This window comes from Aedes aegypti, chromosome 2 (assembly GCF_002204515.2).
Source record: "Aedes aegypti strain LVP_AGWG chromosome 2, AaegL5.0 Primary Assembly, whole genome shotgun sequence".
NCBI lineage: Eukaryota > Metazoa > Arthropoda > Insecta > Diptera > Culicidae > Aedes > Aedes aegypti.
The window spans coordinates 223913784-224202141 of NC_035108.1; the positions used below are offsets into that span (position 1 = coordinate 223913784).

Below are 288358 nucleotides of genomic sequence, written 5' to 3' on the forward strand. Positions count from 1 at the left end.
CCGCCCTGACTACCTCTACACACTTAAATTTTTTACCGTAATCCGTGAATTTAACCGTAATCTCAACAGCTAAACAGTTCGGTAAAATAAAACACCGTAATTCCATCGAAATTCAACGGATTCCGGTGAAATTTTACCGAAAACTGTAAAAATTTACCGTACTCCGTTGATTTATTTCACCGAACTTTTCAGCTGTTGAGATTACGGTGAAATTCACGGATTGCTGTAAAATAATTTAAGTCTGTATATTTGTATTCTGCACTGTTCATACAATAACAAATGTTTATGGGCCTTGGTTTTGAACAAACTGTTCCTCCCACCATGAATGACCACGTGGTTTCTGAACGGCCGCTAGTTTTCCTGTAAGTGGGCTTTCACGATATTCCGGTTGTTTGTGAAACGTATTTATGCATGAAAATACTTCCTCAGATAAATATTCAGCTGTGAAGACGAATATAGCATGTTCTACTTGTTTGTTGTTCTGTGAATAGCAGTGCGCGGAATTAGGGACTTACAAAAAATGACGTGCCCTAATTCCGCGCAATACTTTTTGGGATAAATCTCAATAATTATGCTAATATTTGATAAGATTTCATAGAAGCATCAAGAAACATATCTGTAGCAAGTAGTTCCATAGAATATTGCATGAAAAATAAAACATTTTTTAGAAAGAAATCACGTTTGTTTGTGTCCTACAGTCTTAGCACGGACGCTAAGGAAATAGAAAAAATGGCCTCTACTTAGACGGGCCTCCACTGATTATTTTTTATGCCGCAAAAAAACTGCTTCATTTGCTTTTATACGTGATTCAAACTTATTCTAAATCAAAGTAGCATCAAATGGCGTATAAAGTTCCTGAAGTATTAATGTGTATTTCCATATATAAATAATTTTGTATGAAAAGCGCGGAATTAGGCAATGCGCTGAATTAGGGCACTTTACGGTAATTTAATTCAAAATTAGGCCGCTAGGTAGCGCTAGTGTACAGATAAAAATTGGCACGTAATTTTGTCACTAGGTGATAGTGAACATGTTGAGAATTTTAAGCCAGTTCCGTATTGTGATCCTAATAAAATAACTAGTTCGAGTCTTCGACAAAGTTGTTCAGACAGCCTAAGAAATCCGGATGTCACTGACGTTACTGAGTTCCGATGTTACCAAGAAACCCAACATATACTCTTCAACACCTTGTCGAGATATGGAACATCAATCTCATGATAGCTTTTGGTATTTGGAAGTGGAAGTGATTAAGATCAGAATCATATCCTATTCAAGTGATTCAGGTCTAATCCACTGCATGTTCAAGTGTTTAGATCTGATGCATCTTTTAAGGATTCGGGTATGTTTTACTTTATGTGCGAGTGATTCATGCCTGACGCACATCATATTCAAATCATTCAAGTCAGCAACTCTTCATATCCAAGTGATTCAGGGTTGATTGTCTTTATATTCAAGCGATTTTCGTTGATTTACTCCATACCCTAGTGACATCAAGATCCTCTTTATATTCATGTGTTTCAGGTTTGATTCACTTCATGATCAAGTAATTCAGGTTCGATTTTCTCCATATTAAACAAATCATGAGTGATACACTTCATATTCAAGTGATTCAGGTTTGGTTCGCTTCATATTCAAATGATTAATTTAAAAGTGATTCAATTCGTTCCGTTTTCAAGTGATTCATACCTTATTCACTTCATCTGATTTTCAAGATTTGGAATTCCAATTTGCTTATTTTCTTGCTCATCCTGATTGCATATTGGAAGTCATTGGATATTCAAGACTCCAATGTTCTAACTTATCTGGATCAGAAGACATAACTCGCTTGAAATCCTTAATTTAGTGCTTACTAGTGGCACCAACCGATAAAATCAGTTGTAATTCCAAGTGAAGCTTAATATGGAATACCTAATTGAAGAACCTGTAGGGATATTTTTTTTTAGAGTGTCACGTCGACAACGAATGTTTGGTGGAATTGCAATTATAAAATTAAAAATTCTTGTGAAAATTACCGAAGCAAATGCAGAATTAGCTGTGGAAATTCCTGAAACAATTCTGTAAGAGTACAGTGCAATGGATTTATTTTTGACTAATTTTACATGAGATAGCAAAGGCGGCATTTTTGCAATCCATAAGGAATGTTAGATAACTTTTTGATGTTGTTTTTTCAATGCTCTAGCGAATTTCTCAAAAAATAACGAAAAGCTGGTCGTATTGTTTTATTATTATTTCTATTTTTCTAATGATTTTCGTTTAAATATATATAATTTATAATGTTTTCTGATTTTCCGTATGCTTGTCCTCATTATATAAGTTTATTCGCTTTGTTTTGTTATCATACCTATTTTGATAGATGTACCGTTTCTTCCTCTACATCCAGTTCATTCTATTACCGATAGCGAATGCAAGTGAACATATCTGTGATTTAATTCTCTAGTTGCCATTGTTTTGAAAGCTGTTTTACTTTCCGCAATCCCTTCAAAACATGTTCATACCAATCGTAATAATTGGGGAAAAGTATATAAAGATGTTACTCTCAATTCGGAGTGTATATGCTGTTGTGTTTGCTTTGTTCATATGTCGACCTTTAAATGATTTTTATTTATTAAGTAGTGCAATGGTACTATGGTTTTTCTTCGAAAAGTGACTATAGAGGCGAAGGTATGATTTTTTTCTTCGAATTCTGAGTTGCTTTTGCTAAGTTCACACAAATAGAAATAAGGTTTGTATGAATGATTCTGACAGCTGATGTCATCATGAACTTCCCTAACCATTAAGATGATAATCAATGTGAGGTTGGCTATGTACAAAATTACATTACACTTGAATAGCTTACCCAGTTGCTACTGCGGATGATATTTTTTTTCTAGTGAAAACTCTTAAACAATTTATGTACAATACTTTTCTGTCCAGTACCAATGGTCTCACTTTTGTGAAATTTATACAAGCCTAAGGATCTGATTTTCAAGATTTGGTATTCCAATTCGTTTATTTGCTTGCTCATACTGATTGCATATTGGAAGTTAATTTTTCAAAGCTGTAGCTGAAGTGCCTTAGAAGAAGTGATTATTGCATTCCTCTCTTTGTTTCCGCTAAACATTCATACATTTATACAAAACATCAACAAAGTTGTACGGAATTGGTTTCAACGGTTTGATTTTACTTGTTTTGATATGAGACAAAATGTAGATGTGACTCTCAAGTGAGCGTACGGGAAAAGAATATTTTGCTGGAGAAGGATCTTTCGCTAAATACAAACTAAAAGAAGTTTTCAAGAGCTTCTTAAGATAAAGTGTTAAATATGTTTAATATTTTTATATACTTTTTCGTTATCACAGATTACAAATGCGTTTCTCAACATTTTGTTTCGATTTTCCTTTAGATGAAATATAATACAAGGCCGAAAATTAAAACGATCAGTTTGCCTACTTTTGCATTACAAAGCTTGCGATAACAGTGCACTGAAAGGACACTGAGTTAATGAAAAGGGTAGGAAGGAAAATTGCACGTAGCGTCGTTGGAGGAAAAATTGATTCGTACTTAAATGTAGATACTTAGCAAATGTTAACCAGGATTAAAACCAATAAAGGAGACTACCAGCAAAATCGATTTTATACATCAATAGGAAACAACTGTATAAATTTCTGATACACACATTCTTTTGTTGCACATAGCCCAGTTCCAGTATGTATAGGGATAGCAAAGTTCACTTCAAGCTGGTTCGAAAATTTGTCGATTATATTGGTTTACAATGTACACACAATTTGCTCTTCAAACTCGTATACAACTGGTTTAGGTTTCCCTTAGCGTTCGGGTCTTGTCTACTAGGTGGTAGTTGTATCAGCCAGCAACATCAGCAGTAAGTAGTAGTATTTACAGTAAAAGGAATAGTTTCGATTCGTACGTAGTTTCATAGGAGTGAATGAAGGTTGCGCTCAGTTTTGCGAGAGTAGCATAACAGCCATCACCAGCAGCTTGATCGGAGAGAAAAAGAGGGTGGCGTGATGAAACAATTGTTGATGGGAAAAGTGTTGCATCCATCCCATTCCATTGCATTTATGTACTTGGGCATGTCACGTTGCATACGTTGTTCTCCGATGTGATGCTTAGGTTGATTTCGCACGTTGCATTTTGGTTTTTGGCTTGATGAAAGTCACATCCATAGTAGGTTGAATTGATTTCCATTAGGCTCTTGCTTTTCAGAGAGATGTTCCATGATTCCGATGATAATCTAAAATATAAAAATACACCATTAAAAATGGTAATGTAATTCGTTAATTGTGAGGATAAGAAAGGATGTTATGTGGGTTAGAATAACGGATCGGGTAACTGATGAAACATTTCTTGAGAGTTTCTTCTTCCGTAACACATGAATTTCATGTTTTATTACTAGTAAGGGAATCTATGTACCCTTGAGGGAAAACGACTCACGGTGCTGTTTTACGTTATTTGCTAAGTAATTGGGGAGACTATTCGTCAGGGGCTGGTAGATTGGATCCTCAAAAAATAATTTTACGAAACAAACTTCAAGAAAAATGTCTCAATTTTTCTAGAATACTTATTAAAACCCCGAAAAGTAGTTTCGCCCCGGTGGTGCATATTACCCCAGATACTCTTACATGATTCGTTTAGCCCAACAAGTTGACAAGGGTAATCATAAGTGTAATGGATTTGTTTTAGTGTTTAAGCGTGAAATTAGAAAAATTTCTATCTAGTCCTTTTGCACACTATTAAATATCGTAGCTGAGAGCAAATACCCCGAATGACATATTCCTACCGTTTGTGCGGTACCACGAACGATTTTCAATCTTGTTCTTTTGAGATTAAACGTTAGATACGATTTTTACCTCCAGCAAAACAACCTAAATAAAAACAATATTCAAATCCTCAACAAAACCTTATGTTTTATGCATAAAATCAATATCCGGTGTAATAAGTTCACTCAATGCTATGGAGCACGTCAATTCGGTAACATGTGCGATGTGTTGCAGGTTACCCCGTTTGACGGTACTTCATTCTGTCCATCAAAGTGGACACAAAGCATTTGCTGGGCAAAATTTTCACGTCGCCAGATCACTGCTGGCGATTGGTTTACAAGTGAATCTAGCCGAATCAATTTGAAAATCTATTGGTACGAGTGCTTTCAGATGCAAAAGCATGACTTTATGCCTAAGGGGTCCTATCCCATAGCCGAATACCGTTAGGTCGAAAGGGTCATTAGATCGAAAACGGTTGAAACAGTCAACTCTCTTACTCGATACTTTGTATCTCGATATCGAGTTAGACAATTATAGTAAATAGTTATTTATGCAACAAGATGCAAAGTGATGATTTTTTCAGCACGAGTCGTACATTTATCCAACGAGGCTTGACGAGTTTGATAAATACCACGAGTGCTGAAAAAAACGGGTTTTGCAACGAGTTGCATACAACATTTTTTGCAATTACGAAAAAAAAAGTGACAGTTGACTATATCCTATAGCATAAATGTACTTCACGAGAACCTATATGGACGGAAATACATGCGCAGTAACAACCAGTGCTGGGAATGGTAATAGTAGAAGGCTTGAATTTCGCGAAAATCACGTGGCTTTCCCAGTACAGTAGTTCAAAAACGTGAATCTTATCAAGTAGCCTATGTTCGGTGCATGAATTTTCTATATCGTTAGTGTCATTCAAGGCTCTAAATGCGGGAAATGTAGCGGGAAATATAACATTTTTCTAGTCATTTTGGGTTGCCCTTAGCAACGGGTTTTTTGCAATTTTCAAGGCTCTTTGCCTGCAGCAGCGGTAAGCGTGAGTTTCACTGGCTTCGCTGACTGCGATTGGCTTTGTTTGGCTACTGTAGAATGAATTTCAGATTTTTTCCCAACCCTGGTAACAACTCATTATATTTCAATCAGGTAGGCTGTGATACAATTGGATAGCTGTCACAAATTTTTACACTTTCAAGGTTTCATAGCTGATTCAGTGTTCGAAAACAGACCAGATAAGACACCGAATACAATTTTCTATCCAAATTATGCAGCCATGCTGCGTATGTTGAACTGCTTAAGTGCTTACACGAACCGCGTGATGTACCCGTCTTTTTGAGGAAAGTAAATAGTGAAACACTGGGTGATATGAATAAAAAACTTTGAACTTTACTACATGTAGCATCTACTCAAAAACAAAATCCATAAAGTTTACTACACTTTAGGTATGAATAAAAAACTTTTCGAACATGTAGTACTTACTACTTTCGAACATGAGCAGTGACTGAAGCTGCACGTTAAGAAATTTCCATTCAGAGTGCAGAGTGATTTTGCACGTAAGGAACAATCTATTCAGAGTGACACTTAAAATTAATACAATCATGCATACGAAGAAAATGCATGGAATCTAATCGATTACGCGATAATTTGCACAAATCATGAAGGTGCTGTTATTTGACAAGATTTGTAGTGTAATTTTGCGATTAGTCTGGTATTCTCTTTATGTCTGTGATTTTATGATGATGGTACATCAAAGAATTTTCTGGGTGGTTTTCGGCCTTTGCCAACGCCAGTGATTGATGATTTTTTTAAATACTAGCTTAACATCTATGAAGAGATCTTGAGATTACAGCTATTAAATTTGAAACCACATATTGCCAATTCGAGTGACAATTAGAAGTTCGGCAATCAAAACTTCGGCGAAGTTCGGCGTCGGCATTCTAATTTAGTGCTTCGCCGACGCATAAGGAATGCCTTTGTCGGCGTAGCACTTCGGTAGAATGCCGACGCCGAACTTCGGTGAACTTTTGTTGGTGATATTTCATTTGTCTTATGAACTTCGGTCTAAAGTTAATCTGAATGCACAATATTTTCTAGCACCAGTACTGAGATTCTGGTGAAATTGCGATAGAATTTTGATGCTCCCCGTGTGTTTTCTTAACAGCATGTTGAATTCCGGAAGTTCTAAGTGTTTCTGTGATATTCTCGTTATTTTGGTGGGATTTCTGATAGTATCCTTGGAATGTCGAGATTTTTATGGAAATTGTAATGATTCCATTGGTAGTCATTAGAATTCAATGAGGATCTCCCCTAAAACACCAGGGTTCCCTTTGAAATTATTAAAATTCTTATCGATTTCACAAAAAATAAAAAAAATTGCATTGAAATACCAACGGAACTGGAGATCAACGGAATCTTAAAGGATTTTTCAATAATTACAAAGATTGATTTTCAGAATTACAAATATTCACACAATAATTCGCAGGAATCCCACCGCAATCTCATATTCTTACAGAAATACCATCTCAAAGATACCCACAGAATTCCAAGAGATTAATATTCCATCCATTTCCATCCCATTCCCACCCCAATTCTAGAGTTTTTACCAGATTCCTAATATTTCCGCAATATTCCTAGAATGGTATTTAAACTTCCAGAATTATCATAAAAAATCCCACATCCCTATCGGAATCTCAAAGTTCCTACAGGAATTCCGGAATTCAAAAGGTCAGAATTTACACGTAAAATTTAGAATTACATTATAAATATCTGAATTCTTACCGACATCCTAAAATTCCTAAAAAATAACATAATTATCGTAATGCCAGAATTCACTCGGATATTACAAATTGCTACTGCCGGTAATCTTACCGGAATCTCAGAATTGGTGGGGCGAATGTTGTCGTAACCTCAGAATTCCTAAGCAAAACTCAAAATACATTCCGAAATATCAAAACTCATACCGTTTTCCTATGATTGTTACTCAAGAGTAAATTATTCCATTCAATTCCGCAATCTCAAAGCATGTGTAGCAACCTCTGAAGCTAACTACCAGTAGCTTTGTAGTAAATGCTACCTTTATTCATAGCAATGCGTTGTTTGTAGTATGTTCGAAAGGTGTAGAAAGGAAAATGACACAAACTTGTTCCACTCGTGTTCCACATATAGCGTTTACTACCGAGAATGTAGTAAACTCAACTTTACTACATTTTATTCATACGGCTCACTGACTCTACTGCCCCCTTTACATTCGCATGACGAGCCTATTCCCATTCAGAATCCTTGAGTTGGATTCGGATCGTCCAACGGATGTATGAATCAGAAGTCATCTAGAAATCCAGAGCAATTCGTTGAATGGCTTATGGAGACACTCAGATATTTTTTTTTCAATTCCCAAAACAGAACTGAAAATTGCTACTTTTCAGCACTGATTGTTTTGTTTGAAAAAGTTTCCCGTTACTTCGTTCATTCTTTCGATAAAAATTAAGCTGATATGCAACGGAATTGCAAAAAGTTGTTTTTCATGGCTACCTTGATGATCCCTTGGATCGCATTTCCGCTGGTTTTGTGGTCTATAACTCGATACCTCCCTAACTCTATGGTTCCTTTAATATCAAGTAACGGAGAGTTGTATTTCTAATGGGTTTTAAAGCCGACTGGATTTGTAGGCCTAATATCCCACAATATCCGCTGTGAAATATAATCAGAAAAAAGCCTTTGTTTTAAAAAGGAATAACACTGATAACTGAAGTCGAGTCTAGTACACGACACTGACGACGCTACAGCTAAGGTCGAAATACGCGTATCTGTCAAAGGATACAAACTCTAGCGGAATTAAATGGTATACATCCGATTCTCGATTCAGTCGGGACGGGGGATCCTTAACGTGCAAAAAAAGTTTTTAGTACAAAATTTCAAAAACCGTGCAAAAAAGTGACAGTATTTCTCGACGTTTCATTCAAAAATAAGGTTTTTGGCGGAACAAATGTGTGGAAACTTTTTTTGCACAGCCGTGTAAAAAAACCGTACAAAAACAGAATCGGGTGTAGTACTGAATTCGGGGTTTCGTTTATTTTTAGGTATTCCACTAAACGACTCGAAGATGTATTATCACTGATGAGTGTGTTAGCCATTTTAAACAGTAGTTTGTTTTTTACACCTTGAATATTGAAATGTTATTTCGGCCTAACGACCCTTTTCGGGCTAACGGTATTCGGTTAGCTACCAGGCATAAAGTATCATCGTACCTGCCGCAGAACCGGACATTTGCCTTTGGAACGGTATTTTTGGATAAAGTTCCGATTTTTTCGCATGGTGTCTACATGCTGCATTTATAAAAATTGATGAATAATATTCGGGTGAATTAAGGCCGGTGTCCGGGATTCGAAGCGTACCACTGTGCATTAAATGGATGGAGATTCGAGACAAAACTAAAAAAAACTGGAAGATCAAGCCATTTCAGCACCTTTCAGCACGTTTAAAAAAGAATTCCGGAAAACGTGAACTGTCAAAAATACACCGTGAACTACCGTCGTGAACGTTCTCGGAACCAGATAACACATTCATGTAAACATGATCTAGTTCACGTTGTATTCTTGTTTGTTCTCGAGTTCATGACAGCTGTTCACGGATGCTAGAACGGATTTTTTTCAGTGTAGGCAAAAGAAAGTACTTGTTAAAAGAGCTTATAGTTTTCATAAATGACATGTGTCATATGCATAATCAAAAAACTGTCTCAAGCGCCAATTTCATTATTTTTCATGAAAATCCTTGCAAGTTATACTTAAATTACTCAATATGATGTAAGAAGTGTTTTGCAAATATGTCACTTATTACTAGTAGCTTTAAAAGTGACTTATACGCCTTCATGCATAAAAATCGCATTTTTGTTTTATTTTTCATTTTTCAATATAAAATTTGAATAAAATATTGGGAGTTACATATTACGTATATTATTTTAAACATAAACTAGTTCTGGTGTAGTGTCTTATTATGTGGAGACCGCATAGCGTTGCAAAATTTTCTGATTGTTTATTACAACAACCCATTTTCAGACTTGTACTGGTTGAAGTGGTGAACTAGATGAAGTGTACCTACAAATAGTCAAAAATCCCGAAAGCTTGCAGGAAGTTGCAGCTGTATCTTTCAGACCTTTCAGAAGACACTAAGCAACAAGTCTGTGCATGATTGAGGGTGGAACTGTTTTTGAATCGATAATCAAATTTGCATGTTAGTATTTCATAGAACCGTTCAATACCAGGACTTTGGGCAACAATTTGTCGTTTCGAATGTGTTGCTCATATATGCCCTCTGTTAGTTTTCAACTTCTATTAATTTCTCTCATCGCTCGCTTGCGATTCTATCCATCATATTCTTTCATTGCTCGCTTCCACATTGAGTAGTATCGTGTTAACCGAAAAAAGCCAATAAAATGCTCATTATGATAAAGTCAAGCGGTGATTAAACTTTGGAACTAACTTCTCAATGTTACTTGAAAAGAATCTAGTTGATAAAATTCAGTAATGTAGCTACTACGACAACTGTCAGTTTTGACGCTAGATGTAAAAGTGTTAATGTTTTGCATAGCTTACCAATACTTGTTTCCATAGCAGAATAACTTGAAATTTGTTTTTTTGTCTATGCAACAACGTACTAGGCAATTTGAATCAACACGGTATCGGCTCCATGACATTACCCCGTACGCCATTACCCCGAACGCCACTACCCCGAATGCCATTACCCCGAATAGTAAGAGAAACAATGTAGTATCTTGTTTTGCGTGCAAAAATGATAACTATACTGTTATAGAGGATTGACCATTCATGTAATCAACGGTGTGTAAAATTCGTCGGTAAAATGTTATCATATATTTTCCCTTCTTTCATATGTCAGCTATTCTTTCTAAGTATCTTGTTGGCAACTATCTTCTTCTTTTTCTTTCTGGGACAGTGCCTGTTTCTCAGTTCAGTGGGCACTTCTACAGTTCAAGGGATCGTTAACAAATTTCATGACGCTAAAAATTGCAATTTTTATTCCTATCCACCCCCTCTAAAAAATTTGTATGAGTTGTAACATTTCGATGACAGCCACCACAACCCCCTTCAGCATTATGATTTTTGTTTTTGAATTGGCTGTCAACAAAACAAGCCTTTCATTGACTGAGGGCTTTCCTTGTCAATTTACCATTTTTGTACATGTGCCTCTAAGCCCAGGGATGTCAAAGAACTTTTCAATGCAACAAGATTGGAGGAATTCGAACAAATACCCGCAATATGGTCTTGCTGAACAGCTGCGTGCTCGCCGGTATTTGGACTTCATGGTGGTGTTAATATTTCAATTTTAATTTTTACAAAGATTTTCAATTCTCATGAATACAGGTTGTGAGATAGCATCACGATGTTACAGTGATTATTCACGTCATAGCTGCAAGCATTTCACCAGATATTTGCCCTTCTTTCTTAAATAGACTGTTCTTCTAAGTTTTCGTTGGATAAGCTAGGCACTAATATATCCATATGGAACAGCTATTTTTGTTTTAAAGCAGGATATCCTCAAGGCATTAATTGAAGATAATCCTGCTAATTATAATCAGAAATTTCCCCTTCTTTAAAACAGTCAGGTATCTTATGGAACTGCTCACTACTTTTCTGCCTTCATCATTTATATTCATTGTATTGTATCAAACACAACTTTTTGTGGTTACCTTATTGAAATTCAGCTGAATGATACCATAAACTTACGAAAGTATTTACTGTAACGGTGATCAGAGGACGCGGGTTTTCTAACAAGTGTAATAGCGTTTTTGCAATTTCTCATCGTAATAGGCTGTTTTTCATCACGCCAATCTGTCATGATATGGCCTACTTTCCTGCACGGAAGTATGCAGTGCGGGAATAATCATTACGCAACTGAAACCAGTGCTGTAATGATTCATTACGCAACGCTTTCTGATTACGCAACTGTTATGAGTTGCGTAATGAATCATAACACAACAATTTTTCAGAAATTGTAAAATAATGGTGAATGCATTCCGATATAATTTCTGATACCCTCAAGTGATCTACGAAATTGCAAAAAATGTTGTACGTAACTCGTTGCAGAACTCGATTTTTACAGCACTCATCGTAATTATCCTACTCGGCAAGCCTCGTAAATTTACGACTCGTGCTATAAAAATCATCATTTTGCAACTTGTTCCGTAAACTACTATTCCAATTTTTCATTAACAGTGAAAAATCTTTTCTGTTTTAATTTAGATTACTTAGAACGAATAAGTAGGGTTTCATTGCTAGTAATGGACCCCTTAGTAGCTGAAATTCATTCTAGACGCTTTACCGCAATGATATCTCAGACGCATATACGTTTTGTGGAGTCTAACAACAAATTCAATGTCTTTACTTCATAGTACGTCTATGAAAAATACAAAATCATTCGATTTTTCCAGCGAAATATGCATTTGAAAAACTGTTGTCCGAATGCCTATTATGGACCCTCCCGGGGTCCATAATAGGATTGTTTACAAATTTGACGTTGCGTATTATGGACCCTCCATTTGATTCCCATGTAATCCGGCTCGCTGCCGACGAGCCTATTATGGACCCACCTGGAAATGCGTATTATGGACCCTCTTGTGTGGTTTCATTTACAAAACTGTTCAAATATCTGTATTTATGCATCTCAAACCAAATATTTTGCCTGAAACTGCTGACTAACAATGTAATCGAAGTTCCCCCGGTGGATTTTCATAGGAATAAAGTCGCTTTGAGTGTTAATTTTATGTTTTTCTGTAGGGGGTCCATAATACGCACAGGGTCCATAACCGGCATCGACTCCCTACGCAAAATCTTCCCTGGCAACGAGTTTTTAGCAGTAACTCGATTCGGCTCATCCGATCCCCAGTGTGAACTCTCTAAACTTGTGTGCATCAGCAGCTGACAAAAAGCATCCATAAATCCTTTCCCCTAGAAGCTTACCCCGTTTGGCATAATTTAGACGTCGGTAGCACTCCTTACATAAATCAACCGCAGCCTAAAGTGCAGATCAGTTTATTACAGAACAACGACCAGTCACCCTCTAGTGTTGGTGTTCAAATAAAATTTGGCACGCGATGCCTTCAACTTCAATGCTCTCGTTTAAAACCATGCTGCAAAGAGGGAGAGTAATCTTCATCCTCGACTTTATTATTTCTAACGATTTGCAACCTCACACGAACATAAACAACCAGCACCATTAGAGAGCATCACACCCCTTTATTGAAAACAAAGCCATTAACTGTAAAATTCGTAGCATTATATATTTTTTTTTATAATTTGGGTTAAATTAAATGTATTTCAATTTCAATCCATCATGCAAATTATGCCAACGTAAAAATGAATATGAAATGTCGCTTAACATTTCGTCCCCGTTAAATCACTTTTTTCTATTTAAGGCAACGGATTAAATTCGGAAATCTTCATAAAACTTGGCCATGATACAAATATCTTCTTCTTTTTCTTTGCATTAACGTCCCCACTGGGACAGTACCGGCTACTCAACGTAGTGTTCTAAGAGCACTTCCACAGTTATTAACTGAGAGCTTTCATTGCCAAAGTTGCCATTTTCGCATTCGTATATCGTGTGGCAGCTACGATGATACTCTATGCCCAAGCAAATCAAGGAAATTTCCATTAAGAAAAAATCCTGGACCGACCGGGAATCGAACCCAGAGACCTTCAGCATGGCTTTGCTTTATTGCCGCGAACTCTAACCACTCGGCTAAGGAAGGCCCCGATGATACAAATATATTCGAATTAATATTCTTACTCAGGGATTGAAAACGGTGAAATTGTAAATATCACTCACTTCTCGCTTACTTCAACAACCATGATCGGAAGGGTTCCCGCTCTAGCTAGTAACAACTTCTCCACTGATATAGATATGATATTAATGTTGCTTACTTTGACCGTGCTTCGCTATCAAATGATACCGAACTCTGCAATACCTGGTCTTGTATTGGCGTTCTGTAAAAATTCGATATAATGACTAGGTGTTAATAGAAACTTATCCTGAGGAGTACTGCTTGTGGCTTTGAATTTTCCATGAATCAACGCTGGATAGCTTAGAACTTAAGGGATAATTATTCTTTGCTGGAACTACACCCAGCCACGCATATTTTCGAGTGACTAACCGGTTTTAGTCATTCATTGAATAATGTGCCGAACTTCAACTTTGATCTTCACTCGCCGTGGTGATATTTTCCCTGATTTATGGATGCCTGGGAAAAAATTTCTCGATCGCGCGCATATTAAATGCCACTCCCAAAAAAAAAAAGCCGCTCAGTCTACGCTGACCGTACTCTCTAAGACAGACCGTCTGGTTCGAATGGTCCGCGTGGGTTTTATTTATTAACTTAAAGAATAAAGTCAAAAAACTGTCCCTAAACCAATGCTCTTTTGTTTCAGCCACAACTTGGGCAACGCAAGGCATTTTCCTCAGCCTCCGCTCGGCACGACAACGTTAAGAATTCTACACTATCGACCAGCCTGCGTGGCATCACCGCCGTTTAATGAGACAGTATCATTGGGGACAGATCACTCCATTCGTGCAATCGTAGAATATTTAAAACTGATCTCTCTTGGCTCAAGCTAGCTAAGTTATACACATGCTCATATCAGTTCATTCATAAACATTCGGCCTTATGATTGTCCAAGGAAGAAAGGCCACTCGGTGAGGAGAGCAGGTCGTCTTCATTCGGGTGTGGTGAACGATCATCGTCTATCTTAATCAGACGCAAGGACGGATGCGAGGATAAAACAACGTAAGAAAGAACAAAAAAAAAGAGTCACATTTATTCCGTGGGCCTTTTGACGGAAACCACCAAAGCCGCCAAGATTAATGCACGGTGATCGAGCAATATCATAAATCTCGGACGGTTTCCGAAGCCTTTTTTCGCTTCTTCACAACTGCGTGTGTTGGGTCTCTGCGTCTTTTATGGTTTCGAAAATGGAAATAGACACTGGGGTATTTCGATCAAAGCGTGGGTCAACAGTGCGCTAATTGGATTCCTAAGGAGAAGCTAATAATGTGTGATCAGATATTCTATCATAGTGTTTCCCAACTGTCGTTTTTCAAAATTCAGGGTTTAGGGAGATCCGGTCTTGAAAGTGAGTCAGATACCACTTGTCCGTAGATTTCATTAGATATAACGTGCTACACCCATGATTCAGATATCAAAAGAAATGAATGATAAATAAAACCTCAAGAACAGCAGGGAACAAGTGTTTGTATGGTGGCACGCTCCAAAAATCAACAAATATAAATTAACATCGAATATGGCATTGACTTTGCAGTCCCCTCGGTACTATGACGACGCGACACGATGCAAATTCAACACCTACTTGGATGGTGAATCCTGAATGCTTGCTAGAGACAAGCTCAGATTCATTTCTGCTGGCTGTGTTGATAGGTAGGACCGTACAAACAACAAGTAACGAAGGTTACATTAAATTCGGATGGCGCACGTGATTCATTGATGTAGGATACGGCGATGACTTTCAAAGACCCGCACGCACAAACACATAGGATGATGCTAATCCCGGGCGAAAAGTTTCAAACATTAATTTTGTCACGTGGATGAGCGATGGCCTTATCTAAACATTTATATAAGGAGAGAACTGAAAGCAGTCTGGGCCATGGGTCGATTCACTCAGGGGGATAAGAGGAATGACTGCGTTCTTGCCTTCAGATACCGGGACGGCTGTAGCATCATTTATCAAATTCGCATCGCGCTACTGTGACTGCGTGGAGGTGACAAGTGCGTAGACTTGCCAGCAATAAATAGTGGGAGGTTGGAAGGAAAAACGAGTGGACGTGGACTGAACTTTGACACATCTAGAGTAGCTAGACCGAAAACCAAAATTACCTTTTAACGCTTTTGCTCTGATCCGAAGTAGCAGAAAATATGTGCCTCCACAGTGAATGTCTGTATGCTTATTCAGAGACTGGAAAACCTAAAAGCTCGTGTTTTGTATGTGGCGAGGAATCATGCGACCGACAAGGATGCCGAACGGTGGTATTCTCGCTAAATCTCATCAGCTCTTCCTCTAATCTTCTGAATGATGCGTACGCTGTTGCCTCTGCTGCTCAAACTGGAGAAACGAAACCGTTGCCAACTTGTGGTGAGCTAAAATGGACGAAAATTGATTGTTCATAAATTATTCATTCCAACGCGCCGCCGTCATAGTCGTCGCCACGATTTTCGGCAAGCGGAATAGGAAACCACTTACTTTTTGTAGAACGGCTTGAAACCATCTTGCTGATGTAGCATTTGCTGGGAATAATCCTGCTGGGATTTTTGCGGTGAATTTGATTGCATGCGATAATAGCTGTTTTGCTGTCCTTGCTGATTGTTAGCTTGTCCCATCGATTCCGGTGACGATGCGTAACCGTTCGATTGATTAAGGTTGTTGTTGTTTGGAGTGAGGTTGTTGTTGTTATTACCAGCACCGTTATTAACCGCAGCATTATAGCAGGTACCTGTCGTAGGGGTTGTTGAGACCGTAAGAAGATTCCCCGCCACGCTGGGTAGTTTCATATTCGGCGGTGTTTGAGGGGGGGTGTCGGTCTGGACCTCTGGAAACCCCATCGACTGGGTATTGTTGCTGTTCATAGGTTGTTGGGGTTGCTGCTGCTGGTGCATCCCTTGCTGTGGGAGCTGTTGTTGCAAAGTGGGAGTTGTAGCATCCGTCACTGGACCCGTACTCGTATTGCTGTTGGTATTGTTGTTGGTGTTGTTGCTGCTGTTGTTGTTGTGGGTAGTATTGTAATGTTGAGCTCCTGTTAGAAACCCCCCATAGCGGGAATAAGGGGTATTCCCGAAATTGTTCATCATACCACTGCCCATAGTCCCCATACCTTGGTTGTGAGGTGTATTTGCCATATTCATACTCATAGGGGAACTTTCGCCGCCCATCATCATCCCACTGCCCGTATGCTGTTGGTGCTGTTGCTGATGCTGCTGTTGGAGGTGCTGTTGCTGCTGCTGCTGCTGCAGATGGTGTTGCTGTTGATGGTGCTGTTGCTGTTGTTGGTGGTGCTGCCCTGGGTGATAGCCGCCGGTCATCCAAGAGCTGTGTAGTGCCTGTGGTGGTGGGGTTTTGCAAGCGGCTGTGTCTGCCAGACTCCAAATTTTCGGCTTTGAGGCTGGAATCGGCACTCCACAGTCGCTGCCCGTTTGGTTTTTTGGATGGTCCATTTCTGATTTGAGCCCTGCATGGTGGTGGTGTCCCCCGAGCATCGAATGGTGGTAGTACGGATGGTGCTGCCCCAGATGTCCCGGATGCCCTAATAAGTTTTCCGGCTTCCGTTCGTCATCGGTGAGATCATCATCGTCGTCATCCTTGTCGTGCTCGGCTTTCACATGGTGATGCATATCTAGAAAGAGAATACTGACATTAATCGTTATGTTGGGTGATAATGCATATCAAAAAACACTACTATTGAGGTTAAAAATTAGGTATCTGCTCACAAAAGTAAATAATGGGGGTCATAACTATCAAGAGAAGAAGTTTTAATTTGACCATCGTGCTTCATCTCTTGGCAGCGTGCTATATCTTAAAATTTCTTAACGGTGATACACAAAGCAGTAGGTTAATGGACTGATAATCTGTCTTCCAATTACGTTCCACATTGATGATGATAGGTTCACAGATATTGTGAGATTTCCTATATCCCGAATTACTACAACTTGGTTATTTATGTTAAGAGTCATACATGCATTACATCGTCCTATAAGAGGGACTAACAAAACACTACGATACCACAAGGGAAGGGTGTGAATCAAATTGATCACAAGTATGCTCGAGTTCAATTATTTGCCCAGACAAAGCCCAACATAATAAAAAAAAAGCAAGTCGAAAACATATCGTATTTTTAGTATTGAGTTTAGATCATAATTTGATATCTCTTTATCATTATTATATTTGACATCATACTTCATTTTCATATTGCTATCATTTTAAATATTTATTAATTTAAAGTTTTATCTGGACATATTTTTTTCTGCGCTACATCTACACTCCCGTGCATAAGTTTGGGTTCACCCCCTAAAAACATGCAAAAGTGTTCTGTCAATATCTCTGTGATTACACGTCCAATTGGAACTCTCTAAGTCGCATTCGAAAGGCAAAGAGTTATTCTTACTTCGTATGTATTTTTCCAAAAACATTTTTTGAACTTTATATACTAAATTTTTACTTAAAGTTGTGACATTTTTCAAAAAACACACTGAAAAAACATATTCAATTTCCTCAGCATTGGGTCGACCAAAATTTTAAATCAAAGTGCCATTAGAATCGTAATCTTATATTCTTTGAAGAGACCCCACGAAATTTTGGCGGAAAAATCTGAAAAGTATTCAAAATCAATTAAATAGTCAGTCAAGTCATCGTGCAAAAGTTTGGGTTCACCCCTCAGTATGGTGTATCGTGCAAAAGTTTGGGTTCACCTGAACTTACTTAAATCTGTGAAATCTCAAACCAATCATGTACGCGCTATTATTTGCGCTCAAAAAAGCTTTAAACTATTAAAATCGGTTGAAAAATGGCAGAGATATTGACAAAAACTGATGTGCGTGCGGCTCAGGTGAACCCAAACTTTTGCACGATTTGCGTCATACTGAGGGGTGAACCCAAACTTTTGCACGATGACTTGACTGACTGTTTCATTGATTTTGAATACTTTCCAGATTTTTCCGCCAAAATTTCGAGGGGTCTCTTCAAAGAATATAAGATTACGATTCTAATGACACTTTGATTTAAAATTTTGGTCGACCCAATGCTGAGGAAATTGAATATGATTTTTCAGTGTGTTTTTTGAAAAATTTCACATCTTTAAGTGAAAATTTAGCATACAAAATTCAAAAAATGGTTTTTGAAAAAATACATACGAAGTAAGAATAACTCTTTGCCTTTCGAATGCGGCTTAAAGAGTTTCAATTGGACGTGTTATCACAGAGATATGGACAGAACACTTTTGTATGTTTTTTAGGGGGTGAACCCAAACTTTTGCACGGGAGTGTATGCAAGCTATGATGTGCATTTACCTTCCAACAGACTCGTTTCGATATCAAACAAAAAAATATGAATATCTCCGAGAGTTCTCGATTTGCTCTCAATGATAACAGTTTTTATTTGCTTTCACTGACAGCAAAAATAGTTTTCAATTTGATTTAATATCTGCTCCCAGTGTTAATATTTTAACCGTTAAAACGACCGAAATAACAAAAAACTGAGATATCAAATTCCGCAACATCACAGCATCAAAATAAGTTTTCAATATGCTCTCAAGCTTTGATCGGGTGTTCGTGAATGTTATTGTCGGATCAGCTGTACTCGCACATACTTCAAGTGTATTTTTTGATAATCTTTATACAGGTCGGACTCGATTATCCGGAGACTCGATTATCCGGGGACTCGATTATCCGAAATTTGTGTTTTGATGTTCTTGTTTTTCGATTTTTATGCATAAATCTGAGATAATTTGGTACCGCCGTGCGGGGTGACATTGGGCCTAGGGGGTGACTTTGACCGCCTCTTTCGATGCATATCATGGCTAGTAGGAACGTCGTAAAACTAATCTTAGACCATCTATTGGCTATTTATAATGTATTCTTGAAGCTTGACACATTGTTTTCATTATTCTGCCATTAGCTTGCTGTAAAAATGTTGGCCCAAAGTTACCCTTATGGCCCAATGTCACCCCGCACGACGGTATTGAAATATACAATATGAGTGGTTTTGTAATTTTGAACGTATTTAAGAAAAGAGGGTTTCTTGTAAAGACCCCTACTGTTCCTAGAAATAATTTCTGGCTACACCACCGCATCATATCATCAATTTTTCCTTAGTGATTCGATTATCCGGAGGATTCGATTATCCGGAGTGAAAAAAAATCGATACTCCGGATAATCGAATTCGTCCTGTACTGTTAGGTAACAATGGAACTTGCCACATCTGCAGTCTGATTACCGAAGAAAAGGAAGATGAATTACATTTTTGCAATTTCTCGTCGTAATAAGCTGTTTTTCATCACGCCAATCTGTCATGAAACGGCCTACATTCCTGCACTGAAGTATGCAGTGCGGGAATAGCCATTACGCAACTGAAAGCAGTGCTGTAATGAATCATTACGCAACGCTTTTTCACTACGCAACTGTTTTGAGTTGCGTAATGAATCATAACACAACGATTTTTTAGAAATTGTGAAATAATGGTGAATGCATTCCGATATAATTTCTGATACCTTCAAGTGGTCTTCTACGAAATTGCAAAAAAATGTTGCACGTAACTTGTTGCAGAACTCGATTTTTACAGCACTCATCGTTATTATCCTACTCGGCAAGCCTCTTAGGATAAATTTACTACTCGTGCTGTAAAATCATCATTCTGCGACTTGTTCCGTAAACTACTATTTTGCCATTTCTCATCGTTTTTCATCATGCCAATCTGTCATGAAACGGCCTACTTTCCTGCACTGAAGTATGTAGATATTTCAATCTTGTCGCTGCCTTGCGACGCCTATCAACCTATTCATTTCATCATTTGCAAAAACATTCTATAGACTTCTATGACCTTACCTATGAGTCGCATGACCGCTATAACCATAACAAATTAATATAAAACATTCACGGTCGATACTTTTTCCTATGCAGAAACATAAATTGACAGCTGATCTTGTCAACGAAACGAACGTCGCGCATAGTATCGATTGTTTACAGTACTGGTTCAAAATCTTTCATTACTTTCTAAGAGTCCAAATGAATAAACTTGGGGTTGGGTGTTATGTTTGATTTATATTATTTTCATATAAAAATGAACCATCTTACTTAAGGGGTTATCCAAAAACCACATGGCCATTTTCTTCGAACCGTAAGATCCTCCTTCTCTTCATAGTATTTTGTCCAAACCAAAATTTTAAAATTTGTAAGGACCGTGGTCTGCCCAGATCGCTCCCCCTACCCAATAAATGACAACTTTTTTTTTTTTTTTTCTTCAACATCTAATCCAATTTCTCTCGCCGTTCCCTTACGGTATCTATCCATCTAGTATTCATTGCTTTCTTCGCCATGCTCCCTCTTACTACTTAAAATTATCACGGTCGATACCTTTGTATGTAAAATAAATGACAACGTGATTTATGGACGGACCCTAACATGTTTGAGTTCCATAACCTTGAAGAATTGTACAATTCAAACATGTTTATGAATTCTAAAAGCATTTCGGAATTTGTGCCAAGCTCAAAAAAGTTTTTAGACTGCAAACAATTTTTGAAGCATTTTCAGTAGAAAAACTTACATTTATCACTTATGTTCATTTTAAAAGCCTATTGCCAAGAGTGCACCACGAAACCCCATTTCGCGAAAAATACAACCATCCGGTCCCATCCCATCATCAGGACTTGGGCTGCAAGCGAAAAACGACGAGAAGATCGATCGATATGGAAAACCGATTTGTCAGTCAGTCCGTGGCGGGTACCGATTGTCAGCTGAATTTAATGGATTCCTTACTTTCCTTCGCCTTTCTCGCGAGCTTGAACCATCCAACCAACCAACCGCCGAATGGCATAAAGAGGGCTCTTCCTACATATACCTTGGGCCAATTCATTCATTCATCCATCCAACCATCCATCCATCCGTCTCCATTAGCGCCACTCTTTGGCACATCAGCCACGTGGTTTGGCCGCACATTAACCCCGTTCCCTTCGATTTCCGTGTTCCCTTCCTTTTCAATTGTCCCGAAAAACGTGGCGGAAATCACGCACGGACGCGGGAAATATTTCAATTCCAAAGTGGCTTTCATCGAGTGCCGAGTTTTTACCGCCCAGGTTGGTTAGGCTGACAGTAGAAGCTGACAGCCTGAGCGAGCAGCAGCAGCAGCAGCAAAAAAAATCCTACGTCGTTCCGTTGTCTCGCATTGATTGACTGAACACTGCATCGCACTGCTGCAAACGATTGCACTTTCGTTTCGTGTGATTCCATTTTCTCAATTGATTTGATGGATTGATTTCTGTCTGGTTTGATTTGCAGCGCTATGCATAGTTTATCAGTTTTTCCCCTGCTCGCGCATTCGTCACCGTCTTTGGAGCTTCAAATGGCACAAGGATCTCTCTCCATGGTCTAGTAGTGGTATGCTTGTGTTCGCAATTGATTCGCGTTCTTTTCGAACAATTGAAGAAGATTGATTTTGAGCCAGGAACATGTGTTTAGCATTGCACAACGAAGGAGGACAATCGCAGTCCAGCAATCAAATTTCGATTCTTTATACACACATACATAGTCAACCCGGTTTTGTTGGTAGTTACGTGGTGTTTCGAGTAACAGGGCCGCCTTTAGCATTCGTTATAAAATATTGAACTCTCATAGGCAACTAGGTATGTAATATATACTAGCTTGCACAACATCTGGAAAGTATTCACATGTCTGCCAGAATTCAAACCCAGATCTTCCAACTAGCTTGACGAATGCATTGATTGAATTCTTTTTAAAGATGCACTACTTGGTAACTACTTAATCGAACCTAGAGCAATAAGTCTTATACCTGACGAGGGCTTTGTTTGACATCAACTCATTCCAGATTCGCCTCTGTCTTCATCTCGTGAATTATGGAGTTGCTATAGCCGGAGGATGAATTTGTAACAGATTCCCCATCTTCTTTTGACATGTATGAACTATGGTTGTCGTAAAGTGTGCCTACCAGGGCTAAGTTATGCTTGTGTTTGGTTAGACAACGTCGGTCTGGAGAAAGGATTAAGTATTATATCCTTTGTAACTGTATTGTATAACATCAAGGGTACTGTTGTTTCCTATTCCCTGGATTGTTCATCTGTGTATGTGATGAGGCTGAGAAACCACAAATCATTACGGGATGGTACGAGCTGTCCTGCTCCTACAAGTCCACAATAGGATGTGACAGTTTTGTTATAAATTCACCTACCCCACAAGACCTTAGATGGTCTGCTAGAAACTTGCATGCATCCATGGATAGCGAGCCTACTTCCTTAGCTTTCAAAAACGGCATCATCTCTCATTCAGTCGACTCACATGTGACAGTCCACCCTCTTCAACATATTGTCGTGAATGGTAGCGAATGTATGTTCGCCCGGAAGAACATGGTTTGGGAGTGTATGCTTGGGTTGTTACAGAGCTTTAGTTTCATCAACCTCTGCCTTTAAACATTACACCCAACATTCCGAACAAAAGTAACAAATTTTTGCGGTGGCTCAGTTTACGTTCCCATGGTCAAATCACGACATCATTGTCTTTGCTCTCCAAATACTCGTGTAATCAAATTTGGACACCCGAGCGAAAATATGCTCTTCCATTAAATCTAATAAAAATCATCGACCCTGAATAAACTTATTTCAACAATTCGATATGGTGAATTAAATCTAATAACAGTAAACACACGCAGCCTCCAGAGCAGATCCTCTACGGTCGTTCGCCATCCGAACTACGGGGGTTGTATGGTTCTGAAACTGAGAACCACCACTTAAACGTCTCACCCTCGGTCGTTTGTGCGGTCCTTTAGATACCACCCTCGCCGACAGGCGATCCAAACAAGCACAACGAACGTGAAACGGCCTCGTTATGCTTCGACGCTGGCCGATGATGACTGTCAGGAGAACGGGAACTCGGAACCGGAGTGGTTTTGGCAACCCCTGCTGATGTCTAGTTTGCGAACGACTGCGTTAGCCTTTTTCCGGCGTGCGGCTTCCCGACCGATGTCGTCGAGGGTGGGCGAGAAAATGAATTGAGTCTTAATAAGTGATATTATGTGATTTTCATTCAATTGAAAACATAGCACTTTCTCCCCTTTGTCGCTTTTTGCGTTCGTTTGCCAAAATTGCTCATTCCGGGTGCATCCGTTTTAGAGAATCCCCTTCGTTGTGGGTTGGCACAATTTAGAGGGTGAACAAAGAGCTGCACTATGAAGTTTATTGCACTGTAAATTTTTAGGTAGACGAATACAGTTTTACGGGTTAGGTTAAATAATTTCCTTGATTGATTTCCACCAATAATCTAGATTCGAGTAGATTGACCACAATGAATGCAACATTTTAAATGGCCAACAAACTAACACGCTATGCCCTTACTTGGTAACGGATCATAACATTGGCTGAACCTACAATCATTTTGTTTGGCACTAAAAAATAATTATGAATTTTATGATAAAGTATAAAAAAATTCTATGTTTCGAAACAATTACAACCTCTATAAAAAAATTTTCATCAACCTTTGTGGCTAATCGATTCGACAAGGTACATTGAACAAAGAACCATCATGAAAATATATTAATTTTGAAACGTGTTGTATGGAAATTATTAAAAAAAAAAAAAATAATTCAAAATTAAACAATTGCAAACAAATCTAGTTTAGTCTACGTTAAGCTTCAAACAAGAGTTTGATGAAAATGTGCCACAAACATTTTAGATAACAGATCAATCGAAACATCAGGAAGCAAGATAGATTTTTTTTCACAAAGTCTTAGATAGAATGTTTACATTTTCACAAAAAGCTGGATAGAACGAGCTCAAAAATTTTAGTACGATTTCATAGAATTCGATCTAAAATTACCACCGAATCCGGGACAAACAGCTTATAAACCCTGGAAAGAAGTTTCACATAATTCTTTGGAGGATTTTTGTGAAATCCTGGATAGAGTTCTCACAGATTTTAGTACAGAATCTGATGAAAATATTTTGTCAACATTCTTAGCACAATTCCCACAGAATCCTAGGCAACATTTTTGCAAAATCTTGTGCAGAATTATCATTTACTAGGTATAAATTCCTTTGCGAATTTTTGATAGAACTCTAAGTATGATCCTTATAAAATCCTGAATATCATTCTCAAGGAGCCCTGGGTTGGATTTTCAAATGGATCCTGCGCTAGAATCTGTAAGAGATGTAAATCGGGGTACAATTTTACAAGACCATTTATAAATCCTGGGAAGAGTTTTCATAGAATCCTGCGCATAATGCTCTGCAGCAATCATCTGTTTTTCAATTTTCTCAGCAAAAACTTTTGTTTCATTTTAGGGGTCGTCCACATACCACGTGGTCATTCATGGGGGAGGAGGAGTCTGGTTAAAGACCACGGTTGATATAAATTTTAAAATTTTTGTATGGACAAATGACCACGATGGGGGAGGGAGATTGTCTGGAATGCTAAACTACTGTCCACGTGGTTAATGGACAGACCCTTACGAAATTGTTGAAATTTCTTGAGAACCTAAAATTATGGCCCGCCGCATAATATTGTTTCTGAAATGTGGCCCGCGCTTCAAAAAGGTTGGGCAGACCTGCATTAGAACGTTGTAACCAGGACTGTGCATTTTCGAAAGAATTTCGTGAAACACAAAGACATGATTGTGTCGTCTCCATGGTGACGAAAAACAGCGTCGCTTCGTTCTTCTTTCCACACTCATTCGTTTCGTTACCCGATTGAAAGCAACGAACAAGAAAAATTAAATGAAAGAATAAGAATTTCGTTTCATTTGATTTCATTGAAATCTATCAAAATGTTTGAAATTGAATTTAACCTATTTTTTGTAATAGTAATGTAACTTGTTAGGTAATAAATTAAGATAAAGAAACTTAGCGGGCCACAGGTTCATTTGAATTAATCAGCTCCTAAAGTTAGAGACTACCGATTGAAAGACCAGCTCGCTGCGGTGAGGCTCTGATTTATGACGCGCGATGCACAAGCAGCACGAAAGAAATGAGAAACTACGCTCGCTGTGATGAAAGGAAAGGTTTCTCGAATTGAAACGAAACAGTTTCAATTGAAAGGCAAGCTTGAGTCAGTCAGTTGGGGACTGAAAATGGTCGTTTGGTTGGAGCTCCGGCTGGTGACTTGGAAGGATGGTGACCAGTGACTGACAAACGCTGGAAAACGTGCCACAGTGAGGTGAATCTGTTAGCACATGCGAACTGAGATTTGGATCGGATCAATCAAGGTTCGGTCATCGTTGGAGCAAAATTGAAGAGAGCCTTAATCCAGGCATCTAAATCAGCAGCCTCTTGAAAAAGTGTGTCGCTGGCATAAAACATACGTTACAACTATCCATAACTCGATATCGAGTTAGGAAGGTGTTGAGTTATAGAACACAAAACCAGTGCAAATTCAATCCAAGGGACCATCGAGGTAGCCTTGAAAACCAAGTTTCACTATGGTTCTCGATACCGCGATACAACATATCGAGTAAGGGAGAGTTGACTGTACTATGTTTTTGCATATTTTTACCAGATCAAAACCCCCGGTGGGAGCTTGGGATTTTTTCCTGTTCCAAGCGACACACATTCATACATTCGTATGAAATACCACCTTTGGCACTTCCTCCGGGAGGTGGCCGAGCTTCTGGTCCATCAGAACAGAAGCTCAAGCAGGGTCTGCCTAGGGTGTGGTGGGGGTTCAACAGTGGGCTCTGTTGAATCTCTACAAAAAACCACATATCTGCAAGTAGTTCTGAACAAGCGACCTGGTACCGCTTTCAAAGTGCCTTAGCCCCCTAAAGTGCCAACCGGCACATCAGGATGGATGCCAGTAAAATCCTGATTATGGTATACTGGTCACGGCGTTCAAATAGGACAAGGCAAGGATTTTGGATTGGACAGCGATATTGGGCTGACAGTCGTGTCATTCTACTCCCCGAGTAAGGAAGGATGACACCAACTTGAAACGGCGAGTAGGCTCATGGCGCGACTGCCTCCGTCCCGTTAAAACCTTGGCAGGCCTCTGGATACGTTCAGAACCCGTCCATCTTAAGTGATGAGTACTAGGCTCGGATGACCATTCCCGACCTACGCCGATCCGGCTCTGAACACGATCCTCATAAGGGATCGTGTCAACCCTAGCATGGCCTCCCTGCTCGCATAGATAACCATGGGATCATGAAAGGCGACTATGTACGGCGGTTGATGATAGCGGTCTGGAGGGGGGACCCTGAAGAATGGAGAATATAAATAACATCGGAGAAGGCGCGGCAAATCCGTTTGCCAGAAGCGGGTTGGTAAGATCACCAACGCTTCAAACACAACAAGCGCATCAGCAGCACGAGTGCGAGCAGGAGCAAATTAACGTGCAGCAACAGCAGCAGTTTAGTATGTGGTCGAAAGTACCAAAACTACCGAAGGTAGTTACAGCGAAGAAATTTGTGGAGGAGCTGCACGAGTATGTCGACAAAAGAAGCAATGTGCACAAAGACATCAAACTGTTGGTGACGAAGATCCAAGGAGCCCTTGGAGCGGCCGTCAAAGAATGGAAAACCCTGGAGGCGAGGGTTTATACAACCGAAAAAGAGCTGGCGGTGACCAAGTCCGCGTTAGAAGCAATGCGAGCCTCTGCATCGCGAGAAGTGGAAACGAGTACTGTAACGGGGGAAGCCCCAGTGACGAACAAAAATGTCAGTAGCGTGCAAACAACACCCTTCTTCACGCCGAAGAGGGCAAGAGCGTCACCAGAAGATGTTAGACCAGGTGGCCCAAAAAAGCACAAGGACACCCCCGGTACTGGGGTATATCCAACAACCGAGGAAGCTACTGAGGAAAACAGCCAAACTCCGTGGCAAGTGGTCGGAAATAAGAAAGAGAAGACGAGTAAAAAGAACCCATCCGAAAATCGTGTGTCCATTAAGGGGCGGAACAAGGGCGAAGCGCTCATTCTTAAAGCAAGTGACGATTCGTACATGGAGGTTTTGCGTGCTATGCGGTCGAATCCAGATCTCAAAGAGCTAGGAGAAGACGTTCAAAAAGTCAGGCGTACCCTGAATGGTGAGATGATCCTCGAGTTAAGAAAGGAGTCAAAGGCAAGCAGCTCCTTCTATAAAGAGCTAGCCGAAAAAGCCATGGGGGATAAGGTGGAAGTAAGAGCTGTGTGTCCGGAAGCGACTCTCGAATGTAAAAATATGGACGAGATTTCAACGGAGGAAGATCTGAGGTTAGCCATGCAGCAGCAGTGCGCATTGGGTAACGTTCCAATGTCAATTCGCATTAGAAAAGGCCCCAGAGGGATGCAAGTAGCCTCGGTCAGGCTGCCTGTTGACGCAGCGAAAAAGGCCCTCAAAACCGGCAAGATCAAAGTCGGCTGGTCGGTTTGTCCGATTAGTGTGTCTGAGCGTTATCAGCTGGTAGCGTGCTTTAAGTGTCTCGGGTTTGGTCATATTGCACGGTTCTGCAATGGGCCAGACAGAAGCAAACTGTGTAGAAGGTGTGGAGAAGAAGGCCATAAGGCGCAAGACTGCCAGAAATCACCGAAATGTCTGATCTGTGCTAACAACGGAGACAACAAACACGTCACAGGAGGCCCAAGATGTCCGGCCTTTAAACAAGCGTCTGCAAACATGTCACAGTGGAGATAGCGCAAATAAACTTGAACCACTGTGAGGTTGCTCAGCATTTGCTGGGGCAGTCCGTAGCGGAAATGAAGTGTGACGTAGCTATCATTTCTGAGCCATATCGAATCCCACCTACAGATGGGAATTGGGTAGCAGATACAAGTAAAACAGCGGCAATTTGGACGGTTGGAAGATACCCCTTTCAGGAAGTGGTGGAATGCGCAGAAGAAGGCTTCGTAATCGCCAAAGTTGATGGTGTGTACATCTGTAGTTGCTACGCACCTCCGCGATGGCCGTTAGAAGAATTCAACCGTATGCTAGACAGATTAACGGAAGAGCTTACCGATCGTAGACCATTCGTCATAGCCGGCGACTTCAATGCTTGGGCGATCGAGTGGGGAAGCCGCCTCACTAACGCAAGAGGATGCAGTCTTTTAGAAGCATTAGCAAAGCTAGATGTTCATCTAGCCAACGAAGGTACCATCAGCACATTTCGTCGGGAGGGCAGAGAGTCCATCATCGATCTCACTTTCTGCAGCCCGGGGCTAGCAAGACACATGAACTGGAGAGTGTGCGAAGAGTATACCGGTAGCGACCATCAGATTATCCGGTACCGCATCGGGGGCAGGTTCCAGCCAGTATATTGCGAAAGTCAGACAGACGTACAAAGGTGGAAAATGGCGGACTTCAAGAAGGACGTGTTCGTCGAAGCGCTTAGACTTGAACACATCACTTTGAACCTCAGTGCAGACGAGTTAACGGCAGCACTAACTCGTGCGTGCGATGTAACCATGCCGAGAGTTGGGAAACCAGCTAACGGTCGCCGTCCAGCCTACTGGTGGAATTCGACCATTGCCGATCTACGTGGGAGCTGCCTACGAGCCAGAAGAAGGATGCAGCGGGCTTGCAACAACGCTGAAAGAGAGGAACGGAGGTTAATCTACAGAGCAGCAAGATCCGCACTTAAAAGCGAAATCAGGCTTAGCAAAAAAGCTTGTCTTCAAGAACTCTGCGACAAAGCAAACGCGAATCCGTGGGGCGACGCGTACAGAGTAGCCATGGCGAGGTTAAAAGGACCAACCATGCCACCGGAAAAGTGCCCGGAGAGAATGAAAGTTATTATTGACGGACTGTTCCCGCAGCACGATGCCACAACCTGGCCGCCCACTCCTTACGGAGTGCAGGATGGAGACTACGAAGAATCTCGAGTAACAAATGAGGAGTTGATCGGTGTGGCGAAAGCATTGGACACAAAGAAGGCCCCAGGACCAGACGGAATCCCAAATCTGGCTCTGAAAACAGCGATCCTCGAGAACCCCGATATGTTCAGGACCACACTACAGAACTGCATTGACGATGGCAGCTTTCCAGACTCCTGGAAGCGACAAAAGTTGGTGTTGCTGCCAAAGCCGGGTAAACCACTTGGCGAATCTTCAGCGTATAGGCCGATATGCTTGCTGGATACGTCCAGCAAACTGCTCGAGAGAATAATCCTGAACAGGCTTACGAAGCATGCGGAGAACGAGAACGGGCTGTCGAATATGCAGTTCGGCTTCCGGAAAGGAAGGTCTACTGTGGACGCCATCCAAACTGTTGTGGAAACGATGGATGCAGCTCAGAAGCAGAAAAGGAGAGGAAACCGTTATTGTGCGGTGATCACACTAGATGTGAAGAACGCTTTCAACTGCGCTAGCTGGAAAGCAATCGCCGATTCGTTGCATAGCATGAGAATACCTGAGTACATATGCCGGATTCTAAAGAGCTATTTTCAGAACCGGTTACTGATATACGAAACAGACCAAGGAGTAAAAAGTATTCAAATTACGGCGGGCGTTCCTCAGGGCTCTATTCTCGGCCCGACTCTGTGGAATATCATGTACGATGGGGTCTTTAAATTGAATCTTCCCAGGGGCGTGAAGATTGTTGGCTTCGCGGACGACGTGGTGCTATTGGTAGTCGGCGAATCAAGAGAGGAGGTGGAGGTACTCGCCACCGAGACGATCGAGACTGTAGAAGATTGGATGCGGGACAAAAAGCTGGCGATAGCTCACCACAAAACTGAAGTGGTTATGATAAGCAATCGTAAGGTTGTGCAGCAGGCAAAAATCACGGTTGGTGATTGCATCATCGACTCGAAGCGAGAAGTTAAGCATCTGGGGGTGATGATTGATGATCGACTTAACTTCAACAAACATATCGACTATGTATGTGAAAAAGCAGCAAAGGCGATAGGGGCGTTATCCCGGATCATGGCAAATGACTCTGCGATTAAAAGCAGCAAGAAGCGGCTGCTAGCGAGCGTCACAACATCGATCATCAGATATGCAGGTCCAGCATGGGTGACTGCACTGAAGACCGAAAGGAATCGATCGCGTCTGAGCAGTACGTATAGGTTGATGGCTATGCGGGTTTCAAGTTCGTACCGCACCATTTCATCGGAGGCAGTCTGTGTGATAGCAGGGATGATACCTATCAGCCTTCTTCTCGAGGAAGATCGCATGTGCTACACGGACCGCCACACAAGAGGAGTCCGAGAAAGAGAACGTGCTGACACCATCAGAAAATGGCAACATCAGTGGGATCAAGCTACGACTGGCAGATGGACACATCGTCTTATCCCAAGTCTGTCGATGTGGATAAGAAGACCATATGGTGAAGTAAATTTTCACCTGACGCAGTTTTTGTCTGGACATGGTTGTTTCAGACAATATCTGCACAGATTCGGTCACACAAGTTCGGCATCCTGTCCCGAATGCAGCAACACGGAGGAAACTGCGGAACATATATTTTTTGCATGCCCGCGGTTCGGCCTGGAACGAGAGGAGATGAAAGCCATTCTTGGTGAAGATGTAAACGTTGACAATGTCATCCAACGGATGTGCAACGACGCGGATAAATGGAATGCGGTGAACAGGATAGTAACGCAGATAATGTCGGCACTACAGCGGAAGTGGAGAGTAGAGCAGCGACATGAAGCGTAAAGATCAGTGCTTGGCTTCGGGTCGTCGGAGCGCCAACGAACCGGAAGCCATTCTCCAACCGGAATCGTCGGACCGACTTCGGCACTTGAATGTCAGCCTGACGAAGAAAGAAGAAGAAGAAGAAGAAATTAGTGCGGTATGGCCTTGGGTCGTCGGGGCGCCGATGAACCGAAAGTTATCCCCCAACCGGAATCGTCGGACCGACCTCGGCACCTGACAAGCCAGCCGACGAAGAATGAAGAAGAGCTTCGGGTATGTAGGGCACCCACAGTGCGGACGTCATCTCCAAACCGGAACTGTCGGACCACCTCTGCAACCCGGAGACGAAGACTGCGCGTGAAATTTCCCCTGCGATATCCGCCGGTAGACGGGGCCCCACAGTGCGGCAGTTTTCCCCCACCGGAACTAGTGGACAACCTCCGTCGCCGGGGGGAGACAGGAGGACCAAAGAGAGCGAGAGGGAGTCAGCCTAAGAAAGCAAGAAACAGAAGCGGAGAGCTTAAAGTATGGCGGCGTTAAAAATTTGAAGCCCCCGTCTCCCGAAGTAATACCATGAGGTAGTTCCGGGGGACACATAGGCTTCTTTCCAAAAGCCGATTATATGTGGTGTGATTGAGTTTTTTCCCCTTTTTTTTTCCTCTTTCACAACAACTCAAGCGAGCCGGAGTAGTTATAGAAGACATACGAATGAGAACCACAGAGCCAAATCCCAATCGGCGCCAAGACAGCCGTGGATGGTGAATGTTTCTAGCTTTTGCTAGAAGTGCGAGAAATCTATAAAAAAAAAAAAAAAAAAAACCAGATCAAAACCACCAAGTGTACAAAATACTTTGTCAGTGTCATTTTTGAACTCCGAGGCCATGCAGTAATGTAGAAGTTTTGTTTGGCAGAAAATGTCTGTGTTATGAAGAATTATGTTCGATTCACACGCTATTTTTGTGCTAGCATGAAGAAATGTCTCAAATTGTAGTGTGCCAATTTTTGAGAAACAACCTTCAAATTTGGTTAACACATAGTTAAATTTGTTAAATCCTTCGAAAAAGGGGTTGTTGGGTTGCTCTCGGAATGTTTTAGGTTCACAAAGGTTCACAAAGGTTCCACCGAGTTCTATATGCTACACAGTTCCTACTCATGACGTAACAATCTGCTATCAAAATTGTCTCAACTGGGGCAGACTGCTGTCTTAGTGCTATTATGAGCATTACCTCAGTTATTAACTGAGTGCTTTCTCTGACGATTGATAAATTTTGCATGTGTCGTATGGCAAATACGAAGATACTCTATGACCTGGGAAGACGAGAAAACCAGAAAAGATCCTCGACCGGTAGGATTGACTCTCTCTACCCTCAGCTTGGTCTTGCTGGATAGCTGCTCTTTTACCGCTACGGCTATCTGGGCTACCTTGTGGTTCCGTTTACCCTGTATCCATGTGCGATACGGCTGGTCAGACTGATGAATTGATAAAATGTTAGCTGGATTGGTGAGAAATAGGATTGGAGTATTCGCGGGTGAGATGGCTGCATAAAATGACCGCGGTTTCAGCATAGAAAACCGAGTACTTGATTGGTAGGCTTTGGTACATATAGTGTTAGTAAGATGTGTCTGTGTTATAGTTGGTGTGTCCTATTGAACGCCTTGGAGTTGTCCAATGATACGTTCTGCTGTACCTTCTCAACGAGAAGAAGGTTTCCAAGGGAGCATGAGCTTGTGCCGAATCCGGGCCTTTGCGCTACTCTTTTAACCGTCAATTAGAGATTCTTTACCATTTTCAACAGACAGCTCGTGAGAGATATTGTAAGGGTCGCTATTTTAAAATTTACCAAGAGACAACGTTATTTTTTAAGAGTAAGAATGACTTGACTTTCTCTACATTTGTCTACTAAAGAGCGCAGGTAATATTGATTAGCTCCAAAAGTTTAACTTTGGCTCCAAGAGAAAGGTTTTTGATGAGTGGATAGTTGATGCCATCAAGACCGGCCGATTAGCCGGAGAAAGACAGGAGCGCAAATCATTCGCAGGGAGATAGAGAAATTTTGGCTAAGTAGCCCGTCATTCGTTTTGGCAGCCGTGCTGACTTTTCAGCTTGCAATTTCAAAGTGATGAAACTCAGTCGTGATAGTTTATATTGGCTTGAAAAAGTATCACTACACGCGCTTACTTGTATGAAGTATGCTGATATTTTTTCAGCAGTGTCAGTGCAATACCAACTGATTTTCTTCAATTTGAAATCGTGAGATGAATTAACAACAATCATCAACGACGCGTACAAATTTCAATGACGGCCTACTTCGCCTTTTAATGATCCTTCGGGACCATTGAATTAGATAAGCGGGTGAGCCTACGATTTTGCAGCGTGTGTTGCTAGCTAAGAGCTACCCTACGTGGTCTTCGGCTAAGTCTAAGGAATGGAGGAGGCTGCTTCCATTTTAAATGATAAGAAGCTGGCGAAGGGATTGTTCCAATATTACTTAAAATTTCCGACAAAGACCACCCGCCCCCTTTTCATGTAACAAATCGTAACAAAAGTTCAACATCTCAAGCAACACATAACACATAGAAAACACAAATGATACAAAAGCTCTTATAGATAAATTCAAACCGTTCCCTAGAAAAATGGTGATCTAAGGTTCGTGTGTTTCCGTTAAATATAATTGAAAATTTTAATTGTTTCGCAATGTGTTTACAGCAGTGTTTGTGCCAATTATATCAGTGGTTTAAGAAAAACCATCAAGCTCCAAAATGATTGATATTTGTGAACTAGTAACTTGAGATAATACAGATCCCTGTTTGGTAATCACAAAATTGCAGTTCTACCAACTGATTTTCTCCAAAAATACCGAAGTTATTTATTAAAATCAATATATTTCCGTAACCATATGAGCATCAATATATCCTATCATTCAATTAACGCCTAGTTTGGCCCTAACAAGCTTGGCCACACCAATATGCATGCGGGAGAGCAGTCTATAGGGATGATTTCCCTTTCTTGTTTGCAATGTCCTTCCCCTGCTGATCCACCGAACAGCACTGCCAGACAGGAGAACTCGAGCCTTGATGACTGTGCGTGATAATATATCCATTATCCGATTAAGTTAAGTGAAAATGCCACTTGTTATTTAGACATTCATAGCCTCGAAGCAGCAGCAGCTTCTTGCCGAGCCGTACGTGAGAGGGGGTTTCACCAAAGCTGTAAACCTGATAAAGAGGCTTTCATAAGCCCGCAGGGAATCTGTGCGCATTTACAGTTTCTCCTCCCTAGAAAACAAAACTGGCCGACGAGCTAAAGAGTCAGTCAAGTTTTTCGACTGCAAAACAGGCCCGCCAGAGTGTTATTTTTCAAATTCCCACCCCTCGACAACTGCCTAGTTTTTGCCAAAGAGAACCGAGGGAAAACCACTTTGGACATCTTTCGCCACCGAAGGGAAGCAATCGTGCAATCGGAATGGAAAAGCGAACAGATGATACAGATATCCTGATTCCCTCCTATATTCAACACCCATGGATCCGTAGCTCTATTATCGCGTTTATATATTTATGCGTTGCCTAATGATTTAATTTCCAGCACTGCCTCAGAATGGTCCATTTTCCGAGCTATTTAAGGCAGCTTCAATGAGTTTTAATTTTGCCCCGTTTTTCCCTCTATCCCTAATCAAGAGGAATGGCAAAGTGTCAGGATGAGTGAAACGTTTTGACACCTCAGGGGAGGTATAGTTTTCGCTTTCAATTTGTTAGATTTTCCATCAACTCTCCGGGACGATCTTAACCGGCAGAGGGATTGACATTTTTGACAGGCAGGTCTCCTTGCTTTGCCATCAACCATCAGGGGATTAGTCTCGCTATTAGCAGCTGTTTCCTTTAAAATTTCCATGCCGAAGGCGCTTGAAAATTCTCCGATATAGAAAGAGGACATCAAACCGCTTCATTTTCTGTCCCCTCAAGTATGGGACATTCATCTCAATTTGAAACTCATCACTAATTAAAATCAGACCGATTTCATCAATTAATTATATATTCCTGCCAGGCGGCCATGGTCCATAGTCCCTTTCCGTGCCATGAAAGCAGAGGCAACCAACCACTGCCGATCAAACATCAGAATCCATGAAGAAATATGTGACGACCGGCGCAAATTGTCCTCTTGGATTTCATAATATTCAAATTGAATTTAAAGCTCACACAATGGATTTGGAATGGTAAAAGAGGATGCTGAACAGGGATGAGGTTTTATTATTATTATTATTCAATTTGTCTCAAAGGAACTCCAAATATTTTACATTTAGCAAGGTAGCATCCAAAGCAAACTCAGAAGCTTATAATGGAAACGGTATATGTTAAGACTGTCGTTCAAAGCCATAACTGCTACATAAGACAAGTCAATGCCAGTGACCCAAGTAACATTTTTAGTTTTACATACTACATAGCTGTTGTTACAACCATATCGTTAAAACTCATTTTAGAACTTATTAGTTTTAACAACCTTAATAAAACTTCGATAAAACTCCGTTAAACCCCAAGAGGCCCACACTACAGGAGGTTGTTAAAACTATACCTTAAAACCGTTTCTAAACTTCTTAGTTTTGTATAGTATGAATACATCTACCCTTGTAGTGTACGTTAAAACATACATAAGAGCTATTTTATAGTCTTGTTGAGCTCAACTAGCGGCATTGAATCTTTTGCGATATCCTTAAACACGGAATAAAACCGATGTTAAGAGCTGACGATCGAACAAACATCGGCCAACAAGTTGTTTATCAATCAAAACTTTTTTTATAATATTGAAACCATCATGATGTCTTCCGACTCATAATAATAAATTAAAATTATCATTTTTGCGTGGCAGTATTTTTTCTTGCAATCGCGTGAAACTCATGCCAAAGATAATTTACTGGTGGAATGACAAAAAAAAAAATTGATTTACGACAACGCGCCATAATTACAACATCATAATTGCCTGTCTAATATTATATTCCATTACATTTTTAGAATGATTTCATGCTCTTCTTAATCTTGAAATGAAATTTCCCACGCATATTGTAATTATGAACCCGAAACGGCGTCAATAAAAATGGATTCCATCCAGTTAAATCTTGCTGGTCTTGTCTAAGATGGTTTAAGATCAATTGGTGATTATTCCGTACAATATAATCATTCATGAGAGGTTTTGATCTTAAGAATCCTTGCACAAAATCCTCCTCTAGCAAATATATTCTTAAATCAGATTATTTTTTCTGCAGTAAGACAAATAGGTTTTTTGGGAGCCTTGGCTTAAACTTAATGCACTCAGGAAAGCTAGTGCTGTCAAAAAGGTAAACAATGCGAAAGATTTGATTTTGTGATGTAGTTTAATTTAGTTACTTCGTTCCGTTGTGCATCTAATTACGTTTTTACTGGCATGATTTGTTATGATAAAGCCCGTGGTTGATCTTTGTTCTGATGCAGACAACGGTAAGTGATAAGTGACTGAAAATGAAAGCATTTTTCGAGTAGCTCAGCTGTTGTGTGCAGCATAAATGTCCCACGAGAGCGGTAAGTTCTGGCAAGCATGAGGAAAATATGCTACACACGGTAGTCAGATAATTCTAGGAACAGAATGTTTGCCGTTTTATTTTCGTGTTTTATGATTCTTTACATTTGTGTTTCATAATTCTTTACATGATTATTATTATCGACATAATGATAATGATAACCACACGCAGACCATAACATGCATCAGACATTTGAGTTTTAAGAAGACTTTAACATGACTTAGTGCAGTCTTAGGAGTTTTATCGATGTCTTCCTAAGACAAACAAGCTGAGGTTTTAAGTACAGGTTTTAATAGACACTATACAGCTCCTTCAACATACAATTTATTATCATCAAATTTAGCTAGCAAAAAAGTTTTAACGGAAGCACTTATAGGTATCTACAAAGCAATTTAAAGTGGTTTTCACTGTAAAGACCGTTTAGCACTTTCACATCCATTATTAAATCTGTTGGGATTTAATGCATCACTAATAAAACCTCAATAAATAACATCTAAGATCAAAGAGCATTGAAATTGTTACTTGGGGATTTATGTAGGTTCTCTGATTGTAAAACCATGTAGAATTGATGTCCCAAGAATCTAATATTTTGGAGGCACTTTGTTCACTCTGTTACAAGCTTTCGATATAAAACCCCCTAAAATTTGTGGAATCAGTTCTTGCATGGAGTGACCACTTTATCTTTTCTAATGAATGATAGCAAATTAGGTATAAATACGTTAGCCATTGAAATATTATAGATCGTTCATTTAATGAAGTGAACACCTTGTACATGATGTATGTTTTAAATTGAATGAAGAAAAGGTAATCGGTTTTCTGAACTTCGTTCTACTAATAGGTTGGTTGGTTTGACTTTATTAACGAGATTTTTAGCCCTGGGCTAGTTCATCTTCCGAAGGAAGTCGTCACTATAACTTTTTACGTCATAAGTGACTATGTCGGGGATGGGATTCGATCCCAGGTCCTCGGCGTGAGGGGCGAGTGTTCTAACCACTACACCAGGTCCGTCCCCAGTTCTACTAATAATGAACGATATTGTTGCTCCAAAAAGCCAACAAAACAATTAAATTAATCAAATTTAAATAATATTAAGAGGGTGTTCGTTGAACCCCGTAAGTTTATTATGTCCCGAATTTATTTACGACTAAAAAGTGAATTGATATAAATATTTATTTTCTTTTTTGTCACCCTATCTTCCAAAAGTGGAAAATATTGAAGGTTAGACTAATATATTTCCATTTACTGCCCATAAAAGCATAACTCGATATGGAAAATAATGCATTGAAAAATCAGCGAGTTTGCCCAGTCAACAAACAAAAAAAATAGAGCTGTTTTATTTGTAAAAAAATGCTGTTTTACATTTTCTTGACTTTTTTTATTATTTAATGTCACTTGGGCCTAATGTATAAATTCTAAACGATTTGCCTCTAAAACAAAGTATGGCAAACTTCCATATTCCTTCGGATTTGGTCCAACAACATTTTTTAGCTTTGTTTTTCGGCAGACGTCTGTTATGGCAATCGTACATGATGGTTATCGACCAGCATGGCAAATATATGTTATGCGCGACATTATGGCGATCTCCGTATTACAAACGTACTGATGCCTATTGCCCCGTCCCCTTTCAATGGATTTTAAATATATCGTCAAATGGAGTAACTTGTATTATTGATCAATAGACGACAGTTCAAAATTTTTGTGTGTAGTCATCATCAATATGGGAGTATATTTTACTGAGGTTTTTTTTTTATCACAAAGGGCATTATGTGTGAGCTAGTGAAGAAGACTTTTTAAAAAGCTTTTGAAGATCAGTTCAAAGTGTTTTCTCGAAAAAAGTTATTGTAGTATTTTTTTTTTTTCTATATAAAAAAAAATCTTAACATAAATTTTTGAACAACTTATTGTTTTACGTAACCTGTTTAAGAAGCAGATACCCACCCATTCTATTGAACATAACAAAAAAATAACTTGATGTTGGACCCCCTTCCCTGAGCACGTTTTGTAATACTTGAAAACCCTCTACGATTTATCTAGTATACTTTCCACCAACGCATAATTGTACTATGTGAATAGGAAACCCGGATAACATGGGACTGACATGTGTTTACGCGTAGTGTATATTTTAAATTTAAATCTCAACCATTTCAATGAAGCAAAAACTCACATAGCGATAGGGGATCAGTACAAATCTTGCCGCCTTTTTTACGCTCTGATTGAATGGATTACGTATGGCGTGACGATCTCAACAGCTTGGGAACCTTCTGCTTCCTAGAATCGGAAAATCGATAGCAAATCAATCTTTCCGTAAACGAGAATAAGATTACATCGGGCCACTTTATCTTCATCAAAATGAAGTTCTTCAAGCACTCGGACACAGCAAAATAAACTCACATGCTATCCGTCCGACCAGCCGGAAGGAAACGTGTGAAGATGCGACCGGCAAGGATGAGTCTCGAAGCGTCGTCGACCCTTTTTTCTCCCCCTGAAGATAGGCAAACGAAAGTAGGGGATTCGTAAAAAAAAGTCGTCGGCTCACATTCACTTGTTCGCACATGGACGAAGCCACAAAATGGGACCGGAAAAGGGCAGAAGCGGTTACCGAGACGACGCGGAAGAATAATGACCCTCTCCCGCGTTCTTTTCCGCACTTGAAAATACAGTGATTCTCGGGGTGTCCTTGTACTGATTCGCACCGAAAGAGAAAGTGATAAAGTCGATATATTAAGTGAGACGTCGGCTGTCTTCATGTCAGATTGTTATTGTTGTTGTCAACTATACTCCTGAATTGTTGCCACGCAGCCTCTCCGGATTGAGTGAAATATTTTCGTTGAAGGAGGAAACTGAATTGCCGGTGAGACGATGAGACGGTAACGTGACAGCTGAAACTTGGAGAAATCCTTGGCATTATGACGTCATTTTCAGAAATTCTGCACTGTGGATTTCAACCAAAAGCACATTACCAGTGCGAACATTTGACTTCGACAATGTTCAAGGGTATTGGGTACGAATCTGAGCCATTTGAATAAAACATTCTATGTAAAGCATGTCTGTATGTGCTTTCCAATACTACTGTTTCACTTCCTAAGGGATTGCTACATTTGACTAAATAATGCAGCTTGGAGCATGTATTTACAATAATGCTGATTCGCTTTGTTTTAAAGTGTTTAGAGAATGGAGAACTCTGTGATATGTACATTCTGATTGTATTTTTCTAATACGGATTGGCATAGTAGGAAAAGTTTGTAATCTATCACAAAATGGAAGATATCCCAATTGTACATACCATGCAATATTTCACGCATAATAGTCGTGAGAAGGCTTTGCACGTATGTATTATTTGATTAATATGTAACATTAACTAGTAAAACATAGGAATTTGATTGCGATTGCGTCGTATTTTTGGCTCAGATTCTCTTCGTCTGTATTCTATTTTTTCAAATGTTAAATAATTCAAGCAGATTGCTTGGTTCAATGACCTGATTTAAACCAATTCTAGGAATAGGAGATGACCCATAGCCAATTTCACCATAAACACTACTAGCTGAATCAATCAGTGACTTTTAGTGGCAAAGACGCTTCGTTACATGCCGATGAAGTACACTGCAATAAATTGTACATATTGGGATTAGAAACGTATGCTTCCAGCAACGGTCGTAAATTATAGCACCACGTCATGCGACGAACCACAGTTAGTAATGGGAAACAGGATCCGTGACTTATGTATAAGTGTGCACTCCTATCCGCAAAGTAAACACTACGGGACGGAACGAATCGGCGGCGTACGGCCAGCAGGGGGTGATTCTGATGTTTGATCTCTCGGTGCAAGGAAAAGTCAGAAGGGATCACCCGACGAGATGATGTTGATGATAAGGATGCTCATGATTATTGCAATCATTTCACGGCTTTGTGCCATTGATACAATTAAGCGGGAAGGAAAAGTGTGCCTCCGACCCAAGGCCACATTGGCAACAGAATGAGATGAATAGATGGAAGGAAGGAAATGTCGTTATAAGAAGAAATGTAAACATAGAAATGCTGAGATGAACTGGCGAGGGCGGATGGAAAGGTTTTCCCGTGAGAAAATAGTAATTTTTGCGATAGATCAAGTGTAGAAGAAAAATTGCTTGGTGGTTTTGCGGCCGTTTTCACGGTTGGATACCTCCACGTCTACAGAGTCACGGGAAAGACTTCTTACCTTTGTGATCACGACTCTTGTCCGGATCCATGTCGTCCTTATCCTTCTCGTCGTCTGACACCATCGCATCATCGTCGTCGTCTGTCTTATTCTTAGGCTCCCACGTCATCTTGTTCTCCTTTTTCAGCCGCCGCCGGGCATTGGCAAACCAGGTGGACACCTGTGTCAGTGTCATCTTGGTAATGATGGCTAGCATAATTTTCTCGCCCTTGGTCGGGTACGGGTTCTTTTTGTGCTCGTTGAGCCACGCCTTTAACGTTGCGGTTGACTCGCGGGTTGCATTCTTTCTGCGGGCCGCTAAATCATAACCAGCGCCATATCTGGACAAGATAAAGTAAAGAAGAGGACACGAGAAGTGTAAATATCATTAAAATGACAAATTGTTGCTGTTCACTAAGAGGTTGCTTTTGTATAGGTAGAAAAGCTCTAAGGTGAAACGCTGAATAAATGCTTTATATTCCTCTCACTGTGCTTTTTTGAATATTCATTGTAATAAATCATAAGAGTAATATGTCTCTTCTCCGCTTGTAGCCCAAAAGGCGAGCCTTTACAGATCGTCCCAACACGGAGCACAACTTTCGGGAGTTGGCGCGACACAGGGAGACCCCATAAATAACAACAACAATAATTATTTATTTGTTTGCTCTCCTCGCGACGGGCACTGTTTTGCCTCTCTAAATATACACGAACGCTTATTTTTCAACCCGGAATGAAATATCACCAGAACTGAGTAATTTATTCTATTTGAAATATTTCTTTTAGGTCAACTCGTGACTAATAAATTCATCATCATTTAACAAATGATTACAATATTTCTCTCTCCTCCATTTCTCTCCATCGGCGCTCGAAACTACTGAGCTGTACGAACGATAATCTTTACTGCTCGAAGGCAACTGGACCTGATACCTCTTCTTTTGCTGGATCGTAGTGACCTATGAAACACGCTTTGCTCTAGTTCGACGAAAAATATGCATAAATCTAGTAGCCACAGAAGATCTTAGAGATTACTCAATCATAATTTGTTTGAGGGGATATGCTTTAATCCTTCTCGCAACGGGTATTGAATGTCCAAAGAATGTGGAAGACAAATGAAGCAATCTTCTTGTCGGTTGGAGCCCGGTAGCTGGATTTGAATCATGTGATTTGAAAGTGAAAATTTGCTCTTTCAATGGCTGACTCGGACCACCATGGGAGATTTTGCCTTTTTTGTGCGCGGTTGGATTTCGTGCTGCGCTTCTCGTTCAAGCGCTGGGCATTATATTTGTATGATTAACCAAATGAGTATCAATTCATGACTAAATACAGATGTTATCTCGATTGTATTCATGAAATCTGGGCAGCTACTGTTGTTGCTGCCTCTGTCCCAGTCGTTGGAGTCTCCGTATTCGTAGGCTTCACGGTAGCTCCAATCAGAGATAAGGACAAACTCTTTAAGAAAGTGCTCGCTCCGGCAGGACTCTTCTTTCACGTCGTTCTGCGCGCACGTTGACGCCACACAGCTCGAAGACAAACGACGGGCACGACAACCGTCAGGTCTACCCACCACGGAGCCATCCAGCTACCGTATCGGATGGCATCGGGTCCGCAATTCGTGTGTCGATTATACACAAAAAGCAGATTAATAACAATAATGAGCCTCAATTAATTAAGCCCTCCGCAATGGAGCTTGCATCGAAACACGGGATAATCCTTGCTGTACGGCCTTGCGAGGAATCAAGATCAGTCGTCAAGACAGATCATGAAAAGTTATTTCACAGGGTGGCCCAAGTTGCTTTCCAGTAATCGATAAAGGTTTTAAAAAAAGATAAACTTATACAACTTCATAAAATGAAGTATTATTACATATAACTTAATCAGACAACTTGTTGCATATTGTTAGAACATTTGAAAAGTTGGACCACGTTCTAAAGAATAGTTTAGCTTTGAAAATGACCAAATATTGATTGTTTGAGTCGAAACACTAATTACGCTGTCTTCTGTCTTCAGTCAAGTGCTTCAGAGACATAACTAGGGACCATGGAAATTCGCGATTTCACGGAAGCCGCGAAATCCGCGAAATTTGGCCTTCACCGCGAAATTTAGGAAATCCCGCAAAATGCAGCGAATTTAGTTAAATTTGAAGAATTCATATGAAAATCATAGTGATTTTCAGTATTTTGCTTATAAAACTGGTTTGGTCATTTATCTTAAAGTCGAAGTTCCATCAAAAATTCGATAACCGTTTAGTATTTACTTGAACGTTCACCTGTTTTGGTACTCTCATTTTAAATTTTACATTACTACTCAAATTTATTATCCAAATTAAAAAAAACTATATATAATTGAATTCCACGAAATTAAGTTGTTTAGCGATGAAAAAGTTGCAGTTTTCCGTAACTTGATCAAAAGAGCATATTTTTCTAAATATAACCCAATTTTATTGCACTTCATTATCTTAATTTTGACATTACAAATAATTAATGGAGATTTCAATATGTAGACTCAATGGCTCGTCCCTTAGTGAAATTTGCCGAGGGGTGATTTAAAAATGATATCCAGCTAACTTCAATCGTCTTTTTAAAATAGAAAAAAATATGAAACTTTGGAATCTGCTTCAATTTTTAACGTAGAATCAGAATATGTAATAAACTTGATACCCCTAAGGAAGGCTATTTTAATTGGATATGTGTATTTTTATGTAAAACATGGCCAAAAATATGGGACCGCGACAAAGCCGCGAAATTTTGAATATATCGCCTTGGTCACACGCGAAATTTCTAGAATTTTGCCGCGAATTTCCATTGTCCCTAGACATAACATTACAAACACTCGACAACGCATACAAGCAACGCCCAGTGAAAAAGTTTTTGTTTGACGAATTTTTTTTTTAAATAAATTAAAAGAAGAAATTTAATAATTCAAAAATCATCATGCCAATATTAAATACACCTAATATATATTCCTTGCTAAACATAATCCAATAATATAATATGATCAACAAAACTCAGTAAACTTATACCACTTACGAGGATGGAAAATCACAGAGTCTTATTCCCAAAATAAAAACTGCTTCCGTGCGGTTAACGGTTGGCGAACATTCGCATTCTGAAATAGCAACACGATGTACTTCCCTGCACCGACAACTTGCATACACCACAATGCTCCACAGCAGCGCTGCCAAAAATGTGATTATCAGCTTTGCTAAACAAGCAACCGCTGACTTTTCGTAGCAGTTCGGTCAGCCACAGGAAAATCCGTTTATAGTTTGTAGCGTGCACGGTATAACAACAGGGGTGAAAAATTTAGCTTGTTTAGATGTAGCCGAACGGATTTGTGACCGTAACAACATTCGTCACCATTCCGCCAATCAGGTCAGACAAATTTTCGCTCAATTGCGTCCTGCCAGTGCATATCAGATCAGATTCTGTTGGCCGTCGTCACTGGCGGAACCGAGTGAGATCCCGAGAGAGAGAGAGAGAGAGAAAAAAAACGATGACATAGTTTTATCTAAAATTAAAACACTGTGCTGAACACTCCTCAGTAGCCATTTTCCTCGATCGCACAGAAATAAAATCAAACTCATCGCAGTACGCTGCGAAATGACGGTTAATCGCGTCACCAAGCACTATGGGACAGAAATCGAGATTTGACGACAAAAGTCCAAAACCTCCCTACAATCAACGCTCCTTAACTAGATATTCCACATCTCGACATCGAGTTAGAGAACCATAGTAACAGTTGGTTTTCATGGCGTTTATTTATACAAATTACATCACACCTGCACTAAACGATAAATGAAATCGTTCGATTTCATTTTCTGAGTTCATGTATACACTTCGTTTCTTCCTGTATAGTAGTACAACGTAAGTCGAATTTTGAGAACTATATAGTCTCCTTCTTCTTCTTGGCATAACGTCCTCACTGGGACAGAGCCTGCTTCTCAACTTAGTGTTCTTTTCAGCACTTCTACAGTTATTGACTGAGAGCTTTTTTGCCCAAGTTACCATTTTAGCATTCGTATATCGTGTGGCAGGTACGATGATACTTTCTATGCCCAGAGAAGTCAAGGAAATTTCCATTACGAAAAGATCCTAGACCGACCGGGAATCGAACCCAGACACCTTCAGCATGGCTTTGCTTTGTAAACGCGGACTCTAACCACTTGGCTAAGGAAGGCCCTTTATAGAGTAACTTTAAAATAAATATAAATGCACAAATGATATGTTTGAAAATTTATGTGTATTTTGTAATATAAAATGATACAATGTCAACTCTCCCTTACTCGATTTCTGTAACTCAATGCTACCCGCAATTCGATGTAATGCGCTGCCCTTTCAACCTGACATACTTCGATCTCTCTGTAAGTCGATACCTATCTAACTAGATACTATCTGTTTCAGTTTCCTATGCAAGTTTACCTCTCTAACTCGACATTTTCATGAATGGTGTCAAATATTCTCCAAATATTAATAAATTTCATAAATTTTATTACTATGGTCTATGATAATGCTGCTAGTAAAACGAAGTTTGACAACCCTTTTCAAGGTGATCAAATTGAAAAGTTTTGAAGACTGGTAAAAAAGTTCGCGTAGGGTAATGTGTTGAAATTTCGCGTTAATCTACTATTTCGAATGTATTTTGTCAAAAAAATAATAAGTACAAAAAATTAAACATATATTTTCCGTAACTCTATACCTCCATAACTCGAAGGTGCTTCAATATTGAATTAGGGAGAGTTAACGGTTTATGCAAATTATAATTAAAATTGCTTTAATCAACATATTTTGCCGAAAATATCATAATCCTTACAAATACCATGAATAAAAAGCATCTTAATAGTTTAAAACACGACTTTTTCAAGTTTTCGTGTATGTTTTTATCACATTTAGGTTGAGTTTTGTTCATTATGAAAGCGCTTGGAATTTTGTCGCGAACTTTTTATTACTGGTCCATAGTGCCACACGGTTTGCTGTGATGGCATGCTGATTTTTTTTTGTCCCCGGTGGAGTTGTTCAACACGAGAACCAATGTGTGATATGAGCCATGTTGGAATTTAAAGTGCGCGCGTGCGAACTCCCGCCACATTAAACGAAGCAGACATAATGGGATGGAACTATTGTGCAGGGATGATACATGTGTAGAGCTTAATTGAAATTTATAGAAAATGTCAAAAGCTCCCTATCGTTCTGCTGGAGTTGCTGCTGTCGACGGCTTCGTAGTCGTATTCGTAGTCTTCGTCATCTTGGTCGACGCCGCGACGAGAACAACGGAGAAAGTTTTTCTTGTAGAAGTAGCTGTAGAATCACTATTAAATCTATTGTTTCACATTCATTTTTACGGCCCGAGAGTATGCTCGCTCTTGTTCGTGCTCCATCGGTTGACGGTTTGGAAGCGAGACGAAGATAGAATTTATTAAGGAAGCTGTTTGTTACTACTGCTGGGAGCACTCTGCGCGGGGACAGGAAGTGACTTTTCCTGTGCGAAAGGAAAACTTTTACTCCTCCGGAAAATGAATTTAGTTCCGTGCTCGCTTCGTTTCTTGTTTTAAAATTCCCCTTGCAGAAGATCGGGACGTCGTCGGCGGGATTTCTCAAGTGGGAGGGGGGTTTGGTGATGTCTGAAACAACCATTGGCGGTCGTTGTTTGGGGAGACACCAGAGCAGCCAAGGAATGGATTTCTGTTCTGTAGGGAAAATTGGTCGAGCAAGAAACTTTTAGATGAAATTCTTGTTGCATGTGCATTTGCCATCTTTGTCTTCCCAATTTCTTGCACCGATTGTTGCCACGATTTTCAACGGAGTTTGAATAATCAATAGCATTAAGGACATGATTCGGTGCAGTGTTTGTATTAAAGACTAACTTAGTAACCTCTTTAACCTCTTGGGAAATAAAAACAAGTTTTGCAGATTTCGGAAAATGAGTAAAAAACGTGAAAGAAAAAAAAACTGAGCTACGACAAAATTTCTCATCGGATTTTGTACTGAACCTTACAAATGTCGGTTAATACTTGTAATGAGGTTTATGTTTTACTAACTTTTACAGTACTGGGGGACGACACCAAAGTTTCGAAATTCTCAAATTTCGCAATTGTTCGATTTTGATTAAATTTTCAGTAAAAATCGAAAACGAGTTATATGTTTGATTCATGCATTAAAATTCAACATTTCGCTGAATAAATGCCAAAGTTTGGTATCCCAACAAAACAATAGCGTTTACATAATGTGAAATATCGGGAAAATGCAAAAAAATCTTATGAAAAACTATTGAAAATCAATGTAACATTGGTTCATTCGACAAAATGTATCACTTATTTGGAGACTATCGAGGTCGTTCCGGGAACAAGGGCATCAGATATGGCGTCCAGTAGGGACCTTAATGGGACATTGTAGAATATCATGTATTATGCCTTCATCATGGGCCAAAATTTCATGAATTTCATGAGTTTTCACACATGAGTGAATAGAAATTGCAATTGTATGCAATAATCTTCACATAGAAACCCGTTGTATATTCCTTCAATTTTACACCGATTTTATAAAGTATTGTTCAGTTGGTTGCAACGCTGATGAGTGGGATTTATAAATGCCTGATCAACTATTCAACTTATATATTTTTATGATGCTATCGTACATCATGTTTGTCACGCTGACGACGCCCTACTTTGCCCTACTTTCTTGAAATTGCCCTACTGCCCTACTTTCTTGAAATCAATTGCAGCTCTTGGTAGTTATAATGATATAACGATTATTTTTAGGATAGGATAGGAGACTTAAACGCTCAGGTTGGCCAGGAGGAGGAGTTCAGACCGACGATTGGAAAGTTCAGCGCCCACCAGCTGACGAACGAGTACGGCCTACGACTGATAGATTTTGCCGCCTCCAAGAACATGGCCATTCGCAGCACCTACTTCCAGCACAGCCTCCCGTATCGATACACCTGGAGATCACCACTGCAGACGGAATCACAAATCGACCACGTTTTGATCGATGGACGGCACTTCTCCGATATTACCGACGTCAGAACCTATCGTGGCGCTAACATTGACTCTGATCACTATCTAGTGATGGTGAAACTGCGCCAAAAACTATCCGTCATTAACAATGTACGGTATCGACGCCCGCTTCGGTATAACCTAGCGCGACTGGTCCAACCGAACATCGCTGCCGCATACGCGCAGCATCTTGAGGTAGCGTTGCCGGAAGAGGGCGAGCTTGACGAAGCTCCTCTTGAGGACTGCTGGGGCAACATAAAAGCAGCCATCAACAACGCAGCCGAGAGCATCGTCGGGTACGTGGAAAAGAGGACATGTAACGATTGGTTCGACGAAGAATGCAGGCAGGTTTTGGAGGAGAAGGATGCAGCACGGGCTGCAATGCTGCAGCAAGGAACGCGACAAAACGTGGAACATAAGCAGCAAACTCGCCTATTCCGGGACAAAAAGCGCCGCCTGGAAAAAGCGGAATGTGAAGAAATGGAACAGCTGCATCGTTCACAAGAAACGCGAAAGTTCTACGAGAAGCTTAACGCATCCCGAAAAGGCTTCGTGCCGCGAGCCGAAATGTGTGGGGATAAGGACGGAAGCATCTTGACGGACGGACGTGAGGTGATTGAAAGGTGGAAGCAGCACTACGATGAACACCTGAATGGCACGGATAACACAGGCGCCGAGGGTCCCGACAGCGGAGGAAGTGTCTACGTCAGCACGGCGGATGAAGGAAAGCAACCAGCCCCCACATTGAGGGAAGTTAAGGATGTCATCAACCAGCTCAAGAATAACAAGGCCGCTGGCAAGGATGGTATTGGAGCTGAACTCATCAAAATGGGCCCGGAGAGGTTGGCCGCCTGTCTGCACCGGCTGATTGTTAGAATCTGGGAAACGGAACAGCTGCCGGAGGAGTGGAAGCAAGGGATCATATGCCCCATCTACAAGAAGGGCGACAAACTGGAATGTGAAAACTATCGTGCGATCACTATCCTGAATGCCGCCTACAAAGTGCTATCCCAGATTATCTTCCGTCGTCTATCACCAAAAACAAATGAGTTTGTGGGAAGTTATCAAGCTGGTTTCATCAACGGCCGCTCGACAACGGACCAAATCTTCACTGTACGGCAAATCCTCCAGAAATGCCGTGAATACCAGGTCCCAACGCATCACCTGTTCATCGATTTCAAAGCGGCTTATGATAGCATCGACCGCGAAGAGCTATGGAAAATCATGGACGAGTACAGCTTTTCCGGGAAGCTCACAAGACTAATAAGAGCAACGATGGACGGTGTGCAGAATAGCGTGAAGATTTCGGGCGAACATTCCAGTTCGTTCGAATCCCGCCGGGGACTTCGACAGGGTGATGGACTTTCGTGCCTGTTGTTCAACATCGCGCTAGAAGGTGTCATGCGGAGAGCCGGGTTCAATAACCGAGGTACGATTTTCACAAAATCCAGCCAATTTGTTTGCTTCGCGGATGATATGGATATTGTCGGCAGAACATTTGGAACGGTGGCAAACCTGTACACCCGCCTGAAACGTGAAGCGACAAAAGTCGGCCTGGTGGTGAATGCGTCAAAAACAAAGTACATGCTGATAGGCGGAACCGAGCGCGACAGAGCCCGCCTGGGAAGCAGTGTTACGATAAACGGGGATACTTTTGAGGTGGTTGATGAGCTCGTCTATCTCGGATCCTTGTTAACGGCTGAAAACAACGTTAGTCGTGAAATACGGAGACGCATCATCAGTGGAAGTCGCGCCTACTATGGGCTCCAGAAGAAGCTGCGGTCGAGAAAGATTCACCCCCGCACCAAATGTACCATGTACAAAACGCTTATAAGACCGGTGGTCCTCTATGGACATGAAGCATGGATCATGCTGGAAGAGGACCTGCAAGCACTTGGAGTGTTCGAACGAAGGGTGCTTAGGACGATCTTTGGTGGAGTGCAGGAGAACGGTGTGTGGCGGCGGAGAATGAACCACGAGCTCGCTAGACTCTACGGCGAACCCAGTATCCAGAAGGTTGCGAAAGCCGGAAGGGTGCGCTGGGCAGGGCATGTTGCAAGACTACCGGACAACAATCCTGCAAAGATGGTGTTCGCGTCAAATCCGGTTGGCACGAGAAGGCGTGGAGCACAGCGAGCGAGGTGGCTTGATCAGGTGCAACAAGATCTGGAGAACGTGGGCCAAAATCGAAGTTGGAGAGACACAGCCATGGACCGAGTAAATTGGCGTAACATCGTTAACGAGGTTTTATCAAATTAATTGATGTAACACCAACTAAATAAATAAATAAATAACGATTATTTTTATTAGGGGGAGATCCCCCAGTGCCGGACAGCACCCAATACCGGACAAAGTCGAAACATTGAGAAATCATGGTCCAATCAAGATGGTGTATTAGTAGAAAAGAAAGCTATTATGTAGACTAATGTTTGCGTAGAATAACACATCCTTGAAATATGCATCCCTTTTTAAAAAAGTAGAAAAGCTTGAAAATCTTTAAAAAATTGACGTATTTTCTTAATGTTGAGCCTATTTAGTAATTATTTTGAATACGAAAAAATATTTTGGATCCCGCAAGCATGATCGAACACAATCCTAATTTGATAGTATGAATGTATTTTGTACCACAATTGAAGTAAATATGGACAAATTATAATTTTGGTTAAGCACCTCCTGTCCCTCAGTTTCGGACAGCTTGATTTGTTATATGATATCTTTGTAATTATTGCATCAGTGTTTCAAAATACTTTCATTTTTCATGGGTTCCGTCGACCATGGTATCAAACATGCAATAAAATTAAGAAGAATGAACATTCATAACAACATCGTAAAATGTGCTATTTTTCATCATATATGAAAGAGGTGTTTGATAGGCATCTTGCAAACTAAGAAAAACTCAAATTATGTTTGTAAATGTTGCAAATGCATTGAATTGAAACTATTTCTATAGTGTAGACATTCAATGATGTTCAAATTTACAGAATTCGAGGCATTTCCAGATCGTGTCCGTTATTGGGTGCCACCTTTCAAGATCGATCAATTTGGTACTAAAATACATCATCAAAACTCAATGTCAAAATTCATATTTATATTTTCAAATTTATTTTTGTACACTATAAAAATGATAACATTTATCATAAATGGGTAACACGAGCCCATCAAATCAATATTTTTCGAATTATGAGTGAATTTAGTGGCTTAAGTGTCCGGTACTGGGGGATCTCCCCCTATACTTACTTACATTTTCATAAGAGATTTGCTCTTCTTTTGATTATATATTGTTCTTTTAGAACTTACTATTTTCATAGTAATTGACATTAAAGCAAATAAAAAAATCATCAAGCGTCTTCTTCAATACATGATAACATTTTAATCCGAGATTTCGTCTTATTTCATTAAGAGGCTATTCCTTCACTACACTTGTTTATATTAAATTTAGGGGAGGGATTATTAGAGTATGTTTAAAACTAAAAATTAAACTTTAACACTTCACTCTTGGCAAAAAAAAATACTAAAATCACTAGTAAGGCGAGCAAATTAGCTTAGCTTAGCTTAGCTTAGACTGACTACACATATCAATGGTTGCTATTCCGTGATTGACCGAAGTCAGTGAAAATGCACAAAGAATCAACTAGAAGTTTGACTGGGATTAACCATAATCTTCTTCAGTGTGCATAATTCAGTGCCTCTATTTATACAGGGTCAATAACGGCGCCGGCCACGTCCTTGCAGTCAGGTGGGATTGAGGGAAGGAATGTTACTGTGTAACCTTTGCTATTTGGAGACCGTGTTTGCCTCTGCATCTCCACAAAGGTTACTGGGAGGGATGTTTGTTAATGGGGAGGATCGTTGGGTCACAGGATTCACTTTGATAAGCGATTAGACCATGATAAATAATTATTTGTGAGATATAAACATGATTATGCCGACACTTGAGGTGACGAACCATTCAAAGTTTGTTGAATAAATACCTAAATGTAACATTCCTAACACTCCTATTCTTATGCCGACACTTACAGTGACGAACCATCCAAAGTTTGTTGAATAAAGTGAACCTTTCGGAAGTCTACACTTGTAGTGTCGAACCATTCAAAGTTTTTTTAATTACAAAAATAAAGGTGAAAAGAAAGGGGTGTTTTGAAAAAGAAAGTTAAACATTAATAATTCATGAATCAGAGATTATGTCGACACTCACAGTGACGAACCATTCAAAGTTTGTTGAAAAATCATATATACATATAAGGACTAATCGAACGCGGCACTTTTTCACTTTACTCGTCCGACGCGCGACATATTTGATCCTGCCCTCATCGCTCGCCCCCGCAGGAGCAAGCGTCAAGGTCGAAAGATCAAAGACTACTCTAAAATCACTAGTAAGGCGAGCAAATACCTTTAAACTCTAATATGTGTTGCTTATCTTGACAGATAAGCCTATTTCGTCTGCGACTTACAGACTTCTTCAGTGTCGAGTGCTCGACTTTGCGTAATAAATTCTTTCAATTGATGCACTTTCAGTACTGATTGTTTTTTAAACTTAAGCTGAAGGATAGTTATTTGTATATCAATGATAAATCAATGATGAATGTCCCTGGATGAATGTAGCTTCGGAACTCATAAGTAACATGGGTACTTTAGTTTATTCTTTTATTATTATTTCGGCCAAACGGCATTCGGCCATATGATCCGGAACTTTGATAATTTCCATTTCAAAATACCCTAGGTACTCCAACCTAGTTGGATCTAAGTCCGTAACTAAGACCCTAATTTTTTGCATGAAACGCCAGACTTAGGGGTGAATACAAACTTTTGCACGATGACTGTTTTTACAATTTCGAATTGTTTTCAGATTTTTCCGCCCAAATTTTGCTAGAGCTCTTCAAATATTATAAGATTATGATTCTAATGTCGCACCGGTTTAAAATTTTGGTAATTTTGAGAAAATTTGCCATGTTACCCAGTGCAATTTTTGAAAAATATCTTGACAAGTAAATATTTAGCACACAAAATTCAAAATATGATCTAGTAAAATGACCTATGAAGTAAGATCATCTCATTGTCTTCCAAGTCATTTAGAGTATCAATTAGACGTGTAATCATAGAGATATCGACAAAACACTTTTGTATGTTTTTAGGGGTTGAAGAGTGTGTAATACATTTTTTATTTTTATGGCTTCAGGAATTTATGGTTACTGAGTTCATGATTTGAAGATTGAGAAATTCTATTAGTTTATAATTATAAAATGGAAGCGCCTCCGTAATGCCTCAAAACCCTTGAGCCTACAAATAAAACATTAAATTATGAAATTATGAGATCAAATAATTCTGTTCAGTCGAAAACCTTATTATTATTATTATTATTTAAATATATTTCTAATCGAGACTGATAACATTTGAGATTTATTATAGATAAATTATAGAAACAACAAAATTAATTATTTTATGTATTCAATACATATCGAGTGAAAGAACTTGAATTTTTCGATTCACACAATGATAATTCATGATAAGCGAATAGATTCCTCTTCTCAATATTGCTCGTTCGAGAAGCTTTCGGTCACATACATCGAGTGTAACTTTATGTTTAATCTTTTAACGGTCACAGTCATCCGTAGTGCGTTTGTGCAATAAATTACCAAACGATCCCAAACAGCCTATGGTCACTATGTCACCCGCTGCTCCTCTCACGCTATAACAGCCCAGTAGGCCGAGTTTTTGGTTTGCATGTGCACTTCATCCACCTGCGTTGCCCATAAAAGCATAATTGTCCCATATGGAAACGGTAGGCATCGATGGCACACATATGTTTAAAATCTTCTAGTACGTTTCTGCATGTCGTATTTTTTAACATGAACAAAATTCACGTTTTTTAATTGAGCTATTTGAGTTAAAAGTTTATATAGATACTGTTATCCTTCATTCTTCAACCAACTTTTTTTTTCCACAACATTTTCAAACAAAGTGCGTTAATTTGTACATACGTAATCATGTATATTTTAAAACATGGATATTGCGATGGAAAAAGATGGTGTTTCGGAAATCCCTATGTGACAGTTATGCTTTTATGTGCAAGGCGGACGACAACCAACGGCTGCCCATAAGCAAGCAAGCCATTTCGCGCACGATCGTCTCTGTGGAAACAAAATGATATTCATTTGTGATTATAATTCTATGAACATGCATGTTAATGGCATGTACGCGCGATATGTGTTTTTATTGAGCTTTTTTGCAATGGTTGCTCGTGTACGACTCGCGCCACTCATATGCATGAACCCGAGCTAATGCGGCCTTGGTGGCAGTCATACGTAAAAAGTGCACTATCTCCTGCTCACAAATTACCGGTCGCCGTCTTTGCCAGCAAGCAGCTCAGTGACAGTCATTATCTAGCAGTGTTATTAAAGTTGTTAATTAGTAATTTCGATAATTATATAATTGTTAGATAACAAACCTTTGAACAACACCAGTACTAGTTTTTTCGCTTGTTCGATCTATGATGATTTCATTCCTTTAAAAAAGATGTTTACAATCCTTTTACTCTTTTACTCAAATTCTGAGCCTTTAATATTTCTATAGGGCGATTAGGGGCATAATGAACATACGGGGAGAAATGGGAACCCCCTCAATATCTGAGAATATACACGATTCACCAAAAGTTCATACACTCCATGAAATGTGTATTGCATTTGAAATGTTTGACGGTATAAAAGTTTATTTTTTGCTTCAACTGTCCTTCAAAATTTGACTTAAAGGTTTTCTCAGTTTGTTGGCATATAATCAAGGCCCTTGGAAGAATCTAATTTTTGAGCAAAGTGAGAAGCAAAGTGAGAGAAAGCCTCTTTACATATCGGAACGATTGACAATCATTAAATATTCTGGAATCACTAAATTTCATGCAAGTATTTTTTTCGCCCCGATACCTTTTTACCAGCCTTGTTTTTGACCCAATTTTCTATCTCGCTTTTCTGACATATGATATGATTTTCATCATCATGAATGAATGTAGCACGTTGTACTAACATCATACTATAAAACTAGCCGAGGTAAATTAAAAACTTTGCTATTTTATGGTCTTAAAACGAAAATTTGCTTAACGTCTCCATTGTGCCCCCAATTCCCCTACATACAATATATGTATGTATAAGGGTGGTAAAAATAACGTTTTTGTTCTTCATCACTCATTTGAATGTAGGTCAAATTCTGAAGTTGCTCTCAACCTTTCAGCTAATTTGAATGAAAACTGTGACTGCACAAGCCGTTCAAAGCTTCTATGGAGATTACATTGGGAAAACCAAATGAATCGTTCTATCGGTTACAGTGTTTACATTGTTTCGAGGTGAAACATCTTGGGTTACAAAGATGGTCGTCACAATGACCGACTTGTGCTTCTACTCACATTTTCAAAGCCACTAAACTGGAGAAATAGTAGGCAAACGTTCCTGATCTTCTTGTTTTAATCTTTCTGTTAGTGCACAAAGTCAAAATGTAAAGTGCACTGTTGTTGGATGTTTCTTTCGCGAGATTAGTGCCTTTGAAGCTTTAGTGCAGTCCTAGAGGTTGGATTCAACACTGTTTCACCTTAAAACCCGATTTCTCTGTATTTTGCTAATGATTTTTATCTGAATTTAAAATCTTTGGCAATAATATTTAAGCTGCTCTGCGGACACTATTAAGTATATGAAGTGAAACATAGTAGCCATGATTTGTGTGTGCTATCTTTTGCGCTACGTGCAACAATGTTGCCGTCATTGATTTCTGAATTTTCAAAAGCAGTTCTTTCGTTCAAAATCAAGAAAATTTACAGGAAAATGTGTTCACTGTATTCTATTCTCCAACCGAAACACAGTGAACACATTTTCATCGAATAATTTTCAGTTTTGAACAGAAAAACTGCTTTTGCAGTTTCGATGATGACGATGATTACGATGACGGAGCGTTGATCGTTAAGAAGATAAATGAGCACTGTTTAAGGCTAAGTAGCCCGTCATTCGTTTTGGCATCAATAATGACTTTTCAGCTTGCATTTCAAAGTAATAAAACTCAGTCTTGATAGTTTATATTGACTTGAAAAAGTATCACTGTACGCGCTAACATGCATAAAGTATGCTGATACTTTTTCAGCTGTGTCAGTGCAAAACCAACTGATTTTCTTTGATCCGACGCGTACAAATTTCAATGACGGCCTCCTTCGCATTAAGATTTCCCAATTGGACTTAAATCAATAACTAATTTTTGAGACGTCCGACTGAAAACGGTCTTTGGCAAAAATGTAGCCGATGAATGTATCAAACAGTATTAGCAAATCCTCAAGGCCACATAGACGAACGCTATAACCGTTTGAACGATTTACATGGTTTACCCATAATAATTCCCATACAAACTCTGAAGGGCTTGCACTGCCTTAGCTCAAATTTTGGAAGAGCACTCTGAATCTGAAGCAGTATCGATTGAGCGCTGTGGAGCAAAAATAATATTTTGAACCACCCTAGAATGTATGCACATAAACCTATAAATTTGGTTAGACGTCGCGTCATCTAAGTGAAGAAACAATTGTAACCCTTGTAACAGCCATCGTGTGAGCTCCGCGCCTCGATACACTGGGGGAAAATATCTCATCGGTTTATCGCTTTCTTTCAATTGTCCCCATGCTACGAGCAACATGTTCAACACAATCGAAACGATTTTCACTTCAGAAAAGGATATATTCTTCTTTTGTCACTTTTCTTCGGTTTCATCTGTCTGTGTAGTCCCTGGTGAACCCCCCAGATTGGAGCAGAGCAATCGATTCCACAATTCGCCTGTGTGAGTATCGCCTCATGGCTTACTATGGGGGGATGCCGTAAGCACTATTTACAGCCGACAAGTGATCACATTAGCACTGCATTTGCACTACGTGACGGACATCGAAAAGCTCTTTTCCATCCTGATTGTTTGTTTTTTTTTTCATACTGAGATTTTTCAGATCCTGAAACATGCAAATTATCATACTTTATTAGCAATTAATTGCGCGCACACACACTGGCGCTTAATTGCAGCACTACAATAAATGATGATAGATTTCCTCCACGATGGTGGGTGGTACAAATACAGGGCTCGAATCTGTATGTTCAATCGCCGACGAGGATTGCTTGCGTGCAGCGGGTTACAACCCTGTTCACAAAAAAATGGAAAGCATGCGACACGTTATTATCACGCGTCTCGTATTTCCTTCTGCCCTCTCTGACTTAGCCAGAAGCTGCATAATGGAAAATCAAGCTCTTCGCTGGAATGCACGGCCGAGTAAAACGGAAATCGTGCAACCTGTTTTCGTGTATTTGATTATATATTATTAGGGACAAATATTTTTCCTCTGTTTATCGTTTCACTTTGCACATATCCTCGATTTATAACGGATGAACATGACAAATCTTATGCATCAACACGAATTAGGAATCCCGGCATATTACAATATATTAGTGATGGGGTGGGGAGGATTCGGAAGACTCAGCCTGTGTTATAAAGATTTTTTCTATTTGGTAGAAATGGTCGGGTTTCACATTTTATAAACCCGACCCGTACCCGAATTATTCTATTTTCTCGAACCCGGGCCCGATTCAAATCAAATAAAAAATCAATGTTCAAACCCAAACTCGAAACCAAAAAAAAAAAACGAATAAAACCCAAGTTATAAAAATAGCAAATCCATCGTTTCTTTTAAAAAAAGAAGCTTTGTTGCTATTATCACAGTGATCATAAAACCCGACTTTTTTCGAGTCGACCCATACCCGGTAGTTTTGTAGCCCGTCGGGTTCGGGTCGGGTTTCGGGTTTGAAAACCCGAGATCCGACCATTTCTACTATTTGGTCAAAATGGGAATTTCTTAAAGCTTGACGTAATCTTGTAATTAGTTTTTGATTTATATCAAATCGGAAAAAGCTTACGAGTAAACACTATGACCAATTGAATGAACTGCTTTCTTTCCCCCTAATAATTCCCAAACAATCTTTGAAGGGCTTGTGCAATCCCAGTTTTCATCCAAATGAGCTCAAATTTTGAGAGGAACTCAGAAATTGATCTGGAACCGAATGAACGATAAGGAGCAAAAACGATAATTTGAACCACCCTAATACGGCTTTGGGACATTTCGTCGAATGACATTTGGTCGAATGACGTTTGGTCGAATGACATTTGGTCGAATTGCTTTGGAACATTTATTTTGGTCGAATAACGTTTAGTTGAACGGAAATTTGGTTGAAAGCTTATTTTCAAATGGCTTGTTGAAAGATCATTTGGTAAAATTGATTATTGTTTTCTAAGTATTGCAAAGTTGGTAATATAACGCATTCTTTTGAATAACCTGAATCATTAACTGTTGTCGAATAAAAATGAGACATTTTATGCAGTCTTATTTTTAAATTTCAAACATTTTTTTATTTGTAATTTGAAGTTATGCCAATCCTAGAGGATTTCGATGATTATTCAAATGAACTTTTTAGAAGAGGTTTTTTTTGTGCATCAACTGACATATTTAGCTCTAGTGAATTTATTATTCTTTGATAATGCTTAACAAGTTATTTTATTACTTAACGATGTGAACATTATTAATTATTCCTATTATTAATTATTCTTTTGTAATGTCATCGTTCTTCGTAATGAACTGCTGTTTTTTATCTGATGGTAGCATTCGGAGAGAGTACTCGGGATCTTTCTTTGAATTCTGGGGCTTGTAGCTTACGGACGGGGGTGAGATTTTTGAATGTGGTAATCAGAATTAAAACGGCAGGAAAAAATTTCTTTAAGGAAATCCTTTATGGCGAATTGAATCCACTATCCTTTCCACGAAATGTCGATTCGACCAAATATCATATGCTTTCTGTTGCAACTAAACCTTTCGACCAAATTTCTATTCGACGAAATGTCCGTTCGACCAAACGTACTTTTGACCAAACGTCATTCAACTAAATGTCATTGGACCAAATATCTTTCGACCAAATGTCATAGATTCCCCTAATACAAATGCAAAATCGGTCCATTGGCGCAGACAGCTCTAAGTTAATGAATGTGGCTGAGTTGAGTAGCAGGCTCTGTTCCAGTGGAGACAAAACGCCAGAAAGAAGAAAATAGACCATCCTTAATGTTTGTGTCGAAAGTTTGTTTGTTGTTTGTAAAAACATCAAATTTGTATAACAAAATTCAAATATTTTCATCGCCAGACCTTATGGAAACTTCCCAGAAAAACAAATCAAAATCATCCTCTTAGTAAGTTAAGTAAGTGAAGTAGATCTTTTTGATTTGCATGATAGTGGAACTTAAGAAAAATATTGTGACGCAAATTTATAATCTAGAAGAGAAATATTCTGATAGTACAGCGAGGCTCAGAACATTGTTAAAAAATAGATACATTTACCTTGGTGCTCTACGGTAGAAAAACCGGTATTCAGACCTGAAAGCTCTACCAGTTCAAAAAAAATTAAACATACATTGACCCATGAGTATGTGTTCTGTCAAGTTTTGAGTTCTACGTTTAATTGATTCTTTTCAAGAACTCCTTTGAATAATTAATCAAGACCTAGTAACCATGGTCAGTTGAATAAAATCAAAATAAATAAATACTTCGGAGGATTATGAAGAAGTTTCATATCCATACAGGCTCATTTACTTATATTTCACCAAGTTTTGAAAACATTGACTGTTTTGAGGTTCTCCAACAACTATCTGAAGTATAGGTATTCAGATGTACAAGAAAAATAGTGATTTCTCTAAATTTTTAGAACAGGATTAACATCCAACAACCGTTTAGGTTTGAGGCTATCCAAGAACTTTTATATGTAGACGAATTTCACGTCAAATCGGTCGGTCGCAGAACTCGACCATCTTCGATTTGCAGTAAATTTTGCACATGTTTTTGGTATGACACAAATTATGTTTTCCATCGAAAAATCAATCATTTTGACTCGAGAATAACTTTTGAAAATGGCCTATAATATTTTACATGTTACTTATTTGAAAAATTCTAACTCCGAAACTGTTGATTTTAGAGAAAAATGTTTTGAGAAGAAGTTGTCGCGAACCGTTTGGACTATAAGAAAAAGATTTACACTGAAAAAATATTTTGTTTGATTTTATAAAAGAATTAAAAAAATAAATTTTAAATTACACATAAACCCCATTTTTTATATATTTTTGTTAATTTTCACCATACAAAGTTTCATGATGAAGATTTTTTTGATAAAAAAGTTTTTCTAACAACAACTTTTGGCCGATTTTCAAAATTTTGATTTTTTGTCAAAATTAATATGTTTCGATGATACAATGAGAATCTTGAAATGATTCTGAACCATAATGATTACATGAATAATTTCTCTAGAAGTAGTAGTTTTCGAATTATATCGAGTTTAATGCAAAAAATATTATTTAAATATTGAAAGTAGCCATTTTTATAAGTTATTCGCGATTTTCCATCAATAATAATACGTTTTCTTTCCACTTACTTATTTTCCTTGATGGAGAATCACGAATAACTAATGAAAATGGCATATTTTAATATTTAAATAATATTTTTTGCATTAAACTCGATATAATTCGAAAATGGCTACTTCTAGATAAATTATCCCAATAATCATTATAGTTCGGAATAATTTCAAGATTCTTATTGTATCATCGAAAAGTATTAAAAATTTGAAAATAGGCCGAAAGTTGTTGTTAGAAAAACTTTTTTATTAAAAATTTCTCCATCATGAAACTTTGTCCCAAACATCTGTTTACTATAAAGATACTATGATGAAAATTAAAAAATATTAAAAATGGGGTTTTTGTGTGATTTAAAATCTAAGTTTTATTTTTGTATTTTTTTATGAAAATAAATAAAATAATTTTTCAGTGTATATTTTTTAGTGTTTTCAGTGTCCAAACGGTTCACAACAACTTCTTCATAGAACATTTTTCTCTAAAATCAACAGTTTCGGAGTTAGAATTTTTTAAATAAGTTGCATGCAAAAATTTATAGGCCATTTTCAAAAGTTATTCTTGAGTCAAAATGATCAATTTTGCTGTGAAAAACACTTATTCTATCATATCAAAAACATGTGCAAAATTTAATCCAAATCGAAAACTATCGAGCACGATTTTTGTTTTTTTCGACTCATTCTTGATGGAGTTCGTTTGTAGGGTTTTACATCTCGTAGTGTAAATAGTGAATTCCAGAATTCTGAAAGATTGTGGATAGGCTTATTTTATTCTACTCCAAAAATGTTTGGTCCAAATACTCATTTAAGTATAGGCCTTCGGATCTGCAAGCTGAGAAGCTAGGGAACAAATTTTGAAATAACTTACGGGAATAGTTTGATTGATTATTAGTTATTTTAATAGTTATATCATAACATCATGACACATACTTTCCTGCGATGACATTCCCTTAAGAGTTGATAAAAGACAGAGTTGGTTTAAGACAGATATAAATCAATGATTATCTTTTAAAACAGTTTCCTTTAAAAATCGTACAGTATGGTGCAGAGCTATTTGGTTCACTTTGGCATGGGGGGGGGGGCAAATTGTTTGAAACTTTGCGATAAGAAGCACTTCAATAAGACGCACAATGTGGCCAAATATGAGCTCAGAAGCATTAAAAAACACTGACTAAGTGAGTCAGAAGTGCAAAAATTAGGATCCGGCTCCCTATTGAAAAAACATGTGATCATTTTGTGTAACATATAAACATAGAATACAACCTTATTCTCGAAGTGAGAGCAAATGATATCGATGTTCTCAGGGCAGTAGAATTTTATCTAACGTCATTTAACATCTGCTTACAATGATGTTTATCTCGTTTACACTCGCTTCAGAACGATCTGATTTTTTTGTTGGTTGTTGTTGTGGAGATAGGTAAAACATTTTCATCTACTTTTTTACACGTATTTACTTCACTCTGGATTACAACCATACCCCCAGAACGACGCGTGCTAAAACCATCTACACAAATATCGGTGGGGCCATCGAAATTGTTGTCATTCGGAAACGGGATGAGGGAGTGAATGAGTGACAAGCCATTCTCATTTCAATTGGCCGCTCGGGAGGCGAAACCAGATGTACAGTAACCGTTGAATGGCAAGTGAGCGAGAACGAGATGGCGATAACGTGGAACTTGTTATGAAATAGTCATGCGCGTTTATGTGCTGAGAATTGGTGGATTGGAAATTGCGAGCAGAGCACCACATACTCCAGGCACCACGAGTCGAGGACCAGACTCACACAGGAGCTATGAGCTTAATGGTCGTCGTTGGTTGCGCTTTTGATCGGTACTAAGTGCTGCTATGGGGGGAAACAGAGGACACAAACCGGGCGTTCATGCTAGTAGAGTGTGTACTACAAATCCGAAAAAGCATATCGTAAGAAGTGGTAGAACACGAAAAATTTAAATTTTCCCTTTTGTGAGTCTGCTCTTTGCTCATTTTGTCGTGGGGAGTTCGATGGTATGACTGGGGATGTAGTTTGGCACCAGATAGGACAGTGATTCTTAGTCTATGGTTTCAGGACTCAATCAGTGTAACTAATGTAAATTCGCATCTTGTTAACAAAACTCTCATCAGCACAATGGTTCTGATTAGATTTGATTGATGGTCAATAAAATTCAACTGAAATTAATCGAATCAAAAATATACTATATATTATTTTGTAAATAAGCTACGATTTTTTTATTCCAATCAACATAATGTCCGAACAGCTTTAAAAAATAATGTAATTTTAGGTATATTTTTATGAAAATATTTGAAGCAACGAATTTTGCTTTAAATCTACACGATCATGTAAGATTCAAATTTAAATTGAATTTTCAATAAAATTTAGACGATCATGTAAAAACACATTAAATTAGTATATTTATACATATTAATGCTTATACGTCATTTGAATTAAAAAACTTTTTCTGTGCATGTTTGTTTTTGATATTTTATGAAAAACAAATATCGCAATTTAATACAATTCAGAATATTAGTGTACATATCTAAAAATATATATCGTTTTCTCTCAAACTGTTGTCAAGAGTCGATTGGGAATCTTATGAAAAGTATTTCAATATTTAGCTAATAATACCAATGAGGAGTGTTTCGTTTAAAAAAAAATGTATTATCAATCGAAATATTAAAGTTCGGGAACCACTGCACCGAGAAGAAATTTCCATCGAGCATGCTATGCCAACTAAAGACCGGGCCCGGGAGTAAGAGTATGTGTTGTTTTTGCACGTCTCCAACGATGTTCTCGGCTTCGAAGAAATGGTATGTTGGTTAGTCCCAACAGCTAGCATAAACACACATATACGAGCAGCCAGTGTTGCACATGGAACATTTTCATCAGCACAATTTTATCTCACGGCCTATGCTGCTGCCTGCCTTTTCCTCTCTTTTCACGTGCATGGCCTGCTGCTTCCATCGTTGTCGTTTCGCCTGGTATCACTTTAAATTTATTCAATTTAAACATGTGAAACAAAATGGCGGCGCCTAATCGATTAAAGTTTATGATAATGCTGAATAACATTATACTTACTTGCGCCGGTTGAGAAGACCGAAATGATAAATGTGTGTGGACATCTCGGAATTTCCCATCAGCACCGAAGCAATAAGGAAGAAGGACTGACCAATCGGGTCAGGTAAGACACTCACTGTTCCTAGTTTTGGTCAGTCAGTGTCGCCATCGATGTCGTTATCGATGTCGCGCCAAACTGGCCATTCTGGCAAATGCGTACGTAGACTCTACTGTGCTGCTGCCCCCTTCGTTACCCTTTACCACATTGCCGGAAGGTTTGAATTTTGCTCATGCATAAATTAGTTCTGCTTCAGACTTCTCGCAAAGAACTGAGACCAGGACCGGACAGGGATGGAATTGTATGCAAGAGCCGAGGATGGTAAATGAAACAAAAACTTATCGAATAATCGTAAATACAAGCGCATGCAATACCACAGTTGATTTTCAAGCACCCCTCGCGAGACCGAGCCAAAGGTAAGAGAAATGATCAAGAAACTTGTTTTCGTGGGGTGGAAAACGTAATCGCGCCAGATTAATCTATGAGTACGAGCCCCTGACTTGACAGAAGTAAAAACGAAAAGTTTTTACATAAATTTGTTTTACCTGGCAAAGTTAAGCACAAATCAAAAATCAATTAATCTTGTTTAAGAGCTGCGTTTTTCGCATCGACGCAACCAACCGCCCGACACAAGAGCGGCAAGCAGGCGAGATGCAGTTGACGAAGAAAAACGAGAATTAAATTGACGATCCGGGTAACGTAATAAATTTTAATGGACGGTGGCGCTAAGCGGTCGTTTGCGGACATTTACGGAAACTTTGTAACATTTTATTTTACGACTGCCTGAGGAGTGCTTGTCGATTGCTTCTTTCACACGAACTGCACCTGTTTTGAGGGAGGAAATTCGATCCATTACACTATTCGACAATACATATGAGCAAAAATCAAATGCTCCCCTGAATATATGCAAAAAAGTGACGCACTTGAGAAACCATTTGCATTGATTGGATATTTTGGGTATCCTCGTTTCTGAAAGTACGATTTTCTCTCGTAGAGAAGCTTTCACCTTCAAGAACGTTTGCAAATATTTCTTTCCTTCGTGTGATTTATTGAATTGTTAGTGCTAATATATTCATATCATGTACCCAACAATAAACCACTGTTTTTCCACCAATAAAACTTTACTGGCTGTATGATTTGTGGTGGTAATTCTAGCCACCGTTCAGCGTCGTCCCGGTGAGGCGATGTGACTGATACGGATGCATCACGAGCGGTTGCATGTCAGATATGAATCCACCCCCTGCCCATTACAGTTCTCCACCAGTTTGATTGGACAGTAAAAAAATATTCTTTGTCACACGACCACGAACCGGCAGGATGTCACACTGCGGCTGAGGCACAACGCCACAAACTCGACAAAACTAGATTCCCCACGTGGAACAAGCCAGCAGAATGCGCGGTAGATTTATGATAGTTTATTTTATGGCTTAACCGTGCCGCGTTTAAACAGGCAAATCAAGCGCATGTTACGAGGCGTTGAAATTTTTACGTCCATGCCACCAACGACGAAGTGATGGATATCGGATTCAGCCAGTGGACTCATTTCGCCGCATTCTTATTGCACGGGTGGTTACTTCAATGATAGTGGATGGATTTTCATAAATTTGATTTGATTAAGTTTGGAGGATGAAGAAATTTGTGTAATTCTCCCTGGTACATCGAAAGGGTGATTGACAACCCACGATGACGATGGTCAGTAGGTCGATGCGAATTGTGGGTTAGCAATTCATTAGTGGGTACAACTCATAACTCATACCATAGCAATTGAGCTGATTGTGCAAATGCGTCCAGTCAGCGTCGGATAATTGGTAGGTACAGGGTTGGACACAGACATGATCTCCCTCTTTTCACCGTATTGTATTCCTCCATGTACATTTCCCTGAGGCGTAATGATAACGATACTTGCATTGTTCAGAGGTGGTTCCAGTGCAGTACTCAATGGATGGTATGACTGTTATTAGCGCTGGTCACAGAAGCTGGTGCAAAACTGAGATGTAGTGTTAGATAGACATCAGACAAGTGGCAGGCAAAAGTATGTGCAAAACAAATGATAGCACTCGGATATGACGTTCCAGGTGTGTAGCCACAGAACGCTTCTTTGAAATTCGATCCAAAAAGACTTATACCCATTGAATGTAACCCTGCGCACTAATTGTTTTGCATGTTAGTCAAATAGAGACCGACTGAAAAGCATCGTGGGGTTCAGGATGAGCGAACAGTGCCGGCAAAGTGCGTTTGGTTGATATACAGAAACTGAAAGAGCAAACTGAGGATCATCACCATATAATTAAACACTAAAAGTGCATACAATTAGCTTCATCGTCACTCTTTTCGATGCTGCAGTCTACCGCCCACCATCATCACAGAAGCATGCATCGGTCGGAAGCAGAATGTGCCGCATATCATACATAATTTCGCTGATTATGCTTGCTCGTCTATACCGCTACCTACGTATCTTCCTGTCTCTTAATTCTCTCGGACTCTATTTGCCAATTTATGAGTATTCATGAGAACGCCAAAGCTCCACCGAACAACGGCGGCGACGACACAAGGCCCCATCAACGAAACGTTTGTATTTATATGCTAATAATCGGAACATGAGATATTCATGTTCACGCAGGCAAATTTATAAATAATGTTTAATTACATGTTGTATTCACTAGATTGGGTTATATAACTTTACTTGAGGATGAATCACCGAGTAGAAATAGAAGATTGTAAATATTAGTGTCTTACTATCTGATGCACTAAAGCAAACTGTTTGGTATAATTATTCTAGTAAAAGATAATGCAAATTGAATTATTTTATTATTGAATGCTTGACAAAATATTAAGAAAAGTTTGCAGAAGCTTTATATTCTACTGATCGTGTTTTGCCTAATAAATCAGTAAAAAACCAAGCTGACTTTATATTGGGCACATTGAGCCGTATCGGTAAACTCACAGCTATTCAGCAAGACCATGCTTGGAACTTGGGCTTGAATCCCACCGGTCAAGGATCTTTTCGGGCTAGCAATTTACGGATTTCCCAGGGCAACATTATTGTAATATGTGCTTTACGTTTGATATTTCTTATTACTTTTCTCCCTCTTCTTCCTTTACCTACCATCCGTATATGGATTAACAATCGCTTACTACACGTCTTCAACTTGTATGCAAGCTCTCTTTCGAAGCAATATAAACAGAGTGACAGACATTACGACAGATCACGGATCTTATGTATAGTATTAATCATTTGTTTTCCGCTCAAAAATGATCAACGATCAATTGATGGAACATACATTTCGTAGTTGCTATTCCGTGATCAATCAGAATAGTGATATTGAACAGAGAACCACTCAGATGGAGCTTGGGTTTTAGCTTTTTACACAACCCTTAATATTTCTAGATTGATAACGACACCCACCACGTCCTTATGTCCATCGAGAAGAGGAAGGAATGTTGATTAGCTAGCTTAGATATACTACTTACGAAACCGGAGAATATCCTGCGTTTCCCACAGCTACATTGGAAGTAGAAGTGTTTTGTTAGAGATGGATGAAATTTTCGATCATATGTATACCCCTGTAGTAAGCGGTTGAGTTGATTTATTAAATTGTAGCGATAGATAGAACTGATGATATTTGATGTCATTATCAAGGATGACGCAGAGAGATAGAGAGAATCTATATTAAGGAGAAAGTTACAAGTATGAGAAAGGGAAGAGTCTGAGATTCAACCCACGACTTCCTGCTTGGGAAGTAGAAGCGATAGTCATTAGACTATCAACCTCGTCTTATCATAAGCGATACCAACTGGGTTATTTATAAACTATTATGTACGTCTTTGAATTCAAAAGTTTGCCAAAGCCAGTATCATTCTAGAAATAATAATAATAAAATCAGTCATGAGCGAAGCACTATGCGACCTACAAGAATGAGTGTCTCTCATATAAAGTAAGCCAAAGACATATGGCTGAGTCGAAAATTGATCATTTTATCCTACTGATATCATAGTACTAAAAAGGTTCAATGTTAACCTGCAAATGAAGTGCATCATTAGATACTTGATAAACCAATAAGTTATCAAAGGGTAGACTCTTCATAAAGCAATTCACATTTGAGTTAAGAATCACAAGTATCTAACTACTAACTGTCATTGAGAAATCACTTTTAACCTACCTGAGTGAAACCCTGGTAGGTCGGAGTAAACTCGTACCTTGAACAATTACGCAAACACCCGCAGGCTATAAACATGTTATTGAAAATTGTACAAACTATTTCACCATTGAATATTTTCACCAGTTTTTCTAATGAAGCATTTGAATTATTAAACCCTACGCACATTTTTCACCGGTCAATCTACGTCAAGTACGTCATCGCCATCCAGTCAGTACCATTATGCTGCTACAACAAAACAATGTATCCATTGGAATTCAGGCACGCACGCATTAACCCATCAACGAGTCATGGCTGACTTGATGTGGCACTAGTAAAATTTTACGCCTGTCTAGACGGTGGTGATAGTTAGCCTTCATAGGCTCTTAGTAGGCTGACGTTGAACCCCGGAGGGGGTCAAGAGGTGGATACGATTTCCAATTCACAGATTACAACATAATAAAGGCGTTACAATCGTTTCAAACATGCAGCTTTAGAGGAAAATGCGATTAAAAAAAATTCTCCAATAACGAACGCATTTGAAACATCTATAGAAATATGAAAACGAAGTTGATATGATGGATCGAAGAAATAAATGAGACTAAAGATGCCGAATTAGTGAAACATTAAAGTAATCATAAGTGTAAATGCGAAATAATTTACATTCATCGCACATTAATTAACCACCTGTACGAAATCAGGCAAAAAGTGCATCCAGTGCTCGTGGATGCAAAAGCATGAAGGAACATTTCAACAGCTAGGGCGAGATAAGAAGCTCACCAGCTTGGCGGATTAATTGGCCGTTGCACTGCTGCTCCGTCGCAAAATTAGGTTCGAAAGTGAAATGCTTTTAGATTAAAAAAAAAACTCCAAGGTGCTTGCTTCTGGTTTAAGCTAGAAGGGGCAGAGGGGTGAAAATTTCGCACCTGCTTACATTTAGCATTAAACGCGAGCGCTTTGTTCGAACGCCATGTATGCTCTTAATACATTTTTCCTGCAATCTAACACGTGAGTTAAGCTAGGATGGTTTAAATAAAGCATGCATAGATGCTGAAGAGCTCTAAGCTAACCTCTAAGCTAGGGTTTTCAAGTATTTGATTTGTGTTTCATAGACTACTTTGATGAGGTATTAGAATTGAAAACGCTAGAGCCAGAAAACCAGTTTTTTTTTTGGACTACCCTATGTCACCGTAGTGAAAAAGCTCTAAATTGGTCACTTCAAAAGATACAAAAAAACTTTTTTTGGAAAAGTTGAAGTTGGAATTGGGAGGACAGCAGCTGCGCAAAGAAATTTTGCGAAAATCCGGATCTGTCTCATCTGTCTTCCGGGGCTCCAGTTTTTCACTGCTAATCAGTCCTTGAGGACGGTAGAAAGCAGAAGATTTCAAAGTTTACCAAAACATATATATGATTTGGCAAGCAATTTGCTCGTGTGGAAAGCAGAGCACCCCATTCGTGACAACTGGAATGGTCTGTCTATGAGAAGGTGTACTTAAAGCAGTGGTTCTTAACCTTTTTGTAACTGCGACACGCTTTAAATTTTTACAATCTTTCCGCGGACCTCTAAAGTTGATGGTCTCTAAACAAAAGTTCATGAATACTTTTCAAAGATTATTCATGAATCAACAGATATTGAAAGACACACCCGATTATTTTCTCTATAATCCACCATAGATAATGGAAGAATTCTTCCAAGATAATTCAGAGTCCACTAAAAATCATGCCAGGAGTCTATCCAACATCTTTCCAAGAATCAAATTAAAAATTGCTGATGAATCTTACAAAAATCCTTCAATAAATCAGTTATTTAAGAAGATTTCAACAAAAACTTCTTCCTGAATTGAATAAAAGACCAGAGCTGCTTAGAATGAAGATTTATCCGAGAAACATCGTTATTTTTTTTACTAGATTTGAAAGATTGCTTTAGTTAAAAAAAAGTTGCAACAGAATCCGCGAAGTACTCATAAATACATTTTTCGAAAATATGTTAGGATTCGACCTCTGCAACCTTTTTTTAATATTCTAAATAACCTTTTTTTATTGAACTTATTTAATACAAATGACTCTTCAAAAATCTCGTTAAGTATCTTTGTGATTTTTACAAGGATCACTTATATGAAAATCTTTAGAAAATCTCATTCAAAATCCTGCTGATGAATTTACGAGAATTTTGCCAACAGCTTGTGTAAAAACAGTGAAAACTTTCAATTTTTTCCAAACCAGTGAATAGTTCGCTAAGGAACTTCCCAGAAACTTTTCGAGGATCTCAGCAAGAAATTGAAGAAATATCCAAGCTCAAAAGAATGCCAGGATTTTTCTTACGTATATCGCTAGAAAACATGTTATTTTTTCTGGTTGGCACTGAAAGTTAGGCTTGTAACATCATATGGACAGAATCACATTGGCTTTATTTTCTTTCAGTAATTGTGCAAATAAAAAAGTCGTTTTTTTAATATTGAAAATAAAACTCCACTAACTATGAAGTTTTGCAAAACAAGCGAGGTAAGAAATTCCTCTAATTCATTTATAAATACAGAAATAACGCTTATTAAAAAACGCCTTCGCGAACCCTTTGAGAAGTCCTCACGGCCCCTTAGAGTTCCGCAGACCACCAGTTGAGAAACCCTGACCTAAAGAAATGCCTCCAAAGGCATCTACTTCGTCTTCTGAGGTACCACGATGGTCCTACGGTTTTATGACTGGATTTGGCCTCGTGCCAATACTCGGAAGAGGTTTTGGAGTGGTACAAGGCTAAGGAGGTCAATTTCATGCCGAAGCATCTCAACGCCCCAAACGCACCGGAACTGTAACTAGGAAGACATAAAGAAAAAATGGACTGCCACGCAAAAAAAAAGTTGGTCCAAGTGTTGTACAGGACCTTATAAGAAGTGTGATATGGCAAAATATTCATAACATGTTTTGTTTTTCTCCCTGAAAGATTGAAGATGCAAACGTGCAAATGTTGCCATATATTTTTTTTTTTCAATTTGATTCCGTACACCCTTTACACAAATGCGAAAATGACAAATTTGGTGAAGAAAGCTCTCATTTATTAACTGAGCACTTCAAGTAGATGTGTTTAGAGCACCACCGACATTATTTTACGAATAAGATGGAAGAAATGAAATTTTTATGGAAACATAGAATTCATTATTTAAGAGCCTATCAAATGCATTGACACATTCGCGGAAGAAGTTTCAAAGCTATGTAAATTTGCTACTGTCTGGATCTGTAAGAGATGCGTAATTAGCATTTCATCCATCAAAATTCTGTAAAAAAATAAAATGTCTAGAACCATGTATGGGGATCCCATTAAGGGTGTAAATGTGAAAAGAGGTGTGAAGAGAAGATTGAGAAACGAAAAAAATAAGGAGAAAATTTTGTAGGATACGTAATTGAAATTAAAAAATGACAATACAGACGAAAAGACTGAGGCAAGATGAATAATCTGAATAATAGTGAGGAATATGACATCATTATACAAACAGTACCTTGAACTTTTAGAAATGTGGAATCTGATCTTATAACTCGCATCAAAATTGTTGCAAAATTCAATATTCAACTTTGAAGACAAATAAATATATAATAAGTAAAAAATCATTAAACGATATATTTTCAGAAAATAATCAATAACCATAGGAACCACGTGAAGAATTGTAGAAGTAGATTGCAATCCTTAGCTGATTTAAGACCAGATCACCAGAATGGTCGAGGGCCATTTAAAAAGTTGGCTCTCAGTATTTGCCTTTTTCTCAAATTTTGGTTATACATTATATATTTGTATATACAAATTGCAGATAATGTTCTGTTAAATTGTCTAAACTCTCAGAATTTTTAAGAAATTCTAAGTTGCGAATATGATTTGAAAAGCTCAAAAATCTTCCCCTGCAAATGGTGGAACGAAAATTTGGGACAGAATTTCCAATCACTACCACTACGTCTCAGTTTAGGATACCAGGCGTTGCAATCGAAATCCCAAAAATTGATTTATCACACGATAAGTCTATTTTTTCTACATCAGTACCCTAAATTCAATTGAGTTAACCAACTACCACTAGATTGACTTACTTCTAGCGAACGTCAAGCCTAAGGATTCCACCCTCAAAGTGAGCAGTAGAATAAACAAGTCCATTTACGAGCATATTTCACGTATTAAATCACGGAACGCTCGAAGGATGAAGTGGGGGAGCATCATCAATTTCGATTCCAATCATCATTCACCGCAGCAGAAGGAAAGTACCGGTGGTGGTGGAAAACGATTCCTCTCGATTTGGCGTCCTCGCTCAACATCCTTACACCACATAATAAATAGATCGTGAGGGGGCGGCCAAGGAGGAAATGCGAAATTTATCAACTTTTATGTATTATGCGTGCCAACAACCGAACGATTCGCATTCATTCATTTTTTCGCAATCACACTCGAGAGAGTGAAAAAATGGCACACAAAAGGAAACGAATCCCCATGCGGCTTCCTTATTCTGCACAGGCTGTTCCAATCATCCATCATTGCGGGCTCTGCCAGATTTTCCCAGCCAGAGCATTGATAATTTGTCAGATTCCTAACATTTTCCAGGTGTTCCGTCGTCGCACACGGGTAAAACGAGAAAATGGAATCATCCCGATCTACAATTCACTGGAGTCCTTCTAGTCAACGAAAGTCTCACCAGTACACAATGGTCAGGTTCAATACAAAGAAGCGGTCAAAATTACCAAAAATATTTTTGCTATTTCTTTAAAGTCTCACCAGTACACAATGGTCAGGTTCAATACAAAGAAGCGGTCAAAATTACCAAAAATATTTTTGCTATTTCTTTAAACATATCTTATTTATTATATTTCAATGATCCTTGGATTGCAATAAAACTAAAAATTCGTTTACCTTTGTTTCTTTTTGTTTTGTTTTGTTAATAAAATAATCCACTTTTCAAACACATTTTGATCAAATACAAACGAAATTTGTGTTTACAATCAAATTCAATTGCATTATTTTTGAAATCATGTACATAAATTTACAATTTAAAAAAGTTACGTAGTATGTGAACAGTCCGTACTGGAACAATAAAAACACCAAATACCATATTAATATTAGATATTTCTTCGATTCAGGCGATAAAACTAGTTTTGGCCATTTTTTTTCGAACATTGTGCAGTAGCCATAGAGACTTTTCTGTTTTGTGAGCCCAAGCGTTTTTTTAAGTTTTTCCTTCGGTGGAATTTCTCACACGTGGCACTTTTTCTCGATGCTCGTTCACATGTACAAACACACACACACACATATTGATGCTCACTGCACGTGGCAGAGCGGAGCAATAATGGCCAAAGGCAGCATAGTAGTGGGCTGGGTACACCGTGTTCGGCAAGGCTATATTGATAGGTTCCATTCCGGTTTTTATTGAATCGGAAGTGATCTCAAGCTGTCGCCTTGCGTTGAGGTTTTATTTCCCGCCGTGGTAAAAAGAGCACTGGTTGCTTCGATTTTGTTTTCGTTTGAAAAAAAGGAAGCACTCAAGAGGTCGACGGTTCGCGATACATCTCGCTGGCGCTGGGGAGGAAGGTAAAAGTTTTTGAATTTTTTATGGGTGCTTAAATCGTTTTTCAATTTTTGTGCCAGTCCTTTCGTTTATTGAATGATATTTTATTATCGCCCGGAGGAAGCGCTTTTAATACACGATGAGATGGAACAACATGGTTGAATGACGTATTGTAAAAGATTCAGAGAATCCACTGGATTTGTATCGATAGAAGACTCTGTTGAAACTATTTTCTTTGTAAAGACATATCACTTTTTATCGAATGTACAAAACGACATTCAAAACAATATCTAGGTTAATAATTTTGTTTTGCTATGTACCTTTTGAATAACTCTAAAAATCATTATAATTCATAAACAACGTGGTCCTAGGAAGTAGCTTACTTTTGAGTTGTGAATTAACTTATTTGCTTTTGGAATACAAATTATTCGCTTATAACAGAAATATCTGAATATCAATCTTTAATGCTTATCATAATAATTGTTCAACGCTTTGTAGAAAGAAAAAAATAAATTCATAGTTGAATGCAAATCATATCATCACATAAATCAATGACATTTTGAATAAATAAGTTGAAGTCATACAGCAGTGCTCAGAGCATTAATAGTAAAAATCGATGTCCATGCACAATGCTCAACTTTGAGATGTTGTTATTTTGTTTCCCAATGTGCAATGTAATAGATATTATATTTAAAAAGAGAACTACCATTATGCTGAATTTGATTTTCTTTATCGAAGCACCTGCTAGAAAGTTATACACCCGGTGAAATTGCTCAAAATAAGAGCAGTTTCAATAAATTTCTGTTGTATTGTATTTTCTTTTCTTGGTAAACGGCTGGGCATCGCGTGTGGTCCTTAGCCTCTTGCCCAGCAACTCCTATCCCTACCTCCACGTGGTACTGGACAGAGTACGAGCAACCAATTTTGGTCGTATGCTGACAGGGAAGGGGAGGGTTTGCTTCTGCAAATCTGGAGCGTCTGTACTCCATGTTAGGAGCGGCTCACAACAGCGTCTGTTCCCTATGTCAGGGATGGCTGATTATCGACCGAGTGCCAGGAAAGGACTCTAAGCTAAACTGCGCACTCCTCTCCGAACATGTGTTGGTGTCAGGCCCTGCAAGCCAACCATAAAAATTCATCAGTACAGGAACGTCAACGAGAGAATATGGACCAGAGCAATCGGCAAAGACCACAGTGACGGAAACGGACTAGCGATTGGAAACTCGGTACGTGGAACTGCAAATCTCTTAACTTCATCGGAAGTACTCGCATACTCTCCGATGTAATAAAGACCAGCGATTTCGGCATCGTAGCGCTACATATGCGAACGTTTAGAGGTCAGGAGGAGGAGTTCAGACCGATGATTGGAAAGTACAGCGCCCACCGGCTGACGAACGAGAACGGCCTACGATTGATAGATTTTGCCGCCACCAAGAATATGGTTATTCAAAGAACCTATTTTCAGAACAGCCTTCCGTATTGGTACAGCTGGAAATCACCCCAGCAGACAGAATTGCAAATCGACCACTTTTCGATCGATGGTCCGCACTTCTCCGACATAAGTGATGTCAGCACCTTCTTCTTCTTGGCATGACCGTCCCCACTGGGATAGAGCCGGCTTCTCAGCTTAGTGTTCTTATGAGCACTTCCACAGTTATTAACTGAGAGCTATTTGCCATTTTCGCATTCGTATATCGTGTGGCAGGTACGATTACACTCTATGCCCAGGGAAGTCAAGGAAATGTCCATTATGAAAAGATCCTGGACCGACCGGGAATCAAACTCAGACACCTTCAGCATGGCTTTGCTCTGTAGCCGCGGACTCTAACCACTCGGCTAAGGAAGGACCGATGTCAGCACCTATCGTGGTGCTGATATTGACTCCGACCACTACCTGGTGATGGTGAAACTGCGCCCAAAACTATCCATCATCAACGATGTCCGGTACCGACGCCCGCCTCGGTACATTCTAGCGCGACTTAAACAACCGGATATCGCCAATGCATACGCGCAGCATCTTGAGCCAGCGTTGCCGGATGAGGGCGAGCTCGATAGGGCCCCTCTTAAGGAATGCTGGAGGACAGTCAAAGCAGCCAATAACGACGCTGCCGAAAGCATTGTTGGATATGTGGAACGATTGGTTCAACGAGGAGTGCCATACTACAATGAACACCTGAATAGCGCAGAGAACACAGTAACAGACGGTCAGGGCAGCGAAGGCGAGAGCTCAAAAACACAAAGGCTGCTGGCAATGATGGTGTCGAAGCCGAACTCATCAAGATGGGCCCAGACAGGTTGGCCGCATGTCTGCATTGGCCGCATCGGCTCATTGTCAGAATCTGTGGAACGGAACAGCTACCAGAGGAGTGGTAGCAAGGCGTTATATACCCTATCTACAAAAAGACAAACTGGAGTGTGAAAATTATCATGCAACTATTCTAAACGCCGCATACAAAGTGCTACCCCAGATTCTATCACCTATAGCGAACGAGTTCGGGCAAAGTTACCATGCCGGTTTCATCGACGGCCGCTTGACAACCGACCAGATCTTTTCCGTGCGGCAAATCCTCCAGAAATGTCGTGAGTACCAGGTCCAATCGCACCATCTGTTCATCGATTTCAAGTCCGCATAGGACAGTATTGGCCGTGTAGAGCTATGGAAGATAGGGGCCTTCCTTAGCCGAGTGGTTAGAGTCCGCGGCTACAAAGCAAAGCCATGCTGAAGGTGTCTGGGTTCGATTCCCGGTCGGTCCAGGATCTTTTCGTAATGGAAATTTCCTTAACTTCCCTGGGCATAGAGTATCATCGTACCCGCCACACGATATACCAATGCGAAAATGGCAACTTTGGCAATGAAAGCTCTCAGTTAATAACTGTGGAAGTGCTCATAAGAACACTAAGCTGAGAAGCCGGCTCTGTCCCAGTGGGGACGTTAATGCCAAGATGAAGAAGCTATGGAAGATCATGGACGAGAACTGCTTTCGCGGAAAGCTCACAAGATTGATTAGAGCAACGATGGACGATGTGCAAAACTGCGTGAAGATCTCGGATGAACTCGTTTCAGTCTGGGTGGGAACTACGACAGAGCAATGGACTTTCGTGCCTGTTGTTCAATATTGCGCTTCAAGGTGTCATGCGGAGAGCCGGACTTCGAGGCACGATTTTCACGAGATCCGGACAATTCGATTGCTTCGCGGACGGCATGGAGAAAATGTCAAAAAATATATGTAAAGTACAAGTTATATCTGACGTTCTGCGAAAATATCATTCAAATCGGTCCATGAATAACGGAGATCTAGCGTAGGTATATATAGCGGAAGTTGATCATTTTGTATAGAAAATCAAAAAAATTGCAAATGTATTGTTCAATTTTATTTTGTTTTATGGCTATAGCGGTCATGCGACTCAAAGCTAAAGGGAGTCTATAGAAGCAAATGGTGGAAACGAATAGGTGCATAGGCGTCGCAAGGGAGCGACAAGATTGATTTTTTTTTTAATTAGGTGGTGAAAATTGAGCAAGGCATTTTAAAGTCAGTAAGCATCGAAGCGTCCTGTATTTTGCCTAGGTTCTCTACTGGAAAAGGGTTGGCTCAAAGCTTTGATCTTTGCTACCAACACAGGCCGAGTCGCATGACCGTTATAGCCATAAAACAAAATAAAATAAAACAATCACGGTCGATACCTTCTCCTATGTATTGTCCAATACTGTAAATTTTTCAACGCCGCCGTTGACTAAATTTGCAAACGGTGTGATGTTGATGTCACCTTTGCCCTCAGAACAAAAATGCCACGAAGTCGCCTCCGATTCAAAATATTTCCACGTTTACTGTCTACAGAGTTCTACTGTACAGCTGTTTCTTTCTCACTAATCTGCAGTGCTTGCAAAGACATCATTTCGTTCTCATGAGACAATGTAACACTTTGTGGTCCTGGTCAAGTTGAACGTCTTTTCCGTCGGCTATATGTCAGTTATTTACTCTTGTGATTATTGGTCACAAAGAGGCGTCAATAGTCAAAAAATTGCCAAAGGTCACGCTGTCGATGCTTGCATATTTGCTCACCGTGAAACATCAGCCTATTTGGTAGGAGCGGCTCGGTCAATTCAAAGGACTTCATACCGAACCATAACCAATCTTTTACTACCAGGGCAGAAGAACATTGCAGCGCAAGAAAACCAACGATAATGGGCACCACCACCCACTACAATAAAAATATACTTTTTTATGAATTATTGTAGACCACAGATTTTCCTCTCTGCCTGCCCAACTGTTCAGTTTATGAGGAAAAAGGCGACAGAGGGATAACTTGTTTGAGCATTCGTAATAAAGTGTGATAAAAATACACAAAAGCGAGAAGAGCTACAATCATAAAAAGGAAGGAAGGAAATAACTACTTCGCAGTGTGTTTTGAGGCCAATTTTCGAGGGCATTATTGTAGAGATGGGAGTGTATTTTGACGTTCTCCTGCACCCCGGAAGCTCTGGAACGGCGTGACTTTTCGCAGTTCCGAGGCACCGTCGTATCCGGATGCGGTTGGTCAAAGCAATAAAAGGGTATTATTCGTCTCGTTTGCAAGGGAAAAAACTCACCCATAGGCCGCTAGCGTAGGATCGTACGGGTAGTATCCGGTCGTGGGCTGCAGGCCGGCGGATGTCCACGCGGTCATATCACTAGTTGGTCCACTTTCTTTTAAAGCATACGGGTTGCTCTGTAAATAAATTGAAAGACAAAAAACGGGTAAGAAAACGGAGTTATTTAATTGAAATTGAAACCGCGAAATGATATATTCCCATCTTGATAGCGCTGGTGAGTGCCATTGTGTTTACGAATTAAGCCAGACAAAACAAAACAATTAACACTTTTATTTTTATTGTTTCCCCTGTGCTAACTACCCTCTAAGATCGGAACGACTCTGTGAAACCTATCCAACCTGAGTGATTTTCTCTGGCAGTGTGCCTGTTCATCGTCTATTGCAACTCAAATGAGGGATAGTAGAGTAAAATGTATTATCTTTCAAAAAATATGAAGACTATGAACTGACTTAGCTTGACGGATCGAATTCATTTGAATTGTATAGCACTAACCCAGATTACTCAAAACAAAATTTTCTAATCGTGTTCCACAGTTATTTGTCACATTTAAAACAAAAACAAATTGCTTAAAAATATGAACATTCTAATTTTTAAATTTAAATACTTCAACATGACAACTCGAAAAAATATTAAAATTTCTCCAGAAAGCCGTGAAGCCACAATAAAAAATATTAAGAGTATTTCATCTACACCACAATTTTTGCGAAAAATTTATCATGTATTGCATTAAAATCATATCCTAAATTAAAAAAAAAAGAAGGAATGGGATGAAATCTCACAATTATATAATTATTATATAAGACAACTAAATCTATATGACATTTTTTTTCGATTAGGCATTCCATGCCGTCGTTCCCTATAAGTGTCGACAGGGTCTTTTTTTTCTCTGGTTCATCCACATTTTCCTTCTCACTGCGCCTCAACAGCCGCAAGTTATTAACTTTTTTATTATTAACAAATACACTTGTGTGTTTGTTTTTCCATTTGACTTCACCTTCTTGTCCCTACTTGTTAGCAGATGCAACTGAGCTGAGACTGGAACTGCGTAAAACTGGTAGTAGTTCATCATCTTATCGCAAAAGCGCCACAGGTATGTTTAATATGTTAGCAGACAGGTCATTGAGACAGAACTTGGTACTTTTCGCACTGCTTCGAGTGATATGCATCTGCAAAGACAATGTCGCCATAGCTGAACAGGTTTGTGTACTGTTTTACTCTGTATTTCTATATATTAGAATTTATCAACATGCTGCTTCATTGAGGATAGAAGACATTGAAATATTAACCCTCTAATACCCAACCCCGCCTTTAGACGGGGTACACTTTGGAATTTTGTGTATTTTTTCGTAGCTCGGAGATCAAAATGATATTATTTTTGACTTGAAGCTTGACTCATAACACGCATATAAAAAAGTTTTTACGACTTTTGAACCTTTTTTGTATTTTTGAAAATTGTTTGAAAAATTTTATTCTTATTAACCTACACATACCTGGGGTTCATTTAACGTGTAATATAAAAAATCGTACCTTTTATATTTTTCTACTATCAACCTATCACAGAAGAAGAGCTTGGTGGTATTAAAACAATTTCAAACCCGTTTTTCCGTTAATTACACGGAAAATAAAAATATTACCAGAAAAATATTAAAAATTTAATATTTTCAAAAGCACCGTAAAAACTTGAATTTTTATTATTGTCAAAAATCAGTAACTAGAAAAGGCTTCAAGAAAAAATGAAAAAGGATAGGGATGCTCGGAAATAAAAATTTTGAAAATCAAAAACCAAAATTCATAGATTTGCAAATAAAAATAAAACATTGTCCAAAACGTGTTTAGAACGATTTTAGATAACGAAAAATAATATTTAGATCGAAAATAAAAATTTTGGTATTAGAGGGTTAACTTACATCAAATACACTTTCACAATTACTCTAATGTGTAGTCCGAAAATTTGTATGTTTTTCACCATAATTTTGACAGTCTGTGGATAGCAGATAGACTACAGAGAAAGTATCAGAGAAGTAATCTCTAATAGCATGACAGAAGACCATCTATTCTGTCAAATTGAAATAGAACCATCGTAAAAAGTCTGTTGATGTCTTTCCAGTTTTGCAATGGTTATTGCATGGTTTAGCTTGTCGAAAGCACTTATCTATGTATTTCAACGACAGTTGGTCGGCGTTAAGTCAGAGTGGACCAAGTGACATTTTTCATATTTTGAGAAAAATGGGGTTAAAGTCTAACGCTCCGTAATTTTTGAACTTTTTTAAATTTCGGTTCAATATTTCTACACATCTTTGTGTTACTTCCAAATAATATAATGTGAAGTGCACTAGTTTACAACATTTCTGAACTTAGTAAGCTGAGCTCCATTTTCAATGTAAAATCGTACGCTGAATCCAAAAAAAATGTCAAAAAAATTCACAGTAGAACCGTTTTTGAGATACGCTCAATATTTGATTTTTTTTGGTTTTTCAAAAAAGTACATTTGCTAAAATTGATGTATCTCCGGATTTAGAGCACCAAATCTAAACTTTTTTTAGCAAAATAAAGCTAATTAAATGTGCTTTCTACCGTCTGAACATCACTTTGTTGTGCAAATTACGGTTTTCTAGATATTTATGGCATAATCAAATTTTTTCGATATTTTTGAGTAAAATTTAACCAAATTTTCAACTTTTAGCTAAGTTTTAAGCACGATGCTGATGTTTTAAATTTCGTTTATCATGTTGAACTCAAGGTATGTAAAAAAACCAAAAGAAAAAAGTACCTAATGACTGAAATCGGTAGAAAATTGAAGATGTTATGGCATTTTTTGTAGAACACTTGAATTTTGAAGTTTTTACGATTTTCAAGCGATCTCAACAACATGAAGAAAATTTAATGCATTTTCATTTAGATTTGCTTAAACTTTCAACAGTTAATAAGTCTTAGTTAAGATTTAATGTTGTGTTATCAATCCATAATTTTAGATCACGACTAATCTGTAAAAAGGCGTGTGTATTAACAGAGCTTCTACTTCACTCAGAACATAAGTTTTATCTCTACTTATTATCTCTACAACAATCAGTTCATTTCATATATTTCAAAGCTTCCTTAAATTAAGCTATAAATTCACATGTAAAAAATATATGTTTAAATATATATGTTAGTCATTTGAATGTAGAAAATTAAATAATTACCTTTCTCCAGACATCCATCTAGCCAAGCATGTTTTGCACGAACTACACACAACGTTTGGAGTCCACGTTTTGTCGAGGTTTTTGGGATCAGTTTTGAAATAAAGCCGATATGCAGTTTGCAATGAACTAGTAAAATTTACTGGTGTCGTAAAAATGTAGTTTCCGCAGACGAAACAAAATTTTTGCGGATCATTTTTGCACTTAAATTCACGCTTTGCCGCACACATTGTTTCACTATGTTCAACAAACAGTACTACCTGTCAACAATGTTTTCCCTGCGACGAAAGTGCTGCCAAAATCATTTTGTCATAACAAAGTTATAACGTTCAAACGCCAAACAGACAAGCAGCATAAACTTATCATTAAACTTGAAACCACATCAAAAATAGTTATAACCACATCAAAACAGTTAAAGGACCAAACATTTCAGGAATCAGTCAGGAATTTATATTTCTTGTATCACATTAATCGCCATGATCATTCAGCCGTTGAGCCAGCAACACTGAAGAAAGCTTGACATCGCAGTAGCCTGAACTTTCGTATGCCATAATTGAACACGGATGGCTTCGGAAATTTTTCTTTTAAGTTGCATACAGTATGTAGCCAAGGCGGATACATCTTTCACGTTCTCAAATGAGCCCATGGCCTTATTGTATACACGTATTCATTGTAGTTTGTTTGCTGGATTTAATATTGAATCATAAAAAGTTCATCATCATCATTATTAGCTTGAAATATATCAAGACTCCATGTTAGTAAAACTGGCCTTTTTTAATATATACGCAAACACATAAATTCTGCTTTTACATACGCCCTTTTCATTAATTAGTCGTGATCAAAAATTAATAATTGATAAAACGGTTAACAAAGCATGGAATCTGTACTAAGAGTCATTCAAAGTGAAAGGATTTAGTGAAATTTATATGGATTTCGTCTTGTTGTTTTAAAAGGTCAAAACTTCAAAATTCAAGTGTTCTACAAAAAATGCCATAACATCTTCAATTTTCAACCGATTTCAGTCATTAGGTACTTTTTTCTTTTGGTTTTTTACATACCTTGAGTTCAACATGATAAACGAATTTTAAAACATCAGCATCGTGCTTAAAACTTAGCTAAAAGTTGAAAATTTGGTTAAATTTTACTCAAAAATATCGAAAAAAATTGATTATGCCATAATATCTAGAAAACCGTAATTTGCACAACAAAGTGATGTTCAGACGGTAGAAAGCACATTTAATTAGCTTTATTTTGCTAAAAAAAGTTTAGATTTGGTGCTCTAAATCCGGAGATACATCAATTTTAGCAAATGTACTTTTTTGATAAACCAAAAAAATCAAATATTGAGCGTATCTCAAAAACGGTTCTACTGTGAATTTTTTTGACATTTTTTTTTTTGGATTCAGCGTACGATTTTACATTGAAAATGAAGCTCAGCTATTAAAGTTCATGACTTTCATTTTTATTTGTAAACTAGTGAATCATGAAAAATCATAATCCAAACCTCTGATAGAACGATTTTTTTTTATGGACTATGTGTAAATACTTGGTCCACTCTGACTGAACTAAAGATCACTATTCAGTGAGTTGGTTCACTCTGACTGAACAATTTCTAGGAAAATAACAATCATTTAATGCTTGCATGGTCAAACTGGGTACATATCTCTAAGATAAAGATCCTTCGACACCAGTAACGTAATTTCTTTAATAATCCATTAGTCAATACCGACATTATTGGCATTACGATAGCTTGAAAATTAAGGATTTGCAGGTTCAGGGCATTGAAGACCAGGAATATTCAAATATGCGTTCAGTCAGAGTGGACCAAGTGAAAATCTTGAGTACCGACCAAAATATACTGTTCCAATGAGCGGGTTCTAGCACATTCCATACATACTACACCATAGAACTACCATAAACTTCTATCGGACTCTGAAATTGACTCATAAAATGCAATAATCAATCAGTTTATTGCTTTTCAACACTTGGTCCGCTCTGTCTGCACAGAAATTGTTGCAATTTATGACCACCCATCGAAATATGGTAAATGGTCGAAAATCAAAATCAAATGCATCGAATTAAGTAATATTTATAAATTTCTATTGATGGATGTGGAATAATCTGACAAATCTCTTGAAATGTTTTTCATTTCCTCGCATTCCTCAGCGCGTTGATCATTTTCGCTATCATGGTAATAAGCACTTGGTCCACTCTGACTGCACACTTTTATCGATTTTTATTGATCATCCAAGCAAATTTGTTACATATCTCTCGCAGTTTACAACATTCATCAAATCTGGTCAAAGTGAAACGGAGGTAAGGTAATTGCGCATCTAATGAGAGAATAATTTAATTTTCCCAAGTTTTGTACTTGGTCCCCTCTGACTTAACGCCGACCAGTTATAGTCATGTCTTTTGAAACCTTTCTTCCAAACATCCACATAATAATTAAATTTGAGATAGCGAACTTAGAAAGCACAGTAAATGTAGTACAGCAATACTACTGGAAAACTGGAAGTAAAGGTCCATGATTGAAAAAAAAACATGGAGGGTGCTTAGCATATGATTATGCAAAGAGAACATATTAACGACAAAATTGACTAGGCAAACGTTTAGTGATTCGGTGGAAAATACTGAAAAATTTGGTACAGAAAAGGTGAAAAAACTCCGGAGTTACTGATCTAGCTGGGTCGATGTATACCATTGATGAGGGCGCTGCTCGGGCATAAAAGTTCAAAACTGATTTCTGATTAGCCTTTAGCATTTGTTGGTTTTCACGTTGATAATACGAGTAGAAGCTTCTTGTTTAAACTGAGAAAATGCCATTAACATTAACGATACGTTATTTTCGAATGTCTAAATATTGCATGTGTTTTCACACTAAATTTTCGTTTTTACATATTCCTGCAAGGGGCCCAGATAGTAGCGGTAAATGCGCAGCTATTCAGCAAGACCAATCTAAGGGTCGTTGATTCGAATCCCACCGGACGAGGATCTTCGTACCGTGCAAATATGGTCAACTAGCAAAGACATAGCTGAGAACGCTAAGCAATGAAGCAGGCTCAGTATCAGTTGGGTCGTAATGCCAGAAAGAAGAAAAAGAAAATATTCCTGCATAAGACGCAGTAGATCCATAAAAACTGTACTGCTACTAAATGGCTAGCTTTTCACATGGCAGACTGTGCTACTCATACGGGTCGGACAATAGAAACTATAAGTTTAAAAGTCCTTGAACCCGTTGGCCATTATTGACGCAACACAATTAATGAACGATAGTGGCGGAATTCAAGTGTCCAACCGCTACCCTGTGCGCCCCCTTTCCGAGCAGCACCGTTTCTCTACGCCTCAGTTCACTTTGTAGCCATTAACACCTGCGCGCTCTCGCGCTCCCATGAGCAAACAAAGTTGGTAAAAATAGTTCAACGCCAAGCTAGTAGCATGCCGTAAATGCACTTTAAATATTTCTCCTTCTGTATGAATTTTTAAGTTTTCTTGTCGTTTTCGTTTCCAGTTCGTATGCTAGAATTAATAACTTAATTTTTATCGATAAAATACCTTCCGAAGTCGCCTCACCATGGCTTACTATTTTGTTTTCTGTTTATTGAATTTCATAAACGATAAATTTATTAATGTGGAAATGCCTTTGCCTGGCGCAATAAACCGGTGCAATTCTTGTTTTGCCATGTAGCTCGTTGCTTTTTTCACTCGACACTCACGCCTATTTGATAAGGCCAGTTGTGCTCACAGTTAGCAACGATAACTACATTGATGGTAAGAAAATTTATTTTTTAACTCTTTTAAGGTTCGTCGCTTGAAGATGCACATTAGTCTCTCGGAAGAAAAAAAAAACTATTTTGACCACCGTTCACATTGCAGATATTCAATGTGTGGACACCACTTTTCCGTATCATGCATACATTAATATACATAGCGTCACATATGGAACTGGGGTACATTCTTATAGATCCTCAGAGTGATGAGAATAAAAACGAGACAATACGTGTTAACATCAAGGCGAAACCAAGCAAAAGCTGCGATGACTTAAGTGACCACGATAGCTTCGGCTTTCCGGTTTTCCAAAGCGGTCACGATGGAAGCGCAGATGTGCGTCGGTTCTCATCGGCTGCTGAAGAATGGTAATTTATATCTCTCACGTTTCGCTACTCTCCAGAGATAAATGGATTGCCTTTTGCTACCGAACGGTCAAACGCGAAGGCGAAGACGCAACAAATGGCATTGCTAATAATCATAATAATGTGTGATAAATAATAAAAAGGAAATAAATAAAAGTTGCGAGTTTTAATATATAAGCCATTTTATGAGACGTTTCGAATCATATGGTTTCCTTTTGTTTACCAGCTTTGAAAGTTTCTGGCGGGCCGATTTATTTACGTTTCTTCTAGCGCTACATTTGGAAGGAGCATATTCATCAATGGCGCTGGTGGCAATGAAACAAAGTTTTTGATTTTCGCATGTAAGATTTAAATCAGTAGGCAGGGAAGATATTTTTCATCTACGTTACCTGTAATTCATGTAAACCTGGTAGAAACATGCGCTGAAAGAGACGGGGACGTCATCGCCAACAAAAATGTGACCAGCGCCATTCACATATCATGCTAGTTTTTTGAACAACAACAATGAGCGGCCCGCCAGAAAACGTCATTCGAACGTCTCGTAAAATGGCTTATTCTCCACCAGCTGCTTTGCTCTCACTTGCTCTGGCTCAGTGGTGCTGAAAGATAACTTTCTTGTTATGGGCAACTGACGAGTTCTGGTCTCTCTGTGACGCCATTCTTTTAAGTGCCCTTTTTTATTACAAATCGGTTTTATAGCCTGTTACAGGATACCTCTATCACCTCGTTACCTGGTGAGCTTTAATTGAAACATAAAAACGCTAACTGAGCCATGACCGACGACGTAAACGCCACCCATTCGCACACAGTAGGACTAATTGAATGCTGATTAGAAATTTGTAAATTGAAATTTTTACACTGCTTCAGCGGCCACAGCAACGTTGTCACAGGGTGTGATATTGAAATTAAAATAACCACTGTGTCACTTTAACATCATTAGCATTGAAATGGCTAATGAGATAAGCGAACCAGCGAACGTTGTCAAGCTACGGATTCCAGGTAGCCGGCTATTTTGTGCGTGCTCCCGAACAATGGTTCCACGTTTCGCTACGACGATTACTCCCGCTTGAGAGCATAGTGATGACTGCTTGAGCTTCACCATTTTCATAGCCTTCCTCTACTATAACTACTACAATCGAGGAACAAAATACTTGGCTACAAGAATGCGCGTGCAACACGCTCAACTGGGGACGCCCGTGTATCTGTATCGAAAAACGATACTGCAAAGAAATTTCCACAAAATTTAAATTTACAAAAAGAACAAGTGTTCTTTTACCCCTTTCACCTGCTGCAACCGGAGGCACCAAAGCGCACCCGACCAACGACTGGCCTTTCTGGTTTTGGGTTGTAATTTTATGCGTGAAGCATATTTTGTTAAAATAAAATGTTATAATTAAGTGTTGTAGTTTTATCTTTATGTGCACATTAAAATATATTTGTAGTTGAGCTTGCGTTCGCTTCTTCTCTAACGGTTGGACTTCTGAGTTATTTCTTCCATCATAATAGTCTGCTCATTCTGATTGTTTTGAGCTTGTGTTGAATTGAGTTTTATAAATTCAGTTTTCATTAATTGATTCATTCGTTTGGCGGTTCCATCGCATAGATGTTGACAGTTAATGCAAATATGGGAACTATATTCTTCATACAGCTAATATAATACTTTTTAATACACATATTTACACAAAGCATTATCTATTATCGGGTTGTTGTTAAAATTTGGGCATGATTAACCAGTGTCGGGAGTGCCATAAATAACAGAAGAAGTATATTTTGTAAGCTTAAAAATATGTGTTTAAAGACGCCAGAAACAAATAGAGACAAAACATTTTCTTGATAAATTGCATGCACCCAAAACAAGATCTGTTGCGAAATCGGTATTTTTTTGCACAGTTAATTAACCAGTCGTCGCGCAGTTTGCCACCGTCAGAACCACCCCGCTGCTGTTGTGAACGATAAGTGAGGTTTTTTCAACATTGTTGTACAAAGTTGTAGGCAATTCCCGCTTAAGGAATCTTGCTGTTATAAGGTTTTGACGTTTTGAAGTTTACATGTACACGACAAAACACATGTGAAATGTAAAAATTGAACGAAGTTTAGACTGCGAAATGATGATCCCATGTACTTTGGGGTAATCGAGTTCAGTTCGCCTTCAAGCGACGGGGTCTCTCAAGGGGCTCCACAGCTTGTAGGTTGAAGCGCCCATCTAACGATAGGGAAGCGTGGGTTCGGTCCCCACCAGAGCACGTGGTTTCTTTTCGCAGTTTCAATTTCAATTTGTACATTTGACACGTGTTTCGTCGTGCACATGTAAACTTCAAAACGTCAAAACCTTATAACAGCGGTATTTTTCTATTTTGTTTGTTAGTCTGGTGACTTTTCTTCGTATATTAAAATGAAAAAAGGCAATTTAGACAGACAATTTACACCGTCCCCAGCCAAAGGATGCACAGATTGAACGATAACTAACTTTAGACAACGAAGAACACGAAACACCCAGTATGGGCAACTGATGAATTTCTCGTTTAACGAAAAGTTTCAACCGACTAGAGTGAGAATGGAACTCTCACTTCGTGGCACAATTTACCTAAACGACTGACGCCGCTAATCGCATGGCCGCGAAACCCACTTTCTGCTCTTGGGATTTTTTTTTATTATGTGTTTAGGTAACATATAAAATTTTATTGTTTTGAACTTAACGCATATATTACAAAAAAAAATCAAAAGGGAGCCGGATCCAATTCTTGGCATTTTTGATTCACTTCGGCAGTGACGTTTTTTAAAAGCTACTGAGCTCATATTTGGCCACAATATGCGTCGTATTGAAGTGCTCCTCTATGCAAAGTTTCATACAATTCTACTGAGAAAAACCCCCCATGCCAAAGTGAATCATGGAAGTGCCTAAGTAGCTCTGCACCCTACTATTTTTCAGAAACAGCTACGTTGACCTTGATTCAAAAGGTAGTTATTTTAGTTATTTTCCGGTCATTTTCAATTTAAAGTAAGGTATGCTGTTCCGCTTAAGAGAAGTAAAAAATTGTGCAGAATAAATGGTCAAGAAATACTCTACAGTGAGCTCCATTTGAAATAACATTTCTGTCCAACTGCGATCGAAGAAAAATGCTTTTCTTGGCCTATGATTAAACCCAACGTTTCAATTCTAACAAAAAAATATGTTTTGTTGATTTTGATTGAAACTTAAAAAAGTAATGTTTCGCATTTTTTTTTCTATCTTTATTAACGATATTTTTAGTCCTGGGCTAGTATATCTTGGAGTCGCAATTTATTGTGGTTTCAACTTATTGTTCAAAAACAATGTTATTAAGTAACAAAACTATTATGAGGTACTCTAATTATTATAAATTACTTTGAGAATCATCTGAGGTACTAATCTACAGATTACCCAGACTACCAGAAGTCACCACATAAACGTTCACGTAATAACCCGTTTATTCATACAAATTACATCAAACCCGCCAAACACGGTTCATGGAATGGTCAGATTGATGAGTTTTCATCGCATAAAACGCTATTTTCTGAGACACTCGTACAAAGTAAGTCGAATCAATCCATGGCTGCTGTGGGTGGGTGTCCTAAAAATGTTACACCTCATACAAAAGTTGTAGAATATTCATACAAAACGCGTTACGATGGGGTGGGTGGGTGTCAAAAATAGTCAAATTTGTGAATGATTGATTCGGTAGAAAATTTATACACTCGCATTGTATGCTATTTTTCATCACATAATATATGCACGTACAGTTGTGTTTTTAATAATAGTAGTGAAAGCCGATTTTCGTACAAAATGCTCAACTTTGGAAGTGAACTATATATACTCAATCTCATTATAATAAAAATTTGAAAATTTTCACTCTGCCGGTTAAAAAGTTAAGCACCAGGTGAAATCGCTCAAAATAAAAGTAATTTTTCTTCTGTTAATTTTTGTTCAGCAACAATTTTGTAAAATATTGGCTTGTTTAGGTAGAAACTGTTGAAACAATGAGTGAAGAAAAATTCAAAAACTCAAAATACAGCAGATGTTTAAATTATTAAAACTAAATTAACTAATTTTTTGAAGTTTGAAATAAAACTTCTAAGATTGCACAAAAGCTTCAAAGTCACTAATCCTCCAGTTTAGTGTCTTTGAAAACGTGAGTAGTGGCACAAATCGATTATTGTGACGATCATCTTTGGATGCTGAGATGTTGAACCCCAAATTTGACCTCCAAAACAAACTAAGGCGTGCTTGAAAAACCGACCAAATATATCGGTAGAACAGTTCCAATTACATATATTGTTTTGCTATTTCTCATCGCAATAGGCTGTTTTTCATCACGCCAATCTGTCATGAGACGGCCTACTTTCCTGCACTGAAGTATGCAGTGCGGGAATAGTCATTACCTAACTGAAACCAGTGCTGTAATGATTCATTACGCAACGCTTTCTCATTACGCAACTGTTTTGAGTTCCGTAATGAATCATAACACAACAATTTCTCAGAAATTGTAAAATAATGGTGAACGCATTCCGATATAATTTCTGCCTCAAGTGGTCTCCTACGAAATTGCAAAAAATGTTGTACGTAACTCGTTGCAGAACTCGATTTTTACAGCACTCGTCGTAAATGTTTGACCACAACTTAATAGGTTAATAGTTTTTTTTTCAGCCTTTTGACAGCTAGCCAGTAACCGTGCTAAACAGACCGGTGCCCATGTGATAATCGTTGAGTCTAATCGGGGGGAAATGTCGAGCGCAATGGTGCTTTGTGGATGTCAGAATTATCACAGAAATCTGAACATTGGCGAAACTATAGTTCACAATTATAATTATAGTTCACAAATAATGTGTATAGTTGAATTTGCTATCGTTAAATGTATATTGTTAGGTAGATTTCGCCATGCAGTCAATTCTCTGTAACTCTATTTTGAAGAGATTATCGAGTAAGGACGATATCGAATCAAACGACACACAGCAAAAAAAAAAGAATATGTACCACGTCGTTTTCGCTGCATATCATTCGCGTCGTGAATATTGTGTGAATTACATTCAAATCATTATAATAATATGTTTGAAATGATGTAAGGCAGGGCTGCCCAACGTACGGCCCGCGGGCCGCATCCGGCCCGCGACCTCATTTTGTGCGGCCCGCGGAGGGTTCGAAGATTCTTCTCATATTTGGCCCGTTGACTATTCTACCAACCTGAATATCAAGACTATTTCATTTTCAGCCAATATTTTAGCTTGGTAATTATTTGATAAGTTTTTTTAATCTTCTTAAATGCTTAATTTTTGTGAATGATTCAAATTTTAAATCTCAAATCCTATGTGTTTCAACAATATTTCTACCATGACTTTCTACGGCATTAAACAAAATGCATGCTGAAAAAATGTATGGACAAAAGGCTATACTTTCATACATAATTTCACTGAATCATAGCCTAATATTCTCACAGAATATTGGAAATAATATTTACCAACACCTGGGCGTTATTCACGCAGAATCCTGGACAGGATTATAAAAATTAAGAAGAATTCTGGGCACGACTTTCACGAATAACAAATGGCCAATTGGATAACAATTGGAAAGATTCTCACTGAATTTTAACCAAGATTTCATAGACTTCAGGTGGAATCTTCAACGAATACATAATTTTCTAAAATCTTGGGTAATACTACAATCTAACGCCATGTTAAACTTGGCAGGACCTTAAGTGAATTTATAATACAGTTTTAAGCAGGTTTCTTCTGAAATACTTTTTAACACTTTCAACGATTTCAAGGCATTCGAAATAATTATTGAGTGAGATTCTAAGGGAATTCTAGACACGGTTTTTGTAAAATTATGGACACTCTGATCAATATTTTCGTAAAAGCTTGAATAGGATTTTAGCACATTTCGGGTCATGCTAATAATACAAAGCTGAATAATCCAAAAATCACAATATCCAGCAGAAAGCTTATTGGCAATTATCTGTTTATTGATTTCTTCAAATGAAGTTTACTTCATTCGCTGTCAGATTTCATGAACTTAATTTATTGACTTTTGTCAGATTTCATGCGAATATTAGTACGTTTAAAAATGTGGCCCGCGACACAAAATTGTTTCTGCGGTTTGGCCCGCAGTTCAAAAAGGTTGGGCAGGCCTGATGTAAGGTGATTTACGTCGTTTCATCTGTTGTATTACAATTATTCTAACGTTACTTTTTTCGTAAACATTTTTTATTTAATAAATCATTCTCTAAAAATTAAAAAAAAAAACTTGATTTCGTTTGCACCACCTCTATAACTAATGATCAAGTAAAGTGTCATATTGTGATGCTATACTATGTGGCCTTAAAACTTAATCCAATCAACAAAATTATACAGATTTGTTCCAGGAAAATTTTCCCTGTTTATCTCTGCGCTCTGCTTTCCTGCAACCTCCAGACTACGAAAAAAAAAACTGCGAATTATGTGGAAAGAACTTTATACATAAATCAGATAATAAAACAAAACTGTATGCCGCTTGGTAAATCCTTTTAATATTACCATTATAATCCTACTCTACATTCATTGAGTTGCATATTTTATGCTGCAGCTCCAAGTGTTGAACGGTTGAGCCGATATTCTCCTCCTCAGCCTTCCACAGCAATCCGCAATCTCTTCCAAACGGATGAACGCAACGGTGGACCAAGGTCTGGCTATGAACGGCAGAGCTAACGCGTGTAAAGTGCTAGAGCAACACCCAACGGAAAAGTGAAAAATAGTGGATTTTATCCGAAGCCTCGAAATGCTCTGAGTGGTTAGGGGAGGGAATGTGAAATTAAAAAGCAATGGCTGGAGAGAATTGCTTTACAAGTAAAAAACACACTGCCAAGTTGAACTTAAGCTTGCCGACCGTTTTGAAATCAGCAGGGAAAAGTGCATAAACTAAATTATTATAACAATAACCGAATTTATGTCGTTATAATGCTAATGTTAAAGCACGCTGTAGAAGAAAATTATATCTGATCGTCTTTCATTCATTTGAGAGTGTTGAAAATAAAACGTGTAAAAATAATGTTAACCCTAGAAATTCAATAGGGTGTGATACCTTCATTTTCTAATTTAAAATTCTATATTCAGGAGCCAAATTTAAAAACTAATCTTCTTCAACTTTAATCATTATTTTACCTCACATAATTACCCTCAAAAAGTGTTGACCGTTGCTGCTACTGTAAAGTTATTTTGTGTCAGAAATAAAGCTGTCCCGTGTTTGGCGACGATGTGCCCCGAGTGCAAAACACCAGTAGCACAAGCAAAAGGTTCATAATGAATACTTTGGGCTAATTAAATTCACCCTTTTTCGCATTTTCTGCGTGGCGCAAATTCCTTTGTACTGCACCTCCACGAAAGCAACGCGCGTAACCAAGCAGGAGCGCACAAATATGCCTACTTCGATGGGGATCGATGCTTAGCCGGTCACATTTGCGACTCGACCGTTAACAGCCGATAGTGCAGAAAGTATTGCAGGTGACTAAGATGATAGCATTTCACATGCTGAGACGTTGAATACAGACGAAATTGGCAGTAGTGAGCATGTAATACGTCTATAAAAAATAATGGAAAAACTTCATTGGTACCGTTTGATAGATAGAGTGTGTTCAACCGCTGACACGATATTTGGTCATACGTTGGCTTTAAACATTTTTTGTAAAAAGAATTCTGATTGTTTTTAACGGCGCAAAGCTCTGCAAATGTATTTTCGAAACTCCTTTACTGCCAGTTTACGTTGGTGCCCTAATGCAGCGTGCGCATACTCACGTCATCGAAACAATTCTGACGTGAATTGAAATTATGTCCATTATGATTCACTCAACAGAGATGTTTTTTTGTTGTTTCCTGAATTGTTTAGCCATCTTTATGGCATCTTAGTTCTTCTTTGTTCAACCATGGAAAAAGTAACAATCAATAAACGGAAACATCGATTTATGTTTAAGTCGAAATCATAAGGACTGTACTCGAAAGGATTGTACTGTTTGGATGTCCCGGAAGAAAAAGGTGGACAAATTTACCAAAAAGTACTAGTTGTGGCAGGCGATCCGTTGGTTGAGCAACTTCAGCAAGCCGTACTTAAAGACAAATATATAAGGAAGAATGCCTCCAGAAGTGAGTATTCCCATCTCTTCGGTCCAACGGAGATGATACTCTGTTTTGACCGAATCTGGCATCGTGCCATTACCCGAAACCGGTGATAGAGTGGTACGGAGCCAACGACGTTGTTATTGTGCCAAATCCGCTAAACTCACCAGAACTTCGCCCAATAGATAGAAAAATTATGGGTGATTGTGAAGGACTTCATGAACGACATAGATTTGAGGAACGAGTGTGTAAAAAAATATATCGAGTACAGGCCTATATTTCGTCAAGAAGATATCCTCGGGTTTTGAAAATCAACACAGTCATATCTTAAAGTTTGATCTTGATATTTATTGTCATTTAATTTTATTGCGCAATTTGCGAAGACGCATCTCCATTCATTGTTTCTGGACAAGTGGCGATGCCTTAAGGAGAAGAACAATTTGCACTAATTGTTGCGATCTAATCTCGGCAGTCCAGTGCCCTCGTTCAGATTTCCGCGTGTCTTCACAACTTATCCCGGCGACACCCGCGCACCTGCTGGCAAAGTCTGCATGAGGGCCCGTCTGATTTGCTGCATGGCTTCAGACTCAACAAACCGCGTTCCAGTGGTCACCCGTGAGGCAATGCAACTTCGAGACAGCCAAGTGAGAAAAATAAGAAGTTAAAAACACATTCTCTTAATTATCCTTGGACCACCAAATCGTGGTGCTCAAGCGGTAAAGAGGGAAAACTTCGAGGATTGCAGATTGAGAAAGGTCGTCTGAGGTTCTTTTTGATTCTTCTCTGTTCGATGTACTGTGGATTGCTCGATTCCCTAAGCAAGTCAACTGCGAAGTGAAAAAATCGAAACAAAATTTATTTGCTGAGAATAAAATTAATTGACAGTTTCATGTTATCTAATTTCGAGTTTACTTGCTGCCCGTGTCCGCAACAGCGACTTAGACCCCAAAGGTATGGGCCTCATTTACATTCAACTGTTTCTTCCTGCAGGCTTTTCTATGCTTCACTCTGCCATTCGCTCTGTGTCATCACCTTTGCCGTGGCTGATTTTGGTCATAACACAAAAGTATTTCCGGATATTTATAGAATCCGAAACAGTTGGAGATACTCCAGACAGTTCGGTCGGACCAGCACCAAAGTGTCGAAACGATCTCTTTGAAGCAATCGTATAACACCGCACGAGACACCCAGACAGGCCAGGCCAGCGATGTGCAAACGGGAAAAGTCAACGGAAAAGAAATCATTAAAGAATTTTATAGAATGTCAACAAAACGAGCAACCAAAAAACTCAAATCCACGGCTGCTATCCAGTTGAGTAAAACATAAAACAACCAACTGTTAAACGGAAGAGAAAGATAATAAAAAGGTGTAATAATGATTTCAAAACTTTAATTTCCAAATTTGAATATGCCACCCACCGTTTTAGAGCTTCTCTTTTCTCTCAGTGTCAACACCTTCTGCAGCCCGTGTGTTTGGGTAAGATTAACCAATTAAAAAGGAACTCTGACGAGTTGTTTAAGCAGCAGCCGCATCTGTATTTGAGGTCATTTTTATCACTCGTGCTAAATAAGGAGGCAGAAGCCCATCTCTTGAGAAGCGTGAGGTCCGAGGCCACCCACATGAACCGAAATTTGCTACCGGGGATACTTAATGGAAATGGTCAATGAAATAAGCGAGCGTCGCTTCGAAAATGGACGGGCAATTAATAAGGCTCGCGACAACTCGATAATCAGTTGAGAGAAGACGAAGGAGCATTATACTAATCCTGAGATGATACAAATTTGGAAAGCATTCGGGAGTATTCAGGAGATCAATAGGAGACGAAGTATAATTTGACAGAAGATGGATTAGGCCTCAGGATCATATTAGCGATTATTGTGGGATAATTTGAAGAAATCCTTGATGCTGACCACACTGTCCCTAAACTCATATTTCATTACATAGGTTGTGTATAATTAGACGACATATTAAACAAGTTTCATTTAAAACAAAAGCAAAGGTTTTTGAGTAATAAATAGCGCCACCACAGTTGATTGAAAATTATTTTGATCATATAAACAAATCGCTAGTCTAGATTTGCCACGCTTCACATAAATCCAGACTATTTGCCAAAACGTCGTAAATAAGTAATAAAATCTTTAAACCCACACCCAACTCACCTGATTCATTGCTGCAATAGAGATTTTATTACTGTTTAAAGTTTACTACAATATCGCTAGTATGCATTTTGCATGCGTATTACGCTTCTTGCTCAAATGTCTTTGTCCAGCTAGTGAAGCTCTATACTGCCCATAACTGCATATTTGTAACACTCGACACTCGAGGCATTGAGTACATGGAGTACCGTAAAACGGAGTAACTTTGATAGTTTTTTCGAAGAAAACTTCAATATTTATGCATGCTGTTTCAATGAATTACAATTTATATTTTTAAAACAAGTACTGACATCCTAGCTATCGATTGCACTTGATAGATTGCCAAAAGATTTATTCTGAATGGATATATTATTTTTCATATGATCGAAAATCGGTTTTCTGTTTTGGGGTAACTTTGATAATAGAGTATAAGCCGAACAAAATTGAATGAATTACGGAACATTTATAGGGCGTTGCATACCTCTAGGCGTTTAACGCTATATGGAAATTTCTGACTTAGATTACAAAAATGGTTTTCGCTAAAAGATTTGAGACCGATTTCATGTTCTACTATAACTAGGCTGTCATGGGTAAGTGACGAACTCATTATGACTTTATCAAATAGTGGTCGTAGAACAGATTGTTTGTAAGCGTTGCAAAAATGCTAAAATCTTGTAAATTTTTAATATTTGCATAAAAATCCTTAAATGTACTTGATTTCAAAGAAAATAGCTCTGACATGAAGTGTCATATTAAAACTCTTTACTTTTGCATTCGTTTTTCTCAACTGATGGACAGAAACTTCATTATTTCGTTTAATATTTTGGGGGTCTCGCACTATCAAAGTTACCCGCATTATCAAAGTTACCCCGTTTTACGGTACCAAGTATGCATTTTTTGCCAGTATCGGAAGAAAGTAAAATTTCAAAAAATTACCGCGAGCTCAACAATACTTATTTAAAGCTGAAATTTTGTACACCTCATATATCATATTGGATTCATTAATAGAAAATAAATCTGATAGAAATTACTTTACCACTACATTATGAGGCCATGTGTGTGCTCAACGTGACTGTGATATTTAACAATGTGACAAAACAAACTGGTATTTTTTTTCGAATTATCCAGTACAAACTCACAGATTTTATTAAATTGGTCGAGAGTATTTATGATTTGATGACGTTCCACGGTATTAATTCAAGCTCGTCAAAAATGTCGAATGTTACAAATATACAGTTATGGGCAGTATATTAAGGCTAAGTAGATCGTCATTTGTTTAGACCATTTTTTGTAATCATGTTTATTATTTCGGTTCCTGAATTTGCACCTACGATGACTTGTTATGGAAGGTGGCAAAATAAAGAACACCATGGCGAAATGAGGTACAAATGGGCAAAAATATGAGGAAAATGATTTTTCTCTTATATTTTCTGCAAATCTTGGAACTTCTGATAATTTTGACATTTGTAAGTGATTCAATAAACATTAATCGATTTATTCATACTAGTATAAAAAAAATAAAATCTTTATATATGTAAGTTATGGCGAATACCGGTACACCTACCCTAGTTTATTTTTTCAGTTAAGATCGGTAGAAATATTTCCATTTGGTACGGGCACCTTTCAAGGTTTCGCGGGGCACCAGGTGCTCTGAAAAGACGACCTGAAAATTGCTTGTATTTGGAAGTTACTGATTCTCAAAGAACATCACGAAATACAGGTCACAGGAACTTCAAGATTCACAAGAATTCTATTCATCTTTAAAACCACATTGAAAGCATTCAAGCCAAATCTAACAAATATGAAAAATGTCTCTATCCACTTATTAATTGAAAATAAAAACTTTGTCTTAAGAACAAGCTTTTGATATTCAAACAAATTTTCAGGCCAGCCATGTTGTATGCTGTACCAATATGGACTAGCTGTTGTAATGGAAGAAAGCTATACAAAGAATTCAAAATAAAATTTTGAAAATTATTCTGACGCTTCGTCCCTGGTATAGTACTAATAAGTTACATAAAATATCCAATGTTAAAACATTGGAACAAACGTCAAATAACATAATTAATAATTTCAAGCAAAAATCGTTTTAATCTTCTATTGTCACGATTAATGCGTTATCAGGGTGTACTTACTTTACTTTTGCTGGCTCTACGTCCTTCAAGACATGACCTGCGCCACAATGTTACGCCAACTAACTCGGTCCATGGCTGCTAACCTCCAATTCCTCGATCGCCCCACACTTCCAAGATCCTGCTCCACTTGGTCAAACCACCTAGCTCGTTGCGCTCCCCTTCGTCTTGTACCGGCCGGATTTGAGCTGAACACCATTTTTGCGGGATTGTTGTCCGGCATTCTCACAACGTGTCCCGCCCATCGTACCCTTCCAGCTTTGGCGACTTTCGTGATACTGGGTTCACCGTAGAGTTGCGCAAGCTCGTGGTTCATTCTTCTCCTCCATACGCCGTTCTCACATACTCCGCCGAAGATCGTCCTAAGCACACGTCGTTCAAAAACTCCTAGCGCTTGCAGGTCCTCTTCGAGCATTGTCCACGTCTCATGCCCGTAGAGGACTACCGGTCTTATTAGCGTCTTGTACACGGTACACTTAGTACGGAAGTGAAGTTTACCAGACCGCAAGGTCTTGTGGAGTCCATAGTAAGCACGACTTCCGGCGATGATACGTCTCCGAATTTCTCTGCTGCAGTTGTTATCCGACGTTATCAATGATCCGAGGTCCACCACCTCGAACTCATCCCCGTCGATCGTCACGCGTCTGCCTATGCGAGCTCTATCGCGCTCGGTTCCTCCAGCCAGCAGATATTTCGTCTTCGACGTATTTACCTTCAATCCAACCCGATCTGCTTCACGTTTCAGCCTGGTATACTGTTCAGCAACCACCTGGAACGTTCTTCCGACAATGTCCACGTCGTCAGCGAAACAAATGAACTGGCTGGATTTATTGAAGATCGTGCCCCGCATGTTGAAGCCCGCCCGTTTCATAACACCTTCTAGCGCAATATTGAACAGGAGGCAGGAAAGACCATCGCCTTGTCGAAGTCCTTTGCGTGTTCAAACGGGTCCGATAATGCACCCGATATCTTCACACAGCACTGTACACTATCCATCGTTGCTTTGATCAGTCTAGTCAGTTTCCCGGGAAAACCATTCTCGTCCATAATCTTCCATAGCTCTTCGCGGTCGATGGTATCATAGGCCGCTTTGAAATCGATGAATAGGTGGTGCGTAGGGACTTGATATTCGCGACACTTTTGGAGGATCTGCCGCAACATAAAGATTTGGTCTGTCGTCGATCGCCCGTCCACAAATCCGGCTTGATAACTTCCCACAAATCTGCTTGCCAGTGGCGATAGACGGCGGAAGATGATCTGGGAAAGCACTTTATAGGCTGCATTAAGAATGGTGATCGCTCGATAGTTCTCACATTCTAACTTATCACTCTTTTTGTATATTGGGTATATTATTCCCTCCTTCCACTCCTCCGGTAGCGGTTCTGTATCCCAGATCCTGGCTATCAATCGGTGCAGACAAGTGGCCAACCTGTCCGGGCCCATTTTAATAAGTTCCGCTCCAATACCATCCTTTCCAGCTGCTTTGTTGTTCTTGAGCTGTTTGATAGCATCCTTAACTTCGCCTATTGTGGGAGTTGGCACGTCTCCCTCATCCGCCGTACTGATGAAGCCATTCCTCCTGCTGTCTTGATCTTCCTCCTCTGCGCCGTTTAGGTGTTCATCGTAGTGCTGCTTCCACCTTTCAATCACCTCACGTTCGTCCGTCAAGATACCTCCATCCTTATCCCGGCACATTTCGGCTCGCGGCACAAAGCCTTTGCGGGATGCATTTAGTTTCTTGTAGAACTTACGTGTTTCTTGAGAACGATACAGCTGCTTCATCTCTTCGCACTCCAACTCTTCCAGGCGGCGCTTTTTATCCCGGAATAGATGGGTTTGCTGTCTTCGCTTCTGTTTGTATCGTTCCACGTTTTGACGGGTGCCTTGCTGCAGCATCATCGCCCGCGCTGCATTCTTCTCATCCAAAACCGTCTGCCACTCCTCGTCGAACCAACCGTTCCGTCGATTTGCTTCCACGAACCCAATGGCACCTTCCGCTGCGTTGTTTATGGCTGCTTTGAGACTACTCCAGCAGTCCTCAAGAGGGGCTTCGGTGAGCTCTCCCTCTTCCGGCAACGCTGCTTCAAGGCTTTGCGCGTAATCAGTTGCGACTTCGGGTAGCTTGAGCCGTTCCAGATTGTACCGTGGCGGGCGTCGGTACCGAATGTTGTTCACAACGGAGAGTCGTTGGCGCACTTTAACCGTCACTAGGTAGTGGTCCGAATCGATGTTTGCGCCGCGATAAGTTCTGACGTCGATAATGTCCGAGAAGTGTCTTCCATCAATCAAAACGTGGTCGATTTGCGATTCAGTTTGTTGGGGTGATCTCCAGGTGTACCGATACGGGAGGCTGTGCTGGAAGTAGGTACTACGTATGGCCATGTTTTTGGAGGCGGCGAAATCAATCAGTCTAAGGCCGTTTTCGTTCGTAAGCTGGTGAGCGCTGAACTTCCCTATAATCGGTCTGAATTCCTCCTCCTGGCCAACCTGAGCGTTGAGATCTCCGATAACGATTTTGACATCATGGCTTGGGCAGCCGTCGTATTCACGTTCCAGCTGCGCGTAGAAAGCGTCCTTATCGTCATCGTCACTTGCTAGGTGAGGGCTGTGCACGTTGATTATGCTGATATTGAAGAAACGGCCTTTGATCCTCAACTTGCACATTCTGTTGTCGATTGGCCACCACCCAATCACGCGCCTCTGCATTTCGCCCATCACGATAAAAGCTGTGCCCAGCTCATGTCTATTGCCGCAGCTCTGATAGATGGTATAACCATCCCTATACGTATGTACCGTCGACCCTTTCCAGCAAACCTCCTGCAGCGCTCAGGGTTATCAGGGTGTCTACCAGCTGAAAAAAAAACTGGAAAACCTGGAATTATCAGGGAATTTTATTCAACCTGGAAAAAAACTGGAATTCTCAGGAAATTTCACCCGCACTCAGGGAAATTATTTTTAATTAGTAATATGTACATGGTAGAATATGTCCTTATTGCGACACATTTTTTTCGGCTGCGCTGCTGTTAAAACGATGTTCTGTACTTTAATTTTTATAGTCATTTTTATTTATTGAACATTACACTTTTTTAAACAATGAAGTAGAACTTAAGATTTCTAAGTTGGTAAATGCAAGTACAGTTCCCAGTTCCAGTTAGTTGTCGTTCATGGGCTTTTGAAACATGGTTGAGAACATTCCATTTTTTTTCAACTTAAGTCACTTTTTTGCCTTAATCTGCTTGTAGTGAATCCTAACCTGGTGCAACATTCTAGAGGCTCATACAAACCTTCTGAGACTATTACGCCACTATTTCAAAAGTTCCTAATTATATTTTTCTCAGATCCCGAGGCATGCTTAAGGAGTTCTAGTGTTTTTTTTTCCAGAGATTCCTAATCAAATTATTTTAGGAATTTCTCCAGGAATGCTACAAGCTATTTCTCAAGGGGTTTTTAAAGGAATTCCTTTGAAAATTGGTCCAGAAAATCCTTCCAGCGCTACGACCTCATCGACCTAATTTTTACAGAGATTAATCTTTAAAAAAATCCTAGTGATTATCCCACGATTTTTTGCAGATTTTTTTTTCACTGGTTCTCCAGTTTTTACTTCTAGGAGATTTCCCACCGATCCTATAGAAGTTCTTGCATAAGGGTTTAAAAAAAATCGTTTCGACAACAATTTTAAATTTTCCATACAAAAGCTGTTACGTGGGGGAGGGAGGGGGTCCAAAACTGGCAAATTTTGCGTTACGTAATATTTCAATTGCCCCTTATCAAGAAAATCATCGAAAAAATGTCATCAATAATCCGGGAGGAGAGATAATCGTAGAAATTCATCGAGCAATACTTAGAACTTACATAAGTTTAAGGATTTTTTTTTCAAAATTTTCTCCCAAAAAATCCGAAAAATTTCCTTGGCATTTCCCTGGAAACATCCCTCGATGAATGATGGGAAAATTCATTGAAGATTTCCTTGGAAATAAAAAAAACGAAGGATTTCCTGAAGGAATTTTGAATTTTTAGAGATGCTCTAAACAGGAATGTTAAAGAAAATCGTAGGAAAATCAATGGATGAAATTTCTTAAGAAATTGGAATTTTCTTGAAGGTCGAAATGAACTTTGGAGGGATCCTGATTTCTAGAAAAATCCAGATTGATTTCATGAAGGTATCTAATGAGAAAATCATGGAAGAGTTACTTGAAAATCTCGTGAAACATCACCAATCAAACTTCTGGAGAGATCTTTGAAGTAATATGTGAAAGCAATCTACAGGAAACCGAGCAGCTATACTTGCCGTAATGTCACGAGGAATTTTAAAAAGAGTCTTAGAAATATTCCTAAGGAATTGCCTCAAATAAGGAATCAAACCATCATGTCGTGGTTCCTGTTAGGTTTAATTTTTCAACTAAGAGGTCTCTAAAGTTTTTTTTTCCAAGACTGTCAGTCACTACCAGCCCTGATTACCCCAAGATATCATCTATGCAAACATATAAAACGGCCTACAGAGAAATTTTCTGGGTGCGATGCTGATGTCCATAAATATCCCTTTTTAAGGGAAAGGCTATTTTTTCCAAATTTAGAATAGACGTTTTACTTCACATTTGACTTTGATTATTAAAGGCACTTTCAGATTATTTGATAAGCATACTTGGTTTTCGGGGAAATTGAAAGAAAATCGCCATTTTTTTTTTCTTAAGTTGTATACACATTTAGAACAAACAGATAGTTTATTCATTGCAGTGAAAAAAAAATGAATTTTACCGTTAGATTTTTTGTTTAAGTGTTCCGAAGCCGAAATCTATTAATCAATAGTTTAGGTATTTTGGAGAATTTCCTGAAGCTGGAATTATTTTTTTAAAACCTGGAAATATCAGGGAATTTCATTTCAGTAAATAAGTGGACACCCTGGTTATATGTTTAGGTTAAGTAAATTTAAAACGTGTTTTTTTTTCTCTTATTAGAAGGTGAAATCAACTCACCTTTGTAAAAAATCTGAACTGCAACGGCAAATGAAATGTTATATGTTGTTAACAAAATGCAAATAAAATCTTAAGATATAAGAAATGAATTTAATGTTTGGAGTGATACTAATAAAGAAATTAAAAAAAAAGTTTCAATCTCGTGAAAATGAATTTGGGCGTATTGCCCCGATGGGACGTATTGCACCGAATAACCCTAATACCTTAAAGTGGCCTTGGCTAAAGCTCCTACACATAACGCTGGTTCTGGTGTGTTTTCAGATAGCGTTAATCTTGCATTACCCGAGTAGGTATAGGTCAGTTTCCAGATTTCTGTTTTTGTTAAAAAGAGAGCATGATATGTAAATCCTAAGACTTCAGTTTTGCTTAACATGCTCAGTAAATAAATGTGGGAACGTTGATAATAACACTAAACTGATGAGCATGCTCTGACGTATTTAATCGGCAGGTTGGAAAAATACTAAGGCTAGCAAACTAGGTTGCACTTACTCGCAAGCTTAATAATTGATTTTCTGAAGTGATTTTGCCAATACTGCAATGCATTTCGCATGAAATATTTATTCCGAATATTGCTTCTCAAGCCCTAGAGGAATCGTTAGTAGCGTCATCCAAAAACAGGATACCGTCGTATGTTGTTTTGTATGCAATGCACGAATTCGTCCAATATACCATGTAAACCAACCGCCATCCCTGGAGTGCCACACCAGAGACCACAGGCAGAGCTGCAGGCCGACGATGAAAGTCAAAGCGACTGGGCAAGTTAATTTCCTCCCTCATCACTGTCGACGAGCTGAGGGTTTGCTTTGGCCATTTATTCCCGGAGAGTGCCCTTGTTCATTAGCCGTGCGATAAAACGTGCTGCAAAATAGAAGAAAGTGTATTAAATCGCAGCCTTCGCTTTTCCATTAATTTATCACAGCATCATGATTCATTTTGCAAGAGGGCCGCTGCCAGTCAGTGCGTGTGGTTATCGCAGGATTGGAAGATGAAGGGGGCTAAAATCGATACTTTTTACTGGATGGGGATAAGAGCAAACGGACGGATAAAAATCCATGCAGGCAGTGAACGCTTGAATTAAAATCCAATAAATTTTTCGATGGAGATTGAAATTCCTTTTAATGGTTCAGAACTTGAAAAGCCACCATCCTGCGGCTGCGATGATGCGTAAAATACTCGCGAAGAAAGCCTAATAGGAGAATACTTACGCCAGGAGAACAACACCGAGTAGAAGTATCAGTACAGAATTATAAAGGGATTTGATCAAAAATTGTTTCCAAATAGAGCGATATCCGCTAAACGTTGACAGGCAGTAAATTCATTCACGTCTGTTTTAAACGGGTCGGTAGCTTCAGATCAGTGTCACAGATATCAAAATATGTGTGTACCGAGCATTTATTTTTTCTGGCTTTTCAAATTTGCTGTGTGATGGTCATCAACGGCCAATCAGAGGCAAACAAACCGAAAAAAAACATAAAACTAAACATAAATGACACACGATCCAGTTCCGTCTGCGGGCCCTATTCCTGCACGCACGCCAGACACAGGAAGAAGGAGTAAGCACCGAAGGATTACTAGTGTAATTCGAAATGCGAAAAATGCATTTGTAAAATATGTGCGACAGCAATTTCAACGGCGCTTTTCCACATGTTTCAACATTTCGCCTTTTTTGTTGGCTGTGTAGAGGCACTACTATGCTAGCCAGGCCCCCGTTTTGTCGCTATTTGGATTTCTTGCCCCGGGTCGGTCGTTGGCATAGAATTTCTCCGTCCTCGTTCGTACTTTGCTTGTACGGCGACGTCGTCATAGTTGTCGTCGTTTACAGTCGCAATCGTCAACGGATGGCGGGGCCATGTAGTTAAAATAAATGTATAACAAGATGTAAATTAAACCCTTTCTATAAATACGAAATTTCCCGCGGCTCGGACTTGTGTTTGCATTGCCGACGAATCCTCGTGTACGGTCCTCAGTTTGGGGACACCAAATCTTGATCGATGTAATCTATCCTATAATTTCATTGTAGTGTAATGTCTTGGCCTATACTGGCGACGGTCCATCATCATATGTTCAAAGAGTTTCAGCGTTGCCATCAGTTCCAGTCAATGGAAAATACACCGTTGTAAGCTGATTACCAGTGTCAAGTTACAATTTTTTGCCTCCACGAGGGCTTCATACTTATGAAAAGACATTTTGACGAATATGGCGTGAAAACAGTTAAACGGATTAATCCTGTAGCTAGCAATGTTCAACGTTTCGATTCGTGGAAATAATGATAACAATTAGTGAAGAGCGTGGCCATATGTAGACAAACCTGTCATATAGTCATGAAGCTATACCGGGCCACAATCCGATTGGACAAACCATTATCGCATTAGACCGCAGGAACACCATGCGCACCTTTGAACCGACTGAGTGGCTTTTCCAGGAATCTAATGAGTTGTATTTTGTTTTACCCAAAGCAATTCCACTAGTGCGTATAATAAGAGTCATTTTCTGCCGCAACGCCAATGCAGCAATGCTGATTGAGCTTATACGACATTATTCTCTAGGCCAATTTGACAAAGATCGATTTCAAGGTTTTATCACACTCCCAAAATCAGAGAACGTTTATCGACACGAAAGGAATGATTGACAGGTGCTCCACTTATAAAAAGCCAAATTTGTGGGAATCATGTGAGTGTGTCGTAAGGCTTTCCATGTTTCCCGCGTGGTCGGAGAGCTATTAACTAATTATTTTTCTCGATACTGTCACCAAGTGGTGCGCCCGCCAATTTTGTTAGGGTATACTTTATGAAACATGTATAGCTCATTCCCTATGTATCATACACATTGAAAATGTTTGTTCGTAAATTCCTAATAATTCTTGTGGGCTTCGTGGCCGTACGTTTAGTGTTACTAAGCATTAAGCCGCATCGGAGTGTGGGTTCGATTCCCGTTTCAGTCCGGAAAATATTTTGTCAGGAACGTATTTCGGGTGTGACACTGGGCGTTGCATGCTAATCCGTTTTCTAGTGTGGTGCTTCCTTCAAAGGGCACATCGTCCACTGAAAGCATTATCGGGGGTGGGCCATTTCGCATAAAGACGTTTCGCATAAGGAGGATTCGCATACGGATGTTTGGCATAATGGACATTTGGCATAATCAGAATTATATGCTTTCTTTAAAATGCTACCTGTTCTTGTAGGAAACCGCTTTATGCGAAACGTACATTATGCCAAACGTCCGTATGCTACACGTCCTTATGCGAAACGTCTTTATGCGAAATGGGTCACCTTCGCATTATCAGGAACGCTACAGTGCCCTCGAGCCCACATTATGGTGATTCCATGGATGGCGGAAAGCTTGCGATTGAAGAGCAACGTAGCTCAGCCGATAACTATGTCTATCGTGAAAATAAAATATTTGGGAAGAATGAGGATCTTCATCTGCAATGTATATTTCAACCACTTGCGTTGAACGGGAGCCATTAGTTTAACACGTATACCGCATAATTTTTCCGGAGGACTTCGGTGACACATTGTCGCAACCGTGTCGATAAGTCTCCTGCCCTTAACTTATACTTCTTTCTGCCTTTGAGTTGTCTGGTCGCCTATCAAGGGATCTTGCAAACTAAGGGAAGCGTCATATACTGACAAGCAACTAATCGGCCACTTTAAGAGACGATATCCAGCGTTTCCAGCAGTCTTCTCAGCAAAAGTGATGACATCCGTGCAAAGCATCGCGGTAATTTTATAATGGTAAGAAGTAGTTCGAACGCAATCTGAATCTGAATCGTTATAAATTGACAATACTCCAATATGTCCGTAGTTCATTCACCGTACACCAGTCGTCCATCAACGAAAGTGGAAGGAGGTTATTGGTTACGTGCTAACATACTGATCAGATATGACATCCAAAGCTTTGCCCCGCCTGAGTATCCCAAGTTTGAGCCCGGTAATGTGGAATGCGATGTATGATGACGTACTGAGGTTGTCACTTGGAGAAAATAGAGTTGGTTGCAGCGCACTCTACCTTCACAGTTGAGGAACTGATGAGATCTAGTAATCTAGTAATCTAGTAATCTAGTAATCTACCAGCATCCCACCATCGAACCCATCGATCCCTTGAGCATCTGCAGGTATTGATCGATGATAAGCATAGTTTCACTAGGCACGTTAAATATGCCTGTAAAAGGCATCTACCGCTACAGCGGAGCTTTCAACGATGATGTCGTATGGTTCTGCTATGATTAACAGCAAATGTACACTGTTTTTTCCGATGCCATTTCTGCTACCTCTGTTATGAGTTATATGCACAGGCCTCCCCCAATACTGAAAAGTGCTTCCGTGGAGAAGAGCTCTTCTCCACGGAAGCACTTTTCAGCTTTATAACTTTCAATGCAGAGCATGGGATTCTGTAGAGATCGCAGCAAGCCACGCTTGCAGAAAGTTGTGTTTTGGATCTACTGTCATGTTTTTTTTCGTCTCCGTGCATCATATCAATTCGGCTGATGCAATCGCAAATTGGCCGCAATTGTTTTAAATATGTCGAATTGTACTTTGTGACAGTGTATAAAGTGTAAATCTTCTTCCGGTATGAAACTGTTGTTCTTCCGCGTTTTAAATGTTGTTCAATTTCGCGTTGAAAATAATCGAGTGAATTTAGTTTCTGAACCTGGGAAAAATCTGGGAAACAACTTGGATCAAGAGTGTGGTGGACGTTAACCGGTGCATGCCACGGCGGGGAATTAAGCAACTTTTTGTCCGGAGGCTGAAAGCATTTGGTGAGTCCGTTCCTTTTAAACAGAATACCCGAATTTGTTTTAGACGTTACGGTTTCGTGATCGGATTTTCGCGATTCGGAGTGCGACATGTTTCTGCGGTTTTCGTGTATGCTTGCATGGACCCGGGTGTTTTTCTCCTCGCTTATTTGAAGTACGGCAATTTACCCGTTTTAACCGGTCACTTATCGCAGAGTTGGCTATGTATTGTGAGTACTTTTTGGTCGGATGTATTTCATGTAAATGACAGTTCCATGTAAACCATCACAAACGGTTTTTTTTCTGTTTAGATGACCCTGGAGGGATCTTGTCTACTTTTTACTAGGTAAAAAGTAGATCGTTATTACTGTAGAACGCGTAATCGACCTGCCACACGATATACGCATGCAAAAATGGTCATTGGCATAGTAAGCTCTCAGTTAATAACTGTGGAAGTGCTCATAAGAACACTAAGCTGAGAATCAGGCTCTGTCCCAGTAGCGACGTAACGCCAGAAAGAAGAAGAAGAAGCGTAATCGACTATTTTGTTGCGAAACAATACTCTTTATACTATAAATCAAAAAATTTTCCTTTTTTGATTGCCGGCATTCAAGAGATTAAATTAAAAACCATTAATCAACAACTGATCTGGGTCTATCGCTAGCTTTTCAGGCGTATCCTGATGACCTAATACCCCTTCCAACCCCCAACTTCGTAGCACTTATGAGGGTTTCACTGAGTCGGAGGCCTCTCGTTAAGTAAGTGCTACATCAACATTTCCTTCCCCAATCCCAAGTTACGGTAAAGATGGGCGTGGCCGGGAATAGCAATATTCATGGTTTTGGTATTCTTATTTCAGATTGGATCAAAGCTTATTCCTTAGGCTTGTTCCTGAAGGCATTCTAGATGAGATAATCAAAAAAAAACATTAATATTGCTAGTATCCAATCTACGAAGTATACCGTAACTACGCTAACGCTATAACTTTCAATGTAGAGCATGGGCTGACTTTAATGGGTCGGTGAAGGTGCGCCATCCCCATATCAGGAAGGAAACCATGGTCCGGGGCCTTCCTTAGCCGAGTGGCTAGAGACCGCGGCTATAAAGCAAAGCCATAGGTTCGATTCTCGGTCGGTCCAGGATCTTTTCGTAATGGAAATTTCATTGACTTCCCTGGGCATAAAGTATCATCAAAGACAAATTAAAGACCCCCATGTCCCTTGCAGTTGCCCAAAATTTAATGGCTCATAAGGTAATCTAGAATGCCGTTCAAAGTGTACTGCGATCTGTCAAACTTGGGTACCTTTTGCACTACCGAGGGACCAAATGTAGTACTAGAAGTGGTACCCAATCTGAGCCCGAGTGAGACGGACCTGGTATCATCATACCTGCCACACGATATACGAATGGAAGTGGAAGTGCTCATTGAACACTGCTGAGGAGCAGGTTCTGTACCAATGAGGTCGTAATGCCAAGAAGAAGAAGATGGTGAAACCAACGAAGGCAATCCATTGCCACAATCACTCTGATCATAGCTGATTTTAGTTTCCATGACTTGACTTGCGATATAACGAATTCCTGCAATACGCCAATTCTTCCTTGAAGGATGCGGACGGTGTCTGCTATGATCTCACTCAAGGAACGGTTGGTCAGAAAATATAGAAAATAGCGCAGGCCGGGAGGCGTCGACTGACTAGCTTTTCAAGGAAGAATGGCTTTTAAGGCTTAGAGAAGATCATGTAGCTGTAATAGCTGTAAATTCGCCTTTAACCTCAGAAGGTTAAAGGAAGCGATGAAGTCCTCTGCTTTTGTTACAGAACGAATGCAACATCAGGAATTGAAGGACGCTATAGAGTTGTTTCTGAGATGCAGACATTCAATCGATATATCCACATCTCTCAAAAACATACAAAATTTCACGGAGTCCAAGTTGGGGCGCTAATGTCAATTATTGCATGCAAATGAACTTTAGATGACAATTGGAGGATATCTTTAACCCAAAATTTTAACAACAGCGTACCCTTCCACCTGCTCATGTTGGCGTTTTTGTTTCAACTTTGGTTCCCCTTAGAATCCAATTACCGCTTATTATAATTATATTAGGACAAGCTGGCAAAGAGATAGCTATCGGCACGTCAGTCGTCATCGTCGTCGTTGTGACTTCTTATCACCTGTTTACCATCGTCGCCGCGTCGGACGGTTTTATCTGCCACGAAGCGGTATCGTTTCAAACGACCCTTTGCCTGCCGAACAGAGGAAAGCAATCAATTTCTCGACCGACTTTGATTTGTTTTATATGGGTTTTGTACTAATGATTTGCTTTTTTCGGGGAGTTTCAACTATGCACAGCGCTCTTATCTATATTAAATAGTGTCACTCGGATAGCATACGATAGTGGGCTCAATTTTCGACAGGTTACATGTACAATTAGCGGAAAATATATCAAAGCTTGTTTACCAAAGCCTTTCTAGTAGGGGAAGGTGTGCATTATGAATCACGTTGGTTGGTATTTGTCAACGACAAACAAGCGATCAAAGAGGATTTTTTCAAACTGGCAATCCGCTTTAACCGGGCTCAATAAGATAATTCCAATCCTGACCAATTGGGCATTTCTGTTATTTATTCGTTTTTAATCATTCGATGTCAGCTAGGAAAACTTCAATCAGATTACCCAGCACCCATAGATTACCAGTTTTCCCGCAGAACGACGATGCGAGATGGTAATTTATTGCCTTCTGATTTCATGCATCTTCAACGAATTAATGCTGCATGTCGAAAGCGACTGCTACTCAGGGGTGCTATCCCCTTAGGTCTTAGACCAGACTTTGTATAAAGTCGAAGGATACCTAACCATACCCGACGTAGTAGTAAGGCGTCTTGTCTCCGCGACTTCCAAAGCCTTACCATCCGAAGAGCCTCTGCTTTTATCACCGTTGGAAAATCACAGGCGTAATTTTTCTCTCCTTTCTGTTTCAATTTCTGCTAACAAGAAGCACTGGCACTGACTGGTTGTGACTCTTCGAGACGAACGCGTGTCTTAAAAATACAACATTACCAATGGCAAGAAGAAAAATCAATGACCACTCCATTCATAAATAAGATTCGAAGTGGATTTTTTTTCGTTTCGTTGTGCATAAAACGGGAGACCGGCCGGGAAGTGAAGAAGAATGGCGAGGATCAATCCATTTGGTCCAGTTGATGATTCGGAGCACACCTTTAAATTTGAAGGTGCTACACGGCTGAGAAGACTTTCCCATTAAATTCAACACCATCCTAGGCACTGTGGGGAACATCGTGGCCAAAATAATTTTGTAGTTTGTTGAAAAAATTTTAAGTGGCCACATACACGTGCATATTTCAAATTAGATGTTTCAGTCTTTTGAAACACTTGAATGGAAATAATCAAATCTTGATTACTTTTTCAAATCGAAGTAAGTAACTTTCATACGGTTTTGAGAAAGTTAATTAATAAGAATCCCAACCTGTAACCTGAAAAACTGTTTTAAAATGAATCTCTTTAGCATTTTTTTACAGTGTACATCGCTTAATTTTTGCATGCAATAAGCTAGGTAGTTCCTATCGTTGCCCACAAAAATTGTATGGCAAAATGATAAGCCGTTTCATTCAGTTACTTACGACGTTTTTGTACCAGTGTAAAATAGACTCAAGTAGTGTTTTGTTTTGATTCGTGGTTAAGGCACTTTGTCTCTCCATACAACGGAGCGGCGAAAGTAATGGTTAGGTGGCGAAAGTTGAAAATCTTACTTACACCTTTTTGTAAACCCTGGAATTAAACGTTCTAAACTAAAAAATCAAGTTGGTTTAGCGGAACGTGTAGAATTTCGTCTGCGAAGCACAGAGGATTAATAAAGTTAGTTTGTTAACTTTTCTGAATTGAGTCTGTATGAATAAATTTTCGAGAAAAATACCTCATATCTTAAAAAACATCCTTCAGAGTTACTGTTCTGGATTTTTTTGGTTACATAGCTCTATAAACAACGTGATATTTGGTTATTCACACAATTTTTATAACCAAAGGTTTCTTATGAATTTGCAAAACATTAAACAATATTTTTAAAAATGTTGAATTGTTCAGTAAAGGTCAAAACTTCAGGATCAGCCTAATCCAATTTTTCATATTCGCTGGGTTCGATTCCCGGTCGGTCCAGGATCATTTCGTAATGGAAATTTCATTGTCTTTCCTGGGCATAGAGTGTCATCGTGCTTGCCACACAATATACGAATGCAAAAGTGGCAACTATGACAATGGAAGCTCTCAGCTAAAAATTGTGGAAGTGCTTATAAGAACAAGTTGAGAAGCAGACTTTGTCCCAGTGAGGACGAAACAAAGTTACAAAAGTAAAATCACAATACTTAATACAATAATCACAGTAATAAATCGGATCATTTGAAGCAAAGGGGTGTAAGTAACAAACACCAAAACAACAAGTGAAAAATCACCTAAAGTGAAATTGGAAAGCTTGGAACCATTAAATTTTTGATATACTTAACTCACAATCGACAAAAATGTCACTTACACTTGCGTTCGCACAAAGAGCTGGTCATTAAATATTGTTATAACATATTTTATTGTTGGTAAATAATTTTGCCAACAATGTTCCCGTTACAAATACATTTCCTCTCACTTGGTCATCATTCAAGCATGTACAATAAATATCATTTTTTGAATTAAATTAATTTATTTCAAAATATAACAAATTTGTTCTTTTTTTTATCGTATTCCCAGAGCATTCCACAGTGCGATGCAATCTAGGAAATAGTGAAACCTGAACAAACTTGAATGTCTTATTCCTGATCCTCGTGGTAATCCGCGGGATCACCATTTGGTTACACCTCAAACAGGCAGGCAATGGAAAGGATCGTGCGGTGGTGAAAAAAAAACTGCTCATCCCACGCTCGACGACGTTCCCTGAGCCTCAGAAGCATAACTATGCTGCTCCTTCTTGGACTGATAAATTTCATTCCTTTGTTTGCTCACTCGCCCCATCCCAGCTGCGCCAAGGATCCCGATTTCGGTGGTGCGATTGTTTTTCATAAAATATTCAAATTTAATTTCTTCTCACTTTTTCTTCCTCTTGTTGGCTGTAGTTAGCATATTCTTCGCGCGTTTCTTCCCCGGGATTCGATTTGGTTTTTATGTTTTTGCATCCGTTCTAAATCCAAAACGGACCAAAGCTGGAATGTTTTTTGTTGTTGAAAAAAATCGTGCTGCTGGCCTTCCAACGTTCCGCGGCAAAGTGCGGCATTCGGCGAAGGGACCAAAACTCGCCACCACGATGACGACGAAGACAGCGGTTCCTGAAGAAGTGGAAGAAGCCGACCCGTTCCGTTCGTGTGGTGGAGATTACAAATGCGATTTATATACATTATTGCTGGATTCACACAATCGGTGTGAACTATCTGGATTGGTTGGTGGTTGCTCGATTGGCAATTTAATCGGCAAGCAATCCTGGTAGAAGGGTTATTTTGGAATGTTTTCGGCAGCAAAAGGTCGTGAGTCGAACCGAAAACAATGGCCCCCGGGTCTAGGAATTTGAGGTTGTTTTCTGCGAAATGAAATCGACTGGAATGACACCACAAGTCAGTCGCTGCAAATGCATAGCTCGTTGTGCGGATACGCAAATGTTCGAGAAAAATGTCTCAGGAATTGGTTGTAGACTGAATATGACGATTCTATGGAACTGAGATGAATACCAAATTAGGAAACCAATTTGAACCTTATGATAATTTAAAATTTATGCGAATAAATGCTTCATCGAATGTGTTAAAGATTAGCATAATGATTCGATTTTTTTAAATTAATTGTACGATGTTTATGTAGATAATAAGCTAACTTCCCAAACAGTTAAACTGACACACGTGCAGGGTTGCGGTTCTAATCCCGATCTAATCGAGGATCTCTTCAAGTAGAATATTATTTTTGATTGAGATAATCTGGATGCAAGACTGGGGAATTGTCAAAAAAGTTTTCAGATTAGAACTTTGGAAGTTTTTATTAACCATTTGCGTGTGGGGGGTTTCAAACGACCGGTTACAGAACATGAGTCGATAAATATTTTTAATTAAGATTATCGTTTACAGCCAACCAGCCGAGTGGAAGTTAGAATAACTACCGTAAAACTAAACATTACATATACTTGGCAATTGATTTAAACGGTCAAATTGAAGTGAAAATTGAGAAAAGGTTACATGTCTTCTCGGTGAGAATCGAACTCACTACTCCATGTTCACTAGATAGAACGCTATACCCCTACACCATGAGAAGTTAACCTGAATTCGATTTCAACTCAATAATAACGTGGCCATCCAGCGTTGTGTTTGGATGGCCATCTTATTCTTCCGAAAGAGGTGCGCATTGCAAAAGAGGACCACGTGACTATTGAGTTGAAATCATGTTCAGGTTAACTACTGCGTAAATGAGTCTTCTCGTGGTGTAGGGGTAACGCGCTCTATCTAGTGAATAGGAAGTCGTAAGTTCGATTCTCACCGAGAAGATGTGCAACTTTTTACGTAAATTTCACTTCAATTAGTCCATTTAATCCATTTGCAAACTGTATTTAATGTTTAGTTTTACGGTAGTTGATTGGCAATTTTGGGTTATTGGCACATCTACGATTTTTCGTCGGAACAACTCAGGTTTGAATAAATTCGCGTTTCCGTGTACGTAGAACTTTAATTGTATCTCAATAAAAAGACTTCCAGTTTGTTGCCGTTTTTTTTCTATTGATAGGAGAATCTTCAAGTCATTAACGAAAGAATTTTATCGAGTACAGCGTACATCAAGATCCCCCCTCCTTTCATTTAATTTCGTAAGATCCATTCTTCAAAAAGTCAACAATATTAAAAGAAAGAAAAAATATTCATTACTTCAAACCCTGTAAGATATTTTAGGGTTGTTGTTTCGCTGTCATTTTTCTTCATAGATTAGAATTCCATAGAATTTAAATCAGCCTAATAAACTATAATACAGGTTGGACTCGATTATCCGGAGACTCGATTATCCGTAATTTTAGACTCGCTTATCCGGAATTTGTTTTGTGATGTTCTTGTTTTTCAATTTGTATGCATAAATCTGAGATAATTTGGTATTGCAATATACAATATGAGTGGTTTTGCAGTTTTGAACGTATTTAAGTAAAGGGGGTTTGAAAAAGTGTTTTTTTGTGTATGCCTGCAAAAAAATATTTTTCTTGTAAAGACCCCTACTGTTCCTAGAAATATTCTCTGGCTAAGCCACCGCATCATATAAATAAAACAACAAAAAGAGATAATATTTAAGTTCTTTTATCGAAGATTTCAATTTTTTTCTTAGTAATTCGATTATCCGGAGGATTCGATTATCCGGAGTGAAAAAAAAATCGATACTCCGGATAATCGAGTCCGACCTGTATATTAATTGTGTTGGTAAAATAATGGAGGTGAATGAACTCTTAAAATAAATAAATATATAGGTACCGTGTAGCAACTGACATCCTCAACTGACGGGTTCAAACCCACAACACTCATCTTGGTTTTGCTGCACGTTTACCTGTATGACTATTTGGGCCCTATAAAAAAAAAACTTTGTCCAAAATTATTTTTTAATAATTGAAATTTGATGTTATAGATAACTTGAACACATCGTAACAGTCTCCTGGGAAAATATGGACATGACATCGATTACTACAAGCGATCACATATTCTCATGTGTTATACAACATCAGGGTGGACCTTACTTTTCATTTCAAGTCCTATTTAAGTTTAACGAATTGAAGATAGATCAAATAAAGGATGTTTAAAAAAATTATGATAAAGTGTCATTTGATTCCATTTCGGAAAATCTTGTATTATAGGGGGAGATCCCCCAGTGCCGGACAAAGTCGAAACATTGAGAAATCATGGTACAATCAAGATGATGTATTAGTAGAAAAGAAAGCTATTATGTAGACTAATGTTTGCGTAGAATACCACATCCTTGAAATATGCATCCCTCTTTAAAAAAGTAGAAAAGTTTGAAAATATTTAAAAAATTAACGTATCTTGTTAATGTTGAGCCTATTTAGTAATTATTTTGAATATGAAAAAATACTTTGGATCCCGCGAGCATGATCGAACACAATCCTAATTTGATAGTATGAATGTATTTTGTACCATAATTGAAGTAAATATGGACAAATTACAATTTTGGTTAAGCACCTCCTGTCCCTCAGTTTCGGACAGCTTGATTTGTTATATGATATCTTTGTAATTATTGCATCAGTGTCTCAAAATACTTTCATTTTTCATGGGTTCCGTCGATCATGGTATCAAACATGCAATAAAATTAAGAAGAATGAACATTCATAACAACATCGTAAAATGTGCTGTTTTTCATCATATATGAAAGAGGTTTTTGATAGGCATCTTGCAAACTAAGAAAAACTCAAATAATTTTTGTAAATGTTGCAATTGCATTGAATTGGTAATTATAAACTATTTCTATAGTGTACACATTCAATGATGTTCAAATTTACAGAATTCGAGGCATTACCAGATCGTGTCCGGTATTGGGTGCCACCTTTCAAGATCGATCAATTCGGTACTAAAATACATCATCAAAACTCAATGTCAAAATTCATGTTTATATTTTCAATTTTTTTTTTGTACACTATAAAAATGATAATATTTATCATAAATGGGTAACACGAGCCCATCAAATCAATATTTTTCGAATTATGAATTTAGTGGTTTAAGTGTCCGGTACTGGGGGATCTCCCCCTACTGTTTTCTGCAGCTGCATTTATTATTAATGGCAATAAATATTGAAATTGAAAGCGCCACCCTAAGCCACCATGTGGTTCAGCCCAATTAATTAATGCCATTATGTTATTTATATTCTCCAGAAGTCATCACGTCTGGCACAAATATGATGAAATATATATGCTTTGATGAACATGCTGGAAGATGAATAACGACTTGTTGAAGGCCACTCCTAGGCGAGCAGAAGGAGAATCCCGATGACGAGGATGAGAACCACAAGTTCGTTGCTTTCGCGACCGTTGTTAAAGCCTTGAAGCAGTGGGAGCATACAAGAGGGCAAGCCGCTAGACGACTGGGTGAATTTGTTGTACAAACATATTTTAAAATTCAGTGTGTGTTTCGTTACACTTTTTCACAGCTTTTCATTGAGATCATTTGTCTTCTGGCTGGGGAGCTTAACTTACTTGTGTTTGTCCGCCATTCCACCGCTACACTATATATGTGCTCTACGATACACTTCTAGACGACCGTTCGTTGGTTGACATGTTGGCTAATGGCGAAGGAAGGTTACATTTTTGCCGTACCACATGCTCGTTGGTGGGTGCACAATTTACTGCATCCACTCACAAGCAGCACGGGTTTCCATTCTTTATCCATTCCACAAGTACGTGAGAAGATTGTTCAAGTTTAATGTGTTGTTGTAATTGTTTTAGGCTTCAATTGACTACTTATACTAAGAAGTTTTTTCATATGAGCCTTAATTTGATTTTGTAATCCAATAATTGTTTTTTTTTTTCTTTTAATTTATTAAAAGTTTCCTAATTTTTAATCTACACGATAGTTTAACATGTTCTCAGTACAACAGTATGACATTTTTTTTTCTATTTTGCGATTCTAGCGGGTGCTTAATTAATTAAAATCAAATCAGTCAAATTTAGCTTACTGACATGGCTAAATGCCTTAAGGAGAGGATGAATCAATTTAAATTTTCAGGTTACAAATCTAGAGGACCAAACAACCGTTCAAGGTGAAAATTTGATCGATTGGTCACTTACTGGTGATTACAAAACTATATGATTTTTTATGAAAAAATAACTTGCATGTATCGTATCCACAGTTAAATTATTTGGAAGATTAGTAACTTAGAAGTTTTGATACAATATTGAAGTAGAATTGCAAAATCATGATTGTCTAAAATTATGGTAGAGACGTGCTACTATCTCAGCGTTAGCATATGTAGGAGTTCTTAAGACCCTGAGTACATGAGTTTCAATTAATAAAAACCTAATGAATTATAAACATTTTGGGAATCCCGTCAATAACTGAATAATTTGTTTATACTTACAAGAGGTGAATAAAATGCTGAACTATCTACGCCGATGCTCGGGTAAGGGTTCTGCTCGGTTGAAGGATAGGGAGTACCATACACACCAACACTACCGGTTGGTATCCGGGAGTAGCTGGACAGTGCTAACCGGGCTGAATCATATTGGCAGGAGCATACGGTTTGTCCTGATACAGGATCAGTCATAATAGGCCTGCCATTCTCACAGCAGGAGGTCGCCGGTGGAGCATTATTTGAGGTTTGTGAGACAGCCCCGGGGCTTAAGGCACCTGATGGCGCGCCTGTTGCTGAACCACCCGGGCTCAATGATGGAGCGTTCGTGGTCGAGATTGGTGACTGTGAACTGGCGGTTGTCGTCTGTCCACCACCAACCAACAACTGCAAAGAAAAAAAGTTAAGAAAAGAAAAATGAAACCTTTTAATCAACCTGCACAAGCTCATTCAAAACCCCTAATTTTCCCGCCACAGAAACCACATTCTGCTTCAAATTAAATTATTTATTGTCATCAACTCCATAGATCGTATTATCCCACTTGAGTTCAACACACCTCCGCGATCTCTTCAACCCCCTTCAAAACCACACCTCAACTCACACCCGGTTGTAATAATCACTTCAAGTGTTAATATATCGTCAAATATTGTCTTTTCATCTTTCATCACCACCATCATCGTCACCATCGACAGCCGTATCGAGACATCTTGCCTTCACTCTCAGCCAAATTACCTTTGATTCACTCTATTTCCCAAAACATTGGCGGGGAAAAACAAAAGCAAAAAGAAACTGACAACCAACGCAACAAGCTAAATAAATAATGAATCTAATGGCCGGTTTTGAAGAGTCAACCGGCTTCTTTGGGATTTGACCTTCTTTTCGGCTGTCTTCCCCGGCCACCCTGAGTTTTTGGCTCTCGGCTTTGTCTTAGCCAGTACTTGCAGTCAGCCTGGGCACACGGTGTTGATTATTTACGTTTGTTGTTCTATCCGAACCCCCGAAAAGAAGGGAAATATACCAAGCAACTTATCGTATCATCTTCGGGATACCGGAGGGAATCGACCGGGTCGAAACCTCAAAAAATGAACGCATAGCAAGAGAAAGAGCGAGCGGGATGGAGTGCGGCTTGTGTGTGAATGAGACGTCTTTTGAAAGACATTGACAGCACGCCGACAGCCATGAGACAGCCGAAGCGGAACGATCCCCTCTCGGCGAAGATGACAACATACAAACATATCAAATTACGCGATGATAGAATGCATAGTCAATTTGATTTTAATATTTGTCATATAATATGTTAATTTACAGTTAAATGGGATTAAAGGATTTCGGCTTCGCGGCTGATGGTCGTTTTCACCGATTAGTCGCATGGATGCGAGAATATTAACGCAATAATGTCGGTTCTAGTTTGTATGCTTCGGTGACGAAATCGTAGGTAAACTGGAGATGATATACATATTGGAAATTATTGCAAATTAACTATATTACGCATAGCGTAATTCCATTGAATCTTGATGATAATAATCTCGTTTTAAGAAAACCATCTTTAAAGTTTTTTTCAGTAATTATACCTTCTACACTAAAGTGACCAGACGTCCCGGATTGTGCAGGACAGTCCCGCATTCGAGCCACCTGTCCCGCATTAGCAAGCGTACCGGAAAACGTCCCGGATTTGATCAGTTGATCAACAATAATTGATATATAATTATGAAAAGGTCATGCCGAAATTTTCTGCGATTAGGGATGTCCCTTATTTTCATGGTAGACAATTTAACAAAAAATATTATGACAGTTCAATATTGAGATGGATATGCAACAATTTGTGTCTCTACTATGTTAAGTTGAAGATGAATTGAAGCCACCTCTAATTTTGAAAAGTCAAATGTAGAGAACCAGATAATAATTTGCGTCTTACCAATTCGTCATTCGCTGGTGGTGATCCATCGATCAAATTTTAAGCTTTTGCGTTGGTTGGTTTTCGAGATTTGAGCCATTGAAAATTTGATATGTGGCTTCGATTCAACTTTACCTTGAAGCGCACTTAAATCTTAGGATAATTGAGTGAGCTCTGGGCACAGGTATTTTGAGGTTAAAATGTAAATTTTTGCTATGGTAGAAGCACCGGTTTTGGCCATAGTGTCAAATGTAGCCATAACTAGCTATACTCCGATTCATGCAGCAAATTAGCATGATGCACTACGTGTTGAGTAGAACACATTCATATGTTTACTGCACTCATTTATTTGTCCGAATTAATACAAACCGTGAAAGAAAAAATCTTCTTTTTTAAATTTTTATACACCTAATTTGGCCTGGGTAATCCTGATTTGGCTATTAACATAAAAAACCATTGTGATTGACCAATTTATGAATCGAAATTAGAAATGTGGCTGAAACTGGTTCTGGTGGTCTATGTTGACCAATGTGATAAAAAAGTTTCTGTGCAGTTCCCATATGGTTCAAACATAATATGGATCAAAATTTTTTTTGATTGAATTTAAAGTACATACAGAGCTTTTCATATATATTTTTTTATAAATATTTTCTTTAAGCTGATCAAAACCGGTGCTACTACCCTACATTTTTTAAAAAATCTCTGCATAATATCAAAAACGAAATTGAATGAATTTTCAGTTCACGTGATTGGAATTCAAAAATAAAATAAATTATTGTGACGTTTGAGCGGTGCCGAATTCACCGGTTACCGGTCACGTTAATAATACGGCACCGCTCAAGCGTCGAATAGTAAACTCGTGTATCGGTCCATAGAACAATTTTACTACGGGAATTAATTTTGTGTTTGAATTCTTTAAAGATTGTCTCCAGCACCCGTATTTACACAATAGTTACGTCATGATAGATTATAAATCTTATAATTAATATAAATTTCATAAGATCTCGAGTATCAGTAAATCTTGCTACGTTACACAGCAACCCGACAATCTTTTCAGTAAAACAACAAGAAACTAGGTGTGTACGTTCATTCATGAATTCCTCCAAGAATTTCTTTTAATACTACTCCAAAAACTATTCCATGGAATCCTGAGAAAACTTTTTTTCATAAATATTCATGTACTGGATTGGAGATGGATACATTGATGAGATTTTCAAAGTATTCGTATAAATTTCTTCATGCGTTCCCTCTTGAACTCGTCCAGAAACTACACCCGGGTTTTCTTATTAAGTAATTTTGCCAGGTTCCCCATTTTGTCAGCCTAAAATTTATCGAGGGGCTGACAAAATCGGGTCAATACTGTGTTGTGGTATTGCTAAATAACGTCACATTTAATAATGTGCGATTGTTCATACATAAGACATACATCAGAATAGAACATTTTTAAATATTTTAGATATTTTTGTCCACTGAGCTATGAAATTATAATAAAAACATTAATTCTGGTTTTTTAGATCGTCTTGAGAGATAGAAATGTAGGATAAAATGTTTTGAATTATGAAAAAAATGTCCCGGATTGAAGAAAAATATATCTGGTCACTTTATTCTACACCAATAGTATATAGGAGCCAATAGAGCAAGCCAATATTCAACGAATTATGTTATTTTTCTGTTAGACCTAAAAATCACCTGAAAATACCTTTGGAAAGCGTAAAAAGGTAAATTTGTTCAGTATACTTCACTCAAAATCGACCAAACTGTCACTTACGCCCCTTTGCGTTTGGGCCCCCCCATTGGTCATAAATCAGAAACTTTAACCTATTTTTGTCTGTACCGAGAAACCCTAATTTTGAAGTCAATGAACGTTTTACACACATTCCCTCATAAGAGAGATAACGATTTCAAGAGAGGCGGACAAAAGCGAAGAGATGTAAGTGATATTTTGGTCGATTTCAAGTAAAACAGTTTTTAGTTATTTTCTCAAACGTAGGTTTGTGATCCTTACACCCCTTTGCATATAACCTCCTAAATTTGATGCAGGCCTAAAATAAACCCAGTGAGCAAGACTTTGTTTTTCTAATGCAAAGAGAGCGAATTCAACTTCCGATTTGTTTGACGGTATTTCAGAAGATGTATGATTTCTTGGCATAATTGTTCTTGATACAAAATTTGACAGTTCTGTAATGGCAGCAAAACAATCAATCAATTATTTATAATTGTGGAAATGCTCATAAGAAAAGTAAATTGAAATTGCAAGCCTTGTTCCATTGAGAAAGTAGAGTAACAAAATTAAGACTAGCAAAAAACTGGGATTTTTCCAAAACAAAAAGAGAGAAAGGGCTTCTAAAACATCTTAACATCTTGTGACAGTTGAAGTAATAACGGGAAATGGGGGCAAATTTAATGGTTCGAAGAAAGTGGAAATTTTCGGCATATCTCCATATTCACATAACACCTTTCCTTCCATACGGATACCCTGCTCGCTGCCACATGTGTATAATAATGCTACTTATAATAATGTCTCGCACAAGAAGCCATGAACAACAACACAAGCTTCTTATTGCTCACTCTACACACCTTTTAACCCATTCTTTACATAAAGAGCCGATTTGTTGTAGAGGATCATGGCGTAGGCAGCAGCGGGAGAAAACTGAGAGAGGAGGCACAAAACGATAGGATTAACATTTAATTCCATTCTCCTTCTCGTGTCACATGAGATGCTTTATAGCTTTTAATTATCTTTGAAGATGTCGCCTTTAATAATACACACATTAGCTGCTGCTGGCTACCAATACGTACCCGTTAAAGGAGAACGGGGGATGGGATATCCTTTTGGGTTGGTCGTATAGTAATATTGAAAAAAAAATATATCACACAATAGTTCAGAGAACAACTACCGTAAAATCTGATGGCATTAACCATTGTGCCACGCGATTACGTTTCTTGCCAATGGAGTACTACAGTTAACTCTCCCTTACTCGATATTCCGTATCTCGATATCGAATTAGAGAACCATAGTAAAAGTTGGTTTTCATGGCTAACTAGATGGTCTCTTGGATCTCAGTTGCACTGGTTTTGTGTTCTGTAACTCGATGCCTCCCTAACTCGATGGTCCCTTCAATATCGAGTTAGGGAGAGTTGACTGTAGTAGCGAAGCAACTTATGGTGGAAGACTGTCACAAACTCTTAGTTCTAAACATAGATATGAACATGGTTAAGGCCTGATAATTTGATCAGGTGCCCAAAGAGGATTTCCTTATCAACAATTGTATGAATTCGTTCAATTTATGAAATAACGTAATATTCCATACAAAATAGTTTACATTTAGGCGTGTTTAGCACGATATTCTTGAAATTATACAGAACTTTCATATGCATTGAAATGGTAATTATAAAGCAACATATAACTGCTTTTGAATCAAACGATCATCACTTTGACGAATGACTAATTTCATCCTTCTCAACTATTATCAATTTATAGATAACATGCATACGTGAGAAAATGTGCTAATTTTCGTAAACCATGCGCAATATGATAATGCAAGGAGACAGTAGTAAACTTTCAGTTTCAAACATGGATTAAAACATGGTAACAGCATAAAGGTTCAAGAAGATGTCTAAGAAAGATCTAAATACGATGCTGATTTCTTCATCCAAAGATTTGTGGATTTGTGAATGTTGATGACAATAGATGAAAATTTCAAGAATGCAATAGGAAATTGTCAGTTTTTAAGTTTCTAACATAGTATTCTTAAAATTATTTTTAAAAAAACGTATTAAAATGGTAGGATTTCTGTAAGCATATTTGGATTTAGGACCCCAATTTTAGCATATGGAATTGATTTGGAAACAAATTATCATCACTTCAACGAATAATCATTTTCACCCCAAATCACCCAGTCACTCCAAATGAACTCCAGAAAGTATTTTTTTAATTAGACCAAAGTTGTAGAGAGCAGTATGTCTTCAGAAAAGAGTCTTCTTTTTTAATAAAAAGGGCAAGGCACATTTCCTTTTTAATTTTTTTTTGAATCTTTCGAACGGATGTCTTCTCCTGCCATGTATTTTTTTTTTAATAATAATTTCTCGTTCAAATGAAAAACACATATGGTGCACAATTGCATCTTTTAATTGTATAAAACCAGTCATCGAATATTGAAAGTCGAATACCATCAATCGATAGCATTGGTTTGAGATGTTAACAAAACAGATGTAAATGTTAGACCGGGATTTGAACCCTGATCTAGCGCGTGAGAGTCGCGTTCAATGACTCTTGGCCATCTCATCACGCTCAGCGGGACCAAATTTTATTTGTTACAAGATATGTGTTGCTGCCTAGGTTGCTGCTCTAAATGGATTTGTTGGAATACTCTTCGATTGAAGTCTACGCTAGTCCATGGATGGGGGTAAAAGAAAAGTCAACGTGGGCATTGTCTACTTGCCAAACTTTATGAAATTAATCAAACATGCAGTTAAACATTTATGAGTTCTGGTATCATCAGTTTGTCTTTTAAAATAGCACGAAGTCAAAATCATTAATTTACTACAAAATTCTAAATTATTTTTTAAATTTGGTATTTTTTAGATTTTTTGGCTAAAAGCTGCATATTGCTTTAAATATCACGCTTGGGGAGGCAGTCTAAAATCGAGGATATCATGTGTAGTTCCATTCAAATTTGAACTAAATCCGCAAACGTTAATACCCTTTTCCACTGTTACTTAGTCATTTTTCAGAGAATAAATCCTATAAAATCAATTTCCACCTTCTAAGCCAGATGAATATGGAAAGCATCAACATGCTCGAATAAAATATCAGCTCCATTACAATCTTTTCGAATCCTGAGTGCTCACCTGTTATGGCGTATAGAACTCAGAAGATTGCATTCCCCATTAGGCGATAAATTAAAGCCAATAGGGCAGCGAATAACTGTTGCTTATTCCAGTCGTACTAATTAAGCTCGATTCGTTCCCTCTCTGTACAATGTGTTCGAGGCAAGAAATCATTTGAAAGTGAGAGCGCGCTGCCGCACTTATTGATCGTGGAAAATGGAATAGTTATGTTTGTTCAAGCACTTTCAAAGGAATGACCAAGACCTCTTCGTAGACCATTTCAGGAGTTAAAATCTCGTTACTTGTTCAGCGGCATGCTTAATTTCGTAGAATGGTATACACTTCTAAGCATCGCAGAAACTCCATGATTTGGTTTCAATGTGTTTTTGTTCCACCAATGAAGCTTGAAGCTACCGCGCTTTGGCCTTAGATATTGGAGATTGCTGTAGTAGGCGGCAAATCACGTAGAACGAATCAACAAAGCAGGCCACCACCATCGAAAAATTATCACGCTCCATAAAGTAGGCGAAAAAGTGCAAATTAAAATGCAAATCAATTTAACATGGCCGACTACACCACACCGCGGTGCGTAACAATTAGCGGAAATTTGTAATTAGAATTTAGTCAAACAAACAAAAGTAAAACGGCCGGAACGAAATAACCCTCCCAAGATGTTTTTCCGAGCATCGACGTCTCTTGGTTTACTTCCTTGGGTTTGTTTGGTTTTGTTTTTATGGCCACATTTTCTCCCCGCGTCCATTGGCGAAGAACGACTTCTTTGTGCAGAAAAAAGCGCCCCAGAAGGAGCAGGAAATTTTACAGCGTTTTCGGACTCATTCTAATGACGTCTTAAACAGAATTAATTTTGTGATTTATCTTACTGCTGTTTTTGTTCTCTTCGATGGGCTTTTGCTTATTGCACATCACCAACCATAAAAGTCCAATTAGAAATTCATTCTTTATGTTCACTGAAATGTAGAACAATTTTTTTGTGGTCGTAGTTCGTCCTTTTTCCATTTACGGTGGGACCAACATAGAAGCCATTCCGAGGACGTTAAAATGATGCTTAGTAGTAACCCATAAGAGACAAGAACGTCACAAAAGCATAGGTTATTACTAGCAATCCATCCTTTTGAAGGCATTTGTTCTGATTGCATTTTATATCTCTATCTGATTTAATCAGATAACCCAAAGTAAATATTGGCTAAATCCTCTTCACCACTGATGATTATTGCGGGTATTGTTAAAGTTGTGTTTAATGAACCTCTGCTTTTACTGCGTTTATATGACTGCGTTTTATGATTTATTACCGACAAGGCATAAACAAACAAAGCCCCCAGCCGGTTGCAAGTTTCGGTCGCACTTTGAAACTGTTTAGTGCGTTTAATAGTTCGTCATAATCGACATATACTTACACTGACTGTCGACAGTTTCAGAGAAAGCGTAGAATAATGATCATTACTGTCTATTAACGAGCCGGTAGCTAACCGTATTTAGTTCATGAGTACACGTATTGACATATATTCTTTAATGGTCCCCTCCCTAGTGTCAACACACAAGCGAACAAAACTGAACTACCCTAAAGCCTTTATCTTTACGGCCCAAGCCATTATCCTGACAATTTAAGTACCTTAGTCCACGCATTTCGGTAACAGTTTCTGTCTTGTAGCTCGATAAATCAAGGCAAGAACAGTGCCACTCTGGTTCCCCCACTGGTTACTCTCTCAAGATCCATTCCATCATAAATAATTAAGATAGCCGCAGCAAACTTCCGCCACGTTGTCAACGTCGTGCCGGGCGGGGACACTTTTACCCGCGGTAATTAGCGCGGAGTGAAGAAAGCTGGAATAAGCGCTAAGTTCCTCACGGGAATGTGTGTGGTGACAACGTGTCAAAAACACCCCTTGAAATTTCGGTGGCCAACCCACTCCGGTTTGGCGGATGAATCAGTACACAACACGCCGTTTGCCGTAGACGGATTTTGGGAAGGTCACTCCTCCACCACTTCTTCGGAGCACAATCAATCATCGCTAGTTTGGCAGCCAGTCAGTCGTCCTCCTCCGGAAGGGGCGGCTAATGTGCGTACCATAAGGCAACCGGTCCCTGCACCACGGAATGGTAATCACTTATAAGGCTGGAACGAGTTATGTTTCACTATACGCTTAATAATTACAACGCCTAATAAGAGTGGTTGAAGTGACCGAAAAGAACCAATTAATTTCTGTGTTACCATATTTCTGCGTGTGAACAGATTTTCTTTTGAATGAACAAATATGTGCTGCCTAAAACGATGACACCATAGAAGTATTGTTTTAGCTGGGAAAAACAAATGTTTATTTTTGAAGTTAGCAATGATAGCACATAAGTTTGAAGTATATAAGATGTCTACATGTATTTGAATTTGAAAGATAATTTACATCGTATAGGTACAAACAGATGCATCTTTAATAATAGTTATGAAGGTTTTCATACAAAATAGCATAGGGTTATGCATATAGATATATAGATCAGAGAATCATTGCGGATAAGTAGAAGTCTCGCATAACTTATGATCTCGCCCTAAAAGCCATTGGTAATCGAGTGTGTAGCTCCTTGTTTCTAAGCAAATTAATGGACCAATATACAAACTATCAGCACTGAGAGATAGAGGAGGAGCATCCGTTGCTGGACGAATGTCACTCTGGATATAAAGAATGCGTTCAAGAGCGCAAGCTTTGGGCGATCGACCAAAACTTGACTGCCTTAGTTTGACCTATTTTGATAGCAAGATTCTATTATATGACACAGAGGAGGGGGGCAAAAAAGGGGTCGAATTACCGCTGAAGTACTCCAAGGTTCAATTCTGCGCCCAGGAATACATAGAATGCTATGTATTTTAACGGTCGATTACTTAGGATCGATGGATGAATTAGCGTTTACCGCAGCGCACTCCATCTCCATAGTTCAGGAATGGATGAGGTCAAGGAAACTGGGACTGAGGTAGCGGTGCTCAGGAATCGCAAATCTTAGCTAAGGGCTAGAGATGGGCGAAACGGCTCTTTTTAGTGAACGGATCACTCACTTTAGTGAATCGGATCTCAGCGGCTCGTGAGGGAAGAATTAACTGAACCGAACGAACGGATCCAACGGTTCATTCCGTGTCTCGCGACTCGCGTTCCATGTGTTGTATGATCTTTTACTAACTCATTATTCGTACATTCTTCTTCAAATCTCACGGTTCGACCGGAAACGAACACGAAATTCGTCCAATTTCCCTTACCCGAACCAAACGAAAGATGCAAAACTATGTGCCTTAACGTTCAGTTGGATACTTTCTCTCTTTATCTCTTGTTTGTGTGTAATGCAAATGGACGAGGGAAACTTGCCTGTGTATGTTGAGAACGCGGTGAGGCACGGAGCGGCAGCAAACTCTGCTTGCAAGTGTGGCGTGGCGCGCAAAGCAATGCACATGTTAAGCGTTATAATGAAGCCTCGATACGACCGAAAGAGAATAGGAGAAAAGAATCAGTTTGCTCTTTGCACGGGTCTCTTTTCATCTAATCTGTTGTGTTGTGTGACAGCTGATCGAATGAACCGACTCTCGCAAATAAAAAAGAGCCACGAATCACTCGTTCAATTGAGTGATTTGTTTTTTTTTTTAACGGGTCCGATTCATTTTGTCCATCTCTACAAAGGGCGCTTATCTCGTTGGTAGGTAATTGGGCCATCAGGTCCAAGCGATATCTTAACACTATAGTAGTCACAGCCAACACAGGTGGAAAACCTTGTTTTTGTTCACAGCATCAGCGTGGTGCTTCTGGCGATGGTCAACCGCGCCACAACCGATGGTTAAGTATGTAATAATCGTAACTAGTTCAGCTTCACTATCCACAATAAATAGCCAAATGTAATAAATATGTAAAATGTCTCTATCCCCTTATTAATATAAAATCAAAACTTTGTCTTAAGAACAAGCTTTTGATATTCAAACAAATTTTCAGGCCAGCCATGTTGTATGCTGTACCAATATGGACTAGCTGTTGTAATACCAGGAAGAAAGCTCTGCAGAGAATTCAAAATAAAATGTTGAAAATGATTCTGAAGCTTCCTCCCTGGTATAGTACCAATGAGTTACATAGAATATCCAATGTTGAAACATTGGAACAAATGTCAAATAAAATAATTAATAATTTCAGGCAAAAATCGTTACAATCTTCTATTGCCACGATTAATGCGTTATATGTTTAGGGTAAGTTAGGTTAAGTATATTCAAAGCATTTTTTTTTCTCTTATAAGTAGGTGAAATCAACTCACCTGTAAAAAATTTGAACTGCTACTGCAAATGAAATGTAATATGTTGTTAACAAAATATTAATGGAATCTTAAATTTGTTTTACCAAATTAGGATGCTAGTGTTGTCTAATAACACAGAACACCTAGATATAAGAAATGATTGAATGTTTGGAATGATACTAATAAAGAAATTAAAAAAAAAATCCACAATAAATATGCCTATGGAAAAGACTTTCACGGCTACTGTAGGCCCAGATAGCCGTAGCGGTAAACGCGCAGCTATTCAGCATGACCATGCTGAGGGTCGTGGGTTCGAATCCCACTGGTCGAGGATCTTTTCGTAAAGGAAATTTTCTCGATTCCCAGGGCATAGAGTATCATCGTACCTGCCACACGATATACACATGCAAAAATGGTCAATCGGCAAAGAAAGCTCTCAGTTAATAACTGTGGAAGTGCTCATAAGAACACTAATGCTTTGCCCCAGTTGGGACGTAATGCCAGAAAGAGAGAGAGAGAGAGGCTACTGTAGCGCTTTGGAGGACGATGTCTAACATTTCCTGACTTATTTTATTTATTCAAACCCGGACCCGACCCGAACCTGAAAAAGTTTCGTAGTTCAAACCCGACCCGAAATCCGCAAAATTTTTGTGTGAAAAACCCGAATAAAAGCCGGGGTAGGTTATGGAGAAAGGGTAAATTCATAGTTTCTGATGAATAAGAAAGCTTTTAGGTTGTTGCTCTGTTCATAATGACAACCAAATCCGACTTTTTCAAGCACGAACACGACCCGTACCCGATAACTTGATAGCCTTTCAAACCCGACTCGATCCCAAAAATTTCCAAATTTTCATTTCGGGTTTGAAAACCTGAAACCCAACCATCTCCAATAATTTGTCGGATTTAATCGATACCGATAATTCCGCATGATATTTTAACGTTTAGCAAAGCCATCTTGATTAGAAAACCGTAGTAATTGAACCCTTGAAAAAGGTTCCAAACGGACCGAAACGTCGGGAAAAATCTAGCGTTTACAATTCCTTAAAGACTGCTCACGCTCAGCCACAAATCCTCAATCGAAGCTCACCCTGAGATCAAAATAAAGCCAAAGGTCATTTTTGTTTAATTGTGCGTAAAATAATTTCAATAAGTGTGTAAAATATGCAGAAATGCATGCAATTTGATCATAAATAATAATATTTTATTTTCCCAAGTCTGCACGTGAAGTAACGATGATGTCATTCGTATTCGTAACATATTGAGTACATATATCATCCTGGATGCATGAGTGTGATGCTTATGGTAAGTGAAATCAAGGAACTATACTTTAAACATTTAGCAATGTGAAATTCTGTAATCTCTATCATTACGACCGTAAAATATAATGTTGCACATGCTCCTGTTTTCAGCCAATTTTTCCGCCTTCGTTCGTTTGCGGATGCCTCAAGTACATCATCTTGCATTCAAACGATGAGAAAAAACTGTGCAAACTTCAGCCCGTTAAAATTGACCATAATTTGCATCACAAATTTTCACCTCACACTACTGTCTCGCCAAACTGGACATTAAATCGCAGAAATAACAGTGATCGTCTGGAGCTAAAGAGTTTTATAATATCATCATAAACATAACGATAATGATAATGCCAAAAAGAGTATACCTTCTGCCCCCCTTAAGGGCATTTCGAACATTGGCCCATCAATATCGTAGCTTTGTTTGAAACATGAGATCGGTCATCGGAAAAAAAGAGGTAGAAACTACTACCCGACATTTTTTGATACCATTTTTTTCCTTGAGCAATGAAAGATGCATCTTAATTCAAGTAGCCACCGAAATTCCGCTCAGCTCCAGCTAGTGATGGCCGTACACCAAACGGTGAACATATTAAATTAAGCTGAACCAAACTTTCGACCGATTTTAACCCCAAAAACCAGACAGGGTTTCCATTTCATTGTTTCTGTGAAGCCCAACAACGAGAGGGTCGAGCAAATGCAAAAAAAAAAATCGGCTGCCGATTTTATCAGTCTTGGGGCAGTTGTCCACAAGACCGATGTTTCGTTGAGTAGCAAACCATCAGCAAAAACCGAAAGAAAAGCTTTCAATACTCGCTCTAGGCCTTTTCTGTCTCTGCTTCATGGCCGGGAACTCATCAACTTATGAAGTCAGCGCAGTAATGCGACTCTGCTGTGCTATATTTATGAATTAAAATGCATTTTCATACACACAGAAATGTTATCAGCTCATATCTTCATAAGACGTGCTGGTAGTGACGGTTATATGCGCTCATATAAAAATGACTAGAATACGTATCATTTTCTGGTTCGGTTTCCTGCTCTTCCCGCACCATAAGGTGGATGTATTTTTTGTCGCCTTCACGAAGGCTTGCCGTGGCGCAATCGATGCGAGAGCAAGCGTATCGTGCATCGATGGCTACAGGGTGCGTTGATGAAAAATATAGAAATTTGTTCTTTAATTAAATTTGTTTTCACAGTTTACTAACTTCCTTTTATCGGAAGCCAAACAAATACTCATTCTCAACAAAGATACGCGCTTAGTATGGGCCAATTCAATGCTCAACAGACTCACATACAACAGGGGATTTCAGATCTATTTCCTCGTGGAACACTGTTTAGAACAAAATTGTTGGACAGAGCACATGATCAATAATTAATACCGAATGGTAGACATGTAAGTTGATTAGAACTGTATTTAGTATTATGTAATAAAAATAATACTTTTTGCTAATTGAGGATAAATTAATTTCCCAAAACTTCGGGGAGCCCGATCTGTATACCGCTGGATCTTAATTGAATTATATACTAATACAAAATATTTTTACATTTTGAAAACCTAGTTTTTGGTTGCATGGAAATTATTTGTTGCTTCTATAGACAAAGGGGATTTAGATAACCTAAATCTATTTGTACTAACATTACCATATTTGCATTCTGATATTATGCTCTGTATTTCCAGACCATTCTGAAACAAACTGTAGCACAACAGTTTATTGATAGCGCATTGACTTCCATATGCCAAACCGCCAAAGTCAATGCGACTGACAACCGTGGACAACTTAACGCATCGCATCGTGCATCAGCCTCAAGAGGTGAGCAAAAAAAATATGGGCCGAATGGAGAAAGAGCGAGTAAACCAGAACACAATCCCAGTCATACATTATAAATGTAAGATAAATTTGTTGAGATAAATCGTTTTATTGACAATTTATTGAAATATTTTGATAACATTCAATGATAATGATATCATTTTTTGATGTGATGAAAGTTTTATAAGTATTTTTTCTCGTCGTGTGGCTGTTGCGCTGAGAGATATTGATGTTATCCCTCCAGCACTAGATTTATATTTATGAACGCATTGCGACGTTATGCTCCGGTTTTGCAGACTTGTTTCCGAGGACATGGGAATGATTTATCGTCTGCCATGTACCTTCTGTCATCTCTGTCTCTCCTATTTTGTTTCTCTTCGGTCTTAAAAAAAGAAAACGTTTTTACCTCCAAACTCCTCCTTATCGCTGAAACTGTCCATCTTTCCTTCCTGTAAGGTGCGTTTATTCCAGTGGCCTCCTAGCAGGTCGTTGGAACACAACGATCGATAACGACCGAGAAGCATATTTTTTGCATTTTAGATCACATCTCGGCGCTTCGCATAATATCTCCAGGCCATGATCCTGAGTGTTCTTCGTTTCACCTATCCTTCGCCAAGTTCAATTAGTCAGGGTCAATAGTAAGCTGACCAAATTTCTGCACTAATCGTTTCCTACTAAATTTGTCCTACTTTAGACCCATTTCGATCACAATCTAAGTTCCTTGCTAATACATTTAAGTGCCCAATGAAAAGTCCTCAATGATGCGCCAAATGTGTCTCAAAAAATCATCAGAAACCCTCATGAAAAATTTGAATTTTACTCCCATAAATATTTACATAATTTTCTACTGCCGTCACCGCTCTTATTGATGCATTTTCGGGTGAAGCTGTTTATAATAACAACAATAAATTTCGGCGAATATTGTTATTACCTCCATCGCGCCCGACGGCGATTTTCGCTCGCCGACGTCGACGCTATCTTTAGCCAGTCATCGGATGCAACAACCAGCCAACTGCCGCCAAGAAAACGCACTGGGCGCAAGACACCGACCTAACCGTGGTTAAATTTATGGACTCTAATCGACGAAGCCTCGAGCAGGTTTCGATCAATCAGTTCGAGAACCCTTCCTGCGTGGATAGAGAAACATAGTAGCCCTGTCCCGGTTCGACCAGGTTCGGTGATACGCTTATCCAAGCAGCCCTGTCAGATGTTTTCGCACTTTACCAAGGCGTTCCCCTCATCACCTCTTTTCTTAGATTCTGCTTTGATTCGCCATCGGAGCGGATAAATCATAATAAATAATAAATTACATTAATTGAGATATAAATATTACTATCGACAAATGGATAATTCATCATTTTGTTGCACTTTGCCTCGCACTCTCACTTGTCCATCGACCAACCAAGCGAGTTGTTTGCGACTGTATCGATTACCATGGCCAGACGTGTAGACTTAACTTCGAGGTGTCTTAAATTAAAGGCGCTTCGGCTCCAGCTGCAACGAAGAAAGCTCATCCCATCTCTATACAATGACTCGCACCTTTCGAGAATAAATCCTTTCACACGAACGCACGTGCTTCAGAGTCACTTCCTGCGGCGCTTACTTATGTGTCACGTTCGCACTGTCGACGGAAGGTAAGCATAATCGATATAGAGAGCTTCAATAACAATTCAACAGCCGTTCCTAAATGTTTAACTTCCGATGCGCTAGCTCACGACTACAATTGCCCATAATTATTTTTATCCCACGACAATCGTTTTCAAACGTACATTTTAAGCTTAATAGAAATGCCATGATTATTTCCTAAGAAAATCTATTTTGTTCCCCTTTTCTTCATTTGAAGACAATACGTATGCCAATGGATATGAAGAAAAAATCTCCACTAGTCGGTGTTCGACGATTCAATATCGACTTATAGAACCGTAGTAGGAACAAAATTCACTGTTAACTAAGATTATCTTCTCATAACAGCTATGTAGAGTGCTACTCCATGAATCAATATTTTAGATGAAATTACTAATTTAAGATAAAAATAATTGCAATCTTCATCTTTTTTTCTGGCATTACGTCCCAACTGAGACAGAGCCGCTTATCAGCTTCTTTTGGACACTTTCACAGTGGAAGCTTTCTTAGCAGTTGACCATTTTTGCATGTGCATATCGTGTGGCAAGCACGAAGATACTCTATGCCCTGGGAAGTCTAGAAAATTTTCGAACCGGAAACATCTTCGACCGGTGCGATTCGACCACACCACGGTTTTGCTGAATAGCTGCGCGATTACCGCTAAGGTTATCAGGCCCCAAGCATACATTCTCCTTGTACAAGCATAACCGTCTCATTTGGAAAAGTAGGCATTCGGAAAACTCTTTCGAAGTTTGATGTTTGTTTTCTCATACGAATGTTCATAGTTTTCTACTAAATTTCTGAATGTTATAAGCAGGGTTGGGAAAAATTCTGAAATTCACACTACAGTAGGCAAGCGCAGCAAATCACAGTCAGCGGAGCCAGTGAAACTCACGCCTATTGCTGCTGTAAGCAAAATGCCTTGAAAATAGCAAAACAGCCGTTGCTAAGGGCAACCCAAAACTACTGTAGAAAAATGTGCTATTTCCCGCTGTATTTCCCGCATTTACAGCCTTCAATGACACTACTGATTTAGAAAATTCATGTACCCAACATAGGTTACATGGTGAGATTCACAATTTTGAACTACTGTATTAGAAGAGCCACATGATTTTCGCAAAAACTCAAGCCTACTACTATTACTATTCCCAACTCTGATTATAAATAATCATTCAGCACCAAAGCACAGACTTTCCATTCTAGGACTACTAATCAGCGAAAAAAATTAGCCTAACTCGTAATTTATAGTTGCTATGAGGTTTGAAAATTGATAGCTAGACTGATATTCCTTTATTTGACAATTTAGACTGCATTAACTTCACATTTTTCCGGAGCATTTTCAAAATTTCATGGCTACTATGATAGATTCCTCAATCAGCTTTTCAAAGCATTTCTGTTCTATTACTAGGAAATTTCGGTTATTGCTAACTGCTTCACTGCTAGCGCCTGGATTCACAATAAAATGTACTACCTGTAATTTGACCCATGGTAATACATTTGATAAAGCTCACCAAAAATGAATATAAAACACATATTTTTCCTCTCTAATGTCCAAACATAACTGTGCATTGGTTATCTAGAAAGGACAGCTCCCAATAATCTGTATTTAGTTCAATTTTCATTTGATTCTCGTATGCGTCCGACTTTCGATCAGGTCAATAATTTGCTTCCTATTCCGGACACCAAGAATGTATCTGAACAATCGTTAATAAGAGCATTTTTCAGCTCATTCCACTTCACAGCAAGTGGGCACAATAGTTAATTTTTTTTTTTTTGAAACATGTGCTAACATCAAACACTGTTTTCAATTTGAAATAATACGGATCTTTCTTCAAAGGCAACTGTTAAAATTAAGTTAAACAAACAAAATTAAACACTGAAAAGTGTAGAGTATTGATATGCATTTTTTTTATGTTTTGCAGCCTAGTGCGATACATTTACTTTTACAACGTACAATTAAACTTAACCCTCTAGTATCTAACCCCGCCTTTAGACGGGGTACACTTAGGAATTTTGTATATTTTTTCGTAGCTCGGAAATCGAAATGATTTTATTTTTGGCTTTAACCTTGACTCATAACACGTTTATAAGAAAAGTTTTTCACAACTTTTGAAACTTTTTTTGTAATTTTGAAAATTGTTTGAAAAATTGTATTCTTATATAACCTACAAATGTTCGGGGTTCATTTAACGTGTAATATAAAAAATCGTACCTTTTATATTTTTCTACGATCAACCTAGGGCAAACGCTCCCTTAGTGGAGGTAGCTCCAATAGTGGAGGTAGTGTGTTTCGTTCTAATAAATGATTATGTGATATTTTTCTATGATGCACGATGTGAAAATGATACAAGTTATCGAATAATATTCATGAATTTTAACCGTAAAACTATTTAAAACAATTATTTTGCTTAATTTTTTTGCTCCTTTGCACCAATAGTGGTGCATCAGTACCCATAGTGGAGGGTCCCATAAGGAATCAATGGTTTGCGCCACTAAAGGAACCATTCTTAAAACATACCTCCACTAAAGGAACAGTGTTCCTATTATTGGTGCAAGGCTTTTTGCAGGGAAATTTCAAATGAATCGTGATTTTTATACATTTGAGTGATAGAAGGATTTGAGATCTATCGAATGATACATTAAAATCATATATTTCATGGTTTTATCACCATGTTTTAGCAGTTTACCTTTAGGTGCACCACTAATGGTACACTTGCCCTATCACAAAAGAAGAGCTTGGTGGTTTTAAAATAATTTCAAACCTGTTTTTCCGACATATTTTTATTTTCCGTGTTATTGGAAAATAAAAATATGTCAGAAAAAATAAAAAAAATCATATTTTTTAAAGTACCTTAGAAACTTGATGTTTATTATTGTTTAAAATCAGTAACAACAAAAGGCTTGAAGAAAAAATGAAAAAGGATAGGGATGTTCAAAAATAAAAATAATAAAAATCAAAAACCAAGATTTTACGAGTATAAATAAATCATTGCCCAAAACGTGTCCAGAACGATTTTACATAACTGGTAATGACATTTAGATCGAAAATAAAAATTTGGGTATTAGAGGGTTAAATAATAGTTTTGTACATATGTTTTATATAAAACTTTAAATTTATATTATTAAAAATGTAAAAATAATCGTAGTGTCCGGCTTTCGAAGCGTCTGGCAATTCGAAGCAAAACGGTACAATCCAAAAAATGGCTTTAATCATTAAACAAAGTTTATCTATCAGAGTTTTTGTTAGACTAATATTGTGAAACATTATCATTAAATAAAATCTTGTTGAAAAAAGGATTTTAACCTTATAAATGGCAATCATTGAGTCGACAACTCCATATACAAATACTAAAATGGCAACTTTGACAAAGAAAGCTCTTAGTAAGTACCAGTAAAAGTGTTCATAAACATTGAGCTAAGAATCAGGCTCTATCCTAGTAAACACGTAATGCCGAGAAAAAAAACAGAAGAAGAAGTAGTTAATTCAAGTTGACGATTTTCAATTCTGACAAAAAGGACAAAATACCACGGACCCTTATAATACTATTGGGTATATAGTAAAGGCATAACAAACATATGATTAAGCGTAAAAAGGGGTCTATTTTTTTTTTTAATTCCTACCCGGCAAAATATGTATATCATCTCCAAGTATCTTCCCTACAAATAGTCTAATGGCTAATGAAACATTATTATCAGCTTAATAATTGCTAAACTCTTAAGAATCAACTCACAGCAAGAAAGCAAAAAATCTTTTCAATAAACTTTTCACTCAAAACGAAACCCTCCTTTGCAATCAAAATTTCCGAGAGTAAGAAGTTGGAAATTTCTGAAATGATTTATTATGTTTCAGTACACAATCCCCCACCCAAATTTCTCTTCTTGGTGTCACCTCGATCTCAGCTTCGACAGAGCGCTCAAGAACTTCTCAACTTGCACACAGAAAGGCACACGAATGGCAAACGCAAAACGACGGCGAATGGTCCTTGGACTGCCGCCTGTCCTGCCGTTATCACAAATTCATATTTTTCGGGAATCATCATCAATATTATCACCGTGAGGCCGCTCTCGAAGCGCACTGACTGTTTTCTTTGGAAATATGCCATTCTGCCCAAAGTGGAAACCATTGCGTCGCCCTTCCTTCCTTCGACGCCAAATAAGTGGCAGCAAGTTGTCTCAAACGGTTTTCAAGGAGTACATAAATTCTGGTCCCTGGCAGGACAGCAGCTTTTTGAAGCTCTCCACTTGGCACAGAATTCGAGCTATTTAGTGACTCTTTTTTTGCTGTTGGGTTTGAAAACAGGTCTCTGCAACGTCGATCCAAACTATGCAGGCACCCAAGCTAACGCCACTCTTTCTTACCAAATAGGGTATAACGTTGCGTTTCTTAAAATCGCCATAAAAAGTAGATGAAATTTGTGAAACCACTTATTAAGGGCCGTCTCCGGTCATTATGAAATTATAAATTCATAATTCGAAATGTTGAGACGACGTTTAAAATTTTTACAACCCTATTAAAACTGCATACTGCGAGTGTCACAAAAGCTGAGCGCTGAAGAATGGGAACGAACGCCGAGAAAATCTGGAATGCATAGAGTGAATATGACAGAAGAGGATCTTTATGAATCGTCGGGAGAATCGAAGGCTATTGAGCATAAGTGTGAGTCACGGGGATGACGGAATGATGAGGATGGCAAAGGAAAAAAAATGATAGCAAACTGTAAGAAAGAAGCAAGCTGAAAAATATGAATAAAACAAATATGAAACAGTCTCATGAATTAATAATTCATAATGTTATAAAAATCTTGAAGTTGATGTTAATAATTTATAAAGCGACTATCCTGTATGTACTACATTTTCTTCTGAAATGTTTGTTAACGACAAGTGAGACTCGGAAGAGATGGATTGCCTAATGGTTTTACAGCTTGTCCATATTTGGGGCTGGTCGAGCAGATAGAGAGCAAAAAAGTGACTTAATTTTCATAGGAATGTCGTGATTGAGAGCAATAGTGCCGTGTGGCGCAGTGTATCAGAAGCGTCAAAACCAATGTCCACTCGCAGGTAGACTACTTTTGGAAACACTGTGATTAACGCCCTTTATACCACTCAATCAATAGAGCGAAAGAGACTTAACATGGTTTCACAGAAGTTGTTATTGGGCTTTGTTCAAATAAAGGAATTATTTGTAGGTCTATGTGGTAACATACATCGAGTGTTTTTCAAAAAAGTTAAAGTAATGCAGTGTTGGGAAATGTCCTGTCATTAAAACTGTTAATTAATTATTAAACATTTGTATAGTAAATCGTCTGCAGACTGTCCCACAAATTGTAACATTTTTATTCTTTACTAAGGTAAATTTTATCACATACCAGATGTCTAGTTCTTCACCTAACAATTGTTGCAACATCAGCAATTGTTTGAAGTCCAGCTTGACAGAGAAAACAAGAATCTAAATTGCCTGTTGCACGTATTACAAAACGTTTAAAATAACAATCTATGTATTTTCAATAGGCTACATAATAGTAGAAGCGAATCCCAAATCTCAGTTTTAGAAATTTAAAGCATGTTAAACAAATTTTATAATTTTTTGAGGTATGAGAGTAAAATAATTGCAGCATGCTTTTACAACTTAAGCGTATTCCATAATATTCATAAAACCAATTGTTAAACTTTTTATTTTCATTCATCATTTAAAAACATTAACTGTACAATTTTTGTACATGCAGATGAATCATAATAGTACTTTGTAACGATGTTAAATTGTGCAGTAATTTCACAGTTTTGAGACATTGCCGTTACCGGTACCTACTGTTCATGGTAACCTTTCATTCATTTCGAATTCACCTCAGGCGGTGAGCAAACGACAGATGATTATAAACTGGAAGTTACACTCTTTGAAGGGTCTGTTTTGTGTCTTCCTTGGACTGCTGTAGCGCACTGAATTCAACCGTAGGAATTCTCGCTGAGTGGCGGATAAAAAGACGAAGATTAAAAAAAAAAGATAAAAATAAATTCAATTAGAACATATTTCTGATATGTCACATTTTCCATTCTCCGTAACGCGCCGAGAGAGCATCTTTATTCCCTGAGCTGCTGCTGAATTTTTTACGTGTGCCCTTCATCCTTCACATGGCTCATTTCGTCTTAAATTATAATTAATTAATGAGATTTTTTGTCCCCTTGTAAGCGAAGTTGGATGGGCGAAAATACACACGTAGCTAATGGTACGCATCACCATCATCGTCTTGTGCGTTATTCGGAAAGAGTGGACCAATTTTTCCCGGGTACCAAAAAGATGCCAGTCAATGGCAGGTTTTCCATAGAATAGAAGGAGGGCAAATCGTTATTGGTTTGCTTGAAATGTTCGACAAACGAACATAAAAACATCATAATAACAAACCAATGGTGAAAATTCGGTGAAATAGGAATAACGAAAAGTACCCTTTTAAAGTTATTCAGGATAGAAAATAACAACATCAGTCAGTATTTTGTTGACATAATAAGGGACCGTCCATGCATGAAGTAGCTTTACAGGAAGAAGGGAGTCTCGGATATTGTGGTGAACCATATATTAGATATATGGCGTTAGATATTATATAAGTAAGGCGTCAACTGTTGTTTGTGTAAATAATCTCAGCAATAACAAAATGAGTTGTGAGACAAAAAATTGACATTCCAATAGTTTTAACTGTTGAATGCCTCCCTAATTGCTTATCTTTGTCAGATACGCTTATTTCGACTACCACTTGTAGCTTTCTTCAGTGTCAGTTTCTCGTATCCACCATGAAATTAAAAGGTACAAGGTGCTTCAATCTCCTTTTTTCATTCTCTATTGAAATTCTGCTCAGAGGGTTCGAATACATTAAAAAGTGTTGAATACCAGTATATAACAAATAAATGATATATTTTGATGCTGTTGTAATAATATGTTTGGCTTTTCGTAAATGTAAATCGTGTAAATTAGTTCTGATGACAACATTTGTTTTTATTTAGTTTTTTGTCATTCACCAAATATGTGCAAATATTTTGATATTCAGTGTTCACAGAGTATGTGCACACGAACAATTTTGGGCCACTCTAATGACGCCACAGTATGGCACAGGAGGAATGGCACAGATATGACACACAATGGATGCTGTTCAGATGAAACAAGCAGCAAGGGCAGAACTACGGACAACGAGATCCAATGGTGATGATGATGTTACAGGTCGAAAATCCAGTGAACAGTCATCATCTTCACTCCGAACTCGAAGTAAGTCAGAAATTGGGTGCAAAGATGTGTGACGCGAATAATTTCACAGTTTGAGGACAGTTTCAGTTTTTGCTGCAGACTTTGGTTGGTTGCCTTCTAGGGAGCATTGGTGGCAAAGGAAATGATGCGACAAATTTGCAGTCGCTTTCGAGGAAAGGGAAGGATGGTTGCCAGCGAGATGAAAGTCGAAACCAGTGAGCTGTGGGAATTAGACTAACAAGTTGCCAAAATTGAGCCTTGGTCGACTTTTCGGATTCGGATCGCCAAACTGCCGGCGGAATCGATTTTTGGCATGTGAATTATCCCATGAGAAGAAAGACCGTGAAACAAGTTGTGAGATCGGGTAACAAATTCTGGTATCAAACACTGCCGATTGATATACTCCTGTTTAAATACAGTGTTGCTATACTTTAAAAGTCTAGTAAATCACCTCCCGTTCACAATCTAAATTCAGAAACTATGTCTAACACTTATTAGCCATTGAGAGATGGTAGTATGCTACGAGCCAATAACTGATAAAAACTGAGCTACAACACTGTTAAAACCCGTTTTCAATTCGGACACCTCAGTAATTAGTTTTTGATTCTTAACTTGAACGGAAATTTATGAATTATGCTCATTTAACTCCTCTATTGGCCACACAGTTGCACCCTGGGAAGGAGACACCGATACTACACACGAAATATGAATTTAACTTCAAGATAGTTCCAACCCGCCAACGACAATCATGGCAGAATTGGTGAATATCACTAATTTCGTTTTGTTGTGCACCATCGATCTTGACGCACAAACTTTGAGAAATAAATGGTCATGTTTCTCTATGTATATTATGTATATTAATAGTCAACTCTCCATAACTCGAGTTTGAAAGGACCATCGAGTTAGAAAGGTATCGAGTTGTAGAACACAAAAACAGTGCAAATCGAGGTAGCCATGAAAATCAACTTTCACTGTGGTTCTCTAACTCGATATCGAGATACGAAATATCGGGTAAGGGAGAGTTGACTACATTGTTTCTGAACAGTCGGGCTCAAGTCGCAGCATTTTGCGGGCCAAATGATTATTTTGCAATAGAGCTGCGAGCCACATGGGAAATGTTTAATGGTTCTACAAAGATGTATATGCGTGTCAGACTTTTAAGAACTCAAATTCTCAACATTGATGTTTTAATGATTGGAAGAATATGACGGAAATTGTTAGGTAGCATATTTATATTTAACTGCAAAAAAAAATCTAAAAAACTAAAAAACTCTCGATTACTTTTTCAAAACGCGTAAATAACTTTCATACGGTTTTGAGAAAGTTAATTAAGAAGAATCACAACCTTGCTCCTAAAACTGTTATAAAATGAATCCCCTTTTTAACGTTTTTTTACCGTGTATATCGCTTAAATTTTGCATGCAATCAGCTCGCGTTAAAACACTAGGTAGTTCCTATCGTTTCTCACAAAAAATGTATGACAAAATGATAAGCCGTTTCAATCAGTTATTTACGACGTTTTTGTACCAGTGTAAAATCGACTCAAGTAGTGTTTTGTTTTGATTCGTGGTTAAGTCACTTCGTGCCATTAGGCCGAATGTCGTTAGGCCGAAGGTTATTAGGTCGAATGCCGTTAGGCCGAAAGGGTCGTTAGGCCGAAACAGTGGCGCACCCAGAAAATTGCCAACCTCCCCCCCCCCTGAGCGATTTTGGATTTTTTTTTTTGAGACTGTAAAATGGCACAACATCGACTAGGTAACATCAACAGGTACTACTGAAAGATATAAAACTATAATAACTTAATCAAACATTTATGCCTAATATGAATTTCGTGAACGATATAGCCAGGAAGATTATGGTTTTTACCACAATTGGGGTTTCTTAGGACGGTTTAGTCATCTATATTTTTATGTTTAGTTTTTTAAACAAAATAGTGCCTTTGGTGATCTTAAAAATAACTAGTATCAGAAAATATATTAGAGTTGCAAGAAATTCGTCTGCAAATTTGCATTAGAGACCATAATTTTGTTATGTTTGTAATGGTATTCTTAACATTTCCAAAAAATATCTATAAAGATGATAAAATTTACAAAAGATCTACAAAATTAAATTCTCAATCAAACTATTTTTGACGTGTTTTCTACTTTCAAAATGTAAAATACTTTGTGTAGTAACAATCTTTGCAGATCAGTACTTGTTGAAAAAATATAAGACTTGTAACGTTTGTCTTACGAAACAAGTTGACCCGGCAAACGTTGTACTGCTCGGGAGGTTTTGCAGTATGTTGTGCAGAAATTGTCATACAAAACGCCAAATCGCTATCACTCCTTTGTTAAAACTTCCTGGTGGATTTCCACACATCATAAACACGTCGCAGCACTTGAAAAATGTAACAGTGAAAGAACTACTTAAATCCGTTGACCAGTTCTCAAGCTATTTCGTGACAAACAAACACCGTTCTTTTTTTTATTAAAATAGAACTTTTTAAACAGTTTATGGTGAATTTATTTATTATATGAATACCGTAAATGGTTTATACTTGTGCATCAAACCTAATAATTGTATAAAACGGCACACAATTTGACTCAATTTTATCAAGTTGTGCTGGTTTATGCGCAAGAAAAAATATGAATGAAAAAGTCGTTTTGTTATGGTCTTAGTTAGGTGGTCAGTTATCATTTCAAAATTATGCCCTGCAAATATTTTGAGTTTAAAATTTCAATTGAAATTCTTGTCTTTCTTTAATTTTCAAGCTGTATTATTTAAGAATAATTAAACATATAAAGAACTGAGAAGAATAAAATACGCGTTAATAACATGAATTTTACTCAACTGTAAAATCACAACATTTGAATCACCAACTTTTATATTATAAAAAATCTTTAATTTGGCGAAAAACGACATTAATTTATTTTGAAAAAAAAAATCAAAACCATCATTCTTACTGAAAAATATTATTCTACAAACTTGAGTTTCTCATCAGAATGCACAATTTTGCAGAAGAGCATACTGCTTTGAATAGTTATATTTAGGGATTATATTTGATTCAAAATGTTATTGTTTTTTTTTTCTCAAAATATGAGATTTGGGATATCTCCAAAGTTTATTCATAAAAGATCAGAATTTACGGCTTGGTATATTTGAAGTTATTTTTAAGCTGCGGACTTCTACAGGCCTACAAACTTGTCCATTTTGTATGGAAAAACGACCATGCGTGCTTTTTTCTGTCCAGTTTCGTACGTCGAAAATTTTGAAGTGACTTAATATGAAAGATAATTAATTGTAAAAAAATCATGCGATTAAATGATTACCTCTCAAATTAGCATTCGTATGAGATATTCACTTTTTTTTGTTAGCGATCAATATTTTCCACATTTTGGCGTTTTGCAGTTTGCTTTAAAAGATGGAATATTAGGAATTGTATTGAATAGAACTAAACACATTATTTCGAAAAAAAATCAGTCCTAATTTTAAAATGCGATTGATTTGAAATCTGAAGTTTTGTTAAATGATAAGTTTAAAATAATAAACTGGTATTGATGAGAGACTCATTACTTCGATATAAACAGTAGTAAAGAACAGGTGGAATGTTTTCGTAAAATATAAATCAGAAAAGCTTTTATGTTTTATATGTTTCGGGACTGTTAAGTATTTGCAACAAATGTTGTATTTAAATTAACACTATGTCAGTGTTCTTAAATAAAAGTTCAGCTAATATTTAAGGCGTGCTTGGAGATCCCAGGTCAATTTGAAAGTTGATTGAGGAAAGTTCGATATAATCTCAGGATGGTCAGTGTTTTTTCCTTCTTTTAATAAAAATCTGTTTTTTCTAGTCATATTTCACAATAGATATTGTAGGCTTCTAGGTAATGAAAATTATCCTAATCTAACAACTAACAATCCATTCAACCTGAAAATTCATCCGGTGGCTTCTAGGTGATGCAAATTATCCTGACATATCCCTGTTAATTACCCATTCGACCTTACGGCTATACTACCGATCATTTTCGGCCTAATTACCCTTTCAGCCTAACGGGCTTCGGCCTAACGGCATTCTACTTAACAAGATAGAACCCTGAAAAAACTAAAACATTGTTGTTTTTCCAATATAAATGAATTTGTAATATTAAAAAAATGTACTTCCTGTGTGAAACCAAATATGCTGAGGATGATTGAGTTTTTCAGTATAACCGAATTTATTTTATCCCATCTATTTACTTTTGTTTAATCTTGCCTTAATAGTTCATTGTTTCATAGAAGGTAATTTTTAGATATTTTGTTTACTTTAATGAAGCTATTAGGAATTCCTTTTTCTATACAACCATCAAAGGTTTAGGCAATAGTTTGTTTCTACAATGAACTTTTGTACGATGATCCCAAAATGTACAGAAGCCATATTTGAATTCAGGAAGCATTAGGAATTTGCCTTGAGCAATCATTTGTTTCTACTCAGAATTTAACTACAAAATCCAGAACATTTCTAAAAGAATTAAACAAATTCATAATATTTCAGAAATTTCTTGTAAATTTCTAATGTAGGTCAGTAACTATTGTTCTTGGGATAGTATGTTGCAAAATTTGTAACATGAATATATGTTTGTATGAAACAATGGACTTCCATGCTTATTTCAAATGTATGATTCAAATATAGAATTTTATGTAGTCATAAAAAGGTGTATTTATTTCTAAAAATTGAATAAATAATAATTATTTATCCAAAAGTGTTTCGTGGATCCCATTTTTGGACTTGAAGGCCCACATAGCCGCAGGATACGCTCCACTGTTATAGAAGGTGGCTCACACAGACAGTTTGTGACAGCAGAATCTCGGCACCAGACGCATACAAATCATGACTACTATGTTTCATTGCATACTCGACCAATGGATTACAACAAAATTGTATCTCAATTATAAGAAAATATGTAACAAATATTTTTTTTTTTTTTTCAAATAGAAGTCAATTGATAAGTTCAGGCAATTCGTTGTTTTGATGCGAAAATCATAACATTTAATCTAACTTCTATTATCTCGAGCAACATACAAATAAAAGCTTATTCGAATGTGACTGTGTAGATATTTCTATCGTAAATGCTTTGATCTATATCAGTGAAAGTTAAAGTGTAACCCCGACTTGAATACACCTTTTAGTGTAAAATGTCGTTAACCAAATTAAAAAAAAAAGAAATTTACACAATCAATTTTAATAAATGATTTGCCCAAAATGTGGTAAACTGTTAAACAAGCACAAATATAAGGGTTTCAAGTAACTTATGTTATACATAATTATATGAAGTTTTGGTCGAGGTCAACAATTTGTCGTACTACTTCTGATTTTTAATCATTTTTTTACATTTTAAGTTCAAGTCTCCGGCTTACAGCTTCAATTTCAGCTTCAATTTGAGCTACAGGGGACGGACCTGGTGTAGTGGTTAGTACACACGCCTCTCACGCCGAGGACCTGGGATCGAATCCCATCCCCGAGGTAGTCACTAAAAATTTCAGTGACGACTTCCTTCGGAAGGGAAGTAAAGCCGTTGGTCCCGAGATGAACCAGCCAAGGGCTAAAAATCTCGTTAATAAAGACAGAAAAAAAAAAATTGAGCTATCAATTGAAAAAACCTTACTACATCTTACTTTCGTCACAAATGTTATAAGTTGAATGTTCTATTCTGTTCAAACATTTTTGAAATAAGTTGAATTTTTGTCTTCAAAGCATCAAAATTAGCATCAGCGGTAAAGCATCATACTAGCATTCAATTGTGAAAACTTTGTTTTTTTTTTTACTAAAAAAAATTGTTGTTTGTGGGGAATCGCCGCAGTTTAAGATTTTTATTTCTATACATAATTTTAAATGACCAAAAGACATTGTCCATAAAAATGTAAGACAATCCTGATTAACCAGCCGTGGTATAGCAATAAATTGGGAGCTGGTAAAAGTGCAGCTACTCAGCAAGACCGAGTTGCGAGTCGTGAGTTCGTATTCCGCCGAACGAGAACCTTTTCGGTTTGGAAATTGTCTCGGCTTCCCAGGGTATAGATAATCTTTTTGTTTGATATACAGATGTAAAATTGATCAATTGGCAAAAAAAGATCCCAGTTAATAAGTGTGAAAGTACTCATAAGACCACTAAGCTGAGCAGCAAACTATATCCCAGATGGGACATAATCTATAGTTGAAAAATAACTGAGTTATTCATACTACTTAATGCATACAAAACCAAACCCAGTTTTAATCAATTTCATGAATATTTGTTAGGTTTTCTCGTCGTTCTTCATAGACTTACTTCTCAACTTGTTTAAACAATTCAAGATAAAGCATAGTTAAGTATTCATATGCTTTCGCCAAAATTATATTTTTTTTAGTTTGAGGTATTGAATGTCATGTCTCAAATTCTGTAGCGCTTCGGGGATTGAATAGCGAAGGTTACTACAAGTTGAAAGATGGAACGTGGTGTTAATAATGGCTGTTTTTCCTCACAATACTCAACCAGATCTTTGGGGTGGGATACTTATTGCTAGTGGTTTAATCTAGCAATGTGTTACTTAAAAATGCACTGACTTTCTCTAATAGGGTCCTAAAATGTTTTTTTATTTAATAACGAGAATGAGCATGTTACTGCAACTAATTTAGCAATTTTTATTATTCAAATAACGGCTTTATCATATTTGAACTATTATTTAAAAATTGGGTTCATAAATAAACTTTGACACTTATGATCTTGTTTAACGCTCGCTTAGTCGACTAAAACACCACAGGGTTTTAAGTTTTAACACTGCGGTTGTTACTAACTGACATTTAGGAAGGGACACGGAAAACAAAATACACGCAAAATTTGAGTTTAAGCCAAGGGGTGTAACAAAATCTAAGAAGTTTTTTGGACTTAACTTCTCTTCTTCTACTTGGCATTACGTCCTCACTGCACTATGGTCCAAGAATCAGTTTTACGCGGAAAGATGCATTTTGAGCTTTAGAACGAAACATTAGACAAAAACGGTCTTCTACAAAGTTGTTTGTATTTGTAAGGTCCTTTGTTTGGTGTTATTGAAAATTAGGGTGGACCACATTTTCATAGAAAATGTGTAACTAACTTTCTTATTTGTAGAAATTATATTATACATGCTTCAGCAAAGTTGTAGACCATTCAATTTCAAGCAACTTTGCCAAAAAAAGTTTTTTTGTATCTCTTAAATTGATCGATTTAGAACTATTTTCCTACGGTGACATAGGGTGGTCCGAACAAAACTGGTTTTCTGGCTCTAGAGTTTTCAATTCAAATTTCTCATCAAAGTAGTCTATGAAACACTTTTAGAGCTTTAAAAAATGCGTAATTTGGTGAGTGAAGAAACTCGCTATCTCCTTCCGTTTGGGAGTTATTGTTGTTTTTCTCTCAAAAACATGCCTACTTTGATTGAGAATATCTCTGATTGGGGCAAACATAAAAAATATCTTTTGACGGCATTCAAAAGACAAAATAAAATTGTATATTATTTAAAAAAATTACGGATGTGTTATTTTTGTAACTCTAATAAAATGTCTTTAAAAACAAATATTTTTTATCACAAAAACCTCAATAACTTTTGAACTAAAATAGATATCATCAATCTTTTTGCATGAAAATTTGCGTTTTATTAAGTTCTAAAAGTCGTTCATAGACAACTTTGACGAGAAACTAATATTAAAAAAACTAGAGTTGAAAAACTTATTTTTGTTGGACCACCCTGCGATAATTAGGAAAAAATGCTCTAGATTGGACAAATTTTGAGCTACAGAAAAACTTTTTTTGGCAAAGTTGGTCAAAATTGCAAGTTCTACCGCTTTACCTAAGAGTATATACCAGTATTTTTGCAAATAAAAAAGTTGATTATATGATTTGTGTGATATTGTGGGCCACCCTATTTTTAAATGTCACAGTATGAAAGCTTACATTTTAAGAAACAATTTTGTAGAAGATCATTTTTGTCTAAAATTTTATTTTCATGCTCAAAACGCAAAATAATGAAAAAAATACATACTATGAAAATCTTCAACATAGTTTTAGAGCCCTATCTTTCTTATTTCAGATTTCTCGTCAAAGCGGTCTATGAACGACTTTAAGAATTGGTGAACGTCAAATTTCCATGCAAAAATATTGTTGATATCTATTTTAGTTCAAAAGTTATTAAAGTTTTTCTGCTTAAAATCCTTTGTTTTTCAGTGCATTTTATTAGAGTTACAAAAATAACACATCTGTAATTTTTTGATATAATATACAATTTTATTTTGGCTTTTGAATGCCGTCAAAAGATATTTTTTATGTCTGCCCCAATCAGAGATATTCTCAATCAAAGTAGGCATGTTTTTGAGAGAAAATCAACAATAACTCCCAAACGGAAGGAGATAGCGAGTTTCTTCACTCACCAAATTACGCATTTTTTAAAGCTCTAAAAGTTTTTCATAGACTACTTTGATGAGAAATTTGAATTGAAAACTCTAGAGCCAGAAAACCAGTTTTGTTCGGACCACCCTATGTCACCGTAGGAAAATAGCTCTAAATCGATCAATTTAAGAGATACAAAAAAACTTTTTTTGGCAAAGTTGCTTGAAATTGAATGGTCTACAACTTTGCTGAAGCATGTATAATATAATTTCTACAAATAAGAAAGTTAGTTACACAATTTCTATGAAAATGTGGTCCACCCTAATTTTCAATAACTTCAAACAAAGGACCTTACAAATACAAACAACTTTGTAGAAGACCGTTTTTGTCTAATGTTTCATTCTAAAGCTCAAAATGCATCTTTCCGCGTAAAACTGATTCCTGGACCACTGTGCACTGGGACAGAGCCTGCTTCTCAGCTTAGTGTTATTATTAGCACTTCCACAGTTATTAACTGAGAGCTTTCTTTGCCAAAGTTGACATTTTCGTATTCGTATATCGTGTGGCAGGTACGATGATACTCTATGCCCAGGGAAGTCAAGAAAATTTCCATTACGAAAAGATCCTGGACCGACCGGGAATTGAACCCAGACACCTTCAGCATGGCTTTGCTTTGTAATCGCGGACTCTAACCACTCGGCTAAGGAAGGCCCCTTTTTGGACTTAAACAAACATTAAAAATTTGAGTAAATTGAGTGTGTTTTTGGCCTATATTAAGCGTTTGGCACTAAAATTGAGATAGGGCTTTAGGACCCTATTGAAGGTATGATCGAGGTTCGAAAGACAACTAGTACAAAACGTAAGTTTGCAATGTCTTTTACTTTGAATTCTTCTCGAAAATTTTGAAGCTTGGCATGCAGAGTTTATGCAAACCTACTCAGGTCGGAGAGCTGTACAAACAATCTCACCGAATAATCCGCTACTGTAAACGAACAAAGAGCATTCCAAAAAATCAAATCCTTCGGAATGGAATCCTTTTAAAAACCATTCCGCCTGAAACGAAACCATAGGTATTCGAAAAGAAAAAATGTGCGATCTCCAAGTCGCCAACTGTCAATATTGATCTGCAATTGCAACCGCAACTGCGGCAGTCACCAAAAAAATGCTGCTCGCATCGTCGTTCAGGCTTTTCTCTCGGAAAGGGGTCCACAAGAACAAGGCAACATGGCGCAAATACTTTTAAAATGGAAAATTACACTTTTTCACACACCTCAAACTGCGACGAAGGCGCGATCGGCATCATCGGAAGCAGCAAAACATTTAACATATTTATTTAAGGGCTCAGGTACGTTTTGGGGATGCATCCCATTTATGGACTCTTGGTTGGTTGGCTGGCTGGTCGAGCAGGATGACATCATGCGTCAAACCCCATGGCAAGTGCCCATTGATGACAAAACGAGACGATCAAAAATCAATGAATTTGGCGCGCTGACGCCAGCAAAATTGGCATCCATCTCAAACTGTTAACCTTGACTGAAACTGTTGGTTGGTCTCAGAGGCAAAGAATTCACAGATGATTACACAGTTGAAGATATAGGGTCCAAAAATAAGGTATTTCGTCAAATGATAATGTTATGAAGAGACGCTTTTAGATGAATTACTCTTTTGGCGTGGATATGTCTTTTTTGTCGAGTGTATGTTGCATCAAGTCTCAATATATCTCACGTCACAAACCTTCTGAAAGCAAACGAAGTCGCGCGAAGCACCCCGTTGTTCCGAAATCCAAACTCCGACATCCGCTCTCCTTCGCCATCGTCGCCAGACGGTTCCAGCATTTCGTCCGTCGTCTGGCCGCACATATTTTTCGCATCACGTTACACCCCGTCGCCTTGTCAATCGGCTGCTATCTCCTTCATTCTCCTGTCGTCGGCCAACAGAAGGAGGGAGGAGGAAGATATCCATACCAACGTCGAAAACGTTTATGAATGCGTTGCGAGTTTGCTCCCGTTTTCGTCATTATTGGGATTATTTATTATGATTTGATTAGGCACCGTAATGAATTTTCGAACATCTTGAGCGCGTATAGTGCGCTACCTGCAAGCTCGCCTGACTGCCCAAAAGCATATCTCGAACTCTGAACTCAGTCGATGCAGATACCTCGTTTTTTTTTTTCGAACAAATTGTTAATGGCTCTAACTCCTGCAGAGCCTTTCGCGTTTTGTTTGCTTTGCGTCGTCAACTTCGCGGGTTTTATGTAAATATGGACCAATTTATCACTGGTTAAATTATTGTATGTTAATAATTTGATGTGTCCATGATTTTATCGACCTTTACACACAAATACGCTCTGAGTCACTCAGTGAAATTACTAATGAATGAGTAAGTAATTATTGCTATAATTTAAAATTTGTATAACGTATTATATACCTGATCAAAAGTATTAAAACTGTACTCAGACTATATTTCAAGCGTGTGCTAGAATAAGGGCGTAAGTCGCATGATCGAATCTCTTCATCGACCTTCTCTTCGATTGCATCGCTGCCAAGCGGTTTGAAGTGAAAAAATGTTAGCAAACCCGCTTTTTGTCACCTTTATTCACAGATAAATCGATCATGCGACTTACGCTCTTATTCTTGCACACGCTTGATTTAGAGTGTGCAACTTCGCGGGTTTAATGTAAATATGGACCAATTTATCAGTGGTTAAATTATTGTATGTTAATAAATTTGATGCATGGACACATCTTATCGACCTTTACACACAAACACGCTCTGAGTCACTCAGAGAAATTACTAATGAATGAGTCAGTAAATACTAAAGCATCTAAATTGTGCTCAATTTAGAGTGCATTGTTTACATATGTCACATGTGCAGTTGTCAGTAAGATTTCGGTCGAGTTGGGAGGAAATCAGCAAATCATTTGTGAAAAGATTTTGTTCGTCCACATGAAAAATGCTGGGCCATTGCAGAAACAAATGACAGTTTACTGCATGCCAGGAGCTGAGCGAAAACCGGGAAAAACGCGCATAAAATTTCGAGGGCACTGTATGCTCATTTCAAGCGAAATCTAAACACAAAAACGGAAATTGACTTAAAAAACTTGATATTTCGCAAAGTTTCGTCCAGAAGGCCAAGAAATGATCCAAATTGAAAACTGTGGTTCCACAGTGTTTCCAGAATGCGTGTCAAGAATAAGTTTGTTGTAGATGACCGTTTAAAACAGAAGAAGCTGCCGTAATTTACTTCGAACTACCTGAATTGGCTGATTATATTTACTTCTGGTAAACGTAATGAATCATTCGTAACCAAAGACACCATGAACAATTAAATTTACAAAACTGAGTGCCTCCGAAAACGGCCTTAGCAGTATTTGCTTCATATAAATTTGTGCCACTACTCAAAAACCATACAGGAGCATGTGCCCGTAGACATGAATCCACCAAACTATTCCAAATTTTGTCTGGTGGAATCCTTTTGCAAAGCGTTAACTTCCGAAAACCAAAAAAGAGTAGAAGAATGAAAAGGAAACGATGAAAAAACGGGAAAATACTGAGAAATTAACCGGAAACGATTGTACAGACTCTGATGCATGTGGTTGAGCTTTTTACTCAAACACATTTCGAAATTTAACCAACGTATGGAAGTTAAAAAAAAAAATATTGAAACACTGTGAAAAATGTTTTCATTTAGATAACAAAAGTCGATTTCTCAATAAATCCAATGCTGGTGAGTGAAGAAGCAGTGGATAGAGAGCAATATCCTAGTGAAATTAACAAACTCAGGATGTTTTGAAGACGCGTATCAAAAATGTATCCTCATCACATTTATTTAAAACATACACTTAGATTTTTTCCAATCATGTTACGGAAGTTTTAAAAGTTACCATTTGTCTCAATTTAGCATGACATGACATAACATATTTGATGTAACAACATCAAACCGAAAACTGATTTAGTTATAGGATAATTTCACCGAAAATATCAAATTAAGTGACCAACTAGTTATTTAGTAAATTGCGAGAACACAAAAAATGAAGTCAAAATGAGTCATAAATGTGATGTTAAAATTATAAAACTCAGGTACAGGCACACCTTAACTTGCGACAAATTAATTTGTGACAAATGTATTTTCGTAGCTTGAAAATTAAATATTTTGAATTTTGGATAATAAATAGAAAATATCACAGTTTTCAAGGTAATAAATTAACTGTAAATAAAAGTGCCAAAAGTAAAGAATATACACTGATAGGCAAAATAAAGTGCCCACCTTACCAGTTTTCGAATTTCTCTCATTGATTTGGTTCAAATTAAAGTTAACACACCTAAATCTTCTGTGATATGTTATTTTTGATGTTCTTTTAAAGTTGCACTTACGAAATTTTGATAAAAAAAAGAATTTTACTCAAAGAAAAAGAAAATCAATTTGTATTGAAAAAAAAGTAGTGACAAAAATAAGTGCCCACTTCCTTCTTGGCCCCAGAAAAGATGATTTAAGAAAAATAAAAAGCAATTTAATAGTTAATGTGTCCTCCTTTGGCCTTAAGGACTTGCTGGAGGCGCTTCGGTATGCTTTTCACCAGGTTTTGTAGGTGTTGTGGATCTAGTTCTTCCCAGGCGCGCTCCAAGGCTTCAAAATAATTATTTCTGTTGGTAACACCAGTTTTTTCAACCCTGGCATCGATAATCGCCCACAGATTCTCGATGGGGTTCAGGTCTGGGCTTTGTGGAGGCCATTCCAGCGCACAGTGAGAAAATCGGGCTCCAAAACGCGACTAAATGCAATATCTCAACTGGGTAACGGTTCCAGGAAATGATTTTTACCATTCTAGATTGGAAAAAGGCTGCTGAATCGATTGGTGGCGGTCCCATTGACCGGAGACTTCGCCCTGGCCACCTAGAGCCCTGGAACCATCCTGAGTTCCTTACAGCAAGTAGAATTAATGGAACTGAAATAAACTGTCATGATTACGTTTTGCTGCAAAGCAGCACACGAAAAGATTCTTACATGGGGGATTTAGTGAAATGAATGATTGACCGTTATGGCCATTTTATGGTTCCGGAGCAAACCCGGTATATCCGTAAAATTGGCAATATTAAAAAAAATATGTTTTGATAGTTCCTTTGTCTCTTGTTTGTTAGAAATAAGTATTCTTACAATTCGTATTTGGTAATCTGAATGTTTGACCAATATGGCCATTTTATGGTTCCGGAACTAACCCGGAACATCGGTAAAATTGGAAATATTGAAAAAAAAAATGTTTCGATAGTTCCTTTGTCTCTTGTTTGTTAGAAGTAAGTATTCTTACAATTCGTATTTAATAATCTGAATGTTTCACCATTATGCCCATTTTATGGAACTAACATAACTATCATGGAACATCTGTTAAATTTTCCATATTGAAAAAAAACCTGATAATTCATATGTTCCTTGTTTAAACTAAGTATTCTTACATATTGGAACCTGGAACATCTGTAAAATTTATTATATTGAAAAAAAAAAACTGATAATTCATATAAATTAATATTAAGTTTCTTACATATCACATGAATGTTTATTAGCCATATTGATCAAACATTTATATCACCAAATACGAAAATAAAGAATACTTAATTTTAACCAACAAGAAAGATATGAATTATTAGTTTTTTTTTTTCAAATTTTACGGATATTCTGGGTTAGTTCAGGAATCATAAAATGGCAATAATGGTCAAACATTCATATTACTAAATACTTCTTTTAACCAACAAGAGACAAAGGAACTATCGGAACTTTTTTTTTTCAATATTGCCAATTTTACGGATGTTCCGAATTAATTACGGAACCATAAGATGGTTAAAGTGATCAAACATTCATATTATGTAAGAATACTTAATTTTAATCAACAAGGAACATATGAATCATCATTTTTTTTTAATATGGAAAATTTTATAGATGTTCCAGGTTAGTTCAGGAACCATAAACATTCAGATTACTAATTCCGACTTTTAAGAATACTTCTTTCTAATCAACAAGACACAAAGGAACTATCAGAACATTTGTTTTTTCTTCAATATTTCCAATTTTACAGATGTTCCGGGTTAGTTCCGGAACGATAAAATGGCCATAATGGTCAAACATTCAGATTACTAAATACACTAACAAACAAGGGACAAAACATTTTGGATCATTTTTAGGAATCAATTTCTTTGCGGTATGCGATCACCGTATCATATTAGGATGTTATACATTACTCCAATAGTTCCGTAGAGGAATGTCTCCAGTATTATTAGAAAACGTCCATAAATTCGGGTTCGCTTCAAGAATTGCCCTCGGAGTTCCTTCAGGAATTTTACCAAGAGTTCGTTCAAGAATTACTCCAAGAGAATCTTCAGGCATTTCTCCGGGTGTTCCTTCTGTAATACCTCAAGAATTCCTTCAGAAGATTCTACAGGAATTCCTTAAGAAGTTCCTTCAGGAATTACTCCAAGAGTACCTTCAGGAACCTCTCCAGGAGTATCGCCAGGAATTCATCACGGAGTTCCTTCAGTTATACCTTCAGGAATTCCTCCAAGAATTCCTGAATGAGTTTCTTCTGAGATTAGTCCAGGAGATCTTCCAGGTATTCATCCAGGAACTCCTCCAAATATACTTCCAGAAGTTCCTTCAGGAATTCCTCCAGGAGATCTTTCAGGAAATCCTCAAGGGTTCCTTCAACAATTCGTCCAGGAATTCATCCATGATTTCCTTCAAGGATTCTTCCAGGGCTTCCTTCAGGATTTACTCCAGGTAATCTTTCAGGAAATCTTCGATGATTTACTTCAGGACATCCTACACGTACTCCATCAGGGAGTTCCTTCAGGAATTCCTTCAAGACTTCCTGTAGGAAACCCTTCGGGAATTCCTTTCCCAGGGGTTCCTCCAGGAATTCTTCAGGATTTTTTCCAGGAGTTCTTTCAGGAATTCCGTCTGGAGGTTCTTCGGAAATTCCTCCAGATATTGCTTCAAATGCTACTCCAAATATTCCTGCAGGAGTTCCTTCAAGGTTATTCTCAGGAATTCCTCCCGTAGTAGCTTAAGGAATTTCTCCATGGTTCTTTCAGGAATTTTTCCAGGAGTTCCTTATGAATTGTTCAAGAAGTTCCTTCAGGAATTCCTATAAGAGTTCTACTAGGAAACCCTTAAGGGATTCCTCCAGGAGTTTCCTCAGGAATTACTTCAGAAGCTCTTTCAGGATAATCCTTCAGGAAGTTCTTTAAGAAGGCAGTCAGAAATTCCTCCACGAGATTTCTACAGGGTTTCAGGAGTTCCTTGAGGAATTTTACCAAGACTTCTTTCAAGAGTTCCTACAGGAGTATTTCCACGAATTCCTCCAGGAGTTCCTTAAGGAATTCCTTCAGAAGATCCTGCACGAATTCCTTCAGAAATTCCTTCAGGAATTCTTCCAAGAGTTCCTTCAGAATCCCTTCAACATTATCTCCAAGAATTAATCCAGGAGTTCCTTCAGTAATATCTCCAGGAGTTCCTCCAAAATTGCTCTAGGAGTTTCTCCTGGGATTACTCCATGAATTCCTCCAAGAATTTCTCCGAATATTCCTCTAGCAGTTTATTCAGGAATTTCTCCATAAATTGCTCCAGGAATTCTTCCAGAAGTTCCTTCAGGAATTCTTACCCTTAAATTTTTTTTCAGGACTTCCACCAAGAGTTCCTTCTGGAATACCTTCAGGAATTCCTTCAGAAGTTCTCTCAGAAATTCCTCCAGGAGTTCATTGAGGACTTTCTCCAGAAGTTCCTTCAGGAATTACTCCAGAAGTTGCTTCACGAATTCTTTTAGAAATTCCTTCAGGAGTTCCTTCAGGAATTCTTCAAAGAGTACTTTAAGGAATTCCTCCAGGTGTTCCTCCGGTAATACGTCCAAGAGCTCCTTAAGGAATTCCTCCAGGAGTTCAAATAAAAAAAATATATCCTTCGGGAATTATTCCAAGAGTTCTATCAGGAATACATCCAGTTCCTCAAAAAATTCCCTCAGAAGATGCTTCAGGTTTTTTTTCTAGAGTTCCTTCAGGAGTTTCCTCCAGGAGTATCTCCAAGATTTCGTCCAGGAATTCCTTCAGTAATACCTCCAGAAATTCTTTCAAGAATTTCTCTAAGAGTTCCTACAGGAATTCCTCCTGGAGTTCGTTCAGGAATTCCTCCAGGAGGTTCTTCGGAAATTCCTCCAGGAGTTCCTTCAAGTATTCTTTTAAATATTACTCCAAATATTCCTCCAGGATTTCCTTCGGGCATTCCTTCAGAGTTATTTTCCTTCAGGATTTATTTCAGAATTTCTCCAGGAGTCCCTTAAGAAATTCCTTCAGGAGTTTCTCCAGCGATTCCTCCAAGCTTTTCACGAGAGATTCTTAAAAAAGCTCCGCTAGAGATCCCTTAGGAGTTCTTCCAGGAATTCTTCCTTGAACCTCTTAAAGGATTTCTTCGAGTTCCTCCAGAGATTTTACTTTATGGATTCCTCCAGGAGATTTCTATGAGTTCCTTTAGGGACTCTCCTGAAGTTTCATCAGGAATTATTCCAGGAATACTTCCAGGAGTTCTTTCGAAGATTTCTCTTAGCATTCTTCCTGAACTAGCAGGTTTTTTTTCCAATATGGAATATTTTACGATTGTTCCGGGCTAGTTCAGGAATTATAAAATGACCAGAATGGTCAAACTTTTATATAACTTAATCCGACTTCTAAGAATACTCCATTAAAACTAACAAGGAACAAAGAAACTATCAGAACATTTTTTTTATATTGCCAATTTTGCGGATGTTCCGGGTTAATTACGGAACCATAAGATGGTCAAAGTGATCAAACATTCATATCACTAAATCCAATATATTAGAATACTTAATTTTAATCAACAAGGAACATATGAATAATCTTTTTTTTTTTCAATATGGAAAATTTACCAGATGTTCCGGGTTAGTTCCGGAACCATAAAATGGCCGTAATGGTCAAACATTCAGATTACTAAAAACGAATTGTAGTAATACTTATTTCTAACAAACAAGAGACAAAGAACATTTTTTTCTTCAGTATTTCCAATTTTCCGGATGTTCCGGGTTAGTTCCGGAGCCATAAAATGGCCATAATGGTCAAACATTCAGATTATTAAATACGAATTGTAAGAATACTTATTTCTAACAAACAAGAGACAAAGGAACTATCAAAACATATTTTTTTAATATTGCCAATTTTACGGATGTTCCGGGTTTGCTCCGGAACCATAAAATGGCCATAACGGTCAATCATTCATTTCACTAAATCCCCCATGTAAGAATATTTTCGTGTGCTGCTTTGCAGCAAAACGTAATCATGACAGTTTATTTCAGTTCCATTAGTTCTACTTGCTGTAAGGAACTCAGGATGGTTCCAGGGCTCTAGGTGGCCAGGGTGAAGTCTCCGGTCAATGGGACCGCCACCAATCGATTCAGCAGCCTTTTTTCGATCTAGAATGGCCAAAATCATTTCCTGGAACCGTTACCCAGTTGAGATATTGCATTTAGTCGCGTTTTGGAGCCAGATTTTCTCACTGTGCAGCGGTTTAATCCGACAAGACCGGAAGAAAGACTTGGTCTTCTTTCCAGTATGCTTCGGGTCGTTGTTCTAGAGAAATATGAATTTCTTTTCAAGGCCCGTCTGGATCAGCGAAACCTCCAGATTTTGCGCAAGATTTTAATGTAGGAATCTGCTGTCATTATTCCATCGATTTTCACGAAGCTTCCTACTCCACTCCATGAAAAACACCCCCAGACCATCACATTTCATCACATCACACCTCCATGCGTCACCGTTCCTTGGATGTGGCGCTCCTGAAGCTCGAGCTGTTTAACCGAAAGCGGCGGGCTCGTGTGTGGTGCAGAGCGCCTCATCCAAGGAACGGTGAAGCATGGAGGAGGAAATGTGATGGTCTGGGGTGTTTTTCATGGGGTGGAGTAGAAAGTCTCGTGAAAATCGACGGAATAATGACGGCAGATTCCTACATTAACATCTTTCGGGAAAATATGGAGGTTTCGCTGATCCAGACGGGCCTTGAAGAGAAATTCATATTTCTCTAGAACAACGACCCGAAGCATACTGGAAAGAAGACCAAGTCTTTCTTCCGGTCTAGTCGAATTAAACCGCTGGAATGGCCTCCACAAAGCCCAGACCTGAACCCCATCGAGAATCTGTGGGCGATTATCGATGCCAGGGTTGAAAAAACTGGTGTTACCAACAGAAATAATTATTTTGAAGCCTTGGAGCGCGCCTGGGAAGAACTAGATCCACAACACCTACAAAACCTGGTGAAAAGCATGCCGAAGCGCCTCCAGCAAGTCCTTAAGGCCAAAGGAGGACACATTAACTATTAAATTGCTTTTTATTTTGCTTAAATCATCTTTTCTGGGGCCAAGAAGGAAGTGGGCACTTATTTTTGTCACTACTTTTTTTTTCAATACAAATTGATTTTCTTTTTCTTTGAGTAAAATTCTTTTTTTATCAAAATTTCGTAGGTGCAACTTTAAAAGAACATCAAAAATAAAATATCACAGAAGATTTAGATGTGTTAACTTTAATTTGAACCAAATCAATGAGAGAAATTCGAAAACTGGTAAGGTGGGCACTTTATTTTGCCTATCAGTGTAAATAATTAAAAACATAATAACTTCGATAAAAAATTTAAAATTTGTAAAACAACAAATTTGTTTATAAATCATTAACGACATTCATTTAAATATGTGTCAAACACTATTCTGCCTGTTCCTGCATATCAGTGTTACTGTTTTTGGGCTTTCAATTCATACGAAACAGTTTTGTGATAATAAGCAGTATAGAACCACTACTGAGCTATTGAACTTCGGAGCAATTGGTAATCTTTTGTTGTTTCGCATGTCGCTAATATTTAACAACGTTTCATCAAAGCTAGCAACAACCACTCGTCTGCTTCTCAACCAGATATCAGCAATCCAGTAATAGAGCTATTAGTAACTGGTTGAGGAATACGAAATCTTCAAAATAAATGGAAGCTCGATTTTTCAAATTCGATTCGAAATAGTCTAAAATTATGAAATCTTTGTATAAAACACTATGGCCATTACGGAAACATGATCCAGGAATAGTGGTATCTGCTAAAGTTTGTTCCTACAGAAGTGAATTACATTGATTTTCCATCAGACCAACTATTATAGGAACGTACCACTTTTATTGGTGCAAAGAAAGTGAATGAATTGGGAAAAGAAAAGTATGGTTTTTAACTGTTTTTGTTCACTAAATTCCAATGAAAACGTTTTGCTGAATGTGACCAAAAAAAAATTAAAACGATACATAAGCTGGTCAAACATGATATTAAAAAAAAATCTCGATTTTTCAAATCGACGTATGAAAGTTATTTCACACGGTTCTGAAAAAAATAATTATGAAGAATCACAACCTGTCTTCTAAAACAGTTTTAAAATGAAACATCTTTTAGCCGTGTACATCGCTTAAGTCAGCTCGCGTTAAAATACTAGACTAAAGTTTCTATCGTTTCCTGCAAAAATTGTATGGCAAAATGAAAAGCCGTTTCATTAAGCTACTTACGACTTTACTAGTGGAAAATTGACATCGTTAGCAAAAAAATCAGCTCAAGTGTGAATCAAATTCACAATCCGTGACAGTTACGGTAAGGCTTGATATGTCAATATTTTTTTTTTAATGAAACTGGATCAATGAACATTTATTTACACCAACGTCAAGTTAGTTGTAGAACCAGAAAATCTGAATCGGGTTTAGAGATGCTACTGTGGTTTGTCTCGAGTTTTGTCATTTTCCCAGATTAAACTACACGCGCTCGAAAAAGAGTTCCTGACAACGTGAACTGTCAAAAATACATCGTGTACTACAGTCATGTACTTAGGGTCGTTCTCGGAACCAAGCAACACATGCATCTAAAAATGATCTAGTTCACGGTGTATTTTTGCTTGTTCTCGAGTTCATGACAGCTAATTAATTAAGGATCCAAATATTCGCAGCAATTATCGCCCATCTATTCAGCGATACCAACATGGTAGAATTCAAAAACTGTCAATTGACAACTGAACTTCCCATAAAAGCATTACTTTACTATGCATATAAAAATTAACACATTTTGTTCGTCAATATTGTGGAAACTATGAAGTCCGATATTAAAAATAAAGGCATAGCACTCTCTAATAGTAGTTTACGGAACAAGTTGCAGAAAGATGATTTTTACAGCACGAGTAGGCTTGTCGAGTAGGGAAATTACGACGCATGCTGTAAAAATCGAGTTTTTGCAGTTTCGTAGAAGACCACTTGAGGGTATCAGAAATTATATCGGAATGCATTCACCATTATTTTACAATTTCTGAAAAAATGTTTTGATTGTGTTATGATTCATTACGCAACTCAAAACAGTTGTGTAATGAAAAAGTGTTGAGTAATGAATCATTACAGCACTGGTTTCAATTGCGTAATGACTATTCCCGCACTGCATACTTCAGTCCAGGAAAGTAGGCCATTTCATGACATATTGGTGTGATGGATAACAGCCTATTACGATGAGAAGTTGCAAAATAGTAGTTTATGGAATAAGATGCAGAATGATTGTTTTTACAGCACGAGTCGTAAGTTAAGGATAAGGACGAGTGCTGTAAAAATCGAGTTCATCAACGAGATTCGTACAACATTTTTTGCAATTTCGTAGAAGACCGCTTGAGGAAATCAGAAATTATATCGGAGTGCATTCACCATTATTTTACAACTTCTGGAAAGTTGGTGTATTATGACTCATTACACAACTCAAAACAGTTGTGTAATGAATCATTACAGCACTGGTTTCAGTTGCGTTATGACTATTCCCGCACTACGTACTTCAGTGCAGGAAAGTATGCCGTTTCATGACATATTGCCGTGATGAAAAACAGCCTATTACGACGAGAAGTTGCAAAAAAGTAATAACGCAACTAATTTCTTGACTTTTACGCAACACTTTTCTTTGCGCAACTGTTTTGAGTTGCGTAATTCATTATTAAACACAAATTTTCAGAAATTTAAAAAGTGAACTTATACGAAATTCCAAAAAAATGTAGTACGCAACTCGTTGCCGAGCTCGATTTTCACAGCATTCGGCAAGCCTTGTAGGATAAATGTACTGTTTGTGCTGTAAAAATCATCATAATCATGCGTAAACTCCTATTGCTGAGCACCACTCATTCGATTCTTAGTCAATTTCTAGGCGATTTCTCAAAACATGAGTTCATTTCGCTTGAAAATTCGAGCTGCGCAAACCCTTCGACCTTGGTATAGGATCGAAATGGTAAATCGTTATAAAATCGATAGCCGCAGTAGTTAGTCAACGATATTTATTTTATTCGGAAACCTTTGGCAATGATAATCGAAATTCTTAGCGGGAATCACTGGATATATGCAATGAAACATAGAAGCCATGATTTGTGTGCTATCTTTCGCGCCAAATTCGGTAATGTTGCCTATTGAGAGGAAACATGAGCACTGTTGAAGGTTCTCCGTTCAAATGAAGAGAATCGGCTTATATTGAAGGCGATCCGCTCACGGTCTTCGACAATCGACGATTAATTACCGGAGTTCAGTAAACCATTTGTAAATCATGCTTTCTTTAGTTCTAGTCATTTAATAAATTGAGAGCTTCGCAAGCACCAATTCTTATAACACTTCACTTTAAATTTACCATTTAGTTTAGCTTACCTGACTTGCCGACGGATATGTGTAACTAAATTGTGCATACGCGGCCATATTATCTAACGTAGTTCGGGGGAGCGAAACGTATTGGTGAGCACGTTTCCGTTCTCACTCGTTGATTGTACTGATACAGATGTGAGCCTCAGAACACTGAATTCTACAGGTACGAACATAAAAACACTCGTCGCACTCCTCTGTTATACATTCGATGAGATTTGGTATCCATTTACGAACAAATAAATAACATAATATCACTATAAACGAAACAATTATCGCGAACAAAAAACAACGAAAACAGAATTACTTGAGATCTTCAAGAGTTTACATAGGAGTAACGTGTTCCCGTTTTCGGACTACTCTTGGTATTCAGTGATGCACGACTTCTTGACTAGGCACCGTTGCAACATTCGGGACTGCCCGAAGTGCTAGGTTTTTGCACCGGATCCAGCATACTTTCACTGTTTCCTGTTCGTTCACTGCACTATCACAATACGACATCTAAGGCAACTGCCGCATTTGTAACTCAGTCAATCGACGGCCGCCAATCGTAATTGAAAATCATTCATAGCTCTTCATGTGTTTCGCAGGTGGTTTCACTTGTAATGAGAAAAACTGCAGTTATTAAAGCACTTTTCCATTTTCTTCCGTCGCAAAAAAAAGTCAGTTTTTCATCCCAGACAGGAAAACAATGTCAGTACAGAAATTGAAAATGTTTTATTGCAACAGCAATAATAATTGTCTTTTATGTCCTTACAACACAGTGTTACTCGTTCGAATATTTTTCATCCGAAGCACAGCATCAACAAAAAATAACGGACTCTTCTGTTATTCGAGGCACTGGAGAACATGAAACGCAACAAACACAAAAACTGATATTCCGCCAAGCAAACAAAAAACTGTAAATAACTGAAAATATCAGCACACTGCGCTTCTATTATTTTCCACTGGGGTTCAGAGCCAACGTCGCGTAGTAGGCTGAGTGTTTCGAGTTTCCACGAGCCCGATCCTAGTAATCCACTGAACACACGAAAAAGAACAAGAACAATGCCACTCGTGTGTATTCACCTCATTCACTAGCTCTCATGGTTCATAGTGATTTTTTCCTTTTAGTTTTCCTGGCCCACTCCTGCACCGGCAGTTCACCATTCATTCAACGGCACACATACCCACACACCTCGTCAACAGTTTTCCACCGCCGTCGTTGACGACACACGCGCGACGCTTTTCCCGGCTTCCAGCTTCGCCGGGTTCCGCAAAAGGCGAGAGCGGAAAAATCAAAACAATCCCGTGAGTGAGCGCACGATGAATCTTCAAACAACGAAAAATCTCGTTTCTTCTGCGTAGCGACGATGCGCACTTGTTCACGTTAGAGCAGTAACTGAATTACAGTATCGAAAAACTTGTCGCCGGTCTGAATGTATGCAAGTGGAGGGTCGAACTGGTAAAACCGGTCCGAATGTGAGAGATAATGGCAAGGGGGCGTCTGAAATAAACCAATCGCAGCATTTTATATAGCAAAAGAACACGCCTTTTTATGAGCACTCGCACAAAGTAGGGGCATGAAGCGAAGCAATTCAAACGAAAAGCAGCGTGTACAAGAGCGAAGAGAAAAATTATTACCACACAAGCTCCACCTCTTTTCGAAGTCAAGGTGGGGAAAACGATGGCTTCTCTCTTTCTCTCGTACGTCGCTCGTCGTCTATCTATACTTTTTTCAATGCGCACACTGTGTTCAAGGTGCTTCCGAGCCATCCTTTCCATGGAACCATTGGAATTTTTACTACAATTTTCGTTTCCTCAGTACGTCCCTGATCGGAAAATGTGGAAATCAAGAGCGCTTGCTAGCTCATCTCATACAGGTACAGGCATGAAAATTTGTCCTTGCATAATAGAGAGCGCAACTTTTTCGAATATTGTCCTCTATCCTCACGAACAGAAGTCCTTTGCGAGGTAAACAAACACCGAATTCGTTCGACTTCGCGAACTTGAGTCTTCGGTACATTGTACTCTCGTTCGATGACTTCTATTACCAAACAGGACGAATCATTCTCGCTGATTATTCGATAGCCGGAAGGGAGAATGTTTCCTATGCTTCCTTGGGGGTACCACTGCGACCACGAACTCTCGGAGATCGCAGAAATTGATCCAATGTAGCGAGCAGGAGCATCGGAACGATACACAACAAACCCTTCGCATGTCAGTATCCCCTCCTTCCCTCCGCACTCCTAGCTTGCCGTTGGCTCCTCAAGGATATGGTTGTAAGGATTTGTCAGAAACGAGGACCATTGTTGAGTTTATCCTGCCACTTGTGTTTACCCCTACCACTGACCCGACAGGACGACGGATGGCTCCTTCCGAGGAGGCTTTGGTCGACTGCTCAGGTCCTTATGTTTGCACCATTGTTGTCAACGACAAGCGCTCTCGTTATCTAGTCGCACAGGAAGCAGTAAACGTAAGCGAGAGAGGGAGAGAGAAAACGACTTCATCTACAGGAGTCGTGGCAGGCAGGTGGAGGATACTCCACGAAAAAATAGTACTGTGTGTTTCGGAAAAGGAGAAAATCTAGCGGAACGACAGTTTTTAAATTGAACATGTGTACATTTATCCTATTTGTATCCCCCTTTCTCATACCTTGTTTGTTCGAAGTATGTCTTCTGGACTTTTCTTTTATTTTTCTGCGACATGCACCTTTTAGTTTGCTTCTCAGGGGATCTATTCGAGGATGTGGTTCAACAAGGTATGCTAGAGATATTTCGTAGGTGGTTGTGTTTCGCAATTGGTGATGGATTTATTAGTTTGCTGAATTAATGTGCTGAAACCGAACCACTTCTGAAATTAAGCATGGTTTCTTTTTGTTTTTGCAAATAGTTTTTTTTTTATTAACTAAATCGGTTAGGGTAAGTGTTCCCTTAGTTGTGGGTGTTCCTATAGTTGTGGTAGTCAGAGTTGGGAAAAATCTTGAAATTCACTCTACTGTAGCCAAGCAAAGCAAATCACAGTCAGCGAAGCCAGTGAAACTCACGCTCATCGCTGCTGTAGACAAAAGCCTTGAAAATTGCAAAACACCCGTTGCTAAGGGCAACCCCAAATTACTGTAGAAAAATGTTCTGTTTTCCGCTGCATTTCCCGCATTTACAGCCTATGATGACACTACAGATTTAGTAAATTCACGCACCTAAAATAGACTACTTGATGAGATTCACAAATTTTTAGCTACTGTAGTGAGAGAGCCACGTGATTTTCTCGAAATTCAAGCCTACTACTATGGGGCTCTGCACAAAAATCATTCCTTCTCTTTCACTCTTCTATGAAATTAGTAAACAACAAGGCCAGCAAACTTCAAAATCCTATACTAAATCAAAACAGTGCAGACCCCTATTACCATTCCCAGCACAGGCGGTAGTGCCGTTTTCACTGATTTCATTACATTAGCCACAGAACCGACACTACCAATCGACGTATTGGCTTGTTGATACACGAAATAGTTGAAAAGAGCGTTCAAATTGCTTTAAAACTGATGAAATATCACTAAAACTGATGAAATATCACTAAGATCCCATAAGAAAACCACGGATACCGCTACTATAGGAACACAAATTAAAAATATACCGCAACTAAAGGAACAGTGAACCAATAGTGGAGGTATTATTTTTCACTGACATGCCATGGATTACTGCGATAAAATATTTTTTCTCACTAAGCCAATGGTCGTTACTTCCCGTTACAACACTAATATGTACATTAATTGCGCTTCTTGAATTTAGGCGGTTAAATGAAGTTCAATAGTGCTTAGTACCTCCACTATTGGTACATCTACCCTATATAAAAGTTATACATAACTTATACAAATTTGCAACTACATTTCAAATCAGTTCTGTGAGATTTAAGGATCTATTACTACAAGTCTTGATTATAATTGAATTTTTATGTACTCATGATATTTATTCGTAAACCCCTTTCGAGTTGATATTTTCCTCGGCTGCCCAATGAAAACAGTGTCTTTGTACGTGCCACACGATAGATAGATGTAAAAAGGGAAAATTGGCAAAACTAGCTCACAGTAAATAAGTGTTGAAGTGCTCATAGAACACTAAGCTGAAAATTGGATGATGTAGGGACGTAACGTCATAAAAAGGAAAAAAATGAAAAGATTCAAAGCTCCTCGTTAAAATATTCTAATTATTTCAGATTGTAAAAATTCTGTGTGAAAATTTAAAGTACCTACTTCGACAATAATCATAACTTCGACCACTTTAAATTTGAACTTTTATTTACCATACGAACAGTAGAAACGCTTGTTTCTGGTTACCTTTTTGGTTGAATTATTTTGATTCTGTGATCCAATTCATTTTATTCACCTTCGTTCCATGGGTCCAAATTATAAAAGAGTACAGATTAATAGTGCCAAAATAATGAAAGAGGGTTCGCTGTGCTTACATCTCGATGAATGCATTCTTATGATTCTGCGAAAACGCTACTAAAACATCAAATACAGAATTGAAGCCGTTCATTTTTATTTATTTGTCATGATAGGGAGCATGATTCTTTCATAAAAATACTAAGTATCTTAGACGAGCCCAGAATATGCACATTCGCATACAAAACCTTCAAAAAAAATATATTTAAATTATTTTTGTTAACATCATGATTCACATTTTCATTAAATATCGATTTACCGTTTTGATTCATATTCCGAACACTTAAGGCCACCAGTGACTTCAAATGCATCTCATGGGCATAAATTAGATATTTCTTGTGAAATTAGGGGGAGATCCCCCAGTACCGGACACTTAAGCCAGTAAATTCATAATTCTAAAAATATTAATTTTATGGGCTCGTGTTACCCATTTATGATAAATATTATCATTTTTATAGTGTACAAAAATAAATTTGAAAATATAAATATGAATTTTGACATTGTGTTTTGATGATGTATTTTAGTACCAAATTGATCGATCTTGAAAGGTGGCACCCAATACCGGACACGATCTGGAAATGCCTCGAATTCTGTAAATTTGAACATCATTGAATGTGTACACTATAGAAATAGTTTATAATTACCAATTCAATGCAATTGCAACATTTACAAAAATAATTTAAGTTTTTCTTAGTTTGCAAGGTGCCTATTAAAAACCTCTTTCATATATGATGAAAAATAGCACATTTTACGATGTTGTTATGAATGTTCATTCTTCTTAATTTTATTGCATGTTTGATACCATGGTCGACGGAACCCATGAAAAATGAAAGTATTTTGAGACACTGATGCAATAATTACAAAGATATCATATAACAAATCAAGCTGTCCGAAACTGAGGGACAGGAGGTGCTTAACCAAAATTGTAATTTGTCCATATTTACTTCAATTATGGTACAAAATACATTCATACTATTAAATTAGGATTATGTTCGATCATGCTTGCGGGATCCAAAGTATTTTTTCATATTCAAAATAATTACTAAATAGGCTCAAAATTAAGAAGATACATCAATTTTTTAAAGATTTTCAAACTTTTCTACTTTTTTAAAAAGGGATGCATATTTCAAGGACGTGTTATTCTACGCAAACATTAGTCTACATAATAGCTTTCTTTTCTACTAATACACCATCTTGATTGGACCATGATTTCTCAATGTTTCAACTTTGTCCGGTATTGGGTGCTGTCCGGCACTGGGGGATCTCCCCCTACAATTTCTTTGCAAAGTCTGACTATTAGCTGGTGGGTGTGCCGATAAAAATGTTTATTTAAACTTGTTTAGTATTGTTTTCATATAAAAGTGTGGAACAACATTTTGATTCAAATGCCGAACACTGTGTTCATTCTGTCTCATATTCCGAACATCTTGATTCAAATTCCGAACAGCACGGATAAATCATATTCAAATGAATAATTTTGCAAGTAAATTTATCTGAGCTAGTTTTACTGACCCCGAACTAGAGAATCATCACTACTCCCGATGACTAAAATAAATTTCAATATTGCAATTGAGTGTTATTTCTTGGTAATTTGATGACATATTTCAGCGAAATGTTTCATCCAAATCGCCATACAAAAAGCGAGTGTTCGGAATATGAGTCTTTTCGGAATTTGAGACAAAACGGTAAGTAATTCCATGCATCTCGGAAGTAAATACGCGTTTCCTAAAAAGACGAATTCCATCCAGAATGAGTTGAAAAAAAAAAAAAAAATCGTGCTCGATAGTCTTCGATTTGGATTAAATTTTGCTCATGTTTTTGGTATGATAGAATAAGTGTTTTCCATAGAATAAATGATCATTTTGACTTAAGAATAACTTTTGAAAATGGCCTATTAATTTTTTTTTTCATGCAACTTATTTGAAAAGTTCTACCTCCGAAACTGAAAAAAAAAAAAAATTAAAATGTTCTATGAAGAAGTTGTAGTGAACCGTCTAAACGTCTAAGAAAAAAATATACCATAAAATGGGGTGTTAAGGGATGAAAAAAAATGTCAACTCGAATTTCAAGCAACTTCTAGTATGTCAATAATTGAACAAAGGGCAGCCCTATCATTCTCTCGTCGTGTATATCAAAAGCCAAATACATTTATGAGGATCCTATGACAGATTTCTGAGATAATCATGAAAATGTGTGATTTTTGGCGGAAACGCAAAATGGGGTGTTAAGGAATTTGAGTTTCATAAATAAAACCCTATTTTGCCAACAGCAAAACATAAACTTTTTGGTCAATAACTTGGACGCTTTCAACCTTAATCAGATTATGCTTCAATATTATTAAACTTAGAACTGAAACCTGCAAACGCAAATCGTTTTATTTTAACTGCTAAATCTTGCATAGTTATTGATCCTTCTGGGAACAATCAATACATAGTAGAATTGTCTTGAAATAATTTTTATACTTATGCAACAGGATCATAACCCATATACCTGTTTTTCCAACCATATTTATTTCTGATAATGGATAGTTCTCGTAATAATTGAGTTTAATGTTCTTAATAACTTTGGCTGTAGAACAGCTTCCCGAAGAAAAACTATGCTCAACTAATCAGAAATCTAACGCACACTCTATAGCATAATGCGCTCAGTGTTCGACGACATAAATTGAATGAGTTTAGCAACTTCGAAAAAGTAGAAAAGATAATCCCTTAACACCCCTCTTATTTTCAAAATGAGACTTTTTCCATAAAAATTATCAGAAGTCGAAATATAGATTAAATTTCCAAAAGTTTTTGTCTGCGTTATGTTCTCAATTAAATATACTTATCTTCTAAGTTACTCTCATATTTTTCTTAATATTGTTTTAAAGTTTTGTAATTGAATGTATTTAGCCTACAAAATTCGAACAAAAATGTTTGGAAACGTTTTTAATATCAAGACTTTACAATACTTTATTTTAAAAGACATCACCTATCACATATTGCAGCTCACAATACTCCGAACAAATGAAGCATATCGACTTTTTTGTGACTTGTCAAACTTGATGGAGAAGTTCAATCCTTTAAAACCCCACGAGTCCTTAACACCCCATTTTACGGTACACTGAAAAAATATTTTATTTATTTTCATAAAAAAATCAATAATAACACTTAAATTTTGGGTTACAAAGAAACCACATTTTAAATATTTTTAAATTTTCACCATAGAATCTTGATAGTCAACAGATGTTTGGGACAAAGTTACATGATGGAGGAGTAGCCATTTCTGAAATATATCGAGTTTAATGCAAAAAATATTATTAAAGTTTTCGAATAGGCCATTTTCATTAGTTATTCGCGATTCTCCATCAAGGAAAACTAGTCGAGTCTAGTACATGACACTGAAGACGGCCTTACAGTTGAGGTCGAAATACGCGTATCTGTCAAAAGATACAAACTATAGTGGAATTAAATGGTATAGTACTAAACCCGATTTTTCATCTACTTTTAGTATTCTGTTTTTCATAATCGTAAAGCATATATTGTACGGTATTGTAAGCATTTTGAATTGCCTATAATTTAAATGCAGATTTTATTACGAGAAAACGCAGAAAATACTTTACACTACAAGTGATTGTTGTATTTGTGCTTTACAGTATTGTATTTCTTCAACGCGACTCACCTGTGATGATGAATCCTCTCGAGATCCATTTGATTGCGAACCTCGTAAATTGAAGCACTGCTGTAATTTTAACATATCATCAAAGTGTGCCCCACTGCATAAACTCATTTCATTACTGCATACGAACATCGAGAGAGAAGTTGGCACAGGATGGAACCAGACGGGTTAATTTGTGCCCTTGTTGAATTTCGAAGGGGTGAATGGTGCGTTAAGCAATAGCTCCGCAACTCAAAAGGATGCTGATGTAGGTAACTTGAACTGTATGTTCAGAGGATGATAGAAGTTGGGTGGACGAAATTATGCGCGTAACTGAACTGCAACATCACCACAGGGCGCAAAGTAGTAGTGTGACGATGCCAAGAAGATTGAGCGTTTCATTTATGTGCATATAACGGCACAAGTGCACTTTTTCACAGCTGTTGTTTAAAGAGATATACTTGATTGAATGATGATTTCATTTGCTGAGGATATGATTGTATGCAAATGAGATTAAAGCCGTATGGAATGGATGTTGTAAACTGTGGAATTTGGGATCCAGATAAGTTTATTTGGATAAAATTAATAGTGTCAATCAAATACATCTGAAGGACGTTCACTAATGTGAATAATTGAAATTGGATCAAAATTGACAGACATATATGAGCAAATGTGATATTTTTTAGCAATAAACATAATGCACAATATGGATTCAACTTCATGTTTGACGTACAATCTGCTTATCAGAATATATTGAAGCCATTTATAAATATAACCTAAGTGATCACCCAGCTTTGTTACGTCGAATAAATCAACGACGGTGAGTCATTCTTCGTCTTAGTGGACATCTCATTCTACGTATTTCAGCTTGATTACCGTAATCCGGAATAACTTTGATAAATTTGTTTATTTTTCAATAGGGTAATATACTGCTTCGGCACCATTCGACTATTATCGGCAACCAAATTTCAAACGCAACTTGATTGCATTGTTAGTCAGCAGTTTCAGGCAAAATATTTGGTTTGAGACGCATACATACAGATCAGGGCGATTCAAAATTTTAAAAAAGTTTGAAATTCCAATCTCCGTTATGTTCTATACCATCCTTACCATAAAAGTAGTGTTCTGTGAAATTTTCAGCTTTTTCGGTGGTGATTTAAAGGTGGCCCAAAAACAACGTAAAAACAATAGAAATTACTATGATCGACATTCAGATGGCATTTGTAGGGTTTTCTCTAAATAGTTTTTTTATTTTTTATTTTTGAGTTGAGTTCATGTGGCCATTTTATTATGATGTACCATGATAATTATATCCTTATCGAACAAAATCCTGGGAATTTTGAGTGTTCAAATAATTGTTTACGAATCGTAGGAAACTAATGGTTAGGTAACTAAGCGATATAGGAATTTTGCTCCATATGATATTCCGATATATCGATATTCAAAACAATATATCGGTGATATCGATACTTTGATTCGATAATCGATTCTCAATATTGGAACGTCTTTACGCAGCATTCCTCATACTGCCGGCCACAAACACACAAGAGTCGCCGAAACGAATTATTCACCTAAAATAGTTTTTTTATACATTCATACTTGTGACATACCTAGAAGCATAAAACAGTTAGCATCAAACGGTCAATCACAGACATAACCGTAATTACAATTATCAGTTTTGTTTCCCAACGGAGGATCCGCGGACTTCCGACCATGTGAAAAGCTCGCTGAATTCAGCACATTACAGCGAGCCATTTGTCAGTGGTTACCAAGGTTGAGAAACAGTGATGTAAAACAAAGTACCGCGAACATTTACACTCAATGCTAAACATACTGGTTTCCGCCTTATGGAAACTCTAATTTGAACAAAGCCGATACGCGCGCCATAAGTAACCATGTAGTACACTACTTAATATTGAAATTGAGCGCTATTTTGCTATACGACGAAATAAATTCGATAAACCTCGCCTATTGTTGAACAGCCCGTGTATTCCTTATGGCGTGTACAACAATTGGCGAGCATTTTGACCGTTCAACAATTGACGAATTACCCTAATCGAGTAATCCATAATCATGGAAATCAAAGTTTCGAAAAGTTGAAAATTCACGCATACTTTCTAGCGTTACGTCTCCACTGTGACAGAGTATTCTTATGAGTACTTCCACAGTTATTTACTTAAAGCTTTCTTTGCCTATTGACCATTTGTGTACGTGTATATCGTGTGACAGGTACGAAGTTCTGTTTGCCCTGGTAAGTCATTTAGATTTCCAACCCGATAAGATCCTCGATCATTGGGAATCAAACCCACGACCCTCAGCATGGTCTTGCTGAACAGCTGAACAAGTTCTATCGCCTTAATCGAAGATATATGTAATCTGAATTATGCTGTTTGATTTTCTTGTTGATTCAGAAGAGACTAATCATATATTGCATAACTTTTTTGAACCGTGTTTTTAATTAGTTTTTTATCAGAAATGCAATCAAATTTGTTTGAAAACACAAAACTGGTTTGTATTTGATCGAGTTTGATCAAAATGTGTACGAAGAGTGGATAAATATATTTTAAATGAACTTAGTAGAAAAATATCGTCTAAATAAATATAATGAATTGAGTTATTCAAATAGCACTAACTTGAAAACCAGCAGATTTATGCAAAAAATTTGAACATTTTTTTATAAAATCTAAGAATGCATGTACACTATTCGAACAGGCGGCGACATGACGGGACAAAAGTTGTTTTTCATGTTAAAAATATACAAATTTGCTTAAGTACAACACTAAATAGTGCTAAAATTTCAGCTAAATATTTTTCCATCCTTATGCTCGATAAAAGTATTGAACTACACTCGAATCTTTAAATCTCGATGTTCTACATTTCGATATCTCTCCCTATGTAGATGATTTTTTTGTCCATTCGTTCTGCATATATTTTCACTCTGCATATATTTTCGATATCTCCGTATCTCGATGTGATTCTCTCCGTATGTCAATATGCCCATTATCAAAGATTTTAGTGATTCAAAACAATTTACAAACACGAACTGACATCTGTTTGTTTTTAATTTTCTTGGTAACGGAGTGATTTTGAATCTAGTTTTCATTAAAAATGTGTTCTTTGTCTCGATCTCTCCCTATCTCGATGGTCCCTTCGATTTCGAGACGTTGAGAGTCAACTGTATAAGCTTTCAGATAGTGCATAAGATTAGGGAGATTCCAAATATGTGAATTTTGTACCTTATATTATCACGTTTGTCAATCTTTTGACTTCAGCCAAACTTTTATGCCGTCAAATAAAAGTTAAAGAAATTCAAATTTAAGTTCATTTTCAATCAAGGATAAAATATCAGGTATATTTAAAACAATAAATCAAATCATTTTTGGTAGTTATTGCCACCTCTTTATATGGTGCCTATTCATGCAAATTTGGCTGAACACAAAATGCAACACATTTACAAAGATTGCAAAGCGTAGTAGAAAGCGTAGAATGCGGGTTCTATTAAAAAAAACATATGTCTCAAGTGAGTTAGCGCGTTTTAGGGGTTGCTGAATCTGATGCCACGCTCAGAAATTTTAGAGCACATCATAATTTTGAGTTACAGGTCACTAAATGTGTACAAAATACTGGTTTTATTAACGTTCACATGAAATTCAAATTAGGATTCATCTTTTTCAAGCATGTAGAACTGGGCTTTTGATTTAAATTTCAAGATGAAATCTCGTTGAAATCGGTTTTTCAACATATGCAGGAATTCTTCGTGTCTTTGGCGCTGTCCACAAAAAACGTACGGCACAGGCAAAAAAATTTGATAAAAATGTAACGAAGGGAGAAGGAGTCGAAAATTGTTAATTTTACCGTTACGTTATTATTGAACGCTACCTTTCATGTGATAAGATACGGTTCTTAATTAAAACATCGAAAAATAACTTGAGCATTGAAGTATAATGAACCTTATTGATAAGTATTCCTTTGAATATAAATTTAAATTCTGTGTCAAATTAAGCAAATGAAATCTTGTAAACTTACATACTTGACTGAAATCGTTAAATAATCTATTCTCAGCAGGCGATATCTAAAAAACTTGTCGTGCTATGATATATTTGAAAACAGCAATAGATTCAACAATCCGCAAACTGATTTTGGACATTTTTTTCAATACAGTACGATGGTATGATGTGAGATGATATCTTATGTGATAGCTTATTTGAAGAAAAATATAAAATGTACATTTTTTTTTGTATCACATGAATATTGTAAATTATAAAATAAATCAATGTTTCGAACATTTTAAAAAATACAAAAATGTTGCAGAAGTCATAAAAACTTTCCTTATTTCCTTTCCTTGTTTCGTGTTATGATCCAAGATTTAAGCATAACGTAAAATCGTATTGATTTCCGAACCACAAAAACACATAAAATTCTAAGGTACAGTCGCCCAACACAGTTATGGATAGCACACAGATATGGAACAGAGTTGGATTAAACAGGGAAAATCTCATCAAATAGACTTTCAATCACGCAGAACACATATTACCTACGTGAATCATACGTATATACAGCATCACAATGAATTAAAATATTCTTAAGCATTTTTTTTTTATCCGTAGCAAATACAATGAGGCAATTAAAAAACCATACCTCACTTGCGAATCAAAATTAACCCTCTAATATCCTACCCCGCTTTTAGACGAGGTACACTTTGGCATTTTGTGTATTTTTCGTATCTCGGAAATCAAAACGATTTTATTTTTGGCTAAAACTTTGGCTTATAACACGCATATAAGAAACGTTTGTTATGGCTTTTAAAACTTTTCTGTATATATGAAAAAAAAAAATGTTTGAAAAATTGTATTTTTCATAACCTACAAATGCCTGAGGTTCATTTAATGCAATGGCAGTGCCTATCACAGAAGAAGAGCCTGGTGATATTAAAATAATTTGACATTTGTTTTTTCGTTAGTAACATGGAAAATAAAATATGTTCCAGAAAAAACGTAAAATATTGATAATTTCAAAAGTACTGTAAAATCTTAAGTTTTTATTGCTGCTAAAATTCAGTAACCAGAAGAGGCTTCAAAAAAAAATGAAAAAGGATAGGGATGTTCAAATATAAAAAAAATAAAAATCAAAATTCATAAATTTGCGAATAAAAATAGAAAAAAAACGTGTTTAGAACGATTTTAGATAAAGAAAAATGATATTTAGATCGAAAGTAAAAATTTGGGTATAACGACGATTCCGAAAAAACGCCAAAACGTATGCTTTCACAAACACACCATTCACTTATATCGTAGATAAATTTCTGTTATAGTGTTTTGATCCATAATATGAGTCGATTTGATCCATAATGAGGAGCATCCATTTCCACCGATCCAGAACTGTGGGATGGACATCGTTTGAAATTTCTATAAAAATCAACACTTTTCGATAAATAATGGAAAATTTTGAGGTGTATTCCGGAAAACAACTATATTTTGTAGAGCCATAGAAATAATTTTGTTTTGTACTTTTATCATAGTTTATTCCGAAAAATGACCCTCAACTGACCCACTCGCGATCCTGCTATGAAAATTATATGGCAGGATTTGCAGAAAGAAATAAAGAAACGTTTCGCACAATTAAGAAACAAAAAAAAAATGAAAATAAGATTTCTCAATTGGACCCTGACTCTAAGTTACCCCTTTGGAAATTATCAAAAATTTTGAAAAAAACCTCAGAAGCATTGAAAGAGGAAAACAAATTATTACTAACTAATTGCGAAAAAAGCTCAAAAACTTGCTATGCAGTTTGAAAGTGCGCACAATTTTAATTTAGGACTTACTAGTCCAATTGAAAATCAAGTTACTCAGGACTTTGACTTTCTTAATCAAGAGAACGTTTTCGAACATTCCTGAGAGACTGATTTAGAAGAAGTGAGAACGATTATTTAAAAAAAATCAAAAATATGAAAGCTCCTGTCGATGATGGAATTTTCTACATCCTCATCAAAAAACTTCCAGATAGTAGCTTATCATTCTTAATTGATATATTTAACAAATGTTTTCAATTAGCATATTTTCCTGACAAATGTAAAAATGCTAAGGTTGTTTCAATTTTAAAACCAGACAAAAATCCTGCAGAAGCTTCTAGCTATCGTCCAATCAGTTTGGTTTCCTCCATCAGTAAACTTTTTGAAAAGGTTATTTTGAACAGAATGATGGCCCACATCAACGAAAATTCAATTTTTGCCAATGAATAGTTCGGATTCCGCCATGGACTTTCGACCACTCATCAACTTTTACGTGTAACAAATAATCCGTTCCAACAAATCTGAAGGCTATTCTACTGATCTTGCTCTTCTAGACATAGAAAAAGCATTCGACAGTGTTTGGCATGAAGGTCTTGATTGTAAAATTAAAAAACTTTAATTTTCCAACATACATTGTTAGAAAAATTCAAAGTTATCTGTCAAATCGTACACTTCAGGTTAATTATCAGAACTCCAGATCTGAAAGACTTCCTGTAAGAGCTGGTGTTCCCCAAGGCAGCATTTTGGGACCAATATTATGTAATATTTTAACATCTGACTTACCTGAGTTACCTCAGGGATGTAAAAAATCCTTGTTTGCGGATGACACAGGCCTCTCCGCCAAAGGACGAAGCCTGCATGTCATCTGTAGTCGATTGCAAAAAAGTTTGGATATGTTTTCTTCATACTTGCAAAAATAGAAGATTTCTCCTAATGCTTCCAAAACTCAACTAATGATATTCCCACATAAACCAAAAGCTCTTTATTTGAAACTTTCAAGTAGACATGTTGTCACGATGAGAGGGGTTCTAATAAATTGGTCAAATGAAGTTAAGTATCTAGGGCTAATGCTAGATAAGAATTTAACTTTCAAAAATCACATTGAGGGCATTCAAGCCAAATGTGACAAATATGTAAAATGTCTCTATCCCCTTATTAATTGAAAATCAGAACTTTGTCTTAAGAACAAGCTTTTGATATTCAAACAAATTTTCAGGCCAGCCATGTTGTATGCTGTACCTATATGGACTAGCTGTTGTAATACCAGGAAGAAAGCTCTGTAGAGAATTAAAAACAACATGAAAATGATTCTGAAGCTTCCTCCCTGGTTTAGTACCAATGAGTTACTTAGAATATCCAATGTTGAAACATTGGAACAAATGTCAAATAAAGTAATTAATAGTTTTAGGCAAAAATCGTTACAATCTTCTATTGTCACGATTAATGAGTTATATGTTTAGGTTAAGTTAGGTTAAGTATATTCAAAGCGTTTTTTTTCTCTTATAAGCAGGTGAAATCAACTCCCCTGTAAACAATCTGAACTGCTACGGCAAATGAAATGTAATATGTTATTAACAAAATGTTAATAAAATCTTAGATTTGATTTACCAAGTTAGGATGATAGTGTTGTATAATAACACAGAACACCAAGATATAAGAAATGAATGTAATGTTTTGAATGATACTAATAAAGAAATTAAAAAAAAAAACTCTCAGCTGATCCATAACTGTGGGAGTGTGGGGAGACTGTACACCCCGTCTAAAGGCGGGGTTGTGTAATATGGCTTAGTGACATTTGAACTCACGAACATTTGCATACGCTCGTCACATAGTTTGTTTTTGTTTTCTCTCGAGAATCTTGCACACACTTTCCAGACTCTTCAAAATGCAGATGGAAATATTACCCAATTTGAAAAATTTACACCCAGATTCTGGGGTTTTTTTCGAGGCAGAGTTCATATTGTTTTCCTCTGAGTTTCACAAACACATCTACACTAGGGCACTTATACGATTGATGGTGATAATCACTATAGACGGTTCTGATAGTTCAAGGTTATGTTTGAAGTACGAACGGAATAAAGTTAATAACTTTCAAAAACACATGTATTATTTTGACACAGCAATGACCTAATTTTACCATAAAGTCACGTTGCTCTTACGTAGGTCTCAACCATTCTGTCAGTTTGTGATAATAACATTTGCATGTCACCGCATTCCAAGCAAGTTCTGGATATAATATCCAAATAAACGCTAGTGATTGCTGATTTTAAACCCACAATTTAAACCAATAAACGTAAACATTTTGAATCTCCTTCTCATTTATGAGTCATTATTTTCACCATTTTTATTGTTGTTTTCACTCAAAAGTTTCTTTAAGATTTTACATCAATTAAATATCGTGCAACTGTTATGCATATTCTACTGCCTTAGCTATAATGTAAAACACCATGTTGCCACGTTATAGGAACGAGAGACAATACGCAATTAAAATCCTCGAGAATTCAACACTCATCAACATCTCCTGTCACACTACGCAATTTGAAACCGTTTCCGCGACACACCTTATAAAAGATATTGTCTCGATTGCGTTGCCAGTTACATCCAGTAAGACAACAAAAGCATTATTATTTTCTTTCGCTATGGACAGTTATGATTGTTGGTCAATGCAATAGCAATGTGCTATTGCAAACAGAATCTCATACGTTACAAGCTGACCGCTGGACCGGTGAAAATACTAAAATAGCAGTGGATGAGGCCATTCTTTTCATATTTATGGAAGTTGGTGCGAATTACGGTCGTGTCGGTAGTGAAAAATGCCACAATAAATACCATTATTTTCTTGTCGTTGCCTCCAAAAATGACATGTATAAGAAGTGCTTCAACTGGACCGGGTCTATTGCAATAGATCAAGACAAGTGCAGGTGTACACTCTTTAGATTGTGGATCATTTTGCGCTCGAACGTGTGCGGATTAATGGTTTGAACGCTGAATCTTAACGGTTAATAGTTATAGTAGTATCATCTACAGCATTTCATGATTTTATTTTATAAAATATTTGGCTTACTTAGAAAAATCTGTGTCAAACTTTGTTAATTAACAATTGTTGTGGCATGGTTTGAAATTGCGGAATGGAGCTGATCAATTAACATTTGAGTTAAAATCATCTCTATGTGATTTCCAAGAATGTATTTAAAAATATAGGAATTTTTCTCATGAATTTGAAGTTTTTGCGGATATTTTGAAATTACGATAAATATTTCATGGAACTACTGAGATTTTGGTAGTGGCCCTACTTCCAATCCCGGGAAGAATTTCCATTTTCTGTTTCCCGGGAAGTTTTAGTTCAATTAACCCACCGTTATTTGCCCAGTCATAAAAAACGTTGAAATTCCATTCAAATTGATTCGGGTGTTGGTCCTACTCCATGATCTACTTTTCTTTTTGTTTGTAGGGAAGACATTTTTCGAAAAATCAACGAAAAGTAGAAAACATCGTGTTTTTACCGTGAGTTTTTACGCGTGTACTCAGTACACCAGTGCGACCTCTTTCGTTTTACCTGGCCCGTCTCACGGGCGCACAGTGGGACGAAACTGAAAATTGACGGTCAAAACCTCTTAGAGGCGTTTTAGCCCATAGGTGTCTTCGGGACATTGTTTTGAATTAGCATCCCGAGTAACAATAAAAAATAATTTTTACATTAGACTTAATAGGACACCCGAGCAAAAAATATTTTTATGGAAACAATTTTTTGGGCGGTAATTACTTCAGTAAAGTTTTAGATCTTTTCATTTTCAATAACTTTGCTGAACATACTTGATATTTTTGACTTCGTTTTCACGGGTAAATTTTTAAATTTAATCTATTTTACCATAAATATAAGTTTTTTGACCATTTCTATGCTCAATGTGCAATTTATGAACGTGACATGTTCTACAACATTTTATATATTACAAAATACACAAATACACAAATTTGTCGAATATACCAAAGCTGTGAAATCATCACATCGAAAGATATAATGAAAATATGTTAAAATTTATATAATTTTCGACCATTTTTCAAAGAAAGTTTCTCCTGAATCGGATCTTTTCGGCAGCCATATTTAGTATAATTTGATGCCTTATTATATCAGCTAAAGCCTCATGGCAATAGAATGATCGGGTCTCACAGGGCACATTGATTTCAACCAATTTTTGACAAGCTTGGGATTTCGATCTTAAATAGTTTTTTTTTTACCTTTTTTATACTCACTGTGCAATACTTACTCTGTATTTATTATATCACAAAATAACGTATAAAAACAACACTTTTGTCACACTAAAACTGCTCTAGTTTGGTGTCAAATCTTGGTTGTCGATAATTCGGCTTCTGTCACAATGCGTGAAAATTTTAAAAACAAATTATAGTATGGTCGGTGTTCAAATAGACTGAGCCAAGCGGTTTTCAATGATTTCAGGAAAACGTACCCCAGGTATTTAAAATATCAAAATATTTGCATTAGTTTTTTGTGATGATGCAACTTATCTATATGATGAAACGTCTGTATCAAAATACCATCAGAAAAATAAAAATTGATGGAGTTACTAACATATGACACCAAAATATCATCTGGTCCAGTCTCTCTGTACACCGATCATATGTATTTTATGATAAAAAGCAAATGATAATATTGAGTAAAACATTATTTCGCCAGTTAAACACAATTCCTCTCATTTTCCAACCATTAGTTTGTTGTGCCGGCAGAAGTAAACTTATGTCCGAAATTGCTGATACATGGAAAACATACATAGTAAATTCTCAAAAATAGTATTTATTTTAATAAAAACATTGTTTTTTATGCAATACATTTACAGCTTGTCAGTTGAGTAGTGTGTGATCCTTTGACCGTGACGCTTGCTCCTGCGGGGGCGGGTGAAGCGATCATGTTATGCGCGTAGTGTAGTGAAAAAGTGTATAGTATTTTGCGGTAAGCTCGGTGTAGCGACGGAAAAAACAGCCTTACATCCAGGTAAAATCGTTCTTTATTATTATTTACTTACCTATTACCACTTGAAACTAAATACGTGCCAGGATCGAAAATTTAATTTTCGATTCGGGAAGTGTAAAAACATTTCATATATCCATTTGATATCTGGGTGTTTTTATGCGGGGCTTACTGTAAATGAAAATGACCTCAGAATGTGTGTGTATTTACTGCCATTCTTGAAATGGGTCGTTGGAATTTCAGTAGAGCTATCACCTTTCATCTCCCGGGCTAAAATTGTCTGCAGATATAAAGATATCGAAGGGTATCAATAAATACATGCATACAATTTTCTTCCATAAAAGCACTGCCGGTCAGTGGGAGGTGGATTGTACACACACACACACACACACACACACACACACACACACACACACACACACACACACACACACCCCTATCGCGGGCGTGCGATGCAACTATGCCGAGGATGGGGAAACCTAGAAACTGTCGACGACCAGCCTACTGGTGGAATTCGACGATCGGTGACCTACGCGCACATTGCTTCCAAGCTAGGAGGAGGATGCAGAGGGCTAGCAACAACGTCGAAAGAGAAGAAAGAAGATTGCCCTATAGGGCGGCAAGGGCCGCACTCAACAAGGCAATCAAGCTCAGCAAGAAAGCGTGCCTGGAAGAGCTCTACCGCAATGCCAACGAAAACCCGTGGGGGAATGCCTACAAAGTGGCCATGGCAAAGATGAAAGGTCCAGCAATACCACCCGACAGATGTCCGGAGAAAATGAAGGTTATTATCGAAACTCTTTTTCCGACGCACGAGCCTACGGTCTGGCCACCTACACCGTACGATGAACAGGATGTACACGACGAAGAGACCCGTGTAACGAACGAGGAACTGGTCGTGGTATCGAAAGCCTTACCAGTGAAGAAGGCACCGGGTCCGGACGGGATTCCAAACTTGGCCCTTAAAACGGCAATCCAGGAGAATCCAGACATGTTCAGGACTACACTGCAAAAATGTATGGAGGACGGAAACTTTCCCGACATTTGGAAGCGACAAAAGCTGGTGCTGCTACCAAAGCCAGGTAAGCCGCCCGGCGATCCTTCTGCATATAGGCCGATATGCTTGTTGGATACTGTCGGAAAACTGTTGGAGAGAGTGATTCTTAACAGGCTTACGAAGTATACGGAGAACGAGAACGGTCTATCGAACATGCAGTATGGATTCCGGAAAGGTAGATCTACGATAGATGCCATCCGAATGGTAGTGGAAACCATGGAGACGGCACAGAAGCAGCAGAGGAGAGGGAACCGATATTGTGTGGTTGTCACTCTTGACGTTAAAAACGCTTTCAACAGCGCCAGCTGGGTAGCAATTGCCGACTCGTTGCACAGGTTGAGGGTGCCTAAGTATCTATGTCAGATTCTGAAAAGCTATTTTCAGAACCGGACACTGATATATGAAACAGATGCCGGGATCAGAAATCTGTTGGTTACGGCGGGCGTTCCACAGGGATCCATCTTGGGTCCCACCCTTTGGAATGTCATGTACGATGAAGTGCTGAAGCTGAACCTGCCCAGAGGAGTCAAGATTGTCGGTTTTGCGGACGATGTAGTGCTTGTAGTGATCGGCGAATCACGGGAAGAGGTGGAGGTACTGGCAACGGAGGCGATAGATGCCGTGGAAAATTGGATGCGAGAGAAGAAGCTAGCGTTGGCCCATCAAAAGACTGAATTGGTTATGATCAGTAACCGGAAGGCAGTACAAAATGTGAGCATCATGGTCGGTGAGTGCATCATAAACTCGAAGCGAGAAGTGAAACACCTGGGCGTGATGTTGGACGACCGTTTGAATTTCAACAGTCACGTCGACTACGTCTGCAATAAGGCGACAAAGGTGATATCGGCCTTATCCCGAATTATGCCTAACAATTCTGCGATTACCAGTAGCAAGAGGAGGCTACTGGCGAGCGTGTCAACGTCGATCATCCGGTATGCAGCTCCAGCGTGGTCGGCGGCACTGAAGACAGGACGAAATCGTGCCCAGTTGAACCGTACGTTTAGGCTGATGGCAATGCGTGTAGCGAGTGCGTATCGAACGATATCATCGCACGCCGTGCACGTAATAGCCGGAATGATTCCTATCTGCCTTCTACTGGAGGAGGATAGCGAGTGCTACAGGGATCGAGCCACAGGGAGAGGCCGGAACAGAGCGAGAGCCAACACGCTTAGTAAATGGCAGCAGCAATGGAACAACGCAGAGAAGGGCAGGTGGACTTACCGACTGATTCCAAACGTGTCGATATGGACCACTAGAGCGCACGGCGAGATTAATTTTCAACTGACGCAATTCCTGTCTGGTCATGGCTGCTTTAAGCAGTACTTGCACAGGTTCGGCCACGCAAGGTCACCGTTGTGCCCTGAATGCCGAGACATAGAAGAAACACCAGAGCACGTAGTCTTTACTTGCCCACGGTTTGCACAGCAGCGAAGCGAAATGACTGCCATCGTCGGAGATGACGTGAACGTGGAAAATATCGTCCTAAAGATGTGTAGTAATGAAGATAAGTGGAACGCGGTGAACCGATCTGTTGTTCAGATTATGTCAACACTACAGCGGGCATGGCGAGAGGAGCAGCGTCAGATGACGTAGGCAGCCCTGCCGAACGAAGAAGGGCGCCGGACTGTTTTCGACACTCTAAAAGAGCGGACGAAGGGAAAGTGATACTGCTCGGTTCCGGGAGATATTCCTTTGCCGGGGAACTCTCCGCCGGAGTAGGCTAGATCCACCGCCGGGGACTAGCTGAGTAGACGCGACGTAGCACCGGTCCCGGGTCGTAGGAGCACCAGTGAACCGGAAGTTAGCCTCCACCGGAATCGCTGGACTGACTCCGGCACCCTACCGGTCGGCCCGTAAAAAAATTGAAGAACAGCAGTAGCAGCAGCAGAAGAAGAATCGGTATCGGAAGAACTTCCATCGCCGGGGAATTCTTCGTCGGTGTAGGCTAGGTTCACCGCCGGGGACTAGTTGAGTAGACGTGTCATAGCGACGGTTGAGGGTCGTCGGGGCACCAGTGAACCGGAAGCTAGGCTCCACCGGAATCGCTGGACTGACTTCGGCACCCCTCCGGTCGGCTCGTATCGTAGAAGTAGAAGAATCGGTGTCGGGAGAAATTCCACCGCCGGGGAACTCTCCGTCGGTGTAGATTAGGTCCACCGTCGGGGACTGGTCGAGTAGAATACGTCGGAACGCTGGTATTGAATAGTCGGGGCGCCTACGAACCGGAAGTTATGCTCAACCGGAATCGTTGGACCGACCTCGGCATCTTACCAGCTGAACTATGGAAAGGAGATGGTCGCCGTAACCGTACGAGTGCGGGCTTTGTATGAGCTCAGAGTGGTGCACAAACTGGAGCCGAAGGGCTCAGAATGTTGCATGTAGGTACTAACAAATTGACAGGTCGCCAAAGGGCGAAAATAGGTATTAACAAATTACTAACGAGTGGAGCCGAAGGGCTCAGCATGAGGCACGTCGTTTAACGGTTTTAAAACTGCTAACAGGAGTCGAAGGGCTCAGGAGCCAAAGGGCTCAGGAGCCAAAGGGCTCAGGAGCCGAAGGGCTCAGGAGCCGAAGGGCTCAGCATGTAGAATAACAAATTGAAGTGGTGCGCTCAGCACGTTGTCCTCCCCTTCGAAGTAATACCGGAAGGTAGTTCCGGAGGGTGATGGTGATGGTACTAAACCTAGGAGAGTGTTTTTAGTGGGGAAGGCACTAAGTGGATCCCACACCGCGCCAAAAATTACACTGGCATGAGCATGAACATATACAGGCCAGTCTATGAAGATTTTTAAACTCCTAGTTGCATGAAAAAAAAAAAAAAAAAAAAAAAAAAACACGCACACACACACACACACACACACACACACACACACACACACACACACACACACACACACACACACACACACACACACACACACACACACACACACACACACACACACACACACACACACACACACAGGGTTGCAAAATGGTGAGTCGACAACCAGGAAGGAGCGTCCAACATAGCTCTGGTCCTCACAAGCCCCTACCTCACGCTTCCACGGGTCTAACGATGACAAAGACCGCCAGCTAAGGGTTGCGTACTTAGCTGGTAGTGCAACCTGGGCACTGTTGTCCTTCTGACATCAGCTAGAGTGAGGAGGTGCCAGGTGGGAGCTTGGGATTTTTACCCTTCCCAAGCGAAACTTGTACATATAGCCGTATGGAATACCACCTTTGGTACTTCCTTCGGGAGGTGGCCGAGCGTCTGGTCCATCTGACCAGGGGCTCAAGCATGGTCTACCTAGGATGTGGCGGGGGTTCATCAGTGGGCTCTGGTGAATCTCTACAAAAAACCACATATCTGTAAGTAACCCTGAACAAGCGACCTGGTACCGCTTTCAAAGTGCCTTAGCCCAACCATTGGAGTGCCAACCGGCACATTAGGATCGATGCCAGTAAGATCCTAATTACGGCATACTGGCTGCAAGGACAAGGACAAGGTCAAGGACTGTATCAACACGACGTTATAGAGCTGACAATCGCTCTATTCCACTTCCTTAGTAAGAATGGGTGACACTATTCTGAAACGGCAGGTGGGCTAATGGAACGGTTGCCCCCGTCCCGTTAAAACCGTGGCAGGCCTCCTAGTACGTTCAAAGCTCGCCACCTTAGCTGGTGGAAGTAGGCTCAGATGGATATTCCTGACTAGCGTCGATCTGGCTCTGAACCCGGTACCCCATGAAGGACCGTGTCAGCCCTCGCGTGGACCTCACTGCAAGCAAAGATACCCACGGGATCACAAGGACGACTACTTACGACGGGTGGAGATAGCGGCTTGGAGGGGGGACCCTTAAGCATGGAAGTTAACAACATCAACGTAGGTGAAACAGCGAATCCGTTCGCAAAAAGTGGCTTGCCGAGGTCGCCACCGAAGCAATGCCAACAGCAGGAGCTGGAACAGCAGCAGCTGGAACACCAGCAGAGCGAAGATGAGCTGCACGAGCAGCGAACACGTGAACAGGAGCGGCGGGATAAGTCGCAAAGTGAGCAGGAGCAGCGTGAGAGACAGCAGCAACATCAGCTGCAAAGTGCGTGGAAGTTACCCCCGAGGCAATCGAAGGTGGAAGCGGCGAAAACCGTCGTAGATGAGCTTCGGGAATTCGTCGATAAGAGGCACAACGTGCACAAAGACATTAAGGACCTCGTGGCAAGGATTCAAGGAACCCTCGGATCCGCCGTCAAGGACTGGAGGAAAGTGATGCAGAGGATTGAAGCTGTTGAAACCGAGTTAGCGGCGACCAAAAAGGCCCTGGCAGCTGCGGTAGTGCAGCCGGAAAAAACCGGCATAGCCCCTCGGAAAGACAGCAAGGGGAAAGAAAGGTCAGCGGGAATAGGAACTACGCCAAGTTTCACCCCCAAAAGACATAGGTCGTCACCAGGAGACGAAAGACAGGCTGTATCCAAGAAGCCGAAAAACGTAAATCCAAAACCGGCGGATGAAGTGCTCAGAGGGGGACCTGGCGATATCCCATGGCAAGAGGTCCGGAACAAGAAGAAGAGAGGCAAACAGGAGAGTGCCAGAAAGCAAAGGCCAATCAGGAAGAAGGCAAAATGCGAAGCTGTTGTCGTCAAAACTAGCGAGGACACTTATGCTGAAGTCTTGCGGGCCATGAGGACGGACCCTCAACTAAAGGAGTTTAGTGCCGACGTTCAGAAGATCAGACGCACCCAGACGGGAGACATGCTCATCGAGCTAAAAAAAGACTCGGTGAACAAAAGCTCGACATACAAAGAGCTAACCGAGAGAGTCATGGGCGAAAAGGTGCAGGTGAAAGCCATGTGCCCTGAAGTGACACTCCAATTGCGAGATCTGGATTGGATCACCACCGAAGAGGAAGTGAGGACCGCCATAAAGGAGCAGTGCGATCTGGAAACGGTGCAGATGACAGTACGGCTAAGAAGAGCACCGCTTGGTACACAGGCGGCGTCCATAAAGCTCCCAGTAGACGCAGCCAACAAAGCGCTGGAAGTCGGGAAAATTCGAGTCGGTTGTTCAGTATGTCCACTGAAGATCTCCCAGAGACCGGAGGGATGCTACAGGTGCCTGGAATACGGCCACCTGGCACGGAACTGCGAAGGACCAGACAGAAGTAAGCTCTGTAGATGGTGTGGCGACGAAGGTCACAAGGCGCAAGATTGCAACAATAAGCAAAGGTGCCTGATCTGCAAGGACAAAAGTCGCAACAGACACGCGACGGGAGGCCCTAAGTGTCCGGCCTTCAAGCAAGCGAGAAATTCTAAACCGCAGTGGAGGTAACTCAGCTAAACCTCAACCACTGTGACACAGCGCAACAGCTGCTGTGGAAGTCCGTATCGGAATCGAAGTGCGACGTAGCTATCCTTGCCGAGCCGTATCGAGTACCAGCTGGAAACGGTAACTGGATCGCTGATAAGGCGAAGACAGCGGCAATCTGGACGATGGGGAGGTATCCTATCCAGGAAATAGTGTTCCAGGCGGACGAAGGCTTCGTTATTGCAAAGCTTAACGATGTGTACGTGTGTAGCTGCTACGCACCCCCCCGCTGGACATTGGACCAGTTCAACGAGATGCTGGACGAGCTAACCGATAAGCTAGCCAACCGGAGACCAGTCGTCATCGCTGGCGACTTCAATGCTTGGGCAGTTGAGTGGGGCAGCCGTCTCACCAACCCAAGAGGGCGTAGTCTACTAGAAGCGCTGGCAAGGCTGGACGTAGACTTGGGTAACGAAGGAACAACCAGCACCTACCGTAGAGATGGCCGGGAATCAATAATCGACATCACTTTCTGTAGTCCTGTGTTGACGGGAGGCCTGAACTGGAGAGTCTGCGATGGGTACACTCATAGCGATCATCAGGAGGTCCGGTATAGAATTGGTGGAAGAACACAATGCTCAAAGAGAGCGAGTACACCTCACGAGCAGATGTGGAAAACGCAACGTTTCAACGAAGAGCTTTTCGTGGAAGCCCTCAGAAGAGAAGAGCAGGTTCTGAACTTGAGATCGGAGGAGTTAACGGCTGCGCTGGTACGAGCATGCGACATTACCATGCCACGGAAGGTCGAGCCGAAATACAGACGTCGTCCGGTATACTGGTGGAATGAGAGACTTGGCAACCTCCGCAAAAGATGCCTCCACGCCAGGAGACGGATGCAAAGAGCCAAAACCGATGGTGAGAGGGAAGAGCGTAGAGTAACACTGAGGGCGGCGAAAGCCGATCTGAAAAGAGAAATTTCGCTGAGCAAGAGAACGTGCTTCAAGGAGTTGTGTCGCGATGCCAATGCAAATCCGTGGGGAGATGCATACAGGGTAGCGATGGCCAAGATCAGTGGTCCAGCCGTACCCGCTGAAACATGCCCAGAGAAGTTGCAGATTATCGTCGACGGGTTGTTCCCACAACACGCGCCAACGGTCTGGCCACCGACACCGTATGGCCAGGAAGGTGAAGAAAGAGCAATCATTACCAATGAGGAGCTCATAGAGGCGGCCAAGAAAATGAGGCCGAAGAAAGCGCCTGGCCCTGATGGTATCCCCAACGTAGCGTTGAAAGCAGCTATCACGGCCAACCCAGATATGTTCCGGACATCACTCCAGATCTGCTTAGATGAGGGACATTTCCCAGCACAGTGGAAAATGCAAAAACTGGTTCTGCTACCGAAACCGGGTAAGCCCCCCGGTGAACCAGGCTCGTTTCGGCCGATATGTTTGCTTGACACACTCGGAAAGCTGTTGGAGAGGATCATCCTCAATAGACTGATGGCGTTCACTGAGGGAGAGCGTGGACTGTCGGAGTGGCAGTATGGATTCCGGAAAGGAAAGTCAACGGTAGATGCCATCAAAACAGTGATTGACACAGCCGACAAAGCAAGGACAAAAAAACGTAGAGGTAACCGTTACTGTGCTGTCGTGACGATAGATGTGAGAAACGCCTTTAACAGTGCAAGCTGGGAAGCCATTGCTGTGGCGTTACATAAAATGAAGGTTCCGGATTATCTGTGCAAGATACTAGGAAGCTACTTTGAAAACCGGTCTTGAGCTACAGCACTAGCGAAGGACAGAAGACGAGGTCGGTAAATGCGGGAGTTCCACAGGGCTCTATCCTGGGTCCAACGTTGTGGAATGCTATGTACGACGGAGTGCTGACGCTTAGGCTGCCAACAGGCGTCAAAATCGTTGGATTTGCAGACGACATCACGCTTGTGATCATTGGTGACTCACTGGAAAGGGTGGAGGTTCTCGCTACAGAAGCAGTGGACGCAGTCGAAAACTGGATGTACGAGAAGAAACTGGTGATAGCCCACCAAAAAACGGAGCTGTTGCTTATCAGCAATCGAAAAGTGGTGCAGAAGGCTGAGATTACAGTGGGAGAACACACCATAGCCTCAAAGCGGGAGCTAAAACACCTCGGCGTAATGATCGACGATCGGCTGAACTTCAACTGCCATGTCGATTACGCGTGCGAGAAAGCAGCAAGGGCAGTCACGGCGCTGTCCAGGATCATGCCGAATAACTCGGCGATTTGCAGCAGTAAGCGGAGGCTATTGTCTAGCGTGGCTACGTCGATCCTGAGGTACGCTAGCCCGGCGTGGGGAACCGCAATGAAGACGAAGAGGAACCGAGTCAAGCTTAGCAGCACGTATAGGCTGATGGCCATGCGGGTAGCGAGTGCCTACCGAACCATATCTTCGGAGGCAGTATGCGTGATTGCCGGAATGGTCCCTATCGGCTACGTTTTGGAAGAGGATAAGGAGTGCTACGAAGCTAGCAGTACTAGAGGAGCCCGGAAGATTGCCCGAGCCGACACGATGGTGAAATGGCAACGCGAGTGGGATACCGCTGAGAAGGGAAGGTGGACTAATCGCCTTATTCCAAATCTGGCGAAATGGGTGAGCAGATCCCATGGAGAAGTCAACTTCCACTTGACGCAGTTCTTGTCAGGTCACGGCTGCTTCAAGAAATATCTGCACAGGTTCGGCCACACAGAGTCGCCGCTCTGCGCTGAGTGCCCAGTCGTAGAGGAGTCGCCGGAACACGTCATTTTCGAGTGTCCACGTTTTGCTGCGGAACGTAGCGAGATGACAGCGGTCTGCGGTGCTGACGTAACCGTAGACAACGTAGTGGATAGAATGTGTAGCGATGAGGTGATGTGGAACGCGGTGAACATGGCGGTGACGAAAATAATGTCATTGCTTCAGCGGAAGTGGAGGGAGGAACAAGCCGGTGAACCGGAAGTCAGTCTCCAACCGGAATCGCCGAACCGACCTCGGCACCCAACCGGTAGGTAAGCTTGATCCACCGTCGGGGACAAGACCGAGTAGATCGTGGAAAAGCCCCGGAAATTGTAGGCTTCGTGGCCGTGCGGTTAGCGGCGTCAGTCGTTTAGGCATATTGTGCCATGAAGTGTGGGTTCGATTCCCACTCCAGTCGGTGGAAACTTTTCGTCAAACGAAAAATTCATCATTGGGCTACTGGGTGTTTCGTGTTGTCCGTTGCCTAATGTTTGTGATTGTTCAGTCTGTGCAGCCTTGAGCTGAAGACGGTGTAAATTGTCTTGCCAAATTGGTCGTCAGGGCACCTGTGAACCGGAAGTCATCCACCAACCGGAATCGCAGGATCGACCTTGGCACCTATCCGGGCAGCATCGGTACCGGAAGAACTTCCACCTCCGGGGAAGTCTTCGTCGGGGTAGGGTAGATTCACCGCCGGGGACTATCCGAATAGTGCGCGAGAACCTGGAGTGCTAAATGGCATGCGTCCAGCACCGAGAGAACTTCCTTCGTCAGGGAGTTTCTGGCACCCATGGTATCGTGAGCCGAATGGCTGAATATGGCATGTTTAGATCACAAACTAGGAATACTAACAAATTATTAATGGGAGCCGAAGGGCTCAGCATGGCATGGATTAGGAACTAACAAATTAATGATGGAGCCGAAGGGCTTAATGAAGGGTGCGCGTAGCATGTGTCGCCTCTTCTTCGAAGTAATACCGCAAGGTGGTGCCGGAGAAGAATTCTTTACGGTGACGGTGTACCTAGGAGACTGTTTTTTAGTGGGTAGGCGCCCCATTGCGAATCCCACACAGTGCCAAACCATACACTGTGGCATGAGCATGAACAAATACAGGCCAGTCTTGAGAAGATTTTTTAACTCCTAGAGATGCATGAAAAAAAAAAAAAAAAAAAAAACACACACACACACACACACACACACACACACACACACACACACACACACACACACACACACCTCGGCACCCAACAGTCACGTCGACTACGTCTGCAATAAGGCGACAAAGGTGATATCGGCCTTATCCCGAATTATGCCTAACAATTCTGCGATTACCAGTAGTAAGAGGAGGCTACTGGCGAGCGTGTCAACGTCGATCATCCGGTATGCAGCTCCAGCGTGGTCGGCGGCACTGAAGACAGGACGAAATCGTGCCCAGTTGAACCGTACGTTTAGGCTGATGGCAATGCGTGTAGCGAGTGCGTATCGAACGATATCATCGCACGCCGTGTACGTAATAGCCGGAATGATTCCTATCTGCCTTCTACTGGAGGAGGATAGCGAGTGCTACAGGGATCGAGCCACAGGGAGAGGCCGGAACAGAGCGAGAGCCAACACGCTTAGTAAATGGCAGCAGCAATGGAACAACGCAGAGAAGGGCAGGTGGACTTACCGACTGATTCCAAACGTGTCGATATGGACCACTAGAGCGCACGGCGAGATTAATTTTCAACTGACGCAATTCCTGTCTGGTCATGGCTGCTTTAAGCAGTACTTGCACAGGTTCGGCCACGCAAGGTCACCGTTGTGCCCTGAATGCCGAGACATAGAAGAAACACCAGAGCACGTAGTCTTTACTTGCCCACGGTTTGCACAGCAGCGAAGCGAAATGACTGCCATCGTCGGAGACGACGTGAACGTGGAAAATATCGTCCTAAAGATGTGTAGTAATGAAGATAAGTGGAACGCGGTGAACCGATCTGTTGTTCAGATTATGTCAACACTACAGCGGACATGGCGAGAGGAGCAGCGTCAGATGACGTAGGCAGCCCTGCCGAACGAAGAAGGGCGCCGGACTGTTTTCGACACTCTAAAAGAGCGGACGAAGGGAAAGTGATACTGCTCGGTTCCGGGAGATATTCCTTTGCCGGGGAACTCTCCGCCGGAGTAGGCTAGATCCACCGCCGGGGACTAGCTGAGTAGACGCGACGTAGCACCGGTCCCGGGTCGTAGGAGCACCAGTGAACCGGAAGTTAGCCTCCACCGGAATCGCTGGACTGACTCCGGCACCCTACCGGTCGGCCCGTAAAAAATTGAAGAGCAGCAGTAGCAGCAGCAGAAGAAGAATCGGTATCGGAAGAACTTCCATCGCCGGGGAATTCTTCGTCGGTGTAGGCTAGGTTCACCGCCGGGGACTAGTTGAGTAGACGTGTCATAGCGACGGTTGAGGGTCGTCGGGGCACCAGTGAACCGGAAGCTAGGCTCCACCGGAATCGCTGGACTGACTTCGGCACCCCTCCGGTCGGCTCGTATCGTAGAAGTAGAAGAATCGGTGTCGGGAGAAATTCCACCGCCGGGGAACTCTCCGTCGGTGTAGATTAGGTCCACCGTCGGGGACTGGTCGAGTAGAATACGTCGGAACGCTGGTATTGAATAGTCGGGACGCCTACGAACCGGAAGTTATGCTCAACCGGAATCGTTGGACCGACCTCGGCATTTTACCAGCTGAACTATGGAAAGGAGATGGTCGTCGTAACCGTACGAGTGCGGGCTTTGTATGAGCTCAGAGTGGTGCACAAACTGGAGCCGAAGGGCTCAGAATGTTGCATGTAGGTACTAACAAATTGACGGGTCGCCAAAGGGCGAAAATAGGTATTAACAAATTACTAACGAGTGGAGCCGAAGGGCTCAGCATGAGGCACGTCGTTGAACGGTTTTAAAACTGCCAACAGGAGTCGAAGGGCTCAGGAGCCAAAGGGCTCAGGAGCCGAAGGGCTCAGGAGCCGAAGGGCTCAGGAGCCGAAGGGCTCAGCATGTAGAATAACAAATTGAAGTGGTGCGCTCAGCACGTTGTCCTCCCCTTCGAAGTAATACCGGAAGGTAGTTCCGGAGGGTGATGGTGATGGTACTAAACCTAGGAGAGTGTTTTTAGTGGGGAAGGCACTAAGTGGATCCCACACCGCGCCAAAAATTACACTGGCATGAGCATGAACATATACAGGCCAGTCTATGAAGATTTTTAAACTCCTAGTTGCATGAAAAAAAAAAAAAACCTCGGCACCCAACCGGTAGGTAAGCTTGATCCACCGTCGGGGACAAGACCGAGTAGATCGTGGAAAAGCCCCGGAAATTGTAGGCTTCGTGGCCGTGCGGTTAGCGGCGTCAGTCGTTTAGGCATATTGTGCCATGAAGTGTGGGTTCGATTCCCACTCCAGTCGGTGGAAACTTTTCGACAAACGAAAAATTCATCATTGGGCTACTGGGTGTTTCGTGTTGTCCGTTGCCTAATGTTTGTGATTGTTCAGTCTGTGCAGCCTTGAGCTGAAGACGGTGTAAATTGTCTTGCCAAATTGGTCGTCAGGGCACCTGTGAACCGGAAGTCATCCACCAACCGGAATCGCAGGATCGACCTTGGCACCTATCCGGGCAGCATCGGTACCGGAAGAACTTCCACCTCCGGGGAAGTCTTCGTCGGGGTAGGGTAGATTCACCGCCGGGGACTATCCAAATAGTGCGCGAGAACCTGGAGTGCTAAATGGCATGCGTCCAGCACCGAGAGAACTTCCTTCGTCAGGGAGTTTCTGGCACCCATGGTATCGTGAGCCGAATGGCTGAATATGGCATGTTTAGATCACAAACTAGGAATACTAACAAATTATTAATGGGAGCCGAAGGGCTCAGCATGGCATGGATTAGGAACTAACAAATTAATGACGGAGCCGAAGGGCTTAATGAAGGGTGCGCGTAGCATGTGTCGCCTCTTCTTCGAAGTAATACCGCAAGGTGGTGCCGGAGAAGAATTCTTTACGGTGACGGTGTACCTAGGAGACTGTTTTTTAGTGGGTAGGCGCCCCATTGCGAATCCCACACAGTGCCAAACCATACACTGTGGCATGAGCATGAACAAATACAGGCCAGTCTTGAGAAGATTTTTTTAACTCCTAGAGATGCATGAAAAAAAAAAAAAAAAAAACACACACACACACACACACACACACACACACACACACACACACACACACACACACACACACACACACACACACACACACACACACAGGGTTGCAAAATGGTGAGTCGACAACCAGGAAGGAGCGTCCAACATAGCTCTGGTCCTCACAAGCCCCTACCTCACGCTTCCACGGGTCTAACGATGACAAAGACCGCCAGCTAAGGGTTGCGTACTTAGCTGGTAGTGCAACCTGGGCACTGTTGTCCTTCTGACATCAGCTAGAGTGAGGAGGTGCCAGGTGGAAGCTTGGGATTTTTACCCTTTCCAAGCGAAACTCATACATACAGCCGTATGGAATACCACCTTTGGTACTTCCTTCGGGAGGTGGCCGAGCGTCTGGTCCATCTGACCAGGGGCTCAAGCATGGTCTACCTAGGATGTGGCGGGGGTTCATCAGTGGGCTCTGGTGAATCTCTACAAAAAACCACATATCTGTAAGTAACCCTGAACAAGCGACCTGGTACCGCTTTCAAAGTGCCTTAGCCCAACCATTGGAGTGCCAACCGGCACATTAGGATCGATGCCAGTAAGATCCTAATTACGGCATACTGGCTGCAAGGACAAGGTCAAGGTCAAGGACTGTATCAACACGACGTTATAGAGCTGACAATCGCTCTATTCCACTTCCTTAGTAAGAATGGGTGACACTATTCTGAAACGGCAGGTGGGCTAATGGAACGGTTGCCCCCGTCCCGTTAAAACCGTGGCAGGCCTCCTAGTACGTTCAAAGCTCGCCACCTTAGCTGGTGGAAGTAGGCTCAGATGGATATTCCTGACTAGCGTCGATCTGGCTCTGAACCCGGTACCCCATGAAGGACCGTGTCAGCCCTCGCGTGGACCTCACTGCAAGCAAAGGTACCCATGGGATCACAAGGACGACTACTTACGACGGGTGGAGATAGCGGCTTGGAGGGGGGACCCTTAAGCATGGAAGTTAACAACATCAATGTAGGTGAAACAGCGAATCCGTTCGCAAAAAGTGGCTTGCCGAGGTCGCCACCGAAGCAATGCCAACAGCAGGAGCTGGAACAGCAGCAGCTGGAACATCAGCAGAGCGAAGATGAGCTGCACGAGCAGCGAACACGTGAACAGGAGCGGCGGGATAAGTCGCAAAGTGAGCAGGAGCAGCGTGAGAGACAGCAGCAACATCAGCTGCAAAGTGCGTGGAAGTTACCCCCGAGGCAATCGAAGGTGGAAGCGGCGAAAACCGTCGTAGATGAGCTTCGGGAATTCGTCGATAAGAGGCACAACGTGCACAAAGACATTAAGGACCTCGTGGCAAGGATTCAAGGAACCCTCGGATCCGCCGTCAAGGACTGGAGGAAAGTGATGCAGAGGATTGAAGCTGTTGAAACCGAGTTAGCGGCGACCAAAAAGGCCCTGGCAGCTGCGGTAGTGCAGCCGGAAAAAACCGGCATAGCCCCTCGGAAAGACAGCAAGGGGAAAGAAAGGTCAGCGGGAATAGGAACTACGCCAAGTTTCACCCCCAAAAGACATAGGTCGTCACCAGGAGACGAAAGACAGGCTGTATCCAAGAAGCCGAAAAACGTAAATCCAAAACCGGCGGATGAAGTGCTCAGAGGGGGACCTGGCGATATCCCATGGCAAGAGGTCCGGAACAAGAAGAAGAGAGGCAAACAGGAGAGTGCCAGAAAGCAAAGGCCAATCAGGAAGAAGGCAAAATGCGAAGCTGTTGTCGTCAAAACTAGCGAGGACACTTATGCTGAAGTCTTGCGGGCCATGAGGACGGACCCTCAACTAAAGGAGTTTAGTGCCGACGTTCAGAAGATCAGACGCACCCAGACGGGAGACATGCTCATCGAGCTAAAAAAAGACTCGGTGAACAAAAGCTCGACATACAAAGAGCTAACCGAGAGAGTCATGGGCGAAAAGGTGCAGGTGAAAGCCATGTGCCCTGAAGTGACACTCCAATTGCGGGATCTGGATTGGATCACCACCGAAGAGGAAGTGAGGACCGCCATAAAGGAGCAGTGCGATCTGGAAACGGTGCAGATGACAGTACGGCTAAGAAGAGCACCGCTTGGTACACAGGCGGCGTCCATAAAGCTCCCAGTAGACGCAGCCAACAAAGCGCTGGAAGTCGGGAAAATTCGAGTCGGTTGTTCAGTATGTCCACTGAAGATCTCCCAGAGACCGGAGGGATGCTACAGGTGCCTGGAATACGGCCACCTGGCACGGAACTGCGAAGGACCAGACAGAAGTAAGCTCTGTAGATGGTGTGGCGACGAAGGTCACAAGGCGCAAGATTGCAACAATAAGCAAAGGTGCCTGATCTGCAAGGACAAAAGTCGCAACAGACACGCGACGGGAGGCCCTAAGTGTCCGGCCTTCAAGCAAGCGAGAAATTCTAAACCGCAGTGGAGGTAACTCAGCTAAACCTCAACCACTGTGACACAGCGCAACAGCTGCTGTGAAAGTCCGTATCGGAATCGAAGTGCGACGTAGCTATCCTTGCCGAGCCGTATCGAGTACCAGCTGGAAACGGTAACTGGATCGCTGATAAGGCGAAGACAGCGGCAATCTGGACGATGGGGAGGTATCCTATCCAGGAAATAGTGTTCCAGGCGGACGAAGGCTTCGTTATTGCAAAGCTTAACGATGTGTACGTGTGTAGCTGCTACCCAACCCCCCTGCTGGACATTGGACCAGTTCATCGAGATGCTGGACGAGCTAACCGATAAGCTAGCCGACCGGAGACCAGTCGTCATCGCTGGCGACTTCAATGCTTGGGCAGTTGAGTGGGGCAGCCGTCTCACCAACCCAAGAGGGCGTAGTCTACTAGAAGCGCTGGCAAGGCTGGACGTAGACTTGGGTAACGAAGGAACAACCAGCACCTACCGTAGAGATGGCCGGGAATCAATAATCGACATCACTTTCTGTAGTCCTGTGTTGACGGGAGGCCTGAACTGGAGAGTCTGCGATGGGTACACTCATAGCGATCATCAGGAGGTCCGGTATAGAATTGGTGGAAGAACACAATGCTCACAGAGAGCGAGTACACCTCATGAGCAGATGTGGAAAACGAAACGTTTTAACGAAGAGCTTTTCGTGGAAGCCCTCAGAAGAGAAGAGCAGGTTCTGAACTTGAGATCGGAGGAGTTAACGGCTGCGATGGTACGAGCATGCGACATTGCCATGCCACGGAAGGTCGAGCCGAAATACAGACGTCGTCCGGTATACTGGTGGAATGAGACACTTGGCAACCTCCGCAAAAGATGTCTCCAAGCCAGGAGACGGATGCAAAGAGCCAAAACCGATGGTGAGAGGGAAGAGCGAAGAGTAACATTGAGGGCGGCGAAAGCCGATCTGAAAAGAGAAATTTCGCTGAGCAAGAGAACGTGCTTCAAGGAGTTGTGTCGCGATGCCAATGCAAATCCGTGGGGAGATGCATACAGGGTGGCGATGGCCAAGATCAGTGGTCCAGCCGTACCCGCTGAAACATGCCCAGAGAAGTTGCAGATTATCGTCGACGGGTTGTTCCCACAACACGCGCCAACGGTCTGGCCACCGACACCGTATGGCCAGGAAGGTGAAGAAAGAGCAATCATTACCAATGAGGAGCTCATAGAGGCGGCCAAGAAAATGAAGCCGAAGAAAGCGCCTGGCCCAGATGGTATTCCCAACGTAGCGTTGAAAGCAGCTATCACGGCCAACCCAGATATGTTTCGGACATCACTCCAGATCTGCTTAGATGAGGGACATTTCCCAGCACAGTGGAAAAGGCAAAAACTGGTTCTGCTACCGAAACCGGGTAAGCCCCCCGGTGAACCAGGCTCGTTTCGGCCGATATGTTTGCTTGACACACTCGGAAAGCTGTTGGAGAGGATCATCCTCAATAGACTGATGGCGTTCACTGAGGGAGAGCGTGGACTGTCGGAGTGGCAGTATGGATTCCGGAAAGGAAAGTCAACGGTAGATGCCATCAAAACAGTGATTGACACAGCCGACAAAGCAAGGACAAAAAAACGTAGAGGTAACCGTTACTGTGCTGTCGTGACGATAGATGTGAGAAACGCCTTTAACAGTGCAAGCTGGGAAGCCATTGCTGTGGCGTTACATAAAATGAAGGTTCCGTATCTGTGCAAGATACTAGGAAGCTACTTTGAAAACCGGGTCTTGAGCTACAGCACTAGCGAAGGACAGAAGACGAGGTCGGTAAATGCGGGAGTTCCACAGGGCTCTATCCTGGGTCCAACGTTGTGGAATGCTATGTACGACGGAGTGCTGACGCTTAGGCTGCCAACAGGCGTCAAAATCGTTGGATTTGCAGACGACATCACGCTTGTGGTCATTGGTGACTCACTGGAAAGGGTGGAGGTTCTCGCTACAGAAGCAGTGGACGCAGTCGAAAACTGGATGTACGAGAAGAAACTGGTGATAGCCCACCAAAAAACGGAGCTGTTGCTTATCAGCAATCGAAAAGTGGTGCAGAAGGCTGAGATTACAGTGGGAGAACACACCATAGCCTCAAAGCGGGAGCTAAAACACCTCGGCGTAATGATCGACGATCGGCTGAACTTCAACTGCCATGTCGATTACGCGTGCGAGAAAGCAGCAAGGGCAGTCACGGCGCTGTCCAGGATCATGCCGAATAACTCGGCGATTTGCAGCAGTAAGCGGAGGCTATTGTCTAGCGTGGCTACGTCGATCCTGAGGTACGCTAGCCCGGCGTGGGGAACCGCAATGAAGACGAAGCGGAACCGAGTCAAGCTTAGCAGCACGTATAGGCTGATGGCCATGCGGGTAGCGAGTGCCTACCGAACCATATCTTCGGAGGCAGTATGCGTGATTGCCGGAATGGTCCCTATCGGCTACGTTTTGGAAGAGGATAAGGAGTGCTACGAAGCTAGTAGTACTAGAGGAGCCCGGAAGATTGCCCGAGCCGACACGATGGTGAAATGGCAACGCGAGTGGGATACCGCTGAGAAGGGAAGGTGGACTTATCGCCTTATTCCAAATCTGGCGAAATGGGTGAGCAGATCCCATGGAGAAGTCAACTTCCACTTGACGCAGTTCTTGTCAGGTCACGGCTGCTTCAAGAAATATCTGCACAGGTTCGGCCACGCAGAGTCGCCGCTCTGCGCTGAGTGCCCAGTCGTAGAGGAGTCGCCGGAACACGTCATTTTCGAGTGTCCACGTTTTGCTGCGGAACGTAGCGAGATGACAGCGGTCTGCGGTGCTGACGTAACCGTAGACAACGTAGTGGATAGAATGTGTAGCGATGAGGTGATGTGGAACGCGGTGAACATGGCGGTGACGAAAATAATGTCATTGCTTCAGCGGAAGTGGAGGGAGGAACAAGCCGGTGAACCGGAAGTCAGTCTCTAACCGGAATCGCCGAACCGACCTCGGCACCCAACCGGTAGGTAAGCTTGATCCACCGTCGGGGACCGGACCGAGTAGATCGTGGAAAAGCACCGGAAGTTGTAGGCTTCGTGGCCGTGCGGTTAGCGGCGTCAGTCGTTTAGGCATATTGTGCCATGAAGTGTGGGTTCGATTCCCACTCCAGTCGGTAGAAACTTTTCGTCAAACGAAAAATTCATCATTGGGCTACTGGGTGTTTCGTGTTGTCCGTTGTCTAATGTTTGTGATTGTTCAGTCTGTGCAGCCTTGAGCTGAAGACGGTGTGAATTGTCTTGCCAAATTGGTCGTCAGGGCACCTGTGAACCGGAATTCATCCACCAACCGGAATCGCAGGATCGACCTTGGCACCTATCCGGGCAGCATCGGTACCGGAAGAACTTCCACCTCCGGGGAACTCTTCGTCGGGGTAGGGTAGATTCACCGCCGGGGACTATCCGAGTAGTGCGCGAGAACCTGGAGTGCTAAATGGCACGCGTCCAGCACCGAGAGAACTTCCTTCGCCTGGGAGTTTCTGGCACCCATGGTATCGTGAGCCGAATGGCTGAATATGGCATGTTTAGATCACTAACTAGGAATACTAACAAATTATTAATGGGAGCCGAAGGGCTCAGCTTGGCATGGCATTCGCTGAAAGCGAAACAAATTAATAATGGAACTAACAAATTAATGATGGAGCCGAAGGGCTTAATGAAGGGTGCGCGTAGCATGTGTCGCCTCTTCTTCGAAGTAATACCGCAAGGTGGTGCCGGAGAAGAATTCTTTACGGTGACGGTGTACCTAGGAGACTGTTTTTTAGTGGGTAGGCGCCCCATTGCGAATCCCACACAGTGCCAAACCATACACTGTGGCATGAGCATGAACAAATACAGGCCAGTCTTAAGAAGATTTTTTTAACTCCTAGAGATGCATGAAAAAAAAAAAAAAAAACACACACACACACACACACACACACACACACACACACACACACAGGGTAGTCCGTATCGGAATCGAAGTGCGACGTAGCTATCCTTGCCGAGCCGTATCGAGTACCAGCTGGAAACGGTAACTGGATCGCTGATAAGGCGAAGACAGCGGCAATCTGGACGATGGGGAGGTATCCTATCCAGGAAATAGTGTTCCAGGCGGACGAAGGCTTCGTTATTGCAAAGCTTAACGATGTGTACGTGTGTAGCTGCTACGCACCCCCCCGCTGGACATTGGACCAGTTCAACGAGATGCTGGACGAGCTAACCGATAAGCTAGCCGACCGGAGACCAGTCGTCATCGCTGGCGACTTCAATGCTTGGGCAGTTGAGTGGGGCAGCCGTCTCACCAACCCAAGAGGGCGTAGTCTACTAGAAGCGCTGGCAAGGCTGGACGTAGACTTGGGTAACGAAGGAACAACCAGCACCTACCGTAGAGATGGCCGGGAATCAATAATCGACATCACTTTCTGTAGTCCTGTGTTGACGGGAGGCCTGAACTGGAGAGTCTGCGATGGGTACACTCATAGCGATCATCAGGAGGTCCGGTATAGAATTGGTGGAAGAACACAATGCTCACAGAGAGCGAGTACACCTCACGAGCAGATGTGGAAAACGCAACGTTTCAACGAAGAGCTTTTCGTGGAAGCCCTCAGAAGAGAAGAGCAGGTTCTGAACTTGAGATCGGAGGAGTTAACGGCTGCGCTGGTACGAGCATGCGACATTACCATGCCACGGAAGGTCGAGCCGAAATACAGACGTCGTCCGGTATACTGGTGGAATGAGAGACTTGGCAACCTCCGCAAAAGATGCCTCCACGCCAGGAGACGGATGCAAAGAGCCAAAACCGATGGTGAGAGGGAAGAGCGTAGAGTAACACTGAGGGCGGCGAAAGCCGATCTGAAAAGAGAAATTTCGCTGAGCAAGAGAACGTGCTTCAAGGAGTTGTGTCGCGATGCCAATGCAAATCCGTGGGGAGATGCATACAGGGTAGCGATGGCCAAGATCAGTGGTCCAGCCGTACCCGCTGAAACATGCCCAGAGAAGTTGCAGATTATCGTCGACGGGTTGTTCCCACAACACGCGCCAACGGTCTGGCCACCGACACCGTATGGCCAGGAAGGTGAAGAAAGAGCAATCATTACCAATGAGGAGCTCATAGAGGCGGCCAAGAAAATGAAGCCGAAGAAAGCGCCTGGCCCTGATGGTATCCCCAACGTAGCGTTGAAAGCAGCTATCACGGCCAACCCAGATATGTTCCGGACATCACTCCAGATCTGCTTAGATGAGGGACATTTCCCAGCACAGTGGAAAAGGCAAAAACTGGTTCTGCTACCGAAACCGGGTAAGCCCCCCGGTGAACCAGGCTCGTTTCGGCCGATATGTTTGCTTGACACACTCGGAAAGCTGTTGGAGAGGATCATCCTCAATAGACTGATGGCGTTCACTGAGGGAGAGCGTGGACTGTCGGAGTGGCAGTATGGATTCCGGAAAGGAAAGTCAACGGTAGATGCCATCAAAACAGTGATTGACACAGCCGACAAAGCAAGGACAAAAAAACGTAGAGGTAACCGTTACTGTGCTGTCGTGACGATAGATGTGAGAAACGCCTTTAACAGTGCAAGCTGGGAAGCCATTGCTGTGGCGTTACATAAAATGAAGGTTCCGGATTATCTGTGCAAGATACTAGGAAGCTACTTTGAAAACCGGGTCTTGAGCTACAGCACTAGCGAAGGACAGAAGACGAGGTCGGTAAATGCGGGAGTTCCACAGGGCTCTATCCTGGGTCCAACGTTGTGGAATGCTATGTACGACGGAGTGCTGACGCTTAGGCTGCCAACAGGCGTCAAAATCGTTGGATTTGCAGACGACATCACGCTTGTGGTCATTGGTGACTCACTGGAAAGAAGCAGTGGACGCAGTCGAAAACTGGATGTACGAGAAGAAACTGGTGATAGCCCACCAAAAAACGGAGCTGTTGCTTATCAGCAATCGAAAAGTGGTGCAGAAGGCTGAGATTACAGTGGGAGAACACACCATAGCCTCAAAGCGGGAGCTAAAACACCTCGGCGTAATGATCGACGATCGGCTGAACTTCAACTGCCATGTCGATTACGCGTGCGAGAAAGCATCAAGGGCAGTCACGGCGCTGTCCAGGATCATGCCGAATAACTCGGCGATTTGCAGCAGTAAGCGGAGGCTATTGTCTAGCGTGGCTACGTCGATCCTGAGGTACGCTAGCCCGGCGTGGGGAACCGCAATGAAGACGAAGAGGAACCGAGTCAAGCTTAGCAGCACGTATAGGCTGATGGCCATGCGGGTAGCGAGTGCCTACCGAACCATATCTTCGGAGGCAGTATGCGTGATTGCCGGAATGGTCCCTATCGGCTACGTTTTGGAAGAGGGTAAGGAGTGCTACGAAGCTAGCAGTATTAGAGGAGCCCGGAAGATTGCCCGAGCCGACACGATGGTGAAATGGCAACGCGAGTGGGATACCGCTGAGAAGGGAAGGTGGACTAATCGCCTTATTCCAAATCTGGCGAAATGGGTGAGCAGATCCCATGGAGAAGTCAACTTCCACTTGACGCAGTTCTTGTCAGGTCACGGCTGCTTCAAGAAATATCTGCACAGGTTCGGCCACACAGAGTCGCCGCTCTGCGCTGAGTGCCCAGTCGTAGAGGAGTCGCCGGAACACGTCATTTTCGAGTGTCCACGTTTTGCTGCGGAACGTAGCGAGATGACAGCGGTCTGCGGTGCTGACGTAACCGTAGACAACGTAGTGGATAGAATGTGTAGCGATGAGGTGATGTGGAACGCGGTGAACATGGCGGTGACGAAAATAATGTCATTGCTTCAGCGGAAGTGGAGGGAGGAACAAGCCGGTGAACCGGAAGTCAGTCTCCAACCGGAATCGCCGAACCGACCTCGGCACCCAACCGGTAGGTAAGCTTGATCCACCGTCGGGGACAAGACCGAGTAGATCGTGGAAAAGCCCCGGAAATTGTAGGCTTCGTGGCCGTGCGGTTAGCGGCGTCAGTCGTTTAGGCATATTGTGCCATGAAGTGTGGGTTCGATTCCCACTCCAGTCGGTGGAAACTTTTCGTCAAACGAAAAATTCATCATTGGGCTACTGGGTGTTTCGTGTTGTCCGTTGCCTAATGTTTGTGATTGTTCAGTCTGTGCAGCCTTGAGCTGAAGACGGTGTAAATTGTCTTGCCAAATTGGTCGTCAGGGCACCTGTGAACCGGAAGTCATCCACCAACCGGAATCGCAGGATCGACCTTGGCACCTATCCGGGCAGCATCGGTACCGGAAGAACTTCCACCTCCGGGGAAGTCTTCGTCGGGGTAGGGTAGATTCACCGCCGGGGACTATCCGAATAGTGCGCGAGAACCTGGAGTGCTAAATGGCATGCGTCCAGCACCGAGAGAACTTCCTTCGTCAGGGAGTTTCTGGCACCCATGGTATCGTGAGCCGAATGGCTGAATATGGCATGTTTAGATCACAAACTAGGAATACTAACAAATTATTAATGGGAGCCGAAGGGCTCAGCATGGCATGGATTAGGAACTAACAAATTAATGATGGAGCCGAAGGGCTTAATGAAGGGTGCGCGTAGCATGTGTCGCCTCTTCTTCGAAGTAATACCGCTAGGTGGTGCCGGAGAAGAATTCTTTACGGTGACGGTGTACCTAGGAGACTGTTTTTTAGTGGGTAGGCGCCCCATTGCGAATCCCACACAGTGCCAAACCATACACTGTGGCATGAGCATGAACAAATACAGGCCAGTCTTGAGAAGATTTTTTAACTCCTAGAGATGCATGAAAAAAAAAAAAAAAAAAAAAACACACACACACAGGGTTGCAAAATGGTGAGTCGACAACCAGGAAGGAGCGTCCAACATAGCTCTGGTCCTCACAAGCCCCTACCTCACGCTTCCACGGGTCTAACGATGACAAAGACCGCCAGCGTACTTAGCTGGTAGTGCAACCTGGGCACTGTTGTCCTTCTGACATCAGCTAGAGTGAGGAGGTGCCAGGTGGAAGCTTGGGATTTTTACCCTTTCCAAGCGAAACTCATACATACAGCCGTATGGAATACCACCTTTGGTACTTCCTTCGGGAGGTGGCCGAGCGTCTGGTCCATCTGACCAGGGGCTCAAGCATGGTCTACCTAGGATGTGGCGGGGTTCATCAGTGGGCTCTGGTGAATCTCTACAAAAAACCACATATCTGTAAGTAACCCTGAACAAGCGACCTGGTACCGCTTTCAAAGTGCCTTAGCCCAACCATTGGAGTGCCAACCGGCACATTAGGATCGATGCCAGTAAGATCCTAATTACGGCATACTGGCTGCAAGGACAAGGACAAGGTCAAGGACTGTATCAACACGACGTTATAGAGCTGACAATCGCTCTATTCCACTTCCTTAGTAAGAATGGGTGACACTATTCTGAAACGGCAGGTGGGCTAATGGAACGGTTGCCCCCGTCCCGTTAAAACCGTGGCAGGCCTCCTAGTACGTTCAAAGCTCGCCACCTTAGCTGGTGGAAGTAGGCTCAGATGGATATTCCTGACTAGCGTCGATCTGGCTCTGAACCCGGTACCCCATGAAGGACCGTGTCAGCCCTCGCGTGGACCTCACTGCAAGCAAAGGTACCCATGGGATCACAAGGACGACTACTTACGACGGGTGGAGATAGCGGCTTGGAGGGGGGACCCTTAAGCATGGAAGTTAACAACATCAACGTAGGTGAAACAGCGAATCCGTTCGCAAAAAGTGGCTTGCCGAGGTCGCCACCGAAGCAATGCCAACAGCAGGAGCTGGAACAGCAGCAGCTGGAACACCAGCAGAGCGAAGATGAGCTGCACGAGCAGCGAACACGTGAACAGGAGCGGCGGGATAAGTCGCAAAGTGAGCAGGAGCAGCGTGAGAGACAGCAGCAACATCAGCTGCAAAGTGCGTGGAAGTTACCCCCGAGGCAATCGAAGGTGGAAGCGGCGAAAACCGTCGTAGATGAGCTTCGGGAATTCGTCGATAAGAGGCACAACGTTCACAAAGACATTAAGGACCTCGTGGCAAGGATTCAAGGAACCCTCGGATCCGCCGTCAAGGACTGGAGGAAAGTGATGCAGAGGATTGAAGCTGTTGAAACCGAGTTAGCGGCGACCAAAAAGGCCCTGGCAGCTGCGATAGTGCAGCCGGAAAAAACCGGCATAGCCCCTCGGAAAGACAGCAAGGGGAAAGAAAGGTCAGCGGGAATAGGAACTACGCCAAGTTTCACCCCCAAAAGACATAGGTCGTCACCAGGAGACGAAAGACAGGCTGTATCCAAGAAGCCGAAAAACGTAAATCCAAAACCGGCGGATGAAGTGCTCAGAGGGGGACCTGGCGATATCCCATGGCAAGAGGTCCGGAACAAGAAGAAGAGAGGCAAACAGGAGAGTGCCAGAAAGCAAAGGCCAATCAGGAAGAAGGCAAAATGCGAAGCTGTTGTCGTCAAAACTAGCGAGGACACTTATGCTGAAGTCTTGCGGGCCATGAGGACGGACCCTCAACTAAAGGAGTTTAGTGCCGACGTTCAGAAGATCAGACGCACCCAGACGGGAGACATGCTCATCGAGCTAAAAAAAGACTCGGTGAACAAAAGCTCGACATACAAAAAGCTAACCGAGAGAGTCATGGGCGAAAAGGTGCAGGTGAAAGCCATGTGCCCTGAAGTGACACTCCAATTGCGGGATCTGGATTGGATCACCACCGAAGAGGAAGTGAGGACCGCCATAAAGGAGCAGTGCGATCTGGAAACGGTGCAGATGACAGTACGGCTAAGAAGAGCACCGCTTGGTACACAGGCGGCGTCCATAAAGCTCCCAGTAGACGCAGCCAACAAAGCGCTGGAAGTCGGGAAAATTCGAGTCGGTTGTTCAGTATGTCCACTGAAGATCTCCCAGAGACCGGAGGGATGCTACAGGTGCCTGGAATACGGCCACCTGGCACGGAACTGCGAAGGACCAGACAGAAGTAAGCTCTGTAGATGGTGTGGCGACGAAGGTCACAAGGCGCAAGATTGCAACAATAAGCAAAGGTGCCTGATCTGCAAGGACAAAAGTCGCAACAGACACGCGACGGGAGGCCCTAAGTGTCCGGCCTTCAAGCAAGCGAGAAATTCTAAACCGCAGTGGAGGTAACTCAGCTAAACCTCAACCACTGTGACACAGCGCAACAGCTGCTGTGGAAGTCCGTATCGGAATCGAAGTGCGACGTAGCTATCCTTGCCGAGCCGTATCGAGTACCAGCTGGAAACGGTAACTGGATCGCTGATAAGGCGAAGACAGCGGCAATCTGGACGATGGGGAGGTATCCTATCCAGGAAATAGTGTTCCAGGCGGACGAAGGCTTCGTTATTGCAAAGGTTAACGATGTGTACGTGTGTAGCTGCTACGCACCCCCCCGCTGGACATTGGACCAGTTCAACGAGATGCTGGACGAGCTAACCGATAAGCTAGCCGACCGGAGACCAGTCGTCATCGCTGGCGACTTCAATGCTTGGGCAGTTGAGTGGGGCAGCCGTCTCACCAACCCAAGAGGGCGTAGTCTACTAGAAGCGCTGGCAAGGCTGGACGTAGACTTGGGTAACGAAGGAACAACCAGCACCTACCGTAGAGATGGCCGGGAATCAATAATCGACATCACTTTCTGTAGTCCTATGTTGACGGGAGGCCTGAACTGGAGAGTCTGCGATGGGTACACTCATAGCGATCATCAGGAGGTCCGGTATAGAATTGGTGGAAGAACACAATGCTCACAGAGAGCGAGTACACCTCACGAGCAGATGTGGAAAACGCAACGTTTCAACGAAGAGCTTTTCGTGGAAGCCCTCAGAAGAGAAGAGCAGGTTCTGAACTTGAGATCGGAGGAGTTAACGGCTGCGCTGGTACGAGCATGCGACATTACCATGCCACGGAAGGTCGAGCCGAAATACAGACGTCGTCCGGTATACTGGTGGAATGAGAGACTTGGCAACCTCCGCAAAAGATGCCTCCACGCCAGGAGACGGATGCAAAGAGCCAAAACCGATAGTGAGAGGGAAGAGCGAAGAGTAACACTGAGGGCGGCGAAAGCCGATCTGAAAAGAGAAATTTCGCTGAGCAAGAGAACGTGCTTCAAGGAGTTGTGTCGCGATGCCAATGCAAATCCGTGGGGAGATGCATACAGGGTAGCGATGGCCAAGATCAGTGGTCCAGCCGTACCCGCTGAAACATGCCCAGAGAAGTTGCAGATTATCGTCGACGGGTTGTTCCCACAACACGCGCCAACGGTCTGGCCACCGACACCGTATGGCCAGGAAGGTGAAGAAAGAGCAATCATTACCAATGAGGAGCTCATAGAGGCGGCCAAGAAAATGAAGCCGAAGAAAGCGCCTGGCCCTGATGGTATCCCCAACGTAGCGTTGAAAGTAGCTATCACGGCCAACCCAGATATGTTCCGGACATCACTCCAGATCTGCTTAGATGAGGGACATTTCCCAGCACAGTGGAAAAGGCAAAAACTGGTTCTGCTACCGAAACCGGGTAAGCCCCCCGGTGAACCAGGCTCGTTTCGGCCGATATGTTTGCTTGACACACTCGGAAAGCTGTTGGAGAGGATCATCCTCAATAGACTGATGGCGTTCACTGAGGGAGAGCGTGGACTGTCGGAGTGGCAGTATGGATTCCGGAAAGGAAAGTCAACGGTAGATGCCATCAAAACAGTGATTGACACAGCCGACAAAGCAAGGACAAAAAAACGAAGAGGTAACCGTTACTGTGCTGTCGTGACGATAGATGTGAGAAACGCCTTTAACAGTGCAAGCTGGGAAGCCATTGCTGTGGCGTTACATAAAATGAAGGTTCCGTATCTGTGCAAGATACTAGGAAGCTACTTTGAAAACCGGGTCTTGAGCTACAGCACTAGCGAAGGACAGAAGACGAGGTCGGTAAATGCGGGAGTTCCACAGGGCTCTATCCTGGGTCCAACGTTGTGGAATGCTATGTACGACGGAGTGCTGACGCTTAGGCTGCCAACAGGCGTCAAAATCGTTGGATTTGCAGACGACATCACGCTTGTGGTCATTGGTGACTCACTGGAAAGGGTGGAGGTTCTCGCTACAGAAGCAGTGGACGCAGTCGAAAACTGGATGTACGAGAAGAAACTGGTGATAGCCCACCAAAAAACGGAGCTGTTGCTTATCAGCAATCGAAAAGTGGTGCAGAAGGCTGAGATTACAGTGGGAGAACACACCATAGCCTCAAAGCGGGAGCTAAAACACCTCGGCGTAATGATCGACGATCGGCTGAACTTCAACTGCCATGTCGATTACGCGTGCGAGAAAGCAGCAAGGGCAGTCACGGCGCTGTCCAGGATCATGCCGAATAACTCGGCGATTTGCAGCAGTAAGCGGAGGCTATTGTCTAGCGTGGCTACGTCGATCCTGAGGTACGCTAGCCCGGCGTGGGGAACCGCAATGAAGACGAAGAGGAACCGAGTCAAGCTTAGTAGCACGTATAGGCTGATGGCCATGCGGGTAGCGAGTGCCTACCGAACCATATCTTCGGAGGCAGTATGCGTGATTGCCGGAATGGTCCCTATCGGCTACGTTTTGGAAGAGGATAAGGAGTGCTACGAAGCTAGTAGTACTAGAGGAGCCCGGAAGATTGCCCGAGCCGACACGATGGTGAAATGGCAACGCGAGTGGGATACCGCTGAGAAGGGAAGGTGGACTTATCGCCTTATTCCAAATCTGGCGAAATGGGTGAGCAGATCCCATGGAGAAGTCAACTTCCACTTGACGCAGTTCTTGTCAGGTCACGGCTGCTTCAAGAAATATCTGCACAGGTTCGGCCACGCAGAGTCGCCGCTCTGCGCTGAGTGCCCAGTCGTAGAGGAGTCGCCGGAACACGTCATTTTCGAGTGTCCACGTTTTGCTGCGGAACGTAGCGAGATGACAGCGGTCTGCGGTGCTGACGTAACCGTAGACAACGTAGTGGATAGAATGTGTAGCGATGAGGTGATGTGGAACGCGGTGAACATGGCGGTGACGAAAATAATGTCATTGCTTCAGCGGAAGTGGAGGGAGGAACAAGCCGGTGAACCGGAAGTCAGTCTCTAACCGGAATCGCCGAACCGACCTCGGCACCCAACCGGTAGGTAAGCTTGATCCACCGTCGGGGACCGGACCGAGTAGATCGTGGAAAAGCACCGGAAGTTGTAGGCTTCGTGGCCGTGCGGTTAGCGGCGTCAGTCGTTTAGGCATATTGTGCCATGAAGTGTGGGTTCGATTCCCACTCCAGTCGGTAGAAACTTTTCGTCAAACGAAAAATTCATCATTGGGCTACTGGGTGTTTCGTGTTGTCCGTTGCCTAATGTTTGTGATTGTTCAGTCTGTGCAGCCTTGAGCTGAAGACGGTGTAAATTGTCTTGCCAAATTGGTCGTCAGGGCACCTGTGAACCGGAAGTCATCCACCAACCGGAATCGCAGGATCGACCTTGGCACCTATCCGGGCAGCATCGGTACCGGAAGAACTTCCACCTCCGGGGAAGTCTTCGTCGGGGTAGGGTAGATTCACCGCCGGGGACTATCCGAATAGTGCGCGAGAACCTGGAGTGCTGAATGGCATGCGTCCAGCACCGAGAGAACTTCCTTCGTCAGGGAGTTTCTGGCACCCATGGTATCGTGAGCCGAATGGCTGAATATGGCATGTTTAGATCACAAACTAGGAATACTAACAAATTATTAATGGGAGCCGAAGGGCTCAGCATGGCATGGATTAGGAACTAACAAATTAATGATGGAGCCGAAGGGCTTAATGAAGGGTGCGCGTAGCATGTGTCGCCTCTTCTTCGAAGTAATACCGCAAGGTGGTGCCGGAGAAGAATTCTTTACGGTGACGGTGTACCTAGGAGACTGTTTTTTAGTGGGTAGGCGCCCCATTGCGAATCCCACACAGTGCCAAACCATACACTGCACTATGGTCCAGGAATCAGTTTTACGCGGAAAGATGCATTTTGAGCTTTAGAACGAAACATTAGACAAAAACGGTCTTCTACAAAGTTGTTTGTATTTGTAAGGTCCTTTGTTTGGTGTTATTGAAAATTAGGGTGGACCACATTTTCATAGAAAATGTGTAACTAACTTTCTTATTTGTAGAAATTATATTATACATGCTTCAGCAAAGTTGTAGACCATTCAATTTCAAGCAACTTTGCCAAAAAAAGTTTTTTTGTATCTCTTAAATTGATCGATTTAGAACTATTTTCCTACGGTGACATAGGGTGGTCCGAACAAAACTGGTTTTCTGGCTCTAGAGTTTTCAATTCAAATTTCTCATCAAAGTAGTCTATGAAACACTTTTAGAGCTTTAAAAAATGCGTAATTTGGTGAGTGAAGAAACTCGCTATCTCCTTCCGTTTGGGAGTTATTGTTGTTTTTCTCTCAAAAACATGCCTACTTTGATTGAGAATATCTCTGATTGGGGCAAACATAAAAAATATCTTTTGACGGCATTCAAAAGACAAAATAAAATTGTATATTATTTAAAAAAATTACGGATGTGTTATTTTTGTAACTCTAATAAAATGTCTTTAAAAACAAATATTTTTTATCACAAAAACCTCAATAACTTTTGAACTAAAATAGATATCATCAATCTTTTTGCATGAAAATTTGCGTTTTATTAAGTTCTAAAAGTCGTTCATAGACAACTTTGACGAGAAACTAATATTAAAAAAACTAGAGTTGAAAAACTTATTTTTGTTGGACCACCCTGCGATAATTAGGAAAAAATGCTCTAGATTGGACAAATTTTGAGCTACAGAAAAACTTTTTTTGGCAAAGTTGGTCAAAATTGCAAGTTCTACCGCTTTACCTAAGAGTATATACCAGTATTTTTGCAAATAAAAAAGTTGATTATATGATTTGTGTGATATTGTGGGCCACCCTATTTTTAAATGTCACAGTATGAAAGCTTACATTTTAAGAAACAATTTTGTAGAAGATCATTTTTGTCTAAAATTTTATTTTCATGCTCAAAACGCAAAATAATGAAAAAAATACATACTATGAAAATCTTCAACATAGTTTTAGAGCCCTATCTTTCTTATTTCAGATTTCTCGTCAAAGCGGTCTATGAACGACTTTAAGAACTCACCAAAACGCAAATTTCCATGCAAAAATATTGTTGATATCTATTTTAGTTCAAAAGTTATTAAAGTTTTTCTGCTTAAAATCCTTTGTTTTTCAGTGCATTTTATTAGAGTTACAAAAATAACACATCTGTAATTTTTTGATATAATATACAATTTTATTTTGGCTTTTGAATGCCGTCAAAAGATATTTTTTATATCTGCCCCAATCAGAGATATTCTCAATCAAAGTAGGCATGTTTTTGAGAGAAAATCAACAATAACTCCCAAACGGAAGGAGATAGCGAGTTTCTTCACTCACCAAATTACGCATTTTTTAAAGCTCTAAAAGTGTTTCATAGACTACTTTGATGAGAAATTTGAATTGAAAACTCTAGAGCCAGAAAACCAGTTTTGTTCGGACCACCCTATGTCACCGTAGGAAAATAGCTCTAAATCGATCAATTTAAGAGATACAAAAAAACTTTTTTTGGCAAAGTTGCTTGAAATTGAATGGTCTACAACTTTGCTGAAGCATGTATAATATAATTTCTACAAATAAGAAAGTTAGTTACACAATTTCTATGAAAATGTGGTCCACCCTAATTTTCAATAACACCAAACAAAGGACCTTACAAATACAAACAACTTTGTAGAAGACCGTTTTTGTCTAATGTTTCATTCTAAAGCTCAAAATGCATCTTTCCGCGTAAAACTGATTCCTGGACCACTGTGCACTGTGGCATGAGCATGAACAAATACAGGCCAGTCTTGAGAAGATTTTTTTAACTCCTAGAGATGCATGAAAAAAAAAAAAACACACACACACACACACACACACACACACACACACACACACACACAGGGTTGCAAAATGGTGAGTCGACAACTAGGAAGGAGCGACCAACATAGCTCTGGTCCTCACAAGCCCCTACCTCACGCTTCCACGGGTCTAACGATGACAAAGACCGCCAGCTAAGGGTTGCGTACTTAGCTGGTAGTGCAACCTGGGCACTGTTGTCCTTCTGACATCAGCTAGAGTGAGGGGGTGCCAGGTGGGAGCTTGGGATTCTTACCTTTTCCAAGCGAAACTAGTACATACAGCCGTATGGAATACCACCTTTAGTACTTCCCTTGGGAAGTGGCCGAGCGTCTGGTCCTTCTGACTAGGGGCTCAAGCATGGTCTACCTAGGATGTGGCGGGGGTTCATCAGTGGGCTCTGGTGAATCTCTACAAAAAACCACAGATCTGCAAGTAGCCCTGAACAAGCGACCTGGTACCGCTTTCAAAGTGCCTTAGCCCATCATCTGGAGTGCCAACCGGCACATTAGGATCGACGCCAGTAAGATCTTAATTACGGCATACTGGCGGCATGGACTGAGGAACTGGAACAAGGAACACGACATATCTACGCTACAGAGCTGACAGCCGCACTATTCTACTCCCTTAGTAAGGATGGGTGACACTTCCCTGAAACGGCGGGTGGGCCAATAGTGCGGTTGCCCCCGTCCCGTTAAAACCGTGGCAGGCCTTCAAGTACGTTCGACGTCTGTTCATCAAGCGTGATGAGTACATAGGTTCGGATGTAGCATCCCCGATCTACGCCGATCTGGCACTGTACCCGGCCCCCATAAGGGTCCGTGTCAACCCACGCATGGCCTCACTGCCTACAACGCTCATAGGTATGAGATAACCATGGGATCGCAAAGGCGACTATGTACGACGGATGAAGATAGCGGCTCGGAGGGGGGACCCACTAAAATGGAGAGTATTGATGACACCAAGGCAGTTGGAGAAGACGCGAACGCGTTCGCAAGAAGTGGTAGGGTTGCGAGATCACCAGTTACACCACTGGACACCGTAGCGAGTACTAGCCAAGTACATAGTGAGCCACAAGCAACACAGCAGGAGAGGACGTTGCTAAACCGCGTGTTCACACCCAATTCGAGTAGCAGCACTACCCACAACGAGTCGCGACTGGAGAAGTCGAGTTTGGCAGACATTAGGAGGAAGGTTAACGAGCTCTACGAGTTCGTGAAGGAGAGAAATAATGTGCACTTGAAAATTAAGCACATGGTGACGAGCATTAGGTCCGCCGTATCAGCAGCTGAGCGTGAGCAGAATGCGCTCAGAATGCGAGCGGAAACGGCTGAGAAAGCTCTTAAGGAAGCAGCGGAACGACCTACGACGGATGTTCAGGAGACGCCGAGAAGTCACCAAAATACCCGCTCGGAGAAAAGGTTCAGGGAATCACCTGGAGAACAAGAGGATGCAAAGAAGCACAAAAACGAGAAGAAAGGCGTCAACAACCAGAGAGATGCTGGAAGTGAAGGTGAATGGCGTATCGTCGGAAGTCAGCAGAAGAAGAAGAAAAACCGGAAAGTGAAGGAAGGAAAGAAGCCGGAACAGAAGAAGAAAGAAACACGTCAACCTCCTAGGCTGAGGTACAAGGGTGATGCTCTGGTCGTGGAAGCGAACGACAAAACAACGTACGCTGCGCTCCTCAAAAGAGTGAAGGAAGATCCGGAGCTAAAGGAACTGGGCGAAAACGTTGTCAAAACGCGGCGCACGCAGAAGGGCGACATGATCTTCGTTCTGAAGAAAGACCCCTCTGTCAAGAGCACGGCGTACAAGGAGCTCATCGCCAAATCCTTGGGCGACGAGGCCAACGTAAGAGCTCTTTCGCAGGAGGCAGTGGTCGAGTGCAGAGATCTTGATGAGATCACGACGGAAGAAGACCTGAAGTGGGCACTGGCCGAGCAGTGTAACCTAGAAGGACAGATGTCTATGCGGTTAAGGAAGTCGTATGGAGGCACACAGACGGCGGCAATCCGGTTGCCAGTGGATGCTGCCAACAAACTGGTGGCGCTAGGCACGATCAAAGTTGGTTGGTCGGTGTGCCCGCTGAGATTGGTACCTAGAGTCGCCAAGCAAATGGAGAGATGCTTCAAATGCAGAGGATTCGGCCATCAGTCAAGAAACTGTAAGGGCCCGGACAGGTCCGACCTATGCTGGAATTGCGGCGGAAATGGTCACGTTGCTCGGGACTGTACAAAGCGGACTAGGTGCCTGCTATGCATGCCGGAGGACGGAAACGATCATCCGACGGGAGGCTTCAAATGCCCGGCGTATAAAAAAGCGAAGGCGTGCCAATAAGGATGGAGATCACGCAAGTGAATCTCAATCATTGCGACACTGCACAGCAACTGTTGTGGCAGTTCACGACAGAAACCAAGTGCGATGTAGCAATAATTGCGGAGCCATATCGGGTTCCCCTCGAAAACGGTAATTGGGTGGCTGATAGAGCAGGTATGGTGGCAATACAGGTGATGGGCAGGTTCCCCATTCAAGAAGTAGTCGATAGCTCACACGACGGATTTGTTATTGCCAAAGTCAACGGAGTCTTCGTATGCAGCTGTTATGCGCCTCCGAGATGGACAGACGAAGAGTACAATAGTATGTTGGATTTGCTCACAGATACGCTGGTGGGAAGAACGCCGGTAGTCATAGGAGGAGATTTCAACGCCTGGGCCGTAGAGTGGGGCAGCAGATTGACCAACGCCAGGGGGTACAGCTTACTCGAAGCTCTGGCGAAGCTAGATGTGAGGCTGTGCAACGAAGGGGCTGTCAGTACATTCCGTAAAGACGGTCGGGAGTCCATCATCGATGTTACGTTCTGTAGCCCATTGTTGTTGGATGACATGAATTGGAGGGTGAGTGAGGAATATTCCCACAGTGATCATCAGGCGATTCTCTACAGCATCGGCCGGCGAATCTCCCCAGCGCCGATGAGAATGAGGACATACGAGCGGAAGTGGAAGACAAAGGACTTCGACAAGGAGGTGTATATTGAGGCGCTTCGAACATACAGCAGGGCGAACCTTGACGCAGAAGAGTTGACAGAAGTGGTAGCAACGGCTTGTGATGCATCGATGCCGAGAAAGTTGGAGCCTAGGAACCGAAGGCGCCCAGCGTACTGGTGGAATGAGACGCTTAGTACCCTCCGTGCTGCATGCTTCCGAGCCAGAAGACGCGTCCAGAGAGCAAGAACCGAAGTAGAGAGAGAGGAACGGAGAATCGCTTTCCGTGAAGCTAGAGCTGCTTTCAAACAAGAGATTAAGCGGAGCAAGTCCAGCTGTTACAAGGAGCTATGTCGAGAAGCCGAAGAAAACCCTTGGGGCAACGCCTACCGTATTGTGATGGCGAAGTTTAAGGGTCCGGTGACACCAGTCGAAACATGTCCAGACAAGTTGAGGATTATCGTGGAAGGTCTGTTTCCGCATCATGACCCAACAGTGTGGCCGCCTACGCCATACGAAGACGAGGAAGAAGAACCCGGAGGTGTGCGAATCTCTAATGAAGAGCTACTAGCAGTGGCGAAGGGTCTGAAGGTGAAGAAAGCTCCTGGTCCGGATGGGATCCCCAATGTAGCACTAAAAACCGCGATATTGGCGTTCCCGGATTTGTTCAGGACGACGCTGCAGAAACTCTTGGATGAAGGCTGTTTCCCAGACAGTTGGAAGGTTCAGAAGCTGGTGTTGGTGCCAAAACCAGGGAAGCCACCAGGGGACCCAGCATCGTATAGACCTATATGTTTGCTGGACACACTTGGTAAGCTCCTGGAAAGGATCATCCTTAACAGGCTGACACAATGCACAGAGAGCGAGAGTGGCTTATCGAAGAGACAATTCGGATTCCGGAAAGGGGTCTCGACGGTGGATGCAATCCGGACAGTTGTACAGAATGCGGAGAAGGCATCCAAACAGAGGAGGAGAGGCAATCGGTTCTGCGCCGTAGTGACGATTGACGTCAAAAATGCTTTCAACAGCGCCAGCTGGGAGGCTATAGCCTTAGCACTGCATAGAATGCGAGTTCCTGGCTACTTGTGCAGTATGCTAAAAAGCTATTTCCAAAACAGAGTCCTGGTATATGAAACGGAGTTGGGTCAAAAGTCGATCAGGATCACGGCAGGAGTGCCACAAGGCTCAATCCTTGGTCCAACGCTTTGGAACGCGATGTACGATGGAGTATTAATGCTGGTGCTACCTAACGGAGTGGAAATTGTTGGATTCGCAGATGATGTCGTTCTAACGGTGACTGGCGAGACGTTGGAAGAGGTCAAAATGCTGACGACGGAAGCGATTGACACGATTGAAGCGTGGATGACTGGAGCAAAACTGCAGCTGGCTCATCATAAGACGGAGCTAGTGCTGGTTAGCAACCTCAAAGCTGTTCAGAGGGTTGAAATCAACATCGGTAGGCAAGATATTTCATCAAAACGTGCTTTGAAGCATCTGGGGGTGATGGTAGATGACCGTCTAAACTTCAACGCTCACGTGGACTACGCCTGCGAAAAGGCGTCGAAGGCGGTCAACACGATAGCGAGGATCATGCCGAACGTCGGAGGACCGAGAAGTAGTAAGAGGCGTCTCCTAGCGAGTGTAGCGGTCTCTATTCTCAGGTATGGAGTCCCAGTCTGGGCCGCAGCGGTAAAGACCAAGCGTAATCGGAGGATGTTGAACAGCACATTCCGTCTCATGGCCATACGAGTAGCGAGCGCCTATAGGACGATTTCATCGGAGGCAGTATGCGTTATCGCTGGCATGATGCCCATCTGCATCACCCTGGCCGAGGACGTGGAGTGTTATGAGCGAAGAGGCACCAGAAATGTGAGAAGGATCGTTAGAACGGACTCGTTGGCTAAGTGGCAGCAAGAGTGGAACAACGCGGAGAAGGGAAGGTGGACTTACCGTCTAATTCCAAATGTGTCACTGTGGGTTAATAGGAAGCATGGAGAAGTGAACTTCCATCTGACGCAGTTTCTGTCCGGACACGGCTGTTTCCGGAAGTATCTGCATCGGTTCGGACATGCTTCTTCACCTTGTTGCCCGGATTGCGAGAATGTGGAGGAAACACCGGAGCACGTAGTCTTCGAATGTCCTAGGTTCGAAGAAGTGAGGAGGGACATGCGAGGAGTCACTGTCGATAACGTTGTCGAAGAGATGTGCCGAGAAGAAAGCATTTGGAACGCTGTCGATAGCACGGTATCGAGAATAATGTCCGAGCTTCAGAGGAAGTGGCGTAGCGACCAACGATCTGCTAGCTAGAGTGAACGCACGAAAGGGAAGAATGGCTGCTCGGTTCCGGGAGATATTCCTTTGCCGGGGAACTCTCCGCCGGAGTAGGCTAGATCCACCGTCGGGGACTAGCTGAGTAGACGCGACGTAGCACCGGTCCCGGGTCGTAGGAGCACCAGTGAACCGGAAGTTAGCCTCCACCGGAATCGCTGGACTGACTCCGGCACCCTACCGGTCGGCCCGTAAAAAAATTGAAGAGCAGCAGTAGCAGCAGCAGAAGAAGAATCGGTCTCGGAAGAACTTCCATCGCCGGGGAATTCTTCGTCGGTGTAGGCTAGGTCCACCGCCGGGGACTAGTTGAGTAGACGTGTCATAGCGCCGGTTTTAGGGTCGTCGGGGCACCAGTGAACCGGAAGCTAGGCTCCACCGGAATCGCTGGACTGACTTCGGCACCCTTCCGGTCGGCTCGAAACGTAGAAAAAGAAGAATCGGTCTCGGGAGAATTTTCACCGCCGGGGAATTCTTCGTCGGTGTAGACTAGGTCCACCGTCGGGGACTAGTCGAGTAGAGTGCGTCGGGACGCTGGTAATGGGTAGTCGAGGCGCCTACGAACCGGAAGTTATGCTCAACCGGAATCGTTGGACCGACCCCGGCATCCTACCAGCTGAACAAAGAAAAGGAGAAGGTCGTCGTAATTGTGTGAGTACGCGCTCTGAATGAGTGCAGAGTAGTGTACAAACTGGAGCCGAAGGGCTCAGAATGTTGCATGTAGGTACTAACAAATTGACGGGTCGCCAATGGGCGAAAATAGGTACTAACAAATTACTAACGGGAGGAGCCGAAGGGCTCAGCATGAGGCACAACGTTGAACGGTTTTAAAACTGCTAACAGGAGCCGAAGGACTCAGGAGCCAAAGGGCTCAGGAGCCGAAGGGCTCAGGAGCCGAAGGGCTCAGCATGTAGAATAACAAATTGAAGAGGTGCGCTCAGCACGTTAGCCTCCCCTCCGAAGTAATACCGGAAGGTGGTTCCGGAGGGTTATGGTACTAAACCTAGGAGAGTGTTTTTAGTGGGGAAAGCACTTTGTGGATCCCACACCGCGCCAAAAATTACACTGGCATGAGCATGAACATATACAGGCCAGTCTATGAAGATTTTTAAACTCCTAGTTGCATGAAAAAAAAAAAAAAACACACACACACACACACACACACACACACACACACTGGGCAGCAGGGACAGGAGTCCAGGGGCTTGACGAACCCCCCCTCTGCGAGTCGGGTGGGAGCTTAGGAAGCATTTCTTAAGCGAAAAAACTCCATGCATCCGTATGGATTACCACCTTTTGGCACTTCTCTCGAGAAGTGACCGAGCTCCTCCCAGTTAGCTCAAGCAGAGGATGCCTAGGATGTGGTGGGGGTTCAACAGTGGGCTCTGTTGGATCTCTGCAAAAAGCCACATATCCGCAAGCAACTCCGTACAAGCGGCCTGGCACCGCTTTCAAAGTGCCTTAGCCCAACCATTGGAGTGCCAACCGGCACATCAGGATCGATGCCAGTAACATCCTGATTATGGTATACTGGTGAAGGCGTTCAACAACGGACAAGCTACGGATCACGGATTGGATGGCGTTATTGGGCTGACAGTCGGGCCATTCTGCTCCCTGATTAAGGAAGGGTGACACCGACCTGAAACGGCGAGTGGGCTCATGGTTCGATTGCCTCCGTCCCGTTAAAACCTTGGCAGGCCTCCGGATACGTTCGAAATCTGTCCATCAGTTCTGATGAGTACGTAGGTTCGGATGGAACATTCCCGATCTACGCCGATCTGGCACTGTACCCGGCCCCCATAAGGGTCCGTGTCAACCCTCGCATGGCCTCAATGCTTGCAGGTATAGTTGCTTGCAGGTACAGATAACCATGGGATCGTGAAGGCGACTACGTACGGCGGATGGAGATAGCGGCTCGGAGGGGGGACCCTGAAGAATGGAAGTAAGCGTAATTGAAGTTGAGGAAGAAGTGACAAATCCGTTTGTCAAGAGTGGATTGGTGAGGACACCGCCGCCGCAAACCCAGCAGGTGCAAAAGCAGCCCACGAACGAGCAGCAGGCTCAGCAGCAGGGTCAGCAGCAGTATAGCGTGTGGACGAAACCACCACAACCACCGAGGGTAGAGACAGCGAAAAAGTTGGTGGACGAGCTGCACGAGTATGTGGATAAGAGAAGTAACGTGCACAAAGACATCAAGGCGTTGGTGATTAAGCTCCAAGGCGCTCTTGGTTCAGCTGTAAAGGAGTGGAAAAACGTAGTGCAGAGAGCAGAAGCAGGGGAGAAGGAGTTGTTAGCGGTTAAAACTGCCTTAGAGGCATGTCGCGCAGCGGAAATGCGAAGGGCAGAAGCCGACACAGCTACGAGGAAGGTCAACGCGGCGAGAAGTATCCCCCCAGGGGTGCAGTCCACGCCCTTCTTTACACCGAAGAGGCCAAGGGCATCGCCTGGAGATGTCAGACCAGGTGGTCCCAAGAGACACAAGGATGTCCGTGTCACTGGAGCTACACCACCACCAGAAGCAACCGACGTGGTAAACAGCCACACTGAATGGCAGGTCGTTGGTAAAAAGAATAGAAAGAAGGAGAAAGCGAGCAAGAAAAAACCGCCCGAAAAACGTAAGGTCGTCAGGACGAGGAATAAGAGCGAGGCTCTCATCGTCAAAGCGAGTGACGACTCGTACGCCGAAGTTCTACGCGCTATGCGGATGAACCCGGATCTTAAGGAGCTAGGGGAAGACGTGCAAAAGGTCAGGCGCACTCGTAATGGAGAGATGCTCTTTGAGCTGAAAAGAGATCCCAAGGCAGGCAGCATCTCGTACAAGGAGCTTACCGAGAAAGCTCTCGGAAACAAGGTAGAAGTAAGAGCCTTGTGCCCGGAAGCGACTCTCCTGTGTAAAGATCTGGACGAGATTACCACGGAGGAGGAAGTAAAATTAGCCCTGAAGGAGCAATGCGAGCTAGGAGAGGTCCAGATGACCATCCGTATCAGGAATGGGCCTGATGGCACGAAGGTAGCATCAATTAAGCTGCCAGTAGATGCAGCTAATAAAGCGTTGAGAGTGGAGAAAGTATGTGTGGGCTGGTCTGTGTGCCCGCTGAGAGTTTCCCAGCAACCGGACGTGTGCTTCAAGTGTCTGGGCTTTGGTCACTTCGCACGGAATTGCCAAGGGCCGGATAGGAGCAAACTATGCAGAAGGTGTGGCGAGGAAGGTCACAAGGCAAAGGATTGCTCGAAGCCTCCGAAATGCCTAATTTGCGCTGCTACGGGGGATAACGAACACCCTACAGGCGGTAGCAGATGCCCAGCCTCCAAACGAGCGAGAGCAACGAAGTCCCAGTGGAGGTAGTGCAAATCAACCTCAACCACTGTGACACGGCACAACATCTTCTGCGGCAATCTGTTGCGGAACATAGATGCGATGTTGCGATAATTTCGGAGCCATACCAAATTCCACCCGGAGATGGAAACTGGATATCAGACGGAACCAAAACTGCAGCGATATGGACAGTGCGAAAATACCCCATTCAAGAAGTGGTGCACTGCGCAGATGAAGGATTCGTTATAGCCAAAATCAACGGTGTCTTCATCTGTAGTTGTTATGCACCTCCACGATGGACGATCGAACAGTTCAACCGGATGTTGGACAAACTGACGGAAGAGCTAACCGACCGAAGACCAGTGGTAGTAGCTGGAGACTTCAATGCTTGGGCGGTCGAATGGGGCAGCCGCCTCACGAACCCAAGGGGGAGCAGCCTTCTGGAGGCCCTAGCTAAGTTGAACGTCGATCTCGCCAATGACGGTACCACCACCACCTACCGTAAGGATGGTCGAGAGTCTATCATCGATGTCACTTTCTGCAGCCCAGGAATGATACGTGATATGAACTGGAGAGTATGCGAGGATTACACCCACAGCGACCACCAAGCGATTCGGTACCGCTTTGGGCGCTGTTTGCAGATGGAATCGAGTGGAGCCCAGATATACGAGCGGAGGTGGAAAACAGAGATTTTTAACAAGGACGTGTTCGTGGAAGCGATGAGGCGTGAGAATAACTTAGTAAACCTAAGCGCAGAGGAGTTGACTGCAGCCCTATCGCGGGCGTGCGATGCAACTATGCCGAGGATGGGGAAACCTAGAAACTGTCGACGACCAGCCTACTGGTGGAATTCGACGATCGGTGACCTACGCGCACATTGCTTCCAAGCTAGGAGGAGGATGCAGAGGGCTAGCAACAACGTCGAAAGAGAAGAAAGAAGATTGTCCTATAGGGCGGCAAGGGCCGCACTCAACAAGGCAATCAAGCTCAGCAAGAAAGCGTGCCTGGAAGAGCTCTACCGCAATGCCAACGAAAACCCGTGGGGGAATGCCTACAAAGTGGCCATGGCAAAGATGAAAGGTCCAGCAATACCACCCGACAGATGTCCGGAGAAAATGAAGGTTATTATCGAAACTCTTTTTCCGACGCACGAGCCTACGGTCTGGCCACCTACACCGTACGATGAACAGGATGTACACGACGAAGAGACCCGTGTAACGAACGAGGAACTGGTCGTGGTATCGAAAGCCTTACCAGTGAAGAAGGCACCGGGTCCGGACGGGATTCCAAACCTGGCCCTTAAAACGGCAATCCAGGAGAATCCAGACATGTTCAGGACTACACTGCAAAAATGTATGGAGGACGGAAACTTTCCCGACATTTGGAAGCGACAAAAGCTGGTGCTGCTACCAAAGCCAGGTAAGCCGCCCGGCGATCCTTCTGCATATAGGCCGATATGCTTGTTGGATACTGTCGGAAAACTGTTGGAGAGAGTGATTCTTAACAGGCTTACGAAGTATACGGAGAACGAGAACGGTCTATCGAACATGCAGTATGGATTCCGGAAAGGTAGATCTACGATAGATGCCATCCGAATGGTAGTGGAAACCATGGAGACGGCACAGAAGCAGCAGAGGAGAGGGAACCGATATTGTGCGGTTGTCACTCTTGACGTTAAAAACGCTTTCAACAGCGCCAGCTGGGTAGCAATTGCCGACTCGTTGCACAGGTTGAGGGTGCCTAAGTATCTATGTCAGATTCTGAAAAGCTATTTTCAGAACCGGACACTGATATATGAAACAGGGATCCATCTTGGGTCCCACCCTTTGGAATGTCATGTACGATGAAGTGCTGAAGCTGAACCTGCCCAGAGGAGTCAAGATTGTCGGTTTTGCGGACGATGTAGTGCTTGTAGTGATCGGCGAATCACGGGAAGAGGTGGAGGTACTGGCAACGGAGGCGATAGATGCCGTGGAAAATTGGATGCGAGAGAAGAAGCTAGCGTTGGCCCATCAAAAGACTGAATTGGTTATGATCAGTAACCGGAAGGCAGTACAAAATGTGAGCATCATGGTCGGTGAGTGCATCATAAACTCGAAGCGAGAAGTGAAACACCTGGGCGTGATGTTGGACGACCGTTTGAATTTCAACAGTCACGTCGACTACGTCTGCAATAAGGCGACAAAGGTGATATCGGCCTTATCCCGAATTATGCCTAACAATTCTGCGATTACCAGTAGTAAGAGGAGGCTACTGGCGAGCGTGTCAACGTCGATCATCCGGTATGCAGCTCCAGCGTGGTCGGCGGCACTGAAGACAGGACGAAATCGTGCCCAGTTGAACCGTACGTTTAGGCTGATGGCAATGCGTGTAGCGAGTGCGTATCGAACGATATCATCGCACGCCGTGCACGTAATAGCCGGAATGATTCCTATCTGCCTTCTACTGGAGGAGGATAGCGAGTGCTACAGGGATCGAGCTACAGGGAGAGGCCGGAACAGAGCGAGAGCCAACACGCTTAGTAAATGGCAGCAGCAATGGAACAACGCAGAGAAGGGCAGGTGGACTTACCGACTGATTCCAAACGTGTCGATATGGACCACTAGAGCGCACGGCGAGATTAATTTTCAGCTGACGCAATTCCTGTCTGGTCATGGCTGCTTTAAGCAGTACTTGCACAGGTTCGGCCACGCAAGGTCACCGTTGTGCCCTGAATGCCGAGACATAGAAGAAACACCAGAGCACGTAGTCTTTACTTGCCCACGGTTTGCACAGCAGCGAAGCGAAATGACTGCCATCGTCGGAGACGACGTGAACGTGGAAAATATCGTCCTAAAGATGTGTAGTAATGAAGATAAGTGGAACGCGGTGAACCGATCTGTTGTTCAGATTATGTCAACACTACAGCGGACATGGCGAGAGGAGCAGCGTCAGATGACGTAGGCAGCCCTGCCGAACGAAGAAGGGCGCCGGACTGTTTTCGACACTCTAAAAGAGCGGACGAAGGGAAAGTGATACTGCTCGGTTCCGGGAGATATTCCTTTGCCGGGGAACTCTCCGCCGGAGTAGGCTAGATCCACCGCCGGGGACTAGCTGAGTAGACGCGACGTAGCACCGGTCCCGGGTCGTAGGAGCACCAGTGAACCGGAAGTTAGCCTCCACCGGAATCGCTGGACTGACTCCGGCACCCTACCGGTCGGCCCGTAAAAAATTAAGAGCAGCAGTAGCAGCAGCAGAAGAAGAATCGGTATCGGAAGAACTTCCATCGCCGGGGAATTCTTCGTCGGTGTAGGCTAGGTTCACCGCCGGGGACTAGTTGAGTAGACGTGTCATAGCGACGGTTGAGGGTCGTCGGGGCACCAGTGAACCGGAAGCTAGGCTCCACCGGAATCGCTGGACTGACTTCGGCACCCCTCCGGTCGGCTCGTATCGTAGAAGTAGAAGAATCGGTGTCGGGAGAAATTCCACCGCCGGGGAACTCTCCGTCGGTGTAGATTAGGTCCACCGTCGGGGACTGGTCGAGTAGAATACGTCGGAACGCTGGTATCGAATAGTCGGGGCGCCTACGAACCGGAAGTTATGCTCAACCGGAATCGTTGGACCGACCTCGGCATCTTACCAGCTGAACTATGGAAAGGAGATGGTCGCCGTAACCGTACGAGTGCGGGCTTTGTATGAGCTCAGAGTGGTGCACAAACTGGAGCCGAAGGGCTCAGAATGTTGCATGTAGGTACTAACAAATTGACGGGTCGCCAAAGGGCGAAAATAGGTATTAACAAATTACTAACGAGTGGAGCCGAAGGGCTCAGCATGAGGCACATCGTTGAACGGTTTTAAAACTGCTAACAGGAGTCGAAGGGCTCAGGAGCCAAAGGGCTCAGGAGCCGAAGGGCTCAGGAGCCGAAGGGCTCAGCATGTAGAATAACAAATTGAAGTGGTGCGCTCAGCACGTTGTCCTCTCCTTCGAAGTAATACCGGAAGGTAGTTCCGGAGGGTGATGGTGATGGTACTAAACCTAGGAGAGTGTTTTTAGTGGGGAAGGCACTAAGTGGATCCCACACCGCGCCAAAAATTACACTGGCATGAGCATGAACATATACAGGCCAGTCTATGAAGATTTTTAAACTCCTAGTTGCATGAAAAAAAAAAAAAAAAACACACACACACACACACACACACACACACACACACACACACACACACACACACACAATACATTTACAGCTTGTCAGTTTATACAAATGGCTTCGACATAGTTGTAAAGATTTGTGATTTAAAAAATAACAGAATATCCCAAGTTTATTGATTTCACTGTGAGCACACAATAGGCCAAAAAACTATCTGATGTCAAAATAGAATTCCATACTTGTCAAAAAATGGTTGAAATCAATAAGCCCTGTGAGACCCGATCATTCTATTGCCATGAGGCTTTAGCTGATATAGTAAGGCATCAAATTATACTAAATATGGCTGCCGAAAAGTGCCGATTCAGGAGCAACATGCTTTGAAAAATGGTCGAAAATTATATAAATTTTAACATAATTTCATTATATCTTTCGATGTGATGATTTTACAGCTTTGGTATATTCGGCAAATTTGTGTATTTTTGTAATAAATAAAATATTGTAGAACATGTCATGTTCATAAATTGCACATTGAGCATAGAAATGGTCAAAAAACTTATATTTATGATAAAATAGGTTAAATTTAAAAATTTACCCGTGAAAACGAAGTCAAAAATATCAAGTATGTTCAGCAAAGTTATTAAAAATGAAAAGATCTAAAACTTTGCTGAAGTAATTACCGCCAAAAAAAATGTTTCATAAAAATATTTTTTGCTCGGGTGCTCTATTAGGTCTAATATAAAAAATATTTTTTATTATTACTCGGGATGCTAATTCAAAACAATGTCCCGAAGACACCTATGGGCTAAAACGCCTCTAAGAGGTTTTGACCGTCAATTTTCAGTTTCGTCCCACTGTGGGGCGGTCGCATCATGTACTGAGTACACGCGGAGCAATTTTGATTACAAATCTAAAGTTAGGCAAGATAGAATAGTGCTGTCTTCGGCAAATTTCTTCAGTTCAATAGTATCATTTGGTCAGTGGACAAATAAGACTTCGAAAACATCCTCATCCTTCAGTGGTCGTCGGATTGAGTTCCGGGAAACCGATGAAGTGAACATTCCGCAATGCAACATCTCGAACACAAATACCTCAGGATCTTTGTTTTTAAGCAAGATGGAAATTGTTTAATAGGTCAAGGACTAACCGCCTGCCACCAGTTGGCGCTAGTGAGCATGTAATTTTTCAAGCACAGACATCTCAGGATCTTGATTACCTCTTCGACAAAGTTGTTACAAGGACTCACATAAAGGCCACCTAACATGATATTCTGCCAACAGATGGGGATGGTGAGCGTGCAATATTTTAATCATGAATATCCCAGGATCTCGATTTTCTGGATCTTTGATGGTAATGGTGAACAGTGTAGTTTGTTTCTGCAGTGCAGTGATAAATAAATTAAATTACGTGTGAAATAGTGGACTTGCCGCGGAACAACGATTTTTATCGCGAGCAACATTGTATTTTGAAACAGGATAAGTAGGAGACAAATTGTCTCTAACGCTTGTCCTCGTTTAATTTTGCATTTAATTTTGCCCCAGCAGCTGCTGGAGGCTGGTAACTTTTTTGTATACTGTATTGTTTCATCTGTGTTAAGTGTTGCATGCATGTTTCGTTTGGTGGTGGTGTATAGGTGCTAAGCAAAATGACTGAGTGCAAGCAATGTGGGTCCCCGGTATTAATTTCTGAAATACCGACCACATGTACAGGTTGTTTGAGTGTGTACCATTACAAGTGCACACCACTGACGAAAGCTGTTGCTAAGCTTGTCAGTGAGAACGAAAATCTGCTATTTAAATGTAGTGATTGTTTATCAAGCCAGTGTTGTGGCGAGCAGAATTTAACGCTCCCGACCGTACGAATGTTCGAAGAAGAGATGAAGAAGATATCTTCTATTTCGGATTCGTTCAGTGGCGTTCGGGAGCAAATTGCTGCTCAGATAAACGACGCGTTAAAAACCGGGATGGATGAATTGGTGAGAAGTCTAAATAGTACCATGGATAAAGCAATTTTTGAAATGTCAAAATCTGTGAGCAAAGAGTTGGAAAGTATGAAATGTTCATTTTTTGAATTTAATTCGAATAAGAATTTAGTTGCAATGAATGATAAGCACGGTACATCAAGTACGGCATCGGAGCCGAGCCTGCTTCCCAGAGGCAAGAAACGTAAGGTTCAGGAAGACGTTTGCGCTATGTCGGATGATGTTTTTGTTGAAAGTATTAGTTTCGCGGATGTTGTCAAGAGTAATGCTGGGATTAAAATTAGGAATAAGAGTACAAAAAAGAAAAGCATTGCGAATGATGTAATGCAAGTGACTCGTAAGGCTCGTCCGGTCATTGTGATCAAGCCAAAAGAGTCCAACCAGAGTAGCGAGGATACTCGCAAAATTTTGATTAACAAATTGGATCCGAAAAAACACAAAATCAGTAACTTGAGACACGGGAAAGATGGCTCTATTATTGCTGAGTGTGCAACAGGATACAATGTTAATGTTGTGAAAGATGGCATTCAAAGCGATTTGGGTGAAAACTACAACGCTGTTGTTCCCTCATCGGTGCCAAGACTTTTAGTGAAGGGCATGAGCGATCAGTTTTCCTCCGATGAATTCATTCGGATTTTAAAAGATCAGAATGAAGACATCGCGATAAATGAAGTTAAAGTAATAAGGATGTATGAAAATCCACATTTTAAGTACAAAAAGTACAATGTGGTTATTGAAGTTGACAAAGAGACGTATAGTTGTTTGTTAACGGCGCAACAAGTGTATGTTAAATTTGATCGGTGTCGTGTTGTTCCAGATATTAGTGTTTTGAGATGTTTCAAATGTGGAGAATTCGGGCACATGAGCATGAATTGTAAAAATTGCGATGCATGCTGTAGGTGCAGTGGAAGTCACAAGACATCCGAATGTACGTCAACTGTTTTGAAATGTATCAATTGTATAAAAATAAATAAAGAACGTAAAATGAACTTGGACGTCAACCACGGAGCATTCAGTTATGAATGTGAAGTCTTTAAGAATTTGTATCAAAGGAAAAAGAGCAGCCTACATTTCAATGAATAGCAACCAAGTTCCAGTAGTAATGTGAATCAGTTCGATATCTTGTATTTAAATATAGCCGGTTTATCTACAAACTACGTTGAGTTACGTCAGATTGTAGAGGAAAAACGTCCATATCTAGTATTTTTATCAGAAACGCATATTGTTGACATAGATGCATTTGATCAATATAGTATTCCGGGTTATAATGTGGCTGCATGTTTATCACATTCGAGACACACTGGCGGAGTTGCTATTTATGTCAAAGAATCAGTTCAGTACAGGCTTCAATTGAACGAAGTTTGTGAAGGTAATTGGTTCTTGGGCATCGCAGTTGATCGTGGCATGAAGATGGGTAATTATGGTGTATTGTATCACTCTCCCAGTTCAAGTGACCAGCGTTTTATTGAAATTTTGGAAAACTGGCTTGAGATGTTTGTAGATTGTAGTAAATTAAATGTTCTTGCTGGTGACTTTAATATTAATTGGTGTGACAATTCGAATTCGAATCATTTGAAACGATTAGCTGACTTTTTTAATTTAAAACAAAAGGTAAATGTTTATACACGTATTTCCAGACATAGTCAAACTTTGATTGATCACGTTTATTCTAATTTGGATTCTGTTAGTGTTATTATAAATTCTGATTTGAAAGTAACTGACCATGAAACATTAGTTATTAATATTGATGACAATAGTAGATATAAAAGTGACTTTGTAAAATTAAAGTGTTGGAAAAAGTATTCAAAACATGCCGTTTCAAGTCTTGTCGAAAGAAGTGTTGATTTTCATACAAACGACGGTTCGTTAGATCAAAAGTCAGCTGTTCTAACTGATGTTTTAAAAACCTGTACCAATAAATTAGTCGAACATAAATTTGTTTCTTTGAAAAATTCGAACAGCTGGTACAATTTGGATTTGTTGCGTTGTAAACGCAATAGGGACAAACTGTACAAAAAATGGCGTAGAAATAATAATAATACAAATTGGAATAGGTACAAGGTCGCGCGTAATAAATACTCGCAAATGGTTAAACAAACTCGTTGCGAGTATATTCAGAGGAAAATTGATCAGCATCAAAACAACAGCAAAGAGTTATGGAAAATTTTGAAATCCTTGTTAAAACCTAGTAATTGTAAACCGCGGTCCATAACTTTCAATGGCACATTAGAAGAATCAGAACAAGTAATAGCATGTAAATTTAATGAGTATTTTGTGGACAGTGTTTCATCCATTAACCAATCCATTGAGTTAGTAGATGAGCCTGACGAAATAAAACAGCCGATTAACAATAATTGCACATTTGAATGTTTTCACCCAATAACGTTGGAAGACCTACGAAATATTTGCTTTTCTATGGGAAAAACGGCTGGCGTAGATAACGTTAATGCGAGAGTAATACAAGATTGCTTTGATGTCATCGGACACAATCTGCTGGACCTGATTAATGAATCGTTACAAACTGGGCACGTGCCACAAGTTTGGAAGGAATCACTTGTGATTCCTATTCAAAAAGTTGCTGGGACGATTAAAGCCGAAGAGTTTCGTCCCATCAACATGTTGCACACATTAGAGAAAATTTTAGAACTTGTTGTAAAAGGCCAGCTGTTAGCATATTTAAATAGTAATAATTTGCTAATACCAGAGCAATCGGGATATCGGGAAGGTCATTCCTGTGAAACCGCATTGAACCTGGTGTTGGCAAAGTGGAAAGAAAACGTAGAGCGTAAAGATACGATTGTTGCTGTTTTTTTGGATCTCAAACGCGCTTTTGAAACGATTTCTCGGCCCTTGTTGTTAAGAACAATCAAGCGCTTTGGATTTTCGGGTTCTGCATATAGATGGTTTGAAAGCTATTTAACTGATAGAACCCAACGGACTGCTTTCAATGATTCTGTTTCGAGCCCCATGGTGAACAGCCTTGGCGTACCACAGGGGAGTGTATTAGGGCCCGTTTTATTCATTATGTATATAAATGACATGCGACGAGTTTTACGTTTTTGTGACATTAATCTTTTTGCAGATGATACCGTGATATTCATTGCGGCTAAAAATCTTGATGATGCCGTTGCACACATGAATGCAGATTTACGTTCTCTGAGTAGATGGTTGAAGTACAAACAGTTGAAATTGAATATAAGTAAAACTAAATTTATGTTGATATCGCGGAATCGAACAAATATAGACGTCTCAATACAAATTGATGATGAGACAATTGATCGCGTGCGCGAAATTAAATATCTTGGCGTGATTATTGATGACAGATTAAAGTTCGACGCTCACATCGACAATGTTATCAAGAAAATAGCCAAGAAGTATGGAATACTCTGCCGATTAAAAAAAGGATTTAACGATTGCTAGTAAAATACATTTGTACAAATCAATCATCTCTCCACATCTGGAGTTTTGCGCTTCCATTTTGTTTTTAGCAAATGAAACACAAATATCGAGAATGCAGCGTTTGCAAAATAAAATAATGCGTTTGATTTTGAGATGCAACAGATTCACTTCCTCGTCTTTCTTATTAGATGCTCTTCAGTGGTTATCGGTGAAGCAAAGAATTGTATTCTTGACGATGGTGTTCATTTTTAAAGTAATTAACGGTTTATTGCCTCGATATTTGTGTGATCGAATTGAAAGAGGAAGTGACATTCATAGATATAATACTAGAAACGCGACTGAATTAAGAACACCACAGTTTTTGTACGGTGCTTCACAAAACTCTTTGTTTTTTAAAGGAATAAATGTTTTCAATTCGATGCCTATACACATCAAACGTGCTGCAACTCTATCACAGTTTAAGAGACTATGTATTTCACACGTCAAAGCTGCCTTCTGAACAGCTACATGTTAACTTTTTTGTACTTGACTAATATTGTATCTTGACGAAGTTTTGACTAACGGATATTTTGTATTGACTATTTTGTAAAATATGTTTAATAATTATTGGGGCACTAATAAACTACGATGTTCGCCTCGATGATGATGATGGATTTTTTATATATTGACGTAGTTATAGTTTATTCCTTTTTATGTGTAGTCTACGGAGGTTTGAGTCCCGCGCGCGGTACACAGGTATAAACGACTGTTTGATTACTTATCATTTGAATTGAGAATTTAGGCTGTTGGTGGATGCCATGCATTAGTAGTAAGTTTTCTGGTTGAATGTCGGAAATTTCTTGAAAATGCAAATGTTTCCGATAGTTTTGACATCATCGGCGGGGTTATCAAATCTGGCAATGTTTTGGATTTTGTTGAACTTTCTTGATCACTATTAAAACTTATGAAAAGTGTGGTTGAGACCAACAGATTTTTACCATTTTTTTTTTGCTGTATAGTATGGGAACTTGTAATGTTGTTTATATCTGTTGAAATAATCAGACCGTTTATTGTTTGCAAATCTGGTTAACATTGATCATAATTAATTATCTTAAAGATATATCGTCTCGCTCAAACCTTTGTAGGGGTATGTGGTGGGACCATCATCATCATCATCATCATCATCATCATCATCTAGAAAGATTGTGTTCTCGGCAAAGTTGTTCGGAAGGACAAGTACTTACATGTGATGAGCCATCTTCGGCATTCTTACTTCAGGTGGCGCTAGCGAGCATGACATTTTTCGAACGCAGATACACTACCCACCATAAGTATGGAATCGCGTATTGCAACACTCATACTGAATATTGCAGCACCTTGAAAAGTTTAGCATAACCTAAAACTAATAGTATCTCGTGATTTAGAGGTGCTAGATCAATATGTTTTTGAGGTCATCTTTAACAATACGTCTTTGAGCCCCTGCGATTTTTTATTTTAGTTGAAGAAACTTTTATCGCTGGATTTTGGGTGATGCTAAACTTAAAAGTGCTGCAATACTCTGTATTGCAACGATTCCATACTTATGGTGGGTAGTGTATCTCAGGCTCCCGATTAGAATAATAAAATTCGATAAGATAGATAGCGTCTATGATAAAGTTGTTCTGTATATAACGGACCAACGAATATTACCATCAGGCTAAGCTAGAGCTCTTGATACAAATTTTTCAAATACAGATATCTCGAGTTCCAGAATATTTTAAAGCTTGAAGTCTTCATCAAAGTTATTCAGTAAGCAAAGTGCTGACATGTTATGTTATGCAATTATATTTGGAATTATGTAACCCGGCGCCAGTGAGCATGTATTTTTTTGAACAACTTATCATGTTGATCATTTAATCTATCAGTACACGTTTTGTCAAATGTTCATATATTTCGCTTCTAGAGAATCAATAGTTATTACGCCAGTTTCATCACCGCTTTTGAGATTTTGTAGATGTTTTCATCGGCTTTTTTCGGTGAAATTTACGTTAAACCTTGGCATTTACCGAACGTTTCGACCTACTTATGGATTCGGTCATCCTCAGCGGTTCCTTAAATATTTATTTCATTATCAAATACTAAAATAATACTTTTTAAAAACATACATGCTATGGAGCAAGTCCTACACCACCATCTACCTGTTTACTTCTGTTTTTATCTATCATTCGTTTTGTGTTGTGAGTATGCTGGTGTTTTGTACATTTTGTTTTCCTACTTTCAATTTGTCTATCAGACCGTTGTATGCGGACCTGAACTTGATGGAGTCTCTTTGTAAATTGACAGTATTCCCTTCTCCTTTAATTTTAATGTAGAATGTTTCCGCTATTAATCGTGTGTCTGTTCTCGGTATTTCGTTTAGTATATTAGTCCTATCAAAATTGAAGCAGTGTCCTTCGTTAATTGTATGTTGAACTAATCCAGTGCTTCCTATTTTTTTAGTCTTGACATCATTTTTATGTTGTTCTAATCGTTTACTTAAAAATTGACTTGTTTGACCAATATATGTTTTGTTTTCACACACTCCACAAGGGATTTCATAGACTACATTTGTTCGTTTTTGTTTGTCAATTTTGTCTTTTAGTTTGGTAAATACATGGTCTTTAATTTTATCTATAGGTTTAAAAGCAAGTGTAATGTTAAATTGTCTTAAATATCTAGCTATTTTTTCTCCCAGTCCTGGTACATAAGGTGTTGATATGAATTTGTATTCTAGAGTTACGTCTACTTTTTGCAATGAGTTGTACATATTATGGGTTCTCTCTTTAATTGTCCTTTCAACTAATGCTTTTGGGTAGTTATTGTTATTTAAAATATGTCTAACCGTATTAAGGGAGTCAGGTCTGTATTGTGAGTCACTAAGTTTAATAGCCCTATCTACTAGTGCAATAACAGTGTTCTTTTTGTGCGTAAAAGGACTCACTGATTTAAAATCAAGGTATCTTCCATGTATGTCTTTAGGAGTCCATTCTAATGTTAGTCCTTCTTCGGTTCTTCGTACAATTGTGTCCAAAAATTTTAAGCGACCATTTTCTTCAATCTCCACTGTAAATTGAAGTCGAGGATGGTAGCTGTTGAACACTTCGACAACTCTATCGATGTCTTGACGTCGTATACCCAATAGACAATCGTCCACGTATCTTTTGAAAAAAATCGGTGATATGTTTTCGTGTGTAAGCCGCATTAGAGCGTTGGTTTCGATTCGTTCTAACGTGATGTTCGCTACCACTGGTGAAAGCGGTGATCCCATTGGTACTCCGAACTTTTGGTTGAAGAACTGGTTTTGAAATTGAAAGAACGTTGACGACAGCAATAACACGAGCATTCGTTCGAAATGTTCCTTCGGAATATTCGTAAATTCCTGAACTTCTTCCCATCTTAGCATGACACTTTCCACGGCAAAGTCAACGGGAATGTTTGTAAAGAGAGATACAACATCCAGTGATACTAAAACGGATTCGCTTGTCATTGATACTTTTCGCATTTCTGTCACAAAGTCGAAGCTATTGACGATGTGACACGCAGATTTTCCAACAATGTTGTTCAAGATTGACGAGACATATTTCGCACAATTGTATGTAACCGTGCCAATCGTGGAACAAATTATTCGAAGCGGTCTATCTTCCTTGTGGGTTTTCGGAAGTCCATATATGCGTGGAGGGTTGCAATGGTAGACTTTGAGTCGGCGTTTAGTTGCTACATCGATCCAATCTTCTCTGCTCCACTCATCCAACATTGTGTTGATTTTTCTTAGCGTTTTCATCGTTGGGTCCCTATTGATCTTCTCGTACGTATCCTCATCATTGACTAGTTCATTCATCTTTCGGTTGTATTCCTCTCTTGTGATAACGACGACTTGTTTCCCCTTATCGGCTCTCGTTACTACCAGCCCGCCTTAGGAATCGCCGTTTATACCTTCTTAACTGTCGTAGAACTAAACTCGTTCCGAATTGCTTAAATTTCGAGTTGTCATTGGATGTAGAAAACCATGAATCAAGTGAGAAACTAGAAAAGATCGTTAAAAAGTTTAAACTAAAAGTGGTCAGTATGCTGATAGCCGATTGCCAACGTAGTCTACAGAAGATTAAAACAGCATCACTCTCGTTACGGAGACGAATTGACCACACGCTCACGCAGGAAGATAATGTGTTTGTCGATAGCTGTATAAAACGAAAAGAGGAATCGATGTACCAACGATACAGCGCAAAAGGAATAACGAAATTGGAACGCTTAAAAACAACAACAATCTGCAATCTTCGAAAACAGGAATCATGGGTCGTTAACTACTCGAATGCGGAGCTTCCAGATTTCCTGATTCGCACTCTGCAACTAGGAGGAAACTTCAACATTCCGGACCGAAGAAACGCACCATACGTACGGATGTTGTCTGAAATCGAAAACTGTATCCAATGGGACCCACAAGCAGAAACGATTCGAAACGGGTTGTGTAACGCGTTCATAAACCATATAAACTATACCAAACAGCCGTTTAGTGATGAGAACGCATGGATAAGGAAAGAAATGGAGATGAGCAAAAAGTTTCTGAATGAACGCACGGATTTGGTAGTAACGAGAGCCGATAAGGGGAAACAAGTCGTCGTTATCACAAGAGAGGAATACAACCGAAAGATGAATGAACTAGTCAATGATGAGGATACGTACGAGAAGATCAATAGGGACCCAACGATGAAAACGCTAAGAAAAATCAACACAATGTTGGATGAGTGGAGCAGAGAAGATTGGATCGATGTAGCAACTAAACGCCGACTCAAAGTCTACCATTGCAACCCTCCACGCATATATGGACTTCCGAAAACCCACAAGGAAGATAGACCGCTTCGAATAATTTGTTCCACGATTGGCACGGTTACATACAATTGTGCGAAATATGTCTCGTCAATCTTGAACAACATTGTTGGAAAATCTGCGTGTCACATCGTCAATAGCTTCGACTTTGTGACAGAAATGCGAAAAGTATCAATGACAAGCGAATCCGTTTTAGTATCACTGGATGTTGTATCTCTCTTTACAAACATTCCCGTTGACTTTGCCGTGGAAAGTGTCATGCTAAGATGGGAAGAAGTTCAGGAATTTACGAATATTCCGAAGGAACATTTCGAACGAATGCTCGTGTTATTGCTGTCGTCAACGTTCTTTCAATTTCAAAACCAGTTCTTCAACCAAAAGTTCGGAGTACCAATGGGATCACCGCTTTCACCAGTGGTAGCGAACATCACGTTAGAACGAATCGAAACCAACGCTCTAATGCGGCTTACACACGAAAACATATCACCGATTTTTTTCAAAAGATACGTGGACGATTGTCTATTGGGTATACGACGTCAAGACATCGATAGAGTTGTCGAAGTGTTCAACAGCTACCATCCTCGACTTCAATTTACAGTGGAGATTGAAGAAAATGGTCGCTTAAAATTTTTGGACACAATTGTACGAAGAACCGAAGAAGGACTAACATTAGAATGGACTCCTAAAGACATACATGGAAGATACCTTGATTTTAAATCAGTGAGTCCTTTTACGCACAAAAAGAACACTGTTATTGCACTAGTAGATAGGGCTATTAAACTTAGTGACTCACAATACAGACCTGACTCCCTTAATACGGTTAGACAAATTTTAAATAACAATAACTACCCAAAAGCATTAGTTGAAAGGACAATTAAAGAGAGAACCCATAATATGTACAACTCATTGCAAAAAGTAGACGTAACTCTAGAATACAAATTCATATCAACACCTTATGTACCAGGACTGGGAGAAAAAATAGCTAGATATTTAAGACAATTTAACATTACACTTGCTTTTAAACCTATAGATAAAATTAAAGACCATGTATTTACCAAACTAAAAGACAAAATTGACAAACAAAAACGAACAAATGTAGTCTATGAAATCCCTTGTGGAGTGTGTGAAAACAAAACATATATTGGTCAAACAAGTCAATTTTTAAGTAAACGATTAGAACAACATAAAAATGATGTCAAGACTAAAAAAATAGGAAGCACTGGATTAGTTCAACATACAATTAACGAAGGACACTGCTTCAATTTTGATAGGACTAATATACTAAACGAAATACCGAGAACAGACACACGATTAATAGCGGAAACATTCTACATTAAAATTAAAGGAGAAGGGAATACTGTCAATTTACAAAGAGACTCCATCAAGTTCAGGTCCGCATACAACGGTCTGATAGACAAATTGAAAGTAGGAAAACAAAATGTACAAAACACCAGCATACTCACAACACAAAACGAATGATAGATAAAAACAGAAGTAAACAGGTAGATGGTGGTGTAGGACTTGCTCCATAGCATGTATGTTTTTAAAAAGTATTATTTTAGTATTTGATAATGAAATAAATATTTAAGGAACCGCTGAGGATGACCGAATCCATAAGTAGGTCGAAACGTTCGGTAAATTCCAAGGTTTAACGTAAATTTCACCGAAAAAAGCCGATGAAAACATCTACAAAAAAGAGAATCAATAGGCAAGCACAAAATAAAACAATACATATATAAAGGATTAATTCTCGTTAATTCTCTTCCCCTACTCAATATCGACTCATGGAAGCAAACTAGAATACAGATTTCATGTTTACTGAAATGATTCCCAACAACAGCTCTCCAAGCCTTTTCTATACATAAAGCGATATTTCCATGAGTCGATTATCCAATCAATTATCGGCTCATTGAGAGCTTACTGTATTGAAAACTCAAAGAATATGATTATACTGGAGAAGCATGGAGAGCATTTTGAATTTATTTATAATTAACATATGCAATGACTGTCGTATTCAAGGTGATTCGAACAATGTTGTAGTGTGCGTGTCATCCCGAGCAGAAGAAAATAACATCTGAATACCAAATTGAGATATTCCATACCAGATAATTTCCAATACTTACAAGCTGAATGAGGTATGAATGAGCCCTGCATAAGAGGTAAACTACCTCAAACAATACCTTCTGCATATTCTACCAACACCAAGTCAATAATTAGATCAGGTATTGTAATACCTAAATAATGCATGATGGATTGTCCATATAAAAGTGAAATTTTTCAATAATAGTTCAATACCTCGAGCAGTCCTCAATAGCTACCGAATACCAAAATGAAGTAATTTTAATTGTTTTAAACATTTTTTTCAAATACCCTTATAATACCAAAATGCAGTATTGACAACTGAACAATACCTAATTATGGTATGATACCAAAATATGGTATGCATTAGTTATTGTCAGTTATTCTTTCCTCCTCGGGATCCCGTGAGTCGCCATGAGAAACCGAGCTAACCGGTGACGTCACTTTCGTATCGCTTTGCACTAAAATACACCCATCAGGGCTGGGAATGGTAATAGTAGTTGGCTTGAATTTCGCGAAAATCACGTGGCTTCTCTCACTACAGTAGTTTGAAATCGTGAATGTCATCAAGTAGTCTATGCTGGGTACATGAATTTTCTAAATCAGTAGTGTCATTGAAGTCTGTAAATGCGGTAAATGCAGCGGGAAATAGAACATTTTTCTACAGTAGTTCCAGGTTGCCTTTAGCAACGAGTGTTTTGCTATTTTCAAGGCATTTTGTCTACAGCAGCGATAGGCGTGAGTTTCATTGGCTTCGCTGACTGTGATTTGCTACGCTTGCCTACTGTAGTGTGAATCTCAGAACTTTTCCCAACTCTGGTAACAAACCTATCTGACGCGAATTAGATAGGCATTTTCATGAAGCAGATCCGTGTTTGCCTTCGTTTCCATCGATGGAGTACCAGTGCATACACGGGGTTGTCATTTCCATAGAAGAACTGTCAACGACGTTCCGAATTCTGCTAATTTGAAACGTCTCGTGAAAAGGCCTATTGCTCGATAGGAACCGCGTTTGAAAGTTCAGCTGGAATCTTTGATTTCAGTATTAGCATTTATCTATAAAACTAAATTCTGCGGATAAAAACTACTTTCTTTTTTACTTGATTTTCAAGTAGTAGACGTGGTTGGTGGTCTAATGGCTACCGCTTCATAAGCAGAAGGTCATGGGTTCAATCCCAGGCCCGTCCCTTTCCTCGTACTTTGTAGTTGTATCTCTCACTTGCTTCAATCTTCCATTCTTGATCTATCACACTCAAACTATTTGTTCATAGCAAACGCTAGAACCAGAGACGGGCAAGAAACAGTTTCCCTAACGCTTCCATTCTTCCATCGTTATATTATAGCAAGCCTTTCCTTACGCCTTAGGCAGTCTACTAACCACAAAAGCAATCCTCTGCAAACAATGCCTTATCCCTCAATCCATAAACTCCCACGTGAACTGGCGTAGATGCAGTCGGACTCCACGGTCTACAGTAGGCCAGTATAAGTGCAACACCAATTCCTCCCGCTTTCCCACATTAATCTGCATTCTGACGTGGCAGGCGCCATTGTTACCTAAAACTTATACACTGAGGGTGTCTGTTAGTCCCAAGCAGTCATCTGGTTGGTTCCTTGATTCGACAAAGACTCAACTCGGATTGTTTGAACACGATATCTTCTCCTATTTTAAAATATGAAACAGTTTAAAAACTTATTAGGGAATGATTCGATCACTCATAACGATTTAAGATACGATTTTGTTGTTATCGTATTGGAACTTATTATCATGAATTTCGCACTCGTCCCCAATGTAAATGGGTGTAAACCGTTTAGTGTTAAAATTTCAAAAAACCATAATCAGAAAAGCAACATGTTGAGAAGTCGCTCAGGCCACCCATACAACATTCGTAGCGTCTCAATAATCTCCGGAACCGATTTAGGTAGAAGCAATCTGCTCTTAACTGCCTCCAGCGCCTCGCCTTTCAGGCATTCTTGCAGTCGCGCCAGATTTTCCACGTCGGAAAAGCAGCAAGCCTTCGTCGACGTCTCATAGCTGCCGATAAACATCGGCCATTCCTCCAGTTTACCAGAAAACGTTGGCAACTTTCTGGACAGGAACTGCCGAGCTGATAACTGCGCCTTCGACGGCGCTCAATGCCGAATTTTTTTCGACTTCGTTCGGTTTCTCCATGCTTCCGACGACAGTTCTCAGCCTTCTCTTCTTCTTCGGACGTCTCCGAACTCTCCACTTCACTTGCGACGTAACTTTTCCCGTCTTCGGAGCTCTCTTCGTCCTCGCTGGAGCTTTCTCCTTCGTCCTCGCAGCTTCTTACATCTTCCTCGGACGACTCTTCCTCTTCTTCATCTACGATGTTGCACCTTCCGACTCTTGCTCGACTATTTTCCGCATCGCCTCACTGCGCCTTTTCTGTGTCGACTTGGGAACCCCTGGATGCCTGAACGGCGTCGAATCTTCATTCCGCTCGATCAAGAAACTTTCCGGCAGACTCGATGGACCCTTAGCCGACTTCTCAGAGAGTTTTTGAGCAACTTTCGACGTCGAATTCTTACGATAGGCTCCTCTAGAACCGCGCGTACTCTCAGCAACCGGTTCCACTTTTCCAGGCTTTGTTTTCCTCGACTTTTTCTTCTCGAGAGCTTCTCCTGGCTTCACTTTCTCCGGCTTCATCGACTTTTGCGCTTGCTTCATCGAGTTTCTCGATTCAACATTTTCGCCACTTCTTGCTCCTTTTCTCCATCCGTCGACTCTTTAATCCGCTTCAGCTTCAACCTCTCTTCCATCTCCGTCAGCATCTCTTCCAGTTTCCTTTGCACTTTTCACAGCACCACGAAACGTCCTTGATATCATCTGTGACGCCAACACAGCCGAAATGGTACCAACTTTGGCAATGGTCGCAAAATACCATTTGTGACTCCTCATTATCAGGACGGTCACAAGCCGCGCAATTAAAACATGACTTTTCAGGATTGGGATTTGGTCGAAACATTATTAATTTTAAAGAATGTTCGGAATTGGACCACCCTAATTTAAACCAAATTCTCGGAGCAATGCTTTTGGAGTTCAATTTAGCAACAGCTTGAAACTAGATTTATTAAACGAGTAAAAAAGACGTACAATAGAGTCATTTCAATTTTCTTTAACGGTTATTTCTCTTATTTAATAAATCTAGTTTCAAGTTTTGATTTGAATTAGGGTGGTTCAAATTCCGTACATCCATATTTGGGTTCATAGGAGAATATTAGAGTAACGCTAATTTAGAAAAAAAAAATCTATAGCTTAAAGACCAATTTGACATATCTGGAACACGAATGAATTATCAGATGTTTTGTCTAGATACACTCACATAATATGACCAGCCCATGGCGGTATGCCGCATTTTATATAAACAAATCACTGTTCACTTCTGGAAAGCTAGCTATTCATACGAGGGCTTCGTATCCTTCTTTTGAGTAAAACATTCCAACTTGGACAGAGACCAAAATGAAAGTTTTTTCTATCTGGTGTCTTTATTATATCCATACCTATGGAATCGATTATTATAGCTGAATAAAATCAAACCTTGTATATTGACGTTTGAGGCAGAGTTTTTCAAACAGAATAGAAAATCCTAGAAATAGATACACAAAAGGGCTTCACATGGCATTATTGGCTTTATTAATATTATTATTATTATTTTTTTGCGACACTTTACCATTGCTGTGATATTCGTGTACCGTAAAACGGGGTAACTTTGATAGTTTTTTCGAAGAAAACTTGAATATTTATGCATGCTGTTTCAAATAATTATAATATATATTTTTAAAACAAGTACTGGTATGCTAACTATTGATTGCAGTTAATAGATTACCAAAATATTTATTTTGAATGGATATATAATTTTTCTTATAATCGAAAGTCGGTTTTCTGTTTTGGGGTAACTTTGATAGTCGAATAAAATTGAATGAATTACGGAACATTTGAAGGGCGTTGCATACCTCTAGGCGTTTAACGCTATGTGGAAATTTCTGACTTCGATTACAAAAATGGTCCCAGTTTGTAAAATGGTATTCGCTAAGAAATTTGAGACCGAATTCATGTTCTATTATAACTAGGCTGTCAAGGATAAGTGACGAATTCATTATGACTTCATCAAATAGTGATCGTAAAACATATTGTTTGTAAGCTTTTGAAAAAGGCAAAAATCTTACAATTTTTTAATTTTTTATATAAATCCTCAAATTTACTTGATTCCAAAGAAAATAGCTTTGACGTGAAGTGTCATACTAATACTTTTTTACTTTTGCATTCGTTTTGCTTAACTGATTAACAGAAACTTTGTTATTTCGTTTGGTATGTTGTGGGTCTCGCACTATCAAAGTTACCCCGTTTTACGGTATTGTTAATGTGCTTATACGCCAAAGTATTGAAAGAGGGTTTTCTTTCTCATGATTAAGAGTGAATGGTTCATATAATCTTAATAGGTTTCATGCTCATCTTGATACAAGTTTTGTGCATTCACTACTCTACTCATATATTTTGCATTACGCACAGTATGAAGCGGGGGTTTGAAGTGCCCGATTTTGAATATAAAGCGGGATTACGTCGGTTCGACATGGTGTTTTCTCCGCAACCATGTGTCATAAGATGAAGAACAATGCTGCGATGATGGCAAATAGATCTGACATTACCCGAACTTTTATTTCCGACTTCATACTTATGGAGGACACAGTTAGCAAAACAGACCCAACAATGTCAATAATTAACAGTGGTAGTATGTTTACTCTTAATTTATGTAAGGTTATGTCAATAAATAAAGTCGTTAAAAAACGGCATGCCACCTTGGGCTGGTCATATTATGTGGGTGCAGGTTGAAATTATGCTCACTTTAAAACGTCTTATAATAGATTTGTGCACAAGATAAGTCAATTTGGTCTATAAGCTGTAGAAATTCATCGAAATTAGCGTAACTCCAATATTCTCCTATGAGCCCATGTATAAAACATGGGCAAAAATACAAAAATCATTTTTTTTTCCAATTTTTGCCGATGAAAGACTTTTTTTTAATATCCCGCAAGCTTTTTTGGCTATCAATGCTAACTTTTAATGAAAAAAGATCGGAGGTGCATGCAAGTTCGATAATATGTGTGTTTCAGCACACCGTGTGCTGTAGCAAGGGAGGAGTGAGAAAAGGTTAGATTACTCGTTCCCCATTCGATTTCATCCGAAGTCCATGTTTCGTGTTTGTACCCTGCTCTAGGCCGCCATATCGGGTTGTCATTTCTTACATATGATTGCATGTTTTGTCATTATTGTGATACTGGATCTCATATTAATAACATAAAATGGTAAAACTACAGATAAACGGAAAATTTGTTCTTATATTATCATTATTTTGTTATTCACCTCTAACCGGGAATTTGCCACCCAGATTAGACGGTATTTACGATAACAAGGCATAAATATTTTAGTGTTCATTGAATAATTTTAGATGATAAGCCTACATTTCTAAAAACCTAAAACCTTGCTGAGGAAATAGCAGTAAAAATTCCAAAATTTGCCACCTTCCATTTAGAAATCGTATTTAATAACATGATAAAAATTGGTACAGGTGATCGTCACCCTTACAAAACCAGATCTGCTGATCTTTGAATAATAAAAATAAATAGTTTTCCTAAGGTTGGCGAATACTTGTCTACATATCCTACAATATTGGTAAGGTTATTATGCAGAACTGCATTGCAATATTGCATCCACTGGTTGGATGTAGTTTGGAAAGTGTGAAGTTCTGGAAAATACATTCAACGGAAGAACCCGTAAATGGGTGTGATTTTTATAAATTATATCAAAGTGCTAATCATTGCATTATGAATGCTGAGATAGTTACCAATCATCAATGTCTGACCTAGATTGATGAATAACCTTAGAAGCGATCGAAATCAATTGACACATTTGTGTAAATAATAAGCGATAAATTACAGTTTCATTGATGTTTAGTCGAACTGTAGTTTATTCTGTGAAAGGGATGCAGAAATCCGGTCCACTAATTAAATTCATCTCTACGCACGCATTCGGTGGCTAAGTGGGGATTTATAGACCATAAATCATAAACATAAAATTAATGATCTCATAAAATCGGTTACCGAACATGGAAAAAAGCTTCTGTGATGAAACCTTTCCACCTTTTCGTGGTGCAAAGCGATTGGCGTCCAAGGGTTGAATGGAAAACCGTCTTCTCAGGGGGCAAGAAGAACGCAATCAAATTTATTACACAAATTTCCTCTCCTTTCTCCGATGCCGCGTGTAGAAACCTGTAGCGAATCTACAGTTCAAATCAAACTGCATGTTTGCGTGTGGCTTCAAGACGATGAATGGGAAATTAATTACGTGTTTTGAGCTTTTTTTACTTCTTCCTTCTAAACTCTTCCATTATGGCCCAGCATAGTTGAAAGACAACCGGAAATATTTAGGATAATGAAATATACAAACATCGCCGGAATGAAGGGAAATCCTATAATCCAAAGTAAATGGTTCTTTTCTGCTTCTTGCAAATGCATGGAAAAAGTTACATCGTAGGCAAAAAAAAGGCAACATAAACCACAAAACTTCATCTGAACAAATATTTGCATTACACAATCTTGTTCCTCAGACCATATCCCAATCTTAACACGTTTCGGAATTCATTTCTGGTTCGTCGATGATCCTTTTTGGGTGAGGTCCTTAAGCAGGATTTCAACGGAGGCGACAAAGGAGATAAACGTCCTTAACTTTTGTCTCCTCCTCTATTTACTCTAGCCACGTAACTCTAGGCTTTCAAGGTTTTGGTTACCTGACCTTTTTTGCTCGTTTTGTTGGTCACTGCCTTCATTCATTCTACTTCACCTGCCTCGGATGTCTACATTTCTGTCTGTCTGGCTAGCTGTCTATCCGCTTCGGTTCGGAAACCAGGAGTTCTTATCTTAATCCCATAAAATATTTGAGTTATGACTGATCTGGGGTTAGAATTCATTGAGCATTTGATGGTCCATGCTCCGTTGTCTTCGTGTGGTTAGGCAACATGGAAGAAACCAAAGGGCAAACGAAAAAATTCCAAAGGAATTGAAAAGTCTGAGCTCGTCTATTTGAAATACAGTAAAGAAAAATGTGATCCATATATAAATTCTAACAACACATTATATGATGTGCCTAACAGTTCTACTACTCATTATTCAACACAAAAAATAATACTCACTGAAATTGAGTCTCCATTGTTAACACGAATAAGAACAAACTCATTTATAGATTATTTATTCATTCTTCAGCTAATCCTATCAAACTGTGATTAACAACATCTTGACATCTAGTTGCATAATCCATAAAATAAACAAATTTTTATCCTCATCACTTCTTCAGGCTATTGCGCTTCACTTCTCGTTTCGATCCTGAGCCATCACCATTTTTCTTTCCCTTCGAGGAGATTTACTCTCAACTTTCTGCATCCCTCACAATCGCTGAACCCAATAGCGACAAACAGATGGAACCGCGGGAGGGTTAATTTCTCTCCCCGAGCACTTGCCCTATTTTTACGAAATATTTTTGCCTTCATTCTGCCAAACGAGTGAGTGGTTTCACACTCCAGCTGTGAGATTCCATCCAGCAACACTCTAGTTGGAAAGCTGGAAAACCGAGATCTCGTTTTCAGGTGACATGAAACAACACTTACTCCTAGAGTGCCCTCTCAATGCATTGTTTCAAGTGGATGCTTTGTCACCCAAATTTCATTTTGGACGGCTCGCATTATGTATCCATCTATGCTTATTCGCAGTCCATAAAGCCCGTTCTCGGGCCTTTTACTTAGCCCCACCATCTGTGGTGCTGCGATTTTTTTCCCTACACTGTTAGTACCTACTTGTGTGTTATATTTCCATGTATGTGCTGTCTAATGCAAGTATCCTGAATTGACAGTTGATAATCAATTTACATACAATCAAACCAAAATATAAATTGGTACTACGAAGAACTTAAACTCTTGATCCGCCTTTAAGGTGAAGATGAATCGAAGCCACACCTCAAATTTTCAAGAGCACAAATCTGGGGTACCGACCATCCATTTGAGCTGAAAACTTAATCGATTGGTCACTAGCTGGTGATGATGGTTCGGTTCTCCAGATTTGTGCTCTTGAAAATTTGAGGTATGGCTTCGATTTATCTTCACCTTAAAACGAGACAGAATTTCACTCCTAGTCCTCTTCTTCTTCTTGCCATTACTTCCTCATTGGGACAAATCTCAGCTTAGTGTTCAATGAGCACTTCCACAGTTATTAACTGCGAGCTTTCTTTGCCATAGTTGCCATTTTCGCATTCGTATATCGTGTGGCAGGTACAATTATACTCTTTACCCAGAGAAGTCAAGAAAATTTCCATTACGAAAAGATCCTGGACCAACCGGGAATCTAACCCAGACACCTTCAGCATGGCTTTGCTTTGTAGCCGCGGATTCTAACCACTCGGCTAAGGAAGGCTTCTAGTAAAAGGTTTTAATCAACATTTATCCATGTAGCATCTCTTTGTCATAACATGAGCCAATGAAAATTAAGTTTTTTTTTCTTCATTCATGTGATATTTTTTCAATTTTAGGCAGTGGATGGTAGTGTCATGTATTACATGAATTTTGCAAATGATGTAAGCAAAGAAAATGCGTTTATTACTAGCAATGGCATCGCCGTAAACCAGTACTTCCCAAACTGTGCGCCGCGGCGCCCTGGTGCGTCGTAGCACTTCTTCAGGGGCGCCGCAAGTTAACTCTTGATTAAATTTAAAATCTACCCATTATCTTAGAAAACCTTTCAAATTTTCGGAAATAAATAATGGTGAGGTTCGTTTAAAGAAAATCGTTCTTCGACAACTTTGAAACAGATTCATTGTTGAGAACTTTTGAACTTGAACTCATTTTGAGAATTTAACTAGAAAAAAAAAATATTGTACACTTTCTATGGAGATTTAACTTTGGAAATTATTGACAACTACAGTCATCGAATATCAGAATTATACGGTCAAGTTCACCCAATTTTTTTTTTCAATGGGCGATTAAATTAACAAATTTTAAATATTCATCGACATTTGAATGCCCTGATCCCAATATCATTTGAAAATTGGCATTAAAAACTAAACTCATTTTTGGTTTCAAATATAACTTTGGAAGTTGTGCGTAGAAAAGGACGCAAACTGTCTAGAAATTGCAGCCAACATCACTTTGAGCTTCTAGTTTTAGTTGATCAAAGTATTTTGGAAAGATCGTTACGCGTATATAATTTAACCATTCACGGCAAAATCAAATAGAAGTGACAGTGACATTGGGGATTCGCTGGTTAGAACACGACTGCCTTCCAACTAGTGAATCCGATCCGTTAGAAGGGACGACTGACAGATGGTGAAAATGCTCCAGACTCACGCATCTGGAGAGCGAATCGTATTGTTCGTTTTGTTGAGGAATAGATTCTCGTGCACATTTTGAACGTGGAAAAATAAATACTCACACGTCAGTTTATATGGCACTTTAATAGAAGCACGCACCTTGCATTCAATGTACAATCCAACAGAATGCGTTACATGTGTGTTACCTGTTGGTTTTGTTAGCTACGACGCCATCCAATATATGGCAAACATGCTGGGAGAATATTTAGGTGTGACAAAATTATTTAGGTGTGAGTCTATTAGAGGGCAAAATCCTCAATAACGAAACGCACATATACATGGAGTCTTGTTCTATATATGGAAACATCAATACCCCGGTTCTCAGACGTCAAAGTCAGTTTGACATCTACTCTTGACATTCGAGTACTTTTTAATTGTTTTTTTTTTTATTTTTGCAACCAGCGAACATCCAAAATCGAGTTATTCCATGTAGCAGAGCCCCAACGAGCGAATCCCCACTGTGCGCTCACCACCCGAATAATCCTCCATCCAATTATTTTAGTGTTGTTTTGTCCATATTGAAAGTATTATACTTCTGGTAAAGATAATACAATATACTAAAAAAATATAACCCATGTATAAGGAAGTCCTCAGCCTTCAGTTTTTAGTTCCGGTGCGCCGCGCCGTTTCCAGAAGATTGCTAAGGGCGCCACGATCTAAGAAAGTTTGGGAACCTCTGCCGTAAACAATTCCGTTGTCGTAATTTTCATAAGTATTTTCAAGCTATTTTTCCGAGCTTCTCAAGCACGGAAGCGAGAAGCTTTACCAGTCGATCCACCGAGTACTTCTGAAGGTATGGGAGGACGAAGAATTGCCCACCGGCTGGTTTGATGGCCTCATCCGCAAGAAAGGGCACAGACTGGAGTGTGCCAATTACAGAGGAATTACCCTGCTGAATTCGGCGTACAAAATTTTGTCGCGCATCCTGTTTAACAGACTGAGACCGCTCGAGGAGTCCTTCGTCGGCGAATACCAAGCTGGCTTTCGTGAGGGCCGTTCGACAACGGACCAGATGTTTAGCTTGCGAATGATCCTAGACAAATTCCGGGAGTATAACTTGCAGACTCACCATCTGTTTATTGATTTCAAGGCGGCGTACGACTCAGTGAAAAGAAATGAGCTTTGGCAGATAATGTCTGAAAATGGCTTTCCGGAGAAACTAATTAGGCTGATACGTGCTACGCTGGATGGTTCGAAATCAAGTGTTCGGATCGCAGACGAGGTGTCAACCTCGTTCGTGACGTTAGACGGATTGAAGCAGGGAGACGCACTTTCGAATTTACTGTTCAACATTGCACTCGAGGGGGCTATTAGGAGATCTGGCGTGCAGAGAAATGGCACTATTATCACAAGGTCGCACATGCTCCTTGGCTTTGCGGGCGATATAGACCTAATTGGAATCGATCGCAGGTCAGAGGGAGACAGCGAGGATAGGCCTGACCATTAATTCTACCAAAACGAAGTACATGGTTGCAGGTAGAGATAGAGTCAGACATGGTGGTGTAGGTGCTGAGGTAATGTTTGATGGGGATGTGTTTGAAGTTGTTGAAGAATTTGTTTACCTTGGAACACTTGTGACATGTGACAACGACGTTTCCCGCGAAGTGAAAAGACGTGTTGCGGCTGCGAATAGGGCCTTTTACGGACTACGTAACCAGCTTAGGTCCCGCAGCTTGCAAACGGAAACAAAATTCGCCCTGTATAAAACATTGATTCTTCCGGTGGCTCTCTACGGGCACGAAGCGTGGACGTTGAAAGAGGCAGACCGGAAAGCTCTCGGTGTTTTCGAGCGTAAAGTGCTGCGGACAATACTCGGTGGGAAACTCGAAAATTATGTGTGGCGCAGACGCATGAATCACGAGTTATATCAAGTGTACAAAGATGCGAATATTATCAATCGTGTAAAATAAGGCAGACTTCAGTGGGCTGGTTACTTAGTGCGAATGTCGGAAGAAAGAATTGCGAAAATAATATTCAGCAGGGAACCAGGTAGAGGTCGACGGCTTCGGGGAAGACCACGAATACGCTGGCTGTACGCAGTGGAAGAGGACCTGGCGACCCTAAACGTTCGGGGCAACTGGAGAAGTTTCGCCGAAGATCGACGAAGATGGAGCTCTACAATACGCCCGGCAATGGCGTGATGCTACGCTGTAGCCATCAAGGTATCAAGGTAGGTAAGTAGTGTTTGATCCTTCGACCATGTCGCTTGCCCCTGCGGAGACGGACGATGAGGGAAGGATCAAACATGTCGCGCATCGTTCGAGCAGTAATGAAGAAGTGCCGTGATTCGTTAGCAGTGTTTGATCTATTGATCGCTTGCTTTTGCGGGAGCGAGCGATGAACACTTTGTTCAGCGTACAATGCGATTATCAAATAAAGTATCTTTCTACTTCGTCGTAAATGCTATTATTAGTCGTATCAAATTTAAAATGTTCCACTACGGCAGGTATTCCAACTTACCTGCAACATATATTAACCTTCCAGTCGTCGCGCTGTTTGCCGCCGTCAGAACCACCACGCTCCTGTTATGAACGAAAAGCGAAGTTTTTTCAACAGTGTTGTACAAAATACAACAGCGCGACGACTGAAGTGTTAATTTTCCAAGTGTAATTTTGTGAAAACTGTTATGGTTCGTACACTTGTACACCAAAAGTGCAATAAAAAAACTGTATTACGATAGATAACTTCAGTTCAATTATCCACATTGCACTTTTTCACCGAAATCGCATGGACGAACACGATTTGAGAGAAATGCTTAGCGATCGGCACTATGGGATTTTTTTTTATTTCCGTACAAAGTGGACCGAAGGGTCTCAGATTTTCATGAAACTTTTTCCACAGGCAGGGCTCATCAATATATGAATAAAAAAAATTGAGAAAAATTCAGGGTCGCTTATTTTCCCGGAAAACTCAGTTGGAGTTTTTTTTGTTTTCCTCTGACACTACTTACTTTGAAAAATCATAACTCAAGAACGAAGCATCGTATAAACAAAGTTTTTTTTATGAAAATGAAAGCAAATTTTCTCAGGAATAAAACAAATATTAACTGGAAAAGTTTTCCACAAAATTTTCCACCGTTGAAAAAATTCGTAAAGAAAAGCCGGAAAAACTATGCTCCAACTCGTGGAAAATTTTCAAAAAAATATTTTTGAGAAGATAATTTTGTAAGCTTTAATCGCTGAAATTTTTGAAATGTACTTTTTTTTAGTTTTTGAGTTATGGCCAATTTTGTAAAAAATGTGCAAATGTGCCATTTTGAGCCTTTTCTTTGAAAAATCATAACTCAAGAAAGAAGCATCGTAGAAACAAATTTTTTTTATGAAAATGAAATTAAATTTTCTCAGGAATGAAAAAAAAAATATTAACTGGAATCAGTTTTCCACAAAATTTTCCACCCTTGAGAAAATTCGTAAAGAAAAGCCGAGAAAACTATGTTCCAACTCGTGTAAGATTTTCAAAGAAATATTTTTGAGAACAGAATTTTATAAATTTCAATCATTGAAATTTTTAAGATGTACTATTTTTTAATTCCTGCGTTTGGTCATAGTTTTGTTAAAAATGCCCAGATTTCTCGTACAAGTCTTTTCGTTCGAAAATCATAACTGAAGATAAAAGCGTCACAGAAACATTTTTTTTTGTCAAATCGGAATCAAATTTTCTCAAATCTCAAATCAAAAATTTCTTCTCAAAAATATTTTTTTGAAAATTTTCCACGAGTTGGAGCATAGTTTTTCCGGCTTTTCTTTACGAATTTTCTCAACGGTGGAAAATTTTGTGGAAAACTTTTTCCAGTTTTTTTATTCCTGAGAAAATTTGCTTTCATTTTCATAAGAAAAACCTTTGTTTCTACGATGCTTCGTTCTTGAGTTATGATTTTTAAAAGTAAGTAGTGTCAGAGGAAAACCATAAAAATTCCAACTGAGTTTTCCGGGAAAATGAGCGACCCTGAATTTTTCTCAATTTTTTTTATTTATATATTGATGAGCCCTGCCTGTGGAAACAGTTTCATTAAAATCTGAGACCCTTCGGCCCAAACCCGTACGTAAATAAAAAAAAATCCCCACTAGTCACACCACTTTATGATACAACTTTCTTCCTGACCTCCCTGACCCTTCGCTTCCCCGGGAACATATTTTCACTATGGAAAGCCTTCGTACTTCTTCAATGAAGGATTTTATTCCAATCACACACCGTAAAACTTCTATAATTCACGATATTTTATGAAATTTCCTCAACAACTGCATATAATTGTGAATGTAAGCAAAGTTCAATCCATCGTACTGAGAATAAAAAGCTTGTGTGCATCAATGTGTGTGCAATTGATTACATTGATTGTGTTGTTTTTGCTGCATTGTAAGCAGCTGTCATGATTCTTCGGTCAAAAGGAATTGTGCTTATATGTTTGGGCTGTGAGTTGATGGCAAACAATGAATTTTGAAGGAAATTCATATATTAGTGAAGGCTAGACGAAATTCATATATTTCATCATGCTGAAGGAATGTAGGGAGATGCCTGTAGATCTATATATTCTAGTAAAACATTTTATTATAGCGTTGATGTGTTGTATTTTGACCACTTACTATATCACAGTGAGCGGTAAGTTGTGATACGAATCTGAAAGCTGATTTCGACAGAAATGAAAACGATGCAACGAATGGATCATTGAAGGTAGTTTATGCAAGTGCTCACCGCATCAAAACAAAGGCGCCACAGTATATGGGATTTAACATTGTGACAGCATTGATGTTCAGTCAAACACACAAGACTATGGTGGCGCCATCTCTGCTTTCCATAGCGGCCCTTTTGTTTATTTTGATGATCCATTGAGAAAACGGCTAGATGCAATTTCATTGCGTTATTTCCAAAAAGACGATCAAGTTTATCAATATCTTATTGTACAATGCGAAAGCCGTTTTGGGAATGTTTTGTTTTGCATTGGTTTATATTAGCATCATTCGCTTAAATACTGTGAAAATTGCAGGTTCTCACTGATCAAAGCTCAATAGCACATCACCCTAATATCGCGAATTCGGTAAGGCGAGAATATATCATGGATCGAATCACAAACCATTGCTGTCTACCAGATCCTTATCCCACTAAACCAATAATCCTTTCCATAGTCTATAGTAACAACGGTTGTCTGACTAGCATTTCTTCCCTTCCACGATGACCGTAAGGACGTGGCCGATGCCGTTATTGATTTTTAAAATTTGAGCTCTCGATTTGTGCACATTAAATCTCTGTGCAACTAAGATTGTTCTGGTCAATCACGATGTAGCTTACTTTGAAAAAAGTCCGATTTTCTTGAGTGATATCAAGGAAAATCTTTGCCGAAGACATCATACCCCTAATTTTACGCGTTTCAGAGTTATTCAATTTCCAACGATAAAAATTGTTTGTAAGCATGAAAAATTGTTAATTTTTCCTAACTGTGTTTTGTATGGTATTGGAAGAAATTTAAAAACCTTAAGTGATAAAGTCGAATTTGCACATGATGGTGACATGAAGGTGATGATCACGATCCACACAAATTTTGAAATATTTGTACGGTTTCCACGAGTGGGCAGAAAGAAGGTGTTCGAAAATTATAACATATCAGTACGTAGTTTATGGTTGGTTACTATGATCATAAAAACAATATCGAGTGTACACAGCAAAAAAAAATAATGCCTGTAGACGTAGTTTTGGACTATGATGAAAAGTAAATTTGTTCTCTTCCATTCAGTGTTGTAAAAAAATCAATTTCTTATAACTCACGCTTGAGATTTTTCATGCGTGAGTTGTCAATCACGCAACTCAGCAGTCAATAAATCATGGATGAGTTGGCTCAGCATTTTAACTCATTGTCTCGTATTTCCACAGTTTACTCACACACAGCAATAATTACTTGTTAGTCTGATAAAATTATAGTAATCCTTTCTAACGTAAACAACAACATTCTGGTTTCACAAGTTTTTGACGGGTTATGCGACTGCCTTCCATAGCCCAGCGATAATGTCCACGGCTAAGATGCAAAGCCATGCTGAAGGTGTCGGGATTCGATTCCCGGTTGATCAAGGATATTTTCGTGATGGAAATTGTTTAAAAGATGATGAAGAAATGCGCATTTGAACAATGATTTTTGATTATGTATTTTAGCACCAAATTTGCTAATCGTAACATTAGGGGCCATCCATTAATTATAATACAATAAAAAATACAACGGGGAGAGGGGGTGGGGGTGGTCGAAAAACCGCCATACATGTCTTACGTAATTAATGGACAGATCCTTACTGCCCATAACTGTATTCCGTGCACCTTTGCTAATGTGAACGGTACTTCATCAAAGATGGTTAAAAGGAAAAAGATAATCGACTCTTTATTTTGCCATATATTTTGCCGACGACATGCTATTCAAATAACACTACTGCCATCTGTTGAATCAAAAGCGCGTAAACATTATATGCAGCAAAATTTAAATCATCGTGCAGTCAAAAAACAAAAAGTGGAAGAAATCAAAACAAACACGCTTAAAAAATGTTACACAGAAGTTAGTACGACTCACATAACATCAGGCTCTTCTGAATCAACACAAAATTTTAATAATTTTTATACATACTAAAAAATGTTCATATGCTGTTTTTCCTTCTTTTCTCACATTTTATGCCATTTAGAGATGATTGGCGATATCGGACATCCTCGTTTGAGTTATGTACCTTTTTTCAAGCGTGAATGCCATAAACGAACACTTCAACATCTGGTGGTCACTAGGAGAACGTTTCATATTAGTTGGCTTTTGACTCACCAGAGCGGCGCTATTCATGTCGCCTAGAAAAGACGGGAGTCGGTTATCTTTTTCCATCTAACCATCTTTGACCTCATGCAAACCATCGGGGTTCATTTTTCGTTTGAACATTTAGTCGCCCTAGAAACTTGCTTCTAGTTACCCTTCTGGCTGTTTTGTTTTGATTCTGCATTCCGTTCCACAGCGTTCCATTTCACTTTACTCCATTCCATGAGCTAAATGACGTTTGAACCATTATTAATCTATACGATGTTCAAATTAGCGTTGTACAGATTAACAAGTGTTCAGATTACAACTGGTCAAACCAACGGGGGTACCCGGTATTTGTCACATTCGACATTTTTTGTCAAATTTGAGTTAATACCGAGTTAATTAAATGACTAACACTTTCGAGCGACTTACTGAAATCTGTGAGATTGATCTAAAAAATTCGAAAACAATACTAAGTTGTATTGGTAATTGTAGCCGCATAACAATCACATTAAGATTTTAAATGCGCCTCGTAATGTAGCAGCAATGAAATTTCCATCTGAATTATTTTTTGACGAATCACACAAAACACGATATTGGCTGCACAAAATTTCAGCCTAAAATAATCACTCTTCGAGTTTTCGGTGATTTTTAGAAATTTTAGTTTTCCCCATACTGCCATAAAATGCACACTCGGTACTTCATTTACTCAATGCCTATTTTTGTCGAATGTTACAAATATGCAGTTATGAACAGACTTAGGTGATACTTCGATTTTTTGTCGGATTCCAAACATTTTGCAATTTCTGGAAAAAATCAGGCACATTTCAGAGGCGAATGAACCATAAGTTTTAAAACCTTTAAAGTAAAAAAAAATATAAAATGCATTTATCAAGGATGTGTTATTTTAGGCAAATATTGCTAACTTTACTTCTTACACTGCATCTTGATTGTATCACGATCTTACTTTTTTACAATATTTGGCCCTGGGGATCCTTTGTATGTTATACTTAAAGTGATTCATTTATTATTTTCAATAAAATCTCTTGAATTATTTTCGTGTGAATATTTTATAGAAAATGATAAAATTGTGAAAAAAATCCTGCCTGCCCTAAAAAACAATAAACGATAAGGGATGGGCACGACTTTGATAATGAGAATAATAATAGTTTTTAACAAATAAATGATTTTTATATTTCTGTATTTTTCCTTGGTGCAAGCAGCTTGTGAAAATTTTGTTCGATAAACTAACCTTTTACATTGGATTTTTTTATTTTTGGAAATCAATTCTTATCGTGCCAGCACAGACCCTACTTTTGAGTTTTGTTAGAACATAACTGGTAATTAATGTTTTTATCGAAATCCTTCGATGTTGTCAGTTCAAATACATTGTATCCAAGATGTTCCACAAATATTTTTGTTTGAAATTTTATTTGGTTTCCCTACAACACATATGATGTAATTTTTTTTTTTTCCTGTTCAGAACATAACCACTGCGACCAATACTTGATCTATTGTAGTATATCCCGTGTCCTTTGTTTAGTGCATGTCGTGTTACCTTATCACTATTGAGAAGTGATAAAGTATTCGGTTTTCTTACAGTTGTAATTCCTAACTTGATCGTAGGAAAGGATTCTAATTGAAAGGTTCCGCTATTTAGACCCTTTGAAGAATGATGTGCGTACACTCTCCATAGGCACGCCCCTTTATCAGTCAAAATCGGATCCCTTGATAAAGCCAAGAAATTACACCGATATTGTCCATGCATCAGAATCCTAGTCCTTACTGCTTCAAACTAGAGAACCAAATAAATAGAAGATTAGAAAACAAATTGTTGTATTCGACTCATTTTTTTTTTCCTTGTCTCAAGATCATTCTCGGCCACTAGGAAAACCGAGACTTGTCACTTTCAACAAGGTTTAAAAATGTAACAAGGACTATAAATGTTCCTTTGATTACTATAATATCCTGTTCTCTTCGTTTGAAGCAGTCAGGACTAGGGTTCACTGGTAGATCTTTACCCCATAACGCACCACGAAAAGGTGATCTACCCGCGTTATGGGTCATATATAATAGTAATGATGTAATAGTAAAATTCTAAAATATCTCCTGTTTTTCTTTACACATAAGATAACTTCATGAAATCATAATTTTTCGGATATTTTCAATATAAATTGAAATACAGTCGACTCTCCATAACTCGATGTTCAAGGGACCATCGACTTATAGAATTATCGAGTTATAGAATATACCAAAGCAAAAAATCCCAAAATCGAAGAAACAAATTTCGGTATTTCCAATACATATATGATGACTACTGTAAGAAAGCAATAATATTTTGTTGATATTATTTTACAATCAATTATTTGAAAACTTTTTTCGAAACGTTCGAAAAATCTCATTTTTTTACCCACAATATTTTTTTTTATTAAAGTGTTTTTAAACATTTTTTAGAACATGCAAGTATTTATTCACTTCCAAACAAGAATTAGTCCAAGTTTCCCTGTATAAGAAGGATTTTGAAAAGGATATTGAGTTATGGAGGGAAATTTTCCTCTCACGTGACATCGACTAATGGAGATATCGAGTTATAGAATTATCGACTTATGGAGAGCACGATGTATGGGAATTTGAAGGGACCAAAAAATCCATCGAGTTATAGAGTATATCGAGTTATAGAATAACGAGTTGTGGAGAGTCGACTGTAATTTATTTCAGAATTACTTATGTCAAATATATTGGAAGGCAACAAAAATTAAGATTTTTGCTTGTTTTAACGTTAACATAAGGACTTTTATAAATCGAACACAGCTGAAATCGGAATTTTAGTTTCTATTCAAATTTCATAAGCTAATAATTTCCATTAAAATAAGTGATAGTCTGATCATTAATCGTTACGGCACTAATAAATATACTTTTTCAGATTTTTATTGTACGTACAGTATGGCCTGTTAAAAAACGCGGAAATTTTTTGAACGTGAATATAGCATCGACAAGCGTTATTTTCATTGTTTTTGTGAGTGAATGTAATTTCTGATTACTGTAGTATATTCTGACATAACTTCGCTATTTAGGACAATTTTTGTCAGATTTTTCTTACTGTCCTAAATAATTTAATAAAGCAAGGAAGTTTTTAACCTTTTTGTCGGTTTTGACCGCTCAAAATTAGAAATAGCGTCTGATTGTCGTATAGTCTGGTGAAAAACTTTCCACCTTCGAAAATCACACTTTATTGTTGAAAATTTTAGTTTGTTTCGTATCAGAGGATGGAGGAGTTTTTAGAGAACGTGTTTTTCATGGTCACAATAAAATATGTTGCCAGGGTCATAGTTTTGAGGGCATTTGCGTCTTATAAGTTTGATATGCCTTTATTTTTTGTGAAAGTTCAATAAAAAATAAATATTGAGGCCTATAATAGTTTTTTTTAGAATTAATGTTGTTCCTTCGGTTAGAGCCAACTTATATCAATACTAGCTCATAGATTTTGAGCGAAACAGAGCCGCTTATTACACTTATAGGAAGCTTCAACCACAGCTCTCCAAAATGAGCCGTTTTATCGAAAATATGTTTAAGTTTCCAATAACCCAGATATGAACCAATTCAATATCGAACTCGACGACCGCATGATAAAATTTAAAGGTATGCTTCACATTCCTCTCTAGTAAGGTGATAGTAACAGATAAAAATCATGTCCAAACTGAAATACTGAGTCTAAATAGACTGATGAATACAAATGATGAATAACATTTATGTTTTGTTTACATTGTCAATATAAAAACTAGCATAAAACATGATATGTGGCATACTGTACTTTATGACATACCACAAATTTCGTACAACAAAGTTGCTCAGATTTAACGCGATTTGTGCAAAACTGACAAGAAGAGCTTCTTGAAATGTAACACCATCGACAAATAGATTGCGAAAAAAAATCTCTCAAAATTCAAAATCTGCTCTTGATAAGTGCAAGAATAAAACGTGTAAAAACTAGTCTTGAAATGGCAGTATGGAAAATTTGTACCCAAACTATCTGGCACACCCTATATTCATAAATATTCTTAGAACGTAAAATAACGCTATCACTTAACTCAGTTCCGTCTAAATTGCTTTGAGTATGATAAGCTTAACTTCTAAATACAAGCATTTCGCACAACTGCCAATGATTGATTCTCCGCGAAACATTGATTGTAGACCAGTGCGCTTCATTATCTTCTGACTAGAAATGTATGCTGATCCATCGTCGTCATCGATTCAAGTCAATGCGCCGTCGGATCCCTTTCAACCATCAACCATCAGTCATACACCCTACACACCCTGGAACATGATTGAAAAGTTCAATTTATAATAATATTGTGCGGTTTGCTTCCTTTGATGATTATCTAATGTCTTGTCAACTGCTTCAGTTTCTTTACGTATAATTTCGATAGCTTTTGAAGTAAAAATCAATCTTCGTGTTTGATTTTGTCGTGTGTTTGCTCGTTATCTATTTCTATCTACGCTTTTCCCCTCTTCTAGTTCTAGTGGTAACCTTGTGCTGTGGGACATCTTACAAAGAAAATCGGAGCTCTCATGATAGTGATCGAAGTTTGTGGTAGTGGGTATTAGAGCATTAAAACCAACAGAAATTGTCTGGAAGCCGGATGAATGGAAAGTGAAGGCGGATAATCCGTTTGACGACACTGTTGTCATTAACCCTTTCAGAGTCAGACAGGTCTCGGTAAATTAATATTGGTTATATAGACATACTTATTCGTCAAAAGCGATTAGCAACAAAAGGTGTGTGTGATAAGTTTGCAAGAAATGCAAATAGCTTTTGCGGTAGAAAAGATTAGTCAAACTTTGAAAGACATCAAAACAGGAAATGAATAGTTGACATTCAATGGTAATGATTGGTGGCCAATGGGGTCTAACACTAACAAGAAATTATTAAGAATCCAATATATTATAATTATATTTCTGAACTTAGTTCCGGATCTAAGAAATTATATCAGCTGACGAATTCCATCCAGAATGAGTCGAAAAAAATAAAAATCGTGCTCGCTAGTCTTCGATTTGGATTAAATTTTGCACATGTTTTAAGTATGTTAAAATAAGTGCTTTCCATAGAAAAACAGATCATTTTGACTCAAGTGTAACTTTTGAAAATGGCCTATAAATTTTTGCATGCAACTTATTTGGAAAATTATAACTCCGAAACGGTTGCTTTTAGAGAAAAATGTTCTATGAAGAAGTTGTAGTGAACCGTTTGGACTATAAGAAAAAAATATACACTGAAAAAATATTTTATTAATTTTCATAAAAAAATCAAAAAAAAAAACTTGAATTTTAAATTACACAAACACCCCATTTTTAATATTTTTTAAATTTTTACTATATAATCTTGATAGTAAAAAGAGGTTTGGGACAAAGTTTTATGATGGAGAAATTTGTAACAAAAAAGTTTTTCTAAGAACAACTTTTGGTCGATTTTAAAAATTTTGATTTTTTTGTCAAAATAAATAAGTTCTGATGATACATTAAGCATCTTGAAATGATTCTAAGCCATAATGATTATATGAATAGTTTCTCTAGAAGTAGCCATTTTCGAATTATATCGAGTTTAATGCAAAAAAATCAGAGGGGGTTGTGTACAAGACACGACCGCATGACGTTAAGAGCCAGTTCGCGAGAACCGCAACCCCCTTTCCTAGGGAAGTTGTATTGATGTTCTCCGATCAGGCTGAAATTTTTAGGGATCGTTCTTCTATATAAAAGAAGATGTTTTGCAAAATATTAGATTTTTATATTAGAGGAAAGTGGGTCAAAATGACCCTCAATGATTTCATGTCACTAAACATGCAAAATCACAAAAACTGATATAACTTTAGTAAAAGTGCACGGTATATATTGAAATTTGGCATGATTACTCTATAATAAATAATATAAACTTTAAGATAAGCATAGTATATGAATTTTGAAAGTACTTCAAATCCAGATATGTCGTTTCACAAATTTTCGAAAAAAATTTTTTTTTTCGGGTACTGTTTGAACTTGAGCCATTTTGCGAGTACCGCAACCCCCTTACCTAGAGAGGTTGTATTGATGTTCTCCGATCGAGCTGAAATTTACAGGAGTTGTTTTCCTATACAAAAGAAAATATTTTGCAAAATTTCAGATTTTTATATTAGGGGGGAGTGGTACAAAATAACCACTAATGATTTATTTATTTTTTTTAATACAAAATCAATTAAACAGCTTATAGCTATAGTAAAAATGCACGGATTTGTATTGAATTTGGAATGTTTACTTTACGTTAAATGAACTTCAAAATAAACATGGTATTTGGATAAAAAAATGTTTCAAATCGAAAAAAATATCTCATTTTTTGTTAATTTTTTTTTTCGAATCGACTTATTTTTTGTCAACCGAACTAGGTTAAAAAACTAAATATGAAGATTTGTAGGGCAACTCAAGGGCTTTCATTTGAGGTGTACCGTGGAGAATCAAAATCTGGACGGTATAAGCAGCGTATGGAAGCCTCTTGTCTGTAGTTGTAATACCGGTTTTATCATTCCGTGTTGCCGCTGCCATATCTGAAAGAAATGATACTTTCTTGCGAAAGTAGTGATGTGGATAACATTTAGGCATTGTACCAATGTTTTCGTTGGCAGCCTCGGTGGTTTAGTAATAAGCGTTTTTTTCTTCTCACGCTGTTTGGTTGGGAATCAACTACCGCATATTTTTTTGGGTAATGTTTTGATGGGATCGATTGAGAGGGCCACATGTGTGTGTACCTTATATAATGATATGTCTGCTAGAGATCATTTTGTAAATAATTGAGATTAGCTAAGTTTAGACTGACTGCACATATGGCTGCTATGAGACACTGTACTGTTTTTATCTGAATGAAATTTTGACTTTTAATGGCCTTGATGTATGCAAATTTCACGAAAGAGTGAAAGAGAGAGGAAGATTGTTAAAAATTGCATTTTTTCTCGATAATTGCATTTGTTTTTCACGAAAATTGTGTATTTCTACAAAAAAAAAATAAATTAAACATTTTTTTGAGTAAAATTTGTTTATGCGTTACAGTAGTTCTTGTGATTTTGTGTATTTTCCAACACAAAAATATTGGGAGTCATTTTGACTCACTTCTCCCTTATAAAAAGTATAGTTCTGCTAAATGGGTTTCTTTTTGAAAAGTAATAAATACATCTTGAAAAACTGGAGATTATTATGAGATAGTTGACAAGCTTTAAATTGTGCTCATTGTAATTTGGTTACCTGATTAAGGTGAAACTCCTTTGAATCCACTAATAACTGTATAAAAGTAGTGGTATACAAAAATTATTCTCCTATTTATTGGTAATAGTGAAATTATTATTGATAAGACGTTGTTGCCAGTAATCGCTACTTGAATTTGAGTCTTTTTCCCTTCTAATAAATAAGATTGCTTGATGTCGTACGTAACCATCATCGTATCTGACAGCCCTGCTAGCGAGCAGCCGGCGTAAAATTAGAAAAATAAAAAAGCGAAATACTGTGATCAAGTGATTGTTTTTAGCACGGTTTGGTGAAATTTTAAGTTGTTTTCATCAGAAATCAACCAGTAATTGTCCTTTGATTTACAAGTAGTGAAAGTAAACAGTGTTGAAGGTTCTATGTTAAGCAAAAGTGGTAAAATTCGGTGAAAAGTGTTCTTCGTTCGCAGGCGGATAAGTGCAAACAATTGTAGCAAAGTTAAACGTTCGTGTTGAAAATTAGCACGGTTCACGAAATTTCCACCAGCTACTAGTGTTGAAACTACAGAAATCGTAAGGTAATAGTGTTCTGATGTCTCGTTAGCAATTTGGGAGTGAACTTAGTGCAGGTAAGTGAAATATTTTGAGAAATAATGTGGACTTCCAGAAATGTGTTTGTATATGTGAGGAAGCCATTTTCACTGCCATGACAGGGATTCCTTCCTATATGTCCTTAAGTTCAAACACTACAACGAAAAATGTAGCAAATCATAAATCCGGACACTTTTCAATCAAAATGCGAACAACTATGTTTTAACATGAAATTGTAAAATTGAATCATGCAAAGCTTTTCAAAATATATCACGCCTTTAATAACTAGTAAACTATAACTTTGTATATTATTATGTTACAATAACTATATAAAAATCATATTTTTCATTCAATATAGTTGTATAAACGTTGTGGGTGTATTCGTCTACACTTTCACTAATATAAGGTCACCACGGAGAATGGAAGTTCGTCTAGAGTAACCTTTTGGTTTTTTTCTTCAATTAATTGTTAATGGTAACTGAATTATAAATGCGTGTAAATGCGATGACCAATCATGTTTATAACAAGGAAAGAATTAAAATAAACATATTAAGCATCTTATTGGTAAATATTATCAGAGTGTCCGGATATTATTACCGTCTGAACTTTGATTCACCATGGTACACCGCGAATGAAAGCTTTAGAGCAGTGTTGGGAAAAGTCTTGAAATTCACTCTACAGTAGCCAAGCAAAGCAAATCACAGTCAGCGAAGCATATGAAACTCACACCCATCGCTGCTGTAGGTAAAAAGCCTTGAAAATAGCAAAATACCCGTTGCTAAGGGCAACTTAAAATTACTGTAGAAAAATGTTCTATTTTCCGCAGCATTTCCCGCATTTAGAGCCTTCAATGACACTAATAATTTAGAAAAGTCGTGCACCCAACGTAGGCTACTTGATGAAATTCACATTTTTGAACTACTGTACTGGGAAAACTCAAGTGAGTTTCTCGAAATTCAAGCCTACTACTATTACCATTCCCAGGACTGCTCTTGAGTTGTCCCACAAAACTTCTTATTTAGTTTTTTGACCTAGTTCGGTTAACAAAAAATAATTCGATTTAAAAACCGGATTTATAAAAAAAACAGTTTTTTTTTATTTGAAACATTTTTTTAAATCCAAATACCATGTTTATTTTGAAGTTCATTTAACGTAAAGAAAACATGCCAACATTCATACAAATCCGTGCATTTTTTTCATAGATATTGCAGTTTCATTGATTTCGCATTTAAAAAAAATAAGTGGTTATTTTGTACCACTTCCCCCTAAAATAAAAATCTGAAATTTTGCGAAATATTTTCTTTTACATAGGAAAACTATTCCTGTAAATTTCAGCTCGATGTGAGAACATCAATACAACCTCTCTAGGTAAGGGGGTTACGGTACTCGCAAAATGGAACTTGTTCAAACAGTACCCGAAAAAAAACTTTTTTCGAAAATTTGTGAAACGGCATATCTGGATTACACCTCAAATGACAGTCCATGAGTTGCCCTACAAAACGTCATATTTAGTTTTTTGACCTTGCGGCAAGAAAAAATCGATTTGAAAATCACTAAAATTTTTATAAAAAACTTGTTTTTCTCGATTTGAAGTACTTTCAAAATTCATATACCATGCTTATCTTAAAGTTTATATAGCGTAGAGTAATCATGCCAAATTTCAATATATACCGTGCACTTTTAATAAAGTTATATCAGTTTATATATTTTGCATGTTTAGTGACATGAAATCATTGGGGGTCATTTTGACCCACTTTCCCCTAATATAAAAATCTAATATTTTGCAAAACATCTTCTTTAATATAGAAGAATGATCTCTGAAAATTTCAGCCTGATCGAGAACATCGATACAAGAAGGGGTTGTTGCTCTCGCGAACTGGCTCTTAACTACGCCAAGTGATTTTCTACATTTGAATTTTAGTCGATTGTCAAAGTTCCTTCCTTTAGTTCAAACTCTAACATGATATCGTAAGGGTCGCATCATTATAGATTTTCAATTGACACCCAGTATATTGCCATAAGACGTAGTTAATGTCAAAATATTATTTAAACATTAAAATAGGCCATTTTCATTAGTTATTCGTGATTCTCCATCAAGGAATATAAGTAAATGGAAAGACATATGGTCTTTACTCTCGAAAACGTATTCACGGTGCTCCAATTACCGTTATTATCAAATAAAATATACCATTCAAAAGGCAGTCAGCAGTTGACTCGTGCCGTTGTTCTGCACCTCTGGGCCGATTTTGAAAAAAATCCTTAGTCAGAATTTTGAGTTACGCCCTTTTGAAGTTTATATGATAGAAATCACATAAAATATTCCATTTTTACTTATTTAAACAAAGAGATTATACAAAAAAAATGTTTTGATTTTGTATCTGGTTCTAGAAATTGAAAAACACATTTTCCTAAAAAATCCTAGACCGACATTTGAAAAGGGCCAATGCTATGTTTAGTTATTACTTATCAACCAATACACGAAAAATTATATCTAACAACGCCTGAAAGTGATTTCAGGAAATTTCCCAAATCATTCAAATGTGAATGAATAATTCTTGTACAGGATATGCAGATACGCCTTTTTGAAGTGTACGGAAAGAATATTGCATGGTGAATTCCGTTTCATATATAATCAACGGTTAGGTGCATACATAATCATTACACCTTTGCGGTTGTTTTTTTTTTTTTTTTTATTTATTTATTAGTCAACAGGTAAAACATTACCCCAATGACCCTTGTTTCTTAAACAAAATACAAACACTTAAATATTCTAACCAAGATTACAAAAATTAGCACAAAACTCGACGGTAACTAGACTTATTTGTTTCACGCGACACATTGAGATCAAAAACATGATAACACATATTGAATACTCGGGACATGCTACGCATCGGTTCCTGTAAACCGTAGTTTGTTCTGGCAGAAGGTATGTTGATGAACGAATGAGTTCGAAGATTGCGGCGTCGTACGTTGATGTCCAAGCAGCTGAGCAGTGTGGAGCAGTCGATGTTGCCTTGCAGGAGATCTCCAACAAAGCAGGCTTTGGCTACGTTGCGTCTCGACAACAGTGACTCCAATTTGATTAGCTGACATCGGCTACCATAGCTGGGCAGGTTAAGCGGATCTCTCCATCTGAGGTGGCGTAGAGCAAAGCGGACGAATTTGCGTTGAATAGCCTCAACACGTTTGATTCCATTCTGATAGTACGGAGACCAGATTAATGACAAATATTCCAGAGTAGGGCGCACTATCGAACAGTATAAAACCTTTAGGCAGTACACATCCCGAAACTTTTTGGCATACCGGAACAGGAATCCCAGTTGAGATGAAGCTTTGGACACAGCATATGCAACGTGGTCTTTGAATGTCATTTTTGAGTCCAGGAGAATGCCCAAGTCTTTGACTGTTGATACGCGCTCAAGTTGCGTGCCTGCTAGAAAATATCCGAAATGGAAAGGTGCATGTTTGCGGCTGAATGATATGACGGAACATTTTGACACGTTCAACGACATTCGATTTATTTGACACCATTCAGCGAAGGCTACCAACTCATGTTGTAGAAAAACTGCGTCTTCCGGTTGCTTTATCGTCCAATACAGCTTCAAGTCATCGGCATATGAAAGCTTCAGGCACTTAAGCTTGAAATTAACATCGTTCATGTATAGCAGGAAAAGAAACGGACCGAGGTGACTACCCTGAGGAACTCCGGACCAGACTTTAAAGGGTGACGAAACGTGATCTCCAATTTTGACGGACATATTCCGACCGATTAGGTACGATTGGAGCCATAGAAGCATGCTATTTCCCATACCAAGCTTGTCAAACTTGGCCACTGCGATTTGATGGTTCATCTTGTCAAATGCAGCGGAGAGATCCGTGTAGGGTAAACAGGTATAATACGCCCCCCCTAAGGGAAAACTTCTCTATCGCAGTGGCAAATGCATTACTTCTATAGTTTTTGGTGTCAAAGTGTTATTAATTTAATTGGTCATGCTCTGCATGCAACTTTCTCTTGCCAGGTAGCTTCTAAAAAGAGTACAAGATGTTTTCTGAAAACGGTCCAAATTTTGACGTTTCAAAACAAACCGGGCAATATGCCCCTCCCGTAGAAAAGGTTCCGCAGCGTTGTAAAAATATTTCCAAGGAGATTTCCACCACTTGCTAAGCTTAAAAGGGTCCATTAGCAGTCGTCTTCCGGTAAAAGTTTTTGTAATAAGTACAATAGTAAAGGATGGGCTTCATTTACAACAAGGCTTGCCTATCGGACCCCAAATGTTACGCCAAAAAGCTGATTTTCGATATTTTTGGTATAATTATTGGTTATTTATACTTCCCAAAGATCTTATATGCTCAACATCATTTTTTAGCGGATATTTAAGATATGTAATCATAATTACGTATTAAAGAAGCCTCAATCCCTTGAAAATGAAGTGGGGCGTATTGCCCGGTTGGGGCGCATTATACCAATTTACCCTAAATGGCGTCGACTTGTTGACCAGCCTCCATTAGGCGTAAAATGAACAAAGTGAAGCAAGCCAGGTTAGTTGTCGTCGAACGTTTGGGCATGAATCCGTGTTGATCAGGCGATATGTAATGTGCATAGCTTTGGACCAATTTTTGCAGAATAATGACCTCGAACAGCTTCGAAGTAGCGCTCAGCGCAGCTATTCCACGATAGTTGGAGACTAACTGTTTGCTACCTTTTTTGAAAACTGGAAAAACGTACGACTGTTTCCAGCAATTCGGAAACACACCAGAAGCCAGGGATAGGTTAAAACCCTTGCTAGCGGGGCTGAAATTGTTTCTGCACAACGTTTGAGAACAAGAGAAGGAATGCCATCCGGACCGGATCCTGTCGACGATTTCAATTCCTTGCTTGCTGATGCAACCATATCGTCAGTGATTATGATTTGCTGCACGAAGGTGGAAAGCCGGGGAACATCTCTAATTGCATCATTAACAATGTCTGGATCGACGTGTTCATTGGTGAAGACGTTACTAAATTACATATTCTGTCCAAGAATTTTTCATACAAATTTGAATACTTTGGACAATTTCCTAAAATCACTACCGGTCGTTAGTTTGGTAGATATCATTTTTCGTGTATTGGCTTATTAGTAATAACTAAACATAGCATTGGCCCTTTTCAAATGTTGGTCTAGAATTTTTTTTGAAAAAAGTATTTTTTAATATCTACAACCATATAAAAAATTGAAACTACAAAATTTTATGATAATATCTTTGTTTAAACAAGTTAAAGTGGCATATTTCATGTGATTTCTATCATATAAACTTCAAAAGGTAACTCAAAATTCTGACTAAGGATTTTTTTCAAATTCGGCCCAGAGGTACAGAACAACGTCAGGAATCAACTGCCGACTGCCGTTTGGATGGTATATTTTATTTGTTAATAACGGTAATTGGAGCACCGTGGTATTATTATTAATGGAGAATCAATGTGTAATTAAGCTTACACATTTGAATACGATTGTTCATTCAAAAATCGATAAAAAAATGCATTGAAAATAGAGCAATTACCATGACATAACTGTACTCTATTTCATAAGGAAACATATTGTTAAACTAAAATAGACAAAACTTACATAAGGAACCTAGATTAAGTCACAATATGTGCAACCATAAGTGTTGAAGATGTAGAACCAATAAATAAATATAGCGATCAATCGTTATGACCTATAATACCTTATAAGGTACCGCGGGGTAAATGGATACAGAAAAATCAATAGTCAACTTCATTGTTAAGTACAGCTAACGAGAATAATGTAATTCAAACTTATTTCTGTTAGTTCCGGATCTTAGAAATTATATCAGCTATGTTGTCGAGAACTAAAATAATCAAATCAATTCGACACAGTCGAATATATTGCTGTGTGCGTTTGTAACGCAAATATAAACTGAAATATTTATTTGTCTTTAAAAAAATAATGAGTGGAATTGTTTTTTTTGTATTTTTATTCCACAGAAAATAAAGGTTCAATTTCGACGTTCACAATTTTACATTAAATCAGCACCAAATTAAGACGATTTAGTTATTTTTATTCCAGTGTTTTTTTTATAACTAAACAGGTGCAAACTTACCCCAAATAGTACATATTTCAACCAAACAGAATTTCGTATGTAAAATCATGTTGTTGTGCTTCAATACCACATTTGAATACGATTGTTCATTCAAAAATCGATAACTGTACTCTATTTCATTAGGAAACATATTGTTAAACTAAAATAGACAAAACCTACATAAGTAACCTAGATTAAGTAACAATATGTGCAACCATAAGTGTTGAAGATGTAGAACCAATAACTAAATATAGCGATCAATCGTTATGACCTATAATACCTTATATACCTAGACATATATACCTTAGCTCGTTCTGCTTATTTATTTGATCTGGAATACAGATCACGGACAAGGAAGCTACATGTAAATTTAAATCCACCGTGCATCTTCGATAATAATGCTCATGTTATTATAATAATATGCTTTCAAGGTTGCATGTAGGTACAATGTAAAGCCATTAGTAAAGCCTACCAACTACCCGCTTTCTAAAGTCGACACATTTACGATTCCAGAAGCGCTTACGAACTATGTGCAAAATTATTTCTTAATTGTTCGTTGATTCGGGTGCTTCCGAGTGACAATTAAGGAGGCTACAAATTTCAGATACTAAACTGATAAAGTCTCCGATAAGCAAAAACAGCGCCTGTAACATCAGAAGATACTTAGTAAACGGACATGTTTAAACATTAGCCCTAGTGATACCGGTTGGAGGGCTGCTTCTTTCACTGGCCTCTTGTCTTCCTCTCACGCATCCCGTCACATCTGATCGCTATCACCTTTGTATGATATGTAAATTAACAGGCACGCACTTTGCACCACTGACTAGAATGACATTGAAAAAACCGGATAACACGCTGCAACCGGGAAGCATGTGGTGTGGATCTTTCGAGCAATGCACATGCCGTTGTTGCTGGCGCTACTTTCCTTTGGCTTTTTACGTAACAACTGGTTTATGCTGTGCATCCGAAATACACGTTGATAACAGAAAGTTAATTGGTGTCATTAAAAATTTTGAAAATATTCACTAACTAATGAGAGTGTTTGATAAATGATCAAGCTCCATTAACCAGAACACGTTCGGTGGCGCATAACTTGCATGTGACGCCCTAATGATTTGCTTTGGAAATGATACATTGTTGTAGATTGTACCGATCACTAATCTACATGTTGTACGAGACGTAAAGATCTGTAAAATTCACCAGCAAACCAGTTGAATTATTTGTACACAAATTGCACAATCATTCTATTCAATTTCGATAGATAATGTTAATGTGCACAAACCGGATCCAGGATACCAAACTAATTTAGGGTGTTTCATAAATAACATTAATTAACTCAGACTTTTTATATTTGTCTACTTTCTAATTACCATCTCTAAACCTTTCTAAACGAGACGTATAATATGACTCCTTAATCCTCTTAATTTTTCTTTCTTTTTCTTATTTTTTCTACTCGAAGTGTTCTTATTTCACCGTTTTCGCAGTTTTTTTTTTCAACTACACACATTACTTAATGAGTATGTCATAATAGTATTAAGGCTCCCCCAAATCTACGCGACTTTTTTCAGCGACAGCGACAAAAAATCGTCGCTGCAAGCACTCTTCTATGAAACCATATTGACTGACACGATGCGAAGCACTGCGAAATCGCGTCGCTGTGACTTAAATGCGCTCATCAAACAGTGCATGCAGTGAAACATTGTGGGCTTCGTGGCCGTGCGGTTAGTGTTACCAAGCATTTAGCCACATTGAGTCAAGGAGTGTGGGTTCGATTCCCGCTTCAGTCCGGAAAACTTTTCGTCAAGAACGTATTTCGACTGTGCCACTGGGCGTTGCATGCTAGTCCGTCCGTCTGTGAAATATATCACCATATCACCACAGACAAACAAACGTCAAAAAAAAAATGCGACAATATTTTGTCACTGTCACCGCAAAAAGTTGCTTACATCTGGGGGAGCCGTTAAACGCATAATTGTCCCATGTTACTTATTGTGCATTTTGACTTTTTGTCATCAAAAAGTTTATTTTTACGTCTAGCTTTAGAAAACACTTACCAATAATCAACTTTGTTCGCCAACTGAATGAAAAGCAAGCCAAGTCAATTTGTCCCATTGTTGAATTTCCACGCATATCTGTCCTACTACTGTATTTCTACGCATAACTGTCACACTATACAATTCACAGCGCTGATCTCGAACAAAATATTCAGTACGAAGTTTTAAATTAGCTGTTGTTTGGAAAAATCATTTTGAATATCTTCTTACGTTGGCTTTACATCCCATGTGGAACACAACCTGTTTTAGCCTGATGCCAAATTTGATTGAAATTTTCAATATCAAAATATTATTTCCAATCCGTGTTCCAATGAATTTCAGTTGAATTTTCAGAGTCGATCACAAAATTCTACTAGTTTTTGGACCAGCGGTCATCGATTAGAAATTCATTGTAATTTTAGATTCACCACGGGAAGTACTGAGGTAATCCCACTTGAGTAATAAGTAACCACTTGAATTTCGAGTCCATGGCTTGCGACAAATCAACTTCATGACTTTGCAAACCAAGTGTAAATAAAAACAGTTCAACCATTTTTGGATGACTTGGCCACATGCTGGGTTGTTCCGGATACCGGTTCACTGGTGGAAGTGGCCATTATATTGGTGAAATTGAAACCTGGCTTGCGACATATCAATTTTCATGAATTTGCAAATCAAGCCTAAAGGTGGTTCAAATGTATTTGAATGACTTGACCACATGTCGGATTGTTTCCAATTCCCGGTCCCTGGTGGAAATGACCACTAAATTGTCGGCTCTGAAACCTAGCTGGCAACATCAAATTTTCCCAAATAAAGGCTAAAGAAGGGTAGTTCAAACGTTTTTGGATGGTTTGGTAACATGCCAGGTTGTTTTGGATACCCTATTCCCCTGAGGAAATGACCATTATAATGGCGGTTCTGAGACCTATCTTGTGTTCAAGAGGGTTTGGATGTCCTGGCTACATACTGGGTTATTCCGGATAACTGATTCTTCGGTGCAAGTGGCAAATATGTTGACGGTTCTAAAACTTAATTTGCAATGTATAAAATATCATGATGTTACAAACCAAGTCCAAAGAAATGTCAAATCGTGTGAAGATTTGTGTAGTGAATTTTGAGTTAAATTTTTACTCCGCAGAATAACCTTGAATTCTCAGATGAGTTTCTGCCAAGCCTGCAGCTGGAAGTGTCGATATAGGAATTTATTACATCTTATAAACTATCTAACTAACTCATCCACTCTTTCTTTCACTAACTCATACATTTTCTCATAATCACATATACAGAAAACTTTGCTTTCCATCCCAAACTATGCAATCGTATTTCTTCACTTCCCACACGTGGACAATGTTCCATTGGCGTAGGAACAGGGGGAGCCAGGGGGCCAGGCCCCCTCCATAATCGATACCGTAAAACGATAAAAATGTACACTTTTGATTTCATTCACAATCGTTCTTGCATGACCCAATTTTACCCAAATTTTTAATGTATTTTACACCGTACCGAAAAATATGAAGTGGATTCCAGAAAATGCGAGTGAAGTGTATTGAAAAGACTTGCGACCTTCTACTAATATAATAATAGAGGTTAAAGTACATGCGTGATACTTTACACAGGAGAAGTTTAATTTTGTAAATTTTCTCTAGTTTCAACATAAAAGTTTATTGCCATATTAAAGAAAAACTACCGTAATTTCGGGTGAAATTGATCATTTTTCACGGTTTTTCTAGTCTGTTTTCTATAATGTTAACAATTCCAAACAACTAAATCCAGGAAATCAAGTACGAAGGTGAGCCTCATCGACTCATGTACCGAAATTTTCTAACAAATGTCATTTTAGTGTTAACAAATATCTCTAAAATAAAAAATCAGGGGATCTCACTTCGGGGTGAAATTGATCACTTGTCAATGCCATTATTGTTAGTTTTCAAAACAACTCTACATGATAAATTTGAGCTCCCTGAATCCGAATATGCTTGTCAAAATCTTAACAATGCAATATTTAAATAAATAACGAATAGTTAAATTTCAAGAATTACGCGGAAAACGCTTAAATGTATGCAATTTTCTAAGGAAATCAATGATATCTAACAGAAATTCAATTATTTCAACCATTTGAGCTAATTGGTATGAGTTTTGGTGATGAAATCTGGTTTGCGAATATATCTTAAGCATCCTCACAAACTTTCAGATTCATACTCTGTTCAAATCCTTGCTTAGAAATAGAAGTTTATAGGTGTTTGTCAATACTGTACCGTGCATGATTTTGAAATTTTACATTATTTTCATAGTAGTAAACATTCTTCAACGCAAAAAACTTCACAATACACAATTCGACAATAGTTACGACAAACAATGTTAATTTACTGCAGCTTATATTGATATTTGTGCTCCATTACGCATAAATAAAATCGTGTGATACGATGATCAATTTCACCCTTCTGATCAATTACACTCGATTTTACGGTACTTATTTCTTAAAATGTATATTGTGATTAATTATGTGTGATAATATGTTCCCTAACCTATGAATTATTAGTTTTAGTAATATCAGCGAAATTAGCTGAAATATTTCATAAATCATATTTTTCCGTTTTGACCCAGTCTCACCCCTATACCTAGATTTTATTTCAGTTCTGCTATTGTTCCTACTCGCAATACTTGTCAGCAATGGACCCGATAGAAATAAAACGGCACCGTCTGCATTAGGCCATCTCCATCGCGGGGAGGGTTTGGTCGTCACAGAAACTAATAGGAGAAAATCAAGTTAACCCATGCCAATCCTGTTTTAACTAAAATTTGAACTGAATTGTAACACAGTATGCCGTTTTGAATGTTAGGTTGGTTGAATGTTTAAAATTAATGTAAACTTTTGAAGCCAAAAAGTCAAACAGAATTAATGCACGTTTGAAAATATGGATCATTTGTTGCTTAGCATTCGATCAGCGAGTGACTCTTTTATCCAAACCTCTAAACGGGTAGAACATAAAATCCGTAAAAATCCCAAAATTTTAACATAAGTTTGAAGAATATCTTCTCTGTTACAGTTAAAGACTTTACATGTCTAACAAGGGAAGGTCACGATGGTGTTACACGGGGTTTTCAACCTGACTATTTTTGTTAGATTAATATGAAAAACCCCAAAGCTTTTCGGGTGATGGACCAGTGGTATAGCCAGGAGGGGCTCTGAAAGGGGTAATTTTGTGCGAATATAATATTATTGAGTTAATTGAAAATTTGACAAAAAGATTTTTCTCAGTATTTATTATGATAGTAGCGAACAGGATTAACATTAATGTATGTTTATAATATATTTTTATGCCATAGGCGTAACTAGGATGGTTTCTTCCTGTCACACTTTTCCAATAAAACCATGTTGATTTTGGTGTCAATATTCCGTTCAGTTCAAAGTTTTCTAACATGTATCATAGAGCTCGAATTTTTTTTTAGTAGTGTAGTAAGAAAAGCTTGAAAAAGAGCCAGTTGAATGATGAAGAAGATATGGAGATACAAACTATTACAAATTACTGATCCCACTGAATGATCCTGATCCCGCCAGGAAATAATGTTTTCTGTGATAGATCCATCATGCGGTGGAATTCCCAAGTAACCAATGAGCAACACAGTAGTCCTATCCCTGTTGCAAATCTTAACCGAAGAAAATTTAGTTTTATGTAAAACTGTTTCTGAGATATAGGCGTCCGAAGTTTTCAAATTTCACGTCTCTTTTTCTTTTTTCACTATAACCTCTCCCACCAAGACCGCCCCTCTTTTAAATTTTCTTATATTTTTAAGTAAAACTGAATTAAATGTTATTTTCAAAACTGCAGAAAAATCGAAAATTGATTGATATTCCATGAAGTTATTACGATTTGAAATTTGGGGTCAATGTTACGTCTCGCACAAACAGAGGGTTAATAATTATAACAAAATAAGAGATAAAAATTGATGCATTTTATTATTTACATAACTCCAATACTAGTATTTCACTAATATTTCATCAATTCCTTTACTTCACTTTTTGAATGCAAATTTGTTTGCATCGTTTCACTGGTCTATATCTCTTTATTCAGCGTCCTTTATATTTTCCCAAGTAGAATAAAATAGCTTCAGAATTCAAGAAATTGCTTTCGTTTTCTTCCTTTGTCTACCAATCCCCTAAATCACCTTTAATATATTGTTTCTACTGATATATTTGTTTTCTGAATAGATAAGGTCAAGATGGTGTGACTTATGGTGTAATTTGACTGTTTTCCAGAATTTGTTCTCAGTCACTGATCAGAGTAAAAAAACATCTGAATATATTGAAGGAGCTTAATAATTAATGTAAACAGGGGAAAAATAAGGGTAAGCTCCGAGGTTCTGACGACCCTAGTTTGTCCAATAATCTACTTGGGAAAATTCAAAGTATTCTTGAGAGAGATAATGACTAGTGTTAAAGTACAAACAATCAGTTATACTCTACATAAAAATTGTTACGAAAGAGCAAAAATTTGTAATAATTACCGACCTTGACACCTGAACATATCACCAGTTTCTTCCAAAAGCATAACGTAATTTAAAGATAGAGTAAAGCCATGTTACGTTTGTTTGGCACTGTGAGTGACGTTAGTTTCCTGGTAATACAGCTGTTTCTTATTTTGTTTTACTTTTATTTTTATTATTTTGTTACAACTAAAATTAACAAGCATACAAACGGTATGCATTAGTTCCATAACTCGTTCAAAAAAAAAAAAACATCAGAAAAAAATGAGAAAAGGTAAAGTGGCAAAATGTTTCCATATTGGACCCTTACTGGCTACACTACTGCTTCATTCTTGACAATCCCTTTCTAATTGCACTATTGGAAAAAATGCATGTCTTCTATTAAAGAAATAAGAAAACCATGGAAGGCACAGAATACCAAAACCGAAACAAATTTGGTTTTATTTGAATAATATGTTAAGAAAACTCCATACTGGTTACGCCTGTGGCGTGAAAAAAATACATTATAAAGATAGATTAATGTAAATTATGTTCGCTATCATTACAATAAATACTGAAAAAATCTTTTCGTCAAATTTTCAATTAACTCACTAATATTATATACGCACAAAATTGCCCCTTTCAGAGCCCCTCCTGGCTACACCACTGGTACATCACCCGAAAGGCTTTGGGGTTTTTCATTTTTTGACATGTAGAATCTAAAAAAATAATCCGGTTGGAAACCCCGTGTAACACCATCGTGACCTTCCCTTGTAAGCTACATGGCTATCGTCAAATTCAAGGATTCGTATGTATTAGGCTTCCCCAAACTAACAAAACAAGTAAAATACAATATACAAAAATAAAAAAATAAAAAATTGTAGTAAAAAAATGGTTTCGGCTCTATTATGCCGAGTTGCACCTGAGCCTGCCAAATAGACGAGATAAGTGAAAACCAAATTCTCAGAGTGGTACCAAAGGTATCATCACCCTACTGATGATTCTACAGCAAATCAGAGGAGAATTTTTCAAAATAGCATTAATTTATCCCGAAGCTTGTTATAAAATTTGTAATCATACTTAGTAGCTAAAGAGTTCGGTTTTCTTATTAACAATCCGACTACAAAAAGATCTAACGAATTTTGCCAATTGTAAAATGGGCTCTGGTTAATTTTATCATCTAGATTCTAGAACATAATTGACAAAAAAAGGTTTGGCAGTAGGTAGTAGGTATTAGAAGTTATAAAACTACATATTGCTATTACTTGTCAAACAATGATGATCCAGAAATTTTGAAGATATATATTCAACATGCAGCTTAATTCACAAGAAACGCGAAAGTTCTACGAGAAGCTTAACGCATCCCGAAAAGGCTTCGTGCCGCGAGCCGAAATGTGTAGGGATAAGGACGGAAGCATCTTGACGGACGGACGTGAGGTGATTGAAAGGTGGAAGCAGCACTACGATGAACACCTGAATGGCACGGAGAACACAGGCGCCGAGGGTCACGACAGCGGAGGAAGTAACTACGTCAGCACGGTGGATGAAGGAAACCAACCAGCCCCCACATTGAGGGAAGTTAAGGATGCCATCAACCAGCTCAAGAATAACAAGGCCGCTGGTAAGGATGGTATTGGAGCTGAACTCATCAAAATGGGCCCGGAGAGGTTAGCCACCTGTCTGCACCGGCTGATTGTCAGAATCTGGGAAACGGAACAGCTGCCGGAGGAGTGGAAGCAAGGGGTTATATGCCCCATCTACAAGAAGGGCGACAAACTGGAATGTGAAAACTATCGTGCGATCACTATCCTGAATGCCGCCTACAAAGTGCTATCCCAGATTATCTTCCGTCGTCTATCACCAATAACAAATGAGTTTGTGGGAAGTTATCAAGCTGGTTTCATCAACGGCCGCTCGACAACGGACCAAATCTTCACTGTACGGCAAATCCTCCAGAAATGCCGTGAATACCAAGTCCCAACGCATCACCTGTTCATCGATTTCAAAGCGGCTTATGATAGCATCGACCGCGAAGAGCTATGTAAAATCATGGACGAGTACAGCTTTCCCGGGAAGCTCACAAGACTAATAAGAGCAACAATGGACGGTGTGCAGAATAGCGTGAAGATTTCGGGTGAACATTCCAGTTCGTTCGAATCCCGCCGGGGACTTCGACAGGGTGATGGACTTTCGTGCCTGCTGTTCAACATCGCGCTAGAAGGTGTCATGCGGAGAGCCGGGTTCAATAACCGAGGTACGATTTTCACAAGATCCAGCCAATTTGTTTGCTTCGCGGATGATATGGATATTGTCGGCAGAACATTTGGAACGGTGGCAGACCTGTACACCCGCCTGAAACGTGAAGCGACAAAAGTCGGCATGGTGGTGAATGCGTCAAAAACAAAGTACATGCTGATAGGCGGAACCGAGCGCGACAGAGCCCGCCTAGGAAGCAGTGTTACAATAGACGGGGATATTTTTAAGGTGGTTGATGAGTTCGTCTACCTCGGATCCTTGTTAACGGCTGACAACAACGTTAGTCGTGAAATACGGAGACGCATCATCAGTGGAAGTCGCGCCTACTATGGGCTCCAGAAGAAGCTGCGGTCGAGAAAGATTCACCCCCGCACCAAATGTACCATGTACAAAACGCTTATAAGACCGGTGGTCCTCTATGGACATGAAGTATGGACCATGCTGGAAGAGGACTTGCAAGCACTTGGAGTGTTCGAACGAAGGGTGCTTAGGACGATCTTTGGCGGAGTGCAGGAGAACGGTGTGTGGCGGCGGAGAATGAATCACGAGCTCGCTAGGCTCTACGGCGAACCAAGTATCCAGAAGGTTGCGAAAGCCGGAAGGGTGCGCTGGGCAGGACATGTTGCAAGACTACCGGACAACAATCCTGCAAAGATGGTGTTCGCGTCGAATCCGGTTGGCACAAGAAGGCGGGGAGCACAGCGAGCGAGGTGGCTTGATCAGGTGCAACAAGATCTGGAGAACGTGGGCCAAAATCGAAGTTGGAGAGACACAGCCATGGACCGAGTAAATTGGCGTAACATCGTTAACGAGGTTTTATCAAATCATTGATGTAACACCAACTAAATAAAATAATAATGCAGCTTAATTATGTTATAATCTATTTTTCAAACAAATTGAGGGGGTCAAGCTCACGTTTCGGGGGGGCTAGGCCCCCCCTGGTACCTCCCTATTTATGCCAATGCTCCAGGGGCACAGCACCCTTTTCACCCGACCCGACCCAGTTACCCACCCGATTAACTCCGGCTACAGAAACATTTCCGAGATCTTTTGACCTGTTTTAAAAAGTAGATTTGTGCACTAGGGGTCCGCTTAATAGATGTTATTGTAGTACACCATATTTACAACCAGACTGATGTACATCTAAAATGATGTGATATAACAATTTATTTTTTGCTGTGTACTGTTTCTATCACAACAAAATTGTAGCACAATTATATCAAGATTTGTTACAAGTAACTAATTTTGTTTCATTTGTGTTAGAAGCACTTTGAGCTGATGAAGGAAACTATAACATAATAATAACAAAATCAGTTATAATAAAAAAGGATGTTTTGCATTTGTTTCAAATTTAAACCTTATTATAATACAAATGGTTATGAAAAGTTTGAGAGTAATTATAACATATTTTGTTGTAATTCCATTATAGCAAATAACAAAATGAGTTATATTTTTGTTTGATTCGAAACATAATGAGTCACATTTGTATCAAAATTATAACATATTTTGTTATAATTTTGTTTAGTATAGAAGAAATTGTGCTATAATTTTTGTTATTTCGAGTACTAGCTTGTCAAAATTATAACATATATTTTTAGAAAAAAAAACGCGCTGACTGAGTAACAAAATCTGTTACAACTCTGATGTAATCCACTGGTTGGGTAATGGTCTTTCAAACAACAAACATGTTTTTATGATCTTAATTTAATGGTAGTGAAAAGAATACTAGAGCTTAAATTGTTCAGCAAATGGATATTTATCAAACAGAAACTACTATCACAGATAAGGACACATCTTAACGATTTCGTTTTGTTTGGGACGTTGCAGCAGAGAAATCATCAACACGATTAGATAAGTTTTTTTGTCATTCATAATAGTCATTCGTATATCCTAAGAAACATTGGGTTGAAACACGTAAGTTGCTTTTTGTTAATATCAAACCTGAATCCGAAACCATAAAAAGGTAAATAACAAGTATCACCTAGATGATGACTACACACAAGTAATTAGATCAAACAGTCTGCGTAGGCAAAATGTGGGTGTCAAGGGTGGCTGTACAAAACCTTTTTGTATTGTGGTAGGCTTATAAATTCAATCTAGCAAAACCAAACCGAAAAAGGCTCATCAAGGCTTAAACTACCTCTCAGTAATGCCAATATCCCATAAATTTCTGGTTTTCGATCATGGTGATCTAGTTCCTAGGAAAATGACACAAATTCTTCGGCCAAAATATTTTGAAAAGCTATTTGTTATACTCGACATGGTGGTAATTACATAGAGGAACTACATCATTTTTATCTGTGGCTCGTAGAAGAAAACGAAATAGAAAGATCAAATCTTTGCCATGATGAACCTTTGTTATAATATAGAGCTCAAGGAATTTCACATTGAATCCCTAGCAGCAATTACAAAGAAGAGGAAGTGTTTGCCAATGTATGTCTACTCTGTAGCTGTCGTGCCAGAAAGTCATCGTAAAAATGGAAAAGAGAAACTGACCCTCACCATAAATCATGCAGAAAAAGGAACAATATGAACGAATGTTACACAAATGTACATTTCAGTATGCTGTTTTTTTTTTTTGGTAGGTTGGACCTCACACGATATTTTGTCCACCAACCGTGCCATTGTCCTTGACTTGGTTGTGCTTTGGCTCATGTTTCGCTCTGGTTTGTGACTTTTGCATTAATTTGAATTTGTTCTGGTGAACACTTGTGGGTGTTCAATCTTTCTGGACTACGGAACGGACATGAGGCAATGATATTATTCTTATTGGATTGAACAGTGTTAATTTGATTTATTAAATTTCATTGCGTTTAAAAAATGCATCGAATCAATTTTGTTTGGTTTTGAGAGTCAAACCCATAACACGCTAATTAACATCGTGCAGCAACTACTTTGTAATAGAATACTTCATGCTCACTCGATTTTCGCTTAGTTTAACCCAAACTCACTGTACCCTCTTGACTTTGACTCTGGATGATTTCTGAAAATGGTCTATGAGTATTTGCAGGCTATTTATTTGAATAATTCTAGCTCTGAAACTTCTGATTTTAGAGAAAAACGTTATATGAAGGAGTAGTAGTAAATCGTTTGAAAATCGAGCAGGAGTCTTCATCATAAAACTTTGGTATGAACATCTGTTACCTATCCAGATTCTATTATGACTGACTTCTCATTCTAGTCCAGTTTATACTCTTTTTTAGATTGCAGACTTTGTCGACCACCCTGATTATGAATTATCTTCGTATAATGTATTGATACACGATCTACTAGATTTTGGTATTCAATTCAAAATTGAAAAAGATATTCATAGCATATCGAACTGAAGAGCGTACTCTGATCTAATACAACCGTAATGCCAAGAATGCGAAAAAGCTTAGATTTACCCTCGAGTAATTCTGTATTTACTTTTGTTATTATCTGCCATAAAACATGTTTTGGGCATGTTTAAGGCTCCCCCAAATCGAAGCTATTTTTTACGGCAGCAGCGACAAACAATCGCTGCGATTTCACTGACTGCACAGTTTGATTAGCGTATCTAAGCCACAGCGACGCAATTTCGAAGCGATTTTCGTCGCGTCAATCTAGATGGTTCCATGTTAGAGTGCTTGCAGCGACATAACAACGAAATCGCGACGATTTTTTGTCGCAGTCGCTGAGAAAAATCGCGTTGATTTGGGAGAGCCTTTATACTTTATTCTAGCGATCAACAACTTGTCACAAAAATCAACATACGCTGATCCCAAGATAGTTAGCTTTAACCTAGAGGTTATATTGACCATATCAACCCTGAACTATCTGAAAACCAATATAACAATAATACTGGGAGTTATAGTGGTTTTTGATTCAATCGAACAAGGTGTAAAAAATAAAGAGAGTTTGCAAGGGCCTTTCTTAGCCAAGTGGTTAGAATCCGAAGCTACAAAGCGAAGCTATGCTGAAGTTGTCTGGGTTCAATTCCCGGTGGGTCCAAAATTTTTTCGTAATGGAAATTTCCTTGTTTGTTTGTGTATTTGCAACACTTTATACCAGTGGATGCATTCGTATCGGCGACAGGTAGAATTTACCATTTGTTGTTAGTACAATAAAATTTCCGTTACAGTTGCTCGTATAATTTGTATAACCTGCAAGAATTTCAACAGATTTTTCACTTTTGCTTCATCATTTGGAGTGCACTCGCTCCGTAAGATACTTGTGTCGATCCTTTTTTGTCATTCTGTTTCAAATTTTCGACATTCGAGAATTACATGCCGCACATCCACTATCGATCTGCAACATTAACATGTGGGTGGAGCTAGTAGAAGCATTAGGGCTCCCCCAAATCGACGCGATTATTTTCGGCGACAGCGACGGAAAAACGCCGCGATTTCGTTGCTGCTTCGCTGCATGTACAATTTTATGAGCGTGCCTATGCCACGGTGACGCGATTCCGCAGCGATTTTCGTCGCATTGGTTTAGATGTTTTCATATAACAGTGCTTGCTGTGACACAATGACGAAATCACGGCGATTTTTCGTCGCTGTCGCTGAAAAAAGTCGCGGTAATTTGGGGAGGCCTTTAACCTAATGTCGCTACTGTTTGTGTTACCAACATCTAGTTTGCCACGCGCTGACAGCGTGAGTACCTGGCCTCAAAGTGTCATCAAATAAAATTTTGAAAAAACATAACAAACTTTGTTGTTTTTAAAACTTGATGGTTTTATCATCCTCCACAACATGGCATTGAATAAATAGTGAAAAACTACAGTTAAAGGTAATTATAAATTGATTCAGTGTTGTGCCAACAGCGCCACAAGCGTTCTACTACTAATATTTCTATTGTGGAGCTTCTGTCTTCAATATAAATGTGTATGCCAGACGCGTGTGACCGATCGTCAGCCGTGTTAACACTCGCTGGTCGGCTGTGCTCCCTTGGTGTGTGTTGTTCTTTATTTCTCTCAACTTCACATTTCTAATCTCGTAGCATTGGCTTTCCAACATGCGCCGCGTTACCATCTTGACCGATCACTCCTAGGATAGGGTTATTGAGTCCTCTCCTAGGATAGGGTTGATGAGTGCAGGTTATCTCCTAGCCTCGTTGGCTAGTCGGTCGGCTTCGTTGTTTCCGTTCATGTCGGCGGTCGGCTTCGTTGTTTCCGTTCATGTCGGCGGTCGGCGGATCCAACAGAATGGGACTGGCTTGGACCACGTTACTTTTTCGATTGCCTGGATCCACGGGTGCTACGATTTGCCTGCCTCCAGGCTATGCAGGTAGCCGAATTTGTGAGGATAGCGATCTCCCGATCCACATTGGGAATAGCCAATGCCATTTTATGGTGTACCGAGGATACGCTGCATTCCTTCACACTCAGTTGATCTCGGCTAATTTTCATTATTTTGCCGAGATCCGCACAGCCGAGCGGTCGGCAACTGAGTTTTAGCTGATATGTCAGCAGAAAATCAAGTTTGTCTATAGCAGCACCTGTGGGTGCCGCTGACATCAAACGTTACTTTTGCTGAGATGTCAGCAAACGAACTTTAACCGAGATTTGCACAGCTGAGATCGGCATTCTGATTTAAGTATGTTCGGTAGGCTGCATTGACCCGTCAAACCGGTGGTAGAATACGCAGCACCTACCGTGTCCTCCAGCTTGGAGCCATCAGTATAGGCGATGGACAATCGATTAAAGCGGGTTGAGAGTATCTGTTGGAAAACTGGGCGAACTTTTTCCGGTGTGTCGCTAGCTTGAACTTTTTTTTGACGTCCCACACAATTTGCGGTTTTTTTTCATGCCACACACGGTCTTGCAAGGCTATCGACAGCGGGAAGCACTGGTCCCGTAAGCTCGTCTAGTCGATCCGATGTACGGTGAATTAAATGGAGGTTGATTTTCTCGTGATTGTTTGTTAAGATTTGAATTGTCGTTCAAGCTGTGGACTGCGCTGCTGGAAGTTCGGAAGCCAGATTGCCAGTCTCGGCCATAATCGATAGTAGGGTTTCGTTCTACTTCGTCGCAAGCGCTATTATTCGTCATCAAACTTAAAATGTTACACTACTGCGTATATTCAAACTTACCTGCATGAATCTACAGTATTGGACAAGACATTTGCAACTTTTTTGATTTTCCATACAAAATAGTTAATTTCAGGGGTTCATATATCAGTTATTTGTGGACCGATTTGAATGAAATTTTCATAGAATGTCAAATATAACTTGCATACATTTTTGAAAGAGTTTTCCAATATCGAATTCAACAGCAATAACAATTTGACTAAAGCGATTTTTTTCACATTTTTTATAATCTACCTAACATGAAAAATTAAAGAAATATCATTATGATGTCTTCAGCAAAGTTGTAGATTTAGGTAATATGAACAAGTTTGCTCAAGACAGTTTATGTGTAGGGCTTACCTATTTTCAGATAAATTGTTTAAAATTTTTCGTCAAAATTTTCACTTTAGTCAAACCGTTATTACTTTCGAACTCATGATTAGAAAAATCTCTCAAATTAAAGTTATACCTGACATGCTGTGAAAATTTCATCCAAATCGATCCACAAATAACTGAGATATGAGCCTACAAAATTGACCATTTTGTATGAAAAATCGAAAAAGTTGCAAATGCTTTTGTCCAATGCTGTATGTTCATTTTCAAAGTGTAATTTTGTGAAAGCTTTAATGGTTCGTATGTTTTTGCACTAAAAATGCAATAAAACTATTGTAAAAATAAATAACTTCAGTTCAATTATCCGCTCTGCACTTTTTCACCGAAATCGCACGGACAAATACGATTTGAGAGAAATGTTTAGCGATCGACTGAGTCACACCACCTTACGATACAAGTTTCTTCCCACCCCCTGTGTGCTTCGCCGGGAACTTATTGTCACTATTCAAATCTTCGTACTTCTTCTATATAATTCTATTCTTATTAAACTTCTATAATCTATAATTAGTGAAGGATCGACGAAATTCATATATTTCATCATACTGAAGGAATGGAGGGAGATGCCCACAGATCTATACATTCTAGTAAAACATTTTATTGTAACGTTGAAGTGTTGTATTTTGACCACTCACTATATAGTGACCATATGACACAGTGAACCGTTAGTTGTAAGACGAATCTGAAAACTGATAGCGATTGAAATGAAAATAATACGACGAATAGAGGCAACGCTAGGTAATAATTTCATTGCATTATTTCCAATAAGTGGGGCCTTCCTTAGCCGAGTGGTTAGAGTCCGCGGCTGCAAAGCAAAGTCATGCTGAAGGTGTCTGGGTTCGATTCCTGGTCGGTCCAGGATCTTTTCGTAATGAAAATTTCCTTGACTTCCCTGGGCATAGAGTATAATCGTACCTGCCACACGATATACGAATGCGAAAATGGCAACTTTGGCAAAGATAGCTCTCAGTTAATAACTGTGGAAGTGCTCATTGAACACTAAGCTGAGAAGAAGGCTCTGTCCCAGTGAGGACGTTAATGCCAAGAAGAAGAAGTATTTCTAATAAACGAGCAAAATTTATCAAAATGCATAATGCGAAAGCCGTCTTGGAAAAAAAATGTTTGGCATCGGTTTGTATTAGCAACATTCACTGCAATATTGGGAAAATAGCTGCAATACTGGAAAATAGTACATCACCCTATTGTACATCCCGATCAAAATCAGAAAGAGAGCTTCGCTCAATTTCCTCTTCGTTACAAACGAACTTAAGGTAACACACGATGAAGGGTTTGTTCACAAATTTCATAACGCCAAAAATGGCTATTTTCGACACCCACCCATCCCATTGTTACGCTCTTTATATAAACATTTTACAATTTTTGTATGACCCGTAACAGCTCGAGGACACCCACCCTCTTCAGCGTTATGAAATTTTGTGAATGGGCTCGAACTCATTGTTGCATTCATTAACAATCTATTTTCAAACTATCGTTGAAAAAAAAATATTTCTTTTTTATTTCATATCGATCATTCGGCGATGTATCGGATCATATGCTTGCTAACAACAGGCATGTTGATACACTTTCAGTTCATCTCTCCGATAGAACGGGATTCAAATCCCCAAAACTACAAAATTGATCATCATTTACGAAAAGCAAGCATTTGCACCCTAAGCACAGGCAACACATGTACAACCGGAAGGATTTTGGTGCGCTTAAACCGCTTGAACTGACAAATACGTCGACGTGAGTCAGACTGTTTTCAAAAACAGTCGAGATAAAAGCCTTCGGAAGTCCAACCGGCGAACTCCAGATTGGTGCTGCCAAGTCAATATCGACATCTCGCGTTCAGTATCATAAGGGCGTAACAGCAGTGATCGATTTCTCTTCATCGATTTTCTCTTTAGCTAATTACTTGGCCTGGCGACTGTTCTCGGCTCCCTTTTTTGACTCAGTAGAAGGTATTCACCGTACTTCATCGTACTGAACCATGAAATGTTTTGAAAATCGATTGAATTTCGTGTAATAATGCAAAGAGAAAATCGACGAAGAGAAATCGATCACTGCAAATACGCCTGTATGATACTCAACGCGAGGCATGATCAAGTATGATTCCAAATATTGTTTCAGTCAATATGGTAGACAAATAAATTTCCGATAAATTTGCTTTCCGGTAATGTAAATGGTAAATGATCCATTCCGGTAAATTGCATTCCGGGTAATGATTTTCCGGGTAAGGTCGGAGAAACGAAATTCAGGGTTAATTACCACTTCAATTTTCATATGAAATAAAATCAAAATATATTTTGAACGTAAGTAACTGTCAATGATACTCAAAGCTTTGGCTTCTTTATAATAATACGATCTTTTACGCTATATTTTCATATCGAGACAAAAATAGAAACATTGAACGTGTTGACATTTTCAACGCACGTTAAAAATTGCGATGATATTGCAACTGTTTTACAGTACCTACACATGTTTAAAAACAACAATATGTGTGTGCCTAATACAGTCCTTGTAGTTGTGGTCTCAACATTCATGAAGAATACTTCAATAAAAATATTACCACAAACGAACTATGCCTGAAGGTACCACCAATACTCCGGGTTACCTTCTTCTTCAAAACTTCCAGTATTTCCCTCAGAAATGCATCAAATAACTGTACTATTTATTCTTCTAACGATTCCATTGCACATCACTGGAACTAACGACATGAATTTTACAAAAAATAGTAACTTGTTTTGTTTTGCTCCTTTACACCTAATAGACAAAGAAGCCCTGTATGGTAAAGTTCATCCTCAAAAAATAGATTTATGTTAAACGAACGATTAAAAGATTCGATTTTTTTTGTAATTGTAAAAACACTTCTGGTTACTTTTTTTAGTATCACATCTGAAAAGTCGGTCCCCTAAGCCAATTTGCTCAAAAAATTAAAAACAGCGGTGAGTATTGGCATGAAATGCTATCTTAATATAGTTGCTGCTGCCTGACTGAAATTTGTCTGGAAGCGATTTCACAAAGAGAAAGGTAAATGCTCCAGACAACATATCCCACCAAGAAGAAAGATGAGCTAACCGAGTTGCAAATAATGGCCTACTGCGACTCTCTACCCGTAGAGGCATTGCCACGCAGAGTGAGCGCCATAAATGTTAGTTTACTAAAGCTAATAAAACATTTTAAAGTCATTTGTTTCACTTCAGGGGGTTGTTTGGCAAAATTAAAAAGAGTAATGCCCACAAAGATTCAATTTGGAGTGTGTACCGGTTTTTATTGGACGACGAGAAGACGAAGACCATTCAGCACTTCAGATCAGTGTGTTGAGCTCGGCCGAAGAAGAGTGATTTTTCTATGCCAAAATTCAATAACCTTACGGGTAGAATTAATTCCAAGAGAAATGACGGTTGATGTATCGCAAGAAGGAAAGGGTGATTTGAATCCATAAACATTTATGTTTGTTGATATTGCACTTTTTATGATAAATATATTTAAATGAGCTCTCTGTGGTAATGCCCCAATAAAACAGATCTGTGGTTTGAAAAAGTTTCACGTAGAATGAAAAGTGAGATGTTTCTTGCATTATCTTCAATGCACGAGTTGTGTTCTATGAAAAGTAGCTGCTGTGTGGGGCAAAAGTCGTAAATGTGAAGTAATTAGGATGACGGGCGGGTTAGCTTAATTAAAGTAAAGGTTCAATAAAACTGTAAACGACCGGTTGAGCATGAGTTTTATTAACGAAAGAGGTCGTTCTAAGAAAATGGGTTTCGTCACAAAACGGTCAATTTAGGTACCTCAGACCGGCATACTGTCTTTCGTATTTGTTGCGTTCAAACCTATTCAATCTGCAGCTCGTTTCTGAAATCGTACCATTATTAACTATTCCGATTTGTATCCATTATTAGTAATTTGCACTACCTGGAGCGCACACGTTTGCAATGCAATTGCTTAATGAGATCATGCGACCCTTTCTCATTCATAGTCATCATATAAACCATCAGTTGTTACACAGTGAAGATAATAAAATTATCTGTGTTGTTTTAATGAGACTATTTTAAATGATAGGACTGGTCGCAACTGAGTGTCTCAAAAATATAAGCTTCAGAGACCTCATGCTTGGAAAAATAGATAAACAGTTGATGTAGTATATGTTATTTTTATACCAAATATGGTTGAATACTTTAACCATTATCGTTTTTTAAGTATCTATGCAGATTTTAAGTGTGAATAGACTCGAGAATTGTTTACTCTTATTTAATAACTGGGGAAGCGCTCATTGAACCAGCTTAGTGAGAAGCAGGTTTTGTCCCAGTGAGGACGCCAGGAATAAGAAGAAGAGCTGCAGGAGTAATTCGACAATTAAAATAACAAATTCCTATGAAAACTTTGGTGGAATTGAATGAAATGATAAAATAGATTTTTTATTAATTTACCTGGAACTATTCGTAGAGAACTTCTTAGCAATTAACTAGGCAAGCCGTGGATGACTTTATGGAGGAATCCATATGGAAAGAGCTGGAAGAATGACTGGAAAAAGTGACAAAGGTGTTGTAGGGTTTGCATGAATAATCCAAGAACGAATTTCTTCAACAAATCTGGACCAATCCTTTGAGGACAGACAAACAGATGTAACACTTAGAACAAAACGCTATCAAAATCGTAGTCGCGAGGACATGTACGCTCAATGCTGAAATCATTGTTATTGGCTGATGAATCAACCGTCACCTGTGTAAACGTCAAACACGAACAAAAACGATGCGAGTGCTTTGGGTGGCCGATCGACCACCTATCATATATTCGAATCAATATTTCATGGCGGTAGATGTGAATGTGACGTCTGTTTATCTGTGCTTTGAGGATTTTCGTAGAAGAACTCCTTTAGAAATCTTTGGATGATCTGTTTGAGTAAGTATTGGAAAAATCGGTGGAATCGATGGAAATATTTTTGGGCGGAATCTTGATATAGCATCTGAGAAAATTTCCAGAGTATACCCTTAAAAACTTCTGGAGACAGTTGCGTTGGTTTTCATCTATGAAATTCTGTAAATTTTCATCTGTGAATCCCTCGAAAAATCTCTCGAGGAGTTTCTAGGCAAATTTATGGATGAATTTGTGAAAGTCTTCAGATGAATTTGTGGAGGGATTGCATCTGGGAGTATTTCAGAAGAAATGTTTGGTCAATTTACTAGCTTGTATTTGAAGAATTTGAAAAAAAAATCCTAGATACGAATCGCATTAAAGTAAACAAGGATTCACTGCAAGGAGACGAATGCAAATAGTTACTTCCATCAAAAATCGATACTTTTTAGAAACTTGTAATCAAATAGTGGCCAAGACTCAAAAATGAAACCTGCTACCAGCCCTGAAATAAACACATGTTTAAAAAGTATAGATAACATTTGCTAATGAACCATTCTTTTGTTTGTAAAATCTCGAAATAATAGATGTAACATGTTTTAAGATAATTAAGTTTCACGTACCTTATAAATCGCAAATGCAAGGATGTTTTCATAACATGTTGCGTTTGGCCATAGCAGTTTG

At 39.7% G+C, this 288358-nt stretch overlaps 1 protein-coding gene across 2 annotated transcripts; it reads right to left on the bottom strand.

The window, feature by feature from the left end:
• Nucleotides 1-2342: 2342 nt before the first annotated feature.
• On the bottom strand, nucleotides 2343-163465 carry LOC5569243 (homeobox protein araucan). Of its 2 annotated transcripts, XR_002500338.1 has the most exons (7): nucleotides 162082-163465; nucleotides 117068-117445; nucleotides 77597-77715; nucleotides 40825-41144; nucleotides 16019-17165; nucleotides 15655-15915; nucleotides 2343-4231 (listed from the first exon to the last, which is right to left on the bottom strand). XR_002500338.1 is itself a non-coding variant. In XM_021844136.1 (6 exons), exons 1-6 carry the CDS (start codon nucleotides 162127-162129, stop codon nucleotides 15876-15878), a joined length of 2052 nt encoding a protein of 683 aa, XP_021699828.1. In that variant the 5' UTR covers nucleotides 162130-163465; the 3' UTR covers nucleotides 15649-15875. The 2 variants fall into 2 exon arrangements, 1 of the variants encoding a protein (XP_021699828.1); XM_021844136.1 differs by lacking the exon at nucleotides 2343-4231 and having other exon boundaries at nucleotides 15649-15915.
• Between the last annotated feature and the right edge of the window lie 124893 nt (nucleotides 163466-288358).

Coding starts and splice junctions, on each gene's coding strand:
- LOC5569243 (XM_021844136.1), bottom strand. CDS start 162,129: ATGGCCGCGTATGCACAATTTAGTTACACATATCCGTCGGCAAGTCAG. Junction 17,166..40,824: donor CAAGAGTCGTGATCACAAAG/GTAAGAAGTCTT, acceptor TTCTCTTTCTAG/ATATGCATCACCATGTGAAA. Junction 15,916..16,018: donor TTCAAGCCGTTCTACAAAAA/GTAAGTGGTTTC, acceptor CGTCCATTTTAG/CTCACCACAAGTTGGCAACG.